We start from the raw sequence: 288,358 nt of genomic DNA, 5'->3' as shown, positions 1-288,358 counted from the left end.
TGATAGCATCTAGGTTACATCTGTTCAGTACTTCCTGCCAATTATGAAAGTTTGCTAGGGTACTTATAGCACCACAAATTAAGAGCAACTGTCAAAGATCCCTTTACTGATGCAACATCTAGTACCCATAATGAGTCTAATGGATTAGGAAGACCTTTGCAATTTGTCAATATCATGCCGAGTAATTAAGTTTCTTTGAACAAAACCAATATTACACAAGATGACTTTTAGAGTTTTAAATGGTAATAAGGACAATCATAACTCAGAAAACAAAACAGTCCTAGGATATCTTATGATTAGTGTGTTTTTGAACCATTTATGAATTTTGGGACAATTTGTATTGTAGAAAATATAGCAAATAGATTTTGAATTAATGAATAAAAAGTTGATGAGCCTAAGATATACAATATTTTATCTTCATTTGATCTATATTTTGACTTTGTTTTATTTCAATTTAGGAAAAGTAGTCGCAGATGAACAATTTTCACACTTTAAATTGTGTTATTTAAAGCTGTCAGGGGAGCAAAATGGAGTGCTCTAATTGAGGAGTGTCAAACTGACCTTATATTAAAAACAAACAAAATTTATGAATGTAAATTATACAAATTATTCAAATATTTGTATAATTTAACATATTTATAAATTTTACAAGTTGAATCAATTGTGTTATAACTAAAAGGGAAATCTTACTCTAAATTTCCATACCCATCTCATATCCAATTAAGTTGTATTTACCTCACAAAGACAAATTTATCCTCATTAAACTAGTATCTATGCTAATAATGGTATCAGTTGAATAGCTGTTATTAATATTCTATATTAGACTAAATATGATTTATAGGATTTAAATCTGAATTATATTTTAAAATAATGACTTAAAAAATGAAATACCATAAGAATACTATTATAATATTCATTTATGATGTAATTATATGAGACTATTTTGCTTGAACATTCCTTTAACTCCTAACCTAATTATCAGTAAATCATGAGCTATCAGGAAAGATCATCAATTTTGAAAGCTATAAATTCCCCACAAAACCACTTTTAAACATGCTAAGTAGATGCATATTAAATCTGTTCAATACAAATTAGACACTATTTTAAATAGAACTGTCATGGAAACAATTTCCTTTACATCTCAGAAGAATTTATATGAATTTTATAATACTTAAGTATCTAAATACATATTCCTTTCAATATGTAATTATTCATCGCTAGGGCTATATCTACCAATGAACTCATAAATAAATGAAACATTTGATAACTATCTCACCTCATTTTCATTTATACAAATCTATTCCTCATGGAGTAGGGACAATAAAAGTGACAACATGGTTTCCTTGAGTATGAAGCCCCCAGGCATGGGGGTGGGGTGGGGTGGGAATCTATGTAGCTCTGCTTGGTCAGCTTACTTCAGGGACAAAGTAAATTTGGAGTCACATCAAGAATCCCAACTTCATGGTCCTACAAATAGATAATGCAAGCACAGATAATGAAGGTATTTGGTGTCTGCAAGAATATTTCTTCTATCTCCTCTCTTCTCTCCTGTCTTTTCTTTCTCTGTATCTATCTGTCTGTGTCTGCCTCTGTCTGTCTGTCTGTCTCTGTGTGTGTTTGTCTGTCTGTCTCTCATTGGTCAAAATCAGAATTAAAAGAAATCGAAAGAAGCTACAGAGATTAAACCTAAAAGACGTGCCCAGCTGAATTCAGGTACTTTTCAGTCAAAAATCCTCTGCTGCACATTTTGTTTAAGTGTTACTGTTTGTTTCTATTACTGTTGGAAACATCCAACAGGGTGATTTGTGCAATTGGAGAAAAGTGCCTTTGTTTTTGTTTTTTAAAGAACACTTGGTTAAAAACAATGCAAAACCCACCATTACCAACAAATCAAAAACTAACTCATATTATGCACTTATAAATATTCACTAATGGTTATTCTGAACTCAATTCCGTTGACATCTGCTAGAAGAGGAAGCAGAAATGCAGAAAATACTTCTACTTCTTCTCTAGATAGAGATTCGATTTTGAAATGATGCATTCATTCCGCCTACATGGTAACCTTGCCAAGACTATAAGCATATTCCAGAAGGAAATCATTTAGGTGTGAGCTAAATGATATGATCCAAAAATCGATTGTTCTGGTCTTGAATATCAGACCAGTGCAGTAGTTCATCTAAGATTTTTCTGCCTGCCCCTCTTCAGTCCACAGATGTTTGGCTGCTCTACACATTCTTCCTCCTCTTTGTCCTTTTTAAAAGCAGTGCATGGTGAAAATTGTCCTTACTGTATTTTTAATATTCTGGTAAATGTTTAAAAATGTCATTGAAATGTATAAAAATTGCAGTATTTTTTTTTAAAAGAGCAAATGAAACAAAACTTAATTAATTCAAATAATTGGGATGAAGACCTAGCTGAATTAACAAGACATCTGTATTGGATTAACATGTTTAGATGGTTTTAATAGTTTCCAGTACTTGACAGGATTTCTGATCTCAATGAGAACTGCACCTCCCGGAAGCTTATCACACACTTCATTCCCATGTTAGACAATTCTTGTCCTTGTCTTTTCACAAGTTCACCACAAGGGGTCCACCTAACTTTCTCCTGAAAACACAAGAATATAGTAACATACAGGCTGTTCACTGTTTATCTTTCACTTAAAACACAATTGGCCGATCTTCATTTTTGATCATTCACTTTTTGATGGTAACTTTTTTCTTGGTAGTTACTTAAGTTTTATTTGTTGCAGTCTCCTTACAACTACCATATACCTCCCCAATGCTCCTTGATTGAAATTCATTATTAAAATTTTTCAAATACTGCAGTGTTCTGTTCACCATAGCAATATAGAGGAGAAAGTGAGGCTGGTGACTTGCACAGCCCTCCCTCACTCAAAACAAAGTCAAGTGCAAGTCATGTCATCATTTCTCTGATGTCAAGGTCTTCTTTGGAAAGGAAGGACAAACACGACACAACACCACCAAAAGAATAAAAAGATGGGCCATTATTTCTGACAGAAATTTGGGGTCATTAAAAGAGATGGCAAATATATATTGGATAAAAATTTGAATTAATAATGGGGAAGGTAGCTAAACCATAGTATGTTTAATGAATAAATAAGAATGAATTATTATGAATATGTTGAATCACAATATACAAAAGATCCTGCTGGTCTACTTAGTAAGCTAACTATTTTCCTTCAATCTTACACTGCATAGTAAGAGGTAAATTTCATCCCTAATTATATTTTAATTATGCAAAATTATATTAATTTTACTTTAAATATCTTATCGATTTGCCACACTGTAGAAAAAAATATTGGCCTTAGATCACTATCACTTTTATAATCCATTTTAATTAGCCTCTCCAGCTATAGAGTTCAACTTCCTTCTTCCAGTAACAGTAGCTATAAATTTCTTTCCTTATAATTAATTTTCAACATTTCCTTCTATTATTTTGCAAAACATTCCTTCCCAAGCAAAGGTTGGAAGGAATGGGAGAAGAACATAGTCAGCAATTCTTATTCAGGTAATATAGGCTTAAGTAAGAACTGGCTGAGGATATGTAATCTGATTACAATCTAAGAGTTCACAGGGACCGAGAGAGGCAAGATAAAATGGGATTAGGTTATAATGTATTTTGTAATATTCCTTCTAGTTCTAAAATGCCCATTCCAAATTTCATTGAGAAATTCTTGGTTTTTTAGGGAGGCCATTAACACAAGTCTATGTAGAAAGGCATATTTTCAATTCAAGGCGAATATTTATTATGCACTCACTGTGCTAAATACTGTGGATACCAAAATAAAAATGAAGCAATCACAATGGCTTTATATTCTGCTCATGGTGGTGAGGATATGTGTCACATGTAAGGTAATAATCTAAAGAAAGTGGAGTCTCCCTCGATCAGGGAAAGTTTTATGGAAGAAATCCTACCTGAGATGAGGTTTAAGATAGATCAAGATTCTTAGATCCTGAAATGGAGGAGTGCATTCTAAGTGTTGAGGTGGTGGGGCAGAGATAGGATAGATCTTGAGTGTCACTGGAGCAAATTTACTGAAGTAGGAGATGTAATAAGTCGAGGGCACAATCGGTGGCCCAGTTTGGTTGGCATGTAGTGTCAGTGGAGGGTACTAATTTATAATAAAACATAAGAAGATCAGTTCAACCAGATTGTGAAAAACTTTTAATGCCAGAATGAGGCATTTTAATTAATTTAATCTAAGTATTTTAATATAGAGAAAATGATGAGCAACTGAAGTTTTTTTTTTTTTTTTTTTTTAAGGTGGGGAGGGATGGAGGGAGGCAGACAGGAGAGACCAAGATAGAGACACAGAGAGAGGGTGGTGTGTGTTGACACTTTCCAAACTAGGTCTTAGGAAGATTATTTTGACTGCTGTGTGGAAAATGGATGTGAGATGGGAGAGAATGGAATCAAAGAAGCTATTGTAGTAGGAGAGGTAAGAGGCATTTTAGAATCAGTAGAAAGAAAAGTTTCCTAAAAAAATTGCTGTTGCAAATTGGAATGGCCTGCTTAAGGAAATAGTTCTCTATCACTGTCTTCAAGTGGAGGTTGGATTACCACTTTAGGGGGATCTTATTGAAGAAATTCCTATTCAAGAGCAAGTTATAGTATATGAATTCTAAGATCTCTACAATTGTCAGATTTTGTTATTTTTATCACCACATTTTTTTGTGGGGGAGAGAGGAATCTGTCAAACATAGTTTTATTGATGTAGGAAATTCTTGACGAAGAAACTACATCTACCAATGTAGATTAGGAATTGTTCTCTAATTTAGAGTTATTTGGGGTATTCAGAAATTTAATGACTTACCTTAAGGGTCACAAAGTTGGTATATGTTAGAGACAACATGAATCTCAAGCAAGCTATCACTATGCCATCATGGCTTTTATTAGACCGCATCAAAACACACTTAATATTCTTGCTTTCCGATTGACACTGAGAACTAATTTTACTTCTAGCATCTAAAAATAAATTTACACATTCACTAAAGACATGTCAAGTTGTTAATATTCAATATCACTCGTTTACTCTGACCGTTGCAGAGCAATTCAGCCTCTAAAGTCATGAAACCAATGCACTTGGCCATTATCCTGACCCTTTAAATCCAGTTCCTACTTATTTCCTATTTTGAAGTCAATTGAATACAACTGTCTACTGTCTACATAACATTATACAGGAGTGATGGGAGAAATACAAGCTACAGATAAGGTCCAGTGCCCTCATGGACCGTCCAGTCCAAGAAAGTAATAAAATAGCAACTCACATAACTGTAATGGCATTGTTGTTTTATATTCTAGCAGCTTTGAAGACAAGTAGAGAGTAATATGTTTGACCAATAAAATTATTTGTAGCTCCTTTACTCATATTTTTCCTAATTATTAAACTGGATGAAATTCTAAATAAACACAATTAAAGTGGCTCACAACTCTGAATATTCCTTAGCAGAGCAGAAGTTGCTTATAGCAGGAACTGAAAATGTGAGAAGAAAGTACCTGATAAACTTTCAGGTTAGAGAAGTGTAAATTACTTACTCTCATGATGCATGACACAACAATGCAAAAACAAGCCTTCTTTTCATTTATTACTGGAATGGACTCCTTTGAGAATTAAGCAGCTAAGAAAAAGTGTTTGTGCAGAATAATGATTTCTTTCAACAAAATTATATTCTTCTCTCATCTAGGAAAAGTTTTTTATGGTAGTAGACATTGACTTATCTCATTTAACACCTAGAATATTTGGAGAAGAAAAGTGTCCTGCTAGTTTTGGCTTATCACACATAGAAAATATAACATTGATGGATATAGATATGCAAATATCTATACATAGATATTTGCATATCTATATCTAGGCATAGATATGTACATATATCTATATATTCAAACAGATATTTTACAGAATAATGAAGTCTCTCAAAAATTTGAATTATGAGCAAGATGTTTCAAAGTAAAGATTACCAAATTTTATAAAATAAGGCATTGGTTTGTTTGGGAGCATGTATAAGAATTGAGTTTCCTGAATTACTTTTAATAGCTATCTGCATCCAGATTGCAAATTTTTGATTATTTTCTCTAAAACAGCAGGTACTCAGTTGCCTGATTTTGTATATGACATGGCTTAGTCCTCCATAAAGACAGCATAAATTTGTACTTTGTGATGATACCATATTGGCAGGTTGAAACGGGGATAAGGATTTGAGAGCAAAGGAAGGACATGCAAGTTACCTTGAGGTTGGGGAAGTCCCTTAAGCTCTGTGGGTCACATTGTACTCATATGCCAGAGAGGAAGGAAAGAATCAGAGGAATGAGAGCTGGTAATTTTAAAATTCATCACATTGGTCCCCTTTTCAAAGATGAAGAAAGTGAGGTTCTGAGCATCAGTAGAGTGAGTTGCTTCCAAGGTAACTCAAAGAGCATAAAAATCAGAGCCGGGAATGCAAGGCTCCTTTCACATTGCCTTTATAAGACAGACTAGATGTTCTCTAAAATTCTATCTGGCTCCGAAATTTTAACATTCTATGAAATTCAGTCTAACGTGACACCACTCAACACAAACATAGGAATTCCCAAAATAGGTGTTAACATTGCCTCAGTGTAGGAGGGAGGAGGATTTGTTTATGGGTAAAGTCTGATAGAAGTGTCAAGTTGTGACTTGGGAAAAGACAAAGCATCTATCTAGAGAAAGGACTTTTTTCTTTCTCAATTACCCTTTCTCATCCATCCTTTGCTGAGTATTTCTATCCACTAATTTCATTTACCCATTTATATTTGTTTTCTCTTATTCCTTCACCATAACTTTTCTCCTTTTGTTTTTCTTTATCTTCTGGTTTCCCTATTTATCTTTCTGCTTGAATTTCATTTTTTGTTACTCACATTCTTGTTAATTACCCGGGTTCACATCTGGCCTCAGACATTTACTAGATATGTGACCCTGGGCCAATCACTTAACTCTGTTTGCCTCAGTTCCTCATCTGTAAAATGAGCTGGAAAATGAAATAGCAAACCACTCTAGTACCCTTGCCAAGAAAATCCCAAACGTTGTCACAGAGGGTCAGACAGGACTAAAACAACTCAACAACCACCACAACAAAAGCCCCCTAATTCCAACCTAAAATTTTCATAAAAGATAAAAATGTTATATTATTAGCAAATAAAAATCATTTTTATTTTAAATAATATTCTGTTTTGAACATTCAAAACAAATTTGTACAAAACTACAAAGCAACTAAAATCTTAAAAAATCAAAATAAAAAAACCTCTTTCATATTATTAAATCTTGAAAATAGTCCTTCCTTAATTAGGGCACTAATTGATCCGCAAATCTAAGAATTCCAAATGGTTGTCAGATTATGTTCAGCATCTTCCCTCTATTTCTGCTTCCGTTATTGACTTTGGCTTATAACTGTATGTTGTAGGTAAAGTAAGAACCCCTTGTAATACAGCATCCACATGAAATTAAGACCCTGATAGGACAAAGTTAGTGTATATGGTGAGATATTTTCTTATCACCGGCAGTGCAAGGGAGAATCCAATTAATATTAAGTTGTGTTGAGTCAAAAAATATTATTCTTGGAGTTAAAAACCAAGGTCCAACTTGTGGCTCTGACATTAACTATGTAAGTGTATGCAAATAACCTTTGCTTGCTAAAGCCTCAATTTCTGCATCTGTATAATGTAGAAGAAAATGCCAATAACAACCATATATTTACCGATAAGTAGATAGTGGCATAAACATCATATGCTAAATAAAAACAACATGCGATCTGAATACCATGTAAATAATTTGTCGGAAATGTGACAAAAATGTGACCATTTTAAATCTCAAAAGATTTTCTACTTTTATCATTTTAAATGCATAAGTAATATCTACAGGCTTCCTATATTATAATGATCCAGGAAGCATGGGAACTGACAAGTCCAGAGACCATCAGAAGGATAAAAAAAGATGTAAGAGGCAAGTATTAATAACTCCTATAAAGTATCTAACATGCTGAAAAAATGAAGAAAGATGTCAGATTTTAAGGCATAAATATTATACCATTCAGTGATTAAATATTCTTTGGATGAAAATAACAAAAATAACCTAGATACATAATACTTGTTTTCTTCATCTTCTGAACATGAAATTCTTTTTAAAATGTCAATAGCTCAGAGAGTAAGCCAAATTGTTTGATGACAGGATGTAATTATATCCACCAGCAATATTATATACCTAAAAGTGTCTGTAGGTAAGCAAATATTTCATTTGTTTTCTGTGCATGGCAGTCCATGTTTATAAATGGGCTAATATGTATCAATAAAAGTATGGGTTGACTGAAAATGCTTTCTATTAAACTTTATCCCCCTCATTCGCAAAGAAAGTTTCCTTTTTTTGGAGGCAATTTGTTTTTGTTGTTAGCGGATGTTGTTTTAGTTCCTGATGTAAGTTAACAAAGAAATGAAAAGTGAAGTCTCAGTCTAATTTCTTTTTTTTTGGTGCTTTCATTTACATTAAACATGGAATTTCTGTTAGTCCTTTGGATTGATATTAATTTCCAACTCATGTTGGATAGTACATTAGTTTGTGACTGAATGTTAATAAGTGCATTCTCTGTCTGTGTAAATACACTAATGTACATGCACACATGTGTGCACTTTTATCATTTGACACTAAAAAGGTGAAGTGATTTCTCAAATACAAGTGGCCGCAGTATGACTAATTCTGAGGAACATCTGAAATTTTTCACCATTTATTTAATTGTTAATTAAAATGCATAAAATAATTATTTTACTCATATTATATACTTCTTTATAATAGAAGAAAGGGCATATAATAATAAAAAAGGCTACAACAGATAGATTATTTTCTTTAGAATATTTCCAAGTTAAGATGCTAAACAATTTCTATAGTGAAATCTGCCAGTCTAGAGTTTGATGAATATAGGCAGATAAGTTGCTACTGTAGAAATAGTAGAAGAAATTCTTTCATTACCTACGAGGCTCCCACTAAGCTAAAGTTTAGAAAGACTAAGAGAAAAATCTTTCTTTTTTCTAACGTACAAAGGACTGCCACAAATCAGAAAGAAATATGACCCTTTTGTTACAAGGAAATAGGGAATTTATGATGGACCTTCATGAATCTTACTAATGATTAATCTTTTTGCTTGTTGCATATTTGTGTTGTGCTTCTGGTTATTGGACCAAGAACATGCCTTCCCTCCTGTAGCCTATGTAAATGACTTGTGATTAATCATAAATCAACATTTTTTTTTTACCTAAGTCTGTGACAGAAAGACTATCAGAAAGAGACAGAGTGACAGAAAGAGAAAGACAAAGAAAAGATGGAGAGGAGAAGGAAAGCACTTAGTTTGTGCCAGGCACTGTGCTAAGGTCAGTGGGTACAAATCACAACTAACCGAGCAACTTTCTCATCTTAAAGATCTTATTCCCCAATTGAGGAAGACAACACTTTTAAAGGGAAGCTGGAAAAGAAGGAGAATATGGTAAGAATTAACTTGAAAGCAGCATAATATACTGATTATTGGCACGATAATGTGAAAATTCACCTAACAGAACCCATGGAACCAGTAATGAAGTCCTAGGCTCTGGGAAGAGGAAGAGGAAGATAATGGACACTTGCATAATAATAAGGTTAAATGTGGTAGGGGAGCCTCATCATCCACAATGCAAGGACAAGCAACAGTAGAGCTATTGAATTATGGTGTTTTAACTAGAATCACTGATAGTTAATCTGCTATGAATATCGTTTAAGAATCACACAGGTGCTACGGAACTTTGTTATCAATATTTCTCTCGCTGGACTCCCTCATTTGCTATTAGTTCTATAGCACATTATTCAAAATTGGTGATTTTTACCACATAAGCCATTCTGATCATCATTTGAGAATGTCTTCCATTTTTGAATACTTGATCATTACTCTAACTGCTAATGACATGAGCTGTTAAATAAGTTTTCACTGGATATATTATTGGGATTTAATTCAGCTTTTTACTCTTCTGATCCAGTGATAAATATTTCAAAACCTCTACATTTTAAGACATCTGCAACAGTGAATGAAAGCAAGCCAAGTTCATATTTGTAAACCTAATAATAAGAACAATATAAAAAACAATAAACATTGATATGAGAACTTTATGTTTTACATATTTTATTTCATCTGATCCTTGCAAGATCACTGTGAAGACAAGGCCATTATATGAATTTATCTTCTAGTTAGCCTGCGGGAAATTTTTTGGGAAAAAATTTCTTATTGAAGTTTACTATCCCACAAGGAAAAACAATGACAACGAAAATCACATAAAAGTGTAGGGGGTTGGATCAAAAAATATATATTTATACATAGGATGAGAAAAAGGTATTGGAAAAAAAATAGAGAAAAAAGGTAAACTAAATAGAATATGAAACATGGTGCAGAATTCACTCTGCTGTTGGCTTTGGCAACTATTTTCAGAACATTATCCATCATCTGGTATCTGTCTTTTAAAACACTAACACTTGTCACAACTTTTCAGTGGTTCTAATCTTTGCTGTTAAGTTTCTTCCATGAATGAGTTAATGTAAACATGCCATCAGGCTCAAAATTGTACTAGAGTTTGGAAAATAAAAGATGAGAAATATTACCACTAAAGTCTGCAGGACTGGAGAAATAGCACTAAATTCTGATCTCTGGAGGTTTTCTATCTGATCCTAGTTTTTTGGGGTTTTTTTCAGAAAGGATTTCTGTAACCAAAGAATCAGAGAACAAAGATATAACATATGGAATAAAAAATGGTACAAGGTGTCATGTTCAGTTAAAAGCTCCTTTCTCGTATTTTTACCACTCTGGGTTGGTAAAACATGCTTCCAGCAGATGGCGTGTTGCATAGGTAATAAAGATGTTCACACTTCAAGAATCATTAATTGCCTAAGGAATCTTAGGGGAGGAGAGAAGGAAAGAATTCTGGGGAAATGTCACATGTATTTTCTGTTGCCATTTATTCTTCTAACCTGTATACCATCTCCATTTTCATTACTCACAGAAGGGCACACTCATATATACAGCAGACTGATGAGCAACTGAAATACTCTGAATTGCAGAGACACTTTAATGGCTATGCTTGAAAACATTTCATCGCACAGAAAACATGCCCAAGCCCTTCTATTTGATCTTACAGCTCAAATGTCAACTATGCCATGCAATTTATGTGAGTTGAAAGAGGATAAAATAGAAACAAGTACTTTAAACATTTCATTTGGCTTCACTAGCATTTGATTCATTCTAAAATATCCAGTGGCATCTAACAAAGAAAATACAAATCAGCCATCCTGGACATGTCAAGGACTCTGAAAAACCACTGGAGAATGTGTGAAAAAAATGTTTTTACTTTCTTTCACTGAGGGTATTATGAATAAAAACATTGATAGTCTTCCAGACTCTAGATTGGAAAACACATGGAAAATGAGTAGTGTGGCTACTATTGGTGCACAATTTACATATCAATACAGCGAATTCTTTTGCCATAGTGACTTTGTAGAAATGATGATGACTGAGCTCTAAGAACTGAAGTGACAGGTTTGGGCACACAAAAGGGTCACCTGAATTTTCTCTGCTTTCATGCCAACATTCTGGATGACTTTTCCCAGTAGAATGAACTCAGCCTTTCATTGTTCTGGGAGCTGTAAGCTAGCATTTCAGAAGTCTGAATCAGGCCAAAGAGGCGTATTTTTCATTTAGAGGAGAAATTACATCCAACAATTTTTCAAAGAGAAAAAATCTTTGCCAAAATTTCAAAGCCCAACAGCTTGAGGTCTCTGTCTTTTTTTTTTTTTTCATTTTTGGTTTCCTTACTTTTTTTTCCACATGTTAAATAAAATATGAATATATTTGTTCAGTAAAGCCAAAATATGAGCAATAATATGTCAAAATGGGCATTTTTTCATTTTTTAACATTTTTCTATAATTATATCTTATACTACCTGTAGTGGCTAAGCAGGAAGATAAATTAGTTTAGCTCTGGTATACAGAAAATTAAACTTGAAGAAACTATTGTAAATTAGAATCAGTAGCAATAAACATGAAATATTTCATTGTATGATATATTCTGAATGTTCTAATGATAAATTTAGAAGATGGCTTGATAAATAATACAGTTAAAATACCAGGAACCAAAGAAGAGCAGAAGTTTGGTTAATATTTCCTAGTGATGAGTCTCACATCATCAAGGTGAAGGAATAAGAAAGAAGGACAAAGAGAAGAAAGAAAAAAGAAACAAAGCAGTACAAGAAGAAAATGTTTTTTCATAGTTACAAGGAAATAGTCTATCAAAATATGATACCCAGATTTATTCAATTTTCCCTTAATAGCTAATGAGATTTCCCCCCTAATAAACCAAACTGAAACTTATAGGCTTAACATATTTGTCTTCTTTATTCAAATGCTCCCTATATTTATATATCTATCTCTGAGGTGCCTCTAGAAATCCAATTATTTATTGTCAGTTTCCTGTTTGACACTACTTACTGGATATTGTTCCAGCCCCATGCTTAATGTGATCAACACTCTGCTCATCACTATTTCCTGAACCCCTCCCCCCCAAAAAAATCAAATTTTCTTCTTTACTCTGCTGTGTCAATGTTGTGGCATGGTAATGCAAAAAAGCCAATGTTATCTTAGCCTTTGCTAACAGATCCATAAGGTCCAATATAAGGGTGTTGATAATCTTGCTATACTTTGCCCTGATCAAAACTACTTCCAGAGAAGTGTGTTCAGTGCTAGATAACCTATTCTAAAAAGCACTTAACAAATTAGAACTAGTTCTCAGAAGGGTGGGTTGGATGGTATGGATAGCCAAAATCATGCTGTCTGCAGATTGTTTGACAGTGGACCTACAGAAGGCAAACATGAAGAAGTGATGATGACAGCTCATGTAGAACAAAGATTAGACTTGATATGCTTAACTCTAGAAGGCAAGAAAAAAAATAGTAAAAATTTGAGAGGCAGATTTCAGCTTAGTATTGTTAACAGCTACCTAAAATTAGTCAGCCAAAAGTGAATTAGACTGCCTTGGGAAATAGTGAATTTCACGTCACAAGAAATATTCAAGCAGAGGTTGGATGACCAAACTGCAGCAAAGATGCTGTAGAGGGGATTCTCCCTTCAACTACAAGTGAAACTAGGTATTTACTGATGTGGCATAATAAAAAGAATCAGTGCAACCCCCCAAAATCACACACACAGACACAAACCAAAAACAAAACAAAACAAAACGAAACAAAACAAACAAACAAAAAAACTGAAGCACAGTTTCTCTTTGCACACACAAGGTCCCTGTGAAGAGTGGGCTTAAATTTAAGGGGAAAATGACAATTTATAACTCCTGGTTTCTGAACATCTTTTATTCTTTTTGCATGTATAGGTCTCTACTGAGTCTAAGAGTTAGTCTACTGCTCTAATCTTGAAGTTAACTTTCTTCAGTGTGTCTAGTTTGTCTTCAGAGCCTGATTTCTGAAGCCAATAAAAAGTCCAAATTTCCCTCCCATTTGAAGTTCAGTGGCTCATTTTCTAGTCAAAGGTCACAGGAGAAGAAAAAAAAAAACTTATATTCTCATACCTATCAACTGATGCTTTGTTACAGGCTTAGTTGAAATATCAGATCCAGAATTTTTAATTTTATTCAAAACTCTTTTTTTTTTAACCAACCATAGACATTTCTGATTGACTGATCAAATAATTGATTAAATAGTTGTCCACACATTGTTCATACCTAGTTTATTTTGTAACTGAATATTTTATTCTATAACTCATTCAAAGAGTTTTTCCACTTGGTAATAGTATTAAAGCACAGAACATTTTGTTATATCCATTTATTATACATAATGAGCATAAGGCATGTTTATATATTATTTTTTTTTTCCTTTTTACATTCATATTTTAAGTATTTTTGTCTACCTCTGTTATTTTATCAGTGGAAGTGACTACCAGTGTAGGTATTCTCTCAAATGATAGAAAAAGTCAGAAATTCCTGTGTAATTCATAGACTTAGAGACTGGACTTGATCACTGAGAATGTAAGTGACTTGTTCATGGAGACCAAGATAGTATGTATTTGAGGCAGAACATGAAGCTTGTCTTAAAATTAGACCTTTGATCCACTATATATATATTTTGTCATATGTTGGATAAACTCCTTAAGGGCAGAAATTTTTGCCTCTTTTTGCATCCTTAGTGCTTAGCACAGTGCCTGACACATGGAAGTGACTTAAGAAGTGAAATTCCCAATATGATAAAAGATAATGCTAGTACAAATTTAGCAGTAAGAGATAGATGAGCCAAAGAACAATTAAAATGTAAGACTATCTGGCATTTCAGACACAATGGAACACCTAATTACAGGTATTGGCGAAGTACAATCTTCACATTGGGCTGATTCTGAAAACGATCAAATGATTCCTTAATAATTAATATGAGAAATATTAATTACCTACCATTCCTTGACATGGACCTATTGTTACATCTTTTATGAATCCAAATAAACCTAATCCTTTATCTATTTTAGTTATGTCTCTTCCCTACCCAATATTAAAATGTGTACTATAGTATAATATTTTTGAATTTTACTATAAATACAGTATAAATTTTTGGAGGGTAGGAATCATTTCTGCTTACTCAATGAATGCTAGAAACTTTACCTTATTGGATAAGTTCATACAATAATTATAGTACAAGTCACACTAAGTGCTTGATAAAATTATTTTATATTTCACAAGTGAAGTGTTTAAAAAAAATAGGAAATTCTCCATCGAGTTCCCTAAGTTTAAACTCTTCTAGATCTAATCTTGGATTGTTGCTGAAGAATAGTTGTATTAAATGCCTTTATAAATGTTTTAAGTATTGTTTAACAGTTGTTTGAGTGAATAGATGATCAAATTACTTTCAATTTACTTCTTGGATCAAAATCAGGTCTAGCAGAAAATGCAATGAATACTAATTATTTATCTCCCAGCAATTACAATAGTTGAGATGAAATATATTTTAACACACTCAGCAGATTTTTAAATGTAGTTTACCCAGTAAAATGATTCCCATTAAAGTTTGGATTGTCTCCTACAGCAACTCAAATACCTTTTTTCAAAGATGTTTAATAAAGTTGTATTTTTAGTTTTTCTATTGGTCTTATTTAGAACATAAAATAAACACTTTTAGGGGAGGAACTGAGGGAAGGGAATATTATTTGCAGCTACCAACAACTGAAATTAATGACTAGTTACCTATGTTTCCTCAATGGAATATAAAGAGCAAAGGACCAAGAAAAGCAATTTAAAAAATAGCATGACATCTCATTAGTTCTGGTTTGATCAGCAAAACACAAAAGACTGTGTTGAAACCAACATATAGGAAAGCAGGTGAAATATGATTTACTACAGCAACTTATACACAGTCATTACTGGACTGCTCTTAATGGACCCTGCTCTCTAACAATTCCCATGATGTCCATTACAAAGATTCGGTGCATAAACAGTATTCCAAAGTGTTCAGCTTTCTGTAAGTACAGAAAAGTGGAGTTGGGTGGTAGTGGAGGATGGGACCCTAGGACATCATTTATAGATATATTCCCTATAGCAAAATTAGATGCCCATTGGTGACATCACTCTGGCCTGTCCCTGACTTCCTACAGACAGAACAAAACCTAGCACCTAGAAGAGCTGACAAACAAAGACAAGTAGTGGTGTTTCTGGGAGTCAGTATTCCTATTCTCTTACAACTCTGTCCCATGACATAGAGTAGAAAAAGCACTCTCTTTGGAGTCAGAAGACATGGGGTCAAATCCCAATTCCAATGTTTCCTAGTTACTTGAAATTGCCAAATATTTAGGGTTTTTTTTTCCAATTATATGTAAAGACAACTTTCAACATTTGTTTTTTGAAAGATTTTGAGTTCTAAATTTTTCTCTCTTCCTTCCTCCCTGCCCTCCTCTCCAAGATGGCAAGCAATCTGATACATGTTATACATGTATAATAATGTAAAACATTTCCACATTAGGCATGTTGTGAAAGAAAAACAAACAACAAAAGAAAAAATAGGGAAAAAAGTGAAAATCAAATGCTTCAGTCTGCATGTAGACTCCATCAGTTTTCTCTGGATATGGACAGGATTTTCCATGATGAGTATTTTAGAACTGTCTTGATCATTGCATTTCTGAGAAGAGTTCATTTAATCATAGTTGATCATGGCACAATATTACTGTTACCTTGTAAAATGTTCTCATGGCTCTGCTCACTTCACTCAGCATCAGTTCATGTAAGTCTTTTCAGGTTTTTCTGAAATTTTAACTTCCATAGGTGGGACCCCAGTTTTTCTATCTGTAAAGTGGGGGTGGACTAGAGAGGCTCTGAGGTCCCTTCCATCTTTAAGCTTATGATCTCATTCTAGTAATTGTATACTCTGAGAGTTTGCTTGTGTGGATATTCCATTTGCTGACAGAGATTACATTTTGATATACATATATATGTATATATACATATGTACATACATATACAGATATATACATATGCATATACATATATACATATAAACACACATATATATATACACATACATATGTATGTATATATGTATGTGTATATATATAAACACGGTGGCCTCTGAAAGTTGCTATGCCCTGAAACCAACCTAATAATAAGCTAGACTGGACCTTGGAAAATAAACGTTGTCTGTCACTGAGACCAACTTTTTCAGCTTGGTGGGAACTTCCAGAGTTTGTGCTTCTCTAGAATATGCTTTGAGAATCCAGGGATGGGAATTGATGCTATTTTCTCCCTCAGAACGGAAAATCCTTTTGAAAAGGGATTGATTCATTCTCTGAACTTATATCCCCAGTACCGGGTACAGTACCTAGCAAATAGCAAGCACTTAGCAAATACCTGCTGACTTGTTGATTAAGCAGAGATAATATTTCAGCCAATAATATTAAACTATGAATTACTTTTGCAAGCCATCTACTCTGAGGTCTTCTCCTGAATGGGGACTGAATCCTTGGAACCAACATTTAAAGAGTGACGATAGTCAGGTTTCACCTAACTCCTCATTGGACTCTTTCCAGACACCTTCTTTTCTTTCTCCTCCCCCCCACCAGTATTGTACCCTTCTGTCCCTCCTACACCCCCCCAACTTCTTAATTTTCCATCATCCCTAATAGAATTTAAGCTCACTTAAAGTACTCTTCTGGTTGCTTGTATTTGTATCCCCAGCACTTAACACAATGCCTGGTATATTGGCAGTTCTTAGTTCATACTTTATTTGACTATCTACCTAAAAATCAATTGTCATTGAATTTATTATAACCTTTAATATAAAGACTACTTCTATATATTAACCATGTATTCACAGATATATAACAAAGAGTAACATAAGTGCCAGAGTAGCTTAGAGAGTAGATAGATTTATCTCACTGGGTCTTCTGCTTCCATACAATTATTTAACATTTTGACAAGTTCTATGAAAGACTAGAGCAACTCACCTTCTTTTGGATAATCTTTGTATCTTCTCCAGCTTATAGAACAGTGCTTGGCAAACTGAAGCTATAATAAGTATCTGTGGAATGAATGAATGGATGGATAGGAAGGAACTATTAGATGAAAATGAACGGCTAAGTAGAAAACAATAACCTTGCTCATCTGGCATATAAGCTAATTAATTTTCCAAAATTCAAATACTGATTCTAATTAAAAACATGATAAAAAGTGTAAAAGAAAGTTGTGCATGAAAGAAGAAAAGAATTTTTCTTTTGTTTTCTTTTGTTTACATGAGGTCAAAAGCCCTAGATCGAGAAGGAATATTAGATGATTTCAGTTTAGCGATTCTAACTAGTTTGGTCATGGATTCCATTTGCTGTATGATGAAGCCTATGAAACCATTTTCAAAACTTTTTCCTTTGTTTTATATTTGTTTCATTTTGGTTTTAAAATTAATAATTGAAGGTAATGCTAAATTTTAGGCTAGTGAAAATATAGATACTGATTAATTGCTGTCCTTTATTCTCATAGGGGACTTAAATGACATCACTATGTTGGGTCAAGGTACAGTGTGTGATCAGACCCATGTGATGTCAGAAGGCTCTACTCCATGAGTCAGGCACAAGTACTCCATATGAACATCTGGAGTGCAGATGTCATTAACTTGTGCGTCTCCTGCTTTCTTTGAGTTACTGTAATTTTGCTTTGCTCATAGAGTACAGAGATATTTTATTTTCAATCCAAGTTCAGAGATGAGGTATCTATGATCCCCAGGTAAAGAACCCATGACTAGACTAATTCCTTACTTTAGAAGGAGGAAAATTAACTTCAGATCAAGCAAGTGATTAACAGGGCACAAGAAGGGAGTGTAAACTCTTGTTCTTTGACTTCCATTACAGCACAATTTTGATAAGATCAACAGATTTTCCTCACCATTGTGTGACAGTTCACTGTATAATATGGTTTAAATTAAGGAGTCAACCTTTGTCTGAATATTTTGTGATTTTGCCTCTTTCCTCTGGTGTGACAGGAGGCCTGAACTCGAGTCATATTCCTACAGCAGAAAATAACATGAAAATGCAAAATGTGACCAAGTATGTCTATGATAGCAGAAAATAAATTTTAAAAATGGTCACACTTTAAGAATCCAAAGTTTAAAAGTTAACACAATTTTCAGGGTTTATAACTGTCTCTCCCCTAAACCTTCTATCTGCTAAGCCTGAGGCAGTTCAGACTTTGCAGGCCCTGGCATTTTGTGAGCACATTTTTACCAAATCCCTGTCAAAAATCCAAACATCATAAGTGTGGAGAGAGATAGTTCAAAGACTGGTTTCTTTAATGTTTTGTTTTTTTCTTTCTCAAGTTGCAGATTGAAGAGTAATAGTTTTCTTTGAGAAAATTGAGCACTCTTTCTGTTTATACATGCACACATACATACACACATATGTTTATATGTATATGTACACACACATATCTATACACATGTGCATTGTACATGTGTATATATGTACATATGTGTATGTATTTACATATGTACATACATTTGGGTAATGTTTTCCAGCTACATTTTTAATTTAAAAACTGTTAAGTGGTAATGTCTTCTCTGTTGAAAATGATCTATATGTCGTGTGTCTAATAAAATTTTAATTTGGGTATGGGAATTCACAGCAACAAATTTCCTTGTTTCTATAACTGCTTGCTTCTACGGAAAGTGATCCCTGCTATCAAAGTTGAAGAGCAAGATGTAAGGAGACAGGAATATGGGTCTTTGAATTTCAAACAAAGCATTTTGTATTTGATCCTGGAGAAAACAGCTAGCCACTGGAGTTTACAGAGCAACTGAAAGTGACGTGTTCCAACCTGTTCTTTAGGAAAGTCACTTTATTGCCTGAACAGGGAAGATATTGGAGTGAGGAGAAGGTTGAGGCAGTCAGACCCCCTCAGCAAGCTATTACCATAATACAGGGATAGGTGTGTCTGTGTGTATGCATATATAAATATATACATGAATACCTATATGCATATATGTCTATAAACCTTAAATCATTATAAAATATAATACAATAAAAATATAACCCCAGCTCATTCCAACTTAGACAGTGTCCTACAGTAATAGTCTTTATTGTATAGTACTGCTGGAATGTTTCACTATTTCTTCCTCATTATAATACGAATTATCTATGAAGGCTTTATGGTAAGTCATATATAAGAATTCACAGGATGAAAAAAAATTCAGAAGTTATCTTCACCTATAGAATGAACACCCATGTAGAGGAGATCATAGATTCATTAAGTATTAGAATTTAAGAGAGCCCTCCTTTGAGGGGCAACATAATGTTTCTCAATACTAAGTTGGGATTCTTGCTGCTAAAGGCAATCTTTGTATTGGGTAACAAGCAATACGTTAAAAATCAGCTGTTCTTTTGAATTGGTTTTACAAAAGAATTTAAGCACAGGAAGAAGTATACATAATATAGTTCTTTCTGAGCAGGGAGAACTGCTATGTTTACATGACCCAACTGGACTGAAAGGGGAAAAAATTCTATTTTATCATATTTTTCCTTGGTTATAGCGTATGTGGAGTACCACATGTAGACTTTGTTATCAAATTTTAAGAAAGTGTATGCAGAGTTTGCCCAGACAATATGCAGAACTTTCTTGCATGCCTCAGGATAACAATGTGTGCCAACTCAGTGCTTAAGGAGGTTCAGCTGGCCGTTGAGCTGGGAAAGGCAATAAATAAGTGGATTATTCATTTCAAGGCTAATGTTTGGTCATTTCAGGTGAAGAAAGAAATATAAAACAGAAGAACCAGCTAGGGGTCTGAGATCCATTCTCAGATTTACCTAGGTATCACTCATACATCAGCTGTCATGTATTCATGGTTGTATGATGGCCTGGGGAGAGAATGAGTCAAATCCCTGAGATATATATGATGCTACTTGGAGAAGTAGAAGGAAGAAAGTCATAGGTGGGCTCACTCTCTTTTTAAAGGTCCACTGAAGCTCTTCCTACTTAATGGGTAATAAAGGGATTGTTTCATCATCCCAAAAGTACTCAAGCATTGAGTTAGGAGCATGTGATCATTGAGAAGCAGTCGGCAAACTCTGAGTATTCTCTGTGCATCCTTAGGCTACAAAAATAGAGATAAAGTAGACCCAGAAGAGGGGGAACAGAATAGTCAGAGAACTGGAGGTGTGCAAGTGAGAGATGATAAATCTATGAACTATGACTGTGTCTATTTAAATAGTCAAAGGAGGGACAGGTAGGTGGTACAGTGGATAGAGCACCAGTGCAGGAGTCAGGAGGACCTGAGTTCATATCTCACCTCAGACACTTGACACTCACTAGCAGTGTGACCTTGGGCGAATCACTTAACCCCAATTGCCTCATCCTGGGTCATCTCCAGTCATCCTGATGAATATCTGGTCACTGGATTCAGATGGCTCTGGAGAAGAAGTGAGGCTGGTGACCTGCACAGCCCTCCCTCACTGAAAACAAAGTCAAGTGCAAGTCATGCCATTATTTCTCTGATGGCATGGTCTTCTTCGGCAACGAAGGATGAACACACACACACAGTCAGAGGAGAGTCTGATACAAGAGATGTGCAGTTGGAAATGACAAGATCTGTCAGTAGACTGGATATGAAGAATGGGAGAGAGTGAGCACCTAAGATATTGCCAAGATTGTGACCATTATATACCAATCAGAATATCAATGTTATTTTATGTCATTAGAATAAAGTAATAAAATGCATAAGAAAGAAAGAAAAAGAGACTATCCACAGAAACATTGAGGGGAAAGAACAAAAGAAAGGAAAATTACATTGCCATTGCAAATTATAGTATAAAGCAGTAATTATCAAAATGATTCCTTATTGATGTAAAATAGAAAAGTATGACACTGGAATGGATAAGCATTACTGAAAAGCAAATGAAACAGATTAGTTCAGTGTTTCTATACAAAACTGAAGAATTTCTAGGATATGTGCAATATGTGAGAATGAGGAGTTGAGGATGATACTGAGGCTGTGAATCTCAGAGACTAGGAGAATGGTGGAGCCCTCAACAGAGACAGCAAAGAGAACTGGATTTTAGAAGAAATATGATGAGTTCAGTTTGAGTCAGGTTGACTTTTAGGTACCTGTAGGACAAGGAGTTCAGATACTCAAAGATAGTTTATGATATATTATGGGAATCCAGGGACAAGACTAGAGTTGTATATGCAGTATATTAATCTAAGAGCCACTGGACTACAGTTAATAATTTTACCCATATGAGCTGAACAAGTCATCAAGAAAGAAACTATAGACAGAAAAGGAGAAGGTCTAGAACATAACCTTGAGTTACACTGTTAATTAAGGAATAGATTAAAGGTATTGATACAGCAAAAGAAACTGAGGAGTAGTCATTGACTATAAAGTAGGAGAAAAATAAAGTGAAAACAGTCGGACAAAATCTCAGAAAATTGACAATAGGGTGCTCAGTAGTTCCAAAGACCAGAGAAGTCAAGAAGGATGAAGATGGAGAGGAAGTCACTAGATTTCTCAAATGAATGAATGTCATTAGCTTTGGACATAACAATAGTTTCAGCCGAGAAATGTGGTCTGAAATGAGGTTTTCAGAGGGTTGAGAAGCACGTGAGAAAAGAGGAATTCGAAGAAACATGATGACTGATTTTTCTAAGTTTGATTTAAAAAAAAAATAGGACAGACCTAAGATGATAGCTTGAGTAAATGGTAGGGTTTAGAGAAGCTTTTTTAAGAGAGGGGGAGATATGGGTAGGCATGTAGGAGGCAGCAAAGAAACCAATAGATTGGACAAAAGTGATGATGAGAGAGGAGAGTATGATTACGGATACAGTTTTAAGGAGAAGATGGGACAGCATAGTGAAGAGATTAGAATAGAAGAGAAAAGGATGAAAAATAATGTTGAAGTGTTATGAAAAGTTGAGGGGGCAAGGGAAAAAAAGATCACAACAAATGACATTTATTTTTCTGTGTAAAAACTGAAGCTGAGGCCCTCATCTGTGAGACTGAAGGAAAAAAGGATGATGTATGATCTAAGAGGAGAAAAGAAAAAAGCATGGAGCAGTTGTTTTTAGGACTAAGCTATAGAATCAATCAAGGATAAATAAAAGACACGTCTTGCTACACTTCAGCCCCCTTGGGATTAGATCACATGTAATTTATAGTGAATTTTTTCAAATAAGCATAGTTACATGATTTTCTTGGACTCTATTCCTCAATGCATGAATTCCAGTAGAGTGGGAACAATTCAGGATTGGCAAGACCTGAACTATGATACAATGGAGGAATACAGAATTTGAGAGTATAGGAAAATATGGAATTGAAGTGATTAATTAGGGTTGGAAAGGGAGCAAAGTGAAATAAGAGGAGGGGTAAAAGCCTGGAGAAGAACAGAGAAGATGGATCATAGTGAGAACAAAGGATAGATTTAGAAGAAGTAAAACACAGGGAGAAATAGGACAATAAGAGGCTTCAACTAGATAAAATAATTGCACACAAGCAAGAGCTGCAAAAGGAGTGCGGTGATGAAGGCATCTTGGCATAAGACATTATTTTGAAGTTCAAAACCCAGGAACTAGGAGGGAATGAATAATATCCTGAGTTTCTCCTCAAAATGGAAGTCCCAGAAGGAACTCCCCAATGGGAAGAGGGAAGGCTTTACAATAGATATTCCAGGTTGTGAAACCGCAGGTGTATTTGGATATTTCAGGGTGAGAAGGTCCTATGTTGCTGAGGGAACAGAGGCCCTATATGTCTCAGGAAGAGACAGCTGCAGAAACATGGTGGAGAAGTAGACTATAACCAGCTACTGAACTCCTTGATAGAGGACGACAAATGAACTGGAGGCTGGGATATATATTGGTTGAACCTCAAAAGAGAAGGAGTTGTTGAATTCTAGCACAAGAATAGGAGTCTTAAAGTGTCAATGACAGTTTGAGTTATCTTTATATAGAATGATCACTCTTGGGAGATAGCATGTTTCCTCTCATTGAGGATCTTCAAGCAAAGGCTTTACCATTTAGAGATTGGACTACACAGGCTTCAAAAATTGTACTCTGAGAATCCCAAAATCTCTTGTACAGTGATTTAGCCCCTTATTTTCAATTTGTTCATTTGATGCAGTGCTTGAGTCAATATTTATTAAGTTCCTACTGCTTGCAAAGCACTGAGATATGTGATAGGGAAAACAAAGTGTAGGGACAAAGGCGCTCTCCTCATTAAGGTTCTAATTTTGTAGTTACACAGAGGCATCTATAATACTCAGTGATTCATATTAAGTTGATTAGAAAACACAAAAGACAAAGGTCTCTGTAGCTGTTATCAAAAAGTGGAGTCAGGAAAGACATCCTGGGGGAGGTGATGTTTCAGTTAAAATTGTTTAGCTGAAGCTAGGTTGGTTTCTCTTCAAGTAGATCATTTGAGGGATTAAAGTGGTCTAGAGAATTAGACTTGGAATCATTGGTGTGGCTTATTAGTTACCTGAGGCACAGAAAATTCATTCTATAGGGAGCTGATATATTTAAGCTCTGGCAGAATTCTCAGTGACAGGGTATTCGATGTGTTTTTCTGACCAAATAGTGTTCTTATAGTGAATGTAGAGGCTGAGGGAAGACTTGTCCACATGAACCAACATTGTACCCTTATTGATCCTTTTTTTATCGTTGAGCAAACTATTCTTTGTTTAATATTTGGTGGCCCATAAGTCTAATCTTGAGCCTGAACCACTGGATTGACCTGTGTTAGGGCTAGTCCTGAACAGATGGGTAGGACATAATCAGGTGAAAGGAAGAAACGATGGCATTTCAAGCATATGGCACAGCATAAGGAAAAGAAGAGAACTTGAAAAAAGCAAATTAGGTTCTGGGGACAGAAAAACTCAATTTGACTAAAGCAGAGATATGTGTGTGTAGGGAGGAATTATGAAAAAAACTGTGGAAAAATGCCAGACTGTGAAGAACTTAGTATATGCTAAATAAGGAGTTTGAACTTAGAAGATAATAAGGAGTCACTAAAATGTTGTAGATGAAAGAAGAGTATGGCTGGATCTATACAAAGGAAGATGAATTTGTTTGGGATTGGTATGAAGGTTGGGACTGGGTCAAGGTGGTAGGGAAGGAAGGTACTATAAAAAAGCTACTGGGATAGTAGAGGGGAGAATAAATGGGGTCGAAGTGGAGGCTGATAGCCAAAGTCTGAATAAGGGAGGTGGCAGTGACACGAGGGAACTGATGTGAGATGTTATGGATACAAAATTGATAGCACTAGGTCAACTTTCGGTACACTACTTTAAGTTCACTCTGCTGATCTGCAGCAGAAATTTGTGATGGCTACAAATTTCACGTATTAGGTTGTAAGCTCTCTGAAAGAAGGAAAGGCATATTATTTTATTTTCCTATCATTAGCACTGAGTGAGCACAAACAGAACCCTGCACATATCAGAAGTGTGATAAACGTTTGGTACACTAAATTTAAAGAACTGATCTATTCAGGGGCTACAATAATGAGGTATGCTATTTTTAAATATTTTTTACATAGTCTTAATATGTTGATTCCCAGTTTCCACCTTTCACTCAAGGAAAATTGTTGATTATTTCAATTCTGTCTTCAGGTCTGACTTCTCTACACTTTTGAGAATTACTAAGACATTTGAAGATTCCTTGAGTCTAGTTCCTATTGAAGCTAATGGATAGATATCATCTTGAGAATGGTTGCTTACCAGCAAGTGTGACTTAATGCCCTAAGGCACAGAGTGTAGCCCAAGAATCAGAAAGAATTAATATTTTGGCTGGTTTTAAATATATCCATGTCATACAAATGTTCCCAGATAATTGAAACTTAAAACCAACAGAAGACTGCCTACAGAAAACTGCACAAATACACAATAGGGAACAACTGACTATAGCAAAAAGTAATCTAGAGGCATATCGTGCCAGCTGATTCAGTGATACGGCACAATTTTAATAAAAAGCCAGCATGATGCTGTGTTGCAGAATTGGAAGAATTGCAAAGTAAGTCTTTTTGCTACATTAAACAATGGTCACACCTTGATCTCTAGGTTATTGGTCAGTGTCTTTTTATTTAGGTTGTATTCTCCAGACAATCGCATACTTTAATAAAGCACTCTCCCCTCCTTTGCATCTATTCTATGTCCAAAGGAGGCAAGAGCTATGACTGTGTCTCATTATGTGCTCCCAAGCACTTATGTCATACCCTTTGAGGACAAAATAAATATTTGTCCTTTCACTAATTGGTGAGTGCAGAAAGACAGAGAATTTTTCTAGACACACAAATTCTTTCAAACAATTTTGACTGCATCAATGCTGAAAAACATACTTTTGTACTTTGTAGGAAAGGTGCCACAAGAATGTGGCATTATCCATTATTACTGAGACTCATTATTAATAACAAAGTTATGAAGGCTGCATATTTTCAGGGGCAATGGAAATTAGACTTCCAAATGGCCAGACATTTAAATTCGGACTATATAAAAGATGCTATGCTCAGGTCTGGGAATATAGGAATAACACGTATTTCCTATATTTTCAAGGAGTTTACAATCTACTACAGAATGCTGAAAATGTGATATTCTCAAAAATATGCTAACTAAGTAACTCTAGCAGAAAACTTCAGTTCCAAAATGCTAGGACTTGGAAAGTTAATGATTCTAGTGAAATTTTACTAGTAAAGGTATGAAAATTTTCAAATAAGATAGATAAAAGTCCTATTAAAACTCCCTTAACTTATACATTGGTTGATCCCAAAGCAATAGTAAACCACGCACAGCTCTATTTCTATACAGTAATGTGAATAACAATATTTAAGCACAATTTTTATTTTTACAATTTATACACAGACTACCACAGACTCTGGAAATTTTATGAGACAACATTTTATAGCGTCAGTATTATTCCCAGTTATAGGTCTTGTCATATTTGTGTTATTTCATAGCTATTTCCTTCTAAATGAGCCAACATTCATTATTTGCAGTATTAATGTAAGTTTATGAGATCATCCAAATAAAAGTTTGCTGGTTTTCATTTTCATTTTTCTTTTTAGTCTTTATTATTTTCCTAACTGGAAAATGCATAGAGAGAGGACCTAGAATAAATGAACAAAACAGAAAGGAATGACTTTGCTTAACATATGGAGAATGACATGAATAAGTAGAATAAGGTGGTATTGGCTAAAAGAAGACTAACAAAGAGTCATAACAAGAAAAAAAAAACCAGGAGAAGTAAAGAGAGACAATGATGTTTCCACTAAGTAGAAAAGTAGATGATCCTTTCCTGGGAAAGTGGGAATATCTGGGAAGAAAGCATCTTTGAAAAGATATGTGGTCTGCCATGTTTTGAAACCAGTTTTCTACATACTGTCGACAAGGTGTACTCTCACATGAAGTAGGTGGGATGGTTACCTCTACCTTTGAGGAGAAGCCTAATTCCACTCTATGACATTGCATTCTATATCCACATTTCTGTGGACTTCAACATCTCTTTGCAAATTTGCATTAGTAGAATTTAGTCTGCATGTACACGTCCTTATTACTGGAGAAATGATCAAAAATTATTTTGAGTTTTCCCTTAGATTTCGCCTCCCTGGATCGGTTTAGCACTGAAAGTCACGCAGGAACATTTTACAGCTATTAGCAACAAAGAAAAGATTAAATGCTCCTCCTCTTCATCACATCGATCACATTCTATCTTTCATCAGGATATCTTTAAAAGAAAGGATGTTTTATTTTCTCTCTCTTTACTAAGATTTAAGTTCCTCTTATGTTAATAGTTAAGCAAAAATAAGACAGGGCTGGCAGGAGCAAATTCTAACTTGATAGGGGTAGCTAGATGGCACAATAGATAGAGCACTGACCCTGGAGTCAGGAAGACTCCAAATCTAAATTCAGACACTTAACACTTCCTAGCTGTGTGACCCTGGACAAGTTACTTAATCCCAACTGCCTCACTCCCCCAATCCCAAAACTAACTTGATAGAAAAGAAGAATGCCCTAATCTTTGACTGAAATGTCTCTGCCAGTTTCAAGGCAGAGATTAGATCTAGGCATATGGAAAAGATATATAAGGAATCTACCTAAAATCTAGTTCATGATCCAGACTCTTAAAAGAGGTCTTTCTATTTAAATTGTTTCATAATTTTTGAAATATCTTCCTGATATTTGATGACTTTTCTTTTCTTGTGCACTTTCCTTTAACATACATTTCACACTTCAGTCTTCTTCATTGTGGAATGGAGGTGATGCTGGATTCTGGAAGTCAATGCTAGGAACACACATGTTTCAGTAATTCCTATCAAGCCAGCCAGACTCAGGTTCAGTGATGGACTCCCTGTTCAAGTTTCAGCTTGCCTAAATACAGAGAGATTCACCACCAAAATATTTGTGCTCGGGGGATTTGTTTTGCCACATTCATAAAATTATATGCTAAGCCATGGATGGGTTGCAATCTGACACAATGGAGAAAGAGAAATTATGTCAATGTCTTCAGTATTGAAGAAATTATTACAGGTTATTAGGAAGCAGGGATGAACTTGAAGATCTTTTCTTCCTCTCACTGCAATTAAGTCCATTATGAAAATATGCTCCTATAAATAATAATCTTTTACTTTGTATTCAAAGCTCATTATAACCAAAAGCCCTTCCATACCTACCTATGTGTTAATATATAACTGACCATCCAAAAGGGAACTGAGCCTAAATGCATTTTAGAAATGAAAGTCTACATTAGAAATATAATTTAGCATTTTCCCTTAAATGTAATTTGGGCATATGCTTGCATTTGCTCAAATCTAAAATGCTTATGAAGATTATTGGTAGGAATTTTCAGTGAATGAGAATATACAAATCAGCAGTCATAAATTAGATGAAAAATAGTCATGTTGGAAGTTTTCATCTATTTAATTTTACTTACTAACACATTGCTGTATGAACAAGCATGCTTGGTATATATTATTTGAGGATTATGATAGCTTTAGCACAGCATAAAATGATCATTTATAGTTCTAAAGCATTTTCTCCAAGAGACATAAGATGAAGATGCTGATAAAAGAGACTATAAAGAATTCCACAAGAGTATAATTTTCTCCACAGAGTCCGTGATTTGAGTAATAAAATATATACCATGTATTTTCTGTGACCTCTCCTTCATTTATATAACCAAATTTTAAATTAGCCTCAATAATTTTATTAAACACCTGAACAATTTCTGTAATTCTGGATGGCTTCCAGGACAAGATGCACCAGAACCCAATTTTACAAGGTCAAGAAGCCCAGACAGTTTCAATGAGGTGCAGATTAGCTTCTGAACAGATTTTCAGTCCCAACGGGCAATCATATATATTTAGATTTTACTTCAAACAGTGTTTAGTGAAGGGACAATTCTAGAACTTCTTAAAAATAAAGACATTCTTAAAATTCTTTAGTCAATTATTATCCCCCTAGAATTACTTTAAGTTACGGAGCAGGTGCTGATTTTTATTAAAAAAGGGAGTTGCTCTCCACTGTATACCATATATGTATATGTAATGGAAGAAAACATATAAGTTCCACAGATGTATCTATTGATGTATGCTTTTTAGTGTTCAATCAATGCCTAACGCTAAATGACCCTAGACTTCACAAAACAAACAAAAATGTCCACAGAGGAGGAATCACTGAATGGACTATATTTAGCATAAAAAAAGTTCCACACAATAAATACGTATATTTGCATTGAGCCCTTTTCCCTACCCCCATGTAGATATTTAAGTCAAAGCATTTGGTATAATGTAGGCTGTTAGATAGAAAATGGCCCTTACAGAGCTTCTAGGCAATATTCCCTCACCCCCACGCTCATTTTGAAGGTGAGGAAGCAAAAGTACTGAAACACAAAATGGTGATATTACTTGGCTAAGATCAGGTACTGCCAGAGCCAACACTTAAACCCAGATCACCTGATTTCAAGTCAAATTTCCTTTCTTTATACTATGGAGCATGGCTAGAAGTCACATTTTTTTTTCAGAAATATTTCTGAAATGACAGTCATTAAAAGCTGTGATTTAAATGATATATCCCAATGTAACTAAAAGTAAATAAGCAAAAATATGGGATTGATTGCTTAAACACTTGCTAGCTCTGATATGGATTCACTGTCTGATTTTAGGTGAATCACCAATTCTTTTTATTTCTTCCCATCTAAGAAAGCAAATAATTACACCTACAGAGAAATAATTTAATAAATTTCTTTGATTTTTCATATATTAGTAAAAACTATAAGAAAAGTATTATTGAAATTATATTTTGAAAAAATTGACCATATAATTTTCATGGCAGACTCAGTGGGTCAAGGATACATTATTTTCTGGTCTTTGATAAAACTCAAGCTATTTATAGATGCAGTGATTTGCTTGAAGCTCATAGAGACCAAGTGACTTGACCATAATCTGATAGGTCTGTGCCTATACATGAGCATGGGCCCAAGAGTCATGGGTGAGTTTGGTACCCAGGTCTTCCAGATGCCAGGTCCAATATTCTATTCACTTAGTCAAGCCAGCTCTAAATAGAGCCAAATGGGCTCATAATTTTTATTTGTTTTTGCTTTGTTTTTCATAAAGGGTCTTGATTATTTGTAGGTGAACACACTTTGCCCACTTATGGAAAGCCATGCAATGGTTTTCACTGATCCAAATTACAATTGTAAACAAACTTTCAAATTAAATTTCCTATTTTTAAATCAATTAATCCATTATTGTGTATCAGAACAAAAAATGAGATGAATGATGCTTCTCACTTAAAGAAATTCATCTCTTTTTCTGATCATGGAAAATGTCAAAATATATAGCAAAGGGGAATACGTAGCATAAGAACTACACCAGGATATTGTAGAGCCAACTACTCCAAGTTCTGAAAAGTGCTGAATACAAGAAAGATGTTAATGCTTTGGGTTTGTTAAAGGTATTGTGAAAATCCTCCCTTTCCCAGGAAAGATAGAATACTGATTTTTCCATGAATATCTTTGTCTGATAATTGGTCTAACATTTTCTAATTCAGAGACTTATGTTTCAAATTGTGATAGATCCACACCCCTCTCTACTTCTCTCTCCTGAGATTGCCAGTCATTTTAAAAGGTGCTGGTACCTCCCACTGTTGTCCCTTCCACTCCCAAGGTGTGGAGTGTGGTGAGTCAATAAGACTTATTGCTCTCACCATGGTGTATACAATTTTGAGGAAGGTAAAATTCTGTGATAGTCATTTATCAAAGTTGCCCTTACGTGGAAAGTGAAGGAACTAATGGGATCCTGCTTACTAGTCTACTATAGTAGTGAAAGAAAAGGAATATCACTGTCTTCCTGGACTCTTATGCATCTGTGGGCCACCAGAACCCATCCTGGGACTAAGACCACTGAATTCTTTACATATTTTGTTGTTGTTGTTTTACTACTTGCATATGGTGACGCTGAATGAGTGTTTGCTTCAAAGGAGAGGTCTGTCTGATTTACCCTTTTAAAGTCAGGTTGGTCAAATCATTAAGCAGGTGCTTAATAAGAACTTTTAAAAAATGTGTCCCCCATAAGATTAGGGTGCTCTCTATTGTTGAAAAACATAAACTGCTCATTTGGAACTATGCCCAAAGGGCTATAAAATTGTGTATACCCTTTGACCCAGCAAGATCACTTCTTGGGTTGTATCCCAAAGAGATCATGAAAATGGGAAAAAAGACATGCATATACAAAAATATTTACAGCAGCTCTTTTTGTGGTGGCCAAAAACTGGAAATCAAGGGAATGCCCATCAATTGGGGAATGGCTGAGGAGGTTGTGGTATGTGAATGTAATGGAGTATATTGTACTATAAGAAATGATGAACAGGCAAATCTCAGGATTACCTGGATAGACTTATACGAATTGATGCATAGTGAAATGAACAGGACCAGGAGAACATTATAGAAAATAACAGTCAAACATTCAAGGAATGTTTCCGAAAACTAAGTCCTTCACAACCAGGCAAAGACCTAAGATATTTCCAAAGGAAATATAATGCAAAATGCCATCCACATCCAGAAAAAGAACTATGGAGTTGGAATGCACAATAAAGCAGACTATTTTCTCTTTTGTTATATTTGGTTTTGTTTAGTTTAACTCATTCTTTCTCCCACTTGTGTTAATTCTTCTATGCGACATGACTAATGTAAAAAATGTGTTTATTAAGAATGTATGTGTAGAGTCCATATAAGATTGCACGCTATCTTGGGAAGGGAGGGGGCAAAAGAGGGGGAAATTTCAAACTTATGGAAGTGATTGTGAAAACTGAAAACAACTAAGTAAATTTGGAGGAAAAAAGAAAAAAACAAATTGTTCTTATGAGTAATTTCAAAATAAAATAAATAAACTTAGCACAGTTGCAGGATATAAAATAAACCCATATAAATCATCACCATTTCTATATATTACTAACAAAACCCAACAACAAGAAATAGAAAGAGAAATTCCATTTAAAGTTACAGTACACATTAATAAATATTTGGGAGTTTACTTGCCAAAAGAAATCCAGGAACTATATGAACACAATTATAAAATACCTTTCACACAAATAGAGTTAGATCTAAATAATTGGAAAAACATCAGTTGCTCATGAGTAGGCTGAACTAATACAAAATAGTCAATTCTGCCTAAATTAAATTACTTATTTAGTGTCATACTAATCAAATTACCAAAAAGTTATTTTATAGAGGTAGAAAAAAACAGTAACAAAATTTATCTGGAAGTAAAGATCCAGAATATCAAAGGAATCAGTGAAAAGAAATGCAAAGGAAGGTGGCCTAGGTGTAACAGAGATTAAATTGTATTATAAAGCCACAATCACCAAAACTACGTGGTAGTGGCTAAAAAATAGAGTGGTGGTTAGGTATGCAAGACACAACAAACAGTTAACTATAGTAATCTGTTTGATAAACCCAAAGACTCCAGTTTCTGGGATAAAAACTCACTATTTAACAAAAACTGCTGGGAAAAATGGAAAACAGTATGGCAAAAATTTGACATAGACCAACTTCTTAACCCTACACAAAGATAACACCAAAATAGGTACATGATTTAGATATAAAGGCTGATACTATAGGAAAGTAAGGAATAGTTTACCTGTCAGATCTATGGAGAAGGGAAGAATTTATGACCAAACAAGAGGTGGAGGAAATTATGAAATGTAAACTGGATGATTTTGATTACATTAAATTGAAAAGCTTTTGGACAAGCAAAGTCAATGCAACCAAGCTTAGAAGGGAAACAGAAAGCTGGAAAACAATTTTTATAACCAGTGTCTCTGACAAAGGTCTCATTTCTAAACTGTATAGAGAACTGAGTCAAATTTATAAGAATACAAGTCATTCTCCAGTTGATAAATGATCAAACTATATGAACAGGAAGTTTTCAGGAGAAGAAATTAAAGCTATTCATAGTCATATGAAAAAATGCTCTATCGCTATTGATTAGAGAAGTGCAAATTAAAACAATTCTAAGGTGCTATATCACACCTATCAGATTGGCTAACATGACAAAACAGGAAAATGATAAATGTTGGAGAACATAAGGGAGAACATAATGGAACACTAGTCCATTGTTGGTGGAGATGTGAACTGATCCAACCATTCTGAAGAGCAATTTGGAATTATGCCCAAAGGGCTATAAAAATGTGCATCTCCTTTTACCCAGCAACATGACTTCTAGGGCTGTATCACTAAAATATCATAAAACATCAAAATGGAAAGTGCTGTCTACATCCAGAGAAAGAACTTTGGAGTCTGAATGCAGATCAAAGCATACTACTTGCTCTCATTTTCTTTTGTTGTTTTGATTTTGTTTCTTCATTATCCTGGTTCCTCCCATTAGTCTTAATTCTTCTTCACATTGTGACTAATGTGAAAATATGTTTAATACGAATATGTAAGTAGAGACTAATCAGATTGCATCCTGTCTTGGGGAGGGGGAAGGAGATGAAAAGGGGAAAAATTAAAACTCAAAATCTTATGCAAGTGAATGTTGAAAACTAAAAATTAATTATTTTTAAAAAGAAAGTAAACTTAACACTCATGCTTGTCATTCAAGACCTCACTACCTGGCACTAGTTACCTTACTTCACAGTCTTTGTTGTACTCTAATCTCCAAAACAATTTTTTTTAATTCTCTGAACACACCCCCCTCCTGCCTCTGACCCCTTTGTTATGATGTCCCTCATACTTGGAGTGTCATCTCTCCTTGTTTGTCTATTGAATTCCAACCCTTCTTTTAAAATCCAACTCAAATGCCATCTCAAGGAAACCTCTCAATGACTTTCTCAGAAATGGCCTTCCCCCTTAAACCTCAATGTTTTGTACTTCTATAATGCCCTTATTATTTAAGGCTTTATATCTGTATATACCTTATTCCTCTACTAGACTAGCTCCATGAGCTAATATTTCAGTGTCCATCAGCACAGAGCCTGGCACAAAGTAGGTGCTTAATAAATGTTTATTGATTACTGTTGATTGATGAGAGCAGAGATCATGTATATATTGCCTCAGTCTCATGACTTGTACAGTACTCTGCATAAAGTGGGTTGTGTTGTGTTCGTCCTTCCTGCCGAAGAAGACCATGCCATCAGAGAAATGATGACATGACTTGCATTTGACTTTGTTTTGAGTGAGGGAGGGCTGTGCAAGGTCACTAGACTCACTTCTCCTCCAGAGCCATCTGAATCCATATGACTTGAGGTGACCCAGGATGCACTGGGAGATCTTAGCCCCTTTAAGCTAAGGTCTATGCAGGTACTCACTTAGGGTGAGATAATGCCCATTCAGGTCATGGCCCCTTTAATGCAGTACCTTAAAAGAAAAAAAAAAAGTTTTGTTGATTTCATTCTCAGGCAATAGAGGTTGTATTTCAAGAAGATCCATTGCCTTCTCTTTCTGATTTCCATTTATAATTGGAGTCCCCATATGCTAATGTCCTGGAATCTGCAATGCTAATTGTATAACTCTACAAATAATTCAAGTTAGCTTTTTTTTTTTTGATCAATTATGTTTTCTTACTTTCCCCACATCTATTACTTTGATACTATAAACCTGAGGGTATTGCCTATTTTATATAGAAAAATACAATTAGCTAACCAATTATTGAAAGAAAGCTGTAATAATTGATATCAAAGCTGACACTGAGAAAAACTTAGCAGCTAGAAATGTTTTTTCTGGGCCTTTTCATCTTTAATTTTAATGTCCTGTACCCTATTTATTCCAAGGCTCACACGCTGCATTCTGACTGACCAAGACACTTCATTCCCTGGTTTTATTCAAATGGTTCCCCAACCCTTCTCCCTCACCTACATTTCCTATTAGGTAGAATTCCTCAGGAAACTATAGGCCCCTAGCTGCTTCACTTGAAAGAGATGACTTCATGAAAATTTTTTAATGGTTGAAAATGTATTACTCATTTGCCTCTTAACAAATGCTATTTCCTTAAATCAAGCATTATATGATGGTTTTTCAGACATCAGTAAAAGTCAAATAGAAACTATGTTGGGACAGTGGAGCCCCAAATGTGACAATGAATTAAGTCAGCTGGGCTTAATATTTCCAAATGGAAACTGTATGATTTTAATGTTTTTGTTAACGTTAACTCTCAAAGAAATCCAGCTTATGAATGTCATGGAGAATGATTGTAGAACAACTAAGACTATGAATCACCCCATCAGAATTAAAGCTGGTGGTGGTGAATGGAAAACTTTTCTCATCCTGTCTTGCCTGTGCCCAGCTCTGAACATGGGTCTATATTCTAGTATATCTCAAAATTTTCTAGTAGTCTGAGATAAGACTATCTAATGGAATATAGGATACATAAATGTTAATTTACATAACCGTTACATTTCTAGCAATACCTTAAAGATGGCTGACTCCTGGTAATATATTTAATTTTCATAAGACAATGAAATTTTTGAAAGCATTGCATTTTAACACATAGCCTCCACTTATTATCTTCATCATATCAACAATAATCAGAATTTTATTCTAGACATACTAGTTAATTCAAAAATCACAACCTGGGTATAATTATTCTGCTTACCAATCCATCTGCATCTTTGCTAGAATGAGTTCTCCTTGCATTCTTCAATTGAATATCATTAAGTTTTAAGAGGAGTCTATTTTTTTTTCTTTAAGAGAACAGCATATACTCATAAAGAAAAAAAATTTGTGGTTAATAACATGAACAGTAGAGGAAGTAGAAGCAGGTTCAATTGTTTCTTCATTTCTCATGTTAAATTTATAATTCATTACAGGCAGCTACTGTAAGATGAATAACAAAAATTCTATACATGTAAAATAAGACAAAAAACTCAAAATTCAGTAATGTAGGATATTTGCAGTTGGAAATGAAGTCCATCTATTTACAGATCCTGAAAATGGACAAGGAACTGGACCCAAAGCTGACTAGAAAGAAAAGTATCTAATTTTTTGTCTTTGTGAAAAATATTGTTATGATTTTAGTTATACTTAGCTTGTCTCTAAAACTAAACACCATCTTTTTGGAGAAAAAAATTCATTCACAGATATTTTATAGCCTCAAATCATCAAGCACCACACTAGATGGATCAGTGAACTGACCAAAGTGACACACAATGAGAAGGCATGGAGAGATTGTGATGTGACCTTTCGGAGGGTATATCCACATTACTGTGACCACAATTTCCTGACATAATGAAATAGTCACAAAGCTTTTAAAAGAAGAAACACATTCAGAAATTAGGTGGATGTATATAAATGGTAAATAACTTGAACATGGGCTTCATCGACATCTTCAGTCTTCCCTTGAGTTAACCATCACTTTATTGTCAGTAACTGCCATATGTTTCTGGGACTCTGTTGCTAACTTTCAAGGTACTAGTCTTGGATTGTAAGTCCTAGAAGTTCAGATATTCTTTGGAGGAGGTAGGAAGGTTTATTGCGGTCTGAGCTGGGACTACCACCATGTCAAACAGATCTCTGTCAGTTTAAGAACTTGAGCATTTTCTTCTCTGGATTCAGTGTTATCTCCTGAAGAGACCTCATAGGTAAACCAAGGTCTATGGTGTTAACATGCAATGCTGAAGAGCAGAAGGGTGGAATCTTATATAAGTCTCTAGGGGTGCTTCTCCTTATCAAAGAATATCAAGTTAATATCAGATTTATTCTGATAATGCTACTTCTCATACATTTAACTTGCAAAATTATTTTTAAAAACATATATTCTTTTGAATTGAAACAATGAAAGCGATATTGTTTTCCTATTTGGAATTTTCCTTTAAATGGGGCTTATCTTACATAACCATAAGAGTCTGCAATAATGGCCCTTCCCCCTACCCGAACTCCATTTCCTTTTACTGGTAGTTTGTAAAATAAAATAAAAAGTGTAATATATTTGATGCTTTCATTCAAAAGCATCATATTACTTGGATTATACAAACCAACATCTCCCTAAGAAGCATAATTTTACTTATTCATTTAGTCATTCATTCATTTATTTATTTTTTATTTAAGTAGATGTAATTATAAGGCAGGATCATTAGAAATATATCATATGCATACAAGGAATGCCCACAAAACAATTTCTCTGAACAACACAATTTGTCAATAATATTGCTAATCTCTTGTAACCAAGCTCTAGTTTAACTGTTAGTCAATCAACTCCCAGGCTTGCTCACTCTTGAATTCAGTTTGAATCTTTCTTCTCTTTTGTATTGTAAATTAAGTACCACAGCCTATAATGGATAAAGCAGGTGAATTGCATTCAGGAAGCTCTGAGTTCAGATCCTACCTCTGACACCATCTGTGAGATCTTGGGCAAATAACGTAACTTCTCTGGCCCTCAGTTTCCTCAGACATAAAATGAGGTCTGTGGTCCATTCTAGCTCTAAATCTATTGTTCTGTAACTCACCTAAAACTTAAACTAGCACTTAGGAGATTCCTACAAATGAATTAGTCCTTCTTCCTATGCTCCTTTCAAGTTATTAAGATGGGTGTTCTTTTCTTTTTTACTTTTATTACACCTAGTTTCTTCCTCTACCTCCAGATTTACCTCTAAATTCTGCTTGCAACTAACAACCTCAGGTGGCTTGGTATATCATCAAGTCTCTAAACATTTAGTCTGTAAGAGTATTCAAGAAGCCTTGCCCAACTCAGCCTTATTATAGTGTCAGGTTTCTGTAAAGGTCTATTTTAAACTTTTTTTCCTCCTGAATTTTGGTTGCCCAGGAGCATACCTTCCATTTATAACATTGTTGCTATGATACTAACCGCCTCTTGCAATGTTGCTTGACCTAAAGCGGAGTTTAAAAGAACCAATGTAAGATAGATATATATATATATATATATATATATATATATATATATATATATATATATATATATAGAGAGAGAGAGAGAGAGAGAGAGAGAGAGAGAGAGAGAGAGAGAGAGAGAGAGAGAGAGAGAGAGAGAGAGAATGGGAGGAATGAGGAGGTAACAGATGAGGAGGGAACAGGTAGGTCTCCCACTTAAACTTATGTTAACTTAGGAGAAACACTTCTCTTCTTTTGGGACCAAAGTTCTCATTTGTCATGGTTGTCCTTTACTTCTCTTTCCCTCCCTCCCTCTCTTTCTTTTAATTTAGAATAATGATTTCATTGTGATAGATTACAACGTGAGGAAATTCCTTCTACCCGTGTATATAAGCCTCTTTGCAATTTATATTCTGGGATCCTGAGAGAGTTTTATGAGTCACTGAGCAATTAAGTGAGTTGCCCAGGGTCACATAGGAAAGGAATAAATATTTATTATTTAGCTACTATGCTCCAGGCACTATTCTAAGAACTTTGCAAGTAGCTTGTATGATCCTCACAATAACCCTGGGAAAGAAGTTTCTTGTATCCCCTTTTTATAGTTGAAGAAACTGAGGCAGAACAAATTATAGTACTTGCCTGGGTTCACACAGCTAAGTGTCTGAGACATACTCATTTCAGTTCTTCTGATTCAATGCTCAGCAGTCTATCCTCTATGACACTCAGTTGCCTCTGTGAATTAAATGCTATTATTTTGCCTATTTTACAGTAAGAAATTGATGTAGACCAAGGTTTAGTGACTTTGCCAGGGCCACATAATCTGTATATTTCAGATTCAGGACATTGACCCAAGTCTTCCTGAGTTTGAGGTCCACTTCCTCAGTACTTTCCTATGATGCCTTTCAGTCTCTTTTGTCCAGATGAGAAGGAAAATCCCTGGTTTTTTCTAGTCTTAATTTTCTCAGTCCAATAAAGTCTCCACGCTCTAGCCATAATCACTACTTCTATCTAGTCCTTCCCCTTCCTTTTGCTTACTCTTTCTCTGGAATGTCACTATATATGGATTTTCTATGTCTGGAAATTTCTAGATTAGATATTTTGAGTTTCCTTACTGATTGACACTTCCACTCCTAAGATCTAAGAAGTCAGAAACAAAGGAGAACCAACTGAGCAGTATCTCATGTCCTCATTGTAAAATACTAAGCTCCTATATAAATGGAATTGACTCAAGAAAACCAAAAAACACTGCTGTTAAAATGTGCTCATTAAAAATAAAATAGATATTTTTAAAATGTGTTAAGTCCTAGAAATAGCTTCTCACAATAACATAACTAATTACCTCCTCTTTCTATGCCCTAAAGACCTTCCGTGGATATACCTGATGATGTCCCGGTTGGACCCACTCTTCCCTTTCCCCATCATTCTTTAGAGCTGTCACTACTGGCCCCAGTTTGAGTAAATGGGTGGGTGCTAAACCGATGATCTTCCTTTATCGCTTTTCCTTCTTCTTCCATGCTCCTTTAAGTGTCTCCAGTTAAATGATATCATCTCTCTTTAAATATGCCAAATACTATTGTCAGCCTACAGTCTATAGCCATCAGTAGTGATATGTTCTTCTAATTCTTCTGTGAAGTCCTTTAATCATTTCCTAACAATAGTGGATGCCAGCTATTTCTTAGATCCCTTCCAGTACTAACATTCTTTGATTCTATAACATGGCTCTCATAACTCAGATGATAAGATTTTACCATTTGTTGTATATTTATTTTCCTCACAACACTACAAGATGAAGAGGTTAAGTATCATTAGCCTCATTTTTCAAATAAGAAAAATGAAGCTCAAACAAGAACAGTTTATGGATATGTAATACATATTTATATGTGTGTACATATATAAACATACATGATGTATGTATATATATGGAATATAACTCAAAATAACCCTCTCCTATGCCATGCTGCCTTATCTTTAAATATAATCAACTATATCTGAACCTACACCAATCTAACTGGCCACAGAGTATTTCTGCACTGGAAATATATCCATATTTGGTGTTTGGGATGTCTAGGGATTAAACCTTGGCATCACATGGCCCATAGTGAGGCAGATAGGTTGTGCATTGAGTGGAGTCAGGAAGACCTAAGTTTAAATCTGACTTACGGTTCTTATTAGTTGTATGACTTTGGACAAGCCATTTAATCTCTGTCTCAGTTTCCTCAGTTGTAAAATGGGATGATAATTGTACAGGGAATCAAATAAGATAACACATTTGTACACAGTGCTTGACTGAGAGTAGGTACTATATACTATATAAATGCTAACTATTGGTATTAGCTAATTTTAAATAACACTGATTTGAATTTATGACAATATCTGGCTCTCTCCTACATTTTTATATTGAATTCTGTGTTTATGATTGTCCTTTCATTTATGTATATTGTGCCTTTAGGTTCCTCTTGTTCCCATTCATTTTTCATTCAATACAATGTAACCAGATTAATCTTCCTGAGATGAAACTTTCATTATTGTGCTTTCCTATTAAAAAAAACCCTGACACTCCCTCCCCTTGATATAGATCCACATTACCTGCAGGTTATAGTTTGAGCTTTTCATCTACTGTTCAAAATTCTTCAGAACCTGGCTCCAACCCACCTTTCTAAATCCATCTTATACTAAACAACAATTTAATTCTTTATACCAGTCAAATTATACTCTCATCGTTGTCCCTAAGCACTTGCTTACCTTTTCTTCACACGATTCTATGCCTTCCCCATCCCCAATATCCTTATTTCCTCTCTTCTGTTTATCTGAACTCTGCCCATACTTAATGGACCAGGTCAAATTTGCTTTAACCATGAATCTATACCTAACCACTACAGCCTGCTAGAGTGATTCCAGTTCTCTGAACTCTCATGGAAGCTACTGTATATTTATTGTTTATTACATATTCGTATGTATCACTAGTTATTTTAATGATTTATTTTGCCTGTCCAATGACTTTGAAATTTTCTTCTAAACAGGGGGTTTATTCTGAATTTCTTTCTTCCTTCAACAGCTGGTTGTGCACAATTCTATACAGAACATATACTTAATAATTAACGGAAAAATGACATTATAAGAGAAAATGCTAAAATATTACTAAAAATATCAAATGCATCGTCGTATCATTACTGTTGTCATCATTTTGTATAAAAGTGCTATAATCATATGATCATGGCTTTAGAGCTGGAAGGAAGCTTAGAATCCAATTCAATCATTTTACAGGTGAGGAAAATGAAGCCTAGAGAAGTTAAATGAGTTGCCTGTGGTCACAAAGGGAATAAAAAGACTTCCCATGTCAAATCCCAAAGCATTTATTTAGAGATTACTATGTACCAGGCACTTTGCCAAGCCCTAAGGATTCAAAGAAAGGTAAAAAACAGTCCCAGTTTCCATCTAGTGGAGGAGACAACATGGAAATCTATTTCCAAATAAGATTATGCACACACACACACACACACACACACACACACACACACACATATATATGTTATTTGTACATAGCATTTACATTCTCGAAGAGGACCAAAATGACATCACTATGATAAAATCAAGTTTCAATGCATCCAATTATTGGTCAGACCAACAGGAGCTTGGAATGCTCTATCTCAGATGGAGCACAAATAGTTCATGTGAACATTTGGGGTGGATACTCTAAATTTGCTCATCCTGAGTTTCCTTTGAGCTATTTTAATTCTGCTTTGTGAGCACAGCACCCTCTCTGATGTAGGCATATATCATGCTGAGCAGTCCTGTGCCAGTGTCTCCCATTTCACACAATCTATTCCAAAGTTCTTGAGAGAAACCTTGAGAATGTCCTTCTCTTGTTTCTTCTGACCACCATATAATTGCCTGCCCTGTGTGAGCTCTCAGTAAAATAATCTTTTTGGCAAGCACATGTTTTGCATTGGAACAACATGATCAATCCATCACAGTTGCACTCTCTGAAGCAGAGTTTGACTGCTTGGCGGTTTAGTTCCAGTAAGGACCTCAGTGTCTGGTACCTTATCCTGCCAGGTGATCTTCAGAATCTTCCTAAGACAATTCAAATGGAAGACTTATATGAACGGATACAAAGTAAAGTGAGCAGAAGCAGAAGAACATTGTAAACACTAAAAGCAATGTTGTAACAATGATCAACTGTGACAGATGGACCTACTCCAATCAAGACGATGATTCAAGACAATCCCAAAGAATCCTAATGGAAAAATGCTATCCACTTCAACAGAGAGAACTGATGACCTCTGAGGGCAGATTGAAACACAGTCTTTTAACTTTATTTTTCTTGCATTTTTGTGAGTTTTTGTAAAACATTACTAATATGGAAATGTATTTTGCATGACTTCCCACGTATAACTGATATATTATTCGCTTTCTCAATGGATGGGAAGGTTTGGGATAGAAGAAGAGAATTTAAACCTCAAAAATTTAAAAAATGGAACATTTAAGAAACTTTAAAATATAATTAGGAAATAATGAAATAAAAATATAATCAGAAAAGAGAATAATGACTATTATAAATTAATACATATTATAAAATTATTCAATTTTTAGAATTTATATAGTCCATTCTCCTCATTTGTGGTTAGTTCTGCTATATAGAGTCACCATGGACAATAAATTAGTGAATACTGAACTATTGTCCCAGGGGGAAATGTAAAATTAATTTACTGAGAGATTGCTCACAAAGTTTATTCAAGCACTTTCCAGAGAGGGCTCATGCACAGATTGACAAACTTTTCCTTTTTCTGGATGTATCATGTTGCTGATTCATTACCATAAAACTTACAGCCATTAGCAGCACCACTCTAAGTGAAGTTTTTCTAAAATGCATTTTCTCTGTTGGGCACATCACAGCCTTTTTGCTCTTAGGAACATTAGACAATGCTTTAACACAGGCCTGCACAGCATATGGCCTGTGGGTTGCTTGTGGCCTGTCAAAGGATTTCAGGTGGTCAGCAAAAAATGTAGGGTTGCCACTGTTCCTGCTCTCCTGTTTGTCATGTGATCTCTAGCAACCAACCATCATCAGTCTGTCTCTAGTATAAACTATCTAAGGCCTGAAGATATTTAACCTCTTTCAATTTTGACCCCTACCTACTGCACAGGTCTACTTTAACACTACACTTGTGGACCATTTTACACAGTAAAATCAACAACAAAAAGCACAAAAATATGAAAAATATGGCACTAATGGATTGCAAAAAGGACACCTATTTACAGTATGAGAACTTCAGAGTTTTGCCTTGTTTGACTTCAGCTGGGAACATGCACACCAAGCAACTCAAAATTTCCCCCATTCTGCGAATGTCTGTGAATGACTGCAAAAGATTTTGGATTGATTTTGCAGTCACAAACATGTATATACATACATACATACATACATATGTATATATATATATATATATGTATATTTAAATAAGTTAAGTCACAAATACAGAACTCATGAAAATGAATATCAACTATATTTGAATTTTCCACAAAATCGCCACTTCTAGTATTACATTAATTCATATAACAAAATGAAATGAAATACTGATGTCATATAACTTTTGATTTGAACCAGAAGATGATGATTATTTCACCCAATTACCTCATTTTTATGGAAGAGAAAATTGAGGCCAGACAGATTAAGTGATTTGCCCAAAGTCAAGGAGGGAGGTGGTAGCACACCTGAGAGTAGATCCAATCTCTCTTGGCTCTGGGGCTACTGCTCTTTCCACTTTACTTCATAGTTCATTTTTCAAAAGTCATTTGTAGAGCTATATATCCAGGTTAAATAAGGAAATGACTGAGGGGATGTGATATACTATGACTGAGAAACTGCCTCATGGTATTAAAGTATAGATCTTGCTCTGTTCCTTCAAGTAGAATGTAAGCACCTTGAAGGCAGGGATCATGTCTCAATGCAGATCTTCATTCCTGCTAATAGTCAATAGATCACTAAATATTAACTAGTGATAATTACAATATGGATGATGAAAATCAAGTATGGAATAAGCAGTATTTATTTGAGAATATCGGGGCATGGGTGAAGCAGTTTTGTGAGGTTTTTTTTTAGCAGCAATTAAATGAAGCATACAACTGAGCATTTACAGAAACATATGACAAATATTATGGCAGTGTACATTTTAATCTATCATATTTCTCAGTTATTTTCTTAATTTTAAATTGGGCTTTTAAAAATTCCTTCAAGCATAATACTTTGATATAAAACTTGATTACAGTGAAATATTATTCAAAGCTTAAAAGAGGTCACATTACATAATGCTTTTAAACACAGAACGTAAGTGAGGCAATGCATTGTAAGTTAAAAGACCTGTCACAACTCAAGAAAACGTAATTTGAGATTGCATTTTTAACACTTTTAAACCTCTACCTCTACCTCTCCTCCCTTTCCCTCTCACTCTACTCCTTCCCTCCCCTCCTTTACCCCATCTCTTGCCCCCCTTTCTCTCTCTATGTCTCTCTCTCCCTCCCTTCCTTCCTTCCTCCCTCATACATACATACACACACACACACACACACACACACCCCTACCCTATTTGTAATTTATAATTTTTATGTGTCAAAGCAAGCAGTGCCAGATATCAAGGAAAATGAATTATTAGAATAAAATGCAAACTATGGAACTGGAATCTGGAAACCCAAAAAAGGACTCTTTGATCTTCACTTCCTTGAGAAACAGTTCAGGGTCAATAATGGCAATTTTCTGAAAATGGCACTTTCTAAACAACAAAAAAGCATCCTATGTGATGTAAATGGTTTCCTCTCTGAGTCTTTATTCTTACAAATACACAAAATAAAATATACCTATTCTTCAATCTTTTTTATTTTTTTAAATATTACTATGAATTTATATAAAACAGTGTATCAAAAATATCTAATGGCGCATTTACTTAAACCACATTTTCCCACGTTCATAACTAAATTCATTTTAATAGCTATTGTGAATTAATTTTTAAAATGCCAATTTTCTAAATTCTGCTTGGGATTTCCCATTTATTCTTGCAATAAATATGCTTATTCCTCAATCGGCAAGTGGAAAAAAGGTATAAACAAATAGTTGTCAACAATAACCAAGTAAATTGTAAACTATTTTTAAAAAATGAAAAGTTTGTTCCATATTTCTACTAATAAAATAAATGACAATCAAAAATAAAAAAAAAACACTTTTCTGTTTTACCCCAAAATATAGTAAACTTCAAAGATGAACCAAATTGGGGGTAGTCAATATTTTGAGGGCTATAAGAAGAAAGTTTCATGAGATGCTATTGCTTCAACAACCAGGTTTTTTTTTTAGTTTTCAACAATCATTTCCACAAGATTTTGAATTTGAAATTTCTCCCCATCTCTCTCCTCCCCCCACCCCAAGACACCATGCATTCTGATTACCCCTTCCCCAGTCTGTCCTCCCTGCCATCACACCCTTTTCTTCCCTTACTACCATCTTGTCTCTTTTCTCATAGGGCAAGATAGATTTCTCTACCCCATTACATGTATTTCTTATTTCCCATCCAACAACCATTCTAAAGAGTACTTTACAACTTTGTTAAGCAGCCAAAGTCTCCACACATTTTGGGCAAGAAATCCCACTGATGGGTATAGCCCAAAGATAGGAAAAACTGTCTGTACTCCTGAAAGAATAGCCTCTGATTCTGTAGGAATATCTCAGCAAATTACTCATTTTAGCAATAAATATAGTTTTATTTTAAAAAAGGAATTCATAAAAACAAAACATCAAAAATATATGTGAAAACAACAATATGAAATGTTTCAAATGACTAATAATTAGAAAAATACTAATTAGATCTTCTATGAACTTTCACCTCATACCCTATCAGATTGGCAAAGATGACAAAAAAGGAAAATGACAAATGTTAGAATGACTGCAGGAAAGCATACACTATTAATTCAGTATTGCATTATAACAAAGTATTGCTGTTACAGTGAATTGGTTCAGCCATTCTGGGAAGCAATCTGGAATAATTACTTACCAGGCACTAAAGTCTATATACCCCTTAACCCCAATATGCCATTGTGACATCACAATTTTACGAAAAAAAAATCCATACAGACAAAAATATGTACAGTGACTTTTCTTATAGTTGTTTCAAACTTAAAAGCAAAGGGCAGAGGTATTAATTATGGAAAAGCTGAAAAAATATTATATTAATATAATGGAATACTATTGTTTCTTAAGATATGAAAAAAAAAAAGGATGGGTTACAGGAACCTGGAAATCCTACATGAACTAATGCAGAGTACAGTGAGTAGACAGACCTTGGAGAATAATATTGTAGAATAACACTTTTTAAAAGAAAAACAATCAAAAAACTTACGAGTACTAAGATTCTTTCAAGGACTCTTCTGGCTTTTGTCTACATGATTTTGTTCGAATTTAGCAAGAATGAATATTGACTGATGTCATCACTAAAGATGCACATAAAATGAATGAGTGGGCCCACAGACAAAATTATTCTTCACCAGAAATTATGCAGTGAATATCGTTATAGTTCCTTCTTTCTCACTCCATTTTCAAATGTGATAAAGAAATACTTGCCATTTTCAGAGTAGATCATGACTGATCCATACCTCATGCTCATAATCAACAACACAGCCCAAAGAATGATTGAACATATGTGGACTCAATTCTATCATTTAAAAAAAAATTCTGTTGAATAAATGAATGAAGTGCTAAAAACAAAGGACTGCTCTTGGATCCTCATTAGATAGATCACAAAAGCACCAATTGACCAGCCCAAAATTGGACAAAACCTAAGAAACCTAACGAAAACATCACCAGGGATGCAATATGGTAGAGCAGAGGGAGAACTGGGATTTGGGGGAAAGAAAAAGGTTCAAATCTTGACTGTCTTCATCATTGTAGGTAAGACATCTTTCTGAGCCTGTTTATCTCTAAAATGAAATGTATCTGATAAAATTGTTTTGAAGAATTACTTAGGAACATAGAGTCAGAGACTACCAAAAAAAAAGCCTCACCATTAATTTAATATATCCCTGTCATTTTATGGAAGTGAAAACTGAGGTCTTTTGTGATCATACAACTTGCACATTATAAACCATAGAAGCACTAAGTGAATGTATTATTTTTGTTATTTTTGTTACAGATTACAAATGTTATTGACTTAGCAATCAAATTCTTCTTTTGGCAGAGGTTTTATTATAGTTAAATGATAGGTCCCAGATATCAAGGGGTTTTTCCCTCCCTTTTCAGAGTTCTCCTTACTTAAATACAACAGAATTTAATATAAAATCAAACACTTGATCAAAAGTAAGTGCTAACCAGTATGCTCTGTCTGTTCCTTTCCTATATGTGAGAATGTCTAAGTTAATTGAGATTAATGGGAAAAGAAGTGGAGGGCAAGATAAGCAATAGTTAAGGAAAGAACTGAGAAAAATAAAAAAGACAACAGAAGAAATAACTTCTGTTCATTTGCTCATAAAACTAAGTTTTCAAATCAAACACATCAATGCAAAGCAAAACCTTTTGCCTTGTAAGTAAATCTCACTTTGGTCTCTTCAAGAATCAAAGAGAATTCTGTTCAGTTTTCAAATCTTGTGGTAGTGAGGAAGAGACAGAGATAAAGGTATTTATGATCAAAGAACTTTAAGCTAGAAGGGGCATTAGAACTCATCTAGTCAAACTACACTCATTTATGTATGACCCAAAGTTATGTAATGTCTTCCTCCATTAGCATGTGATAAACTACTGATAAGTAGAGCTGGGATTAGGACCTCTGTCTCCATTACAATTTCAGGGCTCTGACCACCAATCACTATGGCCTCCTGGTGTACATTATTCTACATTATACCTGCTAGATGCTCAATTCGTGAACCAAATTTACAAAGGTAAGGTATCAAGTATTCAAGAATCATAATACATAGCCATCCAGAAATAAAAAGTCTCTTGCCCAAAGCTGCTACTGAACATTTATTCTGGTTCCTGGAGTGTGGATAACAGCTGCCAAATGGAAAATTTAAACAGTTCACCAACAAGCACTGCATCTATAGCTATGAGGTAGATTTTCATGAAATATGCTAATGAATTTGGGAACTTTAAATTATTTCACTGTTATGTCACCATAATGACAATGGAGGACATTTTTTAATGTTTTATATACATAAACACAAATAGGTACATACATATACATATATGTACACATATTTGTGTTTGTATGTGTGTATTTATATAGTTATGCCCATACATTTCTTTTAAAGAAAATTATCTCTTTTAATAGAATTTTCTTTATTGTTCTAAATATTATTTTTAAAATATTAATTTAATAATCATCAACAAAACCTACACATTTCGATATTAAAAAACAAAATGAAAAGAGAACAGAATAAGAGACTTTGAACATCTTTTAGGTAAAATATATTATTGTAAAGCAGGCCTGCATAACATATGGCCCACAGGCTGCTTCCGGCTTGCCAGAGGATTTCAGGCAGCACATGAAAAATGTAGAGGGTATTGAAAGAAAATAAAGATGTTATGAGTGCTTTGGTCATTTCCCCACTAACAAGCCTTCCACTAGTCTATTGTACCAGTCATGTAACTTCACACATGGATTATCACTGACCTTTTTGCCACATGACCACAACCAGCTTTTATCAGTCTGTTTCTAGTTAGAGAAAAGTGAGAGTTTTAGCTTTTCTCTGTGCTTTTGGTTGTTACTGGAGTTGAACGGGGAAAAAGTTAGTGCCACCATGTTCCAACACAGCGGATGCTGGCTATGCAAAGAGCTGCAACGAGATGAGAGCTTCTTCCCCTCCCTTGCCATGTCGCTGCCCTCCAAGTTTGATGGGCATCTGGTGCTTTCTTCAAGCTCAGACACTCATTTCAGGATTTCTTTGCATGTGAGCAGACTCTGTGGAGATTATTTTTCTTCTAATATTAAAGTTTTTGGGGTGACTTTATAAAATGGGTGACAAAAGGAAAGGGAAGATGAAATCAGATCATGGAGCATTTAATCCAGAGTGGACAAATAAATACTTGTTTACGTACACTAGAGACAAAATATTGTGCCTTGTTTGCCAAGAAGTAATAGTCATTCTGAAGGAGTTCAATCATTACCATAATTTTGAATCAAAACATCCTGACCTAAGCAAATTGGACAAATGAAAAACAAATTAAAGTGCCCAAATTTTTCAGGGGGGAACAATGGTTTTTCAAGAAAGCAAACTCAGAAATTGAGGCCTCTTAAATTTAGTTTTCAGATTTCTAAAGAAATTGCTGCTTCTGGGAAGTCTTTTACTGAAGATGGCTTCATAAAGAAGTGTTTGCTAATTACAGTTTCTGGATTATGCCCTGATTTTTTTAAAGTGTTTTTTTGAGAAATAGTTTAAGCATTAATTATACTTTTATTTGGAAAGTGAGCCACTAAAAACCTATATGCAGCCCAAAGAAGTTCAGTCTATTTTAATTTTAGCCCCTAACTACTACCAAGTTGCATAGGTCTGTTTCAAAGTATGCATTACATTTTACAAGGTAGCAATAAAATTGCCCTTTTTACATCCTCTTCTGAACTTATTTTATCCTAAGCATTTTTTTGAGGCAACTGGGGACAAGTGACTTTCCTAGGGTCATACAGCTAGTAAGTATTCAAAGTCAGAATTGAACTCAGGTCTTCCTGACTTCAGGAATGGTGCTCTATGCACTGTCACCCAGCTGTTCTATATTCTAAGTATTTTTAAAATATTTTATTGTCGCTCTTTTCTTTCTTTAAAAAAATACATATGGATCACTAGCCATTGACTCTATTTTTGTGAGTGGTATTACTATTCTGGATTCTGCTGTTGCACGCTAAGTTAAAAACATCCAGGGTTACACAACAAAAATGCAGAATGGAATGATGGGAAACATATATGATCTGGAGTCAAGACGATCAGGATCTAGGCCTGACTCTGCTTACATGCCTGCATAGTTTGCTGAACCTCAGTTTTCTCATCTGAAAATGAAGAGATTGGATTACATCAGTTTTCCAACCCCAAATATACTATGGACTGGTAAAATAACTAAATATTCTGCTGCAAAATATACTGAATTTTATACCTCAGGAGTTGAAATCAAGAGAAACAAGAGTCAGGAGGGGAGACGCAGAGCTGCTACAAGAGAGAGAGAAGGAGCTAGGCGGTGTGTAGGGGTAGGGGTTGGGAGATAATTTTATGAGATTGAAATAAGGCAATAAAAATTTTGTACACCAGATTTTTTAATAGCATAAATCCCTGTGAACCCACAGACTAGAAGTTAGAAAATAGCTCTGCTAAAAAATTAAAATTAACTGGAGAAGGCAACATGAGTAGATAGAAGAGTGAAGGTACGTTGTTCCAAAGCATGATCATGCCATTGTCCAGTGGTCTGTGTAGAAAACTATAATAATTTAATTACTTTTGTAATAGGTAGAAGATAACAAATCTTCTGACAACTATGGAAATTCTGCTTGATATTATGGAGATTTTATTTTCTAAACTGTGGGAGCAGTTTGACCACAGGTGATGTAACTTAATGGGCTATGCCCTAAGGACAGTACCATAAATAAAAGACAGTCCTCTGTTTCTCACCTCTGTTAATCTTGGATAACCTTTATTTGGGGCAGAGGAATATCTCAGGTTAACTTTCTGCTACCAAAAGCCATGATAAATGGGCAGGTAAGTTTTTGTAGGTGTGTACCTGGGGAATAAGGTGTTAAATACTAATGCCAGAAGCTGGTGGAGTATTAAATGAATAGGATAAGAAAGGAAAAGGTGACATATGTGTTTTGGGTACCATTAACACTAGTTTTTCAATATGTGTGTGACTTTATTAACACAAAAAGAAATGGAAATAGGATGGGAATATCAATTACACCCATGGTTGAGAGAAAAGACCATGAATTTTTATTATGAAACATTGTTAGAGAGATCAAAAAATTAGGATATCAGGACTTTATAAATTATCTAATCCCACACTCATTTCAGAGATGCAGAAAATTTGCTCAAAGAGGAAGGGGATGCTCAAAATCACACAGGTGGAAGCAGAATTCAAACTCAGATCATATGATTTGTAACCTAGTATTTTTTTTTACTACATTATGCTGTCCCTACTTTCATATTTTTCTATTGGTTTTGGTCCATTACATACCCTAGCTTGGTATTCTCTTTTATTTTTTTCTCTTGACTTTTCCTTCATGAAACCTGGATCTTAAAGGTCATCAGTGACTCCAGAAGTATATTAGAAAGTGGGAGTGAGTAGAATGAGCTGGAAGAGTTGGGAAACATTAGCAGACCACTGCATACAATTCTGTACCTAACCCATGACTGGGGCTCCTTGCTTCAGTAGCCTAAGGTAGAGCTACATTCTTAAGCCTCTCATTTCTAACACAGTTTTGCTTCTTCCTTCCGACTTTGCTCCAATGCCAGAGACTAAGGGCATTTTCAAATGACTAATTGAGGGATCAGAAGAAATCTTGGCAAACATTTTCAAAGCAACGATGCCCACAGCTAGTCCCACCACCTGTACTTGGCCCCTAGCTGAACCCATACTAGCTCTCAGCACAGACCACCTGGTGGCTCCAAAATGGTGAATTATCATATTGGGCTTGGGTGATCAGTAAGCTTTGCCAGCTGGGCGAATAACAACTACTGAAAAATGCATACTGCAGAAGAGTGATTTAAAAAGAAAAAAAAAACACCTTGTAGAAGAAGTTCATATAAGCATGTTCAACACATTTAAAGGCTTTTATTCTTATTTCACTTTTCACTTTCATTTGCATATTTAATTTTCTTTGGAAAATGCCACAGATTCAATGCACTACCAAAATATCAGCCACAAATGCACATCGCACGTGCCCTGCTTCCTCTGCTGCTTCTGTTCACCAAGCCCTACAGCTCACCCCCTAGTAGCATCTGTTTATATTCTAGAAAGGCAAGAACAGAGAAGCTAATTTTCTCATACAAAAGAAGTGTAGGTGAAAATGATAACTAATTCTAGCAGCATGAAGAATGATCAGATCTCAGTGAACACAGTGCCTTGGTAAATCAAGACAAAGCCATTAAAATTATTGTTAAAAATTCATTCGAGCAACAAATCTTTAGACACATTCATTGCATTAGCCTCTGGGTGCTTGTACAATCTAATATATAAAGCCATAACAGAAAAGAGGTATGAATTTTAGATTATAAAATGTGCTCTTCTATATTATGTGCTTATTGAATTGATTAAAAATTGCATATATTGTGCAGAACATAGCCTGAAAATAAAGTATATCCCTGTAGATATCATATACCTAATCCCTTATTTGTAGATTTAAAAAAAACGAAACTTGTACATAGTCTTGAGATACAATACATTCCAGATTTAAGCAACTTTCCTAATTCTGGGAGATTAAAAAGCTGTATTACTGTGTAGTGTAATAGAAAGAGTCATAAGTCCACCAAGGTTGGAATCAAAGAATCATCTCTTGACTACCTGCATAACCATGAGTAAGTCACATCTCTTTGAATCTCAGTCTCCCCATCAATAAAGAAGGGATAATAATATGTTTATTGCTATTTCACAAAGTTGTTGTTAGAAAAATGCTTTGTGAAACTTAAAGTGCAGTATAATTCTCAATGTAGTAGATGTGTTTATAGCTGTTGTCTTAGCAGTAGCAAAAGTAGTACTAATAGTAGTAGTAGTAGTAGTAGTAGTAGCAGCAGCAGCAGTAGTAGTAGTAGTAGTAGTAGTAGTAGTAGTAGTAATAGTAGTAGTAGTAGTAGTAATAGCTAACATTTATATTACACTTACTATATGTCAGACACTGTGTTAAATGGCTTATAAATTATTATCTCATTTGATCCTCATAACCACCCTGGGAGGTAGGGGTTATTATTATCTCCATTTTACAGATGAAGAATCTGAGACAGAGGTTACGTAATTTGCCTAGGATCATACACAACACTGTATTCTCCTACAGTAATAGTATTAGTTAGAGTTGTAGTGATAGCAGCAGCAGTAGAGACTGTTGTTTTGTCCTTTATCCTTAAAGAGGAACATGTGATACCATGACATACAAATGAATTCAATTTAAGTGAGGGAGGTAGGGAGTACCTGCAAAAAAAGACTAACCAGTGCTTGTAGGTAACAACTATACAGGGAGCCAGGTTGCTTAGTGGATAGGGTGTCTGAGCTGGAGTAAGGAAGACCTGAGTTCAAATTTGACCTTCGATACTTACTCATTATGTGACCATAGACAAGTCACTTAACCCTGTTTACTTCAATTTCCTTTTCAGTTAAATGAGCTGGTGAAGGAAATGGGAAATCACTCTAGTATCACAGCTAAGAAAATCCCACGTGGGGTCACAAAGAGTTGTTCATAACTGAACAACAATAAACGATAACAACACAGTTAAAGAATAAGTAACACAGGACAAAAGAGAATAGAAGAAAGGGGATTGCTAGGACCTCAGAGTACCCAGGTACCACTCAGGGGTGTCCAGACTTTAAACTGCCTAGTCCTTATATATTTGGTCTGGTCGCTATAGGTATATCACAACATTTGAGACATCTAGATGGCCTCGTTGGCAGGGCATTAGACTGGGAATGCCCAAAATCTGAGACAGACTACTGCTTTGGATATTTATGAACTATGTGCTCCTGGGAAAAATATAAATATTTTTATAAATGGATTAAAATCCATTATCATTCTTAGGTTTTCTTGTATGCAAAATGGTAGGTATCTCCTAGAGTTGGAAAATGCTTTGCAAAATCTAAAATGCTATGTAAATGTTAGCTATTATTATAGCAAATTAAAAGTTTTTTTTAAAAAAAGTTTTTTTTTTAATCTTTCCAAAACCAAAATGAAATTATTATCTTGTAGCAGTTATCCCTTGGTCACATTCTCATAATTTTCCTTGAGTATTAAAGAAGACTTTATGCTCTCAAACTCTACAAACTTAAAGTTATATGTTTTTATCATTTATTTTAATATTATTGATCTTGTATCAGAAACTTTCATATGACAGGAAGGGCCCAGGTACATCTTGGGGGATTTCTCATTCCTTTAGTTTGTTGAATAACCAACTGATCTGGGAACTTTGCTGCCTGATACAGACTACCCTTGCAAAGAGATGGTTTAGAAGGCTCAAAAGGAGGGCTGGGGATGGGTGGAAGAGTATACTTACATATCACAGAAAATCAGTATAGCTAATGACAGATGTCTATGAACAGATATCTCCTTATGAACAATCTTTCCCTGAAAACCTTGAAAGACTAGTAGAATCACAGAAACAAAGAAATGGAAACATCCCCACAGGCTGCCTAGTTCAATCTGTACCTTGTCAACAATCCCTTCAATATCTCCAATGAGTGAATGACTAGAATACCAGAAGACACTTGTATCCTCTAAGGCCCCTTCCAGCTCTAGATAGATGCTCCTATGATCTCAGTAATTTCCAGGTACCAGTCACTTAGTCATGCCCTGATTAGTAACTTCTGCCTTTAACTCATCTATTATTGAGATACTCCAAAACTTTAGCATGTTGTTCCTATAGTCACCTATGGTCAGCTCTTGTGTGTGTGTTTGTCCTTCATTGCTGAAGAAGACCATGCCATCAGAGAAATAAGGACATGACTCGCAGTTGACTTTGTTTTTTTTTTGAGGGAGAGCTGTGCAGTTCACCAGTCTTAACACAATAGCCAATCAACAGTGTTCCATAGGTTTTTCCCACTTGCAAATTCATAGATGCTTTGCCCACACTTCAGGAACTCACAACTCTTCTTGTCTGCTAAAGTTGTCCTCCATTCCCGATACCGGCCTGCCCCGGGGGTAAATTCCATGGTCTGGTATCTTTCTCTGCCAACACCTAAACCAGCCTTTTTCCTATATCAGTATTCCCTATAGCTCGAGAATCTTGGCAGTGCCTGCTAATTACCTTCCAATTTTCCCTTGGATCCTAAGAGTCTTTCTGGGGCCAACTGAGTAGTTATTCAAATGACTTGGGGCTACTTCCCATTGTATTTAAGGTAGGGAGGATGGGATTCTAGCTGTGTGTATATGTACTACATATAGAAAAGAGGTGAGAGGAACCAAGAACACCTTTTCCATTTCCTCATATTGAGGAGGAGAAAGTGTTAATTTCACTGCTATACTATAAAAATACAACTGTTAAACTATTTCAGTTCATAAGGATAACTATTAAAATGAGTCTTTATCCAGCTAGTTTTTGAAGAAATAAACATCAAGATACAATCCAGTGTTTTTCTCAAGAAATATTTAATTTATTCTAACAATAATAATCTTTCATGCAGACCTAGATTAGAATGGTATCCATGAATAAACTGGAGAAGCAAGGAATAGTGTATTTATCACATCTATGGAGAAGGGAAGAATTCTTTACTAAAGGAGAGATAGAATGTATTATGAAATGCAAAATGGATAACTTTGATTACATTAAACTGAGAAGTTTTTGCACAACCAAACCCAATGCAACCAAAATCCGGAGGGATGTAGTAAATTGGGAAAGAATTTTTACAGCTAAGCTCGGGGATAAAGGCCTCATTTCTAGAATATATAGAGAACTGATCCAAATGTATAATCATACAAGTCATTCCCCAATTGATAAATGGTCAAAGGATATGAACAGGCAATTTTCAGAGGAAGAGGTTAAGGCTATCTATAATCATATGAAAAAATGCTCTAAATCACTATTGGTTAGAGAGATGCAAATCAAAACAACTCTGAGGTATCACATCACACCTATAAGATTGGCAAACATGACAGAACAAGAAAATGATAAATGCTGGAGAGGATGTGGGAAAGTTGGAACACTAATTCATTGTTGGTGGAGCTGCGAGCGCATCCAACCATTCTGAAGAGCAATTTGGAACTATGCCCAAAGGGCTACAAAAATGTGCATACCCTTTGACCCAGCAATATCGCTACTAGGACTATATCCCCAAGAGATCATAAAAATGGGAAAGGGTCCCACATGTACAAAAATATTTATAGCAGCACTCTATGTAGTTGCCAAAAACTGGAAGTCAAGGGGATGTCCATCAATTGGGGAATGGCTGAATAAATTATGGTATATGAATGTAATGGAGTACTATTGTGCCATAAGAAATGATGAACAAGAAGACTTCAGAGAGGCCTGGAAGGACTTATATGACCTGATGCTGAGTGAAAGGAGCAGAACCAGGAGAACTTTATGCACAGCAACAACCACAGTGTGTGAGAGTTTTTTCTGGTAGACTTAGATTTTTGTAATAACACAAGAACTTCTTACCAAAAAAAAAAAAAAAAAAAAAAATCCCAATGGAGGATCTCAAGGCAAAATGCCTGCCACACTCAGAGAGAGAAATATGGAAGTCACTCACATATTGTAGCAGATCATGTTTGTGTATGTGTATGTGTTTGTGTATCATGTTCTGATTTGTTATACAATTTCTTTCATTTATCTTAGTCTGACTACATAGCATGACTATAGTGAAAATATACTCAATAGGAAAGTATATGTAGAATCTATACAGAATTGTATGCAGTCGTGGGGAAGGAGGGGGGGAGTGGGTGGTAGTTGGGGGGGATAAAATCACAATTGTATGGCAGTGATTGTTAAACATTACAAAATAAAAAAAAATAAAAAAAAAAGATTAGAATGGTATCATTGGATGGTAGAGTGGGATAGTACCTCCATTTTCATCTAGTTCAAACTTCTCATTATACAAATGAGAAACTGAGGTCTAAGACCAAGCATCAATCAAGTGTTAGATCTACAACATGAATCCATATTTTCTAACTCACAAGTCCAGTGCTCTTCCCATTATACCAAACTAACTTTAAACTGACCTTGTTTCTTTAAACTGTGATAGGCATTAGACCCATGGTGTCATTAGGATAGTGAAATCTTGGATGATGAAATTTCCAACACCAATGCAGCTTTGCAAAATCAATGAGAGTTTAAGTAGCTTGTTTAGGGTCACAGAGTGTGAAAAAAAAGTACCTTAAAACCTACTTTTCACATCTCGTGAAGTCTTAAAATTCATACTGTAAGATAACATTACCTCTAACTTGATTTACTCATCACAACCCCATCTATGGAACTGATATGAACTAAGATATGGATTTACTTGGTAGACAGGTTCAGCTAAGCATCTCATTTTTCCCCTAGCTAAAATCCATGCAAATTAGCAAAACTATTCTGGTCATATTTTACTACTGATTCTTCTATATTTGTCATGCTTTATTTTTAGGAAATAAAGTACATGAAGAATTGGAAAGATTTTAAAGAGAAAAAAAGCAATTGAATTAAGCTTTACTGTAGTTTTGTCTAGATACTTATGCCATTACTTTGAGAATACATGATTTCATTGGAATGCAAACTCTACAAAGATTGGAATCAAAATGCAAAGAATTCTGACTTAATCTTCATGAGTTGTTGGAGCCAAACAAGTTTATGACCTGGATCCACCCTTCTAGGAATGAGCCACTCAGTCTTAGGGTCCTATGCTCTACATTTAACTACACTGGAACAGGAAAAAGAACAATAATTCTGGAATCAGAAGATATGCCTTCAAATTTCATCCCTGATGCTCAAACCCTGTGTGACCCTTGGCAAGTAATTTAACCATCTTTGACTTCAGTTTTTTCATGGGCAAAATGAGGGCATAGGACTACATGCTCCCTGAACTCTCTTCAAAATTGTGATCTATGCACCCATGGAAAAATGGAAAGCTTTTCCATTATTTTACTTAGGAACTGGCAGAGTATAAACTCTATTGTCATATTGTTTGAGAACACAGGGTTCACTTCCATATAATAATGGGCCATCAGAAATTACACTTGATCCTCACCTCCATGCCTAATGGAAGGGGGAGAAGGAAGAAGAAAAGGGATAGGAAGAAGAAAAGGAGGAGAAAAGTAAGAGGAGGAGAAACAGGGGTAAGAGGAAAGGAAGAGGAGGACTAGCAGGGAAAGAAGGGGAGAAGAAAGAGCAGGAAGAAGAAAAAGAAAAAGAGGAGGAGAAAGGGGAGGAGCAGAAGAAGAGAAAAATGAGGGGAGGAGAGAAGAAAGAGATGGAAAGGAGGAGGAGGAAAATGAGGAAGGAAGAAAAAGGAGGGGAAGGAAAAGAGGAGGATCAACAGGAGGAGGAAGAAGAAAAGGAGAAGGAGAGAGGAAAAGAAGGAAGAGTAGAAGCACATACATTTATACACATATATGTATATATACATACACATATACACATATTACACACATGTGCATACATGTATGTCTATATTTATTATTGTTATTATCATTATACCCTTACCATAAACCGTTTTAAAAAGTGCCTCACATTTTGAACAGAAAGCAAAGATTAATGATCAGCTTATTCTGACGTATTTAAATTAGATTAAAGAGACTTACTCAAGAGATAATCAAGTGATCTGGTCCAAATACCCGCATTAGAGAGATAAGCTTCCAACCTGTAGCCCCAGAATCAAGCCAGTCGGCAGATGGCTGATGCTAGCAGCCTAGTGACCTGCTAACAGTGTGAGTCAAAAATAAATGTAATTTTAAGCTAAGAGGATCCAACTAAAGCCATATATTTGTAACGGCAATGTATATTTGTTACTGAGGTGACTGAAATAGCTTTTCCCAATTAAGAACTAAAAGCTTATAGCTCTTTGGTACATTTGTATTTTGGTTGCCACAAAATGAGGATTTTCTTTCAAAGTTTAATCATTTTTATGAGTGGATTAAATAATTCAAGGATTTCTAATTTCCTGGGAATTGTACTCCCTCCACTAGCACAGATTGCAAGCCCATCAAAATTTAGTTCGTAGTCTTTAGATATCACTGTGGCCAAAAAACACATTACCCTGGTGCCAATTTTGGTGATGGCTCTTTCAGAACTTAACTAGGATTAAAGAGTATGCTGGAACCCACTCAGACCAGTTGACAATTGTGAAATTTTCAGTGCAGTACTTATACCTCAAAAATCAGGGCTTAATTTATTGTTTTGTTGATTGTCTTAAGAATTGACTTAAGAATTTGATGGAGAAATTGATTGACTTAAGATTGACTTAAGAATTTGATGGAGAAAATATGAGTAATGTCGATATGACTTAAAAGTGTGCATTGTGCTCACTTTTTTTCTGGAGAAAGTATCCTTAAATATTTACCCAGACATCCTTTGATAGACTGGCCCTGAGACAACTGACATGCACCACCCCTGGACCCACATACTCGAAGTCTCTCCTGCTTACAAACAAGCTATTATAGGTTGTGCCTTTGAGAATCCAAGATTGCTACCATATATCTGAAATTTTCTGAAGGACTTCACAGTAAGGGGCCTCTTCCCATAGATTTACAGTATGTGTTCGTCTGTGAGATAAAAGAGGACAATCCTGCTAAGGTATCCTTTTGTGGGGAGACCCATGCAAGGTTAGGAGGTATGTCTTGTATATAAGAAATTAAATAAACAAATAAATGACAGGGAACCTACCACACCCAACCAAAACTCTAAGAAGTATTAAACCTTAGATACAGAGTAGGGAAGCCAAAATAATTCCTTGGTGGGGGTGGGGTGGGGGAAGGTAAGAAAAGACAGGGATGGGAAATTCAGATTGTGCTGCCACTGAGTTCACAATTCTACTTTCTGTTTTGGGTGAACTCTAGGGGAAGCATTCCCTGGGGAACCTGATCAAAATTGTATCAGGGGGCCAGAGGCAGGCCCATCTCACCCTCATCAGAACTACTGAATAGGAACTATATATCCTTTCAAGGACTGATGAATGAAAGTAAAACCAATACCAAAAATTTTAAAAATAAATCTTAAAAAAGAACTAGGAATCTAAGATTACTTTCCCTACCATGATGAACCATCAGATAAGTCAACATACATACGGTATTTGACTCTGTGCATAGAGCTCTCTTTGAATTATCAGAAAGTTAGATAATAAAGACCTTGTGAGGGCAGGCACTTTATGTCACTTATCTTAATATTCCCCCTCCCTCCACTCAGTCAAACACAGAGTATGATACATGGTAAGTGTTGTAATTGTTTAATAACTGCTTATTAAATTGAATTTAAAAATTTGGACTGTTTAGTTCTACTAAAAATAAGTAAGAATGAAAGATATCTCTGTCCTTTAACCCTTTAGAACTCACAACCAAGTACAGTGATGAGTGCAGTAATTTCACACAGTGTATTTGCGATCAATTGCCTGAAAAGCTGTCAATTAATGAAAAGATTTTTAATTAACTAAGAGCCCTAGATTAATCGTTACTTAGAAATGCATATTGTTTTTTTAATGAAGTTTTGGTAAACTAATCATTTTAAGATCGTGTTTTTAAAATATCAGGGTTCTTGAAATAAAGGTCAGGTTTTAATAACATCTTTACAGATGGAAGAATGACACTGATTTTTAAAATATTTTTTTTCAGCACCTCTGGCCACTGGATGGCCATTAACATTTTGGTTTCAGAAGATTTCATTCTCGACACCTGGGTAATGCAGTGAAGTTTCTGTGTGTGTGCGTTTTAAGAAGTAAAGACCTAGTTTCATACTTCACACACATAATAGAAGAGATGAAAGGCAACTGAGCACTCTCGACATGCTTTGGTTTGTCACAATTTATAAATCTCACCTAAAATCCAGCAGTTCATTTTGCTTTGCTCTTGTGAAGCGTAGCTACAAAGTAGGCCACTGAAAGAAGGGGGAGAAATGGCTGAGAAGAGAATGGGACTTTAAACGGTGGTTCATTTTAAACTATATTCTTTTTTCTTATGCTACTTATAGGGTGAATTGGATCTAATCCCAATTGTATTTTAGACTCTAGACCTGCAAAATTTAAGGTAGGCTAGTCTCAGTTCATACATATTCAACAAGCTCAGCAATTTCATATTTTCATTGTAGCATCCTTCATGACATTGTACATTAAAATCACTGCAACTCTCACAATAAAAACGAAAACACACTAAATCTTGAACAAACTTGTCTAGCTTAGCATCGTGGTATTTTAGAGTTGAATGGGCCTTAGAGATGATTCTGGATCAATTCACTTACATCAAAAATGAAGTTTTATACAGATTTAAAGATAAAAAATAGACTTTGAAAGACTATTTTTAAAAGATTATTAAATGAACCCTATTAAAGCTTTCCAGGACAATGATCAGCATCCCATGGTTTGGTATTATGGAAAAATAAAATATTTCAAGACCTTCCATGGTTGAAATTCTTTGAATAATCACATATTTCCTTGGTGACTAGACTAGAAAGATACTTAGCAGGTAGCAATTCTTTGAATTCACTTAGATCTCTCAGAATTACTGGAGGGGAGGGTGGGGAGAAGAGAGCGGGTAAGTGGCACAAGAAGCTTTCTAAGGAGAAGCTAAAAGAATTACAGTTATTTATCCTGTTATCTATTTCCCAAATGTGTAAAGGCACTGAATGAGTCACAAGATAAGGTTATATATTGATCCATGGTGAAAATAGCATCCAGTGCTTTACATATCATAACTATTCAGGTAATATTTAAGGAAAAATAATGCATGTTTTAAGAACTCAAAAAATGTACATGTTCTGCAAACATGAAAAAAGTTTATGGTTAAAAGTAGATTTGAAATAGTTACTGTCAATAGAAACCAATTTGATTGCTATTGAAAGCTCATTAACAAATAAAGGTGTTGGCAAGCAGTATTCTTTTTACATGGCCTGAATTTTGCAAATGGGAATAGAGGACAAGAGTCAAAACATGAAGAATCCCATATTTCCACCACGTGCCAAGTTTTTCCCAACTGGGCACGGCCCTCACATCTGCTCTTTAAATCTCTTTGGCTAACTCCCTATCTCATGGCTCACGATGACTATTCCAAATCTTTTATTATCCTCAGGCCTCTAACTATACTTTTTGTGCCTTTTCAAATACCCTGGAGTGGAAATAAGAAAGGTTGTTTGCTGAGACCAGAATGTGGAAATCAACAGGTAAGATAAGAACTCAGAGCAATAACTTGTCAAAGAGCTCACCTGATAGCTGAGGACACTGAAGAACCCCGAGAGCCTCCTTCACTGTTGTATATATCTAGGTCAATGTAAGAGCTCCTCCCTAATCCAGGAATTGATCTAGACCATTGAGTCAGAACCAACTCCTATCTTGCTACCATGGAGAACATGTGTAGCTGAGTAGAAACAGCCAAATGAAAAGTGCAAACTGTTCTTTGTCCTTAACTATTGTGATTATTAATCATGGACAATTGAGGATCTTCAAATAGGACAGCTAGTTTATGAGCACTGACTCAAAATGGAAAGGATCTGTGTATCCCTTTGTGATTATCTTGGGGGACTTGCCTTTAAATTGCAGGATTCTTCATTTTTCAGATTGATAAGAGAAAAATGGTTTCAACCCAGTTTCCCCTCACCAGATATTTACCTGGGACATTGAGATAGTTGTGCAAATTTTTGCTATGCTATTTTTTCCAGGTCAGATCTATTTTCTGTATGAACAGTCAATGGACATCAAATGGACATTATGCTATGAATATTTTTCAGGCCAGTGCTTGGCCAATCTTCAAGTGCTGTGCAAATATATTGTTACTGTCATCATCACGATTGGCCTAGGACAGGAATGTCTGTTCTCTTCAGAACCATGATTTGTGGAGAGTTCCCCAGACTTGTGTCTTGATCATTTTTAAAAGGTAAGATTTTTGCACTCCTGAAGATGGCTCTAGTAGAAAGAGTACTGAAGAGTCAGGGAACTTGGGTGTGAATTCCAGTTCTTTCTCTTACTAGCTGTCTGTCCACAGGCAAAAAAGAAAAAAACAAACAAAGATGTCTGAGCGTAAGTTTCACTAGTTATAAAATGAAGATAATAGTTAACATTTATGAAGCATTTTATGATTTGCAAGGTGCTTTATATAGGAAATGGTTAGGGACTGAATTTTGTATTTCATTAAGTAATATATGGAAGCTCCAGATAAGGAAATTCCCTCTACCAATGCAGAGTGAAACCAAATCTGGAAACTTATATTCTTAATGAATTGTCTAGAACACTTGTCCAGAATTACATAACCAGTATGTGTCAGAAGTGGGATATAAACTCAGGTCTTCCCTTCTCTGAGGCCATCTCTCAATCCACAGAACCATACTGCTTCTCATGCAAAGTGATTTTACACACACACACACACACACACACACACACACAAACATGGATACATAATTTTATCTGACTATCACAAAAACCTTGCGAGGTAGGGACTATTCTTGTCCCTCTTTTTCTTACAGATGAGAAATCTGAGTCTGAGAGAAGTTAAGTGACTTGCCCAGAATAATATAGATGTTAAATTTCTGAGACAACGTATGAACCTAGGTTGTGTTGAGTGCAAATCAGAGTTCTATCCACTTACCACCTAACTATATCGAACTTGTAATAGCTAGCAAACAGATGCATTATTTAAAAAGCATTTTGTGACAATGCATTATAAAATGTGAATTATGAATTATCAATACTATCAGTAGTTGTTTAATTTTTTACCTTGTCCCTGGGATTCCATTTGTATATGTGTTGCAATGTATTCATATTACATTTTGTTTAGGGAAGGTACATGAAGCGCAGAGGGCTTCAGAGAAGGATTTTAGACTGTTGCCATGGACTCAGAGCCTGGCATCTGGAGTCTCTCAGGAACGAGTGACAGAGCCCTGCTCTGCAATGCCTTTGGAGGGTACCCTTGAAGTTTGAGCTTAAGGATGAGTCACTGGCAGACAGAGAAGAAGAAGGCTGAGGGGAGCAGCTGGGTAATGACATCATGTGGTAAGATCTTGGTCAAGTTCCTTTTTTGCCTGTACCAACTGAAAACTAAAGCAAGAGGTCTCAGCAATATCACATTTACGAGATTCCTTTTAGATTTGCGGAGTGGGAGGAGGATCAGGGCATAATAGATTTGGAATTGGGAGGGATGCTAGAGCCTACAGAGTCTAACCCCCTCATTTTATAGATGAGGAAAAGAAGACACAGAGAAACTATATGACTTGCCCAGGGTGACATAGTGATTATTCTGAAGTAGGATTTGAACTCAAATCTTTCTGACTCCAAGTCCAGTATATTATCCATTATACTACCACAGAATAAGGAAATATGTGTTATGGAAACAGAAAGGCAACAGCTGCAGAAAATAGCTTAGAAAGCTTTCCAAACATTTGTCTCATGCTAAAGTTTTCTGCAACCAAGACAAAAAACCTTAAAGGTACAAAAATTACACAGGCTTATATCCCATGGAATCACTCATACCCATTCATTATATCTAATCAATTGCCAGATGATACCCTTTCCTGCCTCCACAATATTTACTTCTATCTACTCTCACAGCCACCATTCTAACTTAGGTCCTCATCAACCTCTCACATAGACCATCACTACAGTCTGCTAACCAATATCCCTTCTTTAATCCATCCTCTATACACCTGTGAAATTGATCATTCCAAACCATCTAACAATAAACTCCAATGACTCCTTCCTTCCTCTAGGATAAAATAAAAAAATTCTTTTGTTTGACTTTTAAGTGATCTTCATGATCTGACTTCATCCTGCTTTTCCATATCTGTTGCATAATATTATCTTTCAATGATCCAGCCAAATTCACCTATTTACACTTCTCCTTAAATGACATTTCACCTCTCAGCTAAATGCTTTTGCACAAGCTACCCAATATGCCTGGAATGCCTTTCCTCCTTGCCTCTATATCTTAGAATCCCCAGCTTACTTGAAAGCTCAAGTCAGATGCCATTGTCTCTTCCCAGAAGCCTTTCCCAATCTCCTAAGTTTCTAATACTGTCTCCTTGCACCACCTTCTTAGAAATTATTTTATACATAATTTGCACATATTTTACACTTGCTTTTTTTGTGTACTTGTTGTTTCTCAACAATAGGTTCTAAGCTCCTTAAGGGTAAGTACCATTTTATTTTTGCCTTTGGATCTCCAGAGCCTAATTCAATATTTGGTACATCTTTATTGTTTAATAGCTTGTTGGCTGAATAAATAAATAAATATTTCTTTTCTAGTGTATAAAAAGGCTGGCCCATTATGCTGTTACTGCAGAGATGCTCCCCTGATAAAGAGGGACAAATGAGCCAGCTGAGATTTCAACATCTGAAGTGTGAGACTGAGGAGTGGTTCTAATTATGTAGGTGATTTTCACTGGGTAACGTTTTTTTCTTTCACAGTATGTTGCATGTATCCCTAGGTCTTCTTTGTGCTTAGAACAGTGGTTTCCAAAATAGGGGTTCTGCAGCATATGTGTGTGTGTGTGTGTGTGTGTGTACATGTAAGAAGATGGATTGCATCCCACCTTCCCCAACTATCTCCAACACAACTAAACTCACTATATTCAGCCATTATTTCTTACCACTATTCCTGTCTGCCCTCCAAACTCTGGCCTCCCATGTTCTTACCTGGTGTTGGCCCTTCTAGGCAGTCATTTACTAACTGCAATTCAGGCACTCAGAGCAGCTGCATGGCAATATTCCAATATTTCCCACCCCTTTCCCCTCCAGCATCCCCACAAATCAACTTATGGCAGGGGCAGATGTTCCTTCTCAGCTGGAAAGCAGACTTACTGTGCATTCCAGGACAGAAGCTGGTGATTAGGAATCCTTTCCTCCCTCCCGGCCTTTTGCTCTTGATGAGACAAATTGAGACACATAGGATGAACAGGGATGGATAGGTTACAATATGTATGTATGCATCACAGATCTCATTGTCTTATCTTTCCCATCAAACCTATTCCTTTTCCAAAATTAACATCCATGTTTCAGTCCATTCTTCTAGTCAATAAGGTTTGCAACCGTAGAGTTTATCCCTGACTCTTCATATTCTCTCACTCCACATATCAAGTCAGTTGCCAGGTCTTGTTTCTACCTTCACAATGTGTTTTACATCTATCTCCTTCTCTTGACTCACTCAGTTAACTCTTCAGGTCAGACGCTCAGCACTTGTGGATTGGACAACTTGAATAGCATCCTTATTTGTCTCCTTGCATCAAGTCTTTCCCTACTCCCATATATCCTTCACACAGCTCTCAAAATGATCTGTCTAAAATGTAGCACTGACCATTTCCCTCTGGAACTCAATTTTACTGGTTCCCTACTGACCCAAAGGTCATATTGATTTTCCTTATATTAATTTCTATTTTATATAAGTTGTGTAAGCTACATAATTGTTAGTACAGTAATACTGGTAATAATTTATAAATAAGCAAATATACGTATAATCAAGGGTTCATGCTCTTTTTTTAATTACTAGGGATTTATGTTCAGAAAAGGTCAGTGACCACAGAGCTAGAATATGCTACCAGATGCCTCTAGATCTCAGGCACCATATAGAAGGTGACATTGGAATTGAGCCTTGAAGGAAATGAGTAATTAGGAGGGAGTAAATTATTCCAGGCATAGGGGAGGGAGGAGAAAAGACAGGCAGAACATGAGATGATGCATGTGAGGAAAATGAAAAAGGATCCTTGTGGTATACATCACAGCAATGTTCTTAACCTAGGGGGATGTGAACTTCATATACATATATACACATATACACATATACATATATGTACATATATATATGTATTGGTAGCCATAGTTTGACATGTTTAATTTCCTTTACACTCAGATATTTTATCTATTTAAAAACACTATTCTAAGGGATATAAATATTGCACCAAATTGCCAAAAGCGAATATCATGCATGCATACACACACACACACACACACACACACACACACCATTAAGATTATCTGATTTAGGGTGAAGGACAACAGTATATCACAAGCCAGGAAAGGTAGGTTGAAAGAAATTTGTGAATGTCTTTAAATGATAAATAGAGGAGTTTCATGTTCAGTCAGTCACTGCACATTTATTAGGTGTTGAATATGGTCCAGGCACTGTGCTAAATGCTGGGAATACAAATATGAAAAAAGAAGATGCTTCCTGCCCTCAAGAAGGTTACAATCTAATGGTGAAAGTAATGCACAAAAGGAAGATAAAAGAGGGAGGAGAGCAAAGAAAGGAAATTTCTCCATGTGGGAAAAATTGAGAAGTCTTAAAGATTTCTCCATATTCATATGGGAAATGAAGAGATGACTGGCCTAGGTATTTTGCTTTAATGGAAATTGTGGAAAGAACTTTCCACTGCACAGACAAATCAGAGGGGACACAGAGAAAGAGAATATTGATGAAATCTATCAGGCCAAGGTGATCTTATAGGATGATGATGGGATTCCTCAGGGCATAAAGGCATAAGGTCAGCAAAATTATTTGTGGAGGCCGAAGGATGCAAGAGAAACTTCATTTTGAGCTGATAGAAGCTGTTTAGTTAAAGCACTGTGTAGAAAGAATGCTGGGTCTAGAGTCTGTGAGACTTGAGTTCAAATTTGACTTCAGAGGCTTACTAGCTATGTGATCTTGGGCAATTCACTTAACTCTGTCTTGGACTGCTTAACTATAAAACGGGAATGATGATAGCACCTACCTCCTAGGGTGGTTGTGAAGACCTGATGAGTTTATATTTGTAAAGCAGTTAGCATTGTGCCTGGCACATCGTAGATGGTTTTAAAATCCATGTTCCCATTTTTCCTTTTTTTCTGGACATGTTAAAGACTACTCTTAGGAATCAAATGTTGTTCTATATGGAAGTGTCCAAGCAGAGAGAATAGTCAATTTAGAATCAGAAAGTCTGTGTTCAAATATTGGCTCTGCCACTTTTATGAAAGCTGTAAATAAGATGGAATAGTTTTTCAGTCAACAAACATTTATTAAATGCTGACTATATGCCAGGAACTATGATAAGTGCTGTGATACAAAGAAAGGCTGAAATAGTCCTTCCCTGAAGGAGCTTATATACTAATGGGGGAGTTAGCATGTAAATACCCATATAAAATATATCTATACAGTTATTGTATCACTCAGAACAAATCAAGGCCTGAGCACTGGTGTCTCAATTGGGATTTGAGAGGAGGGAGTATTTATGAAAGAGATTGAAGAAGTAGAATGTTTAAAAAAGACTTTAATAATTGGGTGTGGGGAGAGATTAGTTGAAAAAATGACTACAAGTTTATGGTAACACCATTAACACAAAGGGAGCTGGGGTTAATTTTTCAAAAAATATGATGAATTCAGTTCTGTAAATGTTGAATTTGAGGTTCTCGCAGGGCATCCAAGAGGAGGTATTCAGCAAAAAATATCAGATAAAATTGTTATTCTAATGACCTCATATATATTTTCCTCAGTCCTCAGCAAACCTGACTTCATGTGTTTTAGCATCAGAAAATATGCTGTGAAAATTATATGATCCTGAAAAAGAAATATGTGAAGGAGGAGGAAAAAATAGCACATTTAAATTTTCTTATTTTTACTTCATTTTGTATGTTCTGCAGATCTTTTTTATTTGGAATACATATGCTACATAATTTCAACTCAAATGAAAGCTAGATAGTATAGAGGATTGAGGACTAGACTTGGAATTAGGAAGACCCAAGTTCAAATCCTGCCTCACATACTTTCTAGCCATTTGACACTGTGAAAATCACTTAACCTTTCTCAGGTATAATTTCTCCATTTGTAAAAATGATGGGCTTGTACTTCATATCTCTCAGTTTTTTTCCAACTCTACATCTATGATCCCAAGATCCTGCAAAGAACTGGGACTCAGGTGTGCACCTAGTGCTGTCTCTATAACTAATTAGTTGCATAACTTAAAGCAAATCCTAACTTCTCTAGTCTTAATACAAGTGCAAAAAAAAAAAGTTATTGCTGACATAGATTATTTCTGAAGCTCCTTCCAACTGTATTATTCTATGATTATTAAATCGTGATGCAAGAAAAACACCAAATATAGTGAAAATGTAGCAGGCAAAGATGAGAAGACGTAAAGATTACACCTGACCAACTGAGACTTGTTAGAGAGAAGGGAACATTTTTGGGGGGTGGGAGTTATAAAGTCAACTTTTTATAAGGAAGCTTTGAAATTTTAGGGAAGCAACAAGAGACAGAGTTCATGTTGTCTCCTTCCCTAAATGACGTAAGGTCCTTAAAGAGAGGGACCATCTAATTTCTGAAACCCCAGAATGAAGCATTGCATATTGTTGAGAGTAAGTAACTGCTGAATGAAAGGGGTAGAAGGGAGGGCAAGAGAAAACAGTCACAGCAGCAGAGATCAGAAGCAGTAGCAGAGAGTTGGAACTACAGGTGACAGATGCCTAACCATAGAGAAGGTAGTTAGTTATAAAAAGCAAAGTTAAAATATAGTGTATCCTGGCAGGCAAAATGACATCTAGATATCAGTAGCCCTGAAAGTTACCAGAATGGCATGATGAAGGGAGGAAAATTCAGGAGTCAGAGAAGGGAGGGAAAATTTCAAGATATATACCTATATATGTGTATATGTGTATACATGCATATACACATATATACACATGCATGTTATATATTGTAGCAATGAGTGGCATCAGTAAGCCCTAGGTTGTGTATTATCTGTGCTAGGGGGCAGTTGGTGATACAATAGATAGAAGTTTGTGCCTGGAATTAGGAAGATCTGAATTCAAATGTGAACTCAGATACTTACTTTGTGACCCTGGGCAAGTGACTTAATCCCTGTTTGCTTCAATTTCCTGAATTCATGATAGCACCTAACTTGTAGGATTGTTACAAAGACAAAAAAATGAGATAATATTAGTAAAAGGGGCTTAGCACAGTTCCTGGCATATATTAGGTAATATATAAAGGTTTATTCCCTTTCTTTCTCTTCCCCTTTCTGACCATGCTCTAAAGCAGAATATAATATCAATGCTGACTGATCCCAAAACACTCTAGTTCAGGGTGTGTTCACGGATCATACTTTAAGCTAACAGGTTGAATTCTAAGGAGTTTTCAGATGAATTATGGGAGATTAGATTTAAAAGAGACTCAGGGCAAAATCATGAAGGAATCTGAATGTTAGTTAAAGGAATTAAGATTTTACATTAGTAGGTGATAGGTAATCCTTAAAAGCTTGTTGACCAAATGAAATAACCCTATCAGAACTAGACTTTGAGAGGATATCACTGATTGGAAATGGAAGGAATCAGATGTAATTAACCAATTAGGAGCCTGTTGTAATCATTCAAGCAAGAAGAGATGAGGGATTAAAGTATTCCATTTGTAAAATACATAGTACAAATCATATTTGATGTAGGCAAAGAAGATATTCCCAGGAGACTAGGAAAGGATATCAGCAACATTTTGCTTAAGAGGTGCATTTTTCTTATCCAATCTAATTAAAGAATTAGAAGAAGAAACTCAGCAGCATTAGGACATTCTCACATTACTTAGTTTTAAAAATGCTCTGGCATCAAAGCTTTATCACTGCTGTATTTTACTGTACAGATTCTAAACCACAAACTTGATGACAACTTACTTTAGAAGCTGGTGATTAAAGTCTTTTCTCCTCTTTTTTTTTCCTTTTAAGGGCTTACTTTCTAGATGTTAAAAATGGGTTTGGAAAGGATATAGCACTATGGCACAGTGATCATCATTTTCTTAATATATTTTTATTTAAAAACAAACAACCCCAGCCAAAAGAGAATGTCATACCTCCTCTTGCCCAAAGGAAGGTACATTTCATATCTAAACTATTTCTTCTGTCTTTATCTTTAGCCAAAGTGAAAAATAAAATTTCTATTAAAAAATAAACCAAGTTAGAGGGAAAATGTGCCAATATTCAGTCTCTTTCAGAGATCATACATCCACCCTCTCTGCTAGATCTGAATCCCATGATTCTAGAAAAAGAAAAGATGAAATTGGAATTGATTTAGGGCCCATTTACTGATAATGTGAGTAGACTGTTTACGAAAACTTTCTTCTGAAGAAAGCAATCATTAGATTTTTCTATTTCATTGGTAGTATTGCAATCAAGTCTGTTTAACATCAACTCTTTACTTTGGCATAATGTCCAGTCGAGAGGAGAAGGGAAAATCACTTCAAAAATGGAAAAAAAAATGTTTAGCATTTATTCATTGTAAGAATTATTTACCTCACCAAACCGAATTGTGTAAGAGTAAATCCTGCCTCTGAATCTGAATCCACAGGTAAGATTCAAATATATCTACTTTGATGAACTTAGGAGAGGAAGTGGAAGCTTCCTAGTTATTTGTTTTGCTAAAATTTGGCCATAGGTTTACAATATGGAATGTCAGTTGGCATAACTCTAGTTATATGGAGGGGAGTATGGAGGGGATCCATAGGAAAGTAGATTGACACTTGTCTCCTATGTATATTGCTTTGTACTAGTTAGGCACTAACGATAGTTAAATATTCACATGGATGTGTAATGTCATTGATATAAGCATTTCTTCAAAAGGTACTGAATCGGCATGCAAAAAGACCTACTCTGGTTCAGTAGTAGGTAGCTCAAGGTTTACTGTAGACAAGTACATAACTGGTGAAATTATTTCTGTTAGCGTATATATTTCAAGGCAACATTATAAATGCTTTAATGTTAATACGATTGCATACATATGAGGAGTTATATCATGTGTAGAGAGCTACCTCAGAGGCAGGATGCAAGTAGACTGGTGAAATTTCTAGTTTGAGGACTTCTGAAACGTTTATTCTGGAGTACTGAATTCTGGGAACTGGGGAACAGGAGGAGAGGGATTTGAGAATACAACAGCTCATTGAAGATAATGAAGTTATACATGACTGCATGAGAGCAACTGAGAGAGACAGATAGAGGTAGATATAGTTCTCATTTTCTACTGGAATACACATGGAGATAGTTTAAGATTTTTTTCCAATGGCATTGTGTCCATGGATATTTTTGAGCAAACATGGATCTGTATAGAATTATTCAATTACAGTGCAAATTATAATTCATCTATAACTGCTATATTCTGCAACTCTCCTCCATGGGCTTTTCTAAATTTACCTCAGGTGGACCATTAAATTTCCAAGGTGCCTTCTTTCCTTTCCCTTAACATTTTTATGAGTCTAATGAACAGCAAAAATTGTCCACTAGTTATGCTTCACTTTATCCAGGTGACCAGGTCATCATCTTTTGCAATAACATATTTCTTAGATGATACCCTCTGTTCTGTTTTTCCTTCATAATTCCTTGTCTATGTGTTACTGGTTACTCTAACCCATTTCTCCATAGCCCTCTGAGAGATACTAATTTACAGTTCTTTGGAGACTATAGCCTTTCATGTTCCACAGTTACAATTGATATTAAGAAGATGGACCTTTATTTCTAGGGAAGTTTGGAGTTACTAAAAGACTTTTATATTATCCCATAAGCAATCCTCTCCTTTACCTATTCAGTTCTGGATTCAACTTGTTTTCTATTTTCTGGGGAAACAAAGATAAAAAAAACAGCTTCTGTCTTTGAGGACCTTATGATCTGCATGAAATGAATTTGTAAGAACCATCTGCTTCTCACAAAAATGACTTGATCCTAAATATGAATGGCCCTAATATTTGAGGAGGGGAAAAATGAGGTAAATATTGATATCAACAATTTACCTTAATTTGCTTTCCTTTTAAATTAAAAAAAGCAAGAACAGCCAAAAATTTTGTACTTAGGGTTTCTTCCTTTCATCAATCACCCCGCTTTGTTTCTCTCTTTGTGTGTGTGTGTGTGTGTGTGTGTGTGTGTGTGTTAAGAAATGGAGGACACTTTTTGGTCATCATGGCATGATAATGACTCCGGGTTCTGGAAGGGCTTGCCATAGTGTCACAAGTTCTAGCAGATCCTACCAATATGATAAGGTTCTCAAAAGGAGTTGGGCCACAGATCACTTCTGGGTCACCTGCTACACAATCTAGAGAAGATCAGAAGCTCACCCCCCTACAAGTTTGGTCCCAGGATGATACCTTCTTTTAGGAAAGACAACTCACAAAAATCATCTGCTACAGTGCATTGAAGTTGGATTCACTGAAATGAGAGAGCACACACAGTAAATAAATCCTTATAAGATTATTCATACCCAACTTATTTTTATTCCTCTGGAATTTCTGGTAAAGGCAACCTTACTCAAATTGAATCCGTGCTAAGCTTTTTCTTTAGTTATTTTTATGTTGCAAAAGCAAACAGATGACCTTTGGGTAAGCATAAATCGGTAAATAAGATTTCAGATGAAAATATGAATGACAGGTGGCTGACCTAATTGCAAAAAATAAAAGATAATGTATGTTTCACTCATGTTGAATCTACAGCTTTCAGTAATATAATTTAGCTAATAAACAGTAACATTATTGAAGCCAAGGACCTCTGTGATATTGAGTCATTTAAACTCTGTGGGTCTTGGTTTTCTCATCTGTAAAAAAAAATATCACTGACATCACATTCAATTCTAAATTCTATAAAGAAAAAGAATAATACCATGGAAAGTAGGTTGAATTTGTAGCCAGAGTAGCTGTGCTGTTATCCTGTCTCTATCACTTACTAGCTGTGTGACCTTAACAAAGTCACATAACCTCGCTAGGTCTCAGTTTCCTCATCTGTAAAGGAGAGGGGGTGGAGTAGATGTGTGCTAAGGTCCATTCCAAATCTTTATTCTATGACACTGAAGTGTCACCAGTTATATCACTGTCCAAATTTTGAGTTTATTAGTTATTTGGACTCAGTGATACTTTATAAAGTTCTTTGATTAACAAGTGCTAATGGAATAGAAAATGGCATCAACATGGATTGGGAAGAATATTTTTACTTATTTGATGTAGAAATTAAAAGTCAGGGGAAAAACAGACACTTCCCTGGAGGGAAAAGTCTAAGCAATATCGATCTGAACAATCAGGTCAGGAAGAAGAGCAGGAAAGAGAAGAGAAACATATAACTAGGACAGAGAAATGATCCAGAAGGAAAAAGATGATCAATGGTATAAAATGCTGCAGAGAAATTAAGGAAACAAATTGATAAAAGGTTATATAGAGTTGTGAATTAAGAGATCACTAGTAACCTTAAAGAGACTAATTTCAGTTGAATGAAAGGATAAACAGTGAAATTTCAGAGAGATTAAGAGAATGAGAGGAGAGGAAGACAATGAACTGACTACAGATGGAGTTTAGCCATGAAAAGGAAAAATGTAGCATGACAGCTAGCAGGGATGATTGAATAAAGTGAGAGGTTGTTTTTTCCTTTGTTTTGTTTTGTTTCTTAGTCTAAGGAAGGCATGGGCATATATTAAGCAGCAGGGAAGAAGGCAGTACACAAGGAACAACTGTGGATAAAAGAAACTGAGATGAGTCCAAGGGTACGCATAGATGGGTTTGCCTTTGCAAGGAGAAAGGCTACCTCTTTATCCAACAACTGAGAGAAAATGGGGGAGAAAGATGTCTAAGGGATGTGAGGTTAGGATGAGGGAAAACGAGAAAGCTCTTGGCAAATGGTCTCAATATGTTTGGTGAAGAGTGCGGCAAGGTCCTCAGCTGAGGTGGGTGAGGCAAGTGGTGCTTGAGGAGAGATTAGAAAGATTGGAACAGAGACAGTGAAAAGTGGAGTAGTGAATAGATCAGGGAGGAATTCAATGTTTGTCTTGCTGCTGTGAAGTTTCACGTGTGGCTACATACATCACAGATTCATGATTTCCTCTCATTGTGTTGAGCAGAACTTGACTAAGAGCTAGGGATATGTGGGAATAATTCAAGGGTGGGATTTAACAAAACCTGATTGGTAAGTAGCAGAAACTGGCCTAGAACTGAGATTTCTAGGACTTTGGGATCTCTAAATTAGGATAACAACAGTAACACTAACAATGGCTAACTGGTTCTTAGACAATGCATACTAAATTATTATCTCAAAATTGAAAATCAAAAATATTTCAAAATGTAATAACCTAATGAACTCCAAACCATTTAGGAATATGATAAGGAAGATATCATTGTCCCCATCCCAGCCACTATTGGAGCTTTCCCAAAGATACTCCCAGTGTATCTACAGTGAACATATGCTCTCATACTTTTATTCAGTTACAAAAGAAATATCCACCTGTGCAATAGTCTTCTGAATATTTAATATAAAAGAATCATAGCAGGATGACTTGTCCCAGAATATTTTTTTATCTGAAATTAATTGAAAAAGATAAAAAGGAGGAAAAATGGGGAAGCAGAGCGGGAAGATGAGAAAGAAAAGGAGGAAGAGAAGAAAAGAAAGACACTTATGTGTCAGAGATCAAGGGAAAGGAGGAGGGAACAGGGGATAAAGTGAAGTGGATCTCCTTTTCCCACCAACTAACAGGCTGACAACCTGCATAGAATTTTTAAAGACTAACATTAATAAGTCTACAGATGGAAGATCAATGACCTCTTATATAAGACCTGAGTATATTTTTAGGTATGAATAAAACCACCAAGACTGATGCAAGGAAAGACAATACTATCTTTCCACAATAGTCTTTGACTTATGGCAGCTAGGTGGCTGCCACAGACAGGATTGAAGCTCAGGTATTAGCTTTGCAATCTTGGGCAAATCATGTAACCTTATTCACACTCAGTTTTCCCATTTGTAATATATGTCTATCTTACACAATGTTTGTGAGGATCAAATGGGATTACACAAAAAGTGCTTTGAAAATTTTAAAGCACTATATAATTGCCATTATTATTTTGATACTTCTGTCAGAAGCAGTGGATATAGATGAAACCAGCATGATGATTTTTATGAATATTCCTGAGATGATATTGTCAAAAGAATGCTTTCTGACACTAAATATTTGAGGAAATAAAGATAGGACTCAAATGGAAAAGGAGAAGAAGGAAGGAAGGAAGGAAAGAAAGAAAGGCAGGAAGGAAGGAAGGAAGGAAGGGAGGAAGGAAGGAAGGAAGGAAGGAAGGGAGGAAGGGAGGAAGGAAGGAAGGAAGGAAGGAAGGAAGGAAGGAAGGAAGGAAGGAAGGAAGGAAGGAAGGAAGGGAAAGAAAGAAAGAAAGAAAGAAAAAGAAAGAAAAAAAGAAAGAAAGAAAGAAAGGAAGGAAGGAAGGAAGGAAGGAAGGAAGGAAGGAAGGAAGGAAGGAAGGAAGGAAGAAAGAAAGGAAGACAGAGAAAGAAAAGGAGAGAGGGAGTAAGAAAGAAAGAAGGAAGGAAGGAAAGAAAGAAGGAAGGAAAATGGAAGGAAGGAAGGAAGGAAAGAAGGAAGAAAGGATGGAAATAGGGAAGGAGAGAGAGAAGGAAGGAGGGGAAAGGGGGTGAAAGAATCAAGATAATATTGAAGATAAGAGGCTGAGTTTGATTCAATCTTTTCCAATAATAAAAAGGGTCAGCAACATGGCTAGTTTTTGTGGTATCTTGAAAGTAAAGAACGTAGATCGTGATTTATTTCTTTCTGCTAGAAGATTCACTAAGTAACACCCAAACAGCTTTTCCTTTAATTTAATTTTTGTACTCACCCCACCCAACACATATTTAAAAAAAAAGAGAGAGCAGAACAGAGGTTAAACAAGGTTGAACCTCAAATGAATTTGATAATGTTCACTGAGAATAAACATAAAGATGTTTATCCACTGAAAATACTGCAGGAAAAAAAATCTCATTAAGATAAAGCATCTAATTTGAAAGAGGCAAGAAGACAGAAAGAACAATTCACATTACATTGTAACAACAAGCTAAAGCATCATAACCATTAAGAACAATTACTTTATGTAGCATTTTCACTGTTTCAGCCAATGACTGTAAACCACATAGACCTAAAAGCTTTTCTCTCATTTTCTGGAAATGCAATCTTGCATTTTAAATTGCTAGCCAAAATTTAAAATGTGTGAACTTTTAAAAATCATATAAACGTGGAGGGGTTTTTAAAAACACATTTCCATGGGCTTCACTGGTTTCTTTGTGTCTTTATTATCCCTAATATTTGTGTATGCATAATACATGTATATTTTCTTATACCGATGTCATTAAGGTTTTACCATTCTAAATAAAAGGGATCAATGTCACAAATTACAAGAATTTATCTGGTTATTGTGGGGAAGAGAAGCCGATTGAAGTTTACAAGCAGGGGGTCTTCACTGCACTTGAAATCACATAAAACCTCTGTTAGGGATGTGTTGAGTAACTGTGAAAACTTTTTTTCAGCACTTCTTAGAAAGCTTTCCAAATGCATCACCTTCTTCTCTGCTTTTGACAAGTTTGGTGAAAATAATGAAATCTCTCCCTGATGAGCAAGCATCATCATTTTTTTAAAGAATCAACGATCTCTTTACAATGCTGTAACTATAGAAATTATAGATGCTTATGAATACTAAGCCTAAAGAAATAATGTGTTTGTGTATACGTGTCTATGTGTTAAATCCCTGGAACCAGCTTGTCATCACCATAATTCTTGTCGTTTGTCACTTTCTTCTAAACGTGAAAAGCAGAAACAAATAAAAATCAAGTTATTTCAGTCTTTCTCTTAATTGAGGTCTATTTAGCTATGGGTATCCCATTTTATTCTTTCATTTAATTCAAAATGTTTATTAATGAGGTTTCTTTTTTCATAAGGTATTAAAAGGGGGGTGTTGGCAGCTAGGATGGTGAAAAAACAAAGTTTGGCACGTTGAAAAATATAAATAAATTTTCAAAACTTCAAAAAATTAAAAATCCATGTTTATTAAACACCTACTATTTTACAGGCTCTGCTCAAGGTATTGGTGATAAAAAAGCAAAGAACTGGTGACTTTTTCATGTGCTCAGCTATATTAATACATTCAAACAACATTTATGATGCTCCTATTTTATCTAAGGCATATGATCAATTCTAGAAATACAAATGTTGGTAATGGTGTGATGGAGTTCTAGCAATTAGTTGGCCCAGTGGTTAAGAATACTGTCTGTGGTATTCAAGTCTGGCCTTAGATATATAGTACCTGTGACCCTCAACCAACTACGACACCTCTCTTAGCCTCAGTTTTCTTATTTGGAAAATGGAATGGTAATAGCACCTATTTCACAGGGTGCTTTGCAAAATGTAAAGCATTAGGTAAATACCAGCTATCACCATCATCATTGGTGGAATTATTATTGTTATTAAATACAATACTTCATTAAATACAATGACTTCATTGATGCAGAAACTACTTTCAACAGGGCAGAACACATTTCCCTAGAAAGCTCATGTTCATTTGAGGTTCCTGGAGGAATGGGGAGGGGGAAGAACTTGTGGAGAGTTGTCTTAGTGAAACTTTCCTGTATATGTGGCATCTGAACTGTGCCTTAAAATTAGAAGGCAAAAATTTCAACAGCTAGACAAAAGGAACAAATGAGCTTGACACTACTCAACAAGGAGGTAGTTTCCAAGATGAATATTGAAAATTAGGGGATTTTCCTTGCTAAGATAGCAAATTTTTCTATTCAGAGAAATTATAACACTATTGTGTGGCCATTCTGAGGTAGATCTTCATATGGTAAAAACTGGAACAGGAAACAAATCTCTCAGTTAGACTAAATTATGTTATTTTCTTATTATTTTCTCCACTCTACAACAGCAACTAGAATAATTTATAACTGATTTACAAGAAGAATTATAGATTTACTTTATTTTTAACATGTCAATGATCCTCTATGTTCATAGGTAGAATAAATCTCTCTTAGTTTGTAATTTCCTCTCATCTACTATTACTTATTGCTATCCTTTTCTATTTTTTCTCTTTCCTTTTTTTATTTTCCCATTTCCCACTACTCTTTCTTGTTACTTTCATCCAGGATCCGATGCCCACACAATGGAATCTGGGTCATGATATCTTAGGGAAGATAAGTGAAGGTTCAAAGTGAGTTCATTTTGTTCACACACCGGAAGCCAGACTCATGGTATCTTATGGGAGATATATGAAGGGGAAAAGTGATGGTCTGTGATGAAAGGTAAAAGAAGGTAAGAGTTGAAGAAGCTAAAGAACAAAGCAGGGGTTAAGATGACATAAGTTTTAATGGACTTTAGGATAAATTGGCATTGAGTTTATGTCTCCTAAATAACTTGAAAACTTATGGTTTGCCTCCCCATGTCCATTAGGAAAATTTCCATTTCTATCGCACATTTAGCTGCTAACAAATACCTAACTTACTATCTCTGAGCTGGGGAGAAAATTCATCTCTTTGACAATAAATTATTTTGTTGAGTGGACAGGGGAATTTCTTTTAAATTTTACATGAGACATCCAACTTGAAGGACACAACTTGCCTACTTTTGAGATAAATAACGTGAGGAAGGTATATCACAAGATATTTATTGCTCAGTCAAGACTTTAATTCTTCTTATCAGTTAGATAAACCCATGGCTCCCAGTCCTGGCTTTATTATGCTCCAAGGTGTCTCCATTCATTCAAGGAATGATAAATTCTCAAGAAAAAAAATACGTATATGTGTGTACACAAGCATATTGCCTTTTCAAAAACTGTATTAAAGAATACAGGTTTTCATTTTTTTTTTTAGAAGGAGGGGTGTGCATGAGAGAATTCAAACAAACAATGATCAAGGGTGACATGGCTATAAAGTATGCTCATATCCCTTTGTAGTAAGTCCTTGGGGGTTGGGGGTTCAGGGGGAACACACTGATAGAAAAATGATACTAAAATTATATACAAATTGAAAATGTAGAAACCCATACCTGGTATCTAAAAAGATTCTATACACTTTGGATTCTCTATTGAATAACTATGTAACCATTGCTTTAAGGATAGCAATTTAATTAATTTAAGAGGGATAATTAGAACTATCATCATCAAAAAGTATTAACACCTACCCAGTGGGGTCTATGGCATAACACTTGGAAAACGTGTTATGGTGAAATAAAGCTAACTCATGTATTCATGTCATAAAGCATCCATGTTACTTTGCATCTCTGGGGTAAGAGCCACTCATAACACAGGAAATACTTGTTGAATGATGGTGTAAATAAAACAGTAGATGAACAGAGTGAGGATGGGGGTAGGAGTTAAATGATGATCCTTCTGTGTACTGAGGAAAATAAGGACCCTAAGGCCTATCATAAGGTATGTCAAAAAAAAAAAATGCCTGCATGCCTACTTCTGATTCTTTGGGTTTCCCTCAAAAGATATGGGTAAATACCATAGAAGCTAAAATACATTTCCACGACAGGTATCATCCTTCACATTCAAAACTGATTTTGCTAAAGGTTTCATTTCTTGTGTTAGAGCACCATTGCCAACAACACTAATGGAAAAATGAATGGATACAATGATTTAAAATGCCAGCTGACAATTGTAGCTTCCCAAAAGCAACATTCTACACACACACACACACACACACACACACACACACACACACACACACACACACACACATTATAGAAAACAATTGATTTGGAGAAATTCCGTAATTAAGCCATAAATTGAATAATTAAAAAAGAATCGAATATTAGAACAACTAGGGTTTATATAGTGATTCTATTTCATCACCATCAAAGTGAACTCTTTTCTAAGGTATAATTTCTTTAGAGCTCTTTAGAGGGGGAAGTCATTGAATGGATGCTAAAACTGAAATCAAGTTTTCCCTCCCAAAAAAAGTAGCATTTAAGTTACATTACAGGTTCCCATAGGGACATGTCATGAAAGATGCATTACTCAGCAAGGAAGTTTTTTGGCATTTTAGAATTCCATTGGTTCCAATTATATCACAGATATGATCTTTGCCAAGCCATGCATTTAGTTTTCAGTAATGATGAGGGAACGTGTTGAAGCAAATTTCAAAACTCATTTGTACAGAGTATGTTATAAAATATACCTTTATGTTCTGTTGCTGTAGATTCAGTTATTATATTATTTTTATTGAAATGCCAGTATTCTCAGATGATGAAATTCAAATTTACCATCAGACTAAAAACATAATTCCAAAGTTTTAAATCAAATGCCACCTACTATCTGTGGGATTGTAGACAAGTCACTAAATCTCTCAAAAACTCAGGCTTCTCATCTCTTAAATGGAGATGGTAATGATACTTTCCCCACTTATGCAATAGAATTTTGGGGAGGAAAATAATATGTAAATGGTTAAATGTCATATATGCAACCTAATATTATCGTAATCACCACCACTAATACCACCATAGCAATTATTATGAAAGCTTTCTCTTTAACAAAAAAAGAAAGCAAAGAAAAGCAGCATAAAGTTATAAAACCACAGTAGGATTTTTAAGAGGTAGTTTGAGAAAAAGATTTAAAACTATATAGAATTATAGACTGGTGCAAACATATATAGGAAGCTAGGTGGCATAATAGATAGAGCACTGGCTCTAGAGTCAGGAGGATCTGAGTTTAAATCCAGACTCAGGCATTTACTAGCTGTGTCACCCTGGGAAAGTCACTTAACCCTGTCTGCCTCTGTTTCCTCATCTTTAAAATGAGCTGGAGAAGGAAATGGAAACCATTCCAGTATGTTTGCTAAGAAGACCACAAATAGGGCCACAAAGAGGAGGACATGGTTCAATAACAAGAAGTTGTGACATATGATCATGAAGGAATATTACTGTGCTCCAAGAAGTGATGAGCTCAATGATCTTAGAAAAAACATGGCTAGATTTGCACAAAATAATGAAGAGGGAAATAAGTGGAACCAAGAGAACCCTGTCTACAGTATTCTACAGTAACAGCAATATTACTTTAAGAACACTTTTGAGTGACTAAATGATTTTGACTATTGTCAATATCAAATTAACTACAAAGTACCTATGAAGGAAGACATTATCTGCATGCAGAGAAAGAACTGATAAATAGATGAATAGACTGATTTTAAATGTATTCACATATATACATACACACATTTAACTATAACTTGCATATGTAGTTCTGAATGGTCATAGAAAGCATCTATAATATTTAGCAAGATTTTCCAATAACATATAAAGAACCTTGAAGAAAACAGAGACAATTACTTCTAAGATCATCAAACTAAGTCCCTGATTTCTTTCAGAATTACCTTTGTGAATTACAACAAAACATTTCCGCACACTCCTGGCCACGCTTCAGAGAATGTTTGTTTTATAGCCAGTCACTATAGGAAACAAAAATCTTGTGTTGAATAGGCTGCCTCAACCTATCTAAATGAGAAGCATAGGGAAATGAGTAGCAAGTCACTCTTATCATAAGGAAGACATGAATTCTAGTGCTAACTCTAGCTCAAGATCTGCCTTGAGTTCACTTAAGACAGCTGCATATTAGGTAAGTCAGTTAACTTCTCTGTGCCCAAGGCAATTCTTTAAACCTCTAAATTGCATAGAGGATACTGAATTGCTTAAGAAAGGGAACTTTCTTTCCTAAATCAGTAAGCTAAAAATAAAAGAACGAAAAACTGATGATTTTCATTTATTTTTGGTAGCAGGCTACAAGACATTTTCAAACTAACCCTTCGCATTTTCCCCAATTCTCATTGTATACTTTTTTCAAAATAATAAAAACAACAAAACAACAAATAAGTACAAGAATAGCAAAGCCATGAGATTACCATGATATCTCAAATAATAAAGGGGAGTTAAGGTAGAGATCAGATATATAGGATTTTAATATCTTTGGAAAAGGTAATAGGACTATTTTACATCCTTGTATTTCTATGGTTAAATAATCATTTAATGAATGAATATTATACGTACAATTGAATTTGAGACATAGATTCATCTGTAGTCATCTCATGGTTCTTTTTTATCCTCTATTTCCTTCTCCCCCTTTTTTTTCCCTTCCAACTTTCAGCTTTACTTTAGAATTACATTAGTCCCCAGACAGTAGAGGAAGTTAATTGTTTATCTGTTTTGATCAACACTATTAGATAAAGTTTACTGCCAGAAAAGCAAACTGGTTGTTCATTGAACTCTTATCTCCTGTGTCTCACAATCAACCCAAAACTATGTACATTTTTTTAAAAGACAGTAATAGTTTGTTTTTGTTTTTGTTTTTTTCCAGGAGATATTAGGAAATAAAGATTAAGAAAAAAGCAGCCTGAAGATGATGAAAGGCACTTTTATCTAGTCACAGAGGTGATTTCCAGCCTTCTTGGGAATTGTGTGGTATGCTATCACTTTTTAATTAATTTTGTAGTTCTGTTATATCAGTCATGTCTGACTCTTCATTTAGGGTTTTTGTGACAAAGATACTGAAGTAGTTTGCCATTTCCTTCTCCAGCTCATTTGACAGATGAGGAAACCAAGGCAAAATGGGTAAGTGACTTGCCCAGGGTCACACAGCTAGTAAGTTTTTGAGGCTGAATTTGAACTCAGATCTTCTTGACTCTGGGCCTGGCACTCTATCCACTGTATTACATAGCTGCCCAACTTAGTTTATTGACTTTCTACCTCCTTCCAAAACAAAAACAAAAACGTCTATATGGCAGAGAATTTCAAAACCAGTGTTACTTTTGAGAATTTTGGATTACTTGTAATATACAGTGTCATATAACTGGATTTAGAAATTATTCATTTTCATAATGCCAAATGAATATTTCAGCTGAAAACTACTCTGAGTATACCAAAGAGCAAAAAGTATAGCCAAAGCACTAAGACAGGGTGTGAAGAAATAGAACAATTATTATAGGGACAAAATTGGGAGCTAAGAAGACAAAGATGATGCATATCTTTAAAATATCCAAGGGAGAAGGAAAAAAATATTCATAGGAAGCAAAAAGCATACTGATTTCCTATAGATAGTTGATAGAAATCAAATTATTTTGAAAGTGTAAAGGTTTGCAAAAAGCCTTCCTAACGACTCTGACCAAGGTAATTTTAATAAAAACTGTATGGGAAAAACACCCAGGTACCAGAAAGAAATGAAATAAAGAGAAAAGACTGCTGAAACGAATGCTATCTTTGTATGAAAAGAAAAGGAAGGAGAAGAAAAAGCAGAGATTGTTAAAATGAAAACAATAAGAAATAAATGTGGTTGTTTTAGTGGAAAAGGAAGATACCGTTTTTGGAACTGGCCCAGAAGTGATTACCAGGAGAAACTGATTCTCCAATTTCCACTGGGCTCTACAGTACCTGGCGGAAGCCCGATAACTGCCCACTTGTCAATAAGCCTTCAGTGTATTTATGAACTCCATTTACCAGGAGAGAGGCTTCTAGAGTTGAATAGATGTCTTCGTAGCACTATTTTTATGTGAGGTAAAGTTATTTTGGAATGTAGACCATAAGTCTGAATGATTCATTACCACAAAAGACTGGAAAGCTGGCTGGGCTGTCAATATCCTGTTGCCTAGAGAAGGGGACAACTGTGTTGGAAACAATTTGAGAACAAGCTGTGTATTGCGTGTCCTTTCATAAAGGAATCTTGTGGTAAACATATTTAGACAACTAAACATCAGGGTGAATTTGGAACAAAAAAAAAATTAGTGATGTTGTATCATCAATTCTGGCATTCTAATGTGTGTTTTTGTTTGTTTGTGATCTACATCTGAAATTTCTTGAGTAGAGGAAAATTAAAGCATGGGAAGTCTAAATGCTATACATTACAACTGATGAAGAGCTCTCTGGAGTCCAAAGAGGTTAATAACAGTGATCACAACTGCAGAAGCAGTATGGTCTGGCAGATAAGAATGCCAGTCTAAGATTAAGGAAAATATAGTCCCAAGTACCATGTTTGATTCAGATTAGCTAGGTGTGGTGAGGCAAGTCAATATGTCACTGCCCTAGGAACCACTCTAAAATGACAACTTTCACTGATAGAGTATCTTACAGGGTGCTCCCAGCTCCAGTAAAATCACAGGACCAATATAATATCAAGGATACCCCAACTTTGGCATTTATGTACTTTAAATTTTACAGAGCACTTTACATACATTATCTCATCCGAATTTCAAAGTAAGGTAGCCCTGTACTTATTTCCTATTATCCCCATTTTACAGATGAGAAAAGTGAGGCTTCGAAAGTGCCATGCCCAAGGTCATGTAAATGATAAGTGACAGAGATAAGCATGCTTTGTTCATGCAAGAGTATCATTTACTACCGCCAGCAATACTGTTGTTCAGTCATGTCCAACTCTTTGTGACATCATTTGCGGTTTTCCTGGCAAAGATACTGGAGTGGTTTGCCATTTCACAAGTTCTTGAGTTCATTTTACAAATGTTAAATCTAAGGCAAGCAGGGTTAAGTAATTTTGCCAGCATCACATAGCTAGTAAGTGTCTGAGGTTAGATTTGAACTCAGAAAGATGAGTCTTCCTGACTTTAGGCTCAGCACTCTATCCACTGTAACCATCTAGCTGATCAACTATAAGAATATGTAATTTGCTAACATTTACGTACAATTTCAAATGGTCTTTCAGAATAAAAATTCCAGATCCAAAAATATCTTAAGAAACCTTGCAAATACTTCTTTTATAGATACTAAAAGACTTAAGGATCAAAAACCTATGCCTGATTTTCAATGAAATATTCACATATATCTTTTAATCTCATAAGGATACTAAGGCTTGATAGCATCATTTCTATGCCACTGAGGCAAACCCTTAGAGGGTACAAATTTCTACAGCACATAGCAATTTGATTTATAAAAAGATAACAGGAAAATGAACAGGCAGTTACACAAAGCAATAAAAATGAAGTCAAAATGCACAGTAAAGTAGTGAACTAAACAAACTCAAGTACACAAACAGCAAAGAGAGTCTTTTCAGGTTTATATTAGAGCTTCTTATACTCACATTATTACAGTGATTTCCAAACTAGAGGCCATTGACATGATTGACCTTGCTTTCCCTAAAATCACCTTTCTCCAACAGAATTTCCCTTAGCTTTATCCCCAACGCTCCCCCACTCTGGACCCCTTTCTCCTGTGCAAGTTTCCAATCAGCCCAATTCTGAACCCAGCCAAGCGATGATAACCTATTGCTACCCTGGGATCCACAGCAGGAGCTGCACAGCAAAGACACTTATGGGAACCACACCCATCAGTATACCCAACTCCTGGCCCCCAGATGATCTTAGGACCAGGTACTCCTCAGAGTGTTTTCCTCCAAGATAATAACCATTGAGTAATAACAATAGCCAGCATGTGTACAGTACTTCAAAGTGAGCAAAGTACTTTACCAATACAGGGTGCAGTTTTAAGCTTTAAACTGCACTAAGACTTTTGGGACACTCTATTATTTTTACTTTATCCTTAAAACAACCCTGTGAGGCATATGTTATTATTATTATTACAGATGTAGAAACTGAGGCAGACAACATTTAAGTGATTTGTCTAGGATTACCCAGCCAGGAAGTATCTGAGGCTGGATTTGAATCCAGGTCTTCCTGACTCCATATTCTGTACTTTATCCACTGGGCCACCCCTCTTACCTTCACTTCTTTTCTTTTTGGGTAGAACAGGATTGCATGAATAGGTCATAATGTTCATAACAGCTTTGAATAGCATTATCATTCTATTCAAAACCCATCCCTCTTCCAAACTTCCAGATTAAATTCTAAGATAAGACTGTTCTTCCAATTCACATTGCTTTAGGATCATCTTCAAGTTATCACTCTTGCTCAGCTTTCATATTCAGTTAATTACCAAGTGGTATTGTTTCTATCTCCAGAAAATCTCTGCTTAAACAGGCCCTTCTATCGCTACTTGCAAAGCTACCATTCAGATTCAGGCTCTCATCAATTCCAATAGTCTTCGTATTGGTCTTCCTGCCTCCAGTCTATTTCTTTTCTGATCCATTCTCTACACTGCTGCCAAAGTGATTTTCCTTATGTTTACATGTCTGAGGCCATGTCATTTCATTGTTTAATAATCCCCAATGGTTCCCAACTGACTCTAAAATCAAATATTATTTCATATTTATATCATCATTTCAAAAATATTTGAATGTATATTTTATAATGTATAATATGATTAGTACAATAGTAAGTACATATCATTAATTAATAACTACATATGGCTATATTTGGGGGTATTTAAAAAAGTTTAACTGATAAGAATGTTCAATGAAAAAATGTGGCTGGAGACAACTGCTGTATAATAATTTGAAAAGTTCATGGAAAAATATGCTTGCTTTTGGATATTGTTCTACTGTGCATACTATTTCTCCTGTTGAACTATACCTTTTTTTGGTGAAATTAAAATTAGGTTAATAAATATGAAAATGTAATAATGAAGAATCGAACTCTATGACAAGTACAAGGATTTGGACTTTTTTCTGTTTGAGTAAAAGAATCTTCTGCTGCATGTTCAGTGTCTACTCAGTGAGAAGCTAACAGGCAAAATGTGGTCTACTGCATAGGGAGCTGGGCTTCAAGGCATTAGACATAGCTTCAAGACCTACAAATCACTTAAACTCTGTGCTCTAAGTCAGTGGCATCAAACTCAAAGAGAAACAATCCATGTTGGCCACATATTGACTTAGAAAACTACAAATTAACATTATCTATACTGTACTGTATTTTCATTTATTATGTTAAACATTCCCCAATTGCATTTTAATCTGGTTCTGGAGGTGCTTGAGGAGTCCCCTTGTGAACTCTCTGCTCTGAGCAACTCAGAGATTTTAGGATGAGGAAAAGGTATTGATCTATTGGTAGAGAAGGTTTTCTCATCCAGAGGATCCCTGTGCAATCCAATGCCTTTTCCTCTGAAATATCTTTCCATATATTCTGTGGTTGTTCATTCTATGTACTCAAAGAGGACCAATGATGTCTGGTGTCTTGACTTGCAAGAGAATCAGATTTAAATGAAGCAGAACTGAGCAAATTCATTAGCCTCACTTTCTCCTTCAGAGTCATTTGGAGTTCAAAGGCAAGACATAAGTCAGGATGATTGGCCATTGCCATGGTCATGGCCATGGATGCAATGGGAGACCTTGACCTTTTTAAGCTAAGGCCTTTCCCAAGTTTGGGTAAGGCAACACCCATTTAGTAATTAAAGACTAGGTAAGAAATGAGGCAAAAGATGAACTAGTTTGCACATAGCTTATATGTTCCTAATTATTTATATGCCGTCACCTTGTTAGAATAAGAGCTCGTCCAGGGTATAGGGACAGTTAGTTGTATCCTTAGCATAGTACAGGACACATAGTCAGCTCTTATTAAATAAATGCTTGTTATTGACTGTCTGCTATGATTTCATCTACCAGTCATACTCAAGGAAAAAAACAAAACAAAATGATAAAGGTATCTCAGGACCACCCTCAGTGGCCCTTGGAGTATATACTGCATTCATTCTGCCTGCCCCAATTCACTCAGGTGACAATATATTGAGCACTCACTATTTCTTAAGCACTTTATTGCCACATTCCCAGATATGGCCAGGATTTATGGGACCTGGTTTCCTGAAGGAGATAAACCTCTCTGAGCCCACTCAGCATCCAGAAGACACATTGATGCCTGTGGACTAGCTCTTGCCTTTATATAGATAGTCCAGATTATGTCTCTTATGTATAACCATTATAGGTTTGACTTATCACTCCAGACTGTATTTTTGAAGAAGCCTCACCCTCAAAAAGAAAGGTTGTAAAAAATGGACCAGGGTAGAGAGGGAGATAATATTTTTCCCTCTTGTCTTACCACCATCTCTAAAAAAAAAAGTATGTTTATCGTACTCTACCAAAGTTTCAAATGTGAAGTCAGAAAACTTAGTTTTGAATTCTGGATATACTACTTGCTACTTGAGTGACCCTGGGGAACTAAAGGGCTCTTTGCCTAGGTTCTTCATTTATAAAATGAAGGGTTGAGCTCAATCATCTCTAACGGTGTTCCAATTTCAATATACTGCTACTTTCATTCCTAAAACATGTATATTTTTTTAATGGAGACTACTACTTCACCACATTACCCAAAAGGAATTCAGTCACATTCAGTCTAAAGCCTGGACCTGTGATTTCAATGATACAGTGAACTCCCACTGTAGAAGTTCCTTCTACAAATGCAGGTCAGTCTCATCTCTGCAGTTTATGGTTCTCAAGACTTGCCTAGAACACTGAGAGCCTAACTGGCTTGTCCAATGCTGGGTCTTCTTGTCTCAAAGCTGGCTCTCTATTTACTACATCAAGCTACTTACATTTTTAAGTCACTCTGCGGAAAATCAGGACTTATTGTGGCTGGGTTGGAGAAGAGGTATCAGGATCACAGATTGAGCATCTAGTGCTTGAAGGAACTATAAAGCCATCTAGTTCAACCCCCTCATTTTCAAGGTGAACAAAGTGATGCCCAGAAAAGTTAAGTAACCATCCAAGGTCACAGGAGGCTTATAACAGATTTGGATTCAAACTCAGATCCTGTGACTCTAAGTTCTTTCTAATACATCACCAGTTTATACAGCATGGAATCTCTAGACTTTTTATCTAAGGAAGAATGCCAAGAAGAATTGTAAATTGTATAAATCACACAGCACAGGGATTAATGTTAACCACAAATCCAGTTCTGAACTATAGAGTTTAAGGTGAGGAAAATGTGATTCTCCCAGGGTACAGTTCTAATACAATCTCCAAACTTCAGTTCTCAGCATGTTTTTGGGTAGGTGAGGCACTCCTGCAGTTCCATCACACCCTGAGGTGCCTCAAGGTTCTAAGACACTTAATGTGAACAAGGATACCCAAATGTTACTTGTGGGTAGTGAGGGTTTTAATAGTCTCTTGTAATTCTTTGCCACCACAAGAAAAGTTGCTCTAACTTTCTATAACTCATTCACATACAATTGTGAATTTCCCTCTCTCATTTTTACTCACTGTTTTCTTTCTTGTCATCTGGGAATATGAGTTTTTTAGGACTTACATCTCTCAATTTGATGCCCATAGGTTCATAGGATTACAGAATTGGAGTAGAGAATATCTAGCCCAACCCTCTTATTTTATGGTGAAGAAGCTGAGGGTAAATGGGTTAAGTGATTTTCCCAAGGTCACCCAGGAAGATAGTGATCAGGCACCTTAACCTATATCTCTCAAAATCTTACTTCAGCATTCTCTCCAAGGCTTCCTCGTGGAGATATCTACATTTGTGTGTTTGTCCTTCCTTGCAAAGAAGACCATGCCATCAGAGGAATAATGACATGACTTGCACTTGACTTTGTTTTGAGACATCATGACACAAAGGAAAGATGACTAACTTTGAAGTGAGTTCACACACACACACACACACACACACACACACACTATAACTTCTAGGGAAAAGTTGCAGGAGGTAGAGTTACAACATGACAGCTGCAGAATAGAAGACAGTATTGAGAAATATTGTATTATATTGTAGGCAAAACCTTATTTGTTTTTATATTGTCTGAACCTAAGTATATGCAGCTAGAAATTCTCTGAACCAAAAGGTTACTGCAGAGGTTTGACTGACTTCAAAGACTTTCCAGGCTAGCTAGATGGCTACTAGGAATGTTTAGATCCCATCTAAGTCTTGTTTTGGGTCCACCCAAAGCTTGGGTTATGGGTTTTACAAATTTGAATGTGTATACATACTGTTTATAGCACAATGGACCTTGCCTGGGAAAGGCCTTCTGGTGCTTCTGTGAACCCAAAATAATGTAAACCTTCCTAGACTCAGGAGGGAACCACTTCTCCTTCTGGTTCTCTCCTTTGCTGGATGACCTAATAAAACTCTTTCTGGTTTGGAAGATAGTTCTTGTGACTGACTATAATGACAAAGGGAACTCTGGGAAAAGAGTGGGAGAAGACTCTGAGAAGCAACAAATCCTAGCCAGTTACTGGGAGAAATGAAACCATGAAGCTCCACTGTTCCTCATTTCTGAATGTGAATTTTCTGGGCACTGTCCACTTCTCTAATCAAGTAAGGGTGCTATGGGTTACATCCCATATATCTGGATTGTCCTAGTGATTTTATTTCTTTGGATCTGAGTTTCCTTACCTATATAATAAAAGAGTTGGGAGTAGCTAACCACTGTTTCCCTTAATTATATGATCCTACAACAGCTTTTGCACCTCAATTACACAGGTAAGTCTCTGAGGTTGTAAGACTGAATTCACAGGTGTAAATTTTTAAAAGATTTCATTGGTGCTGATAGCAAACAGAAGAGTTAGTCATATATTAGTTTTAGTGTTTAGAAAATAAATTTCCAGTTTACTTCCAATTAAAAGTCATCTATTTTCTCCCGTTCTAGTTTTCCATGCTCAAATAAGAAGAGATAGAAAAGGAAAAGGACACTGAAAGAGAACATGAGCTATAGCTGTCTAAATATGACAGTTCAGGAGAGAAAAGAAATTCATATAGGTGCCAAAGACAGGAAATTAGGTAACCCTGGGCAGCTAGGTGGCATAGTAGCTAGAATACTAGATTTGGAGTTAGGAAGATCCATTTTCCTGAGTTCAAATCTGGCCTTAGACACTAGCTGTGTGACCCTGAGTAAATCACATCACCTTGTTTGACTCAGTTTCTTCATCTATAAAATGAACTGGAGAAGAAAATGGCAAAAATCACTCCAATATTTTTGCCAAAAAATCCCCAAATGGAGTCATGAAGAGTAAGACTCAAAGACGGGAACATTATACAAAATGGCATTATGTCTTGATGTTCTAATTGATCTAGGTTGCTTTCCCAACTATTTTGTATTCATACTCTTTTGGTGACTTAAGGGATAGAAAAGTAGGAGAAAGGGTGTGGGATTATGAGAATTTAGAGTTGGAAGGAATCTAAGAGATTGAGGCTAGAAGAAATCCTAGAAATGATCTATTCCAACTCTTTCATTTTATATGAGGAATCCTAGATGGACTAAGGACCCTTCTAGTTTAAAATCTATGAAACTATGAAGAGAGTAAGATTAAGTTACTTAGTAGGGTCATCTTGACAAAACAGGGTCATTTTTTCTTAACTCACAGGTCAATGTTTCAGCCATTGCTGAAACAATCTGGTTAACTCAGTCATTCAGTATGCATTAGGTGGTGCAGTGGATAGAGCACCAGTGCAGGAGTCAGGAGGACTGGAGTTCAAATCTCACCTCAGACATTTGACACTCACTAGCTGTGTGACTTTGGGCAAGTCACTTAACCCCAGTTGCCTCATCACAGGTCATCTCCAGTCATCCTGATGAATATCTGGTCACTGGATTCAGGTGACTCCAGAGGAGATGTAAGGCTGGTGACCTGCAGAGCCCTCCCTCACTCAAAACAAAGTCAAGTGCAAGTCATGTCATTATTTCTCTGATGGCATGGTCTTCTTGAGCAACGAAGGATGAACACACACATTATGTGCCAAGCACTGTGTTAAGTGCTGTGGATACAAAGAAAACAAAAAATAGTTTCTTCTCCCAAGGAGCACACAATTTAACAGGGAAAACAATATGCAAACAACTATGTTCAAACAAGACAAATAGAAGATAAATTTTAAATAATCACAAAGGTACAGTTAGGATGGGAGATTTCCTGGAATAGAGGTCTTGTTAATTAATCTTTCCCAGCTCTCAGAGCCAGGAGACTGGTACAAGGTATTAAAAGGGAAGAGAGTGAAATCTAATTTTACCTCCCTGCCATTTAAATGAATTGTGGGGTATGAATAGGAATCTCTATCACCAGTACATACACAGGACGGAATGATACCACTAAGCATATATTAAAATATATGCATGTGTGTGTTCCATTTTCATGATTAGAAAGATATATAATTATGATCCTTCTTTTTATGAGAGATTCAGAATGAATTCCTTGATTATGTTTATGTTAATTTTATCACTTAAGCTCTGCAGATTCGTCCCAAGAATGTTTGTTTACTAAATAAGGTCAATCATAGGTTCCATGTTGTTCTGAGAAGCCTGATTTAAATCAGGCTGTCAGAATAAAAGATAAGATTAATAGTAATTGCATGAGGAAGAAAGTTAAGACTAGATTTGGGGAAAATGCCTTTTTAAAACTCAACATGCTCATGTACGCCAATGTCTCCTTTCCTGCACCAGCAGGCTTACTTCTATAAAAATAAACCTGGAGAGTCTCTTACATCTTTGGGTTAAATGCTAAGAATTCTTCTGCACTTGGAACTTTAAAGCTGCAGATTTAGGACCAAATGGGAAAAGTGACAGAGCTAAGGAATAAAAATCCTTCAAACCTCTTTCTCTGAGTTTGGGGGATATTTCTCCAAGAAATGGTTTGGAAGTGATTTAAGTCTTACCATCATCATATTGGTTGGTAATTTCCCCCTGAATTTTTCCCTTAATGCACAGTAAATGTTTATTGAATAATTTGGGTAGTTAAAAATAAAGCCCATTCAATCCCATTAGACAGCTCTGCAGGATAAAACAGCATGCCCTGTGGAGCTATTGAGAGAAGAAAACTTTCCCTCCCCAATTTTCCACTTGAACTGGGCTTATCCCCAGAGAATAACTCAGCTATTAGCAGATGGCCTCTGCCACCAGCTAACAAAGCACTCTATAGCTGTTAGAAGCAGCTTGGTCAGCTGGCAGCATCTGACTCTTTCTTTCGGGACGATCCCATGCTGTATATCCACTTCCATTCTACTCTCCTGTTTGTGTCATTCTGCTATCCAACTCCCCATTAACATGTCACATTTAGACTCAAATTTTGATAATGGAAATGCTGCTTTAATGTTTGAAGAAAATGCAGGGATGTTTAAGTTACTTGGGACCTGCTTTTGTAACTATAAAATACATTCAATAATTGCTTTAAAGCATCTTTGATTAGTTTTTACTTAGCTGTTTTTCCACAACTGACTAAGCTTCACATACAAACAAATGCACACATCTTTCTGGTTTTTCTTTGATTAGAAGGTAGGCTTGATAAAGGCATAACCGGATTTATAGTACCTCAGTTGCCATAGATGAGGTGGGGGTGGTAAGGTGGTAGGAAAGCAACGTATCAAATGTGTCAAAACACCCTGCCACAGTTTGCTCTTTAAAAAGTCAGAGAAATTCAGAGTAGGGAGCAATGAACACGTCTTTAAGCCAAACTTTTGAGACAAATTCAATTGAAATAGGGAATAAGTCTAAAGAAAACAAGAAGCTATGCAGAGAAAGACCCTGAGAAACCACTCCTATGCACTAGTACAAGTTTGGGCTACCTCTATGATGTTTCTTTGGCTACACGCACACACACACACACACACACACATATACACATGTACACGCACACACACATCCTTTTAAAAGCCTACATTTACCTTCTTAAAACTGACTTTTTGTCTTTGGCCCTGCCCTCGCTCCATTCAATTAAGCAAACATTTTATAATGACCTACTATGTGTCAGGCATTGTGCTAAGTTCTGAGGATATAAATAAGAAAAAAAAAAGAAAAGAAAAACAAGTCTTGGTTCTCAGTCTAATCTGAGAAGACAACATAACACATCTGAAGCTGAAACGCAGGGGATTTGGGGCAGGGGAATAGAAACCTAAGGAAGGGAGAACCATGATGATATTGGATACCAGTCTATGGTATACTGTACAGTTTGCAGGGGAATGAAGACTTGGCTGTACTATGTGCACTCTTTAAATAGAGGCTTTAGGATTCGTTCTTTGCTCACTCCTCCAACCTTCCAATGGGGGAGGGAGGAGGGCGGAGAGGCTGCTGAGGATACTGATGAAGTTTGAGCACCAAACCTGATGCACTCTCTGGAATGATGACTTTATTGGTGATGAACTACACCTTAGAATGATAATGGAGATGACCAATTCCAGGAGTACATCTGGCGGAAAAAGAAAGCCCTTGGGAAATAAATAGAAGGAGTCTAATCCTTTTTTTTCTACATAATAACTTTTTGAACAAACAAAAAAAACAAAAAGCTTTATTTAAACCTGTTCAGGAGTATGACAAGGTGACAGCAATTCATCATTTGCAAACACTACAAGAGGCTTGACCCAAAATTCATATGGTTTGAATAAATACTAGAATGAGGGAACCAAGGATTGATCTTGGGGATCTTGGGCTGCCATTAACTCCAGAGTAGGACCAGAATTTCCAATTTTTGATGTTGACCAAGCAGCAAGAGAAGCTGGTGATGGAGCTCCTGGGTCACCTACTCCTGAAATTCTAGATTTCCTTTACAAACAAAATCTTTTCTTGATAGTTAGCATCTGCTATAACCTTCCATAGTCATTTGGTTTAGAAATTTCAGTCATATGGGATAAAAAAAAAAACAACGGTTTTAAGAGTCACCCTGTAACTTTAGAACTGACTGACTGATAAAAAAACAACCCAAACCTAAAACAATGACCCATTAATTGCACTAGATGAGCCTTAGAGTAGCCCAGTTACAGCTGAGATGACAAGTCTGCACTAATAACAGATCCCAAAAAAGGCTCTTTTCATATTATCCATACCCATGTTGGTAATTAACAAAAAAAAGAAAAAGAAAAAAATAGAAATGTCTTTACACTCCTGCATATGTTTCTCTTCTTATATACATCCACAACCCACAGCCATTTCAAGTTTAAAACACAGTGAACTCAGTGTGCATAAGTGAGAGAGACAAGGACAGAAATTCATCTGTTTATAAATTTGCCTCCAAAGGGATGGCAGGCCTATTTCTTAGAAGACTTCAATGCTGTACTTATTGTCAAAGCCATGGCATGATGGAGAAGTCACTAGTAGTCACATTTTTTTGGGCTCAGCTACCTGAGACATAAAGCAGCCCACAGTTATGATGTGATTTCATTATTATTTTTTTGAAGGATGCCTAGTGCCTATTAGTACATATGAGAGTACATTTTTCCTCCCACTTTGGGATATGGCCAGTCCTCCAATCTTCTCTTTACTCCATTTTTGTCATGGTAAATCCCAAAAAGTTTTATGCTCAATCTGTGACTGGTCAAACTCCTCAGAAGCTGCCTCGCCAGAGGGAAGTATTCGAGCAAGGCAAGTGAGAAATATCATAAAAGGGTATGAAATGAAGAATGTGTGGTCCAGCTCCTATAGCACAGGCATGCAGACATGTCTGAGACAATCATGTCTCACCGAAGACTGTTCTTCTGAAGAATATACTGATCCTTCTATGCAATGGTCTTAAGATACTTTGCCATCCTGGTTCTCTCCATCCAGCTCATCTATAGAATCCTATGATTTAGAGTTAGAAAGGCCCATCATCAATCCTCATATTTTACTGATGTGCAAATTAAGGCCTTCAGAAGTGAAGGTAACTTGACAAAAGTAGTGAAATAGTAAATAATGGATTCCAAGTCCTTTGACTTTAAAACTAATACATGGCTCCAATTCTAAGTTACATTAAAACATAGACTTTTATCTCTGAATGGATATTTAATAATGGCCCAGAATTCCTGACCCATAGGTTGAATATTGGGCTATCTAAACCTATAGGCGGAAGCCACACAATCAATCCATTCACAACAATTCTTATTATCACCAAGATGGCTAAAATGATTGGCTCAGTAGTGTCAGGGTTCAGCTTAGCATCTTTGTCTATGGAGAGTAAATGCTGAACACAATTTACCCTTTGTCAGCATTAAGAAAGAACTATGAATCCAAATGAACAAATAAGTGACAAAGGATATGAGGTTATCAATAATGATATTTTGTGTTATTTTCTTTGTACTAATGCTTGGTTATCAGAGCACAGAGGTGAAAGAAATAAAACAAAAACAAATTTGAGACAATGGCATTATAGGTATTAGGGTTAGGAGTATTAGTATTAGAAACAGAAAATTCTAAAGTAAAATTATAAATGACCTAATATAAAATAATGCTGAATACTAAGCACAATGAACCTAGAGAAGGAGAAACAATATTATATGGTCAGGTGAGTATTTCCTAAATATGGAAAAATTGAGTAATGGGATATTAGAGAAAAAATAATGTTAGAATCTTCATTTGGTACATAGCTATTCTTAATAAAGTGCCTATCCCTTAATGAACAAAGTCAACTTGTATTGAGATCAATAAACACTTCAAAATATAAGATTAAAAACTGATAAAAAGCCCTTTATTCACATCCACTTCCTACAGTAATTCCTATGAAGGCACAAGGAATGCAGAGACAGGAGACCTTTATGTTATCCTCAATATATAAAGAAAAACATCTTATGGATTCAGTTAACAGTTTCAACCTTGGCAAGGTAACTACTGACTTAACAACAATAAGATAATTTCCCAGGTGAATCGGTAGCTACCACTTTATGCCACAGGGTAAGTGTATTCAATTAACCACCCTAAACTCAATCGCTGTGTTTTTATTTTTTTATTTTTTTATTTTGAACACTGCCTCAGACTGTAACAGAAAAAAAAAAGACAAGGAAATTCTATTTTCTGCAAAAGGATCTCTATTACCTTACTAATGCACAGTTTGGAAAATGTAATTCCATACACAATGGGCTTATTTCCCTGATGGGACTCTGATCCAGCTTTGTGTTTTGAGCTGTTTGGAAAAGCTAACTGTGAAAGGTAGGCAGGAGAACGTGTCCTGCCTACTGAAGGAAAAAATCATAAACAATTTTTGGTGAGATGACATCTTGCCAGTGTCATCTGTTTAAGAGAATTAAATCAGTGCATTATTATTTTTAATGCTATTATAAAAATGGAATTTTATTTGTTTTAATGACACTATGAAGTGATGTAGATGAAGCTCATAGTAGAATAAACATTTTTGTCCTATATTCTGTCATGGGCCATGTGTGTATGGGTAAAATACAAGGAAAAATACAAGGTAAAATACAAGGAAAAATGTAGGAAAGTCAAGTCACCTGTTCAGAACTTTCAAGGCAAAACAAAAGAATCTAGCAGAAACATAAAAAATGTAAAATTAGTGGAATTTTTAAAATTGTAATTCTTACACTTTAAAATATTAGCTTCATTTTTTCACAACATTTTTAAGGTGAATTGGATCCTTCACCAACTACTTTTAATAAAGAATATTTAAAATATAATTTCACAGACTAAGGAAACTTGGTGAAGAGCCCATAGCTAGTAAGTGGCATGGGCAGAAACTGATACCAGCTCTTGGTGGTCCAACGCCCATTTTCTTTTCACTACAGCATGCTGTCTTCCACAGATTTTATCTAAGCTGCCACTCATAATATATGGTACAAATTCGATCTTTCTAAATTATTGCCTTCAAAACTAGGATTTTTTTAAATGAAAGAACTCCAAGAAAATGTAACACTGAATTTTTAAGTCCTAGGCTGATTCATCAGTGGTGACAATGATATATCCTGAATTAGAAGGGGTTCTCAGTGCAGGCCACTAACGTCCTCACTGCCAGTAAACCTGCTAAAAGCAGATTACTGTACTCTTTCTAATGTTGTTTTAGAGGAGAGTATTTATCATGGAAAGTATCAGGATGTGTATGGCATCATGTCTACTGGCAAGGCATTCTATCAGCTACTACGCTATGATTCATAAGGATTGGCAGGGGACAGAGCCTACCTAAGCTGAGATGCATTATTAATCTGTCTGAGAAACTGTAATTACCTTTTGATTCTGTCTATTCAAGCTTGCAAACAACTGCACTTCCAGTCTCCTCCTTCACTTGTGTTTTAGTGATAACTTTATATTGTGACTTACAGTTCTAGCTATTTCCTCAGCCTGGAATATTTAGAATTCCTTGATTCATTTAAGATGAATTTTTTCGAAAACCTTCTTTTGTGTAAGGCAAGGCCCAACTCAATAATTTCAGTTGCTTAAATTTCAAAGGTTCTAATGTAAATTTTTAATGAACGTGAGTCAGGAATCATGTGCTAATTGATTTTGAAATTATAGATTGTACATTGTTTTGTAGATAGATGTGGAGAAAAAAATCTCACTGTCATGTGATGGAGAAGATTTAGTTTAGCTGGGATCTGCACTTATGGAGGGTTTATACAAATCTCTGACAGAAACGATTGGGTTTTTTTTCCTTCTTCAAATTTTCTTTTGTCTTTATGTGCACATGATAGGGATTTACTAATTGTTCAATTGAACTGGGTCCAATGAAGCATCAACTACATTTAAACAGAAAAAACCATATATATATATATATATATATATCTATCTATCTATCTATCTATCTATCTATCTATCTATCTATCTATCTATATATATATATATATATATATCTCCTTTGAATAAGATAAGTTTTCAGCATTGTTCCTTTTGCTTTCATGTTGTTGTGGTTTGTAATAAAAGACCACACATAAAATGTTTTTTCCATTTAAAAAAATGGTGGGAAACAACCATTGTAGATATAATACAGGATACGAAGGCTATATTTTCTTTTTAAAAATTGATGCATCCAGAATCCTATTTATTCTTAGTAGTAATCTTTGAAGTAATACAAAGGTTTTTCTTCTGAATTCAGCAACTGTAGCAGACTACATGAAAGGACATTCTAGACAGAAGGGTGGACAAGGATATTTTCTTTTCTTTCCTGGAATTCAGTTCATGTCACCTGCAACTTTTTCAGTTTAATCAGTGCAAACCTGAAAATTATTTTTCTCATGTATTACTTCCACCCTGAAATGTCATTTGTAGTGAAAATTCTAATAAAAACCACCTAAAATACATTATCTGACATTTTAGTTAGTCAATAAGTAGCTTGTCAATTGAGCTTCTAAAATCTTTATACACTATGGATTTCTGCTTTATGTTTTAAACTCTTGACTTTTTAAAGAATAATTTACACCTCAATGTAGCTATTTAGCAAGAGCTGTCTAAAAATCTAACTCAATTATAAATAATGGTTCCAGTTATACATTTACATTATATTATGGAAAACTGGTAAATGAATAGTTCTGTTCTTAATATTGATAAATAATGTCTCACTTAAAGTTGCTTAAGTCAGCAATAGCACAGCTGAGGAAAAAAACTGACTATGAGCTATAATACTTTCTCTCTTAATCACAGAGTATCTTATTAACATAAGAACCAATTGTTCAGAACACTTTACTAGACTTCCTTTCCACCAAAATGCCAAATATTGAATTTTGAGGTCTTTTTAAGTAATTAAAATAATATGTATTTCCATGGCTCATTACTAGTCCCAGAACATATCTAGTGGCCAGTAAGAACTCGTTATTGAATATAAACCCATAGATCACAGAGACATTATTGCCCCCATAGAAAATTATGAACATTAGTGAGTTTCTAAATTTGAGTCATTGTTACCCAGGCAGTTGAACCCAAAGCACTGCCATGAAGACACATGATATATATAAGACAGAGATTTTATGGGATATATATCTCCCCTAAACAATTATTATCATGTGAATTTAGCCTAAGTATTTTAAAATTCACATAGTGCTTCCTCTGAAACCCTACATTTATGTTTCATCACGGTACAATAACCTTTAGTTCTCAAAGGTAATGCCAGCACAAGTCCTAGCAAATTCTAACAAGGTGTGAAAGAATTTGAAAAAAAGCCCAGTGACAGACTGCATGGTTTTTGTCTGAGGACTAGTTTTCATTATGTCAGAAGTTTCTTTTTTCCCCCACTTTGATCATAGGTAAATAAATTTCTTAGGTCATAGCAATTCTCAGTTATCATTTACTAAGTTATTATAGTTTGCATCAACATAGTGATTATTGAAATAAATGATCTCATAAATAATTGAATTTTTCAAAGTGGTCAAGAAGAAATATGAACTTTTATGAAGCAATCACATTGTTAAAAGAAATAATGGATGAACAAATCTACTTAGCTTATATCCTATTCTATTGCAATCCTAATGAGGAAGACGACAAAATTAGTCAATAAGCATTTATTTAGCGCCTACTATGAGCTAGGCACTGTGCTTGGAGCTGGGGATACAAAGACAATAGTGAAATTGTTCCTACTTTCAAGGAGCTTGCAATCTACAATGAAGTCAAGTGAGAAAAAGATGTCTGACTACTGAAGCATGTACAGGATGTTTTCACAACCATTACTTATGGCATAATTTAATCATGAAGTCTTTTCTAAAGAATTAATTCATTTCATGAATTAATTAATTAATTAAACAGTTTAATTTTGAAATAAATCTGTCAGAAGGGCTAAGAATGTAGATTTGTTCATAGGAAATGTGTATTAATAGGCTTGCAAGATTTAAGAAAAAGTGATAAATGTTACTGCAAAGAAGACAGTTCAGGAAACTCAAAATGTATCCCTATCTAAAGATTAAGTGGTTTGAGCAAAATATGAGAGGGTTGTTACATTGTTGTTTCTAACACACTGGAAGTAAAACCCCATTAAATATGTGATCAGTTTTTTTTAAAGCAAGTATTCTGAGGCTATCATGAATATGAACATCTTGCTGACAGCTTAATGCATGACAGAACTGTAAAACGATTATGCATGATAAAATAACAGTGTTGGCATGGCTTAGCTTCATGCAAGCAGAAGTGTGATGATAACCACAGAATATCAAATAGGAATAAGAGTTGGGTATAAAATAAATATAAGTTGATCAGCTTTATCACCAGACTGAATCATCTCTATATGACTGGAGAGACCTCAAATCTGCCTCTTGCCAATATTCACTTCCCAATTTCAGATGGAGGCAGCCTGTCAAACCCAGAGTGGAACAAAACTTTTAATACTACTAACAAGTGTGGGTCTCAGCAAAGATAGCTGATTTCATGGTTTGATTTAAAGGTGTCAAAAGTATTTGCTATCAAAAATTTCTAATAGTGTCATTCCTGGGGGATAAGCAACTATGACCAGTAACATTAAGTTAAAAATCAAGTACAAAACAAATATGTGTGCATGCAAACATATATAACATACTACATGTATGTACACATATATAATATATGTGTGCATATGTGTGTGCACATACTCACAGAATAAATCAGAGCCATTTATATGTTGGGTGGGAAAAGAGGCCCTAGGTTATGAAGGGTGAGTAAGAGAAAGTCCAAGTTGAGGTAATATATAGCTGGGACAAGTATGAAGACATTGTCTTTTACTGGTCAGTGAAAGTAGGGAGGAACATCTGAGAAGTAGGAGGCAACAGAAATAAAACATGAAACTTTCTCTAGTTTCCTCAGGCAATAATGATTGCATCTTCATAATGCATTTTGTTAATGCTGCGATCCCAATAATATGGGTTCTCTTTCCCTCTGCATGTATAAGGAACTCCTCCCTCTTATCTTTCACCTCCATAAATCCTCCATGAAGGGCCATCAAATATACTGGGACTTTCCTCTAGATAGCTTGTTTGACTTGGCATGGATGTGGGTGGACTGTGTAGGTTATTGAACTGTAATCCCTCACTATTGCTACATGATTTCCTCACCTTTGTGGACATGTATCTCTCTTCGAGCATCTTTAGCAACATTCCATATTCTTTGTATTCCTCCTCTATGGAGTAATTTCTGAGGCCAGAGTGAGGAGAAACAGCCAAAAGATAGCACTACTAGGGATAAAATGTCAACAATTTGAAGGGCCATGAGGATGGAATGGCAGTGCGTTTCTTTCTCAGGATCTGCTGCTAAATTCACTCACCGTTCTTTCTGATGGTCTAGATACAGTATGACAGTTGGAGTTTCTTGACAGAAAAAAGAAACCCATCAAAAAAGCACCAAGAATCATAACCTGTGTTGCATCCTTATACAATCTGTCCCTCACTCCTGGTATACTCACCTTCCCCTCTGATTCCTTTCATTACTTAGCTCAAGTTTCATTTTCTGAATTCCCTGACTAGTGGTGTCCATATTCCATAAATCTCAGGCTTCTGATTTTGCATTCGTAGAGTTTAGCACTATAATTGGCACATAGTAGGTGCTTAATAAATGCTTTTTGACTGACTTCTAATATGAGAACATATTTTCTCTCCCAGAAGAAGATCCGTCAGTAAACAAACATTTATTAGATGTCTACTATGTGCCTATCACTGTGCTAATGAAACACAGGAAAGTAAAAGATGGTACATGCTCTCAAGGAGCTTACAGTCTAGTGGGGCACACAATAGGAAGACAAATATGTACAATTATTCTGGATTGGTGAGTCCTTTACTTCATAATCTTATCTAGGATTATTGTTAAGTTCAACATTGCTTCAGCTTCTAAACAAAATATTTGAAAGTATATTCATTGGTAAAAGCAGCTTTGCACAAGTGTTAAATGTTCATTCTTGTTAATTTATAATTTTAATAATTTATGTTCCATTGGGATTTCCTTATACCAAAGTAATCACAGGCAGCTCATTTTTTTTATAATTTAAATTAGATATAAATTAAATTGCATCTCCTCTTTTCCCTTTCCTTAAACAAAAAGAGGGGGAAGGCAATCGATGATTATGCAAATTAATAATAATTGCTAATTTTGTGGTCATTTAAATGTTGACAATTTTATTGATAATTATCTCTGTTGATGTTCTATAATATGGAACAACAAAAATTTAGCCCTTTAAACCTTAGACCTTTTGTTATCATTATTGATTCTTTTAAATGAAAAGAACAAAATGAAATCCACATTATGCAGCATGGGAAAGTATGTTGGAAAAATACTTTATTGAGTGGGCCCATTAGTGTACACAGACACCATACATAGAGTGTGGTGAATGATTGTAAAACATTACTCCCTGCCCCCAAAACTTTTTATTTTTTAACACCAGTATAATCCTGCTATAGAAACATCCTGGTGGAGCAGATAGGATATTGCTTTTAGACCAAGAATGACTTGAGTTCAAGTTGAGTCTTTGACATATGCTTATTGTGTCACCCTGGGCATGTCACTTAATATCTCAATGATTTGAAAAATTCTCCAAGACTACTAACTGCAGAGCAATTAATCTGTTGATAAGGATTTACTAAGTGCCCTCTGTGTTCCAAAAGAATGTGTACAAAAGAATGCCACTTGATGCCTTGAAGAAGGATAATATGCATATCATATACATCTGTGTATATATAACTATATACCAATTCAATGAAAAATAAGCAACAGCAATTGCTAACCTGCTTTGGTAGAGGGAGTTTCCTCACCAGGTCCCCATCAAAAAATCACAAGTTAAGAACAATTTCTTCCTCCAACCCCAGAAAAAAAGATCCAAAAACTGAAAATGCTCAAATGATGACACACTATAATCTTGGAACATCGCTATTTGTGAAGATGCCAAGGGTAATGGAAAGACCACAGAGTGTTACGGACTATGATGATGAGAATTAGCATGAGGGGAATTCTCAAGGACATGTACAAGGTAAATATTTGTGTTTACTCTCTGTCACACACACATGCACACACGTGTACACATGTACAATTGGAATGAAATCATTATATGGAAGAGTAAAGGAAAGCCTGCATGCTTAAATAGCTTCTGCAATTTTTTAAGCTGAATTTGTCAAAAAAAAAAAGCCATAGACAAGAATTCCATTGGATGTAAGTGTGGAAAAAGAACCTACATCCACAAAGCACTGAATTACTGAAGAAGCAGTGAATTACGCCAGTCAAGTTGTTCCCATGGTACATGGAAATTCAAGTTCTCGACCTGCTCTAGTAACAAAAAACAGCACAGTCCTAAAATGAAATTATGGACAATTATACAAACACGTACACACTTATTTCTAAAGCTATATAAAGATGGACATGTTGGAAAAGCATCTGGGTGCTAGGGAAAAATGGAGAAATTTGTCCTAAGAACATATGTGAATGGTTTCTTTTTTGAGCACTTCAAGGCAAATGGGCCTAAGTTATTCCTTTTTTTCTTTTTACAGTTACATTCACAGACTTTGGAAATTGTTGGTTAGGACTGTTAGTCTTACAACTGATGTTAACATATCTGTTTCTCAATAGAACCTGGAATATTGTGAATTCTAAAGGTCCTTCTTGGTATTATGGTATAAAATAGTGATGGCTTTTCCAGGTTCCTAGGATCCAAATGCAGAGCGTATAAAGTCCTTCTGATTTCTTCTTGCATTAAAAAAAAAAATATCAGTCCTTGCATAAATTTAACTCTTTGCTAAGGTATAAATTGACCTGACTCTGGGTACTCTTCTGGCATCATTAATAATATATTTTAAATGACCGATTCATTGTCAATTTATATATCTGGGCTAGATTCTTGAATCTGATCCTTAAAAGATAAAGACAAAGAGACAGAAAGCAGCAGAAATAAAAGAAACAGAGAAGAGTGGTGAAACATTCCTATTCTATTCCCTGGAAGACCAGTTTGAGGTCCTGAATATGGAGTGGGCAAGGATTTCTAGAGCTTGAACTATGGTCTCTAGAAACTTGAACTGGCAGCAGCAGTAGGAGCATTAACATAGGTAGAAACATGAATGATATTTTGAACAAAGGAACTCTTGGACCCAAACTCTCGGACCAAGGTGAGGAATTGCTAAACCCATCAGAAGAGTGCAGCAACAAACAGTAAATGAAGCAAAAAAACAGCAAGAAACAGACATAACATGGACAATCAATATCTACCTACATACCCTGGTGATGTGAACTACGTAAGTGTCAGAGCACAGTGGCAGAAAGGTCAGCTCCATTCAGCCCTCAAGAAATTCAGAGGGTTTTCCATGTGTACACGTGTATGTGGTTTTGTTTGTGGAGGCTTAACTCTGGAAATAGTCTAAGTCTGGAAGATTATATGGGGGCCTTAGGGAGTTGAGGTTCACTGAAAAGCCAAAGAACATTGTCTTGATTATGGATTTGGGTAATGCTTCTTTCTACTTTTTGTCATTTGATTTTTGTTTAATCAATTGATTCACAGATAAAATGAAGCCTGTTCAATATGTTATTAGCCTGAGTGCTTGCATGGTGGATAAGAGCATTTCCTTTGCTGTGGAAATCCAGAAAAAAATCAAATCCTCATAAATTCCTTGGGGAAATCCCTGGTAGAACTGAAGGCAAAGATGATTAATTATATGAGAAGATGCAAAATTGAATTCAGACCATGGAATTAAAGAGTTTCACTCTGGTTCAAAGGCTGCATAGAGCAAGAAGAGAGCTGAGATCATCTAGTCTAGTTTGTATGCTTTACAAAAGAAGCTACTCAGACTTTGAGTCATTAAGTGATTTGCCCAAAGTCACATATACATTAAGCAGCACAGCACAAACTTTACCCTTGGTGCTCTGACTCCCATTCGATTTCTCTGATGGCCTCTGACATCCAATTCTCAATCCAGGATTCTTTTTGCAGGTACACATAGTGTTAGTGTTTGGCCTTTAAATAAAAACTATGTCATATAGATTGAGAGACTGATTGGGAGCCTACTCTTGGCTCTGAAACTAATTGTCTATATGACCTTGTAAAAGTCAAAATTGGTATGGAAAATTAGGTTTGTACCAGAGTTTGAATTTTATTATTAAGCTTTCATATAGTTTGTATTCTGTGTCTTTTAAGATGATTCGTAAGTGGACAACATTGGTAACTGTGGGGTGTACCTATGCAATTTTTTTTTATTTATTGATAATTTAACTTTTCATTTACGTAGATTACTCCTAAACCTAAATCAGAGTTAGGAAGTGCCTCAGAGACCTTCAAGTTCATCTTACATCTGAAAGGGAATCTCCCCTACAATATACTAGATAAGAGGTCATTGATTTTTTTCTTTTCTTTTTTTTTTTTTGGAATTCTTTAGCATGTGCAGAACTTACTACCTCTGGATGCAGGCCATCCTGCTCTTCAATAGATTTAATTTTGGGGAGAAAATCTTTACACTGAGCCCAAATCTGACTTCCTTAAACTTCAGGTCATTGTTCCTAGTTTTTCCTTCAGAGCCTAAGCAGAACAACTCTTACTTCCCTTCTAACAAATGAGCCTTTACATATTTAAAGAAGGCTATCACATTTCTAATTACATCTTTCCTTTCCTAAGTGAAACTTTCTTCAAACAATTATCATGCAGTTTGATTTCCAGAGGCAGCTGGGTTGCACAGTGGATAGATACCCAGGCCTGAAGTCAAAAAAATTCCTGAGTTGAAATTCAATCTCAGATGACCCTGAGCAAGTAGCTTAACCCTGTTTGTCTCAATTTCCCCATCTGTAAAATGAGTTGGAGAAAGAAATGTCAAACCTAAAAGGGGTCATGAAGTGTCATACATAACTGAAATGACTAAACAACAATTACAAATTATCTCCAAACCTTTTCCTAAGTGACCTTTGGGACTTCTCCATTTTGCCAATATCATTCATATAATGCGGTACCCAGAAATTAATCTAATATTCCAGACATCTTCTGAGGAGGGGAGAATATAGTTAAAGTTTCAAAGCTTGTTTGGCCATATTACATTGTTTACTATTAATAAGCTTCCTATCCACTAACCTCCTTCCACTCCCCCATCCCAGCTCCCCCAGGTCTTTTCTCAGATGAATTACTACATAGACACTGTGCTTCTCTAGATCTCATTCTCCTCACATGTAAAGCAAGAAGAGGGAGCTTTAGGTATAACATAGGGGGATATTGTCCATTCTGGATCTCATGTTTTCTTACTTTATGAAAATAGGAATATTATGTTCAGATTGAAAACAATGATTATATGTTAGCCTTTCTTACTTTCCTTTCATTGAAAGGCAATTTGTATGTTTCCATATGAAACCTGGGGTAGAACAATAAATTAGCAGAATTAGTAAATAGTAAATTAGTAAAAGAAAATTAAATAAGATTTTTTTCTGTCAGGTGTGCTGAAGCTCCCCCTTTGTGAGTGAAAAATAAATAGTATATATTTGATGATTTCATGATATCTACATAATATAGTAATAACAAATAACATTTCCATAGCATTTAACAATCACAACACATTTTTGTCATAATGTTTTACAGTATTTATGTAGTAGCTAGGAAGTAGAAGAATTATTTTCACCAGTATACAAATGAGGAAAGAGAGCTTCAGAGATTAAGTGTTTTAACAATTGCAGGGAATATTGGATCCTGGGCTTTAACCCAAGATTCTGACTTGAAAAAGAGTGCTCTTGTCAATACACAACAGTACGTTGATGAAAAAATTTTTACCTTTATCATTTAAAATTTCCTCTAGTAATTTTATGTAAAAAAAATCAGTAATAATTCAATTTGTCATTTAAAAGAAATCTCATTGATGGACATTTTTGCCTTGGCTAACATGTAAACTATTATTTGTATCATTAGTATTTGTATTTTAAACCTTAATAACTTAAATAAAGTTCCAGATCTTTTTGAAAGATATGAATATATCTTAATATGAATATACCATGATTATATATATTATTTCCTTTATGATTATAGAAGCAATAAAGTATAATTAGAATCTAAATCTGTCATAGTGATAACTAAACATAACATAAAAGTATCTTCCTATTCTCTAGGAACCTGAAAATCTTTGTGTTTGCGGATAAGAAACAGGAAGTATACATGGTAAGGTCCTGCAGGTAATCACATATTATTGTAAAAGAAAAGGTGTAGCACAAGAGTACAGTATGGTTCAGTGGACAGGATACTGGATTTAGAGTAAAAAAAAAAAACCTAGGTCTTGGCTCTGTTACTTGCAACCTGGCAAAGTGCATAAGCTCTGAACCTCAGTTGCATACTGGAGAAAATACTTGAACCACATATTTAATGGGTTTATTTTGAGGATATGACATGATATATGTGAAAGTCCATTAAAATTATTTTCACTCTGAATCACATATACTTTTGCTACCTACAAAGTCAAGGTCCTATCAGGCACACAGTGTACATTCTATTCCATATATTATTCTTGTCACTGAAACCCACCAACTTCACGAACTCTTGTCGCAATTTCCATATGTTTTCATTGACTTAAAAGAATAAAATGTGCCAAAATAAATAAAATCAGATTAAACAAATAGAAAATCCAATTCAATCTGATAAATCCCTTCTATGTATAAAATATTACACTAGATAGGATAACAAGAAAAAATGAAAACAATTTAAGAAATTTCATCTTGCCACTTCTATTGCATATTGTCTAAACTGATATAAGAGTAAAACATCACTTCGTCTAAATTATCAAACTCGTCTCCATAAATTTAGGAAAAACTCGATTCAAAGAAAAACAGATTAGGAATAATTTCACCACAATTCAATTCAGTAAATATTTATTAAAACTCTACTACTTTCAAGGCACTATGGTCTCATAAGAAAGAAGAAAGTGCACTATATTGCCACAAACATCCATATGATGCACACAAATTAATGACAGAAATTATTTTTATACTAGAATAATCACATGTCCCAAGAGAGCTAAAATATTTGCCAAGTGTATCAAAGCAGGAGATAAAAAGTAGGCCAATAAATCTTTTCTTTAGGTAAATGTTACCTAATTCAACAAAATACTTACACAGAGAAAAAACTTAGGGCATCTGTCTAGTTTACAATGTCAAAACAGTAGTAACTAGATACAGCAGTAGAGCATCATACATTTAATGACATGGACCAATAGTTACACTTTACCTGATCACATCTGGGGAGAGCAAACAAAAAAAATTCTAAGTTTGGTCCAATATGAAAAACATTACAAAGTAGTAACCACAATGTTTTATTTTCAATTTAACTTTCATTGATTTAGATGAGGGAAAAGCATCATGGAAAAATGCATTAGAAAAATTATGTCCAAACTTGGATAATTTAGGTTTCACTGTCCACGCTTAGTTTTATCCTGGGCAGCATGTCTGTCTGTCTGTCTGTCTGTCTTCCTTCCTTCCTTCCTTCCTTCCTTTCTATATTGTCAGCTGCTCTGCCTTCTTGAAAAACCAGAAACAGTAGAAGTCTGACTGAAGCTTCTCAAAATTATTCATTCCTCTTGAGGAAAGCAGTCAGCTGGTCTCAGGAATAACTGTGTTCCCTTCACAAAAGCTGCAGAATAATCCAGGTAAATGCTAATATTTAAAAAGGAATCACCCCGTGCTGACTTGGCCACTCTGGAGATCTGATTCTGTGCGATACCTGAGTGCATCATCTTTATAAGTTTCTTCGTTGACATTATCCTAGTCAACAAATCAATTTATTAACTGCAGAGTTTTCAGAAGGTTCTTAGTATAAGCATTTCTGAGCACTTTGAAATAACAATACCAACAAAAATAGATGTCATAAAAAACATATAAAGGAACATAATAAGGAACCACTTAAGACATCAGCTTGACTTTCTTTACTTAATGACATTCAAAAGAACTACTCAGCATACCTACTCTAAGTATGTTGGAGAAAGTAGTTTGGTCATCTGCCGCTTTAAGTTTTAAAATTTCAATCCATTCAGGTACTTCACTTGCAATCAAGATAGACGTGACTGCATTCAACGTCACAAATATTAACATGATCTAGACATCATTTTAATTTCCTATAATTTATTTAAAGATTTATCTATAAAGTGAAATTGAAATAAAAGTTTACACCTCACAATTACCCCACTGTAGTATCAGTGGAGTGTAGTAAAAAGAATACTAGATTGAGATCAGAAGACTTGGGTCAGACATCTGGCTCTGAAAAAAGCTGTGTGACCAAGGTCAAGTCAATTAACCTCTTGAGTGTCTTAGCTTCCTCACTTGTGAAAGGAGTGGATTTGAAGGGCTGTCAGTTAGAGGAGAGTTGACACAAATGTTTCATGGCACTAAAGGGCATATTTAGGAATAATGATGGGTGGGTAGGCAAGTGAATAGAGCCAGTTCTGGAAAATCTAGATTCAAATGCCAATTCTGGCATATTCTGGTTAGATGACCCTGGAAAAGTCACTTAAGTACATGGTTCCCCCAAAAAACTCAAGAAGACTAGATTACTGAGATTTCAGTCATCGGGTTCTAACAAAGTACCAGGGAAAACTTGGGTCAAATTTTTTGTGTTATAAAGAGTTCCCTTGTGGGAGTCAGGGGTAACAACAGAGGGAGTTGTGCACCTGATCAGTAAAAAAACACTGAAGGAAATGTCCCTGGATCTAAGACATTTCATTCTATCTCTTGTGGGGCAAAAATTTCAGCTCTGTACATATTGTGGGATTATAGTTTGTGTTTACCTGATTCTTTATCTCCTGAGCTTCTTAAATAGATTTAAATACAACCAACAGAACCTGAAATAGATGAATGATCTGAAAAAATACCAGTCTAATGCTGGCTTGAGGGCATTCCATGAACAGGGTTTGGAATGAGTTTCTCTTTATATAAGTATCAATCAAAAGAGCCAAATTCCTTTAGAACTAGAAATAACTTTAAAAAATATGACAGAAAATTGGTATAGAATAATTTATGACCAAACGAGATAGAACACATTACAAATTGTAAAATGAATAATTCTGATTATATTAAATTAAAAAAAAAAAGGTTTTCACAAAAAAAAACAAAACAATATAACCAAAATTAGAAGGAAAACAGAGACCTGGGAATTTCTTTTATTTTTTGGTAGCAAGTATCTTTGACAAAGATCTCATTTCCCAAATATATAGAGAACTGCATCAAATTTATAAGAATACAAGACTTTCCCCAATTCATAAATGGTCAAAGGATATAAAGTCAGTTCTCAGACATAAGAAATCAAAGATACCTACAGTCATGAAAAAAATGTTCTAAATCATTATTGATTAGAGAAATGTAAATTAAAACAACTCTGAGGTATCACTTTCCACCTATCAGATTAGATGATATAAACAAAAAAAAAAAAAAAGAAAATTATCAATGTTGGAAGGAATGTGGGGAAACTAGGACACTAATGCACTGTTGGTAGAGTCATGAACTGATCCAACCATTCTGGAGAGCAATTTGGAACTAAGTCCAAAAGACTATAAAACTATGCATATACTTTGCCTCATCAATACCATTACTAATTCTGTATTCCAAAAGATATATTTAAAAAGATGAGAGGAAAGACCTGTTTTTACCTGAGTATTAATAGCATTTCTTGTTGTGATGCCTAAGGAATGAAAATTGCGGGGATGCCCATCAACTGGGGAAAGACTGAACAAGTTGTGGTAAATGATTGTGATGGAATATCATTGTGCTATAAGAAATGATCAGTGGGATGATTTCAGAAAAACCTGGAAAGACTTACATGAACTTTTGAAGAGTGAAGTGAGCAAAACCTAGACAATATTGTACATAGTAACAGCAATATTGTACAATGAATAACTATGAATGACTTAGTTATTCTCAGCAATACAATGATCCAAGACAATCCTGAAGGACTCATGATGAAAAATGTTATAAACCTCCAAAGAACTGATGGATTCTAAATACAGACCAAAATATACCATTTTTCTTCTTCCTTCCTTCCTTCCTCCATCCCTCCCTTCCTTTCTTTTGAATTAAACCTACATTAAATTGCTTACCATGTCAGGGAGGGAGGAGAGGAGAAAAAAGGGATAGAATTTGGAACTCATTTTTTAAAAAAGAACAAATGTTAAATTTGTTTTTTACATGTAACTGGGGGAAAACAGAATATCATTTTTTAAAAAAAGAACTAGAAACAAATCAGAGTACACAAAATTGTACCCTATATGGTTCTTGATTTCTCTGCCAAATTCAGGAAACTGTAAAAATGAAGATAAGTCTTTCTGCATGTCTCAGATTGGGTGGGCATGAAGCTAGTCTTTTATGTCCTTTTTCCCTTGGAGCAAAGGGGTTCAAAGGCACTGACAAATCCAATCCAAGATATAAAATACTTACCTTGATTAAAAGCATTCTAATGAGAACAATTAGCATTTCTGCAGCACTGTAGTGTTTAAACAGTAATTTCGTATAAGGTATAGAGTGAAAGTATTATTATCTCCTTTTTAAAATGAGGAAACTGAATCTCGAAAGGATTAAAATGACGTAATAGCTAGAATTTATAAAATACCTACTAAGTGAAAGCCAGTGGGCTACCTGCCTTTACACATACCTCATTTTATCCTCATGACCAACCTGTGAAATAGTTACTATCATTATACTCATTTTACAGTGGATGAAACTGAGCAAACAGCAGTTAAATGACTTGCCCCAACAACACACAACTAGTAAGTCTCTGAAGCAAGATTTGAACTCAGATCTCTCTTACTCCACTGAATCACCCAGTTGCTCATAAGAATGATTATGATGCTAAAAATAATGGATGAATAAAATATGTCTTTATCCTAACCACTGATGCTGCACTTCTACATTATAGTTTGATGGTTAACAATAGCTTCCCAACTCCCACAGCATTCTGTGGGACTGACAAGACTGTATGCCTTTAAGGTTGCTCAGACTTACAGCTAGCCAAGCACCTGCTTTTTGCAGCCCCATCACTGAGTCAAATTTTACAAATGAAAACATCAGCAATCTGGCAATCATAAATTTTAAGCCCTAGCATAATATTATTAGAAACCAAAAATTGCTTCTCAGCAGAGAAGTGGAAAGCTATCTGTTTTGATTTGCATGCTTTGGTATACAAAGTCTCAATCCACATGACATCACACTCATAAGTTTCTGGCTGGAGATTTCACATTTGACACTTCATAAATTCGAAACCACATGATATAGACTAGATTCAACATTTTCTCCAACTTAGTTTAGTTTCAGTCAGTGTCAATGCCCTCTCTGCTGTTTTCTTATCAATTTCTGAGTGTTGAACTGTGGTCTGAAACAGAGTAAGAGCAAGAGGAAAAGGAAATTTTAGAAACAAAGGCATTTATATTATGTTCATTATTTGAACCTAAACCAATAATTATTATTTTTTCTTTCTAGCTATAAATTTACTACATCATGTTACCTTTTGATAACTTATAATGTAAAATCGGTTAATGAAAGGACTTCTGTTTATATTAGTTGGAGAAACTAAGGCTTCCTGAACTCTAATCAATGAACATGTATGTAGTTTACATGTCACTGGTTACTATACAGGTTGAGGCCTTAGAGAAGCCCCCGTCTGATTAAAAAAAAAAATCATTAACCATTAAAATAAGTGACATTTCAGTGAAAACAAAGTATTTGTTTCATGCTGTTTCTTCATGTGTTACAACAAGTTCTGCACTAGGTGACCTTTAAGATCCATTTTGGCTCTAGATTTCTTATCCTATGTATCACTATCATTGGTATTCATTGTTACAAATATCCCAACTATTTTCTAGGTAGTGTGAGACAAACTCTTCTGTATATAAATAAAAATTGCATTGTGACATTAATTGCTTCACAGAGCTCATTGTTTTATAGGGGAGAATGATACATATGCAGAAAGTTATAATACAAAAAATTCTGTGCTGGAAAGTCCCTACCTAATTTCAAATGAATGAGGAGAGAAGAGCAAGGAGAAATTATGTTGATTGTTCCAAAGGTTCATGCGATTAGTGTTACTAAAATTATTCAATAACAGAAAACCTTCAGGATCTACTTCTAGGAAGGAGTGTTCAATAAGGTCCAATGCCTCATAGCACTAAACTGCTGAAGTAATCCTCAATTGAGGATGAAAGTAGTCCAGTTTCAATTGCCCCAAAAGTAGATCCATCAATGTCCTCAATCTACAAGGAGGTGCTGTGGCAGACTGAGAAAAAGTGGTTGAGTGTTATAGAGCAATTTAGTCTGAGGAAAAAATTCCTAGGAAAATGGAAGAACCTGTTGGACCATGAGTTGGTGATCTCACACACACACACACACACACACACGCACTCGCATGTATGTATGTATATATGTATGAATGTATGTATGTATGTATGTATATACGTATGTATGTATGTATGTATATTTGGTTGTTGTTCCAGATTATGATTTCATTTGTATAAGGAACTGCTGGTAGGGAAACTCCCTTGCTCAAAACCAGTCAAGACCACTTCTGAAACCTATATAGTCTTAGTGACTTGCCTGAGGGTTTTGAGCAGTTAAAGACACCCAATATCACATATCACAGACAGGATTTCACCCCAGGTCTTCTGGATATCAAGGAAAAATCTATATCCACTATGACATACTGCCTCTATTTTTCAAAGGTGCTTTTTCCACAAAGTATCAGTCTTCCCAATATCTGCTTTTGGGGACTAGCCAAAGACTAAATGAAAGGAAGCAAATATCAATTCCCAGAAAACCAAGGGAGGAAGTTTGGGGAAAGTGATACTTTTATAAAATGGAGAAAGTAGAGTATTTCGAGTCAATGAGATGTGGCTTCAAATCTCACCACTGCCATGTAATATCTTCATGAGCTTGATCATTCAGCTCTCCATTGATGATCCTATGACTAAGTCGGGAGGTGTTACTATAGAATATGCCTGGCAAGAACCTAGACTTCTTATCATATCAAGGGTTAAAGATACAAATTACCTGAAGACTGAGGAACCCAGTCTTAACAAACCAATCTGATAGCAAAGAAACTAGAACAGAATTAATATCAAAGCCAAAATGAAGCAGAAGAAATTTAAGCAGATCGAAGCTGAGAATAATAAAGCCAAAATTCTTGTAGTCCTGGAATTAAGAACCAAGGTTAAAATACTTCATAAATTAATTAGCCTGCTCATCCCTTGCTACACACCCCTTTCTGCCTTCCATGGATATATTCCTCTGTAGGGATATATATATATATATATATATATATATATATATATATATATATATATATATATATATATACATACATACATACATACATACATATATACATACATACATATATATACATACATACATATATATACATATATGTGTGTGTGTGTGTGTATATATATATATATATATATATATATATAGGGACCTCTCTGAAGTCACATATAAAGTGTTATTGTGCTTCTGTCCTTTCTGTACTGCTTTGAGATTTACAAAAATGCTTTCCTTAACAATACAGTCAAGTAGGTGGTAGAATCAGTATTTTGTCTGTTTTATAGGTGAGGCAATTCAAAAAGAGAGGAAAAGGCATTTGCTAAGGGTCATACATCTAAGAAGTGTCAGTCACTCCTTTGTTCCAAGTCAAATCTTTACATTATATCATTCTGCCTTACAGGTGAACTGGAAGGGGTAGAGACCAATGAAACCCCTTGAATTTTTCCCCTGTGGAAGAATCTGCCATTTAAGAAAACATCTGCCTGCTGAGAAAGATGACTGAAGACTCTAGAATGCTGTAGGGAAGCAGCTTAAAATGTGAAGAAAACATGAGTGAGCCCAGACTTGAGTTTATGGTTAGGAAAAACGACAACAACAACAAAACACACACTGTTTCGAGAATATGTGTGGGCTTCAGTATCTGGAAACACAACTTCCAAAAAGAATTTGGAAAGAGGATTCAAAAGAGGGCCAGAGCCAAGATGGTAAATTTTAGGCAACCCAGCCAAACTCTCTCGACATCTCCCTCCAAAGAACTTCAAAATAAAGCCTCAAAGCAAATTTTGGAGCAGCACAGACAAGGAAATCTCAGATTTTTTTCTGCCTAAGATAATTTAGGATTTTGACTGGAGAAGTTTGTATCATTGGTATTGAGAGGTGGTAGCAGCAGCAGCAGCAGCTTCAGTAGCTCTCAGCCCAGAGACAGTAAGGGGATTGGATAACTAGTCAGAAAGAGATTACAGAGGACTCTTTGCTAGCACTGGGTAGAACTGATAGTGGTGGACAACTCTATTACCAATTTACAATCCTAGGTTGTACTTACAGAGCAGAGAGGAGCACTAGAGGTCAGTCACAAACCAGTAAGTTCATGAAGAATCAGATATGACTGAATGACTAAATAACAACAAAAAAGAGGCACAAAAATACTGAAGAAAATAACATCTTAAAAAAGAAACAAAAAAACAGAATTGGCCTAATTGTAAAAGAAGGCACAAAATTAAATGAAGAAAAGAAATTCTTAAAAGACAGAATAGGCCAAATGGAAAAAGAAAATAATTTTTTAAAATTAGAATTGGGCAAGGTGAAGTTAATGACTCCATGAGGCATCAAGAAACAATAAAACAAAGTCAAAAGAATAAAAAAAGAAAAAAAATGTGAAATATCTCATTAAAAAAAATAACTGACCTAGAAAATCAATAGGGAGATAATTTAAGAATGATTGACCTGAAAGCTATGATCAGGAAAGAGTCTAGACATCAAATTTCAAGAAAATATCAAGAAAAATCCAGCTCCAATATCTTAGATACAGAATTCACCAATGATCTCCTGAAAGAGGTGCCAAAATGAAAACTACAAGGAGTATTATAGCCAAATTTCAGAGTTCCAAGGTCAAAGAGAAACTACTTCAAATAGCCAGAAGGAAAACACCCAAATAACCTAGAGTCGCATTCAGGATTGCACAGGATTTAGCAGTTTCCCCATTAAAGGAGCCAGGGGTTTAAAATATGGTATTTCAGAAGGCAAAGGAACTAGGATTACAATCAGAAATAACAGATTACAACCAGGAATAACCTAGAAAATCAGAGTATAATCCTTCAAGGAGAAAAACAGATATTTAATGAGACAGAGTACTTTTAAGCATTCCTGATAAAAAAAAAAAACCCACAGTTGAATAGAAAATTTGACACATAAGCGAAAGACTCAAGCATAAAAATGGAAACATAAAAGAGTAATCATAATGGTCTCATTAAAATTAAACTGTTTACATTCTTTTATGATGATACATGTAACTCCTTAGAACTTTATTGTTTTAGAGTGGTTAAAAGCAGGGTACACAGAAAGAAGGCATTAGTAAATGATGAGGGGGTTGATTTTAGAAAAAGACATGGGAAGACATATATTTAAAAAGTGGAGTGAGAAGAACCAGGAAATCACTGCACGGTAATAGCAATGTTGTAACAACAGTCAACAGTGGAAAATGTGGCTACTCTCATCAATACAATGATGCAAGACAGTTCCAAAAAGCTTGATAAAAAAAATGCTATCCACTTGTAAAGAGAAAACTGATGACATGTAGGTGAAAATTAATATATTCATATGTAATGTTCTTACTTTATTTTTTGGATTTCTTTTTAAATAGGGCTACTCTGGAAATATTTTTTGTATGATTTCACATTTACAATGGATCTCATTTTGCTTGCCTCTTAGGGGTTGGGAAGGAGGCAAATAATTTGGAACTAAAAATTTTAGAAGAATATTAAATATTAATCAATTAATTAATTAAAAAATAATTAATATTAAATATTAAAATAAACAATTTAAAAGTTATAAAGAAAAAATAATTTGGGAGAGGGAGAGATTATTTACTTCTTGGGTGTAGGAAATAATCATAAAAGATCTTCACAGAAAAGATACAATTTGATTTTAAAGAATGGTTAGAATTTTAAATAAACAGATGTGAATGGTGTCATTCCAAGGAAAAGGAACAGAAAAGGGACAGGATTAGGAAAGCACCAAGCATTTTTAGGGGTAGTAATAATCCAATTGACCTGGATTGCAGGAGAGGGAGGATAAAAAGATGAACCACTCTTGTCCATGAGTATAAACATTGCATTCCCCAAAAATTCTGTTTTATAACTTGTTCAGAAATAAACATTGAAAGCAAGCCAGAAAGAGATAAAAAATAGCTTCCCTGTTCATATTTTCTGTCTTTGGCAGCTAGTGTTGTTCTATTTCTTGCTGATGCTGCCATTTTAGTAACTTAATGATACAATAGTTTCTGAACATTGTACATACAAAGGCACAGACACCCACAGGCACTTAACAGGTACTTCTGATGAGGCTGAATTCTCTGCTCTATATTTTGAGGGTTATTGTGGTTTTGTTTTAGTTTTTGGTGAGGGGAGGAGACAGTCAAGTAGAAAAAAATATTGACCTTTATTGAGTGATTTCAAATCCTAGAGAAGAGGAGCTATTTCATCTTGGGCTGGTTAATTAATGCCTGTAACATCCTCAGCATTCATTGAGTTACCCAGGAAGAGTCGATTTCAGACCTTGTGTTGAGGTTCTACCATTTTATATCTTCCAATTTATCTTGCCCTCAGGGCAATCATATGTCAATCAACATTGCCTTCCTACATTGAAAGTTTATCTGAAAGTACTTTGCCAGGAGAAATAAATCATAGAGGGGAAAAAACAATTAAAATTGTTAACTGTTAACAAATGCTTTCCCCTCCCCTCACTCCAGCATGTTTTAAATTTTTTCTGAGTTGCTTTAAAACATCCTATCTAATTGGCTCTTATTTCTGAACACTTTTATTGCTCCTTGCAAGTTAGTTTCCTAAGGTTCCGCCAGTACATATATTAAGGAGAATGATACTACTTATATTCACTTCTTTGCCAGGTATCTTCTTTGTGATCTACGAAATGTTAAAAAATTCATAACAAAACTGATACAACTCTTCTTCTATTCCTGTCCCTCACATACAGAAATGACATGTTGGATTTTCAGGAGTGCCAGACAGGTTGGTAAAAATTGAAATGTTAATAGGCACAGCACAAGATGGTCCTACCAGTGGCAAGATGTCACTGTCTCCAACATGGGAACAAAAGTGAAAATAATTTGACAGTGAGGTGAGATTGTCTGACAGGTGGGTTCAAGCTAAAAGACAACAAATGTAATACTAATCGGAATTTACAAAAGCAAAAAGTTAAGCTATTGAATTAAAGGATCCACAGAAATCATAAATTTCTTTTGATTATCCCAGTGACCTCTAGCCTTTTTTGCATGTCCCAAAGAGAAGGGACCATCGATCATTTAAAATGAGTAGATTCAGTCCCTTCTTCCCATGTGTTCCTGTAATCCTCCTTTTGATACCTCAGTATTTTATCGCAATGTCTTTCCCCTCCTCAATGTCCCTAGCTGTGTTTATTCTTTCTTTTGTCTTTGGACCACTTTCCTTTGAGTTGCCCACAAGAAAGTTGAGAGTGAGAGACTCTTTATGTATAAAGAGAACCATAGACTTGGAGTCACAAGACTTAAAGTAGTAGCTTTGCAACTTACTAGTTAATCGTGTAACTTTGACCATATCACTTTACCTCTAAGCACATCTGTAAAATTATACTGTAACAGAATATTTCTAGAGTTCTTTCTAACTGTAATAATTAGTTGCTCTATCTGTAGAAGGCACAGGGAAAAACTGGAATGGTAATCACTGTTTTGCTTGTCACTCCTAGGTGAAATATTCATTTAACCTTTAATTTCTCCAATAACAGAAACCTTTTGCCTGGCCCCGTTGGAGCCCCACTCATCTAGATCTCCCCATTTTGATCTCACCAATATAAGAAATAAATTAAAGTCACATGATTAACTATCTAAAACTTGGACTTTTTTTTTTAACAGAAAATTTAGTCTCTTTGGTTGTTGCTGTTTTCAGATTGCTGAAGCAATTATCAGAGTATATAGAATGATCCTTGGATCAAGGTCTTATAGAGATACAGTTCAAGAAAATCTCTTCTGCATTTTAACATATATTATCCTTGATTTGTGAGTAACTTTGATTTCAATAAAAGGCACCAAAATGTAAATTACATTAGTTTCCCCATTAGCTTTCTCTCTTCAGACTTTGGCTATTGTTATGGTATTAGTGGCACCTGACTACTCTGGACATTAATATAGCACAGCTGTTTCAATAGTAGCTAGGAAAAACTTAATTTTTCTTGATGATTTCCAGTTTCTAGAAGTTTGGTTAAGTTGTAGTTCTTTTGTGACTGAGGTTTTAATATTCACTCAAAGACCTAAACATAATGATGCAAAATAAGATCTTAACAACAGAAATTCTTTGATTTTGTGAATCCATTCTTATTACGATTTTAACCACTTTTAGTAAAGAAATCTAAACAAAATTTGAATTATTTTTTTCTCTATCTGGTACATGTGGCTCTTTTTCAATGAAGTGGCCAGACTGTATTTGCTGGTATTTCATTGTTTATGTGTCTTTAAAGCATTTCACCATTTTCAACAGAACAAAAACTTATGCCTATGTTTCCCCCCGCTTATTTTTGGTGGCATTTGAAAAGCCAGAGCATATTTTATTTCAAACAACAATTCTCAGTATAAAATACTACAAATCCAAGCATGAAAATTGTCAAAAACCTGAAGGTCATATAAACCTGGCACATACTTTGAATTTTTTTTCTACCAGATTTGTGAAGGTGCCCTAATTTCTTATCAACTTTTCCTTTATCATCAAATATAACTAAGGCTATACTATATTAAACTCTGGTGAACCAGATTTCCACTTAGGGTTGAATTAACTGAAACTTTTCACAGTAACACTGCTGTCAGGTACAAGGAGTAAAGGGCAAAACTTCCGATACTATTTGCAAATATTTAAGAGAGATTCATAATTAGCAAATTCATGCCTGAATTCAGGATTATACAGCTAAAGAGGAACTTCATTCAAAAGCAGACTAGCAATCCCTTTAGTTTTTGTTTAACCTTTTAATATTCTTCTTTAACTAGTAAAAATTGGTTAATGAGAATATAGGTGGGTGATTGCCTGAGGAAATGATGTTTATGCAGGGGATGGGAAATGAAGAGTTAGCTAGAAAATTCCGAGCCCTTTAAAAAGTAAAGCTGTGGGAAGAGTTTATTGCTTCTCCTAAATCAGTCTCCATGATGACGAGATTTTAGATGTTAAAGTTATTCTGCGATGGGTATTATGACTAAGGTAGATTAAGGTTACGGTGCTAGTCTTACTTGACCATTCAAGGGGATAAAAAAGAAAAAGGAAAATAAGAAGAGCAACCTATTTTCTTGGGAAACAGAAATGCAGGATTCAAAAAAAAAAAAAAAACATCCCTTAGTAAGAAATATCTGCTGACTAGAGAAGGATTGATACTTTGTACCTCTGGTCACTTGCTTCTGTGTATTACTTACACATTACTTACACATCTTCTCACCTATGGAAAAATAGCATAGTGTTTGATGACTCATTACTAAAGAATTGAAGGCCAGAGTCTTCAAGTTATTATCCCAATTCTCCTGCCCTTCTCAAATCTTAGGATGAAGGTATTAATGAAAGTTGGTGGCAAGAGGCAGCCTGGATCTATTATTTTGTCCTAAATCTTTTCCTCCCTCTTTTCTTTTCTGAGTATTTTTCATCTATTCTCTAATTCATTGACATTCCGGGGGGTTCAGGATTTTACTACTCAGAGAAGAACTCTCTGGTGGAATGCTGCATTACTTTTTCTGTAGCCCTAAGGCTTTATCTTATCAGGGCAAAGAATGGAAATATAATGGGTAGATATATGATAGTTTCTTCCATATGGGCAATAGTCTATATCACCTGTAGATAATATTTACTCTTTAATCAAATCCACATCAAAAAGTATTTATTAAGTAGCTACTGTATGTCAGACTCTGTGTTAGTTGCTGAAGATGTTAAGTTAATTAGATCTTCCCTGCCCATTAATAGGTCTCAAGTAACTTTTGTTCATTAGTATTGAAGCACTGGGTCAGAAGGTCCTGCCCTCCTGCTCAGACAAATGTATAAATACTCTTAAGGTGAGGTTTTACTTTGGGGGTTACTCACTGGAAGTGTTTGTTTGGCCAGAGTAGACTCTGGGCAACCTTTAAGGACTGCCCCTCCCCACCCTCCCTCCTTGAAAAATCAGATGTTGGTGTTTCTCTCTCTGGTAACTATGTATGTATATCATGGTCAGACAGCTGGACCTGTCTGCTGATCTGTGATGTATGTATTGCATGCAATCAGACAGTTGGAAGCCCTGTCTGTTGACTTTGATTTCTCTGTATTTTCTCTAAAGTTCAGGGTACTAACTGTTTCCCCTGAACTAAGTGAATGATAAATGTGCTTGATTAAAGCAAATTGTTGATTCCTCAAAAGTTGCTTTCTTTTTAGAAAAGAACCTGTACAGCAAGCCCTCTTGTAGATTACGGGGTCCTTGCTGATACATTAAAGACGAACAGGAAAATATTCCCTGCCCTAAAGGAGCTCACATCTACTTGGATGAAAACAACATTTGCCTAGAGAGGTAGATAAAAATTCTAAGGTAGGAGAGAACAATAACAACCAGATAGATCAGGAAAGGTGGACATTTGGTGCCCTGCTTTGTTTATTATGCTTATCATTTCCCACAATTTTAAATGAATAACCTACCTCTGACAAACTGATGTTATGCCAAACAAAATGGTAATCACATCAAGTCAATATGTTCATGCTCCAAAGAATAAGTTGGGAAATTAAATTTCCTAACTGTTGAGTATATTATTTTCTCATATCTCCTTTTCAACTAATAGACACTCCCTTTTTTTAACTTCCTTTTGATTCAACCTCTGTTTGGATCAGTACAGGCTGACATGTGTCATGCTATTTGACAACAATCTGATAAGCCAAAAAAAGGTCACTGACAACAATCTGATAAGCCAAAAAAAGAACCTAAGGGATCTACACGATAGTCTACCTCATTCCATACTACTTTACAAATATCTATCGAGTTACATAAAATATGAAAATTCTCTGATAAGCACATATTGGGAGAGGAGACAGTATATAAAGATGGATAAGACACTGATGTGCCCCCAAGGAAGTTTAAAATGAGCATGAGGATGAATATATATATATATATATATATATATATATATATATATATATATATATATACATATATATATTCCATGCATACATATATATGCATGTATGCATACATATCCTTAACAGTATAGCAACAATGTACTTAATGAAAAAAATAGTTGAAATGCAAAGAAAAACAGCAAGATTGTAGAAATGTTCATAGTCATCTATCAATACCTAACAGAATCTTCATTACAGAATCTTAGAATTGGAAAGAAACTCATAAATAATTTATTTCAAACCATAACTGAATAACAACAAGAGTAATAAAAACAAAAACCAACATTTTTCTAACACTTTATTCTTTGCAAAGTATTTTATCTATTTGGGGTCACAGAGGTAGCACGTATGAGAGCAGGATTCAAACTCAGCTCTTTCTGGGTGCAAGTCCAACATAATTCACTACAAATCCTCCACTTCCCCAAGCTACCTCTTTTTGAACAAGAATTCTAGAAAATTCTAGAAAACATCCCATTAGTAGTCATCTAGCCTATACTGACTGAGAAGGACGATCCCATTATTACCAATGACAGCTCATTTCACCTTGGTATAGCTCTAAATTTTAGAAAGTTTTTTCCTCCTTATTTCAACCATTAAATTAGTCTCTTTCCAATGTCTACCCTTTGATCCTACTTCAGCCTTCAGCACCAAGCAGAGTTTATCCCTTCCTTCTCCCCTGTGACAGCGCTTCAGATACTTGAAGGAAGTTAATGTGTGCTACCTCCCAGTAAACATCCTTGTTCCTTCATGTAATCTTTATATTCAGGACCTTGAGGTACTTCATGATCATGGGTGTTCTCTAGATCAGAGGAGTCAAACAGGAGTCCTTCATGCTACCCACAGCAATCCTTAGTGCAGCCTGAACCAGATTAAAAATGTAATTGGGGAATATTTAACAACATAAATGAAAACATGGATAATATTATATTTTTAAAATTAAATTAATACATAGCTCATAGGTTCCTTATGTATAAATATGTGACTCCCATTCCATTTGAATTTGATATCAGTACTCTAGACCCTATCTAGCTTGTTAATGTTTATAAAACAAGACTTCCAGAATCGAACATTATTACTGGAGATAATGTTTGACCATAATAGACTACAGAACAACTATTTCCTTAAAATGATATAATATTTGTAAAGCGTTTAGCAATTTATCAGGAACGTAGTAGACTTTTAATGAATGCTTATGCCCTGATTCATCCTTTTCTTCCCTAGACTTGGATACCACATCCTTTTTAACGTATGCTATGTTTACTACACAATGTTGACTCCTTTTAATTTTTCAGTTGAACAGAAATTGAGGCATGAATTTTGGAAAACATGCATTTGACAGACTCATGGAGAGAAATGATTGGAGACTTGGAGAGTCTCTCTCTCTCTCTCTCTCTCTCCACTCCCCCACTTTCAACAAACACAGAACTAAAAAAAATGATCCTATCAAAAAGTATGTGGAACTTATAAATGCAGAAATTTATATCTTAAACAATCTCTTTGTCAACAATAAACTATTGCAATAATTACTAAAGGAACCATGAAAAAAAGAAGCAGATTTAAATGAAGAACAAAACACTAAATCCAAAATAATGATGTAGGTAAAAGGCAAAGTCTTTACAAAATCAATACAATTTTAAAAAATTATTAAAGATAAGGATGATTGTAATAAAACATACCAACATACATGGGATGATGCAGTCCTCAGAGGCAAATTTATATTCCTGAACAAAAGAGAGAAAGAAATGAATAGTGAATTGACTATGTAATAATAAAGAAAAAAAGAACAATAAGGTAAAAGAAAAATAAAAGCAAAAGGGAACCTTTAAAACTAATGGTAAAACAAAATAAATTCTTTAAAAATAACTACTTTTTTAAAGACCAATAAAGCCAATAAACTATTGACTAATTTATTTTCTTTAAAGAGAGAGAAAAAATATTCACCAAAACAAATGTAAAATCAGGAGTGAAAATATTACCAATGAAGATAAAATAAGGAAAGCAATCATAAATAATTATAAAATTTCAAAAGTGTTTTTGAAAATGCAAATAAAATTGATATGTATATATTACAAAAATGCAGAAAACATACACAGATAACCTAAACATACTGAACTCAGAGAGAAATTAAGACAATTATACTCTCATTGGAAAAAAAAAGGAGACTCAAAAATCAACTCTAATATCTAAAGAACAAGTAGGTCCTGTTGCATAAACTGTTTCTAAAAACAGAGAATCATAGCATGGTACATAATCTTTACTATGAGTCAAAAATTTTCATGTTGGCCCAGAAATTTAAAGATAAGGCTGAGAAAAATACAGACGAATGTTATTATTAAGCAATATTAATTGTACTTATTAAATAAAATCTTGGAAATATTTCCAAATGGTATCTGCAATTGGTGTACAATTATAGTTCAAAATTAGAAAAAAAAACTATCATAAATTATATTAAAAAAATATTATGTCAGTGGATAGAAAAAGCCCAGAATACTGACTTATATTTTAAAATGTAAACTAGAAAAATGAAAAAGAATCTTTTTGTAACATGATAAAAAGTATCCAGGTAAACCTAACATGTCACATTATTTAGAATGGAGAAACACTTGAAAGGTTTCTGCTAAGATTATTATCAATATAATTTTACATAAAACCAGACATGTTATCCATAATAATTAGGAAAGGAAAATAAATGACAGCTCTTTAAAAAAAAGGAAGTAAAACCTGTCTCTTGTTGCATATAATATAATACTTTATTTAGAAAACCCATGAGAATCAACAAAAAAAATTCAGATAAATACCTAAGGAAGTACTGTAAAAAAAAATTCACATCATCATCTCTATATCTTACTAGTACAAATATAAAAGTATGTTGAAAACAAAAGATAACCTAAAATCATAAATACATATAACTAATTATGTGGGATGTAAACTGACCAATACAGAGAACTTATATAAAACCAAGTTTTTTTTAAAGCATTTTTTACAGAAATTAAGAAAGATCTAAATAGAGAAGTGTTCAATGTTCATTTCAATGTTAGTATAATAATTATAAAAATTTGGGTTACTGAAATTAATTTGTTTAAAATTATCCATTCAACAACACATATTTATTATATTTCATATATTTACATAGCTAGTTGGTGCAGTGAATAGAGTGGAGGACATGGAGTCAGAAACACCTGAGTTCAAATTCTGCTTCAGACCCTTATTAGCTATGTGACCTTGAGCAAGTTACTTAGCCTCTGAGTGCCTCAGTGTCCTCATGTCTAAAATGAGAAAAACAATACCACCTAGCTCCCAGGGTATTTTTTGAGGATAAATTGTGATAATCTTTGTAAAGTGCTTTGCAAATATTAAAGTGCTCTATAAATGCTAGCTATTTTATTATTATTATTATTGTAGTAGTAGTTGTAGTAGTAGTAGTAGTAGTAGTAGTAGTAGTAGTAGTAGTAATAGTAGGGGTGGTGGTGGTGGTGGTATGCTTCTTTTATGTTCCAGGCATTTGTTTTATATGGAAGATAAAAAGACAAAAAATAAAATTTTATTTTCCTTCAGGGGATTAAATTCTATAAAGGGAGACCATGTATATTATGGTACTGAATACAGTTTTATACAGGATATACACAAGTCTAAGGGAAAGGAACAAAAATATTTATACGATGCCTACTATGTGTCAAACACTGTGCTAAGTATATTACAGATATCTCATTTGATTCTCACAATAACCCTATAAGGTATATGATATTTTATTATTCTCATTTTACAGTTGAAAAAATTGTGGCAAATGGAGATTAAATGGCTTGCCCAGGATGACACAGCTTATAAGTGATTGAACTACATTTGAACTTGGACCTTCCTGATGCTACACTAGGCAGTTTATATACTCTGACACCTAGCTGTCTCATATATAAAAAAAAAAATACAAATTTTTGGAGGGAAAACACTAACAGCTAAGCAGAGGGTGTAAATAATGGCTTCATTAAGAATGTAGTACTTAAACTGTTTGGAAGTAAGTTTTATTTGCTGGAGATGAGGAAGGATTGAGTTTCAGGCGAGGATAATGGCTATCATAAATGTATGGGGACATAGAGTGTTAAGAAGGTCAGTTGGCTAGACTACAGAATGTTAGACTGGGACTAACATGTTATCATGCTATAAGGAGGTTTGTGCTACTTCTGAAGGGCTTTAAAACTTAAAGAAATAGAGACATTTACATTTGTTCCTGGAGGCAAACTATGGAGTTTATTAAATAGGGGGAGTGACATGGTCAGGAATGTGATTAAGGAAAATCCATTTGGCAGTTGTGTTGAGAATATATTAGAAGTGAGGAAAAAATATCTGATATTGGATGAAAAACAGAAAATCATGTTGGTGGACTAAATTAGATAATCAGTACTGAGAAGCAAACTAATCAGTACAGTTTTTGATAAACATAAGAACATAAATGACAGAGAAAAGCGCTCATTATTAACCAAACATATCTAAAAACAAAATGGATAATAGTTTGGTGACGAATGAGGTTATACTTATGCCATTACAAACTGAATTAGATGAATGATCTAAACATAAAATACACTATGGTCAAGTGTAGAACTCTGCATATACCTAGAAATTGGTTAACATTTCACAATTAAACTGTTTTATTTTTCCTCTATTTTATTCTTTGTTACAAGAGATAGCTCTCTGGGAAGGCATAAGAAGAAGAATATATTTGGCAACATAGAAGTGAGGGAGGTTATACTGTGGGTGATAGGTGTTCAACAGTCAGTAGGGATGTGGTAGAAGCCACTATGTGGGCCTGAAAGTGGAATCTTCATGGCTCTCAGTAGCCAACTAATCTGTTTTACTCATTCGACCCTACAGCACAAAACGAATCACACAAGAGCTCCTACCACTGCTCAGACAGGTCAAGCCTACTGTTTGACCTTCATGTAGAGGCTGAAAGTAAAGGAATCATGAAAGTTAAGCTGCTTTTCATCTTGGAAGACAAGAACATATTTCTTAATTGAAGAAAATGCATAGAAAATCACTACACCAGATACAGCTTTTCCAAAAACTGATGGAAATTTTCAAATAAGAGTAGGAAAGTTGACTACCATCCTGACCACTTATCATTCTAGCCACTCTGTGGGCATCAGTACACCATCAAGAATCTTAATGCAGCTTCAATGTGGAACTTGGTAATAAAACAGTGGAAACAAAGTTGGCCTTTACCCAAATGATATATCATGAAGATATTTCTCCATAACCTTCAACCTTGACAGAGGGGTTTCATTATAGCCCCTTCTCTGGAGCTGAAGAGCCTGTCTGAAAGTACACTAAGAAGACGGGTCCACTGGAAGTCCAGAAAAATTTTATATACATTAAAAATAGTTTCAACAATTCTGTGTAGCTTTTAGACTTTCATGCAGTCTTTTCACTACGTGGGTGGGGGTTCTTTTAGACTCATAAAGTCAATAAAACCAAATCTCATGAGTAGCATCTCTCCTCAGCTCAGATATCACACAATTGGGAATGCCCTTACAGAGCACATCATTCAGGCTAAATTTATCTTTAGGAGAGTTTCTCTGACCTATTACTAAAATATTTTAGTGATAAAGCTCCAATTTTCTTGGGAGATAATTTTAATCTTTAACATATTTTTCCCTGTGATTGATCTCTAATTCTGATGTGATTCTTCTTTGTTTGATAATGGGAAAAAAAGAACAACTTTTCACTCAAAGTCAGTTGACTTTAATGTAAGACTTAGCTCCCTCCGTTATTGGCTGTGCTGCCTTGGGCAAATTATTCCACCTCAGTTTCAGCTTTAAAATTAGGGAATTGAAGCAGCTGCTCTCTGAAATCTCTTCTAGCTCTAAAAGTCTGCTGTTCTTTTATTCATTATCATAATCTTGTCCCCCTAAAAGACATTAAGATCTATAATATCCTGATCACAATGTACCTGCATTTTTATCAATATTGTACCTACATTGCCTATCATATGAAAAAATTTTTGTAGAAGTGCATATAGATAGATATAGAATATGAAAGAAAATGGAACATGAAAAATAAGTTGATTTTTTAAAATCTCCTTAATCTGATCTAATTTGATCCAATAGATATTTATTAGGCACCCTACTATGTGGCACTGTGTTAGACTCTGCAGATAAAATTAATACAATTAATTAAAAGATAGTCCCTGGCAAAGATATCATGGGACATCTAGGAGATGGAGTTGAAAACAGGCAAAGAAGCAGATGCAGAATATAATAAATTCAAAAGTCCTGGGTCACGCTTCTATAAAGGAAGACACCACCAGTCCTCTGATCAGATGGGAGAGGTGGTGTCCATCAAGCCTTAAGTAAAGAAGAGATAAATTTAACTTGGGAGGGCATCTCCTTCCTGGAGTTAGAATCAGCAAACTGAAGTAAGTGACCAGACTCCTTAATAGGACTAGATGCACATTTTTTTTCTTTTAATATGTATCTATAATTTTCAATAATATAAATTATGGTCCAAAGTTCCCTACATGAAGCTATAAGTAAATGGAAATAAAGACAATTGGAAGTAAAGACATCAGCTAAGGGTGGGGTCAAGATAACAGAATAGAGGAAGCCCTCAACAGATCTCTCCTAACATTCCCCTCTAAACAATTTAAAAATAACAACTCATGTCAAATTCTAGAGTGACTGAGACAACAAAAGATAAGAGTGAAATAGTCTTCCAGCCAAAGACAACTAAGGGGGTCAGAAAGAGATACACCAATAGTGGGACTACATGTGGTCATAACATAAACAGAATCAGCTTTGACAATTCAGCAAGGGCACATAAAACTAGTTAGAAAGAGATTATAGGATCTTTGTGTTAGCCCTAGACACAGGACCAAATGTTGTTTGGCAACTACATTGTCTATATGTACTTCGGGATTTGTTCAAGGGCCAAGATGGGCATTTTCGACTACAAAGGAGGAGCAGTATTGTTCTGGGTCACAGTGCTATGAAGAGTCAACTGCAATCCCAAGGGGAACAGGAGAACAATAATGACACCTCTTCCTAGAGCACACTATCATGGAAGCAATGAAAACTTTGAAAAAGCCTGAAGTTTGATACAGTGCCCTTCCCCTCACCACCATGCAGTAACAGAGGCCAACTTTAAAACAAAGTTTTTAAAAAATCAAAAAATAGGGTAGAAAAATGAGCAAATGTCTAAAAAGGATCTGAACATAAAAATTGACTACAGTGACAGAGAAGATCAAGACAAACGCAGAAGAAGAAAATGAAGTTAAAAGATCTATAAAGAGAAAAAAAAAATATGTATTAAGACAAAGAAACCCTCACAAACAAATGCAGAAAAACAAAAATACTAAATCATCCTTTTCAGATAATAATGAAATAAAAATTATGTTCATTACAGTGGAAAAATATATTAAAAATTAATTGGAAGCTTTATAATCTAATCCCAAAGAATGAGTCGGTCAAATAAAAAAAATCATAGAAATAATCAATAATTTTATTAAAGAGACAGCATTCAAAATTTTTGGAATTTAGTCAAAACAGTATTTAGAAGAAATTTATATCTCTACATCTGTACATCAATAAAATAGAGAAATAGATAAATTGATTGGCCATGCAAATATAACAAAATTAGAAAAAGAACAAATTAAAAATCTCCAAATAAACACCAATATTAAAATCATGAAAGTCAAAGAAGAGATCAAGCAAATGGAAACTATGTAAAAGATCTAATAAATAAAACAAGAAACTAGTTTTCTGAAAAAATAAAATTGATAAGCCATTGGGTATTTTAATTTTAGGAAAAGAAAAAAATCAAATCACTAGTAAAAAAAAAAACCAAATAGGGTAAAAGTATCAAAAATGAATGAAATTAAAACAATTATCAAGAACTATTTTGCCCAATTATATGCCAGTAAAACTGATTATCCAAGTGAAATGGATGAATACTTATGAAAATATGAACTGCCTAGATTTACAGAAGAGAAAATAGAATGCTTAACAATCTTTTTTAAAAAAATAAAAAAGACATAAATTAGTTCCATAAGAATAAATCTCCAAGGCCAAATAGATTTATAAGTGAATTCCACCAAATAAGAAAGAAACAATTAATTGTAATACTATATAAACTATTTGAAAAAAAGGTAACAGAGCCATACCAAACTCCTTTAATGACACAAATATGGTTTTGATTCCTAAATAAGGGAGACAAAACATAAAGAAAGAAAAATATAGACCAATTTCTGAAGGAATATCACTAAAAAAATAAATTAAATATTAGCAAGGAGCTTAGAGGAAAAAATCACAAGGATTATATCCTATGACTCTGTGGGATTCATGGAAAGAATGCAAGACTGATTCAGTATTAGAAAACCTATCAGTACAATTGACCATATCAATAACAAATGATCAAAAATTATTATTTTTATCAATAGATGCTGAAAAAGCCTGTTACAAGATATGCCATTACTAGTAAAACAAAACATTACAAAGAATAGGAATAAATAGAACCTTTTTGAAAATGATAAGTACTGTCTCTCTAAAACCAAGAACAAGCATTTTCTTTAATAGTGATAAACTTGAAGTCATCCTAATAGGATTAGAGTTTGTGAAAGAAGTAAGTCCATTAATACCGCTATTATTCAACATTTCCCTAGAAATGTTAGCTATAGCAATAAGAGAAGAAAAATAAATTGAAAAATCAACAGAGGAAACAAAATTATCATTCTTTACAGCAACCTTTCCTGGAGTCCACCTCTCTTATTATGCATTTTAAATGAAGTCCTTCAATTATTTGTTTTCTGAACATTTGGCTACTTCATGGTGATAGATGGATTTTCACTTGGCCATTAGCAAACACACTTGTTTTTTAGGTCTGGTGTAAAATAAATGAGGAATTGAAACAAGACTATAACTTTTCCAAAATGTAATTAAACCTTGAGAATACCTTACCAAGGAAACCAGAGACTTCCCTATATCTCAATTAAAAGTCTATAGATGAATGTTTACATATTTACTAAAATATCAGTGACAAAATTCAAAGAAAGCATAGGTTTTCAGTCTTATTTTTTCGCTCTTCCCTGTTTCTTCGTTTTTCTAGTTACAGCAAAGTTTTAGGGGTGTTTTTAGTCACTATGCTATCAGTCATCTACATATTGTTCAGTAGATTAAAAAGAAACAGTCATATGGATTCTAAGTATTTACCATTTGGGAGTTATTTATCAATATTAGATCAAAGTTTGAAAACTAGATCTTTTGAAAATATGCCATGTTTCTCCTTGTGTGAGTAAGAACATTTCCCTCTCCCCTAAATCAAATAGGATTATACCTTGGGGAAACATGCTATAGCAAATGTCTACTACTCTGATGGCATCTCTGACCTGCTTGAAGATTGAACTCTTTCAAAGTTTTGTTATCCTTTTTATAGACTTAATAAAGAACAAGTATTCTCTCCGAAGGGGGATATTATTTAATGAGTTTGTCTCACTTCAGGAGAATGAAATTGTAACTCTTTTCAATGATGAGAATTCAAACAGAAAGAGAAAAAGAACTTGATTTAAATGTCACTAGGAATTTACTGATGTGAGAGTAGAGAAGGTTTCAGGGTCACTTGTACTGAAAAAGGTATTCAGAACTCTGACCTGTTATTGCCAAAGAATGGTAATGAATATAATTAAGCTCCTTTGGTGGAGAAAGAGTGCTTTGTGAGATTAGGCAAGTCAAAGTTGTTTTTTAATAGGGTATAAAAAGACTATAGGACAATAGGATTACATTATATATTAGTAGGTTGATGTCCTATACAGGTTTTGTAATTTATATTTTTTTCCTATGTTTTACTGAAACATGGTAGTCTTATCAGTTTTTAGATGCTTCAGCAACAGCTCAACAAGAAAATTACTTTTATCAAAATACAGTAAGATGAAATAATGAATCTTGGAGAGTCAATTTATCCTCAAAGTAAATGATTCCATAAAAACCTTTTTCTAAGGAATATAACTTTTAGGGAATAACAAGGAAACATATTTCTTTGTTTTACATGTATATGATTGCCCCTCCATCAATGTGTCTGATTTAGATGCTGAATCCTTCAGTTACCTGGGGTATCCAGAGTTTAAGTGTCTGTTTCAGGGTTATAAGGGAAGTGTCCAGGTATTCATGACCTCAAGTACAGGACTCTTTCTACCAAAGTACCAGATGATGAGGAGACACCAGTCGCCAAATGGGAAAGTTCTACCCTCTTGGCTCTCTCCCTTGCTCCCTCCTCCAGAAAACAGCAACAACAACAATATTATGTAGCAGTGTTCTGTGAAAGAAAGTTCTGGGGGGCAGGAGTGGGAAGGGCCTCCTTGCTGCTTGATTGATCACACAACTTAGATGAGATGAGAGTCAACAGATAAACTCCTAATGGTGACATGGAAGACCATCAAGCCTAAATTTTCTAGGCTTTTGTCTTATCTCTATATGCACTGTAAACTTCCCCTTCAATGCCCTCTTCTGTCATTTGAAGTCAGTTTATAACCTAAGGCTCACTGGCCCTTGTCATCTACCCTTCCACTGCGTCTTTGGGACTTCTAGTCTTTCCTATTTTTCTTTAATGAATTATTTCCCCTAATTAAAATGTGAACTCCTGTGAACAAGGACCACCACATTTTTTTTTTCATTTGCATCCTTAGCTCTTAGCATAGGACTTGGCAAGCACTTAATAAATTCCTATTTTTTAAAAATTATCCATTGAATCATTCATTCATTTATATATATATATATATATGTATACACACACACACACATATATATGTATACACACACACACACACACACACACACACACACACACACATATATATATATATATATAAAACATGACTGGAATCATTAGGTACATTATGCCTATGTGTTTAGCAGAGGGTTGATAAGGACCCTTTAATAAAGTGTGTCCACTTTCTCCCTTCTCCAGGCCACTTGAGTTTCCAGAATGTGATTGGAAGAAAATTCCAGTGACAACAAGATGATAAGGTTTTGCCATTTTATAACTGAGACCATCATTTTAATCATGCAAAAATATGTGAGAGGAGGAAACAGTGTATTGCTGCTTCTGTATATGAAACCTCACTAAACAGACTTAGAAAATATACCAGACCACATTCTAATGGGGAAACACAGAAGTCATAATGAGTCCTTTTGAATGGTCCAGGTTGGCATGGGAAAACACATCAAAGTCTGGTGGGTCAGGAACATGCTGGCACACAGCACTCTAGCACCCAAGTAGAGATTGCACACTAGGACAAGCGAAGGTCCTAAACTCATAACATGACAGTGTCAGAACCATATGAGGCAGTGTGAAGGGGACAAGTATCAACTGGCAGCTTTGCTGTCAACTACCCAGCTCTGGGTCACAGACCCATAGGTGACTAAAAAGGGGACCACCCCAAAGGGGTGGTGTTTCTGATTAGGGAGGCTCTAGAGAGTGTATCAAGAAGGAAGTACAAAAGCAAGCAGCAGGGATTTTACTCAGACCTCAGGAGCATAGTAGAATCTTATTTTTAGCAATGAGGCCAGTCTGCAGAGAAATAACCAGGGTAAAATTCTGGACCAAAGGGGAGCCTCCAGTTTTGTCTTTCTGAGCCAGCAGAATTTCCTTTATGGGTGGTAGGAGCTGAATCCAGCAGCATTCTACTGTTGCTCTAATGGAAGCCCAGTTCAGGAACTTATGGAGCTTAGACCATGTGAGCAGCACTCAGACTATGTTTTGAATCAGACCATTCTAGGAACTTTAAAAGCTTATATTGTCCTGATATCCTGAAACAACATGCCCCAATAAAGTAACAATAAGACCAGTCTAGACCTCTCCTTCAGAACTAGACAGTCTAGCCCTAATGTCAAGACCCCAATCAGGAATCATGTGGCAAAAAAAGGTGAATTAAAAAAAAAAAATACTGCAGCACAACATGCTATCACAGTGACAGGGATGCTCAACATTCAAACAGAGAAGAAACAAATGACTTTAGAACATTCGTATGCAATGCCTCAGAGAAAAATATAGCTTGGGCACAAACTCAACTCAAATTCCTAAAAAAGATGAAGCAAGAATCTTTTAAATGCTAAAAAATATTTTTATCAAAAAATGAGAGCACTTGAGGAAAACATTGCAAAAAGAGAGCTATGGAAGAAAGAATTGGAAAGGGAATGAACAGCTTGCTACAAAATTTTCCCAAACAATAAAATCCCTGAAAATTAGAGTGGACCAAATAGAAACCAATTACTTCATAAGACAGCAGGAAACATTTTTTTTTAAATTCACAAGGCTTTTTTTTTAAAAAAGAAGAAAATATAAAGTATTATTTCAAAGACAAGTGATGTAGAAAACAGATTGAGGTAAAAAATTAAGAATCATTGGACTATCTAAATATTATGACCCCCCAAAAAAAAGAACCTAAGAATCCTATTTCAAGAAATTTTGAAAGAAAATTGTCCAAATCTCTCAAGATCAAAAGGCAAAGCAGAAATAGAAAGAATTCACTGATTATCTACTGATCACACACACACACACACACACACACACACACAATCCCAGGTACATCCTAATAAATATGTAGAGCTTCCCAGTAAAATAAAAAGAAAATACTGCAAGCAACTAAAATGAAAAAACAATGTATCAAGGAGGCACAGTTGGGATCATACAAGATTTAACAGCCACCAGTATGAAGAATCTGAGAGCTTGGAATATGATATCCCTGAAAGTAAAGGACACGGGCTTACAGACAAGAAAAACTTAGCCAGTGAAACTGAAGATAATGCTATGGGGGGTGGGGGGGGGGGAGAGGGAAGGAATCTTTAATGAAATAGAAGACATTCAAGCATTCCTGATGAAAAGACCAATACTGTAGTGAAATTTTGAAGTTCAAACTCAGGAGGTAAGAGAGACATAAAAAGGTAAACATGATAAACAATAATTGACTAAATAAGGATAAACTGTTTGCATTCAAATATAGGTAGAAGATAAACATATCCCCTCTGAGCCCTATCATCATCATGAGTCTGAGAAGGAATCTGATCATAAGACCTGGAGTGGTTATATTATGTCTTCATCTTATGAGAAGAATGTAAAATAAAAATTAAAAAGGTGAGGAGGAATACACTTAGCAAGGGTAGAGGAGGAGAGACAGGAAGGTTAGGAGAAATTATCTCACATAATTAGGGTTCACAAATAGACACCACAAATAGACATAAACTAGAAAGAGAGAGCAGGGTGTATGGCTTATGCTCCCGTCTCACGCTGATCTGAACTGCATAAAGGAATGAAGAAGATACATATATACACAAGAGTTTGGTAACAGAAATGCAGGAGAACCTCAGGTTATGAGTAACCTGGTATGCTTTGCTGGATGAGAAAATAATTTTTCCAAAATTTGTCTTGTAGGATGAACAAAAATTCACAGTACAAATATGAAAATTTTGTTGAAAAACATCATCAAATAAAGCTGTAGCAATGAGAGCAAAAATATTTTAACCACAATTCAATGTCACATGTCCGTAGCATTCTGAAAAGATGTCAAAAACAAGTGTTGTCAGATAGATTCTTAGTAATAAGGGAACATGAAAAAAATTAGTGAGTCAAAGCATGAAAGTGATTGTTAAAAGTGAAAAATAAGTGTTAGTGTAGTGTTGGTCTTACTTTTAGTGAAAGAAGCATAAGAGAGAACACTCCTTACACTGAAATCACTGATATTCTCATAGAAGGATATTCTCCTTCCAAGCAATAACCCTTCCTCCTTCTCTTCCTGCTCATCTTCCTCATGCCAGCCATGACTCTTCTCAAAGGTAAAGTGCAGGTTAATTTATTTTATTTTTGGTTTATATTGTACTAATCATTGCTATTGTATTTCAGGCACATTAGGGGCAAAAAATTTACTTAAAATTATAAATAATTTTTATATGAATATTTTTTGGCGATGTGGTACTGATCATCTGACTTTATGTTATTTCCTATGGGAAAATTTGCTTCCCAATACACACAAATCATATGATAAACAGAATCTCCAAACACATTACATTCATAAACCAAGTTTCTATTGTACATGTTATTCAATAGTGAAATAAAAGAGAGAATATTTTAAGAGACATTAGTTCCAAACAAAACAAATCCTAAGGACATACAAGCATATTTATACCATTTTTGAGGTGGCAAAGAATGAAAATCTGAAAGGGTGCCCATAAATTGAGAACAGATGTACAAGTTACGGTTAATAAAAGTGATAGAATATCACTACTATGGTATGGATGAGACACTTGGAATATTTGTATGATCTGAAACCAAGTAAAGTGAACAAACTAGAAGAATTTATGCAGTGACAGGTTTATGATAAAGGCAAAGAACTTTGTAAGAATTAGTAACTTTCCAGTTTAATGAACAACCATTACACAGGATTGCTAATGATGAAACACACTATCAAAGCGCTGATAGACTGAGTGCAGAATGTTATATGTATACACAGACACTAACTATATATTCACATGTGGGTATATCTATCTATCTATATATGTTTATATATGTAAATGTGTGCATACACACATGAACACACATTTACATAGCCAATGTGGAAATGTGTTTTGATTGGCCATACATGTTTGTAACAGGTTTTCTTATTTTTTAGTTCTCAAGCAAAGGGAACAGTATAGACATGGGAGGGTGAAAAGGTAGAACTGTGATGATTAAAAAAGTTTAAGTAAAAAATATAATAAAAAAAAGTTTGAAACCTTTCATGACAAGCTTTGAGTAGCCTGTTCAGAGACTGGGAAGAAAATACAAAATTGCTTTAGAAAATATGAAAAACAAAATCCTCATCAATTTAATGGAATTAATGACAGCTGGACATTGTCCTAATGACCTGGCCTAAAAAGCTGTCTACATTTTTTAAGGTTACTGGTATGATATCACTTACAGATTGCTAAATTGGACATTAAGAAACAAAAAGGGGGAAGCGAGCAAAATCTGCCCTCTCTATTACCTTCCCTCAAATTCTGTGAACTCATTGTATATGCTCAGAGTGGAGGAGCGAACCAAATAATTAGGAGTCCCTTGATCTACTCTCCTTAGTAGATTCCTCATAAAAGTTTGGTGACTTGAATAATTGGAGTCTAGAAACCTGAGTTTGAATGCATACTCAGAAACTTACTAGCTATACAAGCTTGACCATCAGTGCAACACTCACATTCTCTCTTTCCTCATCTGTAACATGGGAACAATAATGTTCCTAACAAGGAACAACCTACTTAACTGAATTTCTGGAATTCAAAAAAAAAAAAAAAACACCTCAGATTTAAATACCTAGATAATGTTTAAGCCATTATGGAGGTTACTTTCTTTGAAAGCAATGATAAATACTGTTTCCCATTTAATGGAGCAAATAATACATATTGATAAAAAAATCATTTATGAGAAAAGCCATAAATACATGATGAACTTGCATGTTGAGACAACATGAAGGTAACACATTATAGGACTTATAGCTAGAAAGGACTTTAGAAATTACCTAAATTAAGTCCCTAATTTTACAATTGAGGGAACTGATGCATCAAAGATTACCTAATGTCACAGCTTCAAATCCAAATCATTGACGTCAAAGCCAGTATTATTTCTGCTGCCTAGCAAAGATCTTGCATATTTCATTATCTAAAAACTTCTTGTTGGGGCCAGCAAATAACTTTTGGTCAGACTTTTCCTAAGTGTTTGAAGTGGGACATGCCCACAGTTCTTCCTGACACCAGGGCAAGCCTTCCATACTACTACATGCTTTCTCTTGTTCTTTATATAGGTGTTCAATAGGTTTAGCTGATTCAATTGAATGGAGGAAAAGGCATAATTCTTGAAGACACTTTAGGGTTAGAATTAGCCCATTTTCACCAGTGTAATCTGATATTAATGGAAGATTATGTTAAGTCATCAGAGAAAGAGAATCAACCCTTTTGTTTTAAGATGGTAGCATAATTATAGTTCAACCTCACTGATTTTTACCTCATTGATTGTTGGCTGGTAGGTCATTTTCACTTTATTTTTGATGCTGATTGAGTTGTACTCACTCCATTCATAGAGACACACTAATAAACTCAAAGCAAATGAAGCAACTTTCACCCTGCTATACGATACAACTACAGCCCTGGAGGTTAAAGAGCCACCTTCACTTATGTGAATTCACAATTCATAGTTGAACAAATTTGATCCAATATTAACTCATAACCTCTTTATGAATTAATTTGGTCATTTTAAAGATATGTCTCTTATATGAATGGTTTATCATGCTTTTTTTCACCCCTTTTATCATTCACCATATCATGTTTCATTTGACTAGTGAAGAATTAGCACAATTTGCTCTTATGAAAGTTTCAATTCTTTCACCTATATACTAAAGAAGTTAAAATCATGTTCATAATATAGAAAACTATCTTACATTTTTTTTTTAAAAAGAGGCAATGAAATACCCATTGAACAAGTCAAGTACATAAGCACTTGTTTACTATTTGTCAGGCTCTGTGCTAAGCTCTGGAGGCACTGAGCATATCAAATATAATATCTGACATTTTTCTACATAGCAAAATTATATGTAATGATATGTATGGCTGTGGCAACATATTGAGAATTTAAATAGAATTTAGTTTCACAACCTAGTAGAAGTCTCTGAAAGATAATTATAGGACTTTCAGAGGTCCCCATGGAAGGGACTTCCTCCAGAGAACATTTATAGCAAAATATAACTAAACAAAAATTCTCTCAATCAACAAAATCCATGATAAACAGTGTCTAGGCTTGACTAGACCTTTACTGAGGGAAAGTCAATCATCTTCCAAGGTAGCTCATTTGTTGACAGATCTCCTAGGGTCTATTTACATTTCATCATAAATAAATATGCAACTTCATTTCATGGATCCTTGTACTTTCCCCCAGGGAATTAAGCATAAAAAGCCTAAGCTCCCTTTTATATGGCATTCCATCAAATTCTTATTACGCCTACTGTAATTTCTATTAAAAGTCTTGATAAAATCCCAACAATGAGATTCAATAAACACTGTACAAAGAAATGTTCTAGGCAGTATGGATAAGAAGACAAAAAGAAATAGGTTGTTTAATTCTACCAAGTCAAGTAGTGTTTATTAATCACCTACTAAGTGCCAGTCACTATGCTGAACACTGAGGATACAAAGAAACGCAAGACAGTCCCTGATTTCATGGAGGTTATAGTCTTATGGGAAGATAACATGAAAATAACTATGTAAATATAGTTATATGCCTTATTATATCAAAAGAAAAAAGATACTAGTATTAAGTGTGATCAGAATAGAGTTTTCACAAAAATTGGAATTTTAACTGATACTTAAAGGAGGTCATGGAAGCAAAGACGGAGAGAGAAGAGTGAATTTTATAAATGTAATATAACATGCACACCTAGAATTATGAATTAATTTAAGATAATCCAAAGAGTTAGACATCTCTAACTATAATTAGGAAAGGCCTCCAGTAAGACATAGCAATGGAATTTTGCTTTGACAGAAGCTAGGGATTCAAAGAGGTAAAAATGAGAAGAAAGTATAGTCAAGATATGGAAAAGATCCTTTTAAAATCTCAGAGGTGGCTATGGAATTTCACCTATGAGAAACAATTGATAGGTCAGTTTGACTAGAACAGAAAGTACATAAAGTAATAGGAAATGAAACTGCAAAGGTTAGTGGGAACCTGGTTACAAAGGACATTTATGCTGCTTTAACTGGTTTTGTGTTTTTCTTTTTGATAGAGAAGTTACTGGGAGTCAGTGAAGATTTGTGAGTGGGGAAATGACATGGAAAGGATTATGGTTTAGGGATATCAATTTGATAATTGTATGGAGTGCAGAATGGCATAGATTGTGGGGGTGGGGCAGGCTAGAAGTGGGCAAACTAATTGTTAAATTGTTGTGATATTACAGTTGAGATGTAATGAGTGTTGGTTGTGTGGGTGAAGAGAAGGTAAGAAAGTAATAGTTATGAAATATGTAAAGGGAGACTAGAGAAGATTTGTCAAATTATTATATATGGAAGAAGAATGAGGTAGAGGAAAAGACTTTGAGGTTTTAAACATGAATCTATAGAATGAAAGCATGATTCTGCCTTTTTACTCTAAAATGCATAGATGGCACCTTTATACTTTCTAATATTGTTTTGCATTAACATCAATTTTCTGGGTCATGGAAACATAAATTAAATATTAATTGAGAAAGTAAATAATCTAATTCTGAAAAATGAGTGAATCAAAAAAGAATTATGGAAAGAATCAATAATTTCATTAAAGATAATGACAGCAATGGGACAACACACCAAAATTTTGGGGTTGCATCCAAAATAAGACTCAAGGGGAAAATTCTATTTCTAAACATATACACTAGTAAAAGAAAGACAGAATAAATTGATTAATTTGGTATGCAACTAAAAAAAAAGAAAAAGAAAAAACCCCTCATTAAACAGCAAAATGGAAAATTCTGAAAATAAGAGAGATTAGTAAAATAGAAAGTAAAAAATATTAAACTAATAAATAGAATGAAAAGCTAATTTTATGAAAAAATAGATAAACCATTGGTAAGTTTAATTGAAAAAAGAAATAAGAAAACTGAATTACCAATATCAAAAATGAAAAAAGTGAATGTACCATCAAATGAAGATGAAATTAAAGTAATTATTAAAAGTTATTTTGCCAAAATTGAACTTCCAGGAGCAAAACTGGTAGAGCAAACTGTAAGTGCTCTCACCCTGCCCTTGTTGACCTTGAGAAACCCAGAGTATATTGCCTCAGGAAAAAATCCTGGAATACTGGGGTAAGCAGAAGGGGTATAGCAATCTTTCATCTCTAGAGGCTAGTGAGATCTATGGAAAGAGTCCCTTTTGCTATGGCTGAAGGGGACCAGTGCAGGACCAGATGCATCCCAGCAAGTCACATCTGAGCAGAGTAGCAGGAGATCCTGAGTCCCAGAGGAGTGGAGTCAATATACACCAGGATCCCAGGCATGCCTTAGTATAGCCAGTGGAATTGGGCAGATACCAGTGCAGATAGGAATTCACCACCTTTTGAGCCTACCTGTGCTCTAGCTCAGCCCTAGGGAGGGGGAGACCTCCTGAGGCCAGACCATCCCTACTCCACACTACATGCCATGACCTTCAGTATAACCCCAGGGAAACTCAGAAAGACTTCACCTTGCCTCAGCCTTGGCATAAACCAGCCAACTCAGCACCAGGTAAGCTGCAGCATTATATATCTTCTAGCTAAAAGAACCAGAGACCACAAAACATAAAGCCAGTAACCAGGTCTCAAGCTCTCAGAACAAGAAACATGGGACAGAGCCCCCACATTCCCCAAAATTAGAGATCCACTTTAAAAGTCAGGGAAAAGGCAACCATGATGAAGAAGCAAATCAGAAAAGCAAAGACCATGGAATCTTACTATGAGTATAGGGAAGATCAAAACAGGAATTCAGAAGAGGGACAGCACTGACAATATACCCACATCTGAATCCTCAAAAGGGAATATGAACTAGTCTCAAACACAAAAAGCATTCTTGGAAGAGGTCAAGAAGGATTTTAAAAGCCAAATTAGGGAGGTAGGAGAAACATTGACCAATGATTCAAAAAAATACAATTGACAAAAATGAAAAAAATTCTTTGAAGAGAACATCTTACAAAGTAAAATTTGCTAAAAGAGCTTGGACAATATCTTTCAAGAAATCATCAAGGAAAACTGCCCTGAGGTCTTAGATCCACAGGACAAAATGGTCATTGAAAGAATTCACTGATCACCTCCTGAAAGAGATCCCAAATTGAAAACACCAAGGAATATTATTGCCAAGTTCTAGAACTATCAGGTCAAGGAGAAATTACACTAAGCAACCAGAAAGAAAGAATTCAGATGTCAAGGAACTACAGCCTGACTCTTACAGGACCTTACAGCTTCTACATTAAAAGATTGGAATATGACATTCTGCAAGGCAAAGAATCTTGAACTACAACCAAGGATCAATTACCCAGCAAAAGTGAGCATAATCTTTCAGACAAGGAGATGGACATTCAATGAAAATAAGGGTTGACCAGATGTTCATGAATAAAAGGCCAGAGTTCAATAGAAAGTTGATCTTCAAATATAAAACTTAAGAAAGGCATAAAGAGGTAAACAGGAGAAAGAAAAGACAAAAAAAAATAACCATCTTGTTATTCAATATGGGCAAACTGTTTACATCCATATATGGGAGGATGATACTTGTTAATCTTGGGAATTGTATATTTATTATGACATTAAAAAGGATATAGAGGGAGTGGGTATAAATTAACTGATGTGATAATAAAAATATAATTAAAGGGTGTGAAGGAACTGCAATGGAAGAAGAGGAAAGGAGGAGACAGAAAAGGACAAATTATATCACATGAAGAGGAACAAAAACATATAGCAGAGGGAAAGAAGGGAAGGAGATAAGCTTTAATTTCATAAGATTTGGTTCAAGGAGGGAACAACATACTCAGGTATGGAAATCTCATTTGTTCTACAGGCAATAGGAGGGGAAAGGGGAAAGAAAAGGGAGGGAGGCTGATAGAAGGGAAAGAAGATTTAGGGATTTGGTGGTCAAAAGTAAAACTCTTTTGAGGGGGGGAAGGGAGAAGAGAGAAATAAAAGCATAAATAGGAGGGGATATAGAATGGACAGAAAGACACAGATAGTAATCATAACTGTGAATGTGATGAACTCTTCCATAAAATGGAGGCAGACAGCAAAATGGATTAAAAACCATAATCCTACATAACATTGTTTACAGGAAACACATTTGAAACAGGGGGATACACACAGGGTAAAGGTAAAAGGCTGAAGTAGAATATAGTATGCTTCAGCTGAAGAAAAAGAAGCAGGGGTAGCAATTTTTATCTCAGACAAAGAAAAAGCAAAAATAACTCTAATCAAAAGAGATAAGGAAGGAAACTATATCCTGCTAAAAGGTACCATAGACAATGAAATAATATTACTAAACATATATACATCAAGTGTTATAGCCTCCAAATTTTTGGAGGAGAGGAGAAGGGAGTTATAGAAAGAAATAGACAGCAAAACTATATTAGCGGGGGACCTCAATCTCCCCCTCTCTGAACTTGATAAACCTAGCCTCAAAATAAATAAGAAAGAAGTTAAGGAGGCACATAGATTTCTGGAAAAGGTAGATATGATAGACCTCTGGAGAAAACTGAATGGGTATAGAAAGGAACACACCTTTTTCTCAGCAGCACAAGGCACATACACAAAAATGGACCATATATTAGGGTATAAAAATCTCACAATTCAGAGCAGAAAGGCAGAAATAATCAATGAACTCTTTCTGATCACAATGCAATAAAAATTATGTGTATTAAAGGACCATGGAAAGAAAGACAAAAAATTAATTGGAAACTAAATAATCTAATCCTAATGAATGAGTGGGTCAAACAACAAATCATAGAAATGCTCAATAACTTCATACAAGAAAATGACAATGATGGGAAAACCTACCAAAGCTTATGGTATGCTGCAAAAACAGTTCTTAGGGGAAGTTTTATATCTCTGAATGCTTACATGAACAAAATAGAGAAAGAGGAGATCAATGAATTGGACATGCAATTGAAAAAGCTATAAAAAGAGCAAATTGAATATCCCAATAAAATACCAAATTAGAAATAGTGAAAACCAAAGGAGAAAATAATAAAATTGAAATTAAGAAAACTATTCAACTAATAAATCAAACTAAGAGCTGGTTTTATGAAAAAAAAAACAACAAAATTGATAAAACTTTAGTCAATTTGATTTTAAAAAAGAAAGATGAAAACCAAATTACAAATATCAAAAATGATAAGGGTGAACTCACCTCCAATGAATAGGAAATTAAAACAATAACTAGAAATTACTTTGCTGAACTGTATGCTAATGAATTTGACAATCTTAGTGAAATGGATGAATATTTTAAAAAATATAAATTGCCCAGATTAACAGAAGAAGAATTAAAATGCTTAAATAACCCCATCTCAGAAAAAGAAATTGAACAAGGAATCAACAAGCTCCCTTAGGTGAAAAATCCCCAGGACTACATGTATTTAAAAGTGAATTCTATGAAACATGCCAGAAACAATTAAACCCACTCATATACAAACCATTTTAAAAATAGGTAAAGAAGGACTTCTATCAATTTTCATGACACAAATATAGTTTTGATACCTAAATCAGGGAAAGTACAAAAAGAGAAAGAAAACCACGCAACCAGATTTCAAACTGTATTACACAGGAAAAATCATCAAAAAAAAAAAAAAATCTTGTGCAAAGACATAGATTGTTGGATTAGTAGAAGAGTTTAGGTACACTACCCACAATAAAAATGACTACATTAATCAGGTATTTGATAAACCCAAAGATCTAAATTTTGAGGGCATTAACTCTCCATTTGACAAAAATTGCTAGGAAAACTGGACAGCAATTTGGTAGAAACTAGATATAGATGAACATCTCACACCATATATGAAGAAAAGATAATGAAGTATGATTAATCCTTCAATTCTCTTGTACATCAAGAGTAGATATACTTGGAATAAATTAGGGTATAGTACTTAGATATACTTAGGACATAGTACTATAGATGGGCTACTAGTCTCTGCCTAGACCATGAGTGCTAGGAGGTCAAGGGTCATTTCTTATTTGATCTTTCTATCTCCCACCTCTGACATTTTGAAGTTGTTTAATCTTGTGCAAATGATTTATCTGCTCAGTGTTCTAAGAAACCTCCAAGACCATACTTTGAAGAAAACGTGCAAACTTGCACTGGTAGTGTTACCATATCAATGAATTCACAAGATCAGTTTTAATACCCTATCTCCTCTAAAGGCTGACACTCTGCTCTACCAAATAAATACTTGTTTAATTAGTTGAATTTATAGTGGCATTCTTCACAAGAATATTTTCCTACTATACTCTGATACTTTGAGAAAATTATGAGGGTATTCAGTTTCCTCATTCTTTTTAATTTTTGATTGTTGTGACAAGATGGGAGGTGAAAGATCTAGGTAGTAGTCAGAGTAAAGACTGAAGATACTTAAATTGCTTGCATGTATAACTCCCTATGTTTTTAAAGTGGTGCATTGAAAGGAGAAAAATCACCTTTAATCCCTCCATTTACGGTGACACTTCATGCTCCCTTGCTATTCTGCACTAGAATAACAAGTTTGTAAGCATAATGGAAAGAAGACTAGATCTGGAGTCAGAGAACGTATGCTAAGTTTCCCCAGTTCTACCACAGGCTACCTGTGTGCACTAAGGCAAATCATTTAACCTTATCAAAACCTTAGAGGTGTTTTAATTTTAATTCTTCTTACTAGTGATTTAGACTGTGTTTTCATATGGGCACAGACAGTTTTTCATTCATCAAACTGTTCAAATACTTTGAACTTATGGATGTAATTTAAGTATGTATCCTTTTTCTCTGTTACAGCAATTTATAATCCTTTCCCCACAGTAAACTTTTCAAATGAAAATTATTTCCTTTCCAATATGATATGGGTAGTGTAAAAATTTCCATGATCTTTGCTTTACCATAATGCTAGAAATATTAATTATGATAATTAATCAAGAAAAATAAGTTGAGAAATAGACATAGAAAAAAGAAAACAAAATTATTCTTTGGTGCAGATGAAATGATGGTTCGCTTAGAGAATCTTAAAAAGTCAACTAAACAATTCAAATAATTAATAGCTTTAGCAAAGTTGAAGAATATAAAATAATTCCATATAAATCATCAGATTCTATGTTTTACCAAAAAAATCCAGGAAGAGTTATCAAGAGAAATTTCATTCGAACTGAATACAGAATATATAAGGTAGTTGGGAGTCTACCTACCAAGACAAACACAAGAACTATATAAATATAATTATTTAAAACTCTTTAGAAAAATACTGACATAATCAATTGGAAACCCTATCTTCATGGGTAGACCAAGCTAGTATAGAAGCAATAATAAAACAACAAAAATAACAATTATTGTTTTTATTAAATATAGCACTTTACATTTGACAAAATGCTTTACAAATAGTATTAATATTATAAATTTTTACAAATTTTATAGTCAGTTAACATTTGCAAAGCATTTTACAAATATTGTCTCATTTGTTCTTCACTACAATTTTGAGATGTAGTTTCCATTTATATTCCCATTTGTAGATGACAAAACTGATACTGACAAAGGTAAAATTACTTGCCCATAGTTATATAGTTAGCAACTGTTTGGGGCCGATTTGAATTCAGGTCTTTCTTATTCTATGTTCAGAGCTCTATTTACTGAGATATCTACCTCCCTAAATACATATGTTCATAGTGTCTTACCAATTATGGTAACAAAGAATTACTTTATAGAACCCGAAAAACAATAATGCAGTTCATCCAGAAAAGAAATCTCAAGAAAAAAATACGGCAGATACTACTTGCTTCATACTAGGAAAAATGGCAAAGATAATCAAAAATAACCATGGTAAATGTGGAAAGGACACTAAAAACATGAGCACAACAAATCATCCTTTGTGGAGTTATGGACTGCATATACATATGTGTGTGTATACACACACTCATATATATGTATGTGTATATATATTTATGTATACATATATGTGTATACATGTATATATATTTACATGCGTGCATATACACACACTGACACACAAACATATTTATATTCTGGAATGTTATCTGAAATTATTCATAGAATGTACCTAAAATATCTATAAACTCTGACTCAGAGAGTTGACTACTTGGTATATGCCCCAAGGTTAGTTACAAAAGAAATGTTCCATGTGTATGAAAATGCATTGCATTTTGAAGGTAGCAAAATAACTAGGAAAAAAATGCATGCCCATCAATTCAATACTGGCTAAGCAAACTGTCATTAAATGAATCTAATGGAATATTACTATGATGTAAGAATGATGAATATGATAACTACAGAGGAACATACAAGACTCATATGAACTGATGCAAAGTGAACTAAGTATAACCATGAAAAATATGCACAATTTAAATATTAAGAACAGACACAATAGAACAATCAAAATTGAATGGTGCAGCATTATAAAGGACCAAGTTTGCCTTCAAAGAAGAGATATAAAACAATACCTCCCTTCAAGCTTTTGTAGAAGGGGTGGACCATGGGTGTAGGAGTATACATATATATATATATATATTATATATTATTATATATCATATATATATCAGTCTTTTTTTTTTTATTAAGCTGTTTGAATTTGCAAAAAAAAGAAGTTTTCTTCTTTTATTATAAAAGATGACACTTTGGGAGGGCCCAGGAAAGAAACATAGCAGGAAATTCAGATGGTGGAAAAACAAAAATTTCAATCAAATTTTATTAAAAAAAGAAATAAAAATCTACTCTTAATCACTCAAGGGCTACTGAATATGCACAAAAGGTATATGTTTCTGAGAATGTTAGGGAATTGGAGAAAAGGTGATATACCATGGGAAAGATTCAGAGGGCTATCCTCCTCAGGTTTATGTTATAGAGTGACCTCTGATCTGTGGGAGAATTATTAGAGATAGGAAAATATTACTCCTAGTGTACATAAATTATTTCTGAGTATTCTAGGTTAAAATAAACAATAACAAAATGCTCAACGTTAAAGGTATTGTTCCTATTCAGTCACACTATTATGAAAGCTGGTCTCAGTTCCCTTCTTTTGCAAAATGACAAAGTTGAAGTAGCTGATATCCCAACATCTATTCCAGTTTTAAGATTCCATGATTCTTCAGTCTCATAGTTCAAAGGTTGGAAGTCCATAAACCCATGGTATTTACACTGGGTTTAGAGAAATTGAGTATGAACCCATAAAACTCTTCTGCTATTATATCACTTCAAAGCCTGAGTTGTTTCCTTCCACAGAGACAGTAAATGAACTAGACATATATTTTTTGAAATGTTTAGAACACAGATTTGAATTTAAAATGGAATGTGTGTGAGAGCAGACAAGGAAAAAAAGTGAAATATTCCTGAAGATTTAACAGTTTTTTTCTTTGATAAAGAGGTCACCCTTTTATCTAGAAAAACTTCAAACAGAAAAATAAAAATAACTGCTTTTAATAATGGAGAGGAGGATAAATGGATGCAGACTAAACCTATTTGGTAAGAAAGGCTGAGCAAATAAATAATGATACTTTATTTTCTTATTTCTAATAATCCTTTCTTTAGAGCCTACTACAATCATCAGTGATTTAATAAAATGTGAATAATATAACTTCCAAGTGGAAAAAAAAGCCTATTAAAAATTTAGTCACTGAAATCTAACACCCTTTCTATTTACAAAACCTACTAAAATGAAGAGTTACAATACCTAGATAACATGTTAAAATCTATTATATCAGTATCATGTAACATGATCTATTCATTCTGGAAATGAGCTTTAACATTTTTGGGTGTGGAATATTTCATTGAATATTGAGTATATTGATCAATGTATTTGACATGATTTGTAGCTAACAAAAGTTCTTCATGATGATATATTATTTCCAAGTCAGCAACATAAAATCAAATACATTCATTTGTACAAGATTTTCCATCTAATGTTTCATTTGCTAACCTATTACTTTTTTTCTTTTATTCAACTTAACCACAGTTTTCTTCTTTATATGAGCCCATGTTATATGCTAGCCTTTTCCTTATTTGGAATAGCTGCTGCATAAAGTAGATGGCAGTATGCAGAACAGGTTGAGATACAGAACATATTACCATATAAGCAGATAAGGAATCAGATCAGAGAGAAAGAGAGAAAGAAAACAGAGAACCAGAACACTACAGTGAGGATAGGGGGAAATAGGATTTGATAAGAGATCTACTTGCAAAATTGGATGATCAAGTCAGTTACGTTGTAGAGGGCATATTACTTAAGGTATATGTAGGATTTTGAGGTGCTTTCTAACTCTGAAATCATGTGATTCAATGAATAAATCAACAGCAAGATTCTGTGATTTAAAACACTCAGGAATTGTCCCCACTGAAGTCCATTTCAACTCTATCTTCAACTTGCAATATTAGTGAATTGCTGAAGACTAAATGAGATTAAGGGGCATTTCCATTGTTGCACAACTAGCATCAGATATGGCACAACTTGATCAAACTCAGTTAGTCTGATCCCCTCATTCTGCAGATGTCCTAGAGGTCTAAAGTGACTTTCCTAAAGTGACACAGGTATTTAGTGGCAGAATCTAGATATTATGACTTCAGGTCTTATATATTTTCCATTATATGATGCATGAAATCCTGTACTTTATTCAGTTATCCATCAAAACCAGAACAAAATAATAAAAATGATGGAAGATATAGAAAAAAGTCAAAGACAAAAGCTGAATACTTTGACCTTTTTTGCATTTTCATCGAGCTTCTAAAAATGTTCAGTCACCTTTAAATTTTACGGAATAATAAATGTGAAATACATGGCAATTTCAACCAGTGGAAAATGTTGGCACAAATAATCTGTTTTATTAAACTTAATTTATATTTCGAATCAGTGAAAAGAGAGCATTAACTAGCAGTGTAACCAGTCTTGCATAAATCTCCAAAATATCTGTTTTTATAATTAAAAATAATTGGGTATGCTGCTGAACTAAGTTCTGCAGTGTAATTAAACACATTTAACATATATTAACTCTATAAGCAATTTGCATAAATTATTCTGTTTAACAATTTTAGTGTACACCAGGGGATATTGTGATTTTATCAATGTACTCTATAAAGTGAATGGATAATGATAAGGTTTAAAGAATTAAGACATAATTATTATCCCTTTAGCAACATCCACATTAAAAGTGTTATAGGCTATTGTAGTAATTTCCTAAAATTACAGAGAATCATGCAAGTTGTTTTTACAAGTTCAAGTATTAACAATCTAAGAAATCTTTTTGCCAGATATGTGGCAATATCTCAGGTTGCCTAAATATCTCCAACAGTTACTAGCTGTGTAATATTGAGCAAATCACTTCCATCCTCAGGAACTCAGTTTCCTTCATTTCTGTAGCGCTTTGGCCTAGATGAACTCTATAATTTCTTGTTCTTCTAATAAACACTAATTCTATAAATCTTCATTAATTTAAATCTAATTTCTAAGCAGAGAGTAAAGAACAGAGACCTGAAATATTAGAATGTCCACGACACAAACCAGTTTAAAACATGACAAAACATTCAATTAGGTATTGAAATGAACTGATTTTTCCCCAACTATTTCTGCACTGTCTGTATCTTAAAAGTGACATCTTTAACCACTTCCTAAAGCTACTCACCTAGGGGTCTAAAGCATCATTCAGATAATGAACAATTCTCTAAGAAGAGTGATAAACTCAAATAAAAAGCAAATTTATGTAGTTCTTTTCACCTTTAAGTATCAGATTTTCAAAGAGCCTTTAAAAAATAAATCCAGTCTCTTCTTTAACTTGCTCACATTGAATTAAACAGAAATGTTCCGCATTTCTAGCAAGTCTTTCATTAGAGTATTTGAAGTGCTTTATAGAAAGCTGGCTCAACTCTTCCTTTAGAGCCTACAAAGGCACTAGGAAAACCACGTAGTTTGGAAAGATTAGAAGAGAGACCCTCAGTTCTCCCATACAGTTCAACCAGTTAAACTGATATTTTATTCTTTTTCCTTCATCTTCTCTTTATTCTGAGGTATCCATACACAACATAGTTGCAACTGGTACCTATACTCCTGTCTAGGGAGGAGAGATCTCCCATATCCTCTTCAAATACACTGTATTCTGAACAGTCCCTTTTCCACTCAGCATGAAACATTCAGAAACTGGTAACATTGAGAGTGATATATTCCTGCAACTTTGCCAGATCTTTTCTCTTTATATTCTTCCATATAAAGTCTACACACTCAATTGCAAGGGACACTGTGGTGATTGTGACAGGTATGATTCTCCCCAATCAAATATATGTCACTACTATAAACATGTATCAAATCCCTACCATGTGTAGAGGAGAGTAATAGACTCTGAAAGATGTGTAAAGTTTAAATAAGCTTATACTCTAGTAAAGGGATAACATGAATAGGAATAGTTATAATATATAATAATTTATAAGTGAAGTAGAAATGTCTGAAATAAAAATCTACATGATGTACAAAGGAATCTTGGGATTCCTAGAGAGATCAGTGAAGTAGCACTTGACTCGGATTTTAATAGATGGATAGGAATGCAACAGATGAATAGGGGTATGGAGGGCATTTCAGGCATAATGAAAAATATGGTTAAAAATGCACAGCGGCAGAAGATCACAGGTTGTGTTCGGTAATACAGAATAGCCTCGTTTGGCTAGAGCATGATGTATATAAAGGATAATCAGGAAGAACTCAGTCTAAATCCTACCCCAAACATTTACTGTCTATATGACACTGGGCAATTCATTTAACACCCCTGGGTCTTACTTTTCTCATATGCAAAATGGAGATAAAAACAAGCCCACCTCACAGGGTTATTGGGAGGATCAAGTAACAAAAATAATATGTAAAGAGCTGTGCAAATCCTAATGTGATATAGACACAAAATGGTGATGATAATGACTGAAATGGTAGTTATATCTGATTGTGGGGAACATTAAATGCCAAGGTAATGAGTTTAACCTTTACTCATTAAGGCAATGAGAATCAATAAAGATATTTGAGTGGAAGAGTAATATTCTGGCAGTATTATGTAGCATGGATTGGTGGTAGCATATCTCAGCAGGAAGACCTTGGAAGCCAGGGAACTGGTAATAATGTCCTGAACTAGAAAGTCTCTTACAGTGCTCATCACACAGTAGAGGCTTAACCAATGTGTGTTGAATGAATGGATGGATGGATGAGAATGTCTCTTCCTTAGTACTGTATAAAAAGATAATATAATAATTATAACAACAGCTAATATTTATATAGTACTCACTATCTACCAAGCATTGTGCTAAGCATTTAACAATAATTATCTCATTTGACCCTCACAAAAATCTGGCAGGTAGGTTATTGTTATTGTCACCATTGAACAGATGAGGAAACTGAGGCAAAGATTAAGTGGAGGCTTAATCTGAGGCTAGATTGGAACACCTGTCACTCTACCCACTTTGTCAGAGGGGAAAATGTTTAATAGTTAAAGATGCTAAGAGCTAATTGTCATTCTTGCCTTTTGAAAGTGGAATTCAATATGTAGTAGGTAAACCTCCAAATTGTCAATAAAAGAAGATGAGATACTTTTTCTCCATTTAGTAATTATTTTCCAAGTTGTTTCTGAACAAAGTATAACTAAGGTACCTGAGAAGGAGCAGGGAGTAAATGAGCTAAATAATTATGGGGGATAAGTCACATGATTTGTTAGATTAAACAAAATTCAGTATGCACTTATTAAATAAACATCTACAATGTGCAAGGCATTGTGCTGTATTCTATTGGGATGAAACAACATGTACATAGACATTTTTAAAAAGATATGAAAAAGGTAATGTCTATGGAGAAAGCACAAGACTAATAGTGAAGTCTGTTAACTGTTAATAGAATCTAATCTCCAACAATGGAAAGGAAATTTGTTATAAAGGAATAGGAGGGATTGGGCTCACATGGGTACATAGGAGGAAGAAGGAACTAGTGACCAGGGTGAGGTAGTGGAGAGTAGGGCAGTCAGCAAGTCCTTTCCTTGCTTTATGGTCAGTTGAGGCAGAAGTCAATGGAATCCTTAGACCTAGCTGGGCCCAACATAGCATAAGGAGCTCTTCACCTTCCAGTTTTCAGTCATGACAACTCTGTTCCAGGACTCAGTCAAATTCTCAGTTGCTTAACTCAATGATTTAAATCTCTCCACCCCAGTGAGGAGGGGCACTCTAAAGGTTCTTGGAATTGATCCTATACTATTGACTAGTAAAGAAGAGATGGGAGAAAGTACAAGACAAATTCCTGGCTCTGCAAAGTGTTAGAAGAAACAGCTTTAGAGGAAACAGCTATGAAAGTCAAAGCAGAAAACTCAGCTTTGAGTCCCAATTGCCATGTACTAGTTTTGTGATTTTGGACAAGATACTCTGCTTTCTTAATTTAAACAAAAATAGGTACAATAATTCTTGCATTATCTGTCTTAAAGAATTATTACTAGTAATACATTTTGTAAACATTAAAACACAAAGAACTATCGGGAAGCAATGAAGGGTTGAAAGAATCGCCTGTGTCACATAGTTAGTAGGATGTAAGGCAGTCCTCCTGAAACAAAGGCTGGTCTTCTATCTACTACTATGATCCTTATCTTCTCTTTTTTCTTTATATAAACATGTCTTACTTTCTTATTTATAAAGTTGAGTTTGGAGGTAGGTAGTAAAAAGGTACAGAAAGAAAAGTCTTAGTCCAGTAGCACTTGCTCAAGTTAACATTCAGTATCTTTATCTAAGAGGTACAGTAGATAGAAAACTGAGCCTGAGGTCAAGAAGACTTCAGTTCAAATCCGGCTTGAGGCACTTATTGAGGACAGGATCCTAGGCAAGTCACTTAATATCTGTTTGTCTCAGTTTCCTCAACTACATAATGGAGATAATAGTACAAAACTGACAGTGTTGTTGTGAGGATGAAATGAGGTAAGATTTGTAAAACCTGAGATGTAGATAGTATGATTTTAATAAACCTTAGTCCCTTCACTATCCGCTGCTCAAAGGAACATTACATTTCCTTCTATAAAGGAAAAGTAAAATAGAGCAGTTTTTCCACTTAAGAGACTTCAACACTTAGCTCAGGCTCTTGGTCAACTTCACAGCTGATATAATACTGACTATAACAGTTTGTGAGTCTTCCAATGCATAAAGTATTTAAATAAAAGATACTATTTGCTATATAAAGCTAAGTAGCAAGTTTTTTTAAGGTGATATAACATAAGGCTTTCAGGGGCACTTGAAGAGCTAAGAAATCCTAGGCCTTCAAATCCTTGATTTAAATTGGCATCTTGTGTCATAACTTTCTTATAAAGTGCTAATAGACATATTTATAGTAGCTTTTGATGCAAACTCATTAAGCATCATCTGGTAAAGTGTACCACATTATTCTTTTGTGTTATCAAATACACTAATGGTACCATTCAATTGATTCTTCTCCAACCTAAGGACAAGAAGTTATTGTGTTCTACACAAGTATCTCAAGAGATATAGCTTTTAGATTGAAGTAGAGAGAGTGACTCAAATTTCAAAACAGGATCTGAATATAACATCCATGGTATTCGACTTTTTTAATTCAACTTTTCATTTGCAGTTTCCATTATTTTAGGACAAACTGAAAAGTGACATTTCTCGCTGCTGTTCAGAGTGATTGTCACATGGGAAGTTAAATTCTTCAAACTGCACTAAGGGACATATTGTAATGCTTTGTTTTTCATATATCCAACTGTCAATGTTTTTCCTATGACCTTTTCAATGGTTAAAACACAAATAAAAACATATTTCACAATTTTAAAAGACAAGTTATCTCCCTGTAAAGGTTCAAAAAAACTGGTAATGTCAATATCAAAGCTTTGCTGAGCCAATTGTTTTTACAGCATTTCAAATAGCTACCTGTATTGAGAGAGAAATAAATCATATCACCATTATTTATTAGGCTGAAATGTATAGAAAAATTAAGACCTTATCCATTGATTTCACAGATGTAGAGATGAACTTTAAAACCATCACAAGTTATTGGAAGGATCTTAGAGTTCAGTGAACCTACCCCATAATTTGACAGATAAGAAACTTTAACTCACATAGATAAAGATACTTTCCCAAGATTATAAAGATATTCGCTCTAATAGGTTTCAACCATGGGTCATTTAAATAGAAAAATATTTATTTTTAGTTTTCAACAATCCACAAGATTTTGAGTTCCAAATTTTCTCCCCATCTCTCTTCTTCCCCACTCAGAAACAACTTGCATTCTGATTACTCCTTCCCCCAATCTGCTCTGCCTTCTATCACATTCCTCCCTTTCCTTATCCCCATCTTCTCTCTTTTCCTGTAGGGCAAGATAGATTTCTGTGGCATATTGCCTGTATTTCTTATTTCCTAGTTCATGCCAAAAACAATTCTCAACATTCATTCCTTAAACTTTGAGTTCCAATTTCTCTCCCTTCCTTTCTCCCCACCCATCCACACTGAGAAGGCAAGCAATTCAATATAGGCTATATATGTGTAGTTTTGCTAAAGACTTCCATGATAGTCATGTTGTGGAAGACTAATTATATTTACCTACATCCTATTCTGCCCCCTCTTTAGACCTTGTCCTTCCCCTAAAGTGATTATGTCCAATTACTCCCTCCTCTCATTTGCCCTCCCTTCTATCATCTCTCCACACCCCACTTATCCCCTTCTCCCCTGCTTTCTTGTAGCATAAGATAAATTTTCATACCAAATTGAGTGTGCATGTTATTCCCTCCTTAAACCAAATGTGATGAGAGTAAGCTTAACTTTTTCCCTATCACCTCCCTGCTTTTCCCCTCCATTGATAAAGCTTTTTCTTGCCTCTTTTATGAGAGATAATTTGCCCTATTCTATTTATCCCTATCTCCTCCTAATATATTCCTCTCTAATGCTTTAATTTTATTTTTTTATATATCATCCTTTCCTATTCAACGCACCCTGTGCCCTCTGTATACACACACACACATACACACACACATGTATGTATGTATGTATGTATGTATGTATATATACTCCCTCCAACTACCCAAATATTGAGAAAAGTTTCAAGAGTTACAAACAATATCTTTCCATGTAGGAATGCCAACAGTTCAACTTTAGTAAGTCCCTTATGATTTCTATTTCCTGTTTACCTTTTCATGTTTCTCTTGATTCTTGTGTTTGAAAGTCAAATTTTCTATTCAGTTCTGGTCTTTTCATGAAGAATGCTTGAAAGTCCTCTATTTCACTGAATGACCATTTTTTCCCCTGAAGTATTATACTCAGTTTTGCTGGGTAGGTGATTCTTGGTTTTAATCTTAGTTCCTCTGACTTCTGGATTATATTCCAAGCCCTTTAATCTTTTAATGTAGAAGCTGCTAGATCTTGCATTATCCTGATTTTATTTCCACAATACTCAAATTGTTTGTTTTTTTTCTGGCTGCTTGCAATATTTTCTCCTTGACCTGGGAACTCTGGAATTTGGCTAAATATTCCTAGGAGTTTCATATCTCTTTCAGGAAGTTCTCTGGGGATTCTTTCAATACTTATTTTGCCCTCTGTTATACAATATTCTGGCAGTTTTCCTTGATAATTTCATGAAAGATAATGTCTAGGCTCTTTTTTTGATCATGGCTTTCAGTTAGTCCCATAATTTTTAAATTATCTCTCCTGAATCTATTTTCCAATGAGATATTTCACACTGTTTTCTATTTTTTCATTCTTTTGGTTTGGTTTTGTAATTTCTTGGTTTCTTATTAAGTCATTAGCTTCCATCTGCTCCATTCTAATTTTTAAAGAACTATTTTCTTCAGCGAGCTTTTGAACCTCCTTTTCCATTTGAGTAATTCTGCTTTTTGAAGCATTCTTCTCCTCATTCGCTTTTTTGACCTCTCTTGCCATTTGACTTATTCTATTTTTAAAGGTGTTATTTTCTTCAGCATTTTTTTGGGTCTCTTTTAGCAAGCTGTTGACTCACTTTTCATGATTTTCTTGCATTGCTCTCATTTCTCTTCCCAATTTTTCCTCCATCTCTCTTATTTGACCTTCAAAATCCTTTTTGAGCTCTTCTATGGCCTGAGAGTACCGCATATTTGTTTTGGAGGTTTTGTATGCAGAAGCCTTGACTTTTATGTCTTCCTGTGATGGTAAGCATTGTTCTTCCACATCCAAAAGGATGGAAGAAAATACTTGATCACCAGGAAAGTAACTTTCTATAGTATCATTTTTCCCCCTTTTTTGGGCATTTTCCCAACCAATTACTTGACTTTTGAGTCCTTTGTCAAGAGGAGGGTATACACTGGGGGCCTGCAAGTTCTCAGTTCCTCCAAGGTGGCACAGTCAAGGGAGAAGAATTTACTCCTCTTCTGCCCTGTGCTCTAGTCTGGGAGCTACCAAAGTTTTTCTGCACAGAATCTGCAAGTGGAATTCCCTTTTCAGAGCCTTTACCAGTTCTACCACACCAGCATTTTCCTCACCTCAGGACCACCACTCAGGCCTGAGACCCAGATGAATGGCTGAATTCCCTCAGGATCTTTAGGCCAAGGTCTCCAAAAATGGATGTTGCTACTGCTGCCATCTGGGACCAGGGATAGAGCAGGATCCTGGTGCTTTCTCACCTAGGTGTAAAAGGTTTCTTACCACCTTTGAAGCTATCTTTGGCATTTATGGGTTGAGGGATCTGGGAACAACAGCTGCTGCTAGGGATTCCCCCCCACCCCCGAGGCCTGTTTCAGTCCTGTCCCTGCTGGTGCTGTGAGGTCAGGGCTGAGCTGGGCTCTGTGGGCTGTGCTCAGCTCAGCACCCCATGCAATAGACCTTTCCTGGTGGCCTTCCACACTGACTTGGGCTGGAAATCTCCTTCACTCTGTCATTTTGTGGCTTCTGCTGCTCTAGAATTTGTTTAGAATCATTTTTTAACAGGTATTTTATGGGCTGTGGGGGGAAGAGCTAGAGTAGGTGCATCTTTCTACCACCATCTTGACTCCATCCCTCTTAAACAGAAATTTAAAGCTTTTCTAATATCATTACTTCACAGTTTATATAATTTATGAGTAGTAGTCACAATATTTTCATGAATATGAATAATTTCTCACCCCACAATTAAATAATTTTCTCAAAGCTATGCAAAACTATTGTTTTTAAAATAAAAATAAATCAGACACAACTCCAAATTGAACTTAATGTAGTAAGGCAATATTACATCATTTTTATTTTATAGGATTATAGTTCTATAGGGATCTTAGGAAACCTTTAGTTGAATTTCATTTTATTGACTAGGAAACAGAGACTCAGACAAATTAAGCGACTTCTCCAAAGTTATATAGTTTATTTACATGGTAAGTAGTAGAGCTGAAATGAATTCAGGTCCTATGGTTCCAAGTTTATATCTATATACACATATACATGCATAAATACATGTGTATACACATGTATATATACATACCCACATATATACATATCTGTACATGTTGATATATAAATTTTATGTGTATTGTGTGTATGTATATACATATATGCACACATATGTGTGCATATATTTCCTTGTATGTAATGAAGATAAAATGTGTGTTTCATTGATAGCTGTATTTATTGAAGACCTTTCTCCTTCTTTGAAGGTACCTTCAAGTAAAACTTTTGCTTCTCATAAGATATTTTTTTCATATAATGATTCCCTCAGAAAGTACTTTTTCCTCTAACAGTAAGAGTTCTATAGATCTTAACATTAGAAAATCAAGCAATAAGTAAATATTAATTAAGTACCTACTATGTGCCAGGAACTGAGCTAAGTGACTGGGAGACAAAAAGTAGCAAAAGAAAGTCTTTGACCTCAAGGGTTTTTTTTACTCTAAGGGTTGAGACAACATTCAAACAAATATACGCAAATTACATTTGGGGTCCAAAGGAAATAGTTAAGAGAAGGAAAGCATTTGTAATTAAGAGGGGTTGAGAAAGTTATCCTGGAAATGATGGGATATTAGTTGGAACTTAAGGAAGTCAGGATGCAAACTTGGGGAGGGATAGTCTTTCAGCCATAGAGGACAGCGTGAAGAAATGGCCAGAGATGAGAGATGGTGTATCCTGTTCATGTGTGTGTTTGTCCTTCATTGCCAAAAAGACCGTGCCATCAGAGAAACGATGATATGACTTGCACTTGACTTTGTTTTGAGTGACGGAGGGCTGTGCAGGTCACCAGCCACATTTCTTCTCCAAAGCCATCTGTATCCAGTGATCAGATATTCATCAGGATGACTGGAGATGACCCAAGATGAGGTGATTGGGGTTAAGTAACTTGTCCAAGGTCACACAGCTAGTGAGTGTCAAGTATCTGAGGTGAGATTTGAACTCAGGTCCTCCTGATTCCTGCACTGGTACTCTATCCACTGCACCACCTAGCTACCCCATCCTCTTCATAGAACAGCCAGGAGGCCAGTATTATTAAATCAAACATCAGGTGGTCAGAAGGGAGATAGCTTATGGAGGGCTTTGAGTATCAAACAGAGGATTTTGTATTTGATCCCAGAGGTGATAGAAGAGTAACTGGAGTTTATTGAGTAAAGAGGTAATATGGTCTGACCTACACATACTATCTGATATTATAACTGACCAGTTTATAGAAGAGAATAGTATTATTTTATCTTGTTCCTGATTTTAGGTACAAAGACCCCTCCATTCTATCTAGATTTACTACCTATAAGATAGATGACTTATGAAGAAGCTATAGTCAGGCTGAACTTGCCCCCTAAAAAGGAAACAAAAAAATAAAACTCATCTGAGTCAGCACATATGTTTTCTTGTTGGAAAAGAATTTGAAAAACATTAGCTTTTTTGTATAAATTATTTTCCCGATGTGCAAGTAAAAGAGTATATCATATCAAGATAGTGTGAAGTTAGAAAAGGAAACAGGTCAGTCACGTAAAGAGAGAGAACAGAAAGCTCTTATGCTATACAAATTCTCATTAAATCTTAAAGGAGCCAGAGGAAAACTTTCAGGAAGTTTGGTGAATTCTTTATGGAAAAATTCCACAAAACATGGACAAGAATTCTACAGGAAGAGAGAACATGAATACGTTTCAGTCTTCACTAGAGGTGTGAACACCCACACTCCACAATACAAATATATTAAAATATCAACAAAGGGGCAATATATTCTGAGCTGTTCTTGTTATTTTTGTTCAGTATTTTTCAATTGTGTCTGTCTCTTCATGACTTCATTTGGTGCTTCCTTGGCAAAGATACTGGAGGGGTTTCGCATCTCTTTCTCCAACTCATTTTACAGATGAGGAAACTGATAAAAACAGGGTTAAGTGACTTGCCCAAGTGACCTACACAGCTAGTAAGTGTCAGAGGTCAGATTTGAATTCAGGAAGATCTCTATCCACTGTACCACCTACCTGCCTAATTGTTCTAGGCTGTCGTCTAATATTGCAATACTTGAGCCATTCATGAAGAGATTTTATTCAATCATTCCACACGCATTTTTAAAGAACTTATTATGCCCCAGGTACTGTATTAAAGATACAAAGAATTTTTTTTTAAAAAGCAAAACGTAATGAAAAATACTCTTTTCCTCCAAGATGCTCACATTTCTTAAGGAGAAACAACATGAAAATAAGACATATACAGGACAAATTGAAGATATTCAACAGAAGGATGGTTCTCACATTAAGGAGGATCGAGAAAGGATTCTTGTTGAATGTAGGGGTTTAGCTGGGACTTGACAGAAACCAAAAAGCACAGGAGATGGAAAAGAAGAGGGAAAGAATTGCAGGCACAGGGGAAAGCCAGTGAAAAATGCCAAGTCTAGGGAAAGGGGAATATATGTGTACAGAAGATCTCTCAAATCTCTTACAGAATAGAATGTTGGGAATGGATTATGTTAAAACTTCTTGAAATATATAGAAATACTCCCACATAAATTTGATCTGACCAATATTCTTTCTCATTAAGACCACCAAAACATTAAAATCACATCCTATTGTAATATTTTAAAATGATACTGTGTCCTTTGACCAAGTTCTTGATATACAAACTGGGTAAATGGTGATGATTCAAAGTACTGCTTTTGGCCCTGATGATAATAATTCCTTTGAATTAATAGTCTGTTCAATATCATTTTATTGCTTTATGCTTATTAATTCCATTGCCTATTTTCAAATTAATAATTATTCTGCTGTTTTTATTTATTGGTTCTAATCCAATATATCCTTGTGGTGTAGACAAGATGTCAAAGATTTTGCCCACAGAGTGAAAAATAATGCAGGGTCTATGCCAGGGATATATTACAGGATTGTTGTACAGAGATTAATCAATATGAATGTAAAGGAAGGCTTATCATTAGAGGGTTGGCTACTGGTTGCCAATGGTCTTGCCCATGGAGATGGACTGGTAGGGAAGGGAAAGTCATTTCCATGAAAAAAAATGTATAGGAAAAGTTGTGTCAGTTAAAGTGATTAACAGAGATAAGAAGAGCAGTAATGGTTATGATAATGATAATAATATAAATAGGTCCTGATTGGTGTGTATAATAAACCTTTCAAGTGATCACTTTGTTCAAATTTTCATTATATGTTTTCATAGAGCTGGAACCATGTGCCATATTTGAGATAAGCATAATCTCAAATACTATGAATTCCAATACATGTGAACAGTCACATACTTCTTTACCCGGACTAATTGGGACCTGCCTATGATAATTATGATAATTACACCCTTAAAGTCTAACCCATTATCCCTATAATTGGTGAAGGTGATTGGCAAAATAAGACAATTCCAACCTGGATCATGTACACTGGGAGTTTACCAAGCATATGACCATTAGCATTGCCATGAAGGCTTGGAAGGAGCCCTAAAATGCTGGTGACGTGTGCTCTGGAAACATCATTCATTGAATTATCACTAAAATCAATGAAGAAAAACTTCTCCTAAACGTCAAAAAATAGCTAGAGTAACACAGGATTTCAGTTTCACCCTATTGAAAGCTATCATGTTCATGAGCTTTACCAAAAAGTAAAAGGAGAATAAGAGGTGTTCCTTTGTGTTCTGATATCATAAAGCCATTCAGGGGTAAGTGAGTTAGTGTCTGAGCTAGTTAGTGTCTGAGGCCAGATTTGAATTCAGGAAGATGAGTCTTCCTGACTTCAGACCAAGCACTCTATGCGCTGAGATACCTAGCTACCCCAGGACCTGCATACATTAGTTTATACAATGACCATCTCATGGTAAGAAGCAGAGGAGGAAATGTGGAGGTATGAAAAAATACTCCTCTCAGACACCACCAAGACAAAACCAACCTAAGGACAGCTCAGGAGCTATGGAAAGGCATTAGAATATTTCATCAGTGGCCAATATATGTGGTAGAACATGTACATATCATATTTTCCAAATTAAGGCAAAGTAAACACGTCAAAATTAATCTGGAAAAGAAATGCATATCAAAACGTTTAGATTTCTTCAATCAGCAAGTCAAAACAAAAGTCAGATAGTAAAGGCAATGTAAGAAGTCAAAACAACAAAGCAAAAAAAAAACAAGATAAATAAGTTCATCTTAAAAAAAAACTTTTAGAACAAAGACTTGAGAAACAGAAAGAAAAAATCAGAGGATCTATAGAAGCTCTGAAAATGAGGATGGGGGAAATTTCTGACCTCCTCTGTGGTTATAAGAAAGCAAGCGCAAGGAAAATACAAGTTGGAATAAATGAGAAACAGAAAGCTTGCAAAGTGTTTGAGTAATATATGACAAAACGGTAGCATCAAGGGAGATGACAAACCCTAATTGTTCTATAAAACTGAAAAGAGGTTTGAGATAGATATGGTCCATAATTATTGGCTCAAATACTTCACTTTGGCACATTGATTATAGTAAGTTTTTTTGCCAGATTTTTCTCAGACATAAATCAGATTATATTTATGGTGCTTAAATGTAAGCACCATATATCTGTTATAAAAAGATAAAAGACTAGTTTCCTTTCCAAATATAGGTCAATTATGTGTTCATATCTTTATATAAAATATTTCAATCTTATGGCCCTATAATTAATTTTAAAAATTACGAACACATTACACATTTTCATTCACTCTTTTTTTGAGATGAAAAGAACAATTCATTCTTGTTTTTTTTCATTATTAGGCAGTACTAACAAAAGGATAATTATTACATCACTTTTGTTTATGATCACAAAGCCTTTGACTGACATGACTTATTTATAAAGGGCTATATATTTGTGTATATTTATATATGCAACTGACACAAGAATACCGAGAATGCTAGAGTATTTGATTTCCAGGTGAAAAACTGTTCTTATTTAAAATGTACTAATGCAATAATATAAAAAAAATAAGTTATATTAAACATGGTATTTTTCATGGAGGTAGTTTAAGTCCATTTTGGTTCCGCCTAACATTAAATCGTCCATCATCTTTCCTAAACAGAATGAAGCATGTTTCCAATAAAACAGTGACAACCATAAACACAATAGCTAGCATTTAAATATTATCTTATTTTATCCTCACAACAACCCCAGAAGGCAGGTACTATTATTATCTCACTCCCAACTATCATTTTAGAGATTAGGCAATTTAAGTAAACCTGTTAAAAGACTTTCCCAGGGTCATACAACAAGTAAGTATCAGAGGTCACCTAGCTGATTCAATGTCTTTCTGTCTTCATGGAAATAGTGGTTTCTCTTTGCTCAGTTATAATTTTCAGGGATTCTATTACTTGCTGTTACAAGACTTACTCATTTTACTATTCTTTCTTACACTTTTACTTAATTGGGGCAGTTAGGGGTGTTGTGGATAGAGCACCAGTGCAGGAGTCAGGAGGACCTGAGTTCAGATCTCACCTCAGACGCTTGTCACTCAACAGCTGTGTGACCTTGGGTTAGTCACTTAACCCCAATTGCCTCATCCTGGGTCATCTGTAGTCATCCTAAGGAATATCAGGTCACTGGATTCAGAGGGCTCTGGAGAAGTGAGGCTGGTGACTTGCACAGCCCTCCATCACTCAAAAAGACAAAGTCAAGGGTAAGTCATGTCATCATTTCTCTGATGGCATGGTCTTCTTGGGCAACGAAAAATGAACACACATTTTTTTTTTTACTTAATTATCTATATCTCTTCTATAATTTCTTTCTATGAAAAATCAATTTTTTCCTTTGAAATTTTACAATTAATAGCTTTTTTCTCCTCACCTGGGCATCTTTGTAGCTACAATATGCTTAATGCTGACCAGAATCTTTGATTTATTCATCTCTCCAGTTTTAGTTCTTCAACTACAGCTTTATGCCAGGACCAGATTCTACCCCTTTCTCCTTGGCTTTCAGATAGTCAGCACTGATTTTCTCACTCTGGGTCATCTGACCTTTTTTGCTGATTTTCATATCCCACAGTTAAAATGCCTTTGATCTTTGAGTTTGAGAGCTCTGGGTCTTCCAGACCCTCTATGCCACCACAAGACAAAGTGCTAGAGACCATTAAGCCCCTGGACACCTAAGTTTTCCTACCTGGAAAGCTGTTGCTCCCACACTGGTCTCTGATCCTCCTAATGGCTGCCAAAGTCCCTGCTGTGAGTTGTCAACCACCCTATGGTTTTCTCAAAATAGACTTCCATTTTTGTTGCCTCGAGACACAGCCTTACAGGCTACAAAGCTTCTGTTCTAACTAGAAGTCGTGCTGGGAGCCAGCTTGTTTTCCTCTGTTCATTCTGTCTTTTCTTGTGACCCTATTTCCTACCGCTAATGGGCTTCTGGTTGGCTTTTTTTTTACACATTTGGGGCTAAAGTAGTCATTCACTGTAATTTCTCATTGAATTTCTTGATTTTTTTTTTTTTTGGTCTGATGAAAATATCAATCTTTTGCTTTGAAGGGTTATGTTAAACAAGGGTGTCCTGCCTTCATTCACAAACTCCTCCTTTTCCAGAAGTCTCTACAATACCAATCTAAATGTCAATTTTTAGATGCTGGCAAAAGTCTGGCAAAATAGACCATACAAAGATTCAGAAGGTAGTCTAACAAAAACAGATATAATATTAATAAACGCAGAGTTCATCCCATTAAAGCAACTAAGGTAACATTAAAATTTGAGAAAGGAGAGAATGGAGGAGGAAGGGAGGGAGAAAGAAAGGAAGGAAGAAAAGAAGAAAGGAAGGGAGAAAACAAGGAAGAAAGGAAGGAAAGAAGAAAACAATAGAAGAGGAGGGTGAGGGAGGGAGGGAGGATGGAAGGAAGATTTTTTAGGAAAAAAAGAAAAAGAGAAGAAAAGGGAAAAAAGAGGAAGAGGATTGATGGGTATTGTTGGAGCATATGAAGAACAGGAAAATCTAAAGCATTTTTGGGAGGCATACATAGGTAGTCCTCATGTCTCTGAGCAATATTATATATTAAAGATCATAACAGTCATATGCCATTGAATTTGTAGAATGTCACTGAAGCTGATTTACCTCTGAAGAGAAAGGATGAAATGACTCAGACCAAAAATGGAATCAAAAGGCCCTCCTTGGGTAACATCCACGTGAAATGAGTCAACGATATAGGCACAAAAAAGCACTAAAACCTCAACTACTTACTGAATCATGTAGATATGTTTATGAAAACAGAAGAGTGTATAATGGAAATTTAAGGTCCATCATTGTCACTAGAAAGTGCAGCAACTGTTCTTAAGGAGTCCATGTAGATTGTGCAATAAAAAATAGAAACTGTACAAAATATCACTACAGGCTGTAACAAGTTAACACTTACCAAATACCTAGTTAGTCATAACAAAGTGTTATGTATTACAAATCAGAAGTTCGCTGTTTTTTATGGACTGAAATGACCCATCTCTATCCCACAAATATAAACTTTAAAATATTCTGGACAACTCAGCCAATAAAGTGGACCACAATTGCAGAATGAGTGGTAGCATACAATTACCTGAAAATTACATTGATTCATAAAATTTAAGAATATTTTTAATAGATATTACCATACCAAATACTTATAACCTCAACCTCTATGGAACAAAAAGATTGTAAAATAAAAGACTTTTCAGAAGAAATAACAATATTATAGGAATAGACCGAGATACAGATCATCCTGGTGTCCTATCTGTTACTACCATGGTATGAAGGACGCTTTCAATGAACCTGCAAAGGATGAGCAAATATGCTGAGGTATTATTCAAAAACAAAAGTGGGTATTTTTTTCCCAATTTTTCAGTAGTCTTCCGAAGACTAAATGTAAAATAATAAAATCAGGCTATTAACAGTCAGTCCCAATACTATTTCTCTCTGGACTCTATTAAAAAAAAGAGAATGATATAATAAAAACTAGCATAAACTTTGGAGTTTACAAAGTGCTTTCTTTATAATAACCCTGTGAATTATTTATATTATTGGAATGTCTGGTTACAAGGTTATGAGATTATTTCTAAAATGTCCTCTGACCTCTGAGATTTTTTAATAATCCAGGTTAAGGTAGTAAGAGATCCAACTAGAGTGGTTGCAGTACAATTACAGATACAAGAACAAATGAGAGAAAACCAACGGAAGGAAGGAAGGAAGGAAGGAAGACAGTGGATACCAAAGAAATCATTTAAGATATTCATGATCAGAGTTTTAAAATAAATAGTCCAAACAAGAAATCAACAAGTTTCAAAAGTTAAGTAAAGTTTAATTCTTTGCTAATCCTTACTGAACACACCTTGGAAATTTTTCTTTTAGAGGCAGCAAGGATATCATGGAGAGATAGAGGGCAGACCTTGAAGTTAGGATGATCTGTGTTCAAGTCTCACCTCTTACACACCCTGTCTGTGTGACTTGACTATCTTATTTAATCAATTTTCAGATGAGTTACATTGGTAGAAGGAGTTTCCTCATCATAAGCTCCCTACAAAGATGAAATCACAAGTCCAGACAAAAATTGAAAAAGAAATCATATATGTGTGAATAGATATGAATCTTGATCTTCTATTTAAGATATGTTATCCCCCAGTACCTCCATTTTAGGTCAGGTCCTCATAACCTCTTGACTGAAATATTCAAAAATCTTCCTGCAACTAGGCTCTTTCTTCTCAGATCCTCCTTCACACTCCTGACAAAATTCTCTTAATGTGAAGTCCTCACAATGTTAATCTCCTGTTCAAAAACTTCCTGTGGCTTTTTATTGACTTGAAAACATAATACAAAATTCTTTCCCTGACTTGTCAATGATACACGTTTTTAGGCTTATTTCATTCAATTTCTATTCCTAATTGGAAATAATTAGTTATTAAGTTATAATAAATGCCCTTTAATTTCTGACATCCACACATTTGCACTGACTGTGTCTCTGGTGTCTAGGACAAGTTCTCTTCTATTTCCGCCTAAGGAAATTCTTCTTGTCTTCAGGACAGAATTAAGTACCCCTTCTTCCTTAAAGCTTTTCCTGCTTCTCCCAGCTCAAAGGGGTGACTTTCTTAAATTTTCCTTTAGCACTTTATCTCCTTTCACTTTGTCACATTCTTCCTTGTAGTATATCTACTTACATAGATTTTGTATGCCCCTTTGAAAGACAGTAAACTCCTTGAAATCAGATTGTTTTTATTTTGCTTTTTATTTTTTTCCTCTTTGTATGTCCAGTGTTTACCCATGGGTCAAGAACATAGGTATAGAGCCTGAACATGTAATTTCTGATGTCGGGAACTCCTAGGTAAGGAAAAAAACCTACTGATGCATGCTTGCACTTTCTCTGTAAATTAAAGTATTAGAGGGTTCCTAGAGCAGAGGTACAAACAACGATGATTAGGGAAAAAGGAAAAGAACCCATATGTTCTGAAATATTTATAGCAGCTCTCTTTGTGGTGGCAAAGAACTGGAAATTGCAGGAATGTCTGTCAATTGGGAAATGGTTGAACAAGTTCTGGTATATGAACATGATGGAATACTAACTACTGTGCTGTGAGAAATGATGAGTTTGTTGATTTTAGAAAAAAACATGGATAGACTTGCACAAAATAATGTAGAGCAAAATGAACACAACCAAGAGAATGCTGTATACAGTACCAGCAACATTGTTTTAGAAACTTTGAGACACACACACACACACACACACACATACGTATGCACTCACAAACAAACAAAAAAACTACAAAGGACTTATGAAGGAAGATATTATCTGCATCCAGAGAAAGAACTGATAAATAAATGTATGTATAGAAAGAGTAATGTATACATATATATGTGTTTATGTATATGTGTATTCACACACATATTTGTTTCTAACAGCAGCCATCTCTAGAGAAGAGAGGGATAAAAATAGCGGGAAAAAAGTTACATGGTATCTTTATTATATTTTTTAAAAGAATAACAAGTTATGAATGATTTTTGCAGTTTCATGTGCAACCATCTTTTTTTACTATGCTATGGAAATGCTTGTTCTATTTCATAAATTAAAAATAACATAAATAAAATACAATTAAAAATATATTTTATATGCATATATGTTTAAAAACACTGCATAGTTAATTTAATTTGATAAATTAATATTCATAATCAATATACATCCCATAGGGATCCTAATGTTCACTTTAATGGCTCCCATTTCTATTTTGTTAGTTTGCCATCACTGGCTCTGAGCACAGAGAAGCTAGGTGACATTCTCAGGGTCAAATATCTATGTCAGAGATTGGACTTGAACAAGGTTTTCTTAGCTCCAATGTCAATTTTGTGTTCACTGTGCCATAGTTGTTTCCGTATTTAGCTATGGTTGGACACATTTGAACATTTGATAAATATTTATTGAATTGAATTAAAGGACTATGTTAAAGGAAAAAAAAACATAAAAACATTCAGCCATGTGCATGTCCCCAGAAGGGATAGTTTGCTGCAAAAGAAGTTGGGCTGTTTTCTACCAGCTGTTCTGAAAGCTCAAGGGTAGAGGTCATAGATCACATTCCTCCCTGACCTTGTAATGCTCAAAAGTTTTAAGAAGAAAGACATTAATGGAATGCCTTGGAACGCAAATGATTAAAAACAAGCTGTTGTAAAACTTGGAGAAAAGACAGTACACCGGCTAAACTTCAGTTTGGCTGTCTTTGCCATTAGTTCTAAATTAGGGAATTGTTAGCCATATTTAGTTGTTTTTAAGTGAATTAAGTACTTTATGAATTCTGTGTGCGTGCATGCATGCATTTGTGTGTGTGTATGTGTGTGAGAGACAGACAGACAGACAGGCAGGCAGGCAGGCAGAGAGAAAGAAGAAATAGTCAAGGAAAACAGTCATAGGCAGTAGACAGTTAAGCACGTATCTAATAAATAAATGCTTAATTTGTGCCCAGTGTTGTACTAAAAGCTGAGGATTCAAAGGAACAACAATCTCCAAAATTGCTTCTTGTTTGTTGCTTTTCAAATTAATTTGTCTCTATCTCATTAAACACTAAAAGTTTCAGGTAAGATTTGAACCCTTAATTTACCTGCTTGCTTGAGCTTTTTTTTGTAGTTGATGATGTTTGTCAGTTGCATAATGAATTTGTTTTAGAGATGTATTTATTTCGTTTATGCCCCTCATTGTCTAAAAGTCTTCTGGATATTATTTTTAGTTATCAGTTCGTTTATGCCTCTCATTGTCTAAAAGTCTTCTGGATATTATTTTTAGTTATCAGTTCTAAGATAAACTAGCTATAGTAAGGCATCTGGGCAGACGATAAAAGGAAAGGTAAAGCCCAGAGAGGATCTAAAAGTCCCATTTTGATTCTCTCCAGTACGTAGTGATAGAAATCTCACAACCTGCTTCCCTACACACAGTGATTGGTGCGATTAGTCACTCTATACCATCTGCAGAATGAGTGACTCCAGCTCTCTATAATAAACTAAAAGTACTGTTTCATGTGTAGACACATGGTCTCTTGAGCTACTCTCACTCCAACTTGCATAGGCAGGATGGATTTCAGAGTCTGACTACTTGTCTTCCACGTCCTAGACTCTAGGGGCATCCCAGGTCCTAGTACCATATACCTTGTGAGTTTATGCTTATAAACTTTTCATGATTATATTATATTGACATCAATGAGTTATCCACATTTAATTAACTTTTAGAAATTGCTAATTATTTTGTTCCTGTGGTTGTTCGAAAAGATGCCCACAAAACTGTAATATACTACCCTACCAGTACATATAGAATCTAGGGGAAACTGGTCTTAAGGATTGAAAGCATACATGGAAAGAGAGTAACTCACAATTTCTGGAAGATTTTTACTGGAATCAGTTATTCTCTTTAAACACTGTGTAACTTTTTTTTCTGGATTCTCTGTACAGCCCTAGATGTGCCTTTCCTCCATCTGATCTGTTCTTAATTCCTGATGCAGATAGTGCTACCAGCCACTATTGTCCTAGGGAAAAACTGTTAGAGCACAGTCAAAAACTCCAAATATTCCAGATCTTTCAAAGCTCTGAGGTTCCTCCTCTTTAGCCAATGCTGAGGAGGAAGAGACCTAGGGCAAAGGTAAGGTTCTCTCTCCCCCCGCCCAGGTGATTCCTCTTCAGGGGAAACTATCCTCCCTAGTACCAGAAACTAATCCCTTAGATTTTGCACTAATGCTTTACTTTATACAAGAATCCAGGTGAGGATCAGTCAATCCAAGCTGTGTGTGTGTGTGTGTGTCTGTGTGTGTGTGTGTGTGTGTGTGTGTGTGCGCGCGCGCGCGCACAATATCATTCCACTTCATCCAATGTCTTATGAGGTCCTTTTAACTTCTTTAATTGATTCAGAAATGTTCTCACTGGACTATCAGGGGGTATAATTTTATCACTTACTTTACGTAAGGCAAGATAATTCATCTTATGAAAAAAAAACTAGTTCCCACCTTAAAAACAGAATATGTAAAGATTTTCAAAATGCTTTATAAATACATAATTAATCATATTAAAAAAATCAACAAAATCCTAAGATATATATTTGACAAAAGGACTATTACACTTAACACTCACCTCTAACCTTTCTAGGAAATTAGTTTGGACTAAAAAGAGCTTGGTTTAAGATCATTCCTTATTGAAAAAAAATATTCTACTGTCATTTAAGCTAGTAGATTCTAACCACTTTTGGAAGTTCCTTGGGATCTTATTGGAGGAAGAGGAGGAAAAAAAGAGTTATATTGAGTCCTTGCTCTCTGTCTCTAAATCTTTTTATTTAATAACTGGAATCACTGAGCTCTACAGTCGTCTCTAGATAGAATGACCTCTAGATCTAGGGAAGACAGTGTGGCATAGTAGGAAGGGAAATTTCAATATAAGTATTTTCTCTGATGTTAATAGGTTGTACTTGTCTTTTGATCATCAGTTTCCTGATCTATAAATGAGGAGCTTTATTGTCTGGTGATCTTCTGGATATTATTTTTAGTTATCGGTTCTAAGATAAACCAGCAATAGTAAGTCATCTGGGACAAAAATAAAAAGAAAGGTAAAGCTCAGAGAGGATCTAAAAGTCCTATTTTGATTAGATCCTCCATGATCTAAGAAAAAGAATGTTTAGATAAAAATTAACTTTCTTCCAGTGTAGAACTCTCATTGTCTTTAACAGAAGCTACCACTAATGTGATAATTTCAGGAGAGATTAAAAAAGTAATGTCAACGTTAATGAAATCTAGTTAAGATACAATATATTATATGATGACTTGTACAAGAGATATAATGAGTCATACAAAAAAAGCACATATTTTTTAAACTGAAGAGAATACAAATTCCCAACCCACTCTGCATTTTTCACTTACGCATTCTATATCAGCCACTGAAGAAAATGAATAAATGATTGCTAGGGAACACAAGAGATTTTTCCCATCTTGTCACAAATGAATTCAATCTACTTGATTAAAAAAAACACCAGATGATTGAAAGTGTGTGGGCATTAAAAAAAGAACTCCAGCAAAAATATGGGATTTTGATGTAAATTATATAGATGTTAGTAAAAATAGATTACTTTTTAATTGAATGGCACTTATTCTTACAATTATTTTATGATCACCAGACATTCATTCAGTCCACTGCAAGGTACACAAAGACATTATTATTCTGGGTATGTCTAACCTTTATACAGACATATGATAATTTTAATACATATCCTGCAAAACTTAGCGTAGGCATATTTTAGACTTGCTTTGGAATGATAATGAAAGGACATATGGCACATCATGATAGGGAAATTTATCGATTCGTAGATGGACCTTTCATCAACATTAAGCCACCTAATTAAATTAGTGATTTTCTTGAGCATAAAAAGATTAAGTAGCCAGAGGGCGATTAAGCATTAAGACACAACAGAGCAGGGTTACCTCACCTACTTAAGGAGTCTTAGTGTTATCATATGAACTATTTACTGTGGGAAAATGCATGTATTTATTACATTAGGAAAATGCATTACAGCAATTTAAAACAGAGAAGTGGGGAAACGAGAGAAAAAAGAGAAGAGAGGGAGGGTCAAAGGAGAAAGAAAAAGAAAGAAAAGAGGAGGATTGGGAAGATAAAAGGTATTGGAGAAAAGACAAAGAGGTAAAGGAGGGAAAATAACTTGTACAGGTTCTTAAGCCTGGCAGAGAAGGGATAGGGACTGGTCATGTAATTTCATTGGTATGGGACTTTCAGTTGAGAAAATTACGCATACCAATTTAGGTTGTCCTTTTCTCTGAAATTTACAGTGTTAGAGAGTTGCCTGGAACATCTATTATACCAAGCATGCATTAGGATTTGAACTCACGTCTATCTCTCTTAGAGGGCTTCTCTCTCAATTCCTGATAACAAAATGCCTCTCTGACAGAGAAAGAAGTAGGATAAATTGTGGAGTTTTTTTCCTTAGGCAAACATATTCAGATTGTTTTTTATAGTAACTGACCACATGATCCTGATTTGTGTTTCTGAGTATCAAATCATGAAAGTAGCTTCTTGTAACAAGAACAAAACTCAACACTATTCTAGGCCTTTCTACCCAGTCTTCTTCCTTACAAATATGGGCATTACTAACTTTAACCTCCCTACCCCCACCCCAGGCTTAAAAATACATAGAACACTGGAGAGAGATTTATTTATTTAAATAAGGCCTAAAGAGGCCTGTGTAGTGCCTACTCAACAGAAGGGACTGTCCAAGGTTCCCTAATAAATAGCAAGGACTATAATTGAATATCTTCCCAGAAACTAAAATATGCATTCACTACTCTGTTTTTAGGAGAATTTAATTCTCTAATTTAATATGAAAACCAGTATAAGAATGGGGAACTAAGAATAAAGGGGTCTTAAGTCACAGCATATATTGGTACTGAGATTAAATAGACAAGACCTTGGCAAGCCGTTGTTGATTAATAACAGAGGTCAGGTTTGCATAGGAAGGGGTTTATCAGAGCATAATCACACATATTAGATAGCTCTCATTTCTCATTTTATTTCTGTTCTTTTTAGTGTGTTCTATATTTCAGAAAATCAGAATCATAGATTTGCACAGTTGGAAGACACCTCAGCAGCCATCTAGTCCAACTTCTACCAGCAAAAGAATGCCTTCCGCATCATATCCAAAGAGTGGTCATTCAGTCTCTAGCCTTCTCATGATGAGTAGCACACAACTTCCCAAGGTAGCCCATTGTTTTCATTGTTTCAGGACTAAATTCACCTCTTTGTCAATTTCCATTTATTGTGCTCCTACTTCTCCTTGTCTATGTTTTTCTCACTATAATTTTCAAGAAAATAATCAATGAAGACAAGATTACAATACATGTTCCCTAAAATCTTACTTAGCATCTCTCATGAAAAGATATCAACTGAAGATGCGTTTATTAAATTTTCATTGCAAGATTATTATGAAATATTCAATAATGATTTTCAAACCTATTTCTATCTTCAGTTTAACTACTTTCTCATTTTCTTTTGTGTCAACTTACCGAAAATCAATGGATTCACTAGATAAATTTTATGTTTGGGTTGGAAAACAATACAATTACATGATATTAAAAGGAATATAAAATAGAAGCTAAACTGAAATTTTAGTTTATATATAAAGAATAAAATATGACTGTATTTAGTTTGGGGAATCTCTCTGTAAAACTCATATAAATATGAATTATTATAAGAATTTAAACATATATGCAATTTTTACAGAATAAACACACATTTTTCTTTTTTAGATAAAGATGATTCTGAAATAATACACAAGTACATTCATGCTAAAACTTCTTATTTCTATAACATAGACAGCTATTAATTAGACACATTAAATTCTGCTGTTAATACACATAAAATTTTAATGCAGAAGGTTATAGATTATCTTTGCTGAATGAAGAAAGTTGAGATTCATGTGTTATGTTTATTAAATATATTCATGATGAAAGATTATTTTTGAGTAATATTTTGACCCTGGAATTTAGGAAAACTTTTTTTCTTTTTAATTTAAAGATAACTTTTTATTGTAATTTTAAGAAATAACTGTGAAGGGATCACTCTTGCAAAAAAAATAAAGGAAATACTGTCAGTGAAGTACCTCCATTAAAAAACAAATCTAAATACCTATAATCTGGCTATAATCTTTTTAATAAAAATTTGAGTTCCAAATTTTTCTCCCCCCCTGTCTTCCCTCTACCCTACCAAGACAGCAAGAAATCTGCTTTTGGAAAATATGTGGAATTATGAAAACTTATTTCCTCCTTAGTCATGTGAAAGAAGAAACAGAACAAAAGGAAAAAGTGAAGAAGAAAAAACCTCACCAACAATAAAACTTTAAATAATATACTTTTTATCTTCATTCAGACTCCACAGTTGTTTCCCTGGATTTGGTTAGCATTTTCCATCATGAGTCTTTTGGACTCTTGGATCCCTTAATAGTTATTTTTTGGGCCCTCCATGTAAATGTAAATAGTAACTATAGTAACTGTCTCTCTTTTGGCCAGCAACCCTGAGGGTCTTCCTTTCCAAGTTTGATTTTTTTTAATTAAAGGGGTCATCCTTGCCTCACTTTTAAAGAGGATTGTTCATTGAATGGGTGTTGCCTCAATAGAAGTGAGAACTTAATAACACTTTAGCTTAAAAAAGACCAAGATCTCCCACTGTATCCTGGACCTTCTCCAGTTATTATGATCCATATCTGGCCATTGGCTTTGCACAGCCTTCCCTCACTCAAATCAAATTCAACTCCAAGTCATGTCATCATCTCTCTGATGTAATGGCCCTCTTCTAGAATGAAGGACAAACCACAACCACGAAAAGAGCTGCTATAAATATTTTTGTACACATAGGTCCATTTCCATTTTTTTATGATCTCTGGGATATAGACATAGTAGTGATATTGTTGGATCAAAGGGTAGGCACAGCTTGTTTGCCCTTTGGACATAGTTCCAAATTGCTCTCCAGAATAGTTGGATCAATTCATAACTCCACCAACAATGCATTAGTTTCCCAGTTTTGCCATGTCTTCTCTAATGTATCATTTTTTTTTCTTTTCTATCATATTAGCCAAGCTGGAAGGTGTGAGGTGGAAACTCAGAGTTGTTTTAGTTCACATTTATCTGATCAATAGTGATTTAAAGCATTTTTATATGACTATAGATAACTTTAATTCCTTCATCTAAAAAATGTCTTTTGATATCCTTTGAATATTTATCAATTAAGGAATGACATATTCTTATAAATTTGACTCTGTTCTCTATATATTTCAGAAATAAAGCCATTATCAGAAACACTGTGTAAAAATTGTTTCCAAAATTTCTTCCTTCCTTCTAATCTTGGTTGTGTTTATTTTTCTTTTTAATTGAACGTAATTAAAATTATTCATTTTGCATTTCATAATGTTCTCTCTCTCTTGTTTGGTCACAAATTTTTCCCTTCTCCAAAACTTTGACATGTAAACTATTCCTTGCTCTCTTAATTTGCTTATGGTATCACCCTTTATGTCTAAATCATGTACCCATTTTGCCCCTATCTTGGCATAGGGTGTAAGATCTTGGTCTATACTTAGTTTCTGCCATATTATTTTCCAGTTTGACCAGCAGATTTTTGCCAAATAGTGAGCTCTTATGCCAGAAGCTAGGGTCTCTGTGTGTACAGAACAGTAGATTACTAGTCATGTACTACTATGTCTTATATATCTAATCTATTTTATAACCCACTACTCTATTTCTTAGCCAATACCAAATAGTTTTGATGACTGTGGTTTTAAAATATAGTTGGAGATATGCTATAGCTAGGCCTACTTCTGTTGCATTTTTTTTTCATTAATTCCCTTGCTATTCTTGATCTTTTATTCTTCCAGATGGATTTAATTATTTTTGCTAGTATTATAAAATATTTTTGTAGTCTCATTGGTATGACACTAAATAAGTAAGTTAATTTAGGGAGAATTGTCTTTCATTATATTAACTAGGCCTATCCATAAGTAATTGATATTTTTCCAATTGTTTAGTTATGACTTTTTGTGAAAAATGTTTTGTAATTGTGTTTATATTGTTTCTGGATTTTTCTTGGCAAGTAGATTCCCAAATATTTTATATTGTCTACAGTTATTTTCAACAGTGTTTCTCTATTTCTTGCTGCTGAGCTTTGTTGTTAAAAATATAGAAATGCTGATGATATATATGCATTTATTTTATATTTATTTATTTCCTAAAGCTGTTAATTATTTCAAGAAGTTTTGTAATTGATTCCCTAGTATTCTCTAAGCACACCATCCTATTATCTGCAAAGTGATACTTTATTTCTTCATTGCCTATTCTAATTCTGTCAATTTCGTTTTCTTCTATTATTGAAGAAGTTAAAATTTCTAGTTCAATATTGAACAATAATGGTGACAATGGGCACCCTTGTTTCACCTCTGATCTTGTAGGGAAGGCTTTTAGTTTATCTCCATTAGAGATAGTGCTTGTTAATGGTTTTAGATACATACTACTTATCATTTAAAGGAAATCTCCATTTTTTCCTATTCTTCCTAGTGTGTTTTTGGAATGAGTGCTGTATTTCAGCAAAACCTTTTTATTTGCACACATGGAGATAATCATATATTTTCTACTGTTTTGGCTATTGATATGGTTAATTATTCTAATAGTTTTCCTAATACTGAACCAGCCCTGCATTCCTGGTATAAATCCCATTTGATCATAGTGTATTATCCTGGTGATAAATTGCTGAAATCTCCCTGTTAATGTTTTATTTAAAATTTTTGCACCAGTATTCATTAGGGAAATTGTTCTATAATTTCAATTCTCTGTTTTGGATCTTCCTGGTTTAGGTATCAACACCATATTTATGTCACAAAAGAAATTTGGCAGGACTCCTTCTTAGCCTATCTTTCCTAGTAGTTTATATAGTCTTCAAATTAATTGTTCTTTAAATATCTAGTAGAATTCACTTGTAAATCCACATGGCCCTGGAAATTTTTTCTTAGGGAATTCATTGATGAATTGTTCAATTTGTTTTTCTAAAATGGTATCATTTTATTTCTTCTGTTAGTCTGAACAGTTTATATATTTTCTGTAAATATTCATTCATTTTACTTATATTGTTAGATTTATTGGCATACAGCTGGCAAAATACCTCAAATTCTGGATTCCATCAGTACTGGCCCTCTACAGTGATGAATTCAAATCTTTTCATTTTTTTAATGGTAGTAATTTGGTTTTCTACTTTCTTTTTTTTTTAAATCAAATTAACCAAAGTTTGACCTATTTTATTGTTTTCCCCTAAAACCACTTCTTACTTTTATTTATTAATTCAATAGTCTTCTTACTTTCAATTTTGTTAATCTCTTCTTGAGATTTTCAAATTTGGTGTTTGGTTTTTGATTTGTTCTTTTTCTGGCTTTCTAAATTGCATTGCTCTTTCACTATTTTATTCATGTAAGTATTTATAAATATGCAATTTTCTCTAAGTACTGCTTTGTCTGCATTCCATAAAGTGTGGTATGTTGTCTCATTATTGTCATTCTCTTTGTTGAAATTATTATTTCTATGATTTCTTGTTTCACCCATTCATTCTTTAGGATTAGATTATTTAAATTCCGATTATTTTAATATATCTTTCCATGGATTTTAATACATGTAATTTTCATTGTTTTATGATCTGAAAAGGATACATTTAATATTTCTGCCTTTCTGCATTTGATTATGAGTTTTTCATGCCCTAATAACTGATCAATTTTTGTGTAGGTGCCATACACTACGGAGGAAAAGGTACATTCCTTTCTATACCCATTCAGTTTTCTCCAAAGATCAATCATATTTAACGTTTCTCAAATTCTATTCATCTCCTTAACTTCTTTCTTGTATATTTTGTGGCTAGATTTATCTGGTTCCAAGAGGGAGAGGTTGAGGACCCCCAGGAGTATAGTTTTCTATTTCTTCCTATAACTCACCTTCTCCTATAAGAATTTGGATGCTATACCCACTGATACATATATGTTTAGCTTAGTACTGATATTACTTAACGGGGCAGCTAGGTGGTGCAGTGGATAGAACACCAGTGCAGAAGTCAGGAGGACCTGAGTTCAAATCTCACCTCAGCACTTGACATGCTGTGTCAAGCTAGTATATACTAGCTGTGTGACCTTGGGCAAGTTACTTAATCCCAATTGCCTCATCCTGGGTCATCTCCAGTCATCCTGATGAATATCTGGTCACTGGATCCAGATGACTCTGGAGCAGAAATGAGGCTGGTGACCTGCATAGCACTCCCTCACTCAAAACAAAGTCAAGTGCAAGTCACGCCATTAATTTCTCTGATGGCATGGTCTCCTTCAGCAACGAAGGACGAACACATGTACACACATATTACTTCATTGTTTGTGGTACCTTTTAGCAAGATGTAGTTTCCTTTCTTGTTTCTTTTAATTAGACTTTTTTTTTGCTTTTGCATTGTCTAAAATCAGGATTGCAACCCCTGTTTGTTTTTTTCTTCAGCTGAAGCATGCTATATTCTGCTCCAGTCTTTTAACTTTACTCTGTGTGTGTATCTGTGCTTCAAATGAATTTTTTGGAAACAATATATTGTAGGATTCTGTGTTTTTAATCCACTCTTCTATCCCCCTCCATTTTATGAGAGAGTTCATCCCCTTCATATTCACAGTTAAGATTACTATGCATTTCTCTCCATCCTATTTTTCCCTCTGTTTATATCACCGTCTCTCTTCACCAGTGTTCTGCTTTTGACCACTGCCTCCCTCAATCTGCCCTCTTTTCTAGAGTTCTTCCCCCTTTTTCTTTTCCCCCTCCCCTCCTACTTCCCTACAGGGTAAGACTGATTTATTTACCCAACTGAATGTGTATGTTATTCCCTCTTTGAGCCATATTCAATGAAAGTAAGGTTCAAATAATGGTCACCCTCTCCCTTCTTTCTCTCTGCTGTAATAGTCTTTCATTCCTCTTCATGTGATATAATTTACCTCATTCTGCCTTCCCTTTTCTTCTTCTCCCAGTAAAATCCTTTTATTGCCCTTCCCCCTTTTTTATCATTACATTAAAATCAACTTTTCAATCAAAATGCCCATACCCTCTTTCTAAGTGTACTCATTCTCATTTCCCTAAGAGGAATAAAGTTTCTAAGAGTTACAAGTATCATCTTCCCAAGTAGGGAAACAGTTTGTAACCTTACTGAACACAATATTTTTGTTTTTGTCAACTAACCCTTGGAAGAAATTTCATCTTGTTTGGTTACTATGTACCTCCTGTTACTGTTCCTAAAGGACCTCGTGGCTTTATTATCTGCCCTGATACTACACTTGCCTAATTACTACCCGGCATTTTCATCTGTCAGGAACTCAACATGTACATGAACCCTCCTTTAGGTGTTCTTTCCCCAGTTAGAATGGGAATTCCATGTGAACAGGAAATATGACAGATTTCTCTCTGTATTTCTGGTACTTAGCATAGCACTTTATACGTAATTAGTAATGAATAACTGTTTTACCTTTTCATCTCCCTGTCACCATAAGTATTATATTCCCATGATTGAGAATTCTAAAGTTCTTCTACTTGACAAAACCCATATGTTCTTCTCTCCTTCCCAGAACCTTACCCCACCAAAACTTATTATTTTTTTCTCAACTAAACCTAAAGTTCCTCTACTAATACCTATTTTTCCAGTCTGCCCTTCAAGAATCTCAAATCTAAAGCTAACCAAATTGTCTTTTCACTCTTAGTCATTCCCCAGATCTAACCAATTGCTAATTCCTGTTGATGCAACTTTCATAACATCTTTCTCATCTTTTCTCTACTTATAGACTCATTACTTCTCATCCAGACTATTTACTCTACATTTCTGATTCATCCTCCTGATGCCAGACTCTCCACATAGTTCCCAAAGTGATATTCCTAAGGCATAGATAAGTCTGACTTTGTCATTTCCTTTTTCAAGAAGTTTCCTACTACCTCTAGGATAAATAGTAAACCTTTACTTGGTCTTTAGGGCTTTAAAATTGCATCCAGCATATCTTTCCAGATTGATTCTATATTACTCCCCTTCATGTACTCTATAGCTTCAACTCTCTTACTGTTCCCTACATACCACTTTCCATTTCTTTGCCTTTACATTTTTTGTGTCTCATTCCTGGGATGTTTTAGTTCTCAAGTCTACTGAAATGAATCTCTAGCTCCCTTCAAAGCACAGGTCAGGTACTACCCCTTACAGAAGGTCATCCCCCCAACTTATTGTTACTCCCTTCCTCCCTAAAAAAAAAAATACTCTGGATTTTCTCTATATATCTGTAGGTCACAGACTGTTTTGTTAATTTCTTTATATCCCTAGTATGTAGCATGAACTCAGAAAATTTCATTGAAATGAATTGAATTGTTAACATCATTCTTTTTAAGATCTGAAATCAATAGACTCTCTACAGTTTCAAATCAAATCCAGAACTCCCCTAACTCCATGTTTGATCCCTTGATCTTTTAGCATAGGTCTCTCAAGTTGTGTTTAAAATACCTCTAAAGTGGCTTATTTTCCTTGTGATTTATACTTATCCCTTTCATATCATGGGGTTGGGGTGTGAAGCCCCTGCAATATGGAAAGTCAGTATAAAATTTTTGGCCCTCCTTTCATACCAGAGAAATCTAATTTTTTTCTTTTTCTTTTATGAGATGTTTGCGATATCTTTATAAAAATTGGGTTAAGTATTTGGTTATATTCTCTGTATCACTTGCTGGCCTTTGAACGTCATCTGAGGATTCCACAAAACTCCAAAAAAAAATTTCCCTTTAATTTCTTATGACAAACCATGATATATTGAAACCGTGATGGGGGAGAGTTGCAGCATGGAAGGGATAATCTTACAATCATCCCCAACTGGTGTGTATATGACATAGGGTCTTTATGTAGCGTTCAGTGGAAGGACCATTGTGACTATGACTTTTAGGTGATCTGTTGTGTTGTTTTGTGTTTTGTTTTGGTGGTTGTTATTATATTGTTTATTTTTAACTAAACCAAACATTAAGATCAAGATTTTTCTGGAATGGCTCGACATTTCTAGTCTATAGCCATGCAAGCATACTATGTGAATGTTTCTCTGACAGATGGCTGACATTCCATTTTGAATTAAGAAGTCATAATTACATTGTATTTTTAGGAAGCACAAGTAAATTTCTTTCTGATTTTGCAGATTAAAAAAAATTGGGTTTTTTTGTTCAAGTGACTGGTCTAGGTTCAAGAGAATCAAGGTCAGTATAGGTTCCTTCACATCAAGTGTCACTCTTTTTCTGATTCACAGTATAGGAAAGATTCCTTCCTCCCTAATCTCTCATCTTTCTTAAGCTCTCCTTGAAATTTTCTTTCCAAGTTAGAGTTATTTGTGTTCATATCTTATCCCTTTAGACCATGGGAAACCTGCAGCCTTCAAGTTGTATGTGGCCCTCTAGGTCCTCAAGTTTGTCCCTTGGACTGAATCTTCAAAGAACAAATCCCCTTAATAAAAAGATTTGTTCTGTAGAACTTGTACTTAGTCAAAAGGTTGCACCCAAGGACCTAGAAGGCTACATGTGACCTTAAGGACACAGATTCCCCACTCGTGCTTTAGACTTTATAGCTTTCAGTGGCAAGGACTACATCATATTTCATTTTGTGTCATCAACTCTGATAAGCAATGTTTTTATAGAGTAGAATGTTAATATATTTTCATTAAACTAATATCATGAACTGAGCTTTTTAAGTATTTTTTCCTTTTGAATGAATATATGTGCATCATCAATAGTTTCATAAGATCGTTCTTGTTGTTTCCTACTTGTTCCTCAACCGCCATTTACATTATAGATGCTATATTTTGCATTCTTTTTAATTTAGTTCCCTCAGTATTCACAGTAGAACCAGGGCAAGGACTGTTAAAACAGAAATTCTATAATTATTATTTTAGTTTTATGTAGCAAGGGAGCACAGGATATTTGAAATGTCTTCTTAAAAACTCCCTGTTCAGAAAAATGATAAATCCCAAACCACCCAAGTGTTGCCCATCTTTACTAATAACATTTCCTTACAAATAACAAACAGAATATTTCAGTAGTTCAAAAGCTAGCATATTACTTCTTCAGCAGGAAACGTGAATATTTTATTGGCATAATCCCTAATGCATAATCCTGCTTTGTTTTTCCCTTTTGTGAAAAAGGGTACTTACAGCTATGATACTGAAGATAAAAATCTCTTAATTTATTTTTTAAGATTCTTTCCCAAATAATCCTGAAGAATACTGGGTGTTCTCTCTAGAATTTGAAGAGATGGTGTTCACATTGTGAGGCAATTATTTCACCAATTTTTCTAAATTATTGAGACTGATTTAGTGGACTAGATTTTATATTTGAATTTTATCCTTTCTTCAGTTCCAAATCAGTTAACAAGAGACGGTTTTTTGTAATGTAAGATTTCTCTATGAATCTCATGATTACCATGTTCTTATACTGTACTACTTATACTACACGGAATCTTAATCACAATGCATTATGGATAGAGTATAAAGATGACTGGGTTTGCGGTTGAATGACCTGAGTTCAAATGTTAGTTTTACTGGTTTATTACACATGTGACCTCAGGCAAGTTGCCTATTTGGACTCAGTTTCCTCATCTGTAAAATTAAACTCTAAGGTCTTTTCCATTTCTAAATTCCACACTGATATTATGTTCCTCATTTGGAGTCCCAACTGAGCATTTAAATGTGTGTGTAACAAGGAATTGTTGATTTTCAGGTCAGGAAGACCTGAGTTCAAACCCTGCTTTTAACAGGTAGTGTAACAACACCAGCAATAGCTCGCATTTATAGAGCACTTTTTCGGGTTTGCAAAGTGCTTCACATATATTATTATATCTTTGGCTCCTCACTACGCTGGGAGGTAGGTACTAATATTCTCCTCATTTGTAAGATGAGGAAAGTGAAGTAGATGGATGTATCAGTAAGCACCCCAACATACACAGAGGGCCCCCTATCACAGGTTCTTAGATCTGCTATCTTAAAAGGAAAGCAACTTTCAAGGGGTTAACAATTACTTTAATCAAGCACAGGTATCAGATAAAATCAAAATCAAAAGTCAATAGACATGCTGCCAAAATGTCTGAGCATTGCATACATATACAGTTACCAGAGAGGGAAGCATCAACTTCTAGGTTTTAGCAGGGCAGGGTGGTGGTCCTTAGGGGCTTCCCAGAGTCTCTCTGGCCAAAGAAACACTTGCAGTCAGTAAGCACAAAAGTAAAACCTCACCCTCAGAGTATTTATACATTTTTTAGAGCCACAGTTCATAACCCTGTGACCCAGTACCTCAGTAGAAAAAACAAAAGGTACTTGGGACCCTCCTACAAAAAAACTCCCCTAATCAAGCTTCCCATAATAGGCAGGCCCATCAATGGTTGTGAAAGATCCTCCTTAACCACATTATTCAATCGGAGGCACTTTTAATAAAAAGAAATGCAGCAAAATATCCAATTTTACTTGCCATTACAATGGAGACTAAAAAATTTTCCAGTCACTTAGCTAGTAAGTGTCTTACGCAGGATGCAAACTCAGATCTTGTTTACTCCAGATCTAACACTTTACTCAATGTAATGCCTACCTGGTTCTGCATCACTTCGTGGCCTTTGTGTGACTGTGGGTCCCATGGCCTCATTTAATATTCTGAGATTATAAATTAAAACTATTTGGAAATCTTTATCCGTGGAAGAAGTTTTCACAACCTGAGCTCTCTATCCCAATACAAACTTAGTCTGCATCAAAATAAATGGGTAAGCCATTCAGTAAGGGATGCAACTTCAAGGAGATTTGCAAATAATGCAATCCCTAGTCTAGCAGACAGCATTAAGAATATTAAACATGCTGCCAATTACTTGTTCCCTATTTTTTAATAAATATGGTTTTCCTAATTTCCATCTCTGTCAAATTACTGCGTCTTTCTTGTTTGACCTCCCCCCTGCTTCCATGATGCCCCCTTCCTAATCAATTCTGTGAATGACAACCTCTGTAGTTACTAGCTTCTGCATTCCTAAGCCATGGGAAATAACACAGAAAAATGTCTATGTGAGGTAGGATAGCAGGCATGATCATGCTCCCCAGACTCAAGCAAATAAAAAAGTTTGCAAAGATTTCCTGAATTTCCAAAACAACAATAATGAGGTATAAACAAAAGATCAAGCAACAACAGGGCCTGTTTCTACACAAGGAAAATGAAATAGTCAAGGAATGACAGATAATGCCTGATTTTCGTATTCCTGGAAATAATACTGCAACTGAAATTGTGATAAAAGATAACATTTTCCCAAAGGAAAATTGTCATGGTTGGGGATATGCTCTTGACCAAGGACTTTTTATCAAATTAATCATGGTTATGATCAGAAATATATTAAAAATTCTAGGATAAAACAGTCATAGTTCTCTCAAATACTCAAATGAACCTTATAAATCTCTGATGCTCACGTTCTCCCCAGTGAGACAAATCACACTGCCTTCCTGCCTGCCCAACCTTTGCAACTCTTGTCTTGGTTCTTGTACGAGAATTCCCTAATGCACAGGAGGACTTATTAACTTTCTATTGATATCCTAAGGATGCCTGGGAAGCATGAGGGCTATCTGTTAACATTACAGCTAAATTACCATTTTTTCTTCTTTTTCAATCTTACACTTTTTGATAATATCCTTTATTATGAATCTTCTTTGTAATTATCACTCAACTAGCAATTATGAGTACTTATTATATTCTAGGAACTATGCTAAATACTGAAGATACAAACTAAAAAAATGATATCATCCCAGCCTTCAAGAACATACATTCTATCAAGGGCAGCAATATGTACTCATATTAGTAATAAATGAAACACATATGAAGTACATAGTAGGTAATTTGGGGAAGGGGACACTAGCAAATAGAGGATTAGCAGGTGTTATGAAGAAGAGAGCTTTTGAGTTGAATACTGAAAGAAATTAGTACTTCTAAGAGGAAGAGTTAGTGAGGGGTGGAGAGATAACTTGTAGGTGTGAGGGATAATAAGTGAAAATTCAGGACTGCCATATATGAGAGAAACAGTAAGAAGACTAGTCTGTTTGGAAGGAAGAGTGAGTGAAGGAGAACAATATATAATAAGACTGGAAAAGGAAGATTGAGACCACACTGAAATGCTTTAAAAGTCAAATAGAGGAGTCTTTATTTGATCATTAGGATAACATGGAACTAGAGTTCATTGAATAAGGGAGTGATGTAGACAAATATGTGCTTTAGGAAAATTACCTTGAAAGCTGTATAAAGGATGGAATGGAGTGGAAGAGATGAAGAAAAGTGATAGATGTAATTATCATTGTGGTAGGTGAAGAGAAAGTAGTTAGGGACTGAAGTTTTGCCTGATTGAACATGGTAATCATGTGACAGATAAAAGACAATGTGGAGGTATAATCAACAAGACCTGAATAATTGGATACATTGGATGAGTAGAAGTGAGGAGTAGACAATGATTCAGTCTGTGCACTTGGTATCTGGAAGGATGATGATCCCCTTAGTAGTGATAAGAAAGTTCAGAAGGGTGAATTTGGAAGGAAAGATAAATGTTCCATTATGAATATATTGTTTCAGACATGTTGAGCTTGAGATGGCTATGGAACATCCAATTTAAAATTTCCAGTAAGTAATTGCAATGCAGGAATGGAACTTCAGAGAGCAACTCATTCTAGAAACATGGATCCATAAGTATTTTTAATAGGGAAGAAAAATGAAATCTTGGGAGCTGGTGAGATTATCAGGAAGGAGAGAAGATATATAGGAAAGAGGATGGAACCTAAGACAGAGTGTTTTGGGATCCCCATAGTGATATAAGGGATATAGACGATAAGCAAAGAAGAACCAACATAGGTACAGGGAGAACTAAAAACAGTGTGAAAATCAAGAAAGCTGAGAATGACAAAAAAATCAAGAGCATAGTAAAGTTGTCAAATGTTGCAAAGCAGTCAAAAAGAATAAAAATTGAGAAAAATCTATCAGATTTGGCAATTAAGAACTCATTGATAACTTCAAAGAGAGCTATTTTGATTGGACCATTTGGTCAGAAACCACATTACAAAGGACTGAGGAGTGAGAAGAGACTATTTGAAGATAAATAGAGAATAGATATAAGAGGTCAATTGTGTTGGGGCCAGTGGGGTACTATTCTCTCAAGCAAACAAAATAAACTCTGCCTGCTAGAAATCCTAGACTGATGAGCCTTCTGGAAGTGTGTGATGATGTATCTTGGAGAGGACTTGAATCTTACTCAGAATATGCACAAGTATTCTTGGTTTCTTTGCTATTGGCTTATTTCTTGGTGATGAAAAACATTTTAGTTGGTTACTGAGTTGTAATGGTAATTTCAGGTTAATTTGGGTAGGGGGAAGAATTAAATATCTTCCCAGTCCATTAATACATTTTGTTAATTTCTATTGAGGCACTGGATCAGAGGGTCCTGCCCTCCAGCTCTGAAAAGTGTATAAATACTCTGAGGTGAGGTTCTACTTTGGGGCTTACTTTTTGGAAGAGGGATTGTGTGCCGTATGAGACTCTGGGAAGCCGCTAAGGAGCCCCCCAGCTTTGAAAACCCAGATATTGGTACTTCTCTCTCTGGTATCTGTGTATAAATTGCTTATAGTCAGACAGGCGGAAACCCTGTCTATTGATCTTTATTTCTTTGTATTTTATCTGAAGTTCAGGGTGCTGACATTTTTCCTGAACTAAGTGAATGATATATGTGCTTGATTAAAGTAGATTGTTGACCCCCCAAAAGTTGCTTTCCTTTTAAATAAGTAGATCTAAAAAACTGTACAGCAGGTCCTCCTGTGTATGTTGGGATCCTTGTTGTTACATGAACATATAGAAGGGACTAACGTGAAATTTCTCTTGTCCCCACTAGCTACCAAGTCAGAAGAAGAAATACTTTAAGTTTATGGGTAGAGTAGGGGCTTTCTGTGTTGGTTACCATTTGCATATGAAAATAATGCACTACTACTTTTTTCCCCCACTTAAAAGCATTTCTTTCCCAATTACATACAAAGATAGTTTTTCACCATTCCCTTTTACAAAATTTTGAGTTACAAAATTTTTTTTCTGCTTCCTTCCCCTTCCCCACTCCAAGACAGCTTGCAATTTGATATAAGTTATACATGTACAATCATATTAAACATATTTCCACATTAGTCATGATGTGAAAGAAGAATCACAATAAAAAAGAATAACATTGAGAAAGAAAAAAAGAGAAAATAGTAAGCTTTGATCTTCATTCAGACTCCATAGGTTTTTTCTCTGGATGTGGACAGCATTTTCCATCATGAGCTCCTTGGAATTACCTTAGATCATTGAATTGCTGAGAAGAGCTAAGTCTATCAAAGTGGGTCAGGCTATAATTTTGCTGATACTGTGTACAATGTTCTTCTGGTTCTACTCTCTTTACTCAGAATCAGTTCATGGAAGTCATTCAAGGTTTTTTAAAAATCTAACTGCTCATCATTTCTTATAGCACAACGGTATTTCATTATATTTATATACTACAAATTGTTCAGACATTCCCAACTTAATGGGCATTTTTTAAAAGTTTCCAATTCTTTGCCATGACAAAAAGAGTTGCTATAAATATTTTTGTATATGTAGGTCTATTTCTTTTATATTGCTGGATCAAAGGGTATACACAGTTTGTAACCCTTTGGTAATAGCTCCAAATTACACTCCAGAATAGTTGGATCAGTTCACTATTCTACCAGCAATGTATTAGTGTTTCAATTTCCCCACATATGCAACATTTATCATTTTCCTTTTCTGATATATTTGCCAATCTGATAGGTTTCAATTTGCATTTCTCTGATCAATAGTGATTTAGTGCATTTTTATATGATGATAGATAGTTTTAATTTCTTCCTCTGAAAATTGCCTGCTCATAAATCTTGACCATTTATCTTACAGTTTGACTCAGTTATCTATAAACCTTAGAAATGAGTCCTATATCAGAGAACTTGGCTATAAAAATTGTTTCCCAGTTTTCTACTTCCTTTCAAATCTTGGTTGCATTGGCTTTATTTTGCACTGCTAATTCTAACTCTGTTGTGTCTGTGCCTTCCTGACTTTATGAGTGTCAGAGATGGAAAAATCAGTTTATGACTTTATAAGCTTCAAAATGTGAGAAAATATATCAGAGGTCCAACCACCAAAATCCATGTTATGGTCTGCCAGTAACAACAGAAACAATTCCATTTGAGGACCCAGTACTGAAGAGCAATCTGCTTCATCTTATCTAGGAGTGAATTAATATGGCAGCAAAGATGCTTTATTTTTCTGCAAGGAAGGGAATAATTCATTTATCAGATATGCCACAACCAAAAGCAAATTTGATGGGGAAAACCACTACTTTATGTATGAATCCACTCTCTTTAGGGACTTAGAAGTTAGACAGTGTGTTTTTAGACATATTTGTTCTAGATTCCTGCTGTACATTTTTAGCAAATGTTTCTGAATAAAAAAAAAAAATTCTCAGGATGGAGACACTATTGAGGAATAGTGAAAGGACCCAACTGGATTCTCCCAACATTCCCCTCCAAACAATTTATATGCCTCAAATCATATCCTGGAGTGATAGAAATGATAATAGGTAAGAGGGAGACATTTTTTCCAGGTCAGAAAGAGAGATCTGTGATATGAAGGTAGAGACTGACATGAAACCCATATAAATGAATCACTAGTGGTGGAATCATGTGGTGGTGACAGAAGCAGCATTATGATGTTATGATATAAAACAAATTTATGGGGGGACGGAGCCAAGATGGCACAGTAGAAAGACATACATATACTAGCTCTTTCCACACAGCCCATAAAATACCTGTAAATAAAGACTCTCAACAAATTTCCAGCCCAGGGTAACCTGAAAGGCCAACAGAAATGTCTGTCACACTGGACATGGAGTGGAGCCCAGCCCAGCCTTGGGCCCAGGGCCTGGCTCTGAGAGGAGGACCTGAGCAGGCCTCAGGGGCAAAATCCCCAGTCGCAGGTAACAGTGGTTCCCAGATCCCTCAACCCACAGGCGCCAAAGGTCAGTGACAGGGTTTTTTCAGCTGGCCTGTAAGGGAGAAGGGTCTTCCCATAGTTTCGGCCTCAGGCAGCAGCCTGCAGAGGCCACATCTGGCAGGCAGCAGGAGTTTCCACAGCAGCCCCTACAGCAGCCAGCATCCATTGTTGGATCGTAAAACCCCTGGGGGCACTGAGGAGCTGATTATTACCTCAGCCTTGTGTAGAGGCCCTGAGGGAGCTGATCTTTATCTCACACTTAATGGCAGCCCAGCCCCTGCAGCTTATTAGAATCTCAGTCCCCAGTGCTGGCTTGGTGGAACTGGAGGCAAGGTGGCTGTGAAGAGGAAACTCTATTAAGATTCTGGGCACAGAAGTCTCTGCTTGCTCCCAGACCAGTGTACATACTTGATTATGCTACCTTGGAGGAACCGAGATCTTACAGGTCCCCAGAGTATACTCTACTCTTGACAAAGGACCAAAAAGTCAAGTAACTGGTTGGGAAAATGCCCAAAAGGGGAAAAAAATGAGATTATAGAAGGTTACTTTCTTGGTGAACAGATATCTTCTCCCATCTTTTCAGATGAGGAAGAACATGCTTACCATCAGGGAAAGACATAAACATCCAAAATAAATATTCAGTGGTCTAAGGCCATGGAAGAGCTCAAAAAGGATTTTGAAAATCAAGTGAGAGAGGTGGAGGAAAAGTTGGGAAGAGAAATGAGAGAGATGTGAAAAAAATCATAAAAAATGGGTCAACAACTTGCTAAAGGAGACCCAAAAAAATCCTGAAGAAAATAACACCTTGAAAAATAGGCTAACTCAATTGGCAAAAGAGGTTCAAAAAGCCAATAAGGAGAAGAATGCTTTAAAAAGCAGAATTAGCCAAATGAAAAAGGAGGTTCAAAAGCTCACTGAAGAAAATAGTTCTTTAAAAAATCAGAAGGGAGCATATAGAAGCTAATGATTTTAGGAGAAACCAAGAAATCACAAAACAAAACCAAAAAAGAATGAAAAAATGGAAGATAATGTGAAATATCTCATTGGAAAAACAACTGACCTGGAGAATATATCCAGGAGAGACAATTTAAAAATTATGGGACTACCTGAAAGCCATAACCAAAAAACGAGCCTAGACATCATCTTTCTTGAAATTATCAAGGAAAACTGCCCTGATATTCTAGAACCAGGGAGCAAAATAAATATTGAAAGAATCCACCAATCATCTCCTGAAAGAGATTCAAAAAGAGAAACTCCAAGGAACATTATAGCCAAATTCCAGAGCTCCCAGGTCAAGGAGAAAATATTGCAAGCATCTAGAAAGAAGCAATTTGAGTATTGTGAAAATACAGTCAGGATAACACAAGATCTAGCAGCTTCAATATTATGGGATCGAAGGGCATAGAATATGATATTCCAGAAGTCAAGGAACTAGGACTAAAACCAAGAATCACCTACCCAGAAAAACTGAGTATAATACTTCAGGAGAAAAATTGGTCTTTCAATGAAATAGAGAATTTTCAAGTGTTCTTGATGAAAAGACCAGAGCTGAAAAGAAAATTTGACTTTCAAACACAAGAATGAAGAGAAGCATGAAAAGGTGAACAGCAAAGAGAAGTCATAAGGGACTTACTAAAGTTGAACTGTTTACATTCCTACATGGAAAGACAATATTTGCAACTCTTGAAACTTTTTACGGTATCTGGGGAGTTGGTGGGATTACATACACACACACACTCACACACACACACATACACACAGAGCACAGGGTGAGTTGAATAGGATGGGATCATATCTAAAAAAATGAAATTAAGGGGTGAGAGAGGAATATATGGGAGGAAAAAGGGAGAAATGGAATGGAGCAAATTATCTCATAAAAGAGGCAAGTAAAAGACATTTTCATGGAGGGAAAAAGAGGGGAGGTGAGGGAGAAAACATGAAGCTTACTCTCATCACATTGAACTCAAGGAAGGAATAAAATGCACACCCATATTGGTACGAAAACCAATCTTACAATACAGGAAAGTGGGGAAGAAGGGGATAAGCAGAGTGAGGTGGGAAGGTGGAATGGAGGGCAATGGGAGGAGGGAGCAGTTAGAAATCAACACTCTTGGGAGGGACAAGGTCAAAAGAGAGAATAGAAGAAATGGGCAGGATAGGATGGAGGGAAATATAGTTAGTCTTGCACAACATGATTATTATGGAAGTCATTTGCAAAACTACACATATATGGCCTATATTGAATTGCTTGCCTTCCCACTGGGGAGGGAGGAAGGAAGAGAAGTTGGAACTCGAAGTTTTGGGAACAAATGTTGAGTATTGTTCTTGCATACAACTGGGAAATAAGAAATACAGGTAATGAGGCATAGAAATTTATCTTGCCCTACAGGACAAAAGAGAAGATGTGGAAAAGGGAAGGAAAGAATGTTAGAAGGGAGGGCTGATTAGTGATAGGGGTAATTAGAATGCTCGAAGTTTTGGGGTGGAGGGAGGGGAGAGATGAGGAGAAAATCTGAAACTCAAAAATTTGTGGAAATGAATGTTGAAAACTTAAATAAAAAAAATTGCTTGCTATGGCATAGTAGAAAAAGTATTGGTCAAATTGTTCCATATAAGTGAGCCTCAATATTCCCAGTTGTAAAATGTAAATAATGTTTGTCTGACATTCCTCAGCTGTTGTAAGGAAAGCATTTTGTAAACCTTAAAGCAGCTATTTCTTTTTGTTTTCCTGCAAGTGTGTTGTAAATGAGAATTAAAGCATGGGATGGAAGAGAATCAAAAAAAAAAAAAGAATATATAGGTTCTAAGACTAATGTGGAAATATATTTAATATGATTGCACATTTGTAGCCTATATGTCAGATTGCATGCTGTCTTGGGGAGAGGGGAAGTAAGGAAGGGGAAAAAATTTAGAACTCAAAATCTTGTGAAAGCTGAAAGTTAAAAATAAACAAATTTTCTTTAAAAAAAAATGTATGGGCAAGAAGTATGCCTTGGGAGGAGGGAAAAGGGAAAGACTGAACAAGTTGTACGTACATATGTATGAATGTAATGGAATAGTATTGTGCTATAAGAAATGATGTGTAGGTGAACTTCAGAAAAATCTAGAAAGACATATGAGCTGATACTGAGTGAAATGAGCGGAAACAAGAGAACACTATATACAGTAACAGTCACATTGCGCACTGACTAATTTTGATAGACTTAGCTCTTCTCAGCAATGGAAAGATCTAAGACAATTCCAAAAGACTCATCAAAAATGCTATCCACATCCAGGGAAAGAACTATGGAACCTGAATGCAGATGGCAGCATACTATTTACTCTCTTTTTTTTGCTTGTCTTTCTCGTGATTTCTCCCATTCATTCTAATTCTTGTTTACAACATGACTAATGTGAAAATATGTTTAATAAGAATATATATGCAGAGCCTTTATCAGTTTGCATGCCATCTTGGGGAAAGGACAAGGATGGGAGGTAGAGATAATTTAAAACTCAAAAACTGATGGAAGTGATTATTGAAAACTAAACTAAAATAAATTAATTTAAAGAAAAATAATAAAAAGGGTGAAGGTACCACCAATGAAGATGAAATTAAAACCATTGTCAGGGTGATTTTGCTCAATAAAAAAAAAAGGCCAGTAAAACTGACAATCTAAGAGAAATGGATGAATAGCTACAGAAATATAAATTGCTCAGATTAACAGAAAAGAAAATAGAATACTTAAATAACTCCACCTTAAAAAAAAGAAATTGAGTAAGTCATCAATATTCCTCCTAAGAAAATATCTCCAGACCCAGATGGATTAACAATTGAATACTACCAAACATTAAAAAACAATGAATTCCAATATTACATAAAGTGTTTGAGAAAATATATAATCATGTAAATATGTAAATAAATATGAGTAAGTAAATAAATTTTCAAGTATGTAAATAAATATTCCCAATATATTGGGATAATGTGTAAATAAAAAATAAAATATTTTTTATGACACCAAGTTTTGATATATAAACCAGGGAGAATAAAAACAGGAAAAAAAAAAAAACTAGGTCAATTTCCTTAAAGTCAATGCAAAAAAAAAAAAATGAAATAAAAGTTTCAAGGAGATTATACCAATATATCACAAAGATCATATACTATGATCAGGTAGGATTTATACCAGGAATGCAGGTCTGCTTCAATATTAGGAAAACTATAACCATATTTAACCATATTAACAGCCCAAAATCATATGATTATACCAGAAGATGCAGAAAAAGTAATTTGAAAACATACGGACAAATGCAGTCTTTCTTAAAATGAAAGAAGTATCTATCTAAAACCAAATATAAACATTATTTGTAATGTGTATAAACTTGAAGTCTTCCCAAGAAGTTTAGCAGCAAAGAAGGATGTCCATTATTACCCCTATTATTCCATATTTTCCAAGAAGTGCTAGCTATAGCAATAAGAAAAAAAAAATAAATCGAAGGAATTAGAATAGGCAATGAGGAAATAAAATTATCACCCTTTACAGATGATGTAATGGCATACTTAGAGAACTCTAGAGAATCAACTTAAAAAACTAGTTCAAACAATTAACACCTTCAGCAAAGTTACAGGATATAAAACAAACCCACATAACTCATCAGCATTTCTATATACTACCAACAAAATTCAGCAGCAGGAGATAGAAAGAGAAATTCCATTTAAAATAACAGCAGACAATTTAAAATACTTGACTGTCTGCCTGCCAAGACAAACTCAGAGATTATAAGAGCATAATTACAAAACACTTTTCACATAAAGACAGATCTAAACAACTAGAGGAGTATTAATTGCTCATAGGTAGGCTATGCCAATATAAAAATTACAATTCTAACTGGGTTCATTTACTTATTCAGCCCCATACTAATTAAACTACCAAAGATTATAATGGCACAATGGTTGCCCAAGAGTAATATGAGTTAAAGAACTTCCCTCACCCATTAATAGGTCTCAGGTGAAGCCCATTAAGAGAAGCTTGATTAGGGGAGGCTTATTTTATAGGAATACCCACACCTTTTGTTAATTAATGAGGCGCTGGGTCACAAGTGTGGTGATGCCCTCCAACTCTGAAAAGTGTATCTATACTCCGAGGTGAGGTTTTGCTTTACGGGCATACTCTTTGTAAGAAGGTTCAAGTCCCACATGAGGCTCTGAATAGCTATTTACCCCTTTTCCCTTCGAAAACCCAAAGGTTGGTGCTTGTCTCTCTGGTATGTATGTAATGATCAGGCAATTGGATCTGTCTATTGATCTGTGATGTATGTATTACTTATGGTCAGACAGTTAGAAACCCTATCTGTTGGTCTTTGTTTCTCTGCTTGTATTTTCTCTGTTGTTACATGTGATTAAAGAAGATTGTTGACCTCTCAAAAATCACTTTTCTTTTAGAAAAGCAGATCTAAGGACCTGTCCTAGCAGGATATCTTGAATGACCTTGCTGCTTCACCAAGCAGCTAATAAGACTATGGGTTCAGAGTGAATCCAGAGTCTCTATGTACTACTATAAGAATAGGTAGCTTTTTCTAGGAGCATGGACTGTGAAAGAGGGCAAAGATAAAAGATAATAACCTAAGGGGATAGTAGAGTATAATGCAATGTTGTGTTTCTTTTTTTCCATTTAATGATAGGGGAGACCTGCATGTTTATAGACATCAGGGAAGAAACTTGTAAATAAGAAGAAATTGAATAGCTTTCCCTGTCTAGTGGTTCATTTCTTACTGCTCAGAAACATCTCCATGTTTCTCCCATCCTGAAAATAACAATAATAGGCTCTCAGTCTTTCTTTCCCTGCTATTTCCCTATATCTTTTCTGCCTTTTGTACCTAAACTCCTTGGAAAGGTCATCTACAATAGGTGCCTCCACTTTCTCTTTTTATCACTTTCTTCTTAACCCCTTATACTGTGGCTTTCAATCTTATCATTCCACACAACCCACTCTCTCCATAGTTATTAATCATGTCAGTTGCCAAATTCAATGTCCTTTTCTCAAACCTTCATTCTTGACCTCTCTGCAGGCTTTGACTCTATTGATTACTCTTTCTTCCTTGACACACTCTTTTCTCTAGGTTTTTGGGACACTGCTTTCCACACCTTCTCTTACTACTTCTCTGCCCACTCCTTTGTCTTCTTTGCTGGTTCCTCTATCCTGGTCCTTTGTTTCTTCTTCTATACCATTTCACTTGGTGACATCATTAGCTCTCATGAATTTCATGATGACATCTATGTTGAAAATTCTCAGATCTCCTTTTCCTGCCCCAATATTTCTGCTGACATTTAATCTCCACCTAGCTTTCAGACATCTTCAATTTGATGTTCAGTAGATAGCTTAAACTGAGTCTATCCAAAGCTGAATTCATTATGTGTCCCCTTAAATATTCTCCCCTTCCCCCTTGCTCACACACACTTTCCCTATTACTATAGAAAGCAACACTCCTCACTCCCTCAACCTTTTGAGTTGTCCTGGTTTCTTAACCATCTCTCACTTCCCATATCCAAGCTGGTGCCAAGGTCTATTTATTTCATCTATGCAACTTCTCTCAAATATGTATGCCTCCTCCTTGCCTTGGACACAGACACAAATCTAATGCAGATTCTTATCACCTCATGCCTGAATTGTTGAAATAGCCTTCTGATGTGTCTGCCTGTCTCAAGTCTCTACTTCATATCATTCTCCAATCAGCCATTAAAGTTATTTTCCTAAAGTACAGGTTGATCAGGTCTCTCTTCTACTCAGAAAACTCCAGTGGTTTCCTATTTTCTCTAGGATGAAATAGGAAATGCATGATTTTATGTTCAAAGTCTTTCAAAACCTAGCCTCCTCCTATCTTACCTTACTTACATACCTTACTTCTCCTTATACCATAGTCTAAGACATATACACTTTGGCCAAGAAACTCTTGTCTCCTGGCTGTTCCACCAACTCTATCTCTCCAGGCATTTTCTCTGGCTGTCCCCCATGTCTGGAATACTCTCCTCCACTTTACCTACTTATTTCCTTAGGTTCTTTTAAGTCCCAACTACCTTCCTACCTTACACAATAAGCATTCCTCAGTCCCTCTTAATTCCAGTGCCTTCCCTCAGAAAATCATGTCCTTTTTATTCTCTATGTAGCTTGCTTGGATAGATTTGTCTTCATGTTGTCTCTTCCATCAGACTGTAAATTCTTGAAATCAGGCTATCTTTTGTCTCCTTTTGTATCCCCATTTAGCACAGAGTCTAACAAATGACAGGCACTTAACTGTTGACTGACTGAGTGAAATTAATGGAAAGGTGATAATGGTGGTGATAATTTGGTGGAGGAAGAAAAAGAGGATAGAAGGGGCAAGAAGAAAGTTCTTTTTTCATCAGAGATCAGAGTAATACAGAGAATAAAAGATAATTCAAGGTATTCTGAGATGTAGAAAAAACAAAGGAAGGCATTCAGAGTAAGACAAAAGTGATATCCTCAGCTGTAAACTTGGGGAAATGGATTTTTTAAATTTCCTATTTATTATAGAGTTCCCGCACCCACAATGAACCTCTCCTTACTTCAAATATATCAAAGATTCATCATTGTACTGGTAAATATTCTCCCTCCTACCACATAGATCACAACCTGCTTCCCTCAATCCCCTTAACAGCATGGTCTGTGGGTTTCTGTGACTCACAAAATTTAATATCTGAAAGTCAGCCTTCCAATAAGTAGTTTTTCTTACTTAGACTGCTTCTCTAGACTCAGACATTCATTCTGCTGTTGGCCACAAAACTGAGCCTTTTTGACTGGGTAGGACCCATCCAATCTTGTGCCCTACTGACACAGTTTTCAAAAACCCAGATAACCTCCAAGGCATAACAAAACATCAGAGAGGGCCTTTAGTAGAAAAGCAAAGATTGCTATACTCATTCATAAGAAGAAAACTGCATCCTAAGTTCCCTAAAATTATCATACATATACAATTAACATTAATTTGAAAAGGACCCCTCATCCCCAGTACTCTAATGTTGACTCTGATGGCTAAGCCTATGCTTAGTGACTTTTGTCCATATCCTCCTGTGAGTGTACCACAATGCTACCTGCTGTTTTGAAGACTTTTTGAATTGTCTTGACATCATCTAGGTACTAATGGAGCATTCTCAATATATGATTAGGTAATTTCTTTTCTGTTCAGTTAGTTCATAAAATATTAACTTTATGTACTTTGTAGAATTATATATGTTTGTGTGTGTGTACGTGTGTGCATTGCTTATTTCAACCCATGAAATAATGTACACAGAAAATATAAAACATAGCAGCCAGGTAGTACAGAGGATGGTGTGCTGGACCTCAGTGGAGTCAGAATGACCTGAGTACAAAACCTTTACTAAACCCTATAATCTTCACTCAAATTCTTCTCCTTTTCCTTTTCTCAGCACTATCCTCAAAATTAATTAAAAACTTAAGAACAATTAAAAACCCTATCCTCAAAATTAATTAAATTAATTAAGAACTTAAAGAATTAAAAAAGAAAGACTTAGCTTGAGATTCTTTTCATGGCTTTTGTTGGCTGGTTGTGGTGGCTAAAATAAAATATTTCTAACCCTAAGATAACTATAACTGTAACTATAACCCAAACCCTAACACTAACCCAACCCTTAAAAGGTTTCCAATCTAGTCATTATTTTCCAGTGGAAGATCAGATGGTTTGGGTTACCTTTAAGCAATGAACCCAGAAGTTAGAAGCAGGGAGCAATATGTAACAGAGATGATGTGCCCAGCAGCCACTAGAGCATCATTCAGCTGACATTAGCAGGGAACAGGAGAGTAACGTGCTCAACAAAGACGCCAAGACCGTTAGTCAGTGCCAGTGGAGACTGCGTACACAGCAATAAATGAGACCACTGAATACTATACACCAAGGCAAGCAGAGGTGAACAAAGTAAATTGTTCATCACTGATGCCAAGACCAAGAAGACGTATCCTGAGTGAGCAGTCTTTGCTTTATACTATTGTAATCTTCTCTACTGGAATAAATGAATGAATGCATCTATATACACACACATATAAAAGTCGTGGCTCCTGAGCTATCAATTTCAGTACACGTGAACCTAAAGAGAAACTTTGAATTTAGTGTAGCTATTTTGGGAAATATGGTTCTAGTGGCACACCTAATATTCATTGCTCTTAGAAAACTAGTTCTTCAATCCAATTGCTCTACCAGTCTCATCCCTTTAGATTTAAGTAGCTTGTCACTACTAACTCACTACTCCTAAGCTTTATCAAATCAATCTCACTCCTATGCAGCCCTACAATAATACAATTCACCTATGTCCTATTCCTTTCAATTAATTTTTCTGCAACAAATCAAGTCAACAAACATTTATTAAGTGCTGAGCTAAATTGTTGAAATAAAAATACCAGCAGAAAAAATGGTAGTCACTGCTCTCAATAACCTTACATTCTAATGGGGGAAAATTACACAAAATATAAGCTAAAAACAAAGGAGGAGTGGAGGAGTCACAGGCTAGTTAGAGAAAATATAGAGGAGATGTAGAAATGCAGTCTGTAGAGGGATGAAGACATGGCTTGACTGTATATCTTCTTTAGATCAGTTTCAGAAAAGAATCATCCAATTAGAAGAAGGACCAGGGGTCCTGGATCATCACTGACGTGAACTTCCAAAGTAAATTTCTCTTCTCAAAAATATTCTCTTATATTCTTGAACTTTTCTGCCAACAACTTACACTTCCTTGCTTTAGCTAAAAATCAGCATCACTTAGGGATATCACCTTCCTTGAAAATATTTTCATTTCTTATCACAGTTTTTTTTTTTTAATTTCCCTGACTAAGAGGATGAAGAGAAGGGCTTGGCATGCTCCTTGCTCCCTACTCCTGATCCTTGAACATTTGTTTTTACTATCATAATCTCTCAAAAAAAATTTCCTTATTTTACAATTATAGCAATTTATATCATTCTCTCCCGTTCATTTTTGCCTTCATCTGCCACCTACCAATTAAATTTCCAAATTTCCTCGGTGACTTCTCTTTATCTCCCTTTCATCTTATCCTGTGTCAATATGCACAGAACTTTAATATTTAGGTCAACGAAATTTGAACACCCTTACCAAATAATTTCTCAAGATCCTATACCTACCACCTCAGCTTTTCCCTCTCCTATCCATTCTTCATGAGAATGCCAGAACAATTCTTCCTTATGCATAGAGGTGGCCATGTTGCTTCTTTGCTGAAAACCTGTCAATGACCTACTATATCTCAAAAAATAAAGTCTAAAATCCGATACCTGGCATTCAAGATCCTCTCAATATACGTTATAAATAAAGCTGTCTAGACTTGCTTCTTAATACTACTATCCAAATATTCTATACTCCATCCCCCCAAAATAATTTGCTTTCTTCATATGTCCTTCATTTTCTTATTTGTCTGTTTTGGTCATGCTGGTCCCTATGGTGATTTTCCTCTTCCCTATCTCAGTCTATTAAAATCCACCTCAAATAGCAACTCCTCCATGAAACCCTTCTTAGCCTTCTCAGCCATTTATAACTTTTCCTCTTTGAGTCATTACATAACACTTTATTTGCAATTTGTATTATATATTTCTCATACTCTGCAAGCCCCATGAGAAGATGGACTGTGTTATATAAACTTTGTATCTTACCAAGGACACATAGCGCAGAATATTCCATAAGCAAAGTGCTTTGTAAATTTTTGCTAAATACAACTGTTAAATTAAGTGCATTTAAATTGATCTTTAAAAGAACTAACAAATATGGAAGTTTATTTAACACGGTTTTTGATAGTAAATGAAAGGGAAACAGAATTATTTCTCCATTTTTGCAATAGAATGTCTCTCAGGAAGACACAGTGTCTTTCTTAGAAGGCTGTATAGGACAGAATATGATTTCTACTTAACTACCCTAAAATCAATGATCTGAGAACAGAATGTATTATGTGGATTTAGTCAATACATATAGCTAAGAATAAGAGATATAAACTAGTGGATTCTGAACCTTTTTATCAACTACAGTTGTACACTCATGAATTTTGAGAATGAAACTTTTTTTTTTTTTTTTGCTTTCTTGCCAAAGACTGGTTAGTATGGCTTTTAAAACTAATAAGCAGTTAGCAAAATTATTGATGAATAGGATTCAAAAATAACATAACTCTAAGTAAGGATATCACTGGCATTTGTTATCAAGGGTGTCACTCATTCTTAGCATTGATAGACATCCGTAACAGGAGAAACTGACAAATATTTGCTTTGAACGAACTTTTTAAAAATAAATAATAGAATTGTGCTATGTATCAAAAATCAAGAGCATCACTCCTACAACCTCCTTGAAAAATTACAAAATGGAAAATAAAAATATCAGATTACCAACTTTATACATGGCCTGAGTCCTGTTCCAATAATTTTTCCTTGTTTTTGTATTTATTTAGCATTTTATTTTTCCAAAGTTACATGTAAAATCAGTTTTTAACATTTATCTTTTAAACTTGGAGTTCCAATTCTCTCCCTTCCTCCCTACGCACCCACCTTAATTGAAAAGGAAAGCAATTCTATATAGATCATACATGTGAAGTCATGTAAAACATCCATAATACATTGTGAAAGAAAACATATCCTCTCTATTCCCTCTCCCCTCAAAAAAACAAACAAAACAAAGTCTCAAGAAAAATGAAGTTTTAAAAGTATGCTTCAATCTGTATTCAGAAAACACCATTTCTTTCTATGGGGATGGATAGCATTTTTCATCATAAGTCCTTCAGAGTTGCTTTGGATCACTGTATTGCAAAAATAGCTAAGTCATTCACAGATAATCATCTTAGAATATAGGTGTTACTTTGTACAGAGTACATTTCACTTTGCATTACCCCATGCAAGTCTTTTCAGGTTTTTCTGAGAGTGTTCTGCTCATCATTTCTTATAGTACAATAGTATTCTATCATAATCACATAACACATCTTGTTCAGCCATTCCCCAATTGATGGGCATCTCCTCAAATTCTAAGTCTTCCTCCCCCTAAAAGACCTGCTATGAATATTTTTGTACCTATAGGTCCTTTTCCTTTTTGCTTTTTATCTTTTTTGGGATATAAACCTAGTAGTGTTATTGCCATGTCAAAAGATGCGCATGATTTTATAGCCCTTTTGGCATAGTTCTCAATTACTCTACAGAATGGTTGAATCAGTTCACAACTCTGCCAACAGTGCATTAATGTCTCATTTTTCCCACATCCAATCCAACATGTCATTTATCTTTTCTATCCTATTAGACAATCAAATAGGTATGAAGTAATATCTCAGAATTATTTGAATTTGCCTTTCTCCAACCAGTAGTGAGTTAGAGTGTTTTTTTCATATGGTTATAGATAACTGATAACTTCATCTGAAAACTGATCATATCTTTTGATCATTTATCAATTGAGGAATGGCTCTTAATTTTATAAATTTGACTTAGTTCTCTATATGTTTGAGAAGTAAGACCTTTATCAGAGACACTTGATTCAAAACTTTTTTTCAATTACTAACTCTATTTCCCTTCATCCATTCTCCAACTCCCATATGTTCCATTCTCTCTCTCCTTTCATCCTGTTCCTCCTGAAAAGTATTTTGCTTCTGACGACTCCTCCCCCAAACTGCCTTACCTTCTATCACCACCACACCTCCTCTCTTATCCCCTTCCCCTCCTCCTTTCCAGTAGGATAAGATAGACTTCTTTATTCAACTCTGTGTGTATGTTATTTCCTCTTTTAGCCAATTCTGATGAAAGTTTCACTCACTCCTTCTCACCTGCCACCTCTTTCCCTCCTCTGTAAAAAGCTTTTACTTGCCTTTTTATATGAAATGATTCACCCCATTCTACCACTCCCTTTTTCTTTCTACTAATACATTCCTCTCTCACCACTCAATTTTATTTCTTACATATCCCTTCATATTCAACTCAATCTGTGCCCTCAGTCTATATATACTCCTTCTAACTACATTAATAATGAGAAAGGTCTTACGAGTTTCAAATATAATCTCCCCATGTAGGAAAGTAAACAGTTTAATCTTATTAAGCCCCTTATGATTTCCCTTTCCTATTTACCTTTTCATGCTTCTTGTGAGTTTTGTATTTAAAAGTCAAATTTTCTATTCATCTCTGGTTTTTTTATCAAGAATGCTTGAAAGTCTTCTCCTCATTGGTTTTTTGGGCTTCTTTTGCCATTTGGCCTAGTCTTTTTTTAAGGTGTTATTTTCTTCATTAATTTGTTTGTGTCTCCTTTACCAAGCCACTGACTTTTTCTCATGATTTTTTTCCATCACTCTCATTTCTCTTCCCAATTTTTCCTCTGCCTCTCTTACCTGATTTTTAAAATCCTTTTTGAGCTCCTCCATGGCCTGAGACAAATTCATATTTTTCTTGGAGGCTTTGGATGTAGGAGCTTTGACTTTACTTTCTTCTGAATATGTGTTTTGATCTTCCCTGTCACTTTAATAACTTTCTATAGACAGAGTTTTTTTTTTTCTTCCGTTATTTGCTCATTTCCCCAGCCTATTATTGGACTTTCAACTGTTTGTTAAAGGAAAGCTTTGCTTCCAGAGTGGAAGGTGTACTGTCCTAAATTTCAGGGGATTTGTGCAGCTGTTTTAGGAGATATTTCTAGGGATCTGTAAGTTTTCAGCTCTTCCAAGGTGGTGTGATCTAAGGAGAGGTGCTTACTATTTTTACGGCCTATACTCTGGTCTGTGAGTGACCACAAACACTCTTTTTTGACCTGAAACTGTGAGGAGTACTCCCTCCCCTCCCCCTCTCCATTGTGGCAGTAAGCTCTGCTAGGTTAGAGCTTCTCCTTGTCCTGGGACTGCCACCTAGGACTGGGATCTCAATCTAAGTATGGGCAAAGCAACAGAGTCCTGTCTCAGCGATAACAAAAAGACCCCTGCAATCTTTCTTTGACCATTTGTTCAACACCCTTATCGTTTATGGGGAACAGCAGGTGCCACTGCTTGCCGCTGCTGATTCAGTCACTCCCAAGGCCTGCTCCTGGTTTGTTGGTGCTGGAGCTCTGCTGATGTTGCCTGCACTGTACTGTGTTCCACTCTCACTCAGGTGCAACAGCCCTTTTCTTCTGACCTTCTAAATTGTCTTTGATATCTGTGGACCAAGAGGTCTGGAAACTGCCGCTGCTGCTAGTGTTTCAGTCGTGCCAAGACCTGCTCCTGATTTGCTACAGCAGAGTCAGTGCTAGCATGGTCTACTCTGAACTGAGTTTCTTTCTCTCAGTCTAGTATGCAAGACCTTTCCTGGCAGTCTTCCAAGTTGTCTTGGACTAGAAATTTGTTTCACTCCACCTTTCTTTGGATTCTGCTCCTGTAGAATTTAAGTCATTTTTAAAAGATATCTGCTGGGGTTTGGAGAAGAACTCAGGTGATTCCTTGACTTTACTCACCATCTTGGCTCCACCTCTCCCAATAACCTTTTCCCCTTTCCTAAGATTCTTCTTACTGAATGTAAATTAGATAATAAACACATTATTTTTCCCACATCACAAGTCATTTAATTAAAGATTTAGAACATTTTTAAAACAATATGCCATTACTTCTATCCTTGATATATATTAAAAAAATGCCCAGACTTGCACTTCATGGGCCATTAACTTCTCAGTAAATCTCCATTTCTTTGTGCCATCTGTACCAAGATCAAAATAGTTTTATAAATCTTTGTCAGTTTCAAAGATGCACTTTACATATTTTAAATAGTGTGTGTGTGTGTGTGTGTGTGTATTTTTACAGGTAGTTTTCACATGTACATAGCTACTCAAAAGAGAAACTGCATATGGCAGTGAATAAAAATGAGTTTTCAGTCTACTTAAAATGGAAATAGATTAGTAGAAAGTTAAACTAGGATAATTGTAAAATGAAAATATTATTTTGCCTGAAACATAATAAGAAATCATTTAATAAAAGAACTGAAAAAAGAACATAAAAAATAGTCCATTACCTAGCCCTGAATTACAAAAAAATTTTCACAGAATTGTACTTCATGGACCATTAGCCACTCAGGAAAAGACAAAACTAAACAAAACAAAAAAATAACCCTTCTCTAAACAGTCTGACCACAATTATCTTTTAAAAACCCAATTTTTTAAAGTACTTTTCTACTTAAACTGGTACTAGTCCTTAAGCATGTCAGTTGCCTAGGAAACAAAAGAAGATTTTGCTACAATAAGAGGAATTCATTTAACCACCACATTGCCTCCATAAGTCATTTTCATCATTACTGTAATTTAGAAGCCTTCAGTAGAACACTTGACTACAGCCAACTGGGTTGTTACTTTATCAAACTTTGATTATGATGAAAATGGCCAAACAGGCTTTCAAAGAGTTTAAACAGAAGAAAAGTCCTCCCCACAACATCAGTACTGTCATTTTCCTGAGAGTCTAGAAAAATCTGTGAGACTTAGTGTCTGTTTTCAATTCTTTAATCCACTCTTATCTGAGTAGCACAAGGTTAGAAATACTGTCACAGAGTAGGGATCACATTGTCCATGTCTTGGAATTATATTCACTCTTCCATGGGTCTGATGTTATTTAACATATCTGAAGAAGTCTCCTAAACTTACTTTTGAAGGATTAGCTTGATTCTTTCTCAAAACTGTTGTTTTCAACCTCCCTATAGTCATAGTCCCAGGGATGCTGAGTATCTTGGATATTTTGGAACAGACATTTTTATGGTTTTTTTTTTTAGTTTTTATTCTTGTTTTTATTTTACAGTTTTTTTTTTCATGACTCTCACCAAATTCATGGAATGAGAAGTGCTATAAGCCCAACTTACCCATATTGATCTTGTAAGAATCTTTATAAAATATCACCCTCATACATTCATCTCTGTCTTTTACCCCTCCTCATCCATTATTTTCTATTCAACCCTTGGTCAGATTCAGTCCTTTACTCAGACTTTATGGAAATTTCAATTGAATAAATCTTTATTAAGTGCTTCTTATAGGTGCAATGTATTTTGTTTCATGCTGTAAATAATATGTAAAAAAAATCCTGACCTCAGGGAGCTGACATTCTGAAGGACACACAATGTACATAGATGCACAAATAAATAGAAGAAGGAGGAAAATGAGAAGAAGAATAAGAGGAGGAGTTGGAGAAGATAATTTGAGGAAGAGGAGTGCAAGAATAACTGAGGCACAAAGGGTAATCAGAAAAACTTCTCATGAGTGGTGGCACCTTGAACCTTGAACACTCTAAAGATTCTAAAAAATATTAATGAGGAGGGTACATTCCAAGAATGAGAAGACATGGGGATGAGAAATGAGATAGCAGCTTCAGGGCACAGGGAGTATGTTAATTTGTCTGAAATACAAAGAATATGAAAATGAATTGCAAAATGGGGAACCGACCAATGAGGATTCAGGCCTCAGATTATGCATGGATTTGTTTTTTCTAGTGGATTATAAAGAGCATGTACAGCGTCCCTTGTCTACTGCCAATCCAACATCTGGAACTTCAGAAACCAGTTTTCAGCCATGAGAAACCAAGGGGCTAATGATATGATGATAATTTTTTATACACACATATGTACATACATACATACACACATATATAATATATGACAATATGAAATTAATATAAAATGAATGTCATATATTAGACATAATTTTATTTATTTATATGTATATATATTTATATGTATGTATGTATATAATTGTGATGGCAAGCAAAGTAGGATCTTTTGCTGTTTTTGTTTTAGTATAATCAAGTATTGTTAATTGAATTTTCCCTTTATCAATCAAGAGTCTTTACTAAGAGTAAAATACAGAAACAAGAGTTTCTTTAACTAGAAACAGTACATATATTTGTATTGTTAAGTATTTTTATGTGATCAAACATCTTCCCCACTCATTAATGGGCCTGCCCATTAGGGAAGATTTGTAGGAAGACCCAAGCCTTTTTTTAATGAGGTATTGGTTCTCAAGGGTTGTGATACCCTCTGGCTCTAAAAAACATAAAAATATTCTCAATTGAGTTTTTACTCTGGGGCTTACTGACTGGAAGTGTTTGTTTGGCCAGAGGAGGCCTCTGGCTTGGAAAACCCAGACGTTGGTGCTTTCTTCTGGTTGCTATGGTCAGACAGCTGGACATATCTGTTGAATTATGCTCAGGCAGAAGAAGCCATGTCTGTTGACTTTTTTGATTTCTTTGTATTTTCTTTGAAGTTCACGGTGCTGATTTCCCTGAATTAGGTGAATGATATATGTACTTGGTTAAAAGAATGATACCTGTACTTGACTAAAGTGATTGTTAACCCCTCAAAAGTGGCCTTTCCTTTTATGAATTTAGATCTAAGAACCTGTGGTAGCAGCCCCCCACCCTGTGTATGTCACGCTGCTTACTGTTATAATAATGGACCTATCTGTGTGTGTTTTTCCACTTGACCAGAGGGACTCGATAAGTTCTTACCTGGAACTCAGTGTTCATATAAAGGTATAAACTGATGATTCCTTGAATTCTTCTCTAGGGGCTTTCAAGTGCCTCTAACTCCACATCTAGCAACCATGTAGCCCTGAGCATATAGTTCTTATTTCTCTTGTGTTTTCTCTTTCCCGATACTACATGAATAAGAATTTAGAGATGTAAAAGACTAAATTAAAGCATAATGAGCTCTGAAAGCTTGAAAGAACTTGAAAAGAGGTCCCCTCAGCAACCAGATTTAGTAGCAGAGATCAGCAGAGACAGTGCTAGAGGTAGCTTGTTTCTGTAAGGAACTGGGCCAGAAGAGTGATTTGCTTCACGTAATGTGTTGATTTGTCAACTGACACTATATCCTTTAAGAAGCTAGACAAGCTGAGCAAGGAAGGTCCTTGCCTTGAAGTTAACTTGGTGGGTAATTCTAAGAGAATGAAAATTATTACCAGGGCCAGGAATCACTCCTTGACCCCATATATTCCTAAATATTTAGTGCTTTTGTGAGTCAATTTTGAGCCTACATCCTCAATGACCTAGTATGTGTGCAGGAGATTATATCCCCAGGACATGTTTTTTGTCTTTCTGTCTTTGTTCTACCTTCTCATAAATATCTTTTTGTAAAATCTAATCGATATCAAATGATTGATCAATGTTGGGAGAAACACACCACATTTGTGGGCTCATAACTGATACTGTTAGAAATCTTTGCCTCTCAATGTTATTAGAAGACAGAACCCTGAATGAGGGAAGAAGTTAGTTTCTCTACAGGAAACTTGTCTGCCAATGCAAGTGGGTGTTTGTAGAGTGATCCCTGAGAGGATGTTAGATTCATTTAAAAGTAGTCTAGAAAATCACAGTAGTAGACACATCAGGGGGTCTCTCTGTTCCCACAAGGTTTATAATAAACAAAATCTTTTTTACTGGGGGAAAATACATCTCCAAACTAGATTTTCCAGAATACATAAGCCTATAGTATGGTGATATCACTTAATATACTCTCTGATTAGGTGGTATGGGAAGTTTAAAAAAGGTAATATGAATCTCACAAGGTGGTAAGAGCCAGGCTAGCATAGACACAACAGCAGGAGAGACAAGGGAGGAAAGAGCAACGTACCTATATTATCCTTATGGATGACACAGATGAAAATGGCAAAGGTGGTGGCAGCAGGTAAATAGTGAAGAAAGATATGATCAGTGTGGATCTGGCCCTGGTATCAGGAGACTCCAGTTCCTTTAATGTCAGCACTCTCTAGGCTGCTTCAAAGATGTGAAAGGGAAATGATAATAGAAATCTTTGGATGCTAACATCATATACAGGTACCATAAGTGCATTGATTAGGTCCCTCTCATATTTCATTGGGGAGACAGAAGAATTAGTGAAAGAGTTGATTAGGTAGGAGGTACATGGAGGCAGGAATCATTTGTTATAGGCACTAAAAATTATTACTACCTCATTTAATCCTTTATATTTACCTGGCTGTTCTGTTTTTTAATTAAATACCCTTTATTCAAATTTCATTTGTCATCTGGAATGCTTGGCATGAAGCAGTATTGGTGAGGACTAAGACTCATGGATTTAAACACATGCTAACTCAAACAACACATTGAACCTGAGCGTATTTGCACAGTCACATCATTAACCGAGGATGTCTGGCTATAGTAGGTTGGAAACATATTATTGAAAATCCTGAAAAATTTGTGCTTTATCCTATGATCCATAAAAAGTTTCTGATTTGTTTCTGAAATCAGGAAATTGTCAGAAACCAATGTTTTAGGATCAAAGTCCTCTATAAAACTGGAGTTTCTAATTATTGCATATTATTTACTGATATGATATGCATACTTCAATTCTTTCTTAGGTTCATTTAAAATTAAGCTTCTTTGCAAATGTAGTTCTCAGACAACTCTTAACGTAGGGTTTATCTTTTGACTTCAATATATTTCTCACTACAAAACAAAAACAAAAAACAAACTTTGCATACCCAAGAAAAGCTCTTGAAAGAAGCATATCCAATTCCTTCTTCGTCTTCTCATTGCCACCACCCTACCTGAGACTTTTATAAACTTTTAGCCCGAACTTCTCTAATACAACCTCTAACTGATCTTCCTACCTCTATCCTTTCACTTTTCTAGTATCTCCTTCACCTTACCAACGCATCAGAACTATAAAGATCAATGTAAAGGAAGCCATGTAATAGAATAGCTGTCTCTAATCACTTGGCCATATATGTTTATAAAAGAGAAATGGGACATAGTCACAGATGTTCATGTGTTTGTACAAAATTGTTGATGTTTTATAAAATTAATTGAGGGTTCAATCCTGTGACTTTTATGTGTGCAAAGGGTGAACATCTCATTGTGAATTGTGATAATCATACAATCTTATTTTTAATTTATTGCTTTATGTTGCCCATCATAATCAAAGGTTTACAAATGATGAAAATATATTTAGATGTTATCTGCAAAATTATAAAAGATTCTCCTAGAGTATGAATTACTCCCTAAGATTCATCAGGCTCATTAGAAGCTGTATATGCACTTCAAATTCACCAGAATATTATTTTGATATGATCTTATGAATCATTTCCAAAATCCATTAGGTCTACAGCAAGCTATTCAACATAAAAATTTGTACCGGCCCAGACTACCTATGGTATTTCTCTGAGTCTTCCCCTTTAGGCAGTTGATCATTTTTCAATTGTTCCCTTTGTCATGAGGCAAAAGGAACATGGGAATCTGCTTGCAGTAAATGCACTCGGATAATGTCCTAACCCAGAGCATGTTTTCCACACTGAATTAGTTTTGTTGGCTAGCTTGATGAGCGTCTTGTGAACAACTAATAGAATTAGCCATGTGTTGAATCTGACTTGATCATTAAGACAGTTAACACAAACAAATAAGCCATTTTTTAATTTGGTGTTTCTCTTTATACAGATGTGCCCTTATGGTCCCCTCACATTAAATCTATCCAGAAAAGCAAAAATAAAAGGAGACAGAAAAGAAATGTGCCAAAATAATATTTGATGTGTAATGCCCAATTTTCTCTCTGCTTACTACCTAATTGACCTACTGATAATTTTCTACAGCTGAACATGTGGCAATTTTCTTGTTATGCTCGGTTAAAGTAATGTGCTGCTTTGGAACTTAAATATTTCCAAATTACATCCTAGGGTTCTGAGGAACCAAGAAAAGGGGGAAAAAAAACCAAGAACAAAATGTAAACATATCTTCCTAACATATAATTTGACATAATCCCTTTAAATAAAAATTTACTTAGCATCTACTATGTGCAAATTATGTGCTAGGGATAGAAAGAGAACACACAAAAATCTTAACTGTTTTTACCTGCAAGGAGTTTGCATTCTAAACCTTAAGATAAAAGAAGTATTTATATATGTAAAAATGGTAGGTAGACTCTTATTAAGAAGGTGGCATCTGAGTTAGATCTTAAAGGAAGATAAAAATAAAATTAGAGAGGTTGGAAATCAAGGGAGTATATTACTGGCATGGAGGATAATTTACACCATTACACAGAAGTGGGAATGGGTTAATTTAGGCATCTGAAGGATTTGATCAGTGTGGTTGACAGCCTTAATGATAATATCATCCTTTAAAAAGTAGGGAATATTCTATTCTGTGTCTGATTCTCCCCAACACGGAAGCATTGGTTGGTGGTGTAAAAGAAGCCTAGGGGTGAATGACTTCTCATAATTGGAGACAGGAAAAAAGAAAGAAAATCATAGTTTAATAAATAGACAAGATTGAGGGAGAAGTGATTTCAAGGTTAGAAAAGATGGGATTTCATGGACTAATATTCTATAGGGAAAGCCAACCCAGGAGTGACTTAAAAAAAAAACCAAAAACACTCAAGAATGAATTTCTGAAGACATGAAGTGAAAAGGAAGAAAAAAAAGGAGTTATATATTAGAAAACAGTGTATGCACAGACAACTAACCTAGATTTTTAATATATCTGAAAAAGAGAGAAGGGAAGCAAATTTAGAATGAATACTACAACAGCCGTTCATAAATACTGAAGCGTATGATGATCTGACACTGGTGAGTAGGGAAGCAACCAGGATTTTTGCACCCAGGATAAATGCTAAATAATAATGATAATAGTTATAATAACAAGCAAATGAAATGAAAGGCATTGTGAGAATAGAAGGACTGAAATCATCCTGAGAAAGGTTAGGACTCAGAACACTCAGCATGCCATAAAGCCACTCCTGCAAGGCTACTCCTTCAGAAAAACTGATAAATTTGGTACCTTCTAATTTAAACAAATTATTTTCGAAATCTAGCTGTTAATATGGATTGTTAGGCAGCTAAGTGGTGCCCTGGATAAAGCTGGAGACTTGAAATCAGTTAGATGACTTTAGATTCTACCTGAGACACTTACTAATCCTGTGACCTAAACAAGTTAGTGGACCACTGTTAGCTTCAGTTTACTCATCTGGAAAATGGAGACAATAAAAACTCTCAGGGTTATTGTGTGAATAAAGCTAGATAACATCTATAAAGCAATTTGAAAACCTTATAATGCTATACAAACGCTAACTGTTGTTTCTATTACTGTGGTGGTGGTGGTGGTCGCCTTGGTTATTTTCCTTTACACATTTAATATTTAAGAAGCCTGATTGCAGGGGAGGTAGAGGGAGAGTTGTAATCCTTGTGGAAAACAGTTAGATTCTTTGTGGGAGGGAGCTGATAGACTTTTTGAAATACACACAAAATGCTCAAAGGACAAAGGGAAAAAAAGGAGGACGAAGATGAGGAGGAAGAAGAGGAAAATTTGTGCTTTAAAATTTGCAAGGTACTTTAGAAATTTTATCTTATTTGACTCTCCCAATAACCCATGGAGTTAGATATTATTATCCCCATTTTACAGATAGGGAAACTAAAGCAGGCAGAGGTTACATGACTGTCCAGGATCACAAGTCAGTGTATATACGGCTGGATTTGCACTCAAGTCTTCCTGACTCCAGGTCCAGCACTACTCTCTGCACCATCAATCTGCCTCTCTGATGCTACAGTTGGATGAATACTCAGGAAACTTCATTTTATAGAAGAAACTGGGACCTGGAGATGAGAAGTGATTTGTCTAAGGTCAGGAAACAGGCTAGTGTAACACTGGGGATGAAGCTAAACCAAAGTGGAGTCAAATGTCTCTGAGAAGGAACCTTAAAGAACATGTTTTGTTTTCTAGTTTGTTGTTATTTCCAAAGCCCTCATTTAATAATATAAGTATGAGGTAACTCGAGTCAGTGTCAAAGTAAAAAAAAGAAGTCCTTTCTCCTGACCCCCAGGCCAGGGCCCTTTTGGCCAGTGTGTTGAAATAGGGCCACTAACACTTCGAGAGGAGCAAAAGCTAATTTCATTGAAAATAAGCAGCTTATAAGGGAAACTATCACATTAGCTCATTTAGATGGTCCCTGGACCCAAGCTTACCATCACTGCTAGGAAATCAAAGCTCCCTGAAGTACCCCCCAGGTCCAACTTTCAATCAGCCCTCTCGCAGTGGACCATGTTGTGAAGTAGCAGCGAACTTAGCCTAGGAAAGCAGGCCCTGCTAGTCCCTGCAGGGCCTAGATCCCAGAGGGGTCTCTGCACTCTGCAAACAGGTCAGCTCAGGACACTTTCCACTGGGTCCTCCTACCAAGCTCCCAAAGTTCTTGCTCAGAGGAAAATCTGAGAAGGTAGGGTGGCAATATATAAATGTAAGGTAAAGTTAAGACCTCCATAATAGGGAGATCAAGTCATCCCCCATAAACCACAGCCATGCAGCAGAGTCAGAGGCTCTGACTCCTTTTTTCTACTTTATTACAGGCTCTCCCCAGGTCTATCATGGTCAAGGAAAAAGGGAGCCCTTCACTGCTTACCACTGTTTCCTAGACTTGCCTCTTTCCCCAGGTAGCAAAACACCTAATTATAGCCAGGCTACAGCTATTGCAAATGAAGAGCTGTTTGCCAGGTAGAGGGAGAGGTAACTTTAGCTATGACTGGGCTTCCCTTGACGTCCATAGTAGAGCTTGGGTAAGTGCACTGCATATTCCTCCAGCAAAGTCTATACCACTATCACCAAGCCAAAATTATTGTTCAGCTACTGAAAAAATCCAAAGACAACAAAATGACGTCTCCTTGCTTCAGCTTTATTAGAGAAAATATTTGAAATAAAGAATGAAACTTTGTTAGGTGTGAATATGGCAACAATGATGACAAAGAAGAAAGAACTGAGAGGTATAAGAGAAAACACTGGCTCTGGATTCAATCACACCTTTGAGAATTCCTCCAGCAAGTTACCTAACCTTCGTTGGCCCCAACATTGTCATCTGTAACTTAAAGGGAATGAACTCAAGGGCCTCTGAGCTTCCTTCTAGCTCTAAACCTATGATCCTACCAATTACAGTTTTGCTTCGATTTTCTCTGCCAAGAAAAATGATCTTTAGCCTAGATAGGACAAAACAAAAGGGGCTAATAAAGAACTTATGAAATCCTTTCTTCTCATCTTTCTGTTGGCTTCTCAGGCTTCCTTCAAGTAGGAGCTAAAATCTCATCTTTTACAAAAAATCTTTCCTGATTCCCCTTAATGTTTAGTGCTTTCCCTTCAAGATAATCCTTGTGCACTCTGAAGCCCATACACTGCACAACAATAGGTCCCTGCCCAAATAACTCCACTTAATGGCTCTCTTCTGGACCCTCCTGGCTTCAGAGTGATTATCAATAGTAACTATTGCTCTTTCCCTCCCAGCTTGATGCACTTATTTTTTTTTCTTTTGCTCCTTAAAGGGGCCATTCCCCGATTACTTCTTAAAGAGGTCTATTCACTGAATGGGCATTACCTCCCTCCAAGTGAGTACCTGAAAAGACCAAGGTCTCCCATTGCATCCTGGGCCTTCTCCAGTTATCCTGAGGAATATCTGGTCACTGGATCCAGATGGTTCAGGATGAGAAAGTGAGGCTGGTGACCTGCACAGCCCTCCCTCCCACAAAAGGAAGTCAAGTACAAGTCATGGCATCATTTCTCTGATGTCATGGTCTTCTTCAAAAACCAAGAATAAACACATACATGTTTTTTGTACATAGTTGCTTGCACTCTCTATCTCTTAGTAGGCTGTGAGCAAGGACTGCCATTTGTTTTTCTTTATATCTTCTCTACTTATTATCTAGTATATAGGCATTTAGCAAATTCTTGTCAACTTGAAGTCAAAGTTAACTGTGGAGAGAGGAAGCAAAAACCTCACTATCCTTTGGAAGTTCAAGTCACCTTGATGACTTGCATGTTCAGGTACTGAAAGAATTGGCTTATATGACTGCAGGGGGTGGGAAAATTTTGACATTGGAAAAGGGTAGAACTGGCATAGGATTAGATAAAACAAATATGCTCATTCTAATTTCCAAACTCTAGCCACTCCTGTAAATGGAAAAAAGTTTCAGCTATGGCCCCAGTAAATTATATTAACAGCTTCCATTTATACATAGGCTTTAAAGTTTTCAGTGTGTTTTCTTGACAAGATTGTAAGGTTGGTCATTTAAATATTGCCTGTTTTTGCAATATGCATGTTCCATTTGAGAAAATAGAATCTGAGAAATTAAGCAACTTGTTCAGAATCATACACTAAGGAAGCACCTGTAAAATTGGAAACTAGGTCTCCTGACAAGCCATGACTCTTCATTAAGCTACGTTACTCTGAAGGGAAGAGGATGATGATGATGATGATGATGATGATGATGATGATGATGATGATAAAAATGTATAAAACATACCAAAAATGAAATAAAAGAAATCCTTCCTTTTCACAGCCCTGAAACTCAGGGAGTTAATTATAAACAAAAATGGCAGGGGTCATTCTGAATGTTCCCTGCTTATAGAACACTTTAGTCTGCATGTTGATCCTCCCTCTAATACTCTTACCTCCCAGTTTTGCAATCAGTTTCTTTGTATAGAAATAGTCACTGCTTCGATACCACCATTACCCACAGGTATGTTCAACTTTTAGTTTCAAGAATGCCACAATTCCTTAAATAGCCTTTTGTCCGTGCTTCAGTATTCTTTCAGGTTATTATCTCTTCTCTAGCTCTACTCCAATTTATTTCCAATCTTGACCTATTAGTGAAAGAGTTCAGCTCTGCAATATCATCTATGTTTGAATAACCCTTTTCCTCTCCTTCCCACAAACAATCAGTTAATCAAAAAGAATTTATTAGGTACTTAGGTATTTATTAGGTACAGTACTTATTAAGTACTGTATTCCATGTGCCATCATTATCTTCATCATCATAGCAGTAATAATGTTTGTACAGTTCTTACATGTATCAAGTATTGTGTTATCCATATTCATGGATATTATCTCACTTGACCCTCACCACTGTGATATACTCTTGGAGGTAGGTACCATTATTATTCACATTTTTTATGGTTGAAGAAACTTAGACATAGAGAGATGAAGTGACTTGCCCAGTGCCACACAGCTAGGAAATATTGGGGGCAGGATTTGAACCCAGATCCTAACTTCAGGTCCAGTTTTCTATTCAGATACTAGATATATACTACTAGATATTGCTTAGAATTTTGAAAGCAAAACAGGATTTACATTTTATCTTAGTAGCAACAGGAAATCACTGGTATTGGCTGAGTAAAGGAGTCAAATTGTCAGATCTGAGCTTAAGGAAAAATTATTTGTCCACTGTGTGTTAGATGGACTGGAATGGGGAGATATTTGAGGTAGGCAGTCCAATGAACTGAGGTAGTAGCTGTGTGACTGGAGAGATATGGTCACATGAAAGAGATGTTTAGAAGAGAAAAAAACAAAACAAAACAAAACAAAACAAAATGGTAGGAGGTACTGCCAGACTCCAGCCCTGGATTATTCCCACGTTCAGCTTAATTTGTTTCTACTTGGGCGCTCCTGAACAAAGCTCCGAATTTATGCTAGCTAATCTCAACTGTGTCCTGACTACAGCAGACCAATCCTATCATTCTTATCTAATTGATTCCCTGTTCAACTCACTACAGCAGCTGTTTTCAGATGTCATCATTAAACATCTCATACTATTCCTCTCTCAGATGAGGACTATACACACACACACAAGCACGCATGCACGCATGCACATACACATGATCATTTGCTTAGAGCCCACTCTTTCCTCTTCCCCTTCATGTCTCATTCCTCTAATATTATTCGATATCTTAGTGATCTTTTACTTGCTAAATCTCCTACGGTTTCTTCTTCACTTATTCATCTTCTGTCCTGTCCTCTTTTATACCTGAGGGATGAAGTGTTACCAGTAGGGCAGTGAGAAAGTGCTGTAGTCTCAAAATTAAGGGAGGAGGAATGAAGGAAGAAAGGATATGTACAGTGAGAAGCAATATCTAGAGAAGCAGAAAAAGCCAAAACAATAGATGAGTTGGGGAAAGCTAAACCATAAGAATCAGATGCCAAAAATAGCAAAGAAAATCTAAATGACCACAGTTATTACCAAATGAAATTGTCCAGTGATCATCAGATCAGGATTACTTCAGATGCATCCTCTTAACTGAGCCCTGGAGTATAATGATAGAGCATACTGGGTCATAAAGGAGAAAGCAATTTGGAAATTAGGGACCTATAAAGGTGAACTGTAATGGCCAAGCATCCACTTTATTTTCAGAAATGTTATCATCGTTTTCAAGATTATATTATATAGAAAGTAGTCAACATGACTCAATTTTGGGGGAAAATATCAATTTATGGCTTTGTTCCACCATGCAGTTTGGGAATTAAATTTTTTCTAGGACGTTTTGAGACCTTGACCCCAATACAGTGATGTCATTTTGGTCCTCTTTGAGCATGAAGGAGAATGATCATTATGATTAATATTGGGGCACAGTATCCAGACTCTCATCGTGGTGATAACTTAATTCCCTGAGCCTCCTACCTCAAATCTTCTTAGCTAAAGTAATGTTTACAGAGCTTTAAGGGTGCTGGCAAATGTTTAACAACTGCGCTTTGAAATGAGGAAACACACACACTTTTAAGTTTAATCTCCATTATTAACACTTTCTTAAGACTAAACAATCAACAAAACAGCAAATCCAGAGGAGATTTGGAGGGATGGCTGATTTCAGAGGTGTAAATCCTCCCACGGAAAATTTAACAATAGACTCTCACAAGCCAGGGAGAGTTGGCTCCAATAAGCCTCTGCTCCTCCCCAGCACTTGAAGAAAATTTCTCCCTTTCACACTCAGGATGTGTGATTTAGGAAAAGAGATATAAGACAATGAATTGCTATACTATATAGCTAGAAAATCTCACTGAATTTATCTTTTGCCCCTAACTTCCTTCCCATGGCCCAAGGGTTCTCAGGTGTGTCTTAAAAATTTAGTCATCGTGACCACTAAAAATTGTGTTTTCAGTCAGTCTAGAGATTCATTTTGAAAATGACACCCTTAAATACATATTTTATATGTATGTGTATATATATGTATATATATACATATATATATGGAGAGAGAGAGAGAGAGAGAAAGAAAGAGAGAGAGAGAGAGAGAGAGAGAGGAAAAGAAGGTAGAAGGAAAATCCTCTGCAGTCCTCCTATGAGGAGTACGACTTTGCTATAACAAGATAGGGTTTTTGTTTCTTTATTTGGGGTGTGTGTGTGTGTGTGTGTGTGTGTGTGTATGGGCTGCATGCGCACACGCACTTGTGTAAAAAATAATTCCAGAAATGTCTCAAGAGGAGTATGTTTGTGTCCAACCCTAGGGGAAAATGTTAAAACAAAATGAAATAATAGCAATGATTGCTTACATCTACACTTTGCTTCCCTTTTAACTAACCCTTTGGGAAGAAGGGAATGCCATAGAAAGAACTCTGGGATTTGGAGTTGGAAGCAATATGTTGAAATCCAGCTGTTCCATGTATTTTCTATATAATCTTTTGCACAGTCACTTTACTTCTTTGACTTTAGTTTCTTCATCTGTAAAATGAGGTGCTTGGACTAGATGATCACTAAGGTCTCTTTCCCCTGTATTTTTTTTTTTAATATTACATTTGGGAAGTGACAAATAGCAGGGAAACAGCAAAGAGAGAAGTGAAACAAGGTATTTCTGAGTTGTTTACATTCATGTAAACAAGTCATATGTAGTCTTATGAGGATAGAGAATGAACCTGAAGTCAGGAAGAATTAAGTTAAAATATAGCCTCAGAATTTACTGTATGACCTTGGGCAAGTCATTTAATCTTTGTCTGCCTCATTGTCTTCAGTTGTAATGGGGATAATAACAGACCCTGACCTTCCAGGGTTGTTGTGAGGATCAAATGATATATTTGTAAAGCCCTTAGAAGAGTGTTTGTCATGTAGTAGGCACTAAACAATTTCTTCCTTTTTTCTTCCTCCCTTCCCTATTTCCTTCCTTCCTTCCTTCCTTTTCGTTCTCTGTAATCTCACCTGTATTATTTTATCTTCTGGTTCCCTAGTTGTTATGTAGACAAGTATTATGAAGAAGGAAAAACTACCAGGAAACATAATTTCATTGGCTATACCACTCCAACTAACTAAGATTATTGCAGTAGGAAAAATGGGCACTCTTGAGGTTCCTAAGTACAGTGACTAGTTATGGGATATATAAAGGTAGAGGAAGGAGAGAGGAAAAGGTGAGAAAAAAGGAAAAGTGTAAGAGGAGCTCATCAAGCAAAGTATGAAAAGATAAGACAAAATTCTCCTATATCTCTGAACTCTGTTTTATTCTACTCATTAAAAAAAAAAAAACACTTTAGAAAAACATAAGCATTCCATAAGTAAGTGTAAGGTATAATAATAGTATAATTGTGCTGCATTTCCTTTACTTTCCCAATTTTGATTCAAGAGAATGGTAGCCCCTTGGGAGAATATTTCAGAACTAGAAATGTTGCAGAAAGAATATCTGAGAGTGAAGCGAGGAAGGGAGAAGGTGGAGAAGGGATGAGCTGGAGATAGAGGACCAATGAGACAAGGAGAAGTCTGTGATCATAAATATCAGTTTATACCAAGGAGACTGGTAATGAAATGTAACCACATTTTCCTTGTCCTATCTAAGAAACATTATAAAATAACAGGGTATGTAGGGGATACAGGAGGAGAACAGAAGTGCCTTCGCACCACCATCACTTTCTTCATCTAGCAAGTGGAAGAGGGCAGTCATGTGAGGACTCATGTTTTTGGGCCATAACTCTAGACATTCCAGCTTAGTCTGTGCAACTAAAGGTTTCTAGATCAAGTGTTTCCATTTTATACTCTTCCTTTGAAAAAAATTAATCCTGTAATATTGTGAACTGTTAGCTTGCAGTTCAGGAGTCATCTTATTAGTGCATCAAGTAGAGACCTTCTCAGATTTCTTTGGGAATGCTGGTGGCATATAAGTCAAGAGAAATAAGACCCTTCTGAGGTTTTTCTCTTTGTGCCATGGAAGAATCTGGCACTAAGGTTATACTTACAAGACTGTTGTACCTTTAATTTTCTTGGAAGTGTCTTTTTAATAAACTTGTATTACTCAAAATATCCTTCAAGAATTCATTAATTTCCATCTCATGTCAATTATTTTTTTCCATTCAATAAAGTGAATCTTTTAAACATAACAGCAACATATTTTAAAACTGCTCTAGATATCTTCTTTCCTATTCAAATAATTTTGTTACTTTCTTTTCCAAAAATGAATAGGTAAGTATATTTTCATACCATTAATGATAAGGCTATTTTGAAACCCATTCACAGTGAATCAAAATTTCAAAAAAAAAAATGAAACAAGTCTATAAAAATCAGCTTTTGAAATTTGCATCACTCCAGGCAGACTTAAAAGATCAAATGGAATAGTGATAAAATTTAGAAAACTAAAAAGGATTCTGTCAAACCTTTCTTACATTAAAATTTTAATGGAAATGCTAAATCATACTAGTTTTAAATGACTGAGCTAGAACTTTTATTTGGCTGTTGCTAATTAAAACTTTTTCCCCTACTCTTTTTTCAAATTTTTTGTCCTAATTTCTTAGACGATTAAGAAATACAATCTTTTCTTTCATGCTATTAGGAGCTATCCCTTCTTGTCTATTTCTAAAACCAATATTCTAGTCCAAGCATCATAATTTCATACCTATGCTACTGAAACTGGAGAGAGAGAGAGGTAGGGAGAGAGGAAGAGAATGAGAGAGAGGGAGGGAGGGACAGAGAGACAGAGAGAGACAGAGAGAGAGAATTTAAGGAGCATCATGTATATGTGTAATTACACATACATTGTATGTTTATGGATGTGTATATACCTTTCTGATGCTTTTCTTAAGAGGTCCATACTTCCTTTCTGTGTCTGCTCCTCTTCTTGCTCTTATGTCTCTGAACTTCTTTCTGACTCAGTGGGAAGACAGGATCCTCCCTCCTAATCCCTACTATGGTGGAGGTTTTGTTTTAATAGTTTAAAATTTAGCAATATACCCTCCCCCCTTCTCCTCATTGGTCTAGCAAATTCTCCTTTAAAACTTGCCTCTGAAGTGACAATTTCAGAAAACATTCTCTAGGCTTCCTCTGTTCTGGATCCTCTTGTTTGTGGATTGTATTTGGACTAAATTGCCTTGCACTTGTAAATGTGCCTTATATTATTTTTCTGTCACTTCATATGCGTCTGTTGTTTTTCCAACTCTGTTCCAATTTGCTCTAATATAGGAGATACATCTTCTGTTTTGTTTACCTTGCACTCACATGTCAAATACAATGATCTACATGGGCAAAGTGCTCAATAAGTGTTTATGGAATTGAAATGAATGAGGGAAGAGTGTCTGGAGTAATTGACTAGCTTGATTTTCCTCTTGAGTCATAAATGAGGTTATTTTGGAAGTTTATAGGCCAAGGACAAAATACACAGACCTAATGGGTTACCTGCCATTTCATAGTCTATTTGTGTCACAAAAGAGTTTATAATTGCCCCTTGAAAGCTGGAGATGACAAAACTTTTTTTTTCTTTTCAGTTTCTTATCTGCATCCTCGCCCCGCCCCTCCCCATCTCTCCCCACCACTACCTTGAGCCTATCCTGTGATAGGCTTCTTGTAGAGAGCTTCAGGTGAAAAAACTTCCTCTACCTATGCAAATAGACACGTATTCTGTAATTCAGATGTCCAGGGAATTGCTCAGGCTATTAATTTTATTATTTTTATAATTTTATTGTTAGGTTAATTAATCCAGAGTCATACCCTTAGTACATGTAGAAGGTAGGATTTGAAACCTGGTCCTTGACTATAATATTAGGTGTTTTTTCACTCAGTTTATCCATTAGTTTCCTCTAGATTGTGCTTATCCTTCATTCTCAAAGAGGACCATGACATCAAGATGATGACATGATTTGCAGTTGACTTTTATTTGAGTGAGGGAGGGTTGTGCAAGGTCATCAACCTCACTTTCTTCTCCTGAATCATTTGGGACCAGTGGCCTGATATTCATCAGGAAGACTCCAGATGGCCCAGGATGCAATGTGGGACCCTGGCCTGGTCAGGGTAAGGTCTTATCACATTCTCACTTTGAGTGAGATAAACCCATTCAATTCTTTTTTAAGTAGTTACTCAAAGGATGGCCTCTTTAATCAAAAAAAAAAAAAAATTAAACTGGGAGGGGAACACTCTCAGGGTTCCTGGTTAAAAATTAAACAATTACTATTTAGTAGTTTCCTCTCTAGACCTCAATTTAAATGAATGCATCAATTAAACAAATTTTACTTCTCAAATATTGTATTTTATTCAGAACACTTTAAATTACTTTCCAAAAAACATTACTTTTTTTGTTCTTTATGTGCTAAGCCAAAACCTCCTCTTTGAAATGAATAAAGGTGGGTCAGTCTTATTGCAACACTTGATTGTTGAGTGACTAAAGTAATTTTCCTCCCAACTCTGATACCTTATATGACCAAAAAAAAATTACTAGAAGAAAGGGCAGAATCAGTTATCATAGCTAGTGATCATAATATTATTATTGTACATAGTATCAACATAATTCATCTGTCTCATTTTTAATATCTCATTTACCTTTGCTTCATAATAAAAGTGTTATTGATGAAAAAAAGGAGAAATTTCTTTTCATATTCTATAAACCCACAGAGAAACACCAAAATCCACATGCATCTCTGTTTCACTTTTGCATGTATATCTCCAGTACCTAAGACACAGACCACACAGAACAACAGTTACTTAATACATGCTTACTGCTTAACACATGACCCTTACAACCTAGTTTCCTTCAGAATTCTACCTAAAAATGCCATGTTCTTTCTACAGGAAGCTTTTCCTAATCCCCTCAATTGCTAGTGTGCCCCCAGTGGAGAGAACACCAGTGCAGGAGTCAGGAGGACCTGAGTTCAAATCTCACCTCAGACACTTGACACTCACTAGCTGTGTGATCTTGGGCAAGTCACTTAACCCCAATTGCCTCATCCTGGGTCATCTCCAGTCATCCTGATAAATATCTGGTCACTGGATTTAGTTGGCTCTGGAGGAGAAGTGAGAGTGGTGACCTGGACAGCACTCCCTCGCTTAAAACAAAGTCAAGTGCAAATCATGTCATTATTTCTCTGATGGCATGGTCTTCTTTGGCAACGAAGGACAAACACACACAGTGTGCCCCCCACAAATACACATTTTTTTGCCTTGAACTTATTCTATATATAATAGCTAATATATATATGTGTGGATATGCAAATATATTTATTAATTGCTTACAATGTGCCAGAATTATTCTAAGTGCTTTGCAATTTTTATCTCACTTGATCTTCACCACAACCCTGAGAGGTAGGTACTATAATTATTCTCATTGTATAGATAAGGAAAGTGAGGCAAATAAAGGTTAAGTGAATTGCCCAGGGCCACATAACTACTAAGTGAGGCAGTATCTGAACTCCCTACTTCTTGACTTCAGGCCATTACACTCTTATCTACTTACTCCACTACTTAGCTAACCTTGAATGTATTTAATAATACTTACATTACACATTGTCTCCTGGAAAGGAAACTGTAAGCACCTCACTGGCAGAGACTTACATATTTTGTCTCTCTATGCCTAACACCTATTTCAGGCAATGAATAATGCAGTAGTTGTTGAATTGTTTCAGTCTTATCCAACTCTTTGTGACCCTATTTGGGGTTTTCTTGGTAAAGATACTAGAGTAGTTTGTCATTTCCTTTTCTAACTTATTTTACAGAAGAGGAAACTGAGGCAAAAAGGGTTAAATGACTTGTCCAGGGTCATACAGCTAGTAAATGTCTAAGGCCAGTTTGAACTCAGGAAGACAAGTCTTTCTGACTTCAGACCCAACATTATCCACTGCACCACCCCTCCCATCTGCCCAAGTAATATAGTAAGCATTTAGTCAATGTTTAATGATTGATTGTTGGTTAATTGTAAATGAATTCTGTCATGTCCACCATTTTTGCTTTTGCAAACTCTAGTAGGTTTGGTGAATATACTCTAATCCAGCTGGCATCCAGATAATGAAAGAGTCTGACGCAAACAGCGGGCATTATTCACTGATGTGGATAGGAACAGTTCCCTAAGAGTTAAACTATCCCATCTCCCTCTCTTCAGCACTACCATGGAATTATCACTGGCATAGATTCTCTTGTACAGGTAGCAGACCCAATTATGTGAAATTGAAAGTCTCACTTAGTACAAATATCAAGACCAAAACTGAGCAATATTTAGTAGCTTTAGAATCAGGTATAAGAAGTCGACTTATAACTGATTTTCCATTTTCTAAAGGCCGGAGGCTAAGGGAAAAAAGAAGAAAAAAATTTAAAGGGAAAGGAAATATTTCCATGTCCTTTTAAGAAATACAATTGACTAGACCTTGTCATGTAAGCAAACAATTCCCTGTGGGCAACTTAGTCCTATTCTGATACACTGATATCTATCCAAAAAATGACACTGAAGAATTTTATGTGCATCTCCCACAATCCCCTGTGAATTTCAGACCTGTTGAAAGTTATTTAGAGCTGATATACTCCTGCTCCCACAAGTCCCCTGAGGGCTTTAAAGGAAATTACACAGCAGTTCCTTAGATAACAGCTTCAAGATATTATCTCAACATGAATACATTTGGAAATATACATGGGAATCCATTAAGCATCAGATTAAAAGTTTAACTTTTGACACAAAGAAAATAGCAGGCCCATAAGAAAAAAAATGTATATTCATGTATTTTTGTGGTTGACAAGATTTTAGGAAAATACTTTGTGACCAAAATCAAATCAAGTCTTTCCATTTAACTACATTGAATATCACCTTACAGAAACACAAAAGTTCTATGAATAATGTTAGTTCCTGACAAAAAGATGTAATTCTTTTCGCTCAAATTTATGCAGGTTAAAGAGATTGGAAATAAATAAATAGTGTTCTCTTTGTAGACAAGAAAAAAATAATTTTGCTGCTTAAAATTTCTGTTTTCACTTGGCTTTCTACTGTTGTCATAATTAAAATGGAAAATACAATGTTTTCCAACAACCCCATTCTCTGTGTCTGTGCATGTGTGTGTATATGGGGGGAGGGGGAAACTAATCTGGCAGATTAGAAAAATTCCATTAATAACTTGACAAGATCCTCCAAAAGGAGTCAACGTTTAGCAAGCTACTCAATCATCTCAGTAGACGGTGTGCTCGGGAGAAGACGGTGAAAAGTATTTTGGAAAATAGCTTACTATTAAGAAATTGTAAGGTGGAAAAATGTTTATCAATTTCTCAGAAAACAATACCATAAAGACTTCCTTTGTACCTCTGTGCCTTAGCACAGTGCCTTGTACACAAGAAGTGATTAATACATATTTGTTGAATCATACTTGGAATGAACTCTATCCTTCCCCACAAAGGATACTCCTTCATCTTATTCTCTCCTCACCCCTGGGCAGAGAACCACGTAGTCCCTGGTTCATCCAATGTCCACTGGTCTTGTGGTCTAGGGACTTTCCCAGAGCACATAAGCCCAGTAACCCCTTGCACATGTGCAAGGACCCCTGGATTTGACCAAGAGAAATTTAATTGACAGGGCAAACAACAGGGCAAAAACACACCTCCTTGGAAAAAGATACAGACCTCCCTGGAAATCCCTTAAAAGGAAAACCACACCTCATTCAGGTTCCTCAAAAGTCCACTACCCTGGGGACCATATAAATCCAAATCCTAGATCCTCTCAATAACCAATCTCTTGACACTGTTTGGCTCTCTTTGCTTCTGTGGCAATAAAGGTTTACCACTTGAGAAACAAGTCCTGTCTTAGGTAGTTCTTTCTCAACTACTCTCCTACTGTAATACTGAAAGAGAAAGTAGGACACTATAAACATCAAACATATTCATTCATTCATTCAATCATTCTCTCTCTCTCACACACTCACATACACACACACACACACACACACACACACACACACAAGACACTGATTGACTTCACAATCAGAAAATAATTGATTACTTGAGTGTTTCTGTTTTGTCCATTAGTCATGTCCAGTTCTCCCTGACCCCACTGGGGATTTTCTTGCCTAAAATACTGAGTGGTTTTCCACTTCCTTCTCCTGCTCATTTTACAGAGTTAAGTGACTTGTCCTGGGTCACCCAACTACTAAGTATCTGAGGCCAGATATGAATTCAGGTGTTCTCAACTCCAGGGCTAGCACATTATCCCTTTTGTCACCTAGCTGCCCTATAATTGGTTACTAGACTTCCAATTTTTAAAGTGGTCTGTTTGGTCACTTCCATAGGATCCTATAGTTCTCTGATCTATGAACCATGAAGATCTGAAGGCAGGGTCCTAACATATTAGGTGCAGCCTTTGCACAGGATTTACAGGAAGATGAGACACCTAGGATTAAAAGCCATGAATGGATTCTGCTTTGGTACCATTAGATAGAATACTCACAGCAATGAGATCACAGACCCAAAATTCTGAAGGGCATACAATTCAACTAAATGAACATTCTTGAAGTTTATTCTAAGTAAAAGGCTCTGTGCTAGCTGCTGAGGATACAAATGTAGAAATAAAACAGTCCCTGCTCTTGGGGAATTTATATTCCCTAGGCACAACTTTTTTCAAAGTGTCCAAAAGAGAATGAATGACTTTTCTTTTGCCCTCAAAGTCACCCTTTCTCTTCACTTCCCTATTTCTGTCTTATACTTTTACAACCCAGCAGTCATCCTCAACTTTTCCCTTTCCCCCAATCCCCATAGCTACAAGTTGTCATCTTATTGATTCCACCTTCTCAGCATCTCTGCTATCCATTCCTTTGCCTAGGTGAATATAGGTCAGTTGAATCTTAAAGGAAATCAGGGATTCAAAGGGAACAGATATGGCTCAAAGGGACAGAGACAAGAGATAATAGTGCTATATACAAGGAACAGCGTGTGGGTCAGCAAGGCAATATCATAGAGTTCGTAGAGTGAGTACAATGTCAGAAGAATGTAAAAATAGGAAGCAGTCATTTTATAAAGAGCTTTATATGCCATAAAAAGGATTCTATATTTGATCCTTGAAATAAGAACAAACAACTGGAGATTATTGATTGGGATAGGAGGGAGGGTGATATTGTCAGACCTATGCTTTAAGAAAATCACTTTGACAGCACTGTGGAGGATAGACTAGATTGGGGAGAGACTTGAAGGAGATGAACAATTGGATGGCTACTGAAATAGTCCAGGCGTGAGGAGACAAGCAAGGGCTGGAAGTGAGGAGGTACCATTGTGGGTGGAGAGAAGAGGGCATATGTAACAGATACAGTAGACAAAGAAGTCAAAAGATTTAGAAACTTATTGTATACATAGGGTGAGCTAGAATTGTGAACTTCTATGACTGCAAGATTGGTATCGCTTTCGAAAAATCACAGGGAAATTCAAAAGAAGGTGAGGTTTAGGGCAAAGGATAAAGTTCTGTGTTTGGAAGCATTAATTTGAGATGCATATAAGACATTCAGTTCATAATGTCCAAAATTCAATTGATAATATCAGACTGAAATTCAAGAGAGATATGAGGACTGGATAAATAGACCTAGAAATAACCTGCATGGAGATGATAGTTAAATATATTATAATATGTTTATGTTATACATGAAGAGTTGGGGAAGTAAGAATGTCTATAGGAATCAAAAGCAGGCATTTTCTTGTAACATTTCAAAACTGAAGGATGAAATATTATGTATAAAATGATAAGTCTTGAAAAGTGCTATGGTAGGGGGAGGGAAGAATCTTGTGGCATTAATGATAGGGACTCAAGGAGACAAGGATTGAAATTGTGCCACGTGAAGGCTAGGTGACCCTGAACAAGTTATTTAGCTTCCTTTACCTTCAGTCTTCTTATCTGCAAAAATGGGAACAATGCCACCTACCTCTCTTCTACATAATATCAGAGACCTAAAAGGAATCTCAGAGGCATTGGTTCAATGCGCTTCTTTTATAGTTAATGAAAATGCACAGCCAGGTTGTTGTAAGGATTTAATGTGAATATACACAAAGTATTTTGCAAATCACAAAGCACTGTATAAATGTGAGCTATTGTTACAAAATCAAATGTTTGTTACTTTAAGTCAATCTCCCCTCTATGGTGATAAAATACTTTGGTTATACCGAACCCAGTTATAAACAATAGAATCTAATTGCCCTCAAACCTCTCATTACCTGTGAGGCAGGTGCTATTATTATCTCTGTCTAATAGATGAGGTAACTGAGGCTGAGAGAGACTACATTACTTGCTCCAAATCAAACAGCTAATAAGTATCTAAGTCAGAATTCAAAACTCAGGTTTTCCTTACTCCCAATCCAGTGCTTTATCCCTATGTTACCTGGCTATGTCTATCTCAGTCTGTTGAACTCCTATTCATTTTTTAATATCCAATATAAATACTACCTGTTCTAGAAAACTGAGAGGGTTGATATGGGGGAGAAAACGTTCCAAATCGCTGGTGGTTAGAGAAAAGTAAATTAAGCAATTCTAATATTCCAAACTCACACACCTCAGATTGTCAGGGTGACCAAAACAAAGAAAAATGACTAATAGCAGAGAAGTTTTAGAGAGGAAAAATCACCCTAATGTCTTGTTGGAGAAATTCTGAAATGGTCCAATTATTCTGAAAAAACAATTTGGAATTATTCCCTCAAAGTTCTAAATGTATGCATATGCTTTGAATCAGTAATACAATGACTAGGGCTATCCTCCAAAAAGGTCAGAGAAAGGTGAATGATCCATATGCTTACAAATATTTCTAGCTGCTCTTCTTGTAAAGAACTAGAAGCTAAGAGGTGGCCATCACCTGAGGAGTTGGGGAGCAAATTATGTTAGGTGATGGTAACAATGATGAGGTGCTTGGGCCTCAGTTCTAAAATCACATTTCTCTCTAGCCTCTAAACACTATCCCAGCCCAACAACACAGCCAGCCCTAGCAACAACTGTTATCTTCCTTCCTGCTATAAGTCAGGTGCATCTATTGAACTCATGAGTTTGAACCAGCTGTGTACTGGCTGAGCGGGGTGTGTACTGGGCCATAACGACATTTACTACTCACTGGCCAATCATAGGTATCCTAGACTTAGACAATGTAAGTAAATACTCCCTCACATTTATCTTGTCTAACAAGACATTGATAAGAGCAACCTGGTATTTCTGAGCCAGTCCTGACCGCTAGTTAAATTAGTGATGTTTCAGGCCTAAAATCACACTTCCAGGTAGCCTCCCCCACCCTTGGGCTACTTCCTGATGAATTTTGGGTAAAATATCTGTGCAGTAGATACCAAAAGTGCATGTTCCTTTAAAAACTGTCCACTCCTTGACCACTCCCTAATCTCACCCCAAAACACCTAGTGAGCATATTTGGCACAAATGATACTGTAGAATGTCCTATATAAACTTTCCCTGTACCCCTTTAAGGTTGCAGGTTCCCTAAGAACTTTTGCCTGCTGAAAAGAGTAATAAATCTTAACCTTGACCTCAACAATACTTGAGAGTCCATGAATTCTTCTCCAGATGAACTGTTCCTGGTACCTTGGTCTTTGTGGGGTCTCACACCCTCCTTCCAGCCTTCATCATATTTTGGCAACTCAGTTAGGACCCAGTCTGATGTCTTAAGCATTCTTCAAGTCAAGGTAAGAATTCCCTTTCTTCCCCTTTCCCTTAAGCCTCCCAAGCCCTCTCCCCCTCTTGCCCTATAGTCAAGGTTCACCCCTTAAGCACCTAGGAAGGCTTACTGGGGTTTGGGTGGAACCTTTGATAGGCTCTGGCACTATCCCCTGGAGACAATGGATGCATTGTGGGGATCAGCGCATCTTTGCTCTCTCTTCAGAACACCTTGAGATGATTGGTAGACTATAGGTGCTATGTTGGTACCCCTTCACCTCTAAACCCATCTCTAAGGCTTACAGGCAAAAGGATGGGCCAACCCATTCACCCCTAGGAAACTTAATCTCTAAGACCATAAAGAATGTGTTTCCTGGCTTCCACTTGGTCTGGAGAGCCAAGACAAAGATCTGATTTGTGCAGAGGATTTCTGACAATCTTCTCTGAGTTTTTGGATTTTTATTTTCATTGCCTGTATGTGTTCTGTCTTTTTATATTCTGTGTTGTGTGTTAAAGCAGTCAGCTCTGCTGCAATTGGACTTTGGAATGTAGTTACCTCTTTCCCTCCTCCCCCTCTCCCACCTCTCTGACTGTAGCAGCATCAGAGGTGCAGATGGACAGGAGAGGGAAAGAGAGAAACAAATCTTATACTATTTAGTGTATATGATTGCTAAAGGTAGTTTCTGGTCAGAAATAGAACGAAATAAGGTTTGTACAGCTATAAAGGGGCTTTAATCAAAGCCCACCAGAAGGAGAACAGCGTGGGTAGAAAGTTTAAGGAAAGCATAAAAGGTCTGGAAATTGTTGGAAAGTTGTTGGTAAAATTCTATCTCTTTCTACCTTCTAACCTTGGCCAGGTCGTGAAGGTGGGGAGAAAGACAAGAAATCAGGGACACTTTTCCTCTCATATCACAGAGACAGATTAACTAGCACTTAATTATCTTAATTATCTCACCTAAAACAGAAAAGTTTTTGTGTAATGCGAAACAACCAAAAGGTAGTTATTCTGGTCATATTTTAAGTGAAACTTGTCACTTCAAATTGCATGTTTAAGATAAGCCAGAATTTATTATACTATTTGGCACTAAGGTAAATTGGGAAAATGCATGGATTTAAAAAAGAGACACCTCAGAGATAAAGTTTTGAAGTATCCAGTAGAGAGGAGGGGACTAGACACCACTGGGTCTTTTTCTAAAATCTCCCTCACTTTGACTGGCAAATTCATAGCCCTCTCTTTCAAAGAAGTTTTTAAGGAGTGGACACACATGGAAAATTTACTTGAGTAAAAGTTAGAATCATTAAGATCTTTTACCCTGTAGTCCTGAACCTGATCACTGAGCTAGGGTCACAGTGAATAGTTAGGACAGCTAAAAACATTTTAGCAGATTCTGTTAACTCCTCTTATTCCATATCAGATCAAGGGAAGACAGTGCTAAAGAATAGTAGGGAATTTGAGTTAATCTCCACCACCTGGCAAAAGGGATGAGGGGGGAGGCATAGTAGCTATATCAGGACCCTGCTGATAACAGCCCTGGGTCCCTGGACCCCCTGAAGCTCACCCCTCTAGGCAAGCAGAAGAACCTCTCCTCTCAAACCCCCCAGTCCTTCCTTCCATACCACCGGAGCTTGGAACTTCTGCTCCAAGTTCTCTGAATCTGAGCAACCCCTATCAGGAAGCTCATAGATTCCTCAAGGACCCTCCTCTATATCCACCAAATCCCCCTCCTTTATAGCCCCCTGGACATTTAATTCAGGTGTTGGACTCCTCCCAGCACTCTCCAGTCCTTAGTCCCTCTTTCTCCCCCTTCCCAAATCCCCGACTCCCCCACAAGCAGACTCTGCAACTGTGCAGAGACAAGGGGATGGGCCAGGGCAGTACGAGATCACAAGCCAACCAGCCTCTACATTCGGTAAGCCCAGTCTTCCATTAATAATTTTTATATGTGATGGTTTGGAAATGCAATTAATGTCACCTAAAGTTCAGTGTTTGTGTTAGTATTGTGCTTCTAAATTGTAGACTATTTTCTCGTGATTTTCTTGCATCACTCTCATTTCTCTTTCCAATTTTTTTCTCTACCTCTCTTACTTAATTTTCAAAATCCTTTTATGTCCAATTCATATTTGCTTTTTAGAGGTTTGGGATATAGGAGCTTTGACTTTGCTATCTTCTTCTGAATGTGTGTTTTGATTTTCCTTGTCACCATAACTTTCTATAGTCGTTTTATTTCTCATTGTTTGCTTCATTTTCCCAGTCTACTACTTGACTTTTAACTTTTATTAAAGGAGGCCTCTGCTTCTAAGGTAGAGGGTAAACTGTCCCAAGCTTCAAGAATTTTGTACAGCTGTTTTCAGAGGTGCTTCTAGGGACCTGTAAGTTTTCAGGTGGTATGATCCAAGTGGTATGATCAAGGAGAGAGGTTTACTACTCTCCTGGCTTGTGGTCTGGTCTATGAGTGACCACAAGCACTCTTTTCTGCCCTGGAACTGTGGAACTTGTGTGCTAGTGTTCCTCTTTGCCCTGGGACTGCCACCCAGGACTGTGGATCTGAGTATGGGCAAAGCAAGAATGCTCTGTCTCAGTTCTCAACCCATTTACTTGTCTGTGGACTGAGAGCTCTGGAAGAAGCCATGGCCAATGCTGATTAATCACTCCCAAGGCCTACTTCTTATTTGTTGGGGCCAGAGTTATGCTGGCAAGGCCTGCACTGGACTGTGCTCCACTCTCACCCAGATGAGACAGTCCTTTCTGGGGACCTTCTAAGTTTCCTTTGGTGTTGTGACCATAAAGGTCTGAAAACTGCTACTGTTGGGGATGGAAGCTTAATTCCATGTGGACAGTCTCGGGCGGGTAAAGGTGGGAACTTCTAAATCTTAGAGTTCTCATGAGGCCCCCCATGAAACACCATGGAATTGAGGAGTGAGACCGAGCTATCTCATGTATTTCCGCCTCTTCCCGTGAGAAACGTGATGGGAGGAGCATCCCCGCCCTCGAGACTGTCCCGGATCTGGGCACACCTATTGTTATCTAACAGGCACGGTATTCAGGTGCAAACTACACGGCCAGAGAGCTTAATTAGGGTCAGGAAAGCCTGAAGGCGCTCTTAGCGCGGAGGGGCCCTGACAGGACAGAAGGCTCCATTTTTCCTCTCTTCGCTCTCCCCTCCCCCTCTCTCCCCACTTACACTTCTACTTCCAATCTCTTACTGTAAGATCTTTGCCTCCTTGGGAGACTTCTCTCTCCCTCCTAAGGAAGAGCTCCCCCTGCACATGTAACCAGGACCCTGAATAAAGCCTAACCCTTGTTCAACTCCGGAAAGTCTCTTCTCTCATACGTTTATCCGGTTTGGCCAACCGAAGACCTGGGACAGGTAAGGTAAGACTCGGGTAGCCCTCAGGCCTCTAGGCCTGGCATGCTACTGCTGCCAGCGATTTGGTCTCCCTGAGGCCTGCTCCCGTTTTGCTGGGGCCAGGTTTATGCTGGTATGGCCTGTGCTGGACTATACTTTCCTGGTACAATAGACCTTTTCTGATGACCTTCCAAGTTGTCTTGAGCTGGAAATTAGTTTCCCTCCATCTTTTTGTGGGTTCTGCTACTCTAGAATTTGTTTAGAGTCATTTTTGAAGGTATTTGGATTGGTTGGGGGGAGAGCTTAGGTGAGTCCCTGCCTTTACTTAAGTCCCATCTCTGCTCTGTCTTCTGTGATTTTTTTTTAATTGATGGCCTAACCATATCACAACTCTGCTCAGTGACCTCCAGTAACTGCTTTTTGCTTTAAGAATCAAATATAAAGAGCTCAGTTTGGTTTTTAAATGTCTTAATATCCTTTCTAGTCTGATATCTTACATTCACATCCTGATCTAGCTATGTTGGTCATTCCATGATTCCTCAAACTCAACGCTACATTTCCCTTACCTGGAGTTTTGTGCTGCCTATGGTCCATACCTGGAATGCTCAGCCTCTCATCTCTGCTTCTTGTTTTGTCCTGTGTTGCTTTAAGAATCAGCTCAAACCTACCTTCTGTAGGAGCCCAATGGTCCAGTTATTAGTGTCTTACCCTTTCATATTAACTTTGAAATATTCTGTATATATCGAGCATGTACCTTATTATTTACATGTTGTCTCTTCTATTCAAAAGTATACTCCTTGAGGGTAGGGGCTAATTTTGAGTATCTTTGCAGCTCCAGCACTTAGCTCACACACACACACACACACACACACACACACACACACACACACGCACACACATATACACATATAGTAAATGGTTAAAAAGAATTTTTTCCACTATGATTGGTTAAGCCTTTGGAATTATGTAGTCATGTTCAATAATAATTGGACCACAGAATCTAAATGGAAGTAGTTTTTAATTATAACTTGTCTGGTGTTTACATTTTTAAAACATGCATAAAATGTTTACTATATAACCCCATTATAATTTTCATAAGTTTTAGTCAGTGACTTGAAGTATAAAATGTCCCAAAAATTTGAATGCAATTTGAAGGCTTAATAACCTAAACTACGCCATTTGGATACTTTGTATTTTGCTGTTCCATGAATAAATGAGTTTGGGATACATGAATGTAATGTACCCATAAAAAATACTAATGATCATGTTATAATTTCATTTTCTTGCTTTAAAATCAAAATCTTTGGAAATTAATCTTTTTATTTGTATAGATATGAAATGTACCACAATGTACATGCTATCTATCACATTATAGTTATACAGGCTCACATTAAAACAAAGCAAACAGAACCAAGATATGGGTTATGTCCACTTGAAAGAATTTTATGTTATTTATCCCAAGATCACCTCATCTAATCCCTTCATTTCACAGATGAGAAAACTGAGACCCATAGAAAGGAAGTGATTTACTATTAGTCATTTGTAATAAGTGGCAGGTTGGGCTCTCCACTACGATGCCCCATGATTTCTCAAAATACTACGTCAAATTGAGCTGTTCCTTTTGTTTTCCTTGTTGGGTTTTTTTGTGCAGATTTTCCTTGGATTAAAAAGGCATTTAATTGTTGTATCTAAAAGCCTAGTAAATGGCTCTTATCAACATTAAAAAGTAAGTGTAAACAAGATACAGGGAAATATATTAACAGAGAACTTTTTCACCCACTTTGTTTAAGTTAATGAGAACTTTGAAGACAAATATGCCATGAGTAATGTGTGAGGCTTGTAGTCTATTCCTAACTCGTATATGACAGGATACATTAGAGACCTAGAGGTTTATAAATTTGTAGAACTAGCCTAAAATGCCCTTCATTGATGAGACGTGGGGTTTAAGAATATACATGGTAATAAGATCAGTTACATATAATTTATAAACACTTTCTGATTAGCTTAGTAAAGACTGGGGGCAGGGAAAATAGTTGTAATCAAGATTTTCAGAGCTAACCTTCAGAAGAGGTATTTGATTTTTTTTTCTATCTCCAAAGGGCTGTACTGGCAGCAATTGGAGGGAGTTGCAGAGACATATTTAAGCTCTATATAAAGAAAATAAGGAATCATAGGTTGCACAGAAAAAAATGCCAGGTCTAGAATCAAGAAGACTCATCTTCCTGAGTTCAAATCAGGTCTCAGACACTTACTAGCTATGTGACCCCTGGACAAGTCAATCAACCCTGTTTACCTAAATGTGCTCATCTGTAAAATGAATTGGAGAAGGAAATGGCACATAACTTCAGTAATTTTGCCATGCAAACCTCAAATGGCATCATGATAAGTTGGACACAAGTGAAAAATAACTAAACAACTAAACACTCACCACCCAAAGAAGTGAAGTTAAGGCAAGTCAACACACATTTATTAAGTGCCTACTAAATAAATACCAGACATGTTGGCCTTTCCTCAAAGCTTATTCTGCCATCTTTGGCAATGTCAGTCATGCTCTTTTGAGACTCTCTTCTCTCTAGGTTTTGATGATGTTGCTTCCTCCTAGTTCTCCAGCACGTCTGACTACTCTGTCCTGTCCTTTGCAGTTCTTTATAAGGGCCATGCTCTTTAATTGTAAGTGGCTACCAAGATTCTATCCTGGGTCCTTTTCTCTTCTTTCTTTAAGTTTTTTGTTTGTCATCAGTTCTCATGGATTCCATTATCACTGCTATACAGAGGATGCTTACATCTATTTATCTGGTCTTAACCTTTCCCCTGATCTCCAGTCTTTCTTTTGTAATGCCTGTTGGACTTCTTGGACTAGATGTCCCAATGCCTTCTTAAACTCAACATATCCAAAAGTGTACTTATTATCTTTTCTTCCAAATCCTTCCCTATTCTTGACTTCCCCATCACTGTCAAGGGCTTCATCATCCCCACCCTCATGGCACTTTTCCAAAATGCCAGCTTTACCACTAAGGTGTCATCTCAAACTCTTCACTCTCTCTACTCATTCTCCCTCCCCCTGTATCCAAACTGTTGCGAACTCCTGTTAATTTAACCTCTCCTTTCATGCTGCTAAAATCCTGTTGTATGTAGGCCACCATCATCTTATGCCTCAGTAGGTTTCTGTTTGCTCTCCCTCCCCCAAGTCCTTTCCTGTTCCAGTTGTTCTACTTAGCTATGGGTTATCTTCAGAAAGTGTTCTTCTGACCATGATCAGCTTTCCTTGCTCCTTCCATTCAATCTACTGCCCCACTTAGCTACCGTTAGATTATGAACTCATTAACGGCAGACATTGCTTTTGCCTTTCTTTGCGTCTCTACCTCTTAGTCCAGCACGAAGCAAGCACTTAATAAATGCCCATTGATTTGGTCTGACAAAACAAAACAAAACTTCCTAAAAAATTAGAGCAGTTAAAAGGTGGGTCAAGCAGTTCCAGAGGGAATTAGTAAATCATCTTTCAAAGGTTGGAAATGGTTGATTAGTTGTCAAGTATGAGTTATCCTCAATCAATTCAATACGTTTATAATTTCTAGAAATACTGTGTTACTTTTCAATATTAAATTCCTTGTGTGTTCCAGGTGCTGTGTTAAGCACAGGGGATGCAAAGAAAGATCAGAAAAAAAAAAAAAACAATCACTGCTCTCAAGCAGCTTATGTTCTAATGGAAGCAACCATGTGCAAAAAAAATATGTACAAACAATATATATACGGGATTATCTGCAGAAAATTAACAAAGGAAAGTCACTAGAATTAAGAGGGATTGGGAAAGGCTTCCTGTGCAGTGTGGGATTTTAGCTTAGATTTGAAGGAAGACAGGAAGATCCGGAGGGGCAGCATTTCCTGCATGAGGGAGAGCCAGTGAAAATGCCTGACATTAGGAGATGTATTGTTTTGTTCAACGAACAGAAAGGAGGTCAGTATTACTAGATTTAAGAGTGGTGGCAGGTGAGGAAGGCCACATTATAAAGAGATTTGAATGTCAAAAAAGATTTGCTTATGTTCTCCTCAACTTTCTTCAAGGTTTCTAGACTAAAACAATCCCTTTTCAGACCATCAATACATTATAGGTGGTTTTTCCTTATGAGAATATAATAGAGCAGAGACTGTCTTAATTCTTTACTTATATGTCCAGTATTTAGCATAGTGCCTGGTATCCGGTACATACTTAATAAATGTTTTATTCATTCATCCAGACAGACAGATAGATAGATAGACAGATAGATAAATAGGTATATTGAGGAGAGAAAAGGGAGATTGTGGTCCCTTACATCAAATGGCCCTCAATGAAAGGTGGGAAGACCATATATAGATATGTGTGTCAGAGACCAGAGCCATCACCACTACTAAGGAAATGATGCTTAGCACCTGACCCACTGCCAATAGTTAGGCAGGAGAGGGGGAAAAGTAAAATCCACACTCCAATCATTAGAGTATGATGCCAGTGAGGACTGTGTGTGTGTGTGTGTGTGTGTGTGTGTGTGTGTGTGAAAACAAAAAACAAAATGCAGAGAGCATGAACATCCTTATGAAAGTCAGTACATTTTTTTCCCAATTAAGCAGTAATTTGTCCCTTATTTTGCATGTTATTATTTCTCTTTCATTCATTCAATCTATGGTCTTGGCTTATCATTACTTTATTAAAAAACAAACAACTAATTCACATTCCTAGTATAGTATAAATAATAACTATAGGAAATGTGCTGCGGTATTCACAACTTATGATTTGTATTTTTATTGCAAAGGAACAATTATTATTTTTTATGTTTCAAGAGTAAATTAACAGTTTAGTTAGAAGTAGATACAGTAATATTGCTGTGCCTTACAACAATAAATCAGGAACTATGCATAGAAAAATAATTATAGATTTTGAAACTAACTTTCATTCATCTACTGAGTTAAAACATCAAATCACAAGGCAACCATTTAGCTTTTGAAAGATAAGAGAAAAATGAGAGATAGAAACTGTATTTAAAGACTTCCTGTAACACTTATTAGCTCTGTGACCATTGGACAAGTCACTTTGTTTCTCAAAATCTGTTTTCTCATTTATAAAACTGGAACAATAATATCTTTATTACCTATCTGACAGGGCAGTCTTGAGGAAGAAAACGAGATAATGTTCATAAAAAGGCTTTACAAATTGGAAAGTGCTATGAATGTCAGCTATTATTATTAAGAATAATAAGAACTAGAAAAACCCTTACCCTGAAGAACACTTAGGGATCAGTGAAACATAAGAATAAGAACTATGAATACAGATAACATTAACTTAATCCCCATTACAGGAGCACTCTCTACTCTTCCCTACTTGAATATTCAAAACTTCCATTAGTTTGCTAGAAGCACTTTAGTTTTAACTTATCTTCAGGACTCAATTAAATGATTCTGGATATATTTTTAAAAGTTTTAAAACATTTACACTGTGAATATATCATTTTATTATTTATGGAGTTTAAGAGATTGGTTAATGACATTTCCTAAAGCAGAGAAAAGAGGAAGAGACCATGAGAGACAATTTATCAAGTAATGCAAATGGTTTCTTTTGAAACTACGGGAGAATTGAACAAAATATACTATTCATGTGAATAATGAAAATTAAGAAAGCAGTGAAGTAAATAGAGACATTATTTGTATATTAAAAATGCAACCTATATTATGGCTGAACTAGTAGGTAGCTACCATTCCTAAGGTTCAGGGGGTGTTAACTTGGATCCCTACTTGCTGGTGTTAAAAATAAATCTTTTTATCCCCCTTCTGACTTGGTCCTGATTGATAAGGCAAAGAGGAAGAAAAGTGAAAAGGCTTTTACTCAACAAGCCAAGATAGTAATGATCAGGAGAGCCTGACCCATCTCAATCTACTTGCTGTTGTTTTGGGGTTTTTTTTGGCAGTTGTTCATTTATTTTTTTCAGTCTTGTCTGACTCTCTGTGACCACATTTGGGTTGTTCTTGGCAAAGATACTGAAATGGTTTGCCATTTCCTTCTCCAGCTCATTTTACAGGTGAGGAACTGAGGCAAACAGGGTTAAGTGGCTTGCCCAGGGTCACACAGCTGGATGTCTGAGGCTGGATTTGAACTCAGTAAGATAAGTCTTCCTAAATCCAGGCATAGCACTCTATCCAGTGCAACACCTAGCTACTTTGCTTGTTATTAGAAACAGGAATAGGCAGCTAGGTGGTGCAGTGGATAGAGCACCAGTGCAGGAGTCAGGAGGACCTGAGTTCAAATCTCACTTCAGACACTTGACACTCACTAGCTGTGTGACCTTGGGCAAGTCACTTAACCCCAGTTGCCTCATCCTGGGTCATCTCCAGTCATCCTGATGAATATCTGGTCACTGGATTCAGATGGCTCTGGAGGAGAAGTGAGGCTGGTGACCTGCACAGCCCTGCCTCACTCAAAACAAAGTGCAAGTCATGTCATCATTTCTCTGATGGCATGGTCTTCTTCAGCAAAGAAAGACGAACACAACAATCTGTGAGCAGACACAGCTGCTGGGTAACTCAGCTCCTCCTCTCCTGTCTGTCTCCCCCTCCCCTTCCTTCTCCTCACCAAAGGACGGTAAATTTGGATGGCCAGAAGATGCCCAGTTAACTTGGGTTTTACTGGCTAGATTCCTCCCCTCCCCTCCTCTCGTCTCCTCTCCTCTCGTTTCCCTTCCTTTCCTTTCTCAAAACCTTAAACCTACTGCACTGTGAAGTTCATACCCTGGAAGACACTAGGCCCCTGCCTAGGGGCTCTCTTCTGGACCCTCCTGGCTTAAAAGTGATTATCAATAGTAACGGTTGCTGTTTATCTCCCAGTCTGATGTTTCCTTTTCCTATGTCTCATTAAAGGGTCTATCCCCCCTAGATAGAGATTTTATCACATAATTGGCTTGTGAAATTGTGAGAGCTGGAAGATTGTGTGTGTGTGTGTGTGTGTGTGTGTGTGTGTGTGTGTGTGTGTGTGTGTGTGTGTGGCGGAGATTGAATTCTGAGATTTTTGTGTGTGTTTTCAGGCTAAAATTGAACATTTGGGTCTAGGGGTCTTTTTGGTAAGAAGGACCTTTAGAGTTGGAGGAATCTTTTGCTTTGGAAACACTTTTGACTTTGTAACTTTATAGCTAAAGAGACTCAATCACGTTCCCCCAGGACAGTTCCAATTCTACAAAATAAAGAATATTTTTAAAAAAAAAAAAAACATGGCTTTGCAAAAGGAGTATTTTTTTGTCCAAGCATTTGTCCTGAGTTTTGGTTCAGAAAACATAATCAATGTAGCTTTTGGGGTCAGGATGAGGGCTTTACCCTAGGCTCTTGATTTAAGCTTAAAAAGTTAACAGAATCTATAGGTTCATTTTAATGTTGTACAGTCTGGTTCATTAGGGATAGGAGACAGTTTCTCAGGGTATATGTTCTGTCCAGGAATAAAGATTTTACATTTGGTTGATGTTTTCCCTGTGTTGGAACTTGGTACAATGGAAACAGGTAGGTTAAGAGTCTTTAACAGATAATACATGGCACAATTGAATTTGGATTTTGGAATGTAATAGATTGTAAAAAGGAAATTCTGTAATGAAAACAATAGTGGGTAATAGTGTGTCCTCTAGTAGATGGTAAGCTCCTTAATTTTATCCATGTGACTATGATCTCTATGCAGATGACTCACATCTCAAACTCATTCTAAGCTTCAATCCTGCAGCAGTAGATATCTCAAATAAATTTCAAATTTAACATATTCCAAATTTAACTCATTTTCTTTCACCCTTAACTCATTTTTTTTCCCCAAATATATCTATTTCTATCAAAGATACCACCATTCCTCTGGGTAACTAGGTTTATAACATCATCATCACTCCTGACTCCTCACCAATCCAAACACTTTCCAAATCTTGCTGTTTCGACCTCCAAAACTTCTCAAAGATCTGAGTCTTCTCTATTCACAGCTCTTACCTCAAATCAGGACCTCGTCAAGATTATTGCAACAGCCTACTAATTGATTCCCTTGACTTGAGTCCTCTCCCTATACCATTCAGTCCTATGTACTACTAACAAAATAATTTTCCTTAAGCACAGATCTGACTGATTTTTCCCTATTAGATCAACTTCAATGTCTTCCTATTGCTTCTAGGAGTGCTTAACCTCAAGGTCCATGGACCCTCAAAAGAACAGTGGGTAGATTTTAGTTGGTTCAGGAACTTGAATGGAAAAACAAACAAATCACAGCTAGGTCCTGATTAATGTAAATAATGAATCCCACAAAGTGGTCGCATTATTCGAATTCACATTACATATTTCCTCTGGGCTAGAACTAATTGCCATATTTTACATATCATTATAACTTTGTAGACTAGGCTCCCCTATGTGTTGTGAAGTAATGCAAATTTGAATAACATGGCCACTTTATGAGATTCATTATTTGCACCAATAGGCACCTAGTTGTACACCTTTATTTTCCACTAATCAGTAGCTGAAATTCTTTCAGTTATGAAAGTAGGCCACAAACCACAGTAGTATTAGCAGTACCTGTGATTTGTCATTGAAATAATATATTTTTGTATCACAATACAATTGTTGCTGTCTTAAAACCCTGTTTATGTTCATTAGTACTTCAAAATCATAAGGGTTATAAGAAATGCTGATTGATAGATTGTTTTAGCACAATTAAATATTTGAGAACTATATTCAAATATAAGTGATTCCCAGTATGATACTACGTATTTTATTTTACACATCTGAAAAGAACATTTTGAGAAGTTTTTAGGCTTTACTAGACTGACAAAGGAGTTCATGGAATATTAACAACATAAAAGGTTTGGAATACCTGTACCAGGATAAAACATAAACAGCTCTATTTACCTTTTAAAGCACTTATTTTTCTGGCCATGACTCATTTTTCTAGTCTTGTCATGTTACTCCTTCTGCCTCTATCTATTTCATTCCAAACTGGTCCAGTGCAAATTGATTTCTCTTTTCCTTACACCTGACACTCTTATCTTCTATCTCTGTACCTTTCCCCTGCATTGTCCCTCATTCCTGAAATGCTGTCTCATTTCACCAGCACCTCACAAAATTCCTCTCTTCCTTCAAGATGCAGTTCAAGCACTCTGATTTCATTTAAGCCCTTTCCATTCCCCGCAACTGCTAGTGAACTCTGTGTCAAACTACCTTGAGAAGATGTTTAATGAGTACAGTATCTCCTTGTCAAAGTTCTACTTCCAGAAGAGCCACACAAGTAAAACCTAAAAGCTCATTTATTTCTTTCTAAAAGCATTTTCTTATCACTTTTTTCTTCTTATTGTCAGTTACTCATCTCATGCTGGAAGTGAAATTGATGGTAGTTAGTAAGAGAGTTGTGTCTTATAAGGTTTGGGTATAAGGAAATAAATAATGCAACTTGCAGAACTGGAAGGAATTTTATTCTTTAATTTCTAGACATAAGGATCCAGGTTGATCTTCCAGACCCAAGGTGATCCTTTCCTTAGTATTCATTCCCTATTCTCTTTTTGTTAGTGGCAATGCCCTTACCTAAGTTCAAAACCTTAGTATCGTTTTTGATTTCTTCTTGTCTCTACTTACATATAAGCTGCTGATTTTACTTCTGAACTTTCTTGACTTTTTTATTCCTCTGTATTGTCACTTCAATTATCACCACCTTAACAAGAGACAGCCGTTGTAATCTCACAACTCCTTGATTTTTAACCCTTGCCTTACACCACTGCCCTTCTTGTATTCTATATTACATTTGAATCATATTTTTCAGTCACTAATAATGGTCATATCACAATTAATAATAATAATTTACATTAGTATATTAAGCCCTATGTTCTAGATATATAAAGGCAAAATGGAACAGTCACCACTCTCAATGAGCTTATTTTCCAAAGGAGGAAACATGTGTGTGTGCAGATAGATATAGAAAAATATAGAATACATATATTGTATACAGAATGATTTGAAGATTTGTAAGGGAATACACTTGTAAATAAGAGACATGGGATTGAAGAAAGGCTTCACATAAAATATTTCTTTTGGTACCTGTGTTATCATTGGTATGTACAGCTTCTAGCAGAGAATGCCCTATATCAGTCAAAATGGGCAATGATCCTGCATCTTACCACTCTGGGAAGTTGCCTGGGGAAATTAAACACAGAATTTGAAAGTTGGAAGGTGGTCATCTAGACCAACCCTTTTATGAAGAATTTTTTTCACAACACACATAATATAAGGTTATCCAGGTTTTGCATGACAATTTCATAGAAGGAAGAAATCACCAACTTTAGTAGTAAATCTTACCATTTGGGAAGAGCTCTAACTATGAGAAAGTATTTTTTTTAATTCTTCCAGATAGGGAGCCAAAATTTACCTGCTTGCAATTTCTACCCATTCAGCACTGTGCTGATAAATGTTTGACAGCTGTTCCCTGGGTAAAAAGAAAATGCATCATTGACACACTTTTAAGTTTCATATGTATTATTAACATTCTCTTCATCAATTTCTTAAGTTTAGATACTCAGTGAAACAATAGATCAATTCCTTATTTACAGTGTTTGCCATTTTCTGATGTGTAAGTACTCACATTGAAAATATAACAATTGGTCTGGTTATGAACTGGCTATTCCCTACCTCTGTATCCATTCCTTCTTGGCTCTGCCCTCTAGAGCCAATAGAACTCTAATTACTGCTTTATGTTGTAGTCCTTCACCGATGTGAACACGGCTCTCATTTCTCACTCAGTCTTCTTTTCTCCAAGTTAAACATGTCCTGTTTCCTTATCTAGTCCTCATCTGTTATACATTCAAGGATCCTCCTTATTCTGGTTATCTGCCTCTGGACAGTATCCATCCAATCAATGTCCTACTTAAATTTTGATGTCCATAAATGAACGTGACACTCCAGATTTTACCTGACAAGGCCAAAGACCAGTGGCACCATCACTTCCTCCTTTTCTGAAGGCTATGTCTTCCTATTGCAATTAAAAATTACAATATCTTTCTGGTAGCCACGGCACATTGCTAATTCATATTGAGCATGCAGTCCACTAAAACCCCCAAATCCTTTTCAGAGAAACTGTTATTTATTGATATCTCCCCCATTTTATATTTGTGCAGCTAATTCAGGGCCTATATTTATCCCTACAAAATTTAATTTTATTGGATTCCATCCAATGCTCTGTCAAGATTGGATTTTGAGTCTATCATCCTGGGTATTAATTATCCCTCCAAGAATTGTGTCATCTGCAAATTTAATGAGTGTACTATCTATGCCTTTATCCAAGTCATTTATAAAATTCTCACACAAGACAAGGCTAATCAGATTCCTGGGGTACACACTCTACTGAAAATCTCCTGTCATGCTAACTTTGCACTATTAATAATTAATCTTTGAGTAAAGCCACTTAACCAGGTCTTATTCCATTTAATAATATTATTGTATAATACATATTTGTCAGCTTTCTCCACAAAAATATTTTAAAAATACTTTATCAAAAAATTTTTTTTTAATCCATGAAAACAGTAACTGTAGAATTACCCTTCAGGTTAAGAGACCAAGTGAGCCTGAACTCAAATCTTCTGATTCCAAAGCCATCTTCAATATGCCATGTTATCCTTTGCTTCAGGAAATATCAGGCTTAAGTAGGACATGACCTTAAAGATTAATCAGTTGACCTACAAGCATTATTTTAAAGGGTTTGCTAATTTGGCAAGCACTCTGCTAGGCCCTAGCGACAAAAGGCAAAAGTTAGATAGTACTTGCCCTCAAGGAGCTTATATTTTATTGGAGGAGATAGTCTGCACACACACACACACACACACACATAATACATACACATATATACATACATATGTATATATACACACACATACATATATACATACACATATATACATATATATACAGCAAATAATACAGTTACAAAATATCTTTGGTAAGGAAAGGAAATAACAAAATACAAACAAGTTAGTTACAAAATATCCTCCATAGGGAGAGGTACTAGCAAGAGGGGAACTAGGTAAAACCTTAGGAAGAAAGTGGTACATAATGTGAATGTTGAAGGAAAGAGTGTTTGGAAGAGGTAGAGAGGAGACAGGAGAATATCCCCTCTTATGAACTTCCCTAATTACTATCAAGGCTATCACCATTATCCCAGTCTCTCAGGCTCACTATTGAAGTGTCCTCCTAACTCTTTACTCTCTCTCACCTTCCCCTATCCACACCTAGACCATTAAAATAGCCTGCTGGTGGGTCTGCCTGCCTCCAGTCTCTCCCCACTCCAATGTATCCTCCATTCAGATGTCAAAGTGATCTACCTAAATCAGAAATCTGACCAGGTCACCACTATCATCCTCAGGATCCAATTTAAAGTCCTCCACTTGGCATTCAGACACCATTATTGCCTGCCCCACTTATTTCCAATCTTCTTCTATTTTATACCCCTTTCCCTCACATACTCAATCCAAAAATACTAGCCTCCTCAGTACTTTGCCTGGTACATGCATGGTGCTTATCCAATGGTGATTGATTGACTAATTCCAGCAAGAGACCATTAGAAGGACATGGAGAGAAGAGTTGGGATGTCCCGTTTGAGGAATGGCACAAAAGCCAGTTTGATTTTAAAGTGCTTGAATGACAAATATGTGTAAGAAAACTACAAAAATAGAGGTCAGCATGTGAAGATATATTTCTCCTATAATTCTTGCTCTTCATGCCTTATTTACATTCTTCCTTAAATCCGGTAATGCTCCATTCCATTTCCCCCAACTCTATCTGTTAAGACAAACAAATAAATCTTATAACCTAGTGTTAGAGCTTTAAGGGACCTTAGGGATAATAAATCTCATCAACTTCAGTTTAGAGTGGAGAAAACTTAGCTCCCTGAGGGAGCTGGTCCTCAACTCTTCCTGAAATTAAGGCTGAGCTGAGACTGAGTCAAATGAAAACCAAATGTCCACATTGCATCAGGTAACATTTCTGAGTACCACCCAACCAGATTAAAATATAATTAAGGAATAATGAACAAAATGAATAAAAATGCAAAAAACATAGATAATGGTAATAAGTGGTTTCCTAAATCAATCTGTGGCCCACCAGCCTACACATATATATATATATATGGAGAGAGAGAGAGAGAGAGAGAGAGAGAGAGAGAGAGAGAGAGAGAGAGAGAGAGACAGAGAGAGAGAGAGACAGAGACAGAGAGACAGACAGAGAGAAAGAGAGAGAGAGAGTTTAGTGAGCCTATTTCTATTTGAGGTTGATACAAGTGAGATAAACTATTCTTGGTATGTTCACAGTATAAGGTAATTTACCAGTTTTACACATTCATTACAGTTATGCAGAGTTGATTTGCCAGTGGCTACCATCTGACATCACTTGACAATAAGCTGACAATACATGGTATTTTCAATCAATAACAATCCTTAGAACTCTCATTGCTTATCAAGGTTCATTATATATTAAAGTTATTTCTCACATAGCCACTGTAGTAATTACCTGGTTGCCTCTCATCTAGACTATTGCACTAGTCTCCTAATTAACTTTCTCTTCCTCAAGTCTCTCTTCACAACAAGCTATCATCTCCACAACTGCCAAAGTGATTTTCCTAAAGCATAGGGCTAGCAATAACACAGCCCTCTACCATATACTCCATAAGCTCAGTGGCTCACTGTTACCTTCTGGATTAAATATAAATTATTCTGTTTGGCTTTTAAATATTTTACTACTTGGTCTTATCTTACCAATCTAGATTTTTTTCCTCATTAATCCCCACCACTTGTATGCTACTATCATCCTGCTGTTTCTCATATATAATACTAGTTCTCTTGTCTCCATATTTTTACAGTTGCCCTATACCTGCAATGTTTACCCTCCTTACCTCCTTGTCTCAGAATCCCTGATTTCCCTAAAAACTCATAACAAACGTCACCTTCCACATGACACCTTCCTTGATTTCCCCAGTTATTAGTGATTTTCCCCTCCAACGTTTGATGTGTTTTGCATATAGCTATAAATGGATAGGGTGTGGTCTTCCTAGTAAAATATAAGCTTCTTGAGGCCAGAGGATGCTTTGCTCTTGTCTTTGTATCCTTAAGGCCTGGCAAGGAGGCAAGGAGTAGGTACTTATTAGATGCTTATTGGTAATTGGAATCACTCATCTTTATGGCTGTGTCATTTAATCCTTGTGCCTCCCAAAGAGAGAAGCATGGACTTAAAAGTAATGGACTTGAAGTCAGGAAGACAATGTGGGTTCAAGTTCTGACTATGACATACTAGGTATAAGGCCCCAAGAAAGTCAATTAAGCTCTTGGAGCTCTCAGTCCACTCATTAAGATCATAAATTGCTTGTCTGAACTGGTAAAGGACATTTCCTTATTGGGAGTAATCAATTTCAATAAAATCACAGGTCCCAGCCAATACTCTCTCTTATCCTGAAATTCAACAAGTCCTGATAGTACCTATCAAGGTGCCCTACGTTGAGTGATTAATGTTTCTTGAAGTTTAATTAAAGTTCCTGTATGATAAATCAGGTCTTACTTTCACGAGAAAAACTGTCTATGCATTTCTAGTAGTATTATACCTATTATGGATTAGTTACCTCCCCAAAAATAAATACATCAGCTAAATCCTTGACTTACTATGTTTAAGAGTAGATAAGATTTCACATTGTTATTTCCTGTTTTCACACTGTAACATATATGGTATATGACAGAGCCTAATAGCAATGTAAGAAAACACTTTACCTTGCATTTTGAAACAGTGACATTCTGGCAGTCAGAAGTAATTTTAAAGATAATTTTTATTTAAAGGTAAAACAAATATAATCATTAGATGAAGTGGTACTATTTTTCTTCAAATTTGTAAAGCAAATGCTAGAACTGTATCAACACACTATTTATTGTTTATGATTACATGAATTAAGGTAATTGTTTGAGTAATGGTAATTTCAAATACAAGATATTTATGTAAAGAAATCAATGGAGCTGAAATTAAATTTAAAGAAAATATTCAAGAGAAAAGCATAGAAATATATCATATAGCTGTTTAATATTTGAAAGCTCCAAGTAATATTTTATAATTAAGAAGAAATATAAAGATTTCAGAGTAAGAAAAAAATAAAAATAAGTATCTTGTGTAGCCAATAACATTCATATTAGAAAATATACATTTAGGAAGACTTGATAAATTGATCTTTTAATGGTTCATCTTTTTGATGAAACACATATATTAAAACAAATGATAGTGCCTACATATACACACGTATATATGTACACACATATGATAGCTAATGACTACGTATATGTATATATGTATGCATACATATATGCACACACATACATATGCATATACATAATACACTTATCCCCTCCCTTACTCTATAGCTATAGGTATAGCTATCTATGCATAATAAGATTAACTTTCCTTTTCCTTTATACTTTACAAAGCCTTTACTCACAGTGTCTCATTTCATCTTTCTAATAATTCTGTAAAGTAGATAGAATTCCATCACAGAATTATGGATTTAGAAGGAACTTTATACAATATCTAGTATAGTTTTTAACCCAATTTAGGCAGCCCTTTGTAATCTCTCTCTCATAATACTCTTTCATCCCCTGACTCAACATATCTAGTGATAAGGAATTTACTACTACAAAAGCAAGCCCATTTCGCTGTGGGGTAGCCCTAATTCTTAGAAAATTTTCTTTGTATGTACCCAGAGCATTGTAATTAACACTAAATTCTCCTTTCTGAAGCTGCACAAGTCTTATTTCTCTCACACATCACCATTCATCAAATACTTGAAGGCAGCGATTATTTCCTTTCTCCTTAACACTAGAAATGACAAGTCTTTCCAATCATCCCTCATGTGACACTATGCTGGTCACCCTCCTTTGTGAGCAGTCTAGGTAGTCAAAGCCCTCCTTAAAAAGTAGCTCTCAAAATGAATGCAATATTTTGTAGGGGATACCATAAAACAAACAAACAAAAACAGAAATGAAGATCTTGCTCCTCAATGCAGATATAATATTGTTAATATACCCTAAAAATGCATTTCATTTGAAGAAATGGTATCACATTATTAAATCAGTTTTAGCTTGTTGTCAGCCAAAGTTTCTTAGGTCTTTTTCATATCAACTTTGCTTAAACCAGTTTTGCCCCTACCTTACACATATATGATTTTTTAAAAAAATCTAAATGTAGAGCCTTGCATGTATCCCTGTTAATTTTCATTTTAATCGTGTTATATTTGACCCATGGTTCCAGTCTGTCAAACTTTTGGAATGTTGACTTTGACGTTCAATATATTTCTTCTAGATTTCAGTTTTCTTGTCAGTTTGACAACTATTCTTTGGATATCTTCATACAAGTTACTGATACATCTCTTGAGCAAAAGAGACAGAAAAATGAATACTTCTGCACGTGGCTAAAATTCCTTTTTAGGTTGACATTGATCTATTAATTAGCACATTTTAGTATGGTTGTTTAATCACCTACAAAATCACACCACTCATAGTTCAATTTCTCCATCTTTCCCACAAGCATATTATGAAAGAGTTCATTAAATATAGTTCTCAAATCAATATTCAATATGTCTATGGCATCCCCCTGATTGACTGAGGTAATGAAAAAAATCATTCATTCGTTCTTTCAACAAATGCTTACTGGGTAAAATATATACACTCAACTTATTGCACCTGCCCTAAAGGAACTTCTGCTCACATGCACTATTATTCTTCACATGCTATACCTGATACTCTTTATTGTATTTAATCTTATGTTTCTTCCCCTACTTGCCTCAAATTTTTAAAAATTCTTCTATATAAAGTTTTCACATCTTCTGCCAAATACATTCTTCATAAAATATACTTTACTTCTTGCCAGAATTTTATCACTTTGCAATTATAAGTTATGGTTTCATTAACCAAATCATATTCTGGGATAATTTCTCTATCCAGTTGTTCACTTTTCCATTTCTCTTCCAAAATCATGACCTCTACCTGAAAACAGAGCTGTAAATACCACCAGTTTCGCTAAATCCTGCAATTTCCTCTTACAGATACACATCTTAGGTTTCTTCTAGTTGTGGCCCTTATTTCCACATCATGTAGCAGAAGGGATAGTGGTTGGTCAGTTTCATGAATCTTGGCAAGATAAATGAATTCGTCTTATCTTGGAAATATGTTGCAAGGAGGTGTTCCAGCGCCCCTCCTATTCATGTTGTACTGACATATGGCTTTTTCTTTCTTCAGCAGGAATTTACTACTCATTATTATATAGTACTCTTTCTTAGGGTCAGTGGCATCTTTTCTTCCCCAGCCTCACCCCCAAGCCTATGAACCCAACTTGTTGGTCCATTCTTTTTAGCACCAGATACTGCTGCATATTCAGAAAATCTGGGTTCAGCATGTACTTAAGAAGCTTGCTCCAGAAGCTGAAAGTGTCTTCTTCTTTGTCCTCTGCATCACATTCTAATACTTGTCAAATAATTTGGAATTTCCTTTGCCTTGGAAACTTTTTTCCCCTTTGGCATCCCTCCTGAATATCCTCCATTCCTCCCAGTCCCAGCACGATTTTAAGAACTCTTCATTATATCCTGCTTGGGGGAGAGGGGTAAGTAATGATAGGAAACCTTGTTGCCATACATGGTTCAGAGGATCCAGCCGCACAGGTGACAGAATGAAAGGTAAAGACTTGTCAGGACTTACAGCCACAGGACAGAACAACCTAGGATCCAACAAAGATCAGAGGCTCACACAGAAATTTGTGTATCTGGAATAAAAGTGAGTTCAATAATACTGAGACACAACGGCCAAGAAAGATTTAAGCTAAATCAGGGTTAAAGTCTGAAGAAGGGCACCAAAGAATGTTCTTCAGATTTCAGGATCAATGACATGAATTGTTGGCATCAATGAACCTTTTGCTTCATTCTGTTTGTTAGTGTGGCTTGCTCCCCTTTAGAGCTGTGGGAAGCAGCACCAGGCCAGTGTCCCCATTCTTTGTGATGAGCAGTAATTGTGCTGTTTCATGTGGCAGACACATCACTTCTAATAAACAAGGAGATAGATAAGCATTGCTCAAACCTTTTCACCTTCTCTTCTAAGCAAGGAGGCCAGTTTGTATTTATAGCACAAATAATTGGTGACTACCTCAGGGAGCACAAACAGCACATATCTTTTCAGGTAACAAAGTATTGCTGAGTGTTCTTATGTGGGTCTCAAGTGGAACTATAGCCTTTTTTGAGTCTAATAAACTGTAACCAAGGACTTCCTGTTTGTCACACCAGGACTATCAATTGGTTACTAGGAATGGTGCTTTAAGCTTACTCTAGAATACCTTCTTTCTCACTACTCACCTTTTTTGCTAAAATATTACGTGTTGGTGAATAAAGAAACATGAGATTTTAACTTAATATAACATCTAGTCCTCATTTGACTGATAAGAGAACCAGAGAGATTTAAGTCCTTGCTCAAGATCATATAGGTACTAAGTACTAGATTCAGGATTCAAACCTGTATCTAACAGCAAATCTGGTGTTTTTTCTAGTGTACCTTATTTCCTTTTTTACTGGTTTAACATTGGGCAAGTTCAATCTTTATCTTACAGAGAACGTAACCATAATTCTAATAAATTATATTACTTGTTCAAGGTTACAGAGCTAGAACTAGAACCTGGGTATCCTGACTACTAAGCAACCCACACTGCCTTATTATCTTTCTCTTAGGAACTGTCCAAGTTTGCAAGGTAGCTGCCCAAAGTTTTGTGTTGAAGACCGTAAACATTAAACAGATTCAACACACATTTACTTGGTGCCTACTACATGCAAGTCACTGTGCTAGGCATATGGGGTGTTAAAAAAAAAAGCTGGCTTAGTCCTCTGGAGCTTACATTCAATTAAGAGAAGTAAATACAAGATACTGTGAGAAAAGAGAGGGTATTAATGTTTAACAGATGCTTGTTGCATTGCATTTTTGGGTTATAATATAATAGTAAGGCAAATAGTTTAGAAAACATATAAATATCTTGTCATTTCCTCATTCTCTGTGCAAAAAGGCATAATATAGTCTTTTTCTTCATGTTAATTTACTCTAGTGATGGATTTATTTAAGGTAATATTCATCAAACTATATAGCAATGGAGTTGACATTTTAAATGAACCTGCACATATTTTAAAAAGAGAGTTACTTTCATTAATAGATTAATAGGTCATTTGACAAGCATTTTAAAGCACCTACTATGTGTCAGGCGCTGTACTTGCCACTAGGGATGTAAATAGAAAGAATGAAAGAAATCTCTACTCTCCAGGTGTATACACTCTAATAGAGTCTGGTTCATGAGTGGAGGCCTGACATCCCTTCAGAGTGACATGTGAAAGCTAGGAAACAAATGGAATGGAAATTTTAAATTCTAAAGGACTTGAAAAAAGTATTAATCAGAACAAAGCTGAAATTTTGGAAGCAAGTATCAATAAACAATGGGCTCTACTGTATTCTTTGTATGTAGGAAAACACTTGATAAGATTTTTGTTAGGCTTGAAAAAGATAGAATATACTTCCTGTGAAGAATTTTCTCTCTCTTCCAGAACTACATTTGGTTAAAATAAATGTGGAACAGGTAACAACAATCCATTATTTTCTATTACAGGTGGAATGTCTCTACGATAGAGGGAGAACTGCCTTGGTATCAAGAGCATTTTCTGCTAATCGACAGAAGTGAGAGCTGCCAAACAACCAAATCGCTTTGGTTACTATATAAAGTCATGCCTCAAGTCATTGCATCTTGTTTTCAATCAAGCAAAACTGAATCAATAAAAATTAAATGTCTGCTATAATCAAAGCCATTGTGGGAGCCACCAGTTTGTTATTCCTGCCCGTAGAGAGCTAATAACCTAGTTGGAACTACAAAGAAAACAAATGAAAATTAAACAAAAATATAAAAGAATAGTGCAAGAGATGTCACAATTTAGAGTAGGCAAATGAGAAGAGACGAGCACAGAGGAAGATGAGGTCAATATAGATTAAAATGACTCTGATCACCCCAAAAGCCATGTATTATGTTCATCTTCTAGAGTCTAGATAATGTTGACAGTTATCATTTCTATAAACCCTAAGGTTTATAAACACTGCAATTATGTTTTTTCATTCATTGCTAAAAAAGAATCCAATGAAGTGGATTTGATTGATATTTTTAAAACATTTCAAATACCTGAGATTTCCATGGTGTGGGGATGACAGTGAAGATCATAGTACCATAAGTAGTATATCAATTTTAAGAAAAAGAATTTAAGACTCATAGGTGTTAAATGATGTCTCCAAAGTTAAGCTCTTTGGCCAATTATTTTTTTTCAAATTCTTCTCTCTTCCTTTAAAAAAAATCAGGAAAATTATACTATCTTCTTAACTTATGTAACCTCTCTCATCTTCCATGACACTTTAAAGATCACTGTCAGTGGTTCAGCAATCTCACATATCAATCCCTTCATTACCCTGGGATTTAGGCTACTTGGACCTAATAAGCAACTTTCCCAAGGCAGCCAGGAAGTCTTTTACAATGGCATCATCTATTGTATATTTTAACTAACTACCACCCATTTTTGCTATCCTTTTTTCAATACAAAGATGATCCAGTTCATCCCAAGCCTCTTACTTTTTCTGATTCTATGTTCCCAATATAATTATCTTTTTCTAAATTATCTTTTTCTTGTTGTCCTCAGAGTTCCTCATGAGTCTAAGTTCATTGTTATCCCTAGCACTCTTTCTTGGTATATTTTTGTTTATTTCATCAAATATTTGCCAATTACATATTTTAAAATTAACATTCTTTTTTTTTAAATTGACTTTGAAATTCTCTCCCTTCCTTCTACTCCTCCCTTCTCCTTGACAGGGAGTGAAGTCATGCAAAACATATTTTCATATTAGCCATCTTTAAAAAGAAAATATTAAAAAACCAAGATAAGAAAATGTATAAGCATGCTTCAGTCTGTATTCAGAACTCATCCGTTTTCATCATGGGTCGTTTAGAATCAACTTGCTATTATGTTTTGCTCACTTCACTTTGCATCAGTTAATCTAAGTCTTCACAGATTATTTTTCTGAAATCTTCCCATTTGTCATTTCTTATAGCAGAATAGTATTCTATGACAATCATATACCACAACTGGTTCAGTCATTCCTCACCTGAAGGGAATCCCCTCAAATTCCAATTCTTTGCCCACACAGAAAAGCTGCTTATACATATTTTTGCACAAATAGGTCCTTTTTCCTTTCCTTTATTCTCTTTGGGATGTAGGCTTAGTAGAGACATTACTTGGTCAAAAATTATGCACAGTTTTATGGCTCTTTGAGCCTCGTTCTAAATTGTTCTCCAGAATGGTTGGACAGTTCGCAACTCCTCCAACAGTGCACTGGTGGTCCAGTTTTTCTATATCCTTTCCAGCACTTGTCATTTTCTTTTTCTGTCATGTTAGGTAATCTGATAAGTCTGAGGTAACATTTTTCAGTTTAATTTGCATTCCTCTAATCAGTAGTGATTTAGAATATTTTTCCTTGTAACTATTAATAGCCTTGATTTCTTCTGAAAACTGACTATTCATATCTTTTGGCTGTCTTTAGCTTTCTTGACATTATACTTAATAGAGCTAAGTTATGCCTTTGTATTCATCCTCTTTTAATTATGCTTACTTCCATCATCTTTAGGTCTTTTTAAAACCTTAGATGGCTTTCAAACCCTGGTCAAGAGCCCATAATTTTTTAAAAACATTTTAATTTATGAATAAAACAAGCATTTCCATAACAGTGCAATAAAAGAGATGATTATGCATGAAACTGCAAATCTACTATGTACAACTTCCTATCCTTTTCAAATATTAAAAAAAATTATGTAAATTTGTTTTTCTTCCCACTTTCCCACCCTCGCCTGAGAGATGGCTACTGTTAGAAGCATACATGTATAATTATTCTATATACACTTCTATTTATCAGTTCTTTCTCTGAACCCATCATTTCTATATTTTAAGTCATGGTTCAGAAGTCCAGATTCCATACTTTTACACTAAACTGAATTAAGGAAGACAGTAAAAGTTGAATCTAGGACATCTAAAAATTAACTTATCTTTATATAATGATTTCTTTATATTAACGAGGATTAGATCATTAAAAGTATCCTGACTTGTTGGTTTAAATACACATTTTACCTTTATTTCTTTTTCACATGAAAACATGGTTCTTACCAAGGTAAACTTGCTCTACCTGCACAAGTGATTCATTCCATTCTGTCTTTTCAGGCAGAATGATTCCTTAATCAAACCCATTTTCTCAATAATCTTCAATGTCTCCCTGTTTACTGGTTACTTCCCTGCTTTCTACAAATATGCCCATATCTCCCCCATCTGCAGAAAATCTTTCCATGGTTTATCTATGCTAACTAGCTATTATTCTATATTTTTCCTCCCTTTGTGGCCAAACCCTGTAAAGACCACCTATAATTTGTGCCTTCATTTCTTTTCCTTTCATTCTCTTAACTCACTACAGTCTAGAGTATGACTTCATGAGTAATCTGAAACTGCTTTGTCCAAAGTTATCAATGGCCTCTTAATAATATTTTGATCTTTCCTCAGTCCTCATATTTCCAGATCTCTGTATAATCTTTGACACAATCATTATTTTCTCTGTAGTTTTGGTTTAATTTTTGACATTAGTCTGCTCCCATCTGTCAGACTACTCCTTCTCAATCTTTTTCTAGTGAGCAAGTCACACCCACTAAATATCATTGTTGTGTCAAAGGTACCATCATGGGTCTTTTTTTTTGCTCTTTGCTTTATTCACTTTGTGATTTTATCAGCTCCCGTGGATTCAATTATCAAACCCAACCTGATGATTCCCAGATATATTTATCCAGCTCAAATCTCTCTCATGACTTCCAGTCTCAAATCTCCACCTATTACTTGGGCATCTCAGATGGAAGGTCCCATATACATCTTAAAGTCTACATGTCCAAAATTGAATTCATATCGTTCTCCTCAAACCATTCCTTCTTCCTAACTTCTCTATTATCAGGGAGATTTCAATCGTCCTCCTAGGTTCCCAGGCTCATAAGCGAGGTGTCATTCTCAACTCCTCACTCTTACTTCCTCTTAATCTCATTTGTAACCAAAGCCTATCAATTCTAATTTCATAAATTCTCTCATATGTACCATCTTCTCTGCTGTGACTCTACCACAGCCTTGGAGCAAGCCTTTATCATTTCACTTCAGAACTGTTAAAATAATCTTCCACTTAGTTTCTTCCAATCACAGCCATCAAGACATTCCTCCTAAAGTATGTCTGACAATGTTACTCTTCTATTCAGTAAACTTCAATGACTTTCTTTTATTTCAAGGTCAAATATAAAATACAGTTTGCCTTTTAAAGACTTTCTTAACTGGGGCCCTTTCTAGCTTTAGATTCATCTTACAACTTGTTGCCCTCCATTTATTCTGCATCATAAAATAAATGGAGGGCAATAAATTGCAAGTGACACTGGTCTTCTTGTTATTTCTCACATGAAGCCTTCCATTTTCCAACTCCATTCCTTGCCAATAGCTCTCCCCCATGCCTGAAATTTTTTTCTCTACTCATTTTCAAATTTTGGTTTCCCTGCCTTCCTTCAAAGCCCCAAATAAAATCTCACTTTCTGCAGGATACCTTTTCCAATATCCCTTAATGGAAGTGCCCTTTTTCTTTATTATTTTAAATTCATCCTTTATTTATCTTGTTATCAAGTTATCTCCCCTGTTATGTAGTGATCTCCTTGAGAACACAGTCTATTTTTGCTTTTCTTTGTATCTCCAGCACTCGGCACAGTGCCTGGAACATAATAAAGGCTTAATATAATTTTAAAAAATGCTTGTTGACTTGCATTCCAGAAATATTATAAAGTGGTAGCATGTATTTTGAGTATTAAAGAAAATTACTTTCTTTTTGTAGTTAGTGAAAATAACTATTTGGTTTCCTATGGGCTTTCCCACTCCAACAGGTGCTCCCAACCTTGATCTACTTTGAAAAAAAAATATCTACTACTTATAACATGCTTATTGAGTGTTTGATAATCATTTTGAAAATGATTTTATCTAAGTTGAATGACACAGTTTCTAAGAGCCTTTTGGAAAATCCTTATGTCTCCTTTCAACTGTTCTGTTTCTAGCGTGGATGCAGACCAGTTCTGGAAAGTTACACACACACACAAGCTAGTGACTGGGAGAAAGCATAATTTGTTGTTGCCAGCAGATATCATGAAACAACTGTCAAAAGATGAATGCTAAACTAAGCAAATGATGTAAGACCTCAGCTAGAATATCCATTGCAGTAATCCATTGCACCTTTGTGGAATGATATCACAGCCTGATTCTAAAAAGTATATTGGAAGAGGTACAGTATTAAGTTTAATTGATTTATTCAATTTATGAGATGTGATTAGTAGAAAAGCAACCCTGGTTACCTTTCTAAAAGTTATTAACAACCAAGCAGCTTAAATATTGTGATTGGTTATGCTTTGATGGAGAATTTCATGGCAGGGAGCTATAGTAAGTTACAGTTAATCCACCCCCCAAAAAGTACAAAGAAATTACTTTCTGGTAGAGAGGTTCAAGATGAATTGTTGCCAAATGGTAGGATTTTATCAGGTATGCTGGACAGTTCCTTTACTCTTATACTTAGAATAATTACCTATGTTTCTGTTCTAATCTTTTGGACAGTGTCTATGAGATTGTACATCTTGGATTTAAGACATGGGGGTATAAGACAAATGAAGCAGTGGAGTCAGAGATGATGAGAACTTTTTATTTTTTAAAACTATAAACAATCAGAGGATGAAGAAACTGAAAGGAGTGGAGGAATCCTTTGACATCTTCCTAACTTGAAATAATAATTGAAAATACTATGTCTTGGAATATTGTTCAGACTATGTGTGCTAAATGCTTATGGGACAGAGACGATATCTACTTATACAACTTTTTCTGTCTGGAGGTGGGGATGGGGGTGGGAGGAAATGCGTACCTGTTCCTAAAATACTTAGGTCATGCACATTAAAGGCAATAATTATTTTATATTAAAAAACTACTTATATAACTGGTACACTAAAATAATGGAAATAACAGAAAAGTGACTATGGTTTTAAGTCTAAACCATTTCCTACCCTGTTAGTATATCTTAAGAGAAAAAAAAATCATGACACAAATATCTAGTAAATTATCTCAGCAGAACCAAGCACAGTGTTTTACACAAATCAGGTACTCTTTACTGAACTGAATAAAATCTATTACTTACTGTCCATCATCATTGGTATACTAATTTCTCCATTTGAAAAAATCTGTCTACATTTTTAGACAGGAGTAAGGATGCAGTAAGAACAGTACTCCTTTTACAGTTAGGGGATATGAGTTTTGAATACTGGCTGTAGCAACTTCCTCACTACATGATTGTAGAGAAATCAATTTGCCTCTCTCAGCCTGTTTCTTCAACTATGAAACAGAGATAATTTTTGTACTCTTTATCTCACAAAGTAAGTGTGTATGTGTGTGTGTGGGGGGGCATACTTTTTCAACCTTAAGGTACTATTAAAGGTGAGTTATTATGATTAATTTCTATATTTGGATGTCCTTAATACATTCATTTGAATCAGTAAAGACAATTAATTCATTATTACCCATACATAATCCCATTGGTGACTATGGGATTTGTAATTTGTTTGTTTTGTTGTTATTGCTGTTATTATAAAAGGATTTTTATTTGAATCCCAGCACTGTTATTTGCTAGTGGTTTGATTTTAAGGTAAGTAGTGTTCCCTCACTTGGACACTCATTTCCTCATTTACAAACCCAGGGGGGCTTAGACTAAATGGTCTTTAACTTCCTTTTGAAATTCAAAACAGCTGTTTAGTACAATATTTCTAAATATTATAGTAATGGCCTCATGGAGTCATGCTTTCATATGATTATCATATTGGTGATGACTAAGGAAAATTGATTTTGCTTATAATTGATGAATGGTTGACTTTGCATATAATGTTTATTGGTTCTTTCCCAAAATAAATTTTGCTCTTTCAAAGCTCAACTTTTGAAATCATTGATCAACTACAGTTTTTCACTGGAGTGAAATCAGCTAAAGTGGAGTGATCTCTTCAAACTAAGGGAATCTTAGAGGAACTGCACTCCAGAGAAGAGATGAGAGGTGGAAATGTACATGCATTTGTAAAATTCAGAAATTAGCTACCAAGACCTGTCTCAGAGAGAATTAGTTATTGTCTCCGTTATAAAACAGTAATAGTAGTATCCCAGTATAATTCACTAGTTTTTTAAAGATGAATGAGTTAAAATTCAGTTATAATAGTTATTAAACTATAAATCTACCATGTATCATAATTAAACATTTGACAGAAAATAGTCCATAAATTAATATTCTCATGATTGAAGCTTAAATAAGAATCAAACCATATCATTATTATATCCCTTAGAGATTATGAGCTCCTTCGTTAAGATTTATTTCTTCCTTCCTTCCTACCTTTTTTCCTCCTGAAGAACTAAAAGCTACTCATTCCCACAACAATAATACTTTATATAAATGACAACTGTCCTATCAAAGGAATATTTATGTACATTTACAAAGGAAGGACTAAAAGTTAATGTGTCCATTGCTTTATTGTTAATAATAATAATAATACACCTGTAGATTGAAGGGAAAGATCCCATCTTGGTGCTGCACTGGCATGTTGCCTACCCTCACTTTAATATGATATATGGATAATCAGTGAGGAAATATATTAAACAAGGTCTATGGAATTTAACCAATAAATGTTTGCATTTCATTCTTTTTATATATAAATTAAACTTCTCTTGGTCTGTCAGTAGAGTTTTTAACACTTAAATGTAGTGAATTAACTTTGAAAGGAAAATTTGAAATTTTATATGTTAATTTACCTTTTATTCATCTATTTATGAAAAAACATGAAGATATAAGGGACAGAGGTCCATTTTTGAAAAAAAGATGTTTCAAAAGAATCATAGAACATTAATTATGGAAGAGGCCTTAACAATCATAGTCAGATCTTTTCTTTCTTTCTTTTTTTTTTTTGTTTTGATGTGTAGTAAAAGAAGAAACAGGCTCAAAAGGTAGAAGTGACTTCATATTTGTGTTTCAGGTATCTGCTGTACATTAAATCTCCAAATTCGGGCTCCTTTGGGGTATGAACTTCCTCAAATTCACTAGTTACTGGTTTTTTTCCCTTAAAATATGACTACACTTTTAAATTATACTAAAATCTTCAGATGTTATTGAGAAAGCTCATATATTTACCTGATGTCTCTACAGGCCAGGTCTCCTCTCCCTGTCTTAGTGCCTGATTTGAATAAACATTCCCAATACCTCCTGTTAAAAACTGCACTAGCTTTTTTCACCTGTCTCAGAATTCAGTCAAAATAAATATGAGATTTCATGTCATATGATATATGTGATATTTCTAAGCTACTATCAACTGGTATTATGAATTATCTTTTTTTGTTCGGCTTCATTATTTAATAAAAAACTTCATCTAGGCATGGTGTTGCATACCTGCAGTTCTTGCTATCAGGAAGACAGGGTTTCAGATCATTTGAGATCAAGAGTTCTGGTATACAGTGGGCTAAATCTATTAAGTGTCTTCCTTAAATGCAACACCAGGCAGCTAGGTGATGCAGTGGATAGAGCACCAGTGTAGGAGTCAGGAGGACCTGAGTTCAAATCTCACCTCAGACACTTGACACTCACTAGTTGTGTGACTTTGGTCAAGTCACTTAACGCCAATTGCCTTATCCTGAGTGATCTTCAGTAATCCTGATGAATATCTGTTCACTGGATTCAGATGACTCTGGAGAAGTGAGGCTGGTGACCTGCACAGCCTTCCCTCACTCAAAACAAAGTCAAGTGTAAGTCATGTCATTAAATCTCTGATGGCATGATCTTCTGTGGCAATGAAGGCCAAACACACACATACACACACACACACACACACATAAATGCAACACCAGTTGGGTGATCCACGGCAAGCAGGTTGCCCAGGAAAAGGTAAATTATATACCAGGATACAAATGGCATAGTTCAAAATTCCCCTAAATTGCTGATAAACTTCAAACTTGAAAGAGATAGGGAGAAAGGAAGGGAGGAAGGAAAGGAGAGAAGTGGCGATGAGGGAAGGAGGAATTGGAGGGAACCAGACTGAGGAAAATGAAACCTTCAAAGATAATATAATAGAAGCAGGGACCACTCTTATTCTAGGCTAAACTTTCATTTTCTAAATAAAAGTGACTCCAGGGGCCAAGGCTGTATGTCAGCTACTGCTGAATATAAAATTGCTACTGGATTGGCCTACAGCTTACCATCATTTCATTTTCTAAACATTTGCTTTACAGAGGAATTATTGGATTATGTACTTGCTATATCTATCCAAAATCAAATTCCATCATCTTCTAATTAATATTCTACACAACAAAGCAGATACTATAGATACCTTCTTTCTGTTTGTCAACAAAGTCATGAGAAAATTCTAATTTTAGTCTGTAATTATTTTATTAGAGGGGGCACAAAAACACACCTAAAACATTGAATGTAATATTTGTAGCTCTATTATCAAGCATATGGCACATATTTAATCCACCAATTTATGGTGTTTTTTATTCCATAAGCAATTACCTCATTTGCCGATTAAGCTTATTTAATCCAAAGCACTAAGGATTTGCAGATTCTGTTGTTTTTCCATAAGTGAAAACTGGAAATAGTTTTTTTTGGTTTGTTTTGTCTTTAGGTTGTCTTGAAGATTTTCATCAGATTTACATTTTCTTTCTCATTATAGAACTTTAAAATGAGTCACACTTCACAGCTCAAAGTGTGGAAGATGTCATTAAAGTAGCTGTCTAATCAAGAAGGTGTAAAAAATTTAATTAAACTAATGGCGGATTGACTTAATTATTCTAAAATATATTAAAACACATGCTCTACATGTGATTACTATCTTATAATTCATATAAGATTCTTATTTACTTTCTTGTTTATGACTTGTCACAATCTTTCTGCAGGGATGTGGCAAAGATATTTTCAGGTACATATACACATAAGATAATTTATCAGCTCACACACTGAACACAAAAATAACATTAATAGATATAAGCTTACTTATTACTAATTTTAGAACACTGACTGACATTGTGTATTGCTAATGCCACTAAAAGGCTCAAAAGCTGTCTATCAGGCCATGATACTGTTTTGATAAACTTTATTCTACCTCATCTTCTTCCTTCCCTCCTCCCCCACCTGTACTAGATTAATCTGGCCAGGAAAAAATCAATGATAATGCAAGTTGGGTGAAGTGAGGTAGTAAAATAAACCAGGTGAAACGTTTACACTCCACAGGGAATAATATACTTAGATCACAACTTCATTTACGCTGCAAGTAAATTGTTTCTGTTTTTAAACCCTCACTTAAAACCTCCTTGCTAACTGGCATGTTTTCTCACTTACTTTTCTAACTTATAATGTCACTTGCATTCTCAAAATACTTATCAAATGTCACCTCTGCAGCCCCTGATCACTAACATACATCCTGCCATGGAGCTGTATGAAGTTGCACCTGTGGCTGGTTAGTTCCATCGGCGAGAGCACAGTGTTAACAAGACAAAGGTCATGGCTTCTTTCCCCTTGTGGGCCAGTTAGATTTGCTCTTTTCCACAGTCATAGATTGCACCAATGACCCCAGCCAGCTGTCTTGCAGATGTGTGCTATTAGTCACAGAGGAGACTGAGTGAGAGCAGGTGGATAGCATTAGCACAAATCTATCACCACTACTAGAAAAACAACTCACACTGGGTTCCTTATTGACAGTAGGTCAGAAGTGTCATCTTTTTAAAAGAAAGAGTGAATTTATCTCAAGAATGAGAGGGTTGAACCAGATGTTATCTAAAAACTCACATCTAGGTCTATTTTTTAGCATTTTAATTTTTACTTGTACTTTTTTTGGTGTCATTTTTTTTTTTTTTACTATTAGTTCTTTTTGTCTGCCCTATTAGACTATCATTTTTTCAAAGACAGAGAATGTCTTCTGAAAATTATATCCTTTCATATATATATATCTCATATATATACATATATATATACACACACACAGATATATAATGTATTCTTGTATGACTTTTTCTCTATATCAGTATGAAGTACACTAGTGAAATGGTGCCTTTCAGGGATTACTTCAATTGTTGAAAATATAAAAATGATAAATGTCATGCTCTTTTTGGTCCATTTTGAGAGAACAAGACTTTATGAACAAATGCTCCTTTTGACTCAAAGTTTTTTTAAATTTAGTTTAGCATTTATTATTTTCCATATATGATATAAAAATGGATCAAGAAAAATAAAATAAATGTTTTAAATAGGAGATTTTCTTATAGTGATCACATTCCCTAGTCATTTACAAAGGACATAATCTTATTCCTGCAAATGACATCAATGTAGCTACCTGGTTAAAAATACTCATGTTCTTACAATGTAACAAAGTATAGGAACCTCATAATAAGATAGGATGTTGACCTGTCTGTTCCAGTTCTAGATGATGGATAGACTTGAACGAAGGTTGTCCAGGGATGGGTAGCCTGCAGCCTTGGGGCTACATGTGGCTCTCTAGATCCTCAAGTGTGACTCCTTGACTGATCCAAACTTAAAAGAGCAAACTTTTTATCTTATTAAGGGGCTGCAGTTATGACAAGGCTAGACCTATTCACTCCACCTGGCTGCCTTTTTGTAAAATTTACAGTACTGTGAATATACTGTATTTATGTAGTACTGTACCATATAAGCTATGATCCTATGGACCAATGATCTGTGATTTGTGATCCTTTTACAACATTGTCAGTTTTAAGGTGTGATATATTAAATATCTATTTAAGATATATCACAGCTTTTTACAAACATTAATTCTTCAAATCATATCTAAAGTTTGCAGTTATAAGACCACGATATGTTCCAGAACTCAATTTTATTTTTCTTTCATATCTCTGAGGAGCCTTCAGTCTACTCTCTTAACTATGATTATATATGGCCCAGTGGCAGCTGACAGCAACGAGATCTATCATTACTTGTGGCCCATTGACAGTTGACTACTGTCATTCAGTTTCACTTGAGTTACTTGTCAATCATGAAGCAAGCAATAAAAAGGAGACTAAAAGCTTAGGCTGACAAAATGTTCTCTTTGCCTTGATTAGTGACTTTAATATCAAAACACTTTTCCCAGATATCTCCATTTTGATATATACAACCCATTCAAAGAAAAAAAAAAGTGGTGAAATAATTTTTGGCAGTTCATTTGATTTAGCCATAAAAAAGCAACTTTCATCTATCATCTTGTATTATTCCTCCTGGAAATTTTTCTTATGCCATTAGACAGACATGATTTACAACATGAAATGAGGATTTGTTAGATGCGTTTTGCCTTTGCTTTTAAGTACACAGTACTTAAGCACATGCCAACATGGAGCACTGGAGTGATATATCTGAATTCTGAGGATGTATACAATTTTTTACTCTGACACTAACTGTGTAAACCAGAGGTGTCAAATACATGACCCAGTGAACAAAACCAGATTAAATGTAATTGGGAAGTATTTAACAAAAGAAATAAAAATAAAATAGAACATAGGTAATAGCCATTGGATCCAAAGCATTTACTAGCAGTTTTACGTAAGTAGAAAGAATGCTGGACCTTTTAAATATAAATTAATTTGAGCTAAAGACATGAATCTGCCACTAATTTGGCAAGTGATCACTGACAGATCAATGAACATTTCTAATCTTTAAGAAGATAATTTAAGAAGACCTTTAAGAAGAACAGATTGAGCTAGAAGATATATTCATTTTCATCTAGCTTTATAATTCCATGATTATTTAATGTCACAGAGCTAGTAAGTGGTGTAGCAAGGATGAAAAGGTCTGGTTTCCTCATTTCTATGTCAGTGTTCTCTTGTTCATTGCTACATTATTATCATGATTATAAATGTTTGATAAGAATGTTTACATTAAACGTCCTTGGATAAGCATAAATAGAAAACAGGAACTACATCTTTAGATTTTGTAGTGATTTTAAAAAAAACCAGCTTTTAAAAATAATATTTTATTTCTCCCCAATTATATATAAAAGCAATTTTTAGCATTTATTGGGGTTTTTTAAGTTTTAAGTTCCCCTTCCTTCTGCCCCAAGGGAACACTGAGCAATCTGCTATAGGATATACATGTCCAATCATGAAAACATTTCCACATTAGTCATTTTGTGCAAGAAAAAACCAAAACAAAAAGAAAGGGAAAAAATAGTATGAAAAGTGTAACTTTTTAATAGCAATATATCATGAAATGCTACGGTTTCTGAGCATCGTTTAAAGGAAAATATGGAGAGTCATGGTGGGCATGAATAGGCTGCATCACATTGAAACAAAAACATATGAAAGAGAAGCAATGGAAAAAACTGTCACCAGACAAATGAAGAACAATGTCAATATGCATGTAATGTCATGATATGTCAAACATGCTCTCTTTACCCACTTCCAAACAGTGAACAGACTTCCTATGACAGATGTATGCAAAAACATGGACAAGAATCAGAGGATGATTAGTCAACAGGCAGCAATTAGCAAGAAAGTAATTATTAAGCACCTACCATGTGCCTGCACTCTGCTGATAGATACAATTTTATCTAGATCCCATTTAGTATGAACAATGAATCTTCTGAAGTGGTCATATTCATTCAAATTCCTAATATTGAAAGTTATAATTATGTAAAATTCAGTAACTGATTCCAGATTAATGAAAATACACAATGCAAATTCGAATACTGTGATCACTCAAGAAGACTCATTTTTTCCCCACTAGTTAGTAAAAGAAAGTGTGCTGCCCTGAAGGAACTTACATTCTGCAGTAGAACACAATACATAAAAGGGAAAGTGAAAAATAGGGGGAGATAGAAGGATGAACCTTTGGCAGGGCATGGTGGTGAAGTCCTGAGAATGAGGATGAGCTGGTCTATGATTTTCCTCAAAATGGAAATTCTGGGAAGGAACAAGAGGAGACCACAGTGGCAGGGGTGTAGGTACAGGTGTAGGCCACCGAATGGAGCTTAAGTCCTGAGAATCTAGGACTCAGAAGAGACCTCAGAAAACATCTAAGTAATAACCCCATAATTTTTCAAATGAAGAAACCAAAGCTCGGTGAGTTGAGATAGAATATGAACCCAGGTCATTTCACTTCAAAATCAGTAAACTTCTCTATTAAAATGTATGAATGGTGAGCAATTCAGATGGATTGTGATTTCTATTAGTGGAGAGAATACTTTCATTAGTCTGATCATAGATTCTTTGGAGTATTGGGTTAACATGTTATCTCTAATAATACTAAAATATGTCAATTTTTAAAAATGTTCTCTATTAGAACTTGTTTGGTATATTAATAAATAAACTCATTTGGACTAATAGGGTCCATGTTCCTATAATCCAGATGTCTAATTTTTATAAATCAGAATTTATAATTGAATTCTTTCACATAAGACATTTTACCTTTAATATTTTGAAATTATAAACCTCAAATAAAAACATCAAAATGAACAATAATATGAAAATTATAAATATATATTAAGCCTGAAACCAAACTAATAGATAGATTGAACAATTCTATGCAGATTGGGGGATGTTAATGAGTGGAAGGACTATTCATTCTCTGCCATAATATTATATTATTAACACATTGCATTCACACAAGTATAGAGTTATATTAATACTGTAATAAAAAAACGACCAATACCTCCATCCTTTACATTAATAAGTTGCAGAACAGTATTCACAATGATGTAATGGGGGAGAACTTATCCAGTGGGAGGTTCTCAGTCTTCATGGTACAGAAATAATTTTGGCTGAAGGAATTCATATTTAAATTTTATGCATATAGGAATTTTTTATATATTGCCATCTGGATGCCTAATACAGATTCAATTGCTATATGCATAAGTGTGTATAATATGTATTATTGAAGAAAAACATGTGTATATCATATGCATGGACATGTAATTTAGATATGCATATATATTACATACATGTATATGTATGTATGCCTAATTTTTAATTGTGAAATTCTGTAGTCAAATTTTCTTTTTTGGGGGGAATGGGGGAAGCTTATGCTGCAGGCAATTCTCAGTTTTCCTACTGTATAAGCTTTTCTCCCATTACATCATTGGGAATAGTATTCTTCAACTCATTTATATGTGTGTGTGTGTGTGTGTGTGTGTGTGTGTGTGTGTGTGTGTGTGTGTATGTCCAGCTGCTAAGCAACATTATGGAAAATGTAGAACTTGGGAATGTCTTGAGCCTCATTGAATATCTCTAGTAGAAGGAAACTGGATCATTTTTATTGATTTTCCTTAGAAGAAGTATTTCCTGGTAATGGAGAGAGGAATGGCCAGAGGTTGAAATCCTACTTATGCCACTTATTGGCTGCATGATGTCACTTAAGCTCTCAGTGTCCCAGGCAAATTTCTAAGGCAAATACATTTTAGAACAGTTGCTGATTTGATTAGTAACCTAATTTTCCTTAAAGGGGAACTGCCTGCACAAATGAAATCATAGCTCCAGACCAAATTAAACACACACATACACACACACACACACACACACACACACACACACAAAGCAAAAAAGGATCAAACTCTAAATTCTAAGTAACTCTCAACAAAATTTCCTTTCTTCTTCATTCTTCACTAATTCATCCCAGCTGGTGAGGATCAGAAGACAATTTCCCTTATCTAGTCCCTTTCCTTTCTATACTATAACATCTCTCTCTCTCTCTCTCTCTCTCTCTCTCTCTCTCTCTCTCTCTCTCTCTCTCTCTCTCTCTCCCCTGCTTTTCTTCAGAAAGTTATATATTGCTTTGTTTTTCTAGCAGATAAACAGAGAAGATTTCTTGTGTTTCCAATACAGACTTTTGTTATGTCCCTTTCAATTGGAAAATCTCTGGAAGAAATCATTAACTGCTATTATGAGGTAATCTCTGCTTTTTAATTGCAACCAGGCATTTTCCAATTGTTGATCACCCTTCAGGTTAGGTACTTCGGAATGTGATGCAGCAGAGTATTATTTTTCCTTTCTATAATTTTTAAATAGTTTAGAAGACATTCTAATCTTATACTCTAGTCATGTAAGCTATTTTACTGTAGTCTAAAATATGTAAAAGGAAAAAAGCCCAAAATGACTCCTTTGTTCATTTTAACCTCCCCCCCCCCCCCCCCATTTCCATGACTATATGATAATGGAATACATCATTCCACTTCCAGTCTCATTATGCTCAGTCATACAATTTAATCCTTGCATATTTACTTTGGCCACTGTATCTCACTATTCCAGCATTGTTAAGAGTCTCTCACTTTAAATGACCCACCAGGAACTGTCAACAGCCCTTTTCTCTAGTAATATTTCTTAGTTGTAATTAGAATAGTAACTGGTAGCTAAATATACCTAAAGCAATATGTTAAGCTCCCTAGTGTTTCTACACAATTTTAATTAAATGGAAATGCTATCAAACATTCAGTCAAGTTTTTTTTTTGTTTGTTTTTTTGTTAATGGCTTTCATGCTTCTAAATGTACCTTCAGATGTTATTAACATGTTAACATCGCATTAAAATTGATATTTACATATTTATATGCTTGCATTTTTCAGTTTCAGATTACGAACATACCTAGTAAGTATACATAACATTTATTTTATTTTTTACATATGCAATATCTGCTTATATACAATTTGAACCTGACTGTCAGAGTCAGAAGGGACCTCAAGGGTCATGTAGGTTGAATCCACACTGATAAATGAATTCCTTCTCTAACATATCCAGGAGGAATGAATCTTCCACTTTTTGCTTGGAAACCTCTGATGAAGTTTCCATCACCTCCTGGGACAGTCAATCTATTCTACTTTAAGATAGATCTCATGGTTAGAAAGATTTTCCTTACATTAAATCTAAATATACTTCTCAAAAACTGTACCTCATGGTTCCTAATTCTGCCATCTTAAACCAAGTGAAAAAAAAAGGTATATTCTCGCATTCACATAGCAGCCCTTAAATAATTCTTAAAATGCTTGAAAATGTCATTTCCATGTCTTTTACTCTCCAGTTAACTATCTCCAGTTCTTCAAGCAATCTTCACATAGCATGAACTATATATATCTATATATATATATAATATTATATATTATATGCATGATATATTAATATATATGTATAAGACATAAAAACTAAAAGTTATATAGCTTTAATTATTGCAAAGTAACTTCTGTATATTATCTTATTTGATCCTCTCAGTTCTCTGAAGTAGGTATTATTATTTTCCCCTTTTTGTAGATGAGAAAATTGACTGATCAAATGTAAAAGACTTGCCTTGAGGGACATTAACTATCAATTGTCTGAGGTAGAATTTCAACTCATTCTCCCTCACCAAGTCCAGTTCTCCAAATTGGCCTTTTTACTATGATGGCCTTTAAATTTTAGAATCCATAAAAATCTCAAGGATCTCCTCAAAAAAAGACAGAGAAGTTATTCATTGTTTTTGAGATCATGAAGAACTTTGAGTATTCTCCACTTTCAATCAGTAAGCCATGAGGGCTGTGTACCTAGTATGAACAGAGGGATATAGGGAAAACTGCTTATGAGATGAGGTTATTAGTTCACTGCATATCATAATGAGATCTGTAATAGGATCAATGTCTATTGACATTCTCTTTTCCGTTCCATGCCCCCACCTATGTAGAGTAAGCTAGTTCTGTCTCTAATGGTACCAACCTCCTCTCAAACTTGCTCAGAGTACAGTTTAAATCATGGATTCCTTAGGGTCTCAGGAAGGTACATCTGGATTTCTGGCAGGAGTATGCTTGTAAATGTTTAACAATTGGTTCTCAAAAAAAAAAAAGACTTGCTGTAGGAAACAATTTTAAGTTTAATTTGTAATATTATTAATATTTCCTCCATCTCTTTCTTAAGTCTAGACTATTAACCAGACAATAAATCAAGCCCTGATATTTGCTGATTTCTGAGGCATAAACTCTCACTAAAAATTCAACAATTGGCTTGCTAGAGCCTATTTGAAATTGTCTAATATGTTACTGATTCCTGATCACAAAGAAAACTGATCAGGTGGAGTTGAGCTCTCTTAGACTTCACAGATGACTAAAGGCCACATAAGTCACTATACTTCACATCGCAGACTATGTTTTGTGTGTGTGTGTGTGTGTGTGTGTGGTGTGTGGTGTGTGTGTATGTGTGTGGACACAGGGTGTTGCATCTATAAATGCAGTGCCTCTTATCTCTTAACTGCTATATCTTTACTGAGTTTGCTATTAATCACTTTTTATTTATTGTTAAATGACCTTTGGACTTTTTATTTTGATCTAACATCAAACAAAAATACATAACCTTAATTTTCCTTTGAAATCTTTCCTTTGAAATCTAAATACTTTATTAAAAAAACAAGAATTTACATATTGGTACACAAAACAAATCTTCAGTTGGAAATATATAGTCTTTGCTTTAGAGTTGCTTAGATCAACCAGATTCACAACAACATGAATTTAAGGATCTTTTGTTAAAGTCAGTTTTTACTTTCATGAGTAAGGAAAAGAAGGTCATAAAATCTGAGAGGTAACCAATCCTGCAGGGGAGGGCTCAGTGCTAGGTACACAGGCTTTTGGTATTCTTAGGACTACATATTACAGAAGGAACATGTGACTATAGCATGTTGGGATTAGAATTAGAACCTTTAAGTGAAGTAAATGCTAGTATATTTCCTCACTGGATTTTTATTACCTATTCACTGACATGGATCTAACAGAAGAGCTCTATAAACCAATGAAGTCTGGAAGTTTATTCTCACCTTGAGCCAGGCAATTAAGAACTAAATTTAAAGAACATAAATGAATGTAGAGAAGGTAAGATGTAAAAAATAAAGGAAGGAAAGAAACTGTGTTATCTGGGGTAGAGTAATGGAGAAGGTCTTTATAAAAAAAACAAAGAGCTAGACAATTTAGAAATCAAAGCCTTAAGGATATAGGTCAGTATAACAATAGGACTCTTATAGCTCTTCTAGCGTTATGATTGCTTTTGGAGGAAAACGTGAATAAAAGAAGGGTACTGAATTTGAGATAAGCAAAAACAGATCAAACATAAATTTAAAAATAAAAACAAACTACTGTAGACTTATACTTTGTAAATGGACTTTTACTTTGTAAAGTATACTAAGTAGATACATTTTCAAGATAAACATGACAGGTATCAACTTACATATACAAAAAGAGAAGGAAGGAACTGAAGTAGGACTCAAGAATGTAAATCCAGAAAGTAAATTTAACAGTGTTATTTCTATATTAAAAGCAGTGTTAAACATTTGAGGAGATTCAATATGCTTTTTAAAGTTACTTAGCTTTCAGGAAGTTAAAAAGTTTTTATAGTAAACAAGGTAGTCTCCAGATTATTTTGAAGTACATTTTATCAGAATACAATATCTTAATCAATTCAGTATTGACCAATGGCAATGGAGAAGTGCATGGAGCCTCATGAGAATGTTACAACACATTGAAAATGAGATATTGTACAGGAGAAAGAGTGTAAAAGGATGGTTTCAGAGAAATGTTCAACTGGAATAAAAAGGAAGTTAGTTATATAGTCAGATTAGGTAACCATAAAATGCTTAGAGGATCAGAGGATGGTACTGAGCATGTTGTGTGAAACATTTGCAGATGACTTTTTGTTAGATTTTGGACAATGAGTTACTTAAGAAAGGCAGGCTTAGAGCGGCTGTAACCTGAATGGTTGTAATGAAGTTCCTCATCTATTTGACTAGACTTACTGAGCAAGAGGGCCAGTTTTGGTATAATGAATCAACTGAATGGCATCTTAAATCCAAAGCCTAGCTGTGTAATGCTAATGAGAGTTAAGGGTCTTCCACACCAGTTAATGGGCCTGCCCATTAAGAGAAGCTTGATTAGGGGAGATTTTTTTTGTTTTTGGAAGGCCCACACCTTTTGTTAATTTCTAATGAGGGCACTGGTTCTCAAGGGTTGTGATGCCCTCTGGCTCTCAAAAGTGTATATATCCTCTGAGGTGAGGTTTTACTTTGGGGCCTGCTCATCATTGAATGTGTCTGTTTCACCAGAAGAGACTCTGGGCAGCCGCTAAGGAGTCCCCAGGCTTTGAAAACACAGATACTGTTGCTTCTCTCTCTGGTAACTATGTATCTAGGTAATGGTCAGACTGTTGGATCTGTCTGTTGATCTGTGATGTAGGTATTGCTTATCATCAGACAGTTGGAAGCCCTGTGTGTTGGTTTTTATTTGTACTTTCTCTGAAGTTCAGGGACTTTTCCCCCTGAACTAAGTGAGCGATTTAGGTGCTTGATTAAAGTAGATTGTTGACCCCTCAAAAGTTGCTTTCCTTTTAGAAAAGCAGATCTAAGAACTTATACAGCAGGCCCTCCTGTGTATGCTGGGGTCCTTGCTGTCACAACCTGTGACATTTGAGGTAAGGGTGAACACTGTTACTTAACATGCAAGCTTTTTACTCTTAATAATATTTTATGTGTCAACATGTATTTTAAAACAGTATCATATAGCTTACATAATAAGAGCACAATAATGGGAAAGATTAAGGCATTTAGCAGAGTGCCTGGAACATTTTAAATACTAAACAAGTGCTGGCTATAATTCTCATTATTATTAATTACTATTAATTAATTACTTAATTTATATTATCATTAACCATTTTTTACATTTAAATATTTGATATAGAATTAGGGTAAAATCAGTGAAAATTATTTTGAATTTTCATTAGGTTATACAATGTCAGCATATTTCCATTATACTTAATGATTAAGTGTATCATGCATTCCCAAATTTTATCCTTTAAGTTGTAAAGTGTTACAATTATAAAAATCTGGTCAAATATATCATATAAATGTTCTATCATGATCTTATATCATTTTAGAAGCTCAACATTATATTGTCTCTTCATATATACTTGTACAATGTGTATACATAGACACATACTTCTTATATAGTTTACTGTAATAGACAATCTTAAGCAATTGATTTTTCTTAATGTCATTTGATTGTAATCTGCCTATTAATAGACTTCCACATACTGATCTTTAATCAACAACTATCACTGATAGCCAAGTTTACTTTTTAGAGCATGAATAAAAATCAAAGGAGAGATAATTAGGATCAGAAGGTTGTGATTAAATATGTTTTACATTTTTTTTAGTGATTTACATTTTCAAGAATTTAGGAGGAAGGTGGCAGAATCTATGATTTGTTTCAAATGGAGAAAGTCATAAAGATGCTTTGCTTACTTAAACATAAGCTATCTATTCAGAACAAATGCAAACATACAAATAAGAAAGCATACACTCAGTATGCTAGACTACAAACTGTGGGAGTCAAACAATTGTTTCTTCAAACAAACATACCTTTAAAAGTCATCAATGTCATCAATTATCTATGCTTGAAATTAGTAGTCAAAAGAGATTTCTTTCCAATATCATAAAATTACAACTTATCATATCTTGTCTTTACCCCAAATTATTTTACTAGCATATGAAATTAAATTATCAACTAGATCACCAACTAAATTATCGACTTTTTCTGAGTAGTGTTTGCGAGATATTTCTTTAAGCCTGGCCAGCAGAGATCACGGAACATATAAAAAGAATCTTTCTAAGAAGTTTTAACTCTAGTTTTAGGAAAGGGTAAAAATGAAAAGGGTGGAGATAAGCATTTAAGAAGTGCCAACTACATGCCAAACACTGTAAAATATCATTTCATTTGATGTGAGCATCATTGATGCTCAATTGAGCATCATTTGATGCTCACAGTAACGCTGTGAAGTGGGTACAGTTTTACACCTGAGGAAACTTAGGGAAAGAGAGGTTAAGTCACTTGGCTATGGTGACACAATTAGCAAGTATCCGAGGCTGGATTTGAATTCAGGTCTTCCTTATGCCACGCCCTTCACTATATCTACTGTAGTAGTGGATCCAACCTAGTAGCCTCTGAACATCTAAAGTGTTCAGTTACATATAGTTACTAATATCTCATGGACTGATGTTGATTTCTAACCTCAAAGTACAGGGTTTCTTAATGAGTTTATCACTCTTTGAAGTCCCAGATACTTAAACCAACCACAAAGTTCCAATATGTCTAATGGTAGAAGTCCTTAGAAAGTCCTGGTCATGTTCAAGGCCACCAAGTGGCACAATACTGCACAGAGCATAGGACTTAGAATCAGGATTCCTGAGTTATGATATGATCTAAAATACTTATTAGCTGTATGACCTTGGGTAAGTCACTTCATTTTCCTCATCTGCAAAATGAGGGTTATAATAGCAAATACCTTCCAGTGTTGAACAATTGTAACACACCTGGCATATAGTTAGCATTATATAAATGTCAATGTTGATGATGACAATGATGTATGTAAGGTGAATTTTTTTAGTATGCGTAAAGTGAATTTTTGTCATTATTTCCAAACTCTTCAGTTTCCCAGGATCCATAGTCATAATCATCACTTGTTCCCAAGTATTAGATATGAGTTCCCATAGTTATGGTTCAAAACATTTCTACCATGTTTGCTTAACATTATAGAATGATAAATAGCATAAACATCCGCTGTGGCTGCGCAGTGAGATATAGGGATAAGGTGATGGAAACTTGTGAGGTTACTGCGGGCAATATGCCCTTCTTGTCTTTTGTCCCATAAAGTAAGTGGTCATTGGTCAGTGAATGATTATAATAGATTATTAACTCCTTCTTATTGTCTTTCCTGTCTGACCAGATCAAGAGTGAAACTGTGCTAATAGCCCTCCTGTGTGGTGTTTTTATCTGCTTTACTGTAATGGTAATTTAAATGGGAAGATCTTTCCCATTTATTAATAGGCCCATGTGACTGGGTCACATGGAAGCCTGAGTCACATAAGTCTGTGGAGGGATGAGTTTGCTGAAGGAGTGGAGAAGGAAGTATGGAACAGGAAGAGGTGGAGTTAGATCAGAGCTGAGAGAAATGGGTCAGAGCCATCAGAACTGAGGGAGAGACAGCAGGCAGCCAGCTGGAGTGAGTGGGAGATCTTGTTTGAATTTTGTCTAATGGAGCTGGTTTGTGGGAAGTCTAACAGAGGGAAGGCTTGGGCCTGGTGCTGCCTTCTGCATTGTAATTGTGTATAGATTTTTGCTACTATGATGGATTTGGCTTTCTGGTCTCTAAATAAACGTTTTGGTTTTGTCTTCCATGTGGAGAATCTGTTGTATTTCACTATTCAGAATTGTGCCACAATATATATGGCGGTAGATACTGTGAATAACGCATTGGAGCTACACTTACAGATCATGATGATGATAACTTCTGTGATAGAAACTTCTTACATAGGACAGAGCTTGATCCCTGAAACTATTCTGATGACACTGAGCCATGACAGCTGTTATCCTCTTCACTCTCCCTTTTGTCATTTCATTTGTATAAAATTTTACTCTATGTTTTTACCTACGCCTATAAATACACTGCTTCAACTATAATTCTGGCGTATGCTGTCCAGTATAGAACAAGGTGAGAGTGCCTAAAACAAATGACTGAATAAACTAATTGATTAAGGGAACAATTGATTTGTTTTAGCTATTGTTTATCAGATGCCCATGGTTTAGCTTATGGTTCACATGAAGAACATTTTCCATCTAAGGATAGGGACTGGATCTGTTATTTCCATCATAGAGAGAACTCCTAAATGAGGAAAACTCTTTTATCCATGGAATTCTATACCTTCATTGAAACTTATAATCTTAGAGAATTGTCTAGAGCACTAAGAGATTTAGTGACTTGCCTATTTCAGTGTTAGGACCTGAATGGGGTCTTGATGACTCCAAGGCTGAATCTCTGTCCATTCTGCCTTGTCATGTGCTTTATTTGTCATATAGGAGGCTTAACATATAACAGTATTAAACTGATATTAAACCTGTCATTTATTTTTATGTTTGTTTTTCAATTTCACAGAATTACTAAAAACTTTTTGATATAATGAATCTCAGTTCCTATTCATCGGAGGAAAAAAAAAAAAGGATTATTGCTTCAAAGACCAAATTAGATCAAGCCAGTGTAACTTAGTGCTATTAGAACCACTATGTTCATTAAAATTAGCAATGGTATAGGATCATTGACTTGATGTCATAAGGATCTGGGTTAAATCCTGATTCAGATACTTAAATAGCTGTGTGACCTTGGGCAAGTCTGTCCTCTCTGTGCTTTGGCTTCTGTATTTGTAAAATGAGACGGTTGAACTTCATGGTCTCTAAAATTATTTCCAGCTCCAAATTTATAATCCTATAATCCTATGTGTGTGAGAGTATGGCAATGGAAACTGAAAAATGAGAAAAGAGATTCAATTAATTGTATCCAATGCTAACAAAACAGCTGGAGAGGATTCAGGATAAAATCCATAATCTCTTCTACACTGTTATTGATCAAAGTCATCATGGTAATGTGGCATTAGAACTCTACTAAAAGCATTTCTTTTTAATATAAAGAAAATAATAATAAAGGCTAACATTTAGTACATTAAGGTTTGCAGAGAGCTTTACATTTGCTATCTCTGATTATGCCAACTTGTGTGGTCATCAGGTTTTTTAAAAATTTAATAAAAGATCGATGTTAGCAATGACAAAATTTCTTCCTTCAGCCAAACTACAGGTTAGAAAACAAATTAATTTCCCAATTTCAGAAAGGAAAACACTTTCAAAAATTTTCTTCCAGCAACTCATAGCTGTTCACATTTTATATCACTGCTATATCAACAATATAAATGGACTTCTCTTTGCCCTTCCTCAACAATGTCTTCTTCCTCACTCCAAGAACTAAATGTTTCCAAGTTAATTTATTTCTATCTTAAATCCTACTGTGAATCATGAAATGAACTGGGTTCAAATTGTGGAATCATTCACTATAATAAAGGGAACCACAATGCAATAGAATAGACATTTTATTGAAAGAATTATGATTATGTTTCTAGCAGTTATGGAAAGCTAGAAAAATGGCTATAGTGACCATCTGGGTAGATGTAGTCTTCAGATATCCAATCAGGGCAGTTCTTTGCATTATACTGCCCTCTTAAATATGACCTATAATAGAGAACTGGAATACACACTATATATACACACATACACATGCACATACATACATATACATGCTTACATACACATACATATATGTATTTATACATATATATGTGTCTATATCTATATATCTATATCTGTATATAGTTTCCACAGATCACTACCCAGCTTCTCGGATATTGCATATATGTCTGAGTTCAAATAGGAGCTGATGCTACACCTGAAACTGAAGAGACCATTTGACATTCCCTCTCTCTTACATTGTCAACAAATAAATGTATGCATATCTTTAGATGTGTGTACGCGCATATTTGCATATGTATGTGTATCTATGTATATAGAGATACACATTAAAATATGTGTATGTATGCATGTATCTGCCTAAATGACCTTTCATCCTAAGTTTGTTCCTTACTTAGTATCTTCAAACCAGGACAGCTCTTACTACTTTGGAAAGGCACTGAATCATCCTGAAAGATATATACAGTGAGCATATTTTGTCCTATATGTGTCATACTGAAAAAAAGGCTCCTTAATTAGACTGTCCCACTGCTCCGTGAAATAAGATAATTCAACTTAGGAAAAGTGTTTTTGTTTATTGCTTATGACACCATGCATTTGGCTCTTTGCCAGCCAAAGTGGCACAGGCACCATATATACCAGCAAGTCAAACTTTTTCTTCTGTTTTTTTAATTTAAATTTAAACTTTTTATAATGGCAGGCAAGATGGGGTGAAAATGTATTCCAAATGCTGATTTCAGGAGTACTTTGCAAGCTCAGATTAGACAGGAGTTATTCCAATGTAGCGAAAAATGCATGAAAAACATTTATTAAATTGTTCGTGATATGCAGGGTAATGGATATATAAACATAAAAAAATGTCCCTTTCCTCAGAGGAGCTCACATTATCATGGAGAAGACAACACAAATAGAAAGTTTTAGCTCCATGTCAGAAGAAAGGTCTCATGATCCTTAGGGTGCAAGACCACTGACAAAGCAGACTATTTAACATCCTTTCTGTTGATAAAATCATATTTGTTGTTTATGTAGAAACATTTGATAATGCCAAGGCTTTAGGTGGCAGGAAGATTCATTTCTGAGTCTTCAGTGGTTGTGGTGATAGTACCCGAAGGAGTACATGCTAGGCCACATTTCTATAGGAGGGTGCTTCCCAGAATGAAGGTTACAGAGGCTGGACTGGAAACAGGACAAGTAGTTTGAAGGGTTTTTGGGCTTACTTGGAAGTCTGACAGCTGCTCAGCAGTTAATCTTGGTGATAGTGAGAAAGGCAGGCACTTTCTTTCACAAGGATTCTTCATCTCACTGATGACAATAGGGCCCAGGATGGAAACTAGCTCATTGAGAAATAAGGGTATGCAAGAGACATATGGAATGTATTCACTTGGGACCACCTACTAGTTTATCAAAATTAAGCCTCTGAGCTCATAGGCAGAGCTCAAATTAGGAGTCCCTAAATAAATTGGAAAATTAATTAATTAATATTTAAAATGCCAAATATCTAATAGTTCAGCCTAGGTTCCTAGAATAATTTTTCATTACTTAATAACATTATGATGAGTAGTAAATTTGTGAATATATATTTGCTCTGTAAAAGTGTCTGTGATCTATATAAAGTTCAAAATGCAATAGGAAGTCTCTCTCTCAATCTGATGCCAACATTCTTTCATGAGAGTATTTTCTTAAACATTCTTGATTAGCATCTAAGGAGTCAAAAAGTCAAAAGGCAGTCACACATTCAAAGTGTTGAACCCAGACAGCAATAAATGAGATCTGAGGAATTACCATGAATTTGATACCTCAAATAATTTTATCCAGCACATTAAAAAAATAAGCAATTCAAAATATTGCTCAGTTACTTGGGTTCAGTTTAATATGAATTCTAATATTACATTTACAATATAATTCAGACCATGAAGTGCAAAATTAGCTCAGAAGAAAATCAAATCTTCATCCTTATTATACATCCTTATAAATACGGAGAATATGATACAATATAAATACACATTGTAAATATAACATATGTATAGATATAATAGGGAGCAACTAAGTGGCACAGTGCAGTCAGGAGGACCTGAGTTTAAACCCTGAGTTCAAGACACTAGCTGAGTGACCCTAAGCAAGTCACTTATTACTGTTTGCCTCAGTTTCCTTATTTGTAAAAGAGCTGAAGAAGAAAATGGCAAATTACTCCCATATCTTTGCAAGAAAACCTAAATGGGGGCACAAAGAGTTAGATACAACTGAAATGACTAACAACAAAAATAGATACAACATAGTTTCTATGATTTAGATTTTAATTTATGGATTGAATGTTAGTTCTCCAAGAGAAAATACTAGGACACATTTTTTTTTTTAAATGAAATTTGTTAGGAAAGTTTGACATTCAAATGTTTGGTTCATTTAAGTTATTTTATTGCATCATTTATCAAAATGTTTAAGGCTATTTTTACATATGTATGAAAAGATACTGATGTACTGAATTATTTTGCTTTTGGTGTTCTCAATTATTTTCTACCACGTGAAAGGAATCCCTACTTCTCTAATTACAATAGACAATTGTTTGTTACATGCATTTTCAGATTATTATAATACTTTACAAGACTTTCCCCAATGGTCATAGGTGGTCAGTGAAATAGTTGACCCTGTATCATAGCTCAGCTCTCATAGAATTTGCTTTTAAAGAACAGGACATGATGTATTGGTACTATGAGAACCAGAACCCCACCTGTCTAGGAGCTTTTATCAGCATCGAAACCAAAGTCTTATCTCAGATAGGAGACATTGTCACTAAGAACTCTGGCCCTCAGTGTGCCACATTCCTCAAAACTGTTGATGTTTCTCTAAGAACTGTACAGATAAGGAATGTGGCTTCTCAACAGTTGCATGTGGGAGACCTAAATTGATTAACAACACTATACAGCAGAATGAACAGAGGATTTGGAGTTAGAAGACCTGGATTCCATGATCCAGACAAATTTTTCAACTCTTGGAGCCCTGTTTTTCCTTATCTACCAAATGAGGTGGGAAATTGGATCAATGATCTCTGAGGTCCCTATAATCTCTAAGTCCTCAGATCCTTTCATTTTATTTTATTACTTATGTATTATATTTATATATACATTATATATAAATAAATATGAATGTATTTATATAATAATATATTCATTTATATATTTATTATTATAAATTTATTTATCATTCATTCACTGAATATACTATATAATTTGTGCAAATATACCATATGTGAAATGAAAATAAGCAATTCACATCTAAAATACATATATAGTCCTGTAGGACAAAGGTAAAACAAAGGAAAAAATAGTTCCTAACCTCAAGGAGTTTATAATCTAGATTTGGTGATGTGATAAGCCATATGAGAACGAGCATAATAGATCATGTATACTAAGCAGGGAATAGGTTACAGATAATAAGGGAAGGAATAGTTCATAGTCTAATTTTTCTTTCTTTCTTTTACATTCTGTTCTTGAAATCCATTGCTCACATTTTACATAGCAATATTTATTTGAAATATCACTTAAAATTTACATAATGATTTTTAAAATTTCAAGCATCTTTTCTACAATTGTCTCTTTTCTGATTGCTTTACTAGAGAGTTGGAAAGATGATTTAACTGACACTTGAACTGAATTCCTAACTCCTTTGTTAAAGATTGATTACAATAGTAACTAAATGAAATATATAACTATTTTATACAATTAAAATAAGACCCTTTCTACCCAGAATAACAATTATGGTGATGCACTTTATCTTGACAATGTATTATTTCACAACTAATTTTAAATACTTGGATTATAACCAGCTATAAGCAAGAGGTTATTTATGGTATTATGAGTTAATAAACTGAGTATTTTCTCAAATAAGCATATATGTCCCTTTTTCAAACAAATGATAGGCTATATTTGTTTTGAATGCTTATGTACCCTTTGAATTTAGTCTATAAAGTCTAGAGTGACTATTTTTAAAGATTTCTTTAAAACATAATTTGTCTTAAAATATTCAATGCCATCTTACAAATCATGCCAATATGGAATATTAAAAATGTGTATAAATGTTTGGGACAGTGTCCAGACATTTCTTTGTAATTCTTTCCACAAGAAGAGAGGAAAATAGAGATTTTAACAGTAAGAAATGGATCCTAAAAGGCTGAAAGCAACATATAGAATTGTAGTAAATAGTAGAGTGAGGCAGTGACTTACTGGAATAATAAGAGTGGACATTTACTGAGGAATAGACTGAAACGGTTAGAACATGGAACTGTTGGGCCAGTAAATAGTGGGATATGGTGAATGACTGACTAAATATAAAAGGAACGGATGATAATAAACAGGAAACACATCATGAGTCTTATTCTGTAGGTAGCCAGTAGCATGGTAACCATTGTTGTGAGGGAATTACTTGCCAGGTAGACTCATGAAAATAAGGTTTAACGTGAATATGTGGGAAGGACTAATGTACTGGAAAATTGTTCTCTAAGCATGATCCCATCATAATATCAGCCAGAGAAACTCAGAAAACTTTGATATTAAAGAAAAACTTTGAAGTGTCATGATAGATTTAACTAGAAAACATAAATAAAATAGTCTGCATAATGTCTTTTATGGGACAGATAATCATGAAGTCAGTTTGGCAAGAAAGGATGCAAATGCAGCTAAGCTGTGGGACTGTTTTCACTGAATAGGAAATCTTTAGTATTAATCTATCAGTCCATGGGTGGCTGGGAGGGAATCTATTTGGGAAGTGAAGAGATGTATGAAATTTAAAATTAAGGAAGAATAGGAAAAGAGAATATTCTTAGATTGATTTTATTTTACTGGTTCCATCTCTTGTGCTTATCATGTAGTAAGAGCTTGATAAATGCATTTCATTAATTAATTCATATATTCATTCATTTATTACAGAATTCTTATGAATTTTTGCCCAGTGAATTTTCAGACTACAAATAAGTGGAACCAATTACTCAAAATGGCTCAGTTTATCTTTCTTTGTCAAAACTATTTTAAACACTTAGCTACATGCCTCTTTCAAAGTCACAGATATATAATTAATATAGGAAACATAACACAATATAATATTTACATAGAGATATATTGTATATGTATGTATATATTTGTTGGGAAGTGTTTCAATGAGCCATTCAAGTGGCATAAACACAAGCACATATTTATTTTTTTGCTCTCAGAGACTATCACATTGTTCTCCACAAGTAGATGCTTGTTTGGTGAATTGTATTATACAGTTCATCCAAAGATCTTTGATACTTAAAAGTTTAAGAAAAAGTGGTTTGAATTAGCCCTTCATCTCACAACCAACATGAGCATTTTAGTTGAAAATGATTACTGCTTGTAATATTATTTGTTCACCTAATAAAACAGCACCAAATAGATTTGTGGAGCCCAACATATCAAATACGTAGGGAAGTACAAAACCTCAAGCTTTAGAAAAGTAAGAAAATATTTGTAATTTACTTATTTTAAAAATAAGGTTAAAATAGGTTGGTTGATTGGTTGTGGGTCCTTATTCTTGAAGAGGACCAAAATGATGTAACTATGTTGGGTTCAAGGTACAATGTGTACAATTATGCCTGATCGAGCCAAAGTGAGAACAAAAGGCTCTACCACAGGTTGGGCACAAATAGTCCACACAAACATTTGGAATGGAGATGTCTCTAAAATTTATGCATCTCGAGTTTCTCTTGAGCTACTGCAAGTCTGCTTCATTCATAGAGCACACAGCACCCTCTTTGATATGGGTATGCCAAGCTAGCATCTCTCATGTCATGTAATCAGTTCCAAAGTTCTTCAGAGAGACCTTGAGAGTGTCCTTGTGTCACTTCTGATCTACATTTGAATGCTTGTTTATGTAAGTTCTCTGTAAAACAGTCTTTTAGACAAACCTATGTTTGGCATTTGAATAATGTGACCAATTCATCAGAGTGATGCTCTCTGCAGTAGAGTTTGAATGCTTGGCAGTTTAGCTTGAGAAAGGACCTCAGTGTCTAGTATCTTATCTGCCAGGTAATCTTCAGCAGGGCATCTTAAACTTTGTCAGCTTATGACCTTCATTGTTTCTTAAACTGTGGGTTATAACTCATAATTTAAGAAGCGATGATTACTCTTCAGAATCTTCCTAAGACAATTCAAATGGAAGTGATTCAATTTCCTGGCATGGTGTCCAGGTTTCACAGGCATACAAAAAGGAGATCAGCACAATGGCTCTGTAGATCTTGAGTTTGGTAGGCAGTCTAGTATGTCACCTCTCCTACGCTTTCCTTAGGAGTCTCCCAAACACTGAGCTAGCTCTGGCAACGTGTGTCAACTTTGTCATCTACGTTTACATCCCCGGAAAGTATATTGCCAAGGTAATTGAACTTATCCATAGTACTCAAAATTTCTTCATTTGTTGCAACTGCTGATTCCAGGTACAGATGGTGTGGTGCTGGCTAGTGCAGAACCACTGTTTTCTTGGTTTTAATTATTATGTCAAAATTAACACAAGCAGCAGAGAATCAATTGACACTTTTTTGTATCTCAGGCTCAGAGACTGTATCGAGGGCACAGTCATCTGAAAATAAAAAATCATGCACTAACCCTCCCTCTACTTTAGTCTTAAATATTATAAAGCTAAAGATACTTGGTTCCTAATGTTATGGGGAAAATTTATGAGATCAAAATAACTGTATACCAGAGCCATGTTCCCATACTTGGAAGTGAAAAAATTGGAACCTTCTAATCATAAGAAATATTGTGATCAAGGACATATAAAAGGGCAAGTGTTGAACATATTGGAGGGCCACAAAGTGATTTAGTTTGTTTTGAATTCACATATCATGGAAGAGAACAGTATAAAGCTAAAAAAGAGAATAGTTGCCAGATGCTGAAGGACCTGGCTCTCTAGGCAAAAGAATTTGCAATAGGGAGTTACTAATATTGACAGATATAGAGATCTATATACATAGATCTATTTCTATTTTATTTATGTGTATATGTGCATATATGTATACATATACATATATATGCATGTGTGTATGTATATATGTATACTCATGTCTCAAAGACCAGAGATACTGTATCCATACTTTTGTAGTGCACATACCTATGCACATATACACACACACATACCTTTTGTCCATGTGTGTATTATGGTTGGTTCAAGGAAGACAAAAAAAAATACCGTCAAGCTGCATGGTTTTTACAGGTCGCAGATTAGCTCCTCCCTGCACAGTTCCATTTTCCTTCCTCCCACTCCTCTTTCTCAAGCACTAGACTCCTGACAGGAGCCTCATGAGTCAATATTCACAAGGAGAGTGTCCCTGGAACTCCTTGATCCTCAGCCCACCTCTACCTTCCATACCACAGAGCACGGTGTCATGAGATTTTGTATTCCAACTGTGTTTGTCTTATTGCTTGAATCATTTTGGAATTCCTAGTAAGAAGACATTAACCAGAGAGAAATGAAATACTGAAAAAAAGACAGTATCTTGCTTATTAATTTTAAAGTAACCCTAGCGTGAGTATATGAGTTTTTAAATGAGCTAGGTATTGAAAACTACTACACACAAATGATTTTGTCAATTATATCATAAGAAGTAGTATCTAGAATTTTAAAGTCTTGTTTGTAGCAATCCTGTCATATCTTGGCATGGTGTAACAAATTAAAGATATTTAATTTGGAAAAAAAATAAAAACAAAAAACCAATACCACCAAGGTCATCAACTTCAGAAGGCAAAGTGGAAAGGGGTTGGGTGGGTAAAGAGGCCATACCCAAGTTGCTGTTTTTGTCTTTTATAAGAGATATGAGCATATGTTCATGTGAACTGTAGGTAATAAAGTCAGTCCACAATGAAATGTTCATATAGAAGCTATATATCCTTAGAATCCAGTCACATATGCCAAGGAATTAATGAAACCTGCAGCATAATTTTTCTACCTTGTGGAACTATCTGATAAAGTAATGTCTGATGATAAATTGAGTTTATGGTGAACTGCTAGATTCAATCTATGGTTGTAAATCTCCCAAGCTAACTCCTTATAGCACACAAGCCAAAGTCAATGTAGTGTATACTAGCTGTCACTTGAATCAAATCCAGCCTGACATCCTAGAGTCCCCTCCAACTTGTGAAATTTTATTTTAAATGAAATCACAAATAGCACACAATAAAATAAATACCTGAAAAAATTCTACATAAACTAATTGAAATTTTATTTCAAATGTATAGGATCATTTTAATATTTCAACTTATACTATAAAAATTTATTACTTTATGTCACATATCTATATGAAATGTAGTTTGATATTCTTAAACAATTTTTAGTTTAGGTAACTTTTGAAGGGGGCAATTAGGTGAAGCAGTGGAAAGAGCACTGGACTTGGAATCAGGAAGATTCATCTTTAATGTTTTCAAATCTGTTCTCAGACATCTGTACAGCCCTGGGCAAGTCCCTTAACCCTGTTTGCCTAAGTTCCTCATCTCTAAAATGAGCTGGATAAGGAAACCACTCCAGTATCTTTGCCAAGAAAATTAAAGTGGGGTCACAAAGAGCTGGGCATGACCACAACAACCGAACAACAACAGCAAATACTACTACCACCACCACTGTCATTGCTGTTCCCCACCCCCACCCCCCCTTCACTAGTACTACTACAACTTTTGAAAGTGGTATGCTTTTCTTTCTCTTTGGAAATTATTTTGATTTGTTGTCAAACATTATTCCATAAAATGACTGTATATAGGAAATATAATTAGGATAACCAACTGTTTACTAAAAACACAAGCCCTTATGATGAAGGTTTCCTACCATTCTTTATGATAAGTCTAGGATTCTTTATTAGCTCACTTGCTGCTCCCTCCCATTAAGCTTCATTTAATTCTACGTACTAGGCATCATTGAGTTTTGGACTCTGCTGTAATGGAGTCACTTAAAATGAATTAATGTGTCAAGTTCACACAATTTAAATTGAAGTCAAGGGTTGGCAATTATCCAGTGACTGCATAACCTCGCACGTTTTCATTCTTGACTTCACTGACAGAAAATTTTAACAACAAGTTCTCTGCTTAACTGTAGTCACAAGCCCATTTCTGATACCTAGTAGCATCTGCTTCCTATAGCATACTTTCAGTGGAGTGTTTGTTGTCTTGTTTTGCATTGGATTGTAACTTTTAACACACCTTAAATTCTCCTTAAATCAGAGCATTAATTGAAAAGACAAAAAAAAATACTAGAGCACTTGGTGAATTTTAGAGAGCTACACAGCCAGCTTTAATGATGAATAAACACACGGCTAACTATTTTGGCTTAAACTGATTCATCCAGAATACCTGTTCATTCCTCCCAGATTTAACAGACAACTGATAGTATTAACTATACATGTTTATGTATAGATCATACTATTTACATAACTACTCAGTCATGGATTCAAGATCAAATAAAGAGATTTATATTCTCTAACACTAAACACTTAATCATAAAGAGGATAATTATAACAACAGCTGACATTTATATAGTTCCTGAAGTTGGTAAAAATCTTTGCAGCTTTATGGGAAATGAATGATACGCATTTGTGAAATCTAGAAATATTTGAACAGAAGAACTGCATGTTCATGTAAAACAATTTGGTTTTTTAATAACTTCTCAAAGCTGAAAGCCCTGCAATCCAATAAAACATAATTTTGTAAACATTTAATAAGCTGTTACCATGTACAGAACACTTTGTTATGGGAGTATATTAAAAAAGGAAACATATAAAACATATAGTTCTTGACCTCAGGGAATTTATAAAACCTAGTGGTGGAACATAAGGCAATGGGCAACAGCTTAATTCTAATGCTAAAAAGCCTCCCTCTATATATTAACCACATATATTCATTTCTGGATAGGAATAAATATATTAGAAAACATATATTCTCAAGAAATTACTGCATACTTTGCTTTTCATTCATTCAACAGATCTTTTATAAGCAAACATAAATTATATTATAGGGTTTCATAGTTAAATAAGGAAGGACAGTGTAGTCCAGGGGAAATTTCACTAGACCAGGATTCTGTAATATTGTATTCTAGTCCTGTTTCTGCCTCAAAGGAACTGTGAGAACTTGTACAAGTCATTTCATCCTGCAACAGGTTTGCTGATTTGCAAGATGTAGTGGTTGAACTAGAAAAGAAGTGTGGTATAATTGGGGATCAAGATAAGACTGTAGGCCTCTGGTTATGAAGAGGCTGACCTCTTTGGGTTTCTATTATCTATAAAACGGGGGTAATAGCATAGGTACTAGCTATATCACAGGGTTATTTGAGGAATATATTTTGTGAGGGGTTATATAAAAATAAATTACTGAGTTTATCATTTCAGTCAGTTAAAAAGCACTTATTAAATGTCTAATATATGCTAGAACTGGAGAATATGTCCTTTTCACATTCAGGACCAAGGAATTTTAAAGTAAAACATATTTGTCCATTTTAGTGAAACTCTGAGATTTTATTCATTTTTTGTGAACATGGCAAAAAGTCACTTCACTTGATGTCTGAAACACTTCTGAGGAAATGCGATGTGCTGGTTGCCCTAGAGATTTTCATATCTCAAAGTAAAATATCTTTTTAAAAAAAATATATTCTTTGAATTTAAAAAGAACTGATATATCAGTTGAGTACTTTATTTCAAGGATATTTACAATTCACAAATAAATATATTTAGGAAATCAGTTTACCTAGCATTAACACCACAAAGTAATTCTGCATTTAAACTATTAGTGGCAAAATTTTTCTATATCTTAAATTTCAAAGAATCACTACTTCTTTACTTTTAATTGAATAAAACCCTGTGCCTCTCATACTGTCACCTTACCCCTTATTGATATACTTTTCATCATTTAAGTGTTAGCTTAATTAACAACCTGTCTTAATTACCACCTTTGTTTTGTTTTGTTTTTTCCCAGCTACTACTGACTTCAGATCTCTCTTTTTTTTTCCAAATTTCATGGCAATAAGAATCAAAAACATACAATTTTACGCCCAACTTTACACAGCAATATCTTGTTCTTTGTGTAGAAATTGTATTTCTTCAAGCAGAGAGGGAAGAAAACATTCAATGCATCTTTTGTATATTTTTGATTGCCTAGGAGAGAATTAAG

Source organism: Notamacropus eugenii, chromosome 1 (genome assembly GCF_028372415.1).
Source record: "Notamacropus eugenii isolate mMacEug1 chromosome 1, mMacEug1.pri_v2, whole genome shotgun sequence".
Lineage (NCBI taxonomy): Eukaryota > Metazoa > Chordata > Mammalia > Diprotodontia > Macropodidae > Notamacropus > Notamacropus eugenii.
Note: the sequence above shows the minus strand (reverse complement) of the source record.